This window comes from Chlorocebus sabaeus, chromosome 9 (assembly GCF_047675955.1).
Source record: "Chlorocebus sabaeus isolate Y175 chromosome 9, mChlSab1.0.hap1, whole genome shotgun sequence".
Classification (NCBI taxonomy): Eukaryota; Metazoa; Chordata; class Mammalia; order Primates; family Cercopithecidae; genus Chlorocebus; species Chlorocebus sabaeus.
In genome coordinates, this window is record NC_132912.1 from 67,529,325 (window position 1) to 67,761,298 (window position 231,974).

At 39.3% G+C, this 231,974-nt stretch overlaps 3 protein-coding genes and 1 pseudogene across 3 annotated transcripts; 1 reads left to right on the forward strand and 3 right to left on the reverse strand.

Annotated features, from left to right (window-relative positions):
• Positions 1-288: 288 nt before the first annotated feature.
• MCU (mitochondrial calcium uniporter) lies at positions 289-214,494 on the reverse strand. Its single transcript, XM_007963100.3, has 8 exons — positions 214,317-214,494; positions 49,917-49,986; positions 25,419-25,589; positions 24,186-24,290; positions 16,377-16,537; positions 13,993-14,196; positions 3,595-3,711; positions 289-2,236 (listed from the first exon to the last, which is right to left on the reverse strand). Exons 1-8 carry the CDS (start codon positions 214,464-214,466, stop codon positions 2,159-2,161), a joined length of 1,056 nt encoding a protein of 351 aa, XP_007961291.1. The 5' UTR covers positions 214,467-214,494; the 3' UTR covers positions 289-2,158.
• LOC103216019 (high mobility group protein B3) lies at positions 169,544-180,057 on the reverse strand. The gene has a single exon (XM_073019065.1). The coding sequence runs from the start codon at positions 177,981-177,983 to the stop codon at positions 177,381-177,383; it is 603 nt and encodes a 200-aa protein (XP_072875166.1). The 5' UTR covers positions 177,984-180,057; the 3' UTR covers positions 169,544-177,380.
• LOC103216018 (small ribosomal subunit protein eS10-like) lies at positions 185,546-186,058 on the forward strand. Its single transcript, XM_038009070.2, has one exon. The coding sequence runs from the start codon at positions 185,561-185,563 to the stop codon at positions 186,056-186,058; it is 498 nt and encodes a 165-aa protein (XP_037864998.1). The 5' UTR covers positions 185,546-185,560.
• On the reverse strand, positions 210,241-210,323 carry LOC119628255 (small nucleolar RNA U3; annotated as a pseudogene).
• Positions 214,495-231,974: the final 17,480 nt, after the last annotated feature.

Below are 231,974 nucleotides of genomic sequence, written 5' to 3' on the forward strand. Positions count from 1 at the left end.
ATCAGGAGATGAGGATTCAGGCTCACTGAGACCGCTGCTGCTGACTTTATTTATGGTTGTAGAGGTCACTCAACCTCTTGGTGACTCTGGCAAATTAGGAAAATACTGACTATCTTAGGTTCAGGAAGAATTAGTGAAACGCCTATTTTTGAAATATGGGCTTAAGGAAGACAGCTTAATTTGATAATGATATTTTTATAAAAATGAATTTTAGAAGTAAAAACTTACTACCTAGAATCACAGGAAATGTTGTTTTTCTGGTTTTGTTTTAAATAATGAGATGTATCGTTCAAAAATTGAGTATTTATTGTTCCAGAAGGTACATTGCTTTTTATACATATTTCATAAATGATACAGGATTTTACACATGTTCAATAGTTTGCTATTTGTTTAAAGAACTTTTCTCCATGTCCTCCCTCCCTTGCCTCCCACACACCCCGAAAAGATTTGCTCATTGCACTGTGCTGTTTCTTCTTAAAAACCCTATGCACAAACAGGATAAATGGTTTAAAAATAATTCACACAACTTAACAAAAAATAAATGAGGGAAGGAGCTGATGACTGGGGGTGGTGGAGGGAGAAGGAAGTGGGCGGAGGGTCAGGAAGTGGAGACATGCATCCTTTCATTCCATCATGCCAATGAAAGGGGTGGTGGCAGGAGTAGCAGCAGCAGCAATCCTGGCTGGCCTTCAACCTTTGCAAGGCACCTGGAGTCTGGATTTGTCATTTTAAGTTTTTCTTTTCATACACAATGATCCCAAAGGAGGAAGAAAAAGAGAAAGAAACTCCTTGCCACAATGAGGAAGGATGAATCACGTGAAAGAAAAGGCCAATCAGTGGTGTGGCAGCCCCCATCATTCTTTCCATCCTGCCCCTACAGCAGTTAAAAACAGGATATTAGACACAGATTCCTTTGACTCTTCAAGCGCAGATGTCATCTGGAAATATGGTAGAAAATGTTTTGACAAAGTATAAGATTAATTCTCTTTCTCTCAATTTAAGATAAGAAAAAATAGGGTGAAGAGAGTGGGCTGAAGGAAGCCCTAGAAATGTATTCCTATATAAAGATAAATTGCACCCTTTGAGATTCACACACTTGAATTACAACAACTGAAGTTGTGGAGGTGGGAGGGCTCACAAACAGTGTGGAATTGTGTGTCCTTCGAGATGAACAAAGCCTCCAGACAAGGCAGTGCCATCTGGCTGGCCTGGAATGCTGTCACACAAGCAGATTAGCAATAAAATTATTCCGGTTGAAATGGCTACAGAGCCATGATTTTTAGCCAATTTGTAAACCTTATATCTTCCTGATTTGGTAGTACAGCTGAATGCCCCCCTTCCCTCTGATTTGTGTTGTGGAGGGAGAGGGGATTATCCATAGATAAGTATATAAAGGAGGGCAATTTTTCCTCCTATGAAAGACTAACTAATAAAAAAACAAAACAAAACAAAACCAACAACCTCATGCAGTGTTGCCAATGATTTTTAGACACTGATCCAAAGCACTGGGATATATAGACATTTAAGAAGGTATTAAGAGATAATCTAAAGTGTCAATTATTAAACAGTTTTAAGTTGGTTCCAATTATCAAATGGAAAAAATGAGTGTAGCTAAGAGGTACAGGTAGGTGGTCAGTAAAGGGATGCAGGAAGGAGAGATTCCTGGTAACTCTGCAGAGACTGGGTCCAATTTAAAATAAATGCTAATGATATTTTAGCATATCATGAGAATTTGCTTTTCTGGTAGATTTATTTACTCCCATGTCAAAAATAGGGACAGTTAAATTAAAAACAAATAGAGCAGAGTGGGGTGCTGGTGTGTTACTGTTTTGCTGACTCTGCAAAGATGCAAGAAACAAACACCTCCAGCATCATTTTCTCTTTATGAATCTCTCTACTGTATAACTGCATCATTTTCATCCAGAAACTGAGATACTTGGTTAAGACAATATTCACTAAGCCCTTTGAGCTTATAGTCCACAATGCCTGATCCTCAGGTTTTAACATTCCCTTCTTCCCTCAGATCCTTTCTGTTTTTGTTTTATAATTAAAGGTAAAAATGCTCTACCCCCCATCGCTCCCAGCTTCCACCTGCAATGCTTTAATTAAAAAGGCAAACAGGTGTTCCTTCTGCCGGGATTCAGAGGCTCTTTGCAGATCAATCTTTTTCACCAATTTGTCGGAGAGGCAGATGTACTTGTAATGGGTCTCTCAGTCTCTTAAGGTCCATTTCTGCCTAAAATAGAAACAAAAGGTGAGAAAAACTGGCTAGTGAAGCTTTCAATGAAATTACTCTCTACCGAGAAAAGGAAACTGTTCTCCATTACTATGAGTCAGAGATCATCTCAATAACTCTCAAAATAAGAGTGCCTTGAAAAACAAAGCATTTTAACTCACGACATAGGACAACAAAGGGTGAATACAAAATGGAAGCCTTCCTTGGCAGTTTCAGCCCTCAACAAAGCCTCCAGAAAAAGCAGTGCTATCAACAGGGTAGGACTCAGAGGCTAAGAATGTAAAGAGCATCTGAGACATGCATCTTGATGGTGTTTCTCCAGTGAGAAGCCCTTTCACAAGGGCTAAGAGCCAGGACTTCATGCTACTCAAGATTTTAGTTATTTATCCAGTATCTGTTTAAGTTTTTACTTAGCCAATTAATTTTAAAACAGCATGTGGAGTCAACTGTAGTACTTTCAAAACTCACACATGCTTGGACTTCACCCCAGAGGAGTTGGACTAACAAGCAAGCCTAGGGTGAGACTGAAGCATCTGTACTTTTAACAGATCCAGGGATGATTCTGATGTATTCCCTCCAGTTTAGAACCACCGTACATAGTAAAGGAAGACAGAACTCCACTTAGGCCAAAGCAGGAAGATGGATTAAGCCTATTCAAAGCACAACCCCATCATCAAGAAGAGACAGGAAAGGCAGAGAAGGGCAACTAAACATAAAGAGGATGGAAAAGCTTCTAGAGATTGCTGAAAAATCTCTAAAGTCACAAAGACTACAGAGAAAAAGAATAAGGGTTTATTCACCAAAATCAAAGATAACAGAGTGAGGAAGGCACATCCAGAAATTTGAAAGAGGTAGCTTTTATGAAAAATAAAATATATCAATCTTTTCCAAGTTATCTTCTAGTTTAATAACCTCTAACCTGTCCCTGGCAAAGATTTCTAGCAGTCTTTCCCTCTTACCTGGGTTTTACTTTTCCCCACTGCTACCACACATTTATGTGAAAAATCTTAGATCAATTATTATAGAAATAATCAAAAAGCAGAGGGAAAAGTAGAAACAGACAACTACAAAGACATAAAATGAAAAAAAAAAAAAAAAAAGTAAAAGTAGGCCTAAAAATGTCAATGTGCTGGTGTTAACAGGATGGAGCGGACACACCATCTTCTCACTTGCTTTTTATAAAACTTTCTAGTGAAATGTCCATGCCTAAAATGGTTACTGTAATCAACTGACGAATAATTTATACAGGAAGAAGGTTGGAACATTCTTTCAGTTTACTCATTTGAAGAACTGTGGCTGTGGATAATAATAATAACCATGCAAGATGGGGCTGGGATTTATTTTAATTTTTGTAATACCTGAGCAATTGCATCCTTGAGTTGATTGTATTTCTCCAGGTCAAAACGTGACTTTTTGGCTCCTTTATGGAAAAATAATAAGTATTGTCTGTCTCTGGCTTCTGGATAAACATACTCCTAAAAAAATGAAGAAATGGAATTATCAGTCCTTAGCATACTATCTTCACAAAATAGTCACTAACTGCTGCTTAGATTGAATACATATACACACATGTATGCTGACATGTGCTGTGTTAAGTATTTAATTACTACCTGAACATTTCTACTGTGAAACATACAGAGCAGTACACACAAAATGTACATCACAATGAATCAACACACAATGAACATGTTACTCATCACCAGATTTTATAAAAATAGACCACTGCCAACAATCCAGAAACTCCCTCTTGCCCCTTTCCAATTACTCACACTTCTTTCCCCCAAAGTAATCAGTCTTTTGACTTTTATGGTAATTGTTTTCTTGCTTTCTTTATAACTTACCTCCTTAAGCATATATTCCTAAGTTCCAAAACTTAGTGTTACCTGTTTTATGAATTTTATGGAGTCATACAGTACATATTTATATGGCTACTTGCACTCAACATTATGTTTGTGAAATTCACCTTTTGTGTGTAGCTGCAGTCTATTCATTTCCATTATATTATATTGTATGACTTCATCATAGTTTATTTAACCATTCTACTATTGATAAGCTTTTGGGTTGTTTCGGTTCTTACTAATAATGCTGCCAAAAGCATTTCTGAATTTATCTCTTCTGCTGGAGATATACCTAGGAGTGGAAAATCTTAGGTCACAGGGTATGCATGTGTTCAAATGTAAGAAGTGATGTTAAACAGTTTCCAAAATGGTTGTACCAACTATATTCCTATCAGCAGGATTATGAGAGGTACCATCATACCACATCCTTGCCAATACTTTATATTGCTGGTTTAAAAGATGTTAGCCATTCTGCTGTGTATGAAATACTATCTCATTTAAAAAAAGCTTTAATGAGATATAACTCACATACCATACAATTTACCCAATTAAAGTATAATGCTGAATGGTTTATATATAGTCACAGAGTTGTACAATCATTGCTACAATTTTAGAACATTTTCATCACCCCAAAAAAGAACTCCATACCCTGTGACAGTCAATTCTCCTTTTCCCCCAAACTCCCAGTTCTAGGCAGCTACTAATCTATCTTCTGCCTCTATAATTTGTCTATTCTAGATATTTCATATAAGTGGAATCATACAATACATGGCCTTTTGTATCTGGCTTCTTTCACTTAGCATAACATTTTCAAGGTTCATCCATTTGTGGCATGTATCAGTATTTCATTTATTTTTATTGCCAAATAACATTCCATTAATAGTTATGCCACATTTTATTTATCCATTCCTCAGTTGATAGCATTTGGATTGTTTCTATGTTGGGGCTATTATGTACAATCCTGCTGTGAACACTTGTGTACAAGCTTTTGTGTGGATGTATGTTTTCATTTCTCTTGGAGATACACAGCATTTTCCTGATCCCTAAGAGGCTGAGGCCTTTTCATTTAATCTATTATTGGCCATTTGCATATCCCTTATTAGAAATGCCTGTCCAGATCTCTTGCCATTTTTTCTAGTGGACTCTGTCACCTTCTTACTGATCTGTAGAATTTGTTTTTATATTCTGGATATAGATCCTTTGTAGGTTATACATACTGCAAGTATCTCCTTCTAGCCTGTTTACCTTCTTCATGGTGTTCTTTAATAAACAGATAATAATTTAATGTAGTCTAATTTATCATTCTTTCTCTTTTGTGATATGGGATTTTGCTATGTTGGCTGGCCTCAAACTCCTGGGTTCAAGCGATCCTCCCATCTCAGCCTCCCAAGTAGCTGGGATTACAGGCACACACCACAGTGCCTGGCTTACTTTACCATTCTTATCCTGTATGGTTAGTGCTTTTCATTCTGTGTAAGAAATCATTCTCTATAGTCATTAAGATATTCTCTTATAGGAGTTTTATTACATTACCTATCACATTTAGATCTACAATTTACCTGGAATTTATTCTTGTTTATAGTATAAAATGGGGTTATTTCATTTTTTAATATAGGCATTCAATTATCCTAGCACCATTTATTGAAGAAGACTCTCCTTTCTTTGTAGGGCCATCTTTTTTGTTTATTTATTTTTGAGTCTCACTCTGCCACCAAGGCTGGAGTACAGTGGTACAATCATAGCTCACTCCAACCTCAAACTCCTGGGCTCAAGCAATCCTCTCACCCTGGCCTCCTGAGTAGCTGGTACCTACAGGTGCACGCCACCACACTCAACTAATTAAAAAAATTCTTTTAGCAATAGGGTCTCACTATGTTGTCCATGCTGGTCGTGAACTCCTGGCCTCAAGTGATTGATTCTCCCACCTTGGCCTCCCAAAGCGCTAGGATTACAGGCATGACCTATCACTTTTTAAAATCAAAAGTTCATTTACATTGGGTCTGTTTCTATACTCTTCTATTCTATAGGTCTATCTCTGTGCCACTGTCATTGAAGTGTTATAACTAAAGCTGTAGTCTTCATATCTAATAGAGCAAATCCTCTTGCCCAGTTTTTCTTCAAGAGTTTATTGGCTTTTCTTAGTCTTTTACATTTCCGTATCAGTTTTAGAAGCAGTCTATTCAAATCTCTTCCCCAATCCCCAAATCTGTTGGGTTTTTGACTGACTGGGATTGCACTGAATCTAATGGATCAGTTGGGTAGAACTGACATGTTTGGATAGAGTCTTATCCATTTTTTATACAATATATTTCTAGGGTTTCCCCCCTTCTTTGCCTTCTACATGTGGTCTATGTATTTTTAAAAGTAATTTTAAGGTGCAGCTTTAAAATATTTTCATTTTCTAACCATTTGTTGCTAGCATATAGATATGCAATTGATTTACATACATTGACCTTGTATCCAATAACCTTATGAAACTCACTTACGGATCCTAACCAATTATCTGTACATTTCTTCTGTATTTTTTCATGTACAAAATCTCTAGTGTCAGTTTTCTTTCTTTCCAATTCTTATATCTTCCATATTCTGTTCTTGCCTTCTGCACTGGCTAGGGCCTCCTCTTCAAAGGTGAACAGGAGTGGTACTTTTACCTTATTCCCAGACAATGAAGGAATATTAGAACATTTTAAGTCTATTTACCTGCTTCAGACATATATGTCATTGTTGTTGCATATTTAATTTTATTTATTTATTTATTTATTTATTTATTTATTTATTTATTTATTTTTGAGACAGAGTCTCACTCTGTCACCCAGGCTGGAGTGCAATGGCGCGATCCCGGCTCACTGCAACCTCCACCTCCTGGGTTCAAGCGAGTCTCATGCCTCAGTCTCCCCAGTAGTTGGGGTTACAGGTGTGTGCCACCATGCCCAGCTGATTTTTTTGTATTTTTAGTAAAGACGGGGTTTCGCCATGTTGGCCAGGCTGGTCTCAAACTCCTGACCTCAAATGGTCTGCCTGCCTCAGCCTCCCAAAGTGCTGGGATTACAGGCATGAGCCCAGCCTGTTGTTGCATATTTTAGTTCTCTCTATATCTTAAACTCCTTAAGAGTTTATTATAATTGTTTTATATATTTAATATTTTAGACTCATCACTCACAGGTTTACCATTTTTGTTGCTCTTTATTCCTTTCTGCTTTTCTGACTTTTCATGTGTGATAATCTTTCTTCTGCCCAAAGAACATCTGTTAGTATCTCCTTCAGTGCAGATCTGATGGTGACAAATTCTCCGTTTGTCTGAAAATGTCTTTATTTTGGAAATATATTTTTTTGCTGAGTATAGAATTCTAAGATGACAGTTATTTTCTTTCTAAAAATTGAAGATACTATCCCACTGGCTTTCACTGCTACTACTGAGAGTCAGCATTCAGTCTAACAGGGACTCCTTTGAAGGCAAACTTTTTCTCTCTTTGGCTGCTTTTAAGATTTTTCCATTTGGCTTTGGCTTTTGAAGTTTTACTACCGATATGTCTCAATGGAAATTTCCTTTTTTATTTTTATTTTATTTTTTTGATACAGAGTCTCGCTCTATCACCCAGGCTGGAGTGCAGTGGTGTGATCTCAGTTCACTGCAACCTCTGTCTCTCAGGTTCAACTGATCCTCATGCCTCAGCCTCCTGAGTAGCTGGGATTACAGATGTGCACCAACATGCCCAGTTAATTTTTGTATTTTTGGTAGAGAAGGGGTTTCACCATGTTGGCCAGGCTGGTCTCAAACCCCTGGCTTCAAGTGATCTGCCCACCTCGGGCTCCCAAAGTGCTGGAATTACAGGCGTGAGCCACCGCACCCAGTATTTATATTGGTTGATATTGGTTGGAATTCTTAAATCTGTAAATGGATGTCTTTCATCATTTTGGAAAATTCTCAGCCATTAACTCTTTATTTAAATATTGTTTCTTCCCATCCTCTCTCTCTTCTCCAAGACTCCAATAAAATTAAATATATATTAGGCCTTTCCACTGTGTCCTGTGTCTCTTATCCTTTCCTATATTTTACATCTTTCTGTATCTGCACACTTCATTTTGAATAGTTTCTTGTGCCTCACTCAAGGTCACGTCTAATCTACTATTAAACTCATCCATTATATTTCATTTCTAAAATTTTTCAATGGATTCTTTAAAAAAAAATCAAGTTATCTGCCAATATTCTCAACCTTGTTGTTTATCTCCCTGAATATAGTAAGTATATTTATTTTAAAGGCTATGTCTGATAATACCAATATCTGGAGTCCTTGTGTCTGTAATGTCTATTGTTTCTGTAGGTATTTGTGTATCTGCTTATTTTTATTGTATGTCTAATTTAATGTTTGCAAAACTGGCCAGACACGGTGGCTCACACCTGTAATCCAGCACTTTGGGAGGCTGAGGCAGGCAGATCACTTGAGCCCAGGAGTTTGAGACCAGTCAGAGTGACACAGAGAAACTACAGCTTTCCAAAAAATGCCAAAAAAAAACCTAGCTGGGCATGGTGGCACGTGCTTGTAGTCCCAGCTACTCAGGAAGCTAAGAGGGAGGGCTGCTTGAGCCTGGGAGTTTGAGGCTGCAGTGAATCATGATTGTGCCACTGCACTCCAACCTGGGCAACAGAGTGGGACCCTGTCTTAAAAAAATAAAATAAAATAAAAATAAAAAAATAAAAAAGCAAAATTATTTGTAGAAGTAATTTAAGGTTTAGAATAATGTTATCTCCTCCCAGGGATGATTTATGTTTGCTTCTGCATTAAACCTGTGAGCACCAGCACTCGGGGATTACCAGTATTCCAAGACTACCTCAATCTAATTTACAGGATTGAGATGAATGAAAGATGAGCTACAGTACTTGAGAGAGCCTATAACAGGTTCATCCTTATTCTACAATGGTAGCCTTTACAGGTTCCAAATCAAAGCAAGACGGTTTCTGTTTCACCTACTCTAGTGATCATTAGACACCAATCTCCAAGGCTGCGGTTCCTCTAGACTAACAAGTGTGGCTCAGCTTCTTGGCCTCTCCACTATACCCTCCTCAATTAGCATAAATTCCCAGAGGAAAAAGCACACCTAAATACTAGTCTCATCTTCCTGGGACTCTTCTTATTTAGACCCTCACCTAGCAATTTTTGCTATTTTGTTAGTTCTCTAGTATCTTCAAGCAGATGTGTATTGTTTTGTCTAACAATTCTAACTTTTCTTAGTGGAAGGACTGGTTGATTGCCTAGTATGCTACAACTAGAAACAGAGTAAATATTTAATTATTGATGATGACAGATAATAGATACTGGAAGACTGACAGCTAAAGTGTTTGTGGAAACCTTTTTAAAATGAATAAAATCGAGGTCTGAATCGACTGAAGGGATAATTAGTGGATTAAGAACTTGAGGGAAAGCCCTCTACATTCATCTAACATGCTGTTACTAGGCTATTCACCTATGTTCCCTTAGGATGTAAATATACACACTAATTAAGTTTATTCAAATCTATTCTGTACTTCCTCTTTTGGGCAACAAGCATTTACTGAGCAACTATGTACTAGATTCTTCTAAAATTTCTGTGATTTGGGCTGGGTGCAGTGGTTCATGCCTGTAATCCTAGCATTTTGAGAGGCTGAGGTGCAGGATCACTTGAGCTCAGGAGTTCGAGACCAGCCTGGGCAACGTAGGGAAACCCTGTCTACAAAAAATTTTTAAAAATTAGCTGGGGATGGTGGCACATGCCTACAATCTCAGGTACTCATGAGGCTGAGGTGGGAGAATTGCTTGGGTCTGGGAGGTAGATGCTTCAGTGAGCTGTGATTATGCCACTGCATTCAAGCCTAAGAGACAGAGTAAAACCTTGTCTCAAAAAAAAAAAGAAAAAAAAAATTGTGATTTGATAGTAAGTGAGAAAAGATGCAGATAATTTCATTAGGAAAGAAAGTCAGAGGGAGAGGTTGAAAACACAGGGAACACAAAAAATAAACTGGAATAAGATACTAGGAAGAAGGAACGGGACTAAGAACATGTGGAGGGGCTAGCCCTAAATAGGAAAATGCCACCTCTTCTTGGAATTTGATGGAAATAGTGTAAAATTCGGTACAGATATAGTTGCATTTACAGTCTTAAGAATTAGAAAGCTTCTATCTGTTAATTTCAATTTTCTAGGAGAAGTAGGAGGTAAGGTTAAGGGTGGGATGGGGATCTTGATGTGAAGTCTTAGAATAACTACTATGGGGATATGAGGGAAGAAAACGTGCTTAGAAACACAAGCAGTGGCCCGTTCCACACTATGACATGATTTTTCTCTAGCAATATTTAATAGCCTAGACATAGATAGGATAAAGGACTAGATTAATCCAATATTAGGAGTTTATAGAGTACATACTGTAGAAAGACAAAAGGGCAGGGATGGTAGGATACTAACAAGAGAATGACAATACAGTTTAAATTGGACAGAAAAGGAAGTGATACAGGAGGAAGGTGATAGTAAAAAGTTAAGAGAAAGATGCCAGTAGCTTAAAGGTCTGGATGAGGTCAAAGGAGTGAGTGAATAAAAGGTCTAGAAAGAAAATAAACTATCAGAAATTAACATACTAATTTATATTATAAGTGGGACAGTTCTAGGAAAGAAGGCCCTGAACAGCCATTGAAGTGGTTTGCTGGAGTACAATATAAATGATGGTTATTGGAATTGAGGAGGTAAAGGGTATTAAAGGCTAGGTCACTATCAACACTTTTTTCATTATTGCCCCCCTAAGTAGCCTTTTAAGGCATTTTTTCCTGATTACTCCTACTTCCCAAAGGAGGTTTAATATACTGTTTATCTGTTTATGCATTGTAATATGTAAAATGTTTTTACTCCCCAAGAATCAATGCTCACTCCCATGAGGCAACATCATCCCCTTCATTGAAAAGGCATGGGCTAGATGGTGGGACGGCTGGTCCATGTGCACGATGACACAGCTCCCACAGGCAAGTCTTACTGCCCAGCTCCTTTTCTACATAGTAGAAATCAGTACTTAGGTTCTACTGAAATATTAATCAATAACACTCAATATTCCATTTGATTTTATGATTTCAAGGAGCTTGCCATCTTAGAAAGATTCTTTGGAACTTAACATATTATTGGCATATATTTAGATTGCTAACAAGTACAGCAACTCATAGAAACAGCAGTTTAGAAGAGTTTAAATGCCACTGAACAGGCATTTGCTTCGGGGTATTAAGATGGGTATGTTAGTAAAAATATTTAATGTGAAAACTACATTTTATTTGGTCACCGTTTTCCTATTCATAAGTGAATAGTGACTAAATTGTTTACTACTGCTATTTTGCAACTTGTCACTTGAGGGCAGCAAGACTATTTTGGGAATCACAGAATGGAGCATTTAACTAGTAGGACAGGTAAGGCATTAAAGATTCTACAGCAGCATGAGAAGGGAGAAAGTGGTAACACTGTATTCAAGTCTAATACAGAAAACATTTACAAAACAGCTTTTTGTAAGCAGTAATTATTTCCCCAATATATTTTTATTTCTATTCTAATTATAGTTTTCAAAAGTTATTCCTCATAAATGAACTCAACGGAAGGCAGTATAATTGAGTAGAAAGTGAGCAGTCTACAGAGTCACACTAATCTGGGTTCAATTCCTTGTCCTACAGTGAACTAGATATAATGTTTGGGCAGATTACTTAACCTCTTGGAGACTCAGTTTCCTCATCTATGGAATGGGGATATATAAATACTTACAGGGTTGAGGTTAAATATATGAATATATGTACTTATGTTACTAGATGTAAAATGCTTAACACATAATAAGGCTTAGCAAAAGGTACTTAACAGTAATGACCAAGCAAAAGGTATGGGTATCTCACAGTGGAAAGAATGCTTCACCTCTTCAGTAATCAAGGAAATGCAAATTCCACAAGGAAATACCACCATTTTGTACCCAATTAATCAGCAAGAGATATATCAAAGGTGATCTTTAGATTTAAGGTATAACTGGAAAAAATTAGTGTTTGGCTGAAAACATGGCTGTTATTTATCTGTTTACTTATGACACAGGGTCTTGCACTGTCACTGGAGTACAGGGGCATGATCACAGCTCACTGTAACCTCAAACTCCTGGCCTCAGGTGATCCCCCTGCCTCAGCCTCTCAAGTAGCTAGGACTATAGGCATATGCCCCCACACCTGGCTAATTAAAAAAATTGTTTTTTGGTAGAGACAGGGTCTTGCTATGTTGCTCATGCTGGTCTCAAACTCCTAGCTTCAAGTGATCCTCCTGCCTTGGCCTCCCAAAGCATTGTGTCATTTATTTGATATGTTCAGTTCATTTAGTATTTTAGATGTAAGGCACATGTTACACAGTGCCTAAGGGAATGTAGATATAAATCACTGTGTAACATGTGCCTTTTATCTAAAAGACTTAGACTTAAGTCTTTTAGACTTAAAGACTTAAGTCTTAGAAATAAGATCTTAGAAATAAAAACTGAATAAAACCAAATGCTTAGCCTCAAAAGATATTACAGTCTAGGCTGGGTGCGGTGGCTCACGCCTATAATCCCAGCACTTTGGGAGGCTGAGGCGGGCGGGTCACGAGGTCAGGAGATCGAGACCATCCTGTTGAACATGGTGAAACCCTGTCTCTACTAAAAATACAAAAAAATTAGCTGGGCGTGGTGGCAGGTGCCTGTAGTCCCAGCTTCTCAGGAGGCTGAGGCAGGAGAATGGCGTGAACCCAGGAGGCAGCGGAGCTTGCAGTCAGGAGAAATCGTGCCGCTGTGCTCCAGCCTGGGTGACAGACTCTGTCTCCAAAAAAAAAAAAAAAGATACTACAGTCTAGTACAGAGAAAAAGAAAGCATATAATAATTACAATAAAAGGGAGCACATGGGATGAGTAAAATGAGAGGCACAATATGTTATAGGAATTTAGAAGAGGGAGAGATCAAAGTTAGCTACAAGGAATTGGTCAAAGATTCATGAAAGATAAACATTTAAGTAAACCTTGAAAGATGACAGGTAGAGATCAACAGGGAGAACTTTCCCAGTTGAAAGAATGATGTGAAGTAAGGAACAAAAGGGTGGAAAACTCAGGTCACTGTGGGGAATAGAGAATAGAATTTGGCTTGTTTAGAACATACACAGAGGAGTTGAGAGACATCTGAAAAGGATAGATAGCAACCTGTTATGAATACCCAGGCTAAGGAGTTTGGACTTAAATCAGTAGATAAAAAGAAGCCATTAAAAGTGTGTGTAAATGAGAGAAGAGAGAGAGAGCACAAGAGAGCAAGCGCTAAAGATACACACACACACACACACACACACACACAGAGAGAGAGAGAGAGAGAGAGAGAGAGAGAGAGAGAGAGAGAGAGAGAGAGAAATGTCACAGACAGATGCAAGCCATGCCCAGAGCTGTGATCAGATAAGAATGATGTGACTGTTCAGTTCTGTTCACAGTGACTAGTATGAGCCAGACATGCCACCAGGTGCTAAAAAGTCTGAGCAAGCAATTGTAGGACATAAAACAGTTTACTTTCTTCTCTATTAGACACATTTGGAAGGCCAAGATAGGTTAAATAACATTCTTGTGCTGTCATTTTCTCAAACACAAATAGGTTGTGACCACTGATTTAACAACAGAAAGAAAATGCATATGTTCAACAGCAGCCATATTAAATATGAGACGCAATTGTCATCCATGTCTTTTATCTACCTCTCAATCTACAGCACTTGCTTGGAATATTGCCTAATACACAAGTGGCACACGTGTGTGTGTATATGTGTAAAGGATGAGTACTTAAAGAAAACTGGCCTTAGAAAATGAGAAAAAAGAGAAAACTCTTTTGAAAATTAAAACTTTATTACTAGCTCATAAAAAGTTACTTGAAGAGGAATTCTTACCTGGCGTGTCATTACAAAATATGCATACATTGCCATGGCACTTCCATAAGTGATGAAGTATGTTACTGGCTCCATGATGTCCCAGGAATATTCCCACCAGGTAAGCCGGGCCAAAATGCCAAACTGTGTGGCCATGTAGGCAAGGCCACCCCATAGCACCAAAGTGGTCCTCTTCTCAGCTTTTCTGCTAATCTCAATTCGTACCTATTGGGCACACATAATTGTAAGGCATTTTGACATAACACTCATTTAAAAAGGTTTAAACTGTTCTATGTTCACTAAAGAAACAGGGCTCATAATCAAGACACAAGTCTCAGTTCTAGTAAATATAGCTTGTCTTCCTAAATAGTATCTGCAGTTTTCACTGAATAAAATATCTTAGGCCAGATGCAGTGGCTCACATCTGTAATCTCAGCATTTTGGTAGGTCAAGGTGGGCAGCTTGCTTGAGCCCAGGAGTTCAAGACCAGCCTGGGCAATATGGCGAAATCCCATCTCTACAAAAAATACAAAAATTAGCAGGGCATGGTGGCACATCCCTGTAGTCCCAGCTATCGGGAGGCTGAGGTGGGTGAATCGCTTGAGCCCAGGAACTGGAGGATGCAGTGAGTCAAGATCATACCACTGCACTCCAGCCTGGGTGAATGAATGAAACCGCCTTGAAAAAAATATATATATACATGTAAGTATAACTACTATTTAGGGCATTTGTATTTTATGTTTCACCCTAGAAGTGGGTGAAAATATGGGCATGAATAACTCAGTTTTAACAGGTCTTCATCCAATCACAAGATTATTTTCTCTGAAAGAGGGAAATGCACACATACCTATATTCTTTCACTGTTGCATACACGATTTAATCTATTCTCAGTTTTAACTCCAGTGATATACTAGGGACAGAACACGGACTCTGGATTTAAAGCAGCTCAATTCAGAGCCTTGATCTGCAAATCACCATTAACTTCATTAAAGAGTTGTTCCGAAGACTAAATAAGAAAATATAGATAAAATACTAGCACAATTCATGAAACATAGTAAATATTCTATAAACGATGAAAATTCTTTTTCAGGAATCAGAAAATACAAACCACTAAGAGTATTTGTTCCCTTCCTTACTCCTTACAATCTGATTTCTTAAAATTGAAATATCATAGAAAAAATAAAGGTAACATATATTCATTGTAAACATTCAGAAACGTGTAAAGAAAAATCAGTCATAACCCGACTACTGTACTAGCATTTTGGAATGTATTCCTTCTGATTTCTTTGTGTATGTATATATATAAATGCGTATAGGTATATACATAATACATTTAAAAACTGGATCATAGTATGCACACTATTTTATAATTTGGTTTCTATGGCAAATTAAATCTATATAGTCCCTTTAATAGTTGCATAATAGTCTATATACAGTTGTCCCTAGGTATCTGTGGTGAATTGGTTCCAGGATACCCCCCAAACCAAGATATCAAAATGCATAAATGTTAAAGTCCCTTATATAAAATGGGATGGTATCTGCATATAACCTATACATATATTCCCATATGCTTTAAATCATCTCTAGTTACTTATAATACAATGTAAATGCTATGTAGTTATTGTATTGATTTTTAAAATTTGTATTCTTTTTTGTTGTTGTTGTTTTGTTTGTTTTTGAGACAGAGTCTCACTCTGTCATCCAGGCTAGAGTGCAGTAGTGCAATTTTGGCTCCCTGCAACCTCCGCCTCCTGGGTTCAAGTGATTCTTGTGCCTCAACCTCCTGAGTAGCTGGGACTATAGGCAAATGATGCCACGACGCCCGGCTAATTTTTATATTTTCAGTAGAGACGGTGTTTTGCCACGTTGGGCAGGCTAGTCTCAAACTCCTGACCTCAGGTGATCGGCCTGCCTTGGCCTCCCAAAGCGTTGGGATTACACGTGTGAGCCACCATGCCCAGCCTTGTTATGTTTTATTGTCCCCTCACCCCCTACCAAATATCTTCTATCTGAGGTTGGTTAAATCTGCGAATGTAGAACCTACAGATAACAGAGGGCCAACTGTAATATTCCTTCTTAACTTGGCTAAAATCATTATCTACTATACTCAAGAGCCTTTCCTGATCAGCAATTATTCTGATCTTAATTTTAAAGGTGGTAAATCTGGTTAAGGGCAGTACATTCAGAACTGAAAGCTCTTAAGTCCATTATCAAGGCTCCAAATGATTCCTTTTTAAGCCCTTTCTTAGCTTTGACTTAAACTTTTTTATGGTTCAGTCCCATAAACTAAAGAACTAATTTGATTGACATGACTCAACTGCATAAAACTTACAAGAAAAAACAGAAACATATATGCTCTGGAAAAAATACAGGTAAGGTGAAAAACCTGAGATTTGAAGTTTTACCTTTTCCAGGGGAGCCAGCTGCTCTTTGAGATCCTCTAGTCTTTCAATAAGCTCCCTTTCCTTGTTTAACTGGTGCTGCTCAATGCACAGTGTGGTGTATAGCTGCTGGACCAACGTCTTTACATCATTCAGTGTTGCTGCATTTTCATGACTTAAGAGGTCTGAAACAAAGGAGTTACATTTTTTAAAAAATGTATGCCTTAAATGATTACTATTCCTAGGACTATCACATGAGGCAGATTGATCCATTATAGGTATCTCGCCTTCAGTGTTAAACTGAAGGAAAGTAATAGTCCTCTTTTCTTTTTTTTTTGAGACAATGTCTTACTCTATCACCCAGGCTGGAGTGTAGTGGCGTGATCTTGGCTCACTGCAGCCCCTACCTCCAGGGCTCAAGTAATCCTCTGAGGTTAGCCTCCTGAATAGCTGGGACTACAGGTGCGCACCAGCCAAAAGCCTGGCTAATTTTTGTATTTTTTGTACAGACAAGTTTTCACCATGTTGCCCAGGCTGGTCTCGAACTCCCGGGCTCAAGCGATTTGCCTGCCTTGGCCTCCCAAAGTGCTGGTGTAACAGGCATGAGCCACCACGTCCAGCCTATAGTTTTTGTTAAAACAAAAAAGTCCACAAATGTAAAAAGTTAATTAATGGCCGGGCCCGGTGGCTCACGCCTGTAATCCCAGCACTTTGGGAGGCCAAGGCGGGCAAATGATCATGAGGTCAGGGAATCAAGACCATCTTGGTCAACACAGTGAAACCCCATCTCTACTAAAAAAAAAAAAATACAAAAAATCAGCTGGGCGTGGTGGCGGGCGCCTGTAGACCCAGCTACTTAGGAGGCTGAGGTAGGGGAATGCGTGAACCCGGGGGGCAGAGCTTGTAGTAAGCCAAGATTGCACCACTGCACTCCAGCCTGGGAGACAGAGCAAGACTCCGCCTCAAAAAAAAAAAAAAAAAAAAGTAAATTCATATTTGGGCAACTAAAAAAATTTGAAACAAATACCTACCATTATATTCTTGGAAGTCTAAATGCTACAAATGAGGGTATGATTAACATTAAGAAAAATAATACAAATAATAATGATCTTCATTAGATAAAGACAAAATTAAAGCAACTGTTAAAAACTAGTAGAGAGGTTTAGAATCAATCTGATTATTATGCTTATTAAAATGGTGACTATAATTTATCTGTAGTCCTGCCATTTTAATTGATTTTTTTCTCCTTAGTAAGTTCTAAGGGAAAAATATATAGTATTTCAAATTTGCAAATACAAAGGCATAAATAAAAATGCCATCATCCTAATAATCTTTTTTTTTTTTTTTTTTTTTTTTTGAGACGGAGTCTCGCTCTGTCACCCAGGCTGGAGTGCAGTTGCGCAATCTCGCTCACTGCAAGCTCTGCCTCCCAGGTTCATGCCATTCTCCTGCCTCAGCCTCCTGAGTAGTAGCTGGGACTACAGGTGTCTGTCACCATGCCGGGCTAATTTTTTGTATTTTTTGGTAGAGACGGGATTTCACCGTGTTAGCCAGGATGGTCTCTATCTCTGACCTCGTGATCCACCCACCTCAACCCCCCAAAATGCTGGGATTACAGGCGTGAGCCACCGAGCCTGGCCCATTCTAATAATCTTAACCCTCATTCTTCTTCTCCCTAGTATACCAACTTTTATTCATTCCTGATGAGGAAAGACAGAGAATAGCTGTAGGGGCCTCAGTATCATGGTCTAAAGGGTATGATGTTATGAGAACGACTGAAAGGGTGAAAAATTAAATTCTTTCATTTAATATCCTCTACTATGAGTAGCATGTATTTCTAGAAATCTAAAAATTATGTTTTCAGAATCAAATAAAAACTCTGCTGACTAAAGCTGTCCATTTTTTTTTTAAAGCACATTTTTTTTTAGATTCTTACTAGCTTTCAATGTTAGGTACAGCATAAGGGTAGCACTCTTCTAAACAAAACAAGCCACAGTCAGAATTAACCATGTATTTCCAACATTCTTTAAGGATGTCCTTTAGTACAGTTATTATAGAAGTTCAATCAATGAAAAAATTCAAAAGAAGGTAGCAAATTGGATTAGAGAAGAGCTGATATAGTAAAACGGGATATAGCACCTAGCTGGGTATCTTGTATGCCTCAGTAAATGTGTGCTGAATTAATGGGAACACAAAAGGAAGAGCACTTTGAGTTCCAGAAGTCATCTATGTCAACAGTGTCTTCCTTGTACCAAAGCTGCTGCTCACATTTGCATATAGCCTTAAACTGTCCAAAGTTACCAGAAGAAGAAACTGCACTCTAGGAGGCTGAAGTAACTTGTCCAGAATGGCACAGTAAGGGGTAGAGTCCACGTCTCCTGATTTCTAGGCCTGTGGCTACATTACAGTGCTTCTACTATACCAATATTAAATTTCTTCTGCAAGTTCAGTCCCCTTTCATGAGCTATTTTATTAGATAAAGCAGATTTGTTCCATCTTCTCCATGTATATATAAAACTCTAGTATTGGCTGGGCACGACCTGTAATCCCAGCACTTTGGGAGGCCAAGGTGGGCAAATCACGAGGTCAGGAGTTTTAGACCAGTATGGCCAATATGATGAAATTTTATCTCTACTAAAAATACAAAAATTAGCTGGGCGTGGTGGTGCACGCCTGTAATCCCAGCTACTGGGGAGGCTGAGGCAGGAGACTCGCTTGAACCCAGGAGGTAGAGGTGGCAGTGAGTCGAGATTGCGCCACTACACTCCAGCCTCAAAACGAAACAAAAAACAAAAAAACACAAAAAAACTCTAGTATTATTCCTCTTAAACATCCTGAACCTAGTGCCTTCTATTTCTTTCCTCCATTTAGCCCTTCCACTAAAGCATTGCAACACAGGGCAAAGGAACATGCTTATTCAATGAATGGCATCCCTCTTAAATACAGAATTTCAAACCACTCTCTTACTGTAGTCAGCTGAAAAAGAGTAGTGGTACCTTCAGCTGAAAAAGAGTGGTGGTACCTTGGATGCCAGCAATACCTTCCTCAACCAGGGACAGAAAGACACAAGGTAGAAACAAAATTTGAGCCTATTTTGCATTTTATCAAAAGGAGAAAAAAAGATTTTCTTTACTATGTTTAAAAACCAGGGAAAGGCCAGGCGCAGTTGCTCATGCCGGTAATCCCGGCACTTTGGGAGGCCAAGGAGGACGGATCACGAGGTCAGGAGATCGAGACCATCCTGGCTAACATGGTGAAACCCCATCTCTACTAAAAATACAAAAAAATTGGCTGGGCATGGTGGCAGGCACCTGTAGTCCCAGCTACTTGGGAAGCTGAGGCAGGAGAATGGCATGAACCCAGGAGGCAGAGCTTGCAGTGAGCCGAGATTGCACCACTGCACTCTAGCCTGGGCAACAGAGCAAGACTCCATCTCAAAAAAAGAAAAAAAAAAAAAAAAAAAAAACAGGGAAAACACAGCCTGGGCAACATAGGGAAACCTCATCTCTACAAAAAATAAAAAATTTGCCAGGCATGGTGGCATGTGCCTGTAGTCCTAGCTACTTGGGATGCTGAGGTGGGAGGATCTGCTTGAGCCCGGAAGGTCATGGCTGCAATGAGCTGTGATCACGCCACTGCACTCCAGCCTGGGTGACAGAGTGAGACCTGTCTCAAAAAAATAATTAAATTTAAGATCAAGGAAAACAAAGTGTTTGTGGATTTAAAATCATATTGAGTTTCTGTGAGAGATGGTATCTGATGGCATAATCTCACTATAGAATAACAGAACTAAGAGAGCTATGATGTGTGTATCTAAACATTAAAAAGGTCTTTTGAAATTCTACACCAATGCTGCTATTGAGTTACTAAAGTTCACACTTCAATTTACGATTATTTCCATGAATTACAGATTTTTGACCCCTGCAAGCTTCATACCCTAATTTACTTCTAGAAAAGCAAGGTAGATACTCCACAGTTCCTGGATACAGATAAAGCAATGGGTTGTTTTAGGCTGCCAAATCACCAGGGAATCAAATACAATCCCCTGTTTTTTCAATTTCTACCTTTTCTTATTCAATTTGAGAAAAGCTTTATTTAAAAAACTAAACATTCGTTTCTGTTTTAAAAATACAGTTATTACAGAAATGGTTGGTATTTATTAATTGATTAAAATACCTTTAGTTTTTGACAACATAATATACGGAAACTCACATCTTAACTTTCCTGATTGTTACACTTTATAAGGGAATATATTAGTGAACTTTCGGAATGTTACCAATAGAAAATCTAAACAGATGAACTCTCTAGGCAATTCAGACAAAAACACACCTCAGTAAAATAGGACCTGTACTTCTGTTATTTTAAACAGAACTTCTAGCCTGAGAATCAGGGAATAAAGAAGAAAAACACATTAGCATAGCTGATATATGGCTAACTGTCCCTGGTCTACATGTTTAATTATTCCAAGTTCATAAAATCTGATTCGATAATGCCTTACTACAGTTGACTCTTGAACAATGTGGTTGGGGGGCGAGGTTGGGGCACCACCCCCCTACAACTTTTGAAACCTCAAAAACTTAACTACTAATAGCCTACCTGGACCAGAAGCCTTAGTACACTAGAGTAGTACACTATGTACTAGAGTCAATTTTATGCAGACATTATTAAATACTGAATCTTTACATTTCTCTTAACCGCAAATGGCATCATGCATGGTCTGTGTGTGCATACGTTTTGATAATTTTTAACTTTTTGTAATAGATATGTATATATTTTATGGTAGTAAATGATAAAAAAATAGGAAGGGCGTGGTGGTTCAAGCCTGTAATCCCAGCACTTTGGGAGGCCAAGGTGGGTGGATCACCTGAGGTCAGGAGTTTGAGGTCACCTGGCCAACATGGTGAAACATGTGTGCCTGTAATCCCAGTTACAGGAAGGCTGAGGGAGGAGAATCATTTGAACCCAGGAGGCAGAGGTTGCAGTGTGCTGAGATTGCACCGCTGCACTCCAGCCTGGGGGACAGAGAGAGACTCCGTCTCAAAAACAAAATAAAATAAAATAAGATAGACTTGTATCTACTTATATTTCATGCATTCATGACAGACTTAACTTTTCTTAATTTTTTGGATATTTCTAGGTTATGTGGTTCGTTTGCAAGTTTTTTCAAATCTGCTTTGTTCAACAGTCAACTGTATGTAAAGAATATCTTTTCATTCTTACTATTTAAGGATACTTTTCTATACTTTCTCCCAGCTAGCTCCCTCTCATCTAGCTTAAAGAAAGTGAATATGGCCTCTGCACAATCAAAATGCTACCCAGCGAACACATTTAATTCACTCAATATAGATGGAATCAATGGGGAATATGAAATCACAGTGCCTTCCCTCAGAGCATCAAAGAAAAGGACGAAGCAAAATTCAGAGAAGATATTTATCATTTTTGGTTGGTCAGGGGTCAGAGAAGGAAAGAGTATGATCATTAAAGGCTTACTGGAAGAGTCAATATTGACAATTTTGACTTGAGAAAACGGGGGTTAGGAAGAAAGGCATCTTAGGCAGAAGAAAGTGAGCAAACAGTGAGATGGAAAAGAACAGGGCATAGTTCAGGAAACCATAAAGGAATACACAGTGGAGAAAAAGTAGGCAACATGTAAGAGGGAAAGAAAACATTTTAAAAGGTAGATGTGGACCAGATTATAGAGGAATTTAATAACAGGGTTTCACTCAGAACTTTTCTATGTTAGACCCAATTCTTTCTCTTTTTTTTTTATTTAAAGATGTGTTGCCCAGGCTGGTTGCCACTGTGTTGCCCAGGCTGGTCCCAAACTCCTGGTCTTAAGCAATCCTCCTGCCTCAGCTTCCTAAAGTGCTGGGAATACAGGTGTGAGCCACTTACCAGGCCTAAACCCAATTCCTAAAAGCAGGATTGAAAAGAAGGAATGTCCTACAGCAGCAGTCCCCCACCCCTGGGGTGCGAACCAGTACTGGTCAGTGGCCTGTTAGGAACCAGGCTACACAGGAGGAGGCCAGCGAGTAAGCATTACTGCCTGAACTCCACCTCCTGTCAGATCAGCAGCAGCATTAGATCTCACAGGAGCACAAACCCTATTGTAAATTGTGCATGTGAGGGATCTAGGTTGTGTGCTGCTTATGAGAATCTAACTGATGCCTGAGGATCTGACATGGAACAGTTTCATTCCAAAACCACTGCTTCTGCCCCTGCCACCACTGTCAGTGGAAAAATTATCTTTAACAAAATTGGTCCCTGGTACCAAAAAGGTTGGGAACTGCTGTCCTATGGCGCTGGTGGAAGGAGTGGTGGAAGGGGCATTAAGAACAGCAGTGAGTAACAATGAATATCAAGGGCAAATAGAGAAACAGGACCAAAAAAGACACAACTTAAAACGCTATTTTAGAGGGCTACTTAGCATTGTACTGTGCAGAGCCACAGTAGAGACCAGGATGAAAAGAAATATTAGCAATACTGACTCTGTCTCTATTTAAAATTTTATTCATCATGCATTTTTTGCATTAACTCTGGTTTTTTAAAGTAGTACATTAAAATACCATTTATCTTGCTGGGTGCGGTAACTCATGCCTATAATCTCAGCACTTTGGGAGGCTGAGGCAGGTGGATAACTTGAGGTCAGGAGTTCAAGACCATTCTGGCCAACATGGCAAAACCCCATCTCTACCAAAAACAAAAATTAGCCTGGCGGCTGGGCACAGTGGCTCATGCCTGTAATCACAGCACTTTGGGAGGCCAAGGCAGATAGATCACCTGAGGTCAGGAGTTCAAGACCAGCCTGACAAATATGGTGAAACCCGTATCTAGCTTGAACCTGGGAAGTGGAGCTTGCAGTAAGCCAGTATCACGCCACTGCACTCCAGCCTGGGCGACAGAGCGAGACTCTTAAAAACAAAACAACAATTCTTTATCTTGATTACTGAGTTGTTTGGTGCCCTCTTAAAATTTGTGTCTGAGGCAAGCACCTTTCCTTTTCCCATAAAAGCATATACAGGCTGTGAACAGTGGTTCATGCCTGTAATCCCAACACTCTGGGAGGCCAGAGAGGGAGGAGTGCTTGAGCCCAGAAGTTCAAGACCAGCCTAGGCAACATAGTGAGACCTCGTCTCTATAAAAATAAAAAAAAAGATCCAGGCATGGTGGCACATGCCTGTATGCCTGTAGTCCAAGCTACTCCAGCTGCTTGGGAGGATGAGGTAGGAGGATAATTTGAGGTCGAGGCTGCAGTGAGCTGTGATTATGCCACTGTACTCCATCCTGGGTGACAGAGGGAGACCTTGTCTCAAAACAAACAAAAAACAAAACAAACAAACAAAAACAAACAAACAACCATGCATCATGTCAGAAGTTCCTAAGAACTATTATTATTGTACAATAATTGACTTTCAGACTGCTGACCTTGAGCCATAAAAAAAGCTCAATACTTATTACAACACTTAAGAGAACAGAGAAGCCTATAGCTTATTTTAAAAAGATATCCCCTGTAATGTTATTAAAGTAGTACGACTTTTGGCCTTTATGAAGGGAAGGAGCTTCAGTTATGTAGGACATTAATTTATGTGAAACAGAGTGACAATGTCAGATAATAAAGCATTCTGGCATCTAGGCAGAATCTAAGTGATTGTAGTCAAGGCACAATCTAAGTGATTTTAGTCAATGTACTAGTCAAGTGCCAGGTACTCAATGAGCTCTTTCAGTGTTCTTTGAATATTGTCTGTTTCTCAAGGTTACCCAAGGAAAAAAAATAAAGTTCTTTCCAAAAGCCCTTCCCACATTTCTGTGACCTTACCAAGGTTACTATTTTACCTCTTTTTGGTGGTCGTACGTGATATGTTAAGTCATTAATGACCAGCTTAAAGTCATCAAGGAGGAGGAGGTCTATTCCTGTTGAAGCAGCAACACGAACACCATCTGTGAAAATTTCAAATGAAACTTGTCATAGGTCCATAATTATTCAAGAATGGTCAGGAAAATTCAATCTTCAAAATAGTTTTTAAAAATTACCTCCTCTTTTTAAAATTTCAGTTAACTTTTTACCTCATTTCACAGTTCTATGCAAAGTTTAGGTTGCCTAAAGCTCTGTTTTTAGGACTCAAGTTTGTGAAGATTTAACAACAGCTTCTCCTGTGAACTATATGAGCAAGTGAAATAATTAACGGTCATAGTTCTGTAGGTGTACATTGGAAATCTAGGGTCACTGGGAGAGCTGTATGGACTTAATATTGTCCATAATGGAAGCTGGTTGAGTCAAAAAAAAAAAAAAAAAAAAAAAAAAAAACCCAGTATTTTCTGACATATGGTACTCTTCAGTATAGTCATTGATTAGTTGCCAATAATTCAGTAGAGACAGATGCTGGGGTTAACAAAGTATTATACATCCACCATGCTGGTCTACTAATTATATTGCTAGATGAGTAGAAATGTGGTAATTGTTAACTGGTGAATCCAGGTGAAGGGTAAATGGGCATTTATTATACTAATCTTTCAAGTTTTCTGTAGATTTAAAAAATTTTAAAGTAAAAATGGGGAAAAAAACAATGGGAAAAAACTTAAAAATGGGAAAAAATTTAAAAACTTAAAAAAATAAATAAATGAAATACATAAAATGGTAATTTTTAGTGCCTTATTTTATATTCTTTTCAAATCATATACTTCTTTATTTTGGCAAACTTTTCTTTCCAGACATGAGGGTTTAACTACTGGAAGTATTTATTCTACACCTAAAGTAATGATAAAAAGTCTCAATAATATAAAATGTGATTGACTGTTCATCCTTGCTCATGGCATTATATGTGAGATGCTTTTGAATGAGATTCCCTGTGCATACACATTTGCTAAAATCGATCAATTATACTCTGAGTACTACTGGGAGAGAAATCACTTTCTCTCCTGGTAAGTGCTAAGCAAAAGAAAAAAGTTTTCTGAAGTTAACAGTATAGGGTTCTTTTGTAGCTACGTGTATGGTGTATGTATGTGTCTAGAAATTGCTGTGGGGTGAAATGAGGGGTAGATGGTAATTAATAACGATGGTGACTATACCTGGTGAATAGACAGCAACTCTGTCAATTCCCCGATCCTCTTCTTGCAGTTGTCGTAAAAATACACCAACGGAGTCAGAGATAGGCTTGAGTGTGAACTGACAGCGTTCACGCCGGGATGGTAGCCTCACAGATATCACAGGTAACCCATTTTGATAAACCACTGTAACATCTGAATGAAAAAGACCCAAAAACATATAATAATTGGATTTCAATGTAAGTTAAAGTCACATTATTACTATTCTTGCATGGGGGTCTATTATTAGCATGATTTAAAATGTTTTCAAAGAAGGTTTAAGAACATGTCCTTTAGCTTTAGTTGAAGGTTATTCTGGAAACCGGCTTATGAAAGATCAAATGGATCACACAGCTCATTTTACAGATATGAAAAAACAGGCAAGGAACTGTCTTCTGAGTGGGTCATGGAGAGGCTTTCCCAAGGATATCAGGTGAAGCTCTTAATATTGGTGAATACAAGCCCTGGATCCATTTAGCAAGATTTTATTAAGCAGTCAGAGATTGCTGGGCCAGACTTCATAGCCTATAGGATGTGGTTCTTGGGATCCAGAGCTTTCAAGAAGTACCCTAATAAGTGAGACTCTTACTCCAAAACAGTCAATTCATGTATATATAGTACAAGTTGATAAGTGAGAAACAAAAGTGAAATCCTAAGCTCCTCAACTGACTGAATGGACCCCCTCTTGGCCAAAGGGACACCCAGGGTAAACCTTTAAAGCTAAGTTCTCAGCCATGACAGGATGGGAGGTCAGACACAACTCATTATATCCCCTCCTTGCTAGCCACCATTAGGCACTCTTTCCTAAGGGCTTAAGAGAAACTAGCCCTTTCAAAAGACTCCACCATTGATATCAACCAATTAACTGCCCAACATTGCCCCTCTTTTTTGCCTGACAAGAGGCCACCGACCGTGGAGTGGTTCTGGCCAGTCTACGGAGAATGCACAGTGAGGGTTTTCACACCCTCTGCTTCATCTTTTGACACCAGAGAGCTGAAAACTCCACCCTCAGATCATGCTGATGCAGCCATTTTTTGTACACGGGACCCATAAAGGGGCATGAAGCTCAGTTGTGCATACACATGTTTCTCTTTTCATAAATATGCATGGCCTCTCCTATAGTGTACTGAGTATGTATATTTGGCCACCCTGCTCAGCATGCATTCCTATTCTTTTTGCCTATTCCTCAAAGTGTCTGTTTTTGGCTTCTGAACAGAGGCTACACTTCCCAGCCTGTCAGAATGGCCACCCTGCAGGCTGCAACCTTTATGAGAAATAAATGTCTCCTTTCCAAATTCATGAACCTCGTCATTCTTCAGTTAGCACTGTATCAAAAACAATTCATGTTCTCTTGAATGTCTTCATGAGCTTGGCTAGACAGAACCAAAACTCTGTTGTTTAAGATTTTATAACAAAATGTTATGAAGGGAAAGTTTATTATGAGTTATAAAATTGAAGGGATCTTCTACAAAAGTATAGCATAGCATGCCTATTTCCTTATTTTTTCCCTCAGTATTCTTGATTTGTAGGGCCCTAGTAAAACAAACATCAGAATAACCCTCTTTCACAATAATTTTCAAATACATTTTTTTAAAATGCATTTTTAAAATCAAGATGTTTTACATAAGCAACTAAGCATTTAAAGATGATATTAGCACTGAGGAAAGAAAACAGGCTTTGGAGTCAAACCTGGGACTGAATCTTGGCTCTGTAATTTTGGGCATATTATGTAACTTCTCTGAGTCTCACTTTTTTCATATATAAAATGGGCTTTGGCCAGGCGTGGTGGCTCATGCCTATAATCCCAGCACTTTGGGAGGCTGAGGTAGACAGATCATGAGGTCAAGAGATTGAGACCATCTTGGCCAACATGGTGAAACCCTGTCTCTACTAAAAAAAAAAAATTAGCTGAGCGTGGTGGTGCACATCTGTAGTCCCAGCTACCAGGGAGGCTGAGGCAGGAGAATCACTTCAACCTGGGAGGAGGACGTTGCAGTGAGTCGAGATCGTGGCACTGCACTCTAGCCTGGGTGACAGAGCGAGACTCCGTCTCAAAAAAAAAAAAAAAAAGGTTTAATCCCTAACTCATAGAGCTGTTGTGAGAAATGAGTGAAATACATAAATAATTTAAAACACTTAGCACACTACATGATACATAAATGATAATGTTTCCTTACTAGCTCCTTTGAAGAATCAAAAGTTGGCCAGATGTGGCGGCACGTGTCTGTAGTCCCAGCTACTCGGGAGGCTGAGGCAGGAGGACTGCTTGAGCCCAGGAGTTTGAGTCTACAGTGAGCTATGATTGTGCCACTGCACTCCAGCCTGAGCAACCGAGTGGACCCCATGTCTAAAACTTTTTTTTTTTTTTTTTTTTTTGAGACAGGGTCTTGCTCTATCACCTAGACTGGAGTGCAGTGGCATGATCACAGCTCACTGCAGACTCGAGCTCCCAAGCTCAAGTGATTCTCCTGCCTCAGCCTCCCAAGTTAGTGGGATTACAGGCATGCACCACCATGCCATGCTATATATATATATTTTTTTGGAGAGACAGGGTTTCACCATGTTGCCCAGGCTGGTCTTGAACTCCTGAGCTTGAGCAGCGACCCGCCTTGGCCACCCAAAGTGCTGGGACTAAAGGCGTGAGCCACTATGCCTGGCTTCTAAAAACAATTTTTAAAAATAAAATGAGTCAAAAATTACATTCTATTATGCTTCTAAGGATTTATATCCCTACTAATCAAAGAGTTTATAGGAAATGTGTGAGATTAATATTTTGGAAATCCAAAATGCATCAAGTTTTCCATAGTTGTAGTTGTAGACATCTACATCTTATTTCCTTGTCTATTCTAGTAATTCATAAGGCCTACATTATACACAAAATCTTCACACTAAAATCTTACATGATTTGAATTTTCAAGAAATAATCCTAATTGAGATATAGCTTATAAATAACAAAATACATTATTTAAAATGGAAATCTGATGAGTTTTGACGTAAGAATCAAAATAAAGAACATTTTTGATTCCCCCAAATTCTCTGATCCCCATGCCAGTTAATCCCTGGGTAACCATTGATCTGATTTTTGTCACCACAGATTAGAGTTTTATAGAGTTATATATAAATAAAATCACACTATGGACCCTTTTGTATTTGGCTTCTTTCTCTTGGCATGATTATGAGATTCACCTATGTTGTTGTTAGTAGTTCATCAATTAACTAGTTCATTAGTAGTCATTCATTTGTATTCCTGAGAAGGGTGTCATTGCATAGACAAACCACAACTTGTTTATCCTGTTGATGAACATCTGGGTTGTTTCCAGGTTTTGGCTACTATGAATAAAGCTTTTATGATTATTTGCATACAAGCCCTTGTGTGACATGTTTTCATAGTGTATCTTTCCCTATCCTTTTACCTTATCCATGTTTTATTTAAAGTGAGTTTCCTGCAGAAAGCTTATAGTTGGGTCTTGCTATTTTATCCAATCTAACAATCTCTGTCTTTTAATTAAAGTGTATATATTATTTGTATTTAATGTAATTATAAGTATGGCTGAGTATATGTCTACTATCTTACTACTTATTTTCTATTTGACCCTACTGTTCTTTCTTCTACTTTTCCTCTATTCTTGCCATTTTTTAGATTTACTATCTTTTAATCTCTTTAAAAAGGATTTTTTCATTTAATCACTATTTATTATAATTTAATCTCTATTTTTTTTCTCACTTTTATTTTTCAGAGACAGGGTCTTAATCTGTCTCCCAGCCTGGAGTGCAGTGGTGTGATCACAACTCACTGCAGCCTTGATCTCCTGGGCTCAAGTGATCCTCCTCCCTCAGCTTCCTGAGTGGCTAGGACTAAAGGCACATGTAGCTATGCCTGGATAATTTTTTTTGGGGGGGTGGGGTAGAGACAGGGTCTCATTATGTTGCCCAGGCTGACCCTGAAGTCCTGGACTCAAGCAATTCTCACATCTCAGCATCTTAAAGTGCTAGGATTATAGGATTGAGCCACAATGCTCAAGCTAATCTCGGCTGTTGACTTATTAAATACACTTTATTTTATTTATTTATTTATTTATTTTGAGATAGGGTCTTGCTGTATTGCCCAGGCTGGAGTGCAGTGGTATGATCTCGGCTCACTGCAACCTCCACCTCCTGGGTTCAAGCCATTCTCCTGCCTCTACCTCCCGGGTAGCTGGGACTACAGGTACCCATCATCACACCCAGCTAATTTTTCTTTAGTAGAGACAGGGTTTCACTATGTTGGCCAGGCTGGTCTCAAATGATCTGCCCGCCTTGGCCTCCCAAAGTGCTGGGATTACAGGTGTGAGCCACCAGGCCTGGCCCTTATTTTATTTTTTTAAAGCATTACTCTAGAGCAGGTATTGCTAAACTTTTTTCTGTAAAGGCTGAGGTATTAAATATTTTAGACTCTGTGGGTCATAAGATCTCTGTTATAACTATAAACTCTGTTACAACTATAAACTCTGTTACTGTGGTGCAAAAGCAGCCACAGGCAATATATAAATAAATAGGCATGGCTGTGTTCCAACAAACTTTATTTATAATAAGCAATGGGCTGGCTTTGGCCTGTAGGTCAGGGGGTCACCAACCCCCAGGACACAGACTGGTACCATGGAAAAACTGTCTTGCACGAAACTGGTCCCTGCTGCCAAAAACGTTGAGGAGCACTGCTGAAGGTCATAGTTTGCTGAATTCTGTTCTATGTTATACATCTTTACCATATCACAATTAGTCTTCAAATAATATAGTATCACTTTAGGTATAGTTTTAGAGAACCTTACAACAATATACTTCCATTCTCCCTGCTTACATTCTTCATGGTATTGTTCTCATACATTTTTCTACATATATTATAAACCACACATTATTTTTGGTGTAGTTTACCTTCTGATTATCTTTTAAAGAGATTTTGTTTTGTATAGTATATATTAAGAGTTTGTGTATATTCTTATCTTTGTTCCTCTATGTCTTTTTCCCTCTGTCTGCCTTTTAAAAACTTTTACTTTTTAATAAAGACATGGTCTCATTCTGTTGCCCAGGCTGGAGTTCAGTGGTACCATCATGACTCACCCAGTCTCAACTACTGGGCTCACTGGATACTCCCACCTCAGCCTCCAAAGTAGCTGGGACTACAGGCATGTGCCACCATGCCCAGTTAATTTTTATTTTTATTTTCTTTTTGAGACAGAGTCTCGCTCTGTCACCCAGGCTGGAGTGCAGTGGTGTGATCTTGGCTCACTGTACCTTCACCTCCCAGGTTCAAGCGATTCTCCTGCCTCAGCCTCCCCAATAGTTGGGATTACAGGCATGCACCACCACACCCAGCAAATTTTTGTATTTTTAGTAGAGACAGGGTTTCACTGTGTTGGCCAGGCTGGTCTCGAACTCCTGACCTCAGGGGATCCACCCGCCTCAGCCTCCCAAAGCGCTGGGCCAGCTAGTTTTTTTAATTTTAATTTTTAATTTTTATTTTTGTAGAGACAGGGTCTCACTATGTTGCCCAGGCTGGCCTCAAGCAATCCTCCTGCCTCGGCTTCCCAAAATGCTGGGCTCACAGGTATAAGCCACCATGCCCAGCTCTCTGCCTGCTTTTTAACATTTTCCTTTTATTATTGGTTTTCAACAATTTGACTGTGATGTGCTTTGCTTTTCTCTGTGAATGGTTGGGAGTTGTTAGATTTTTTAGATCTGGCTTTCCTCAAATTTGGAAAACTTTTGACCTTTATTCAACTATTATTTTTTTCTGTCTCCTACCCTTCTGGGATTCCAATTACACTTATGTTAGGCCATGTGATACTGTCTCACAGGTCACTGAGGTTTTCTTCATACATTTCAGGGGCTTCTTTTTTTCCCCCTCTCAGTTTCATTTTGGATAGTTTTAATAGCAATATACTTCAACATCATGGATTTTTTTTCTTCTGCGGTGTCTAATTTTCTGGTAATTCCATCTATATGGTGTTTTCATTTCAGACATATTTTTCACCTCTAGAAGTTCCATTTCTTTTTATATCTTCCATTTCTTTTCACATTATACTTATGCTTTTCCTTTTCTCTATGAGCATAAGGATCATATTTATAATAGCTATTTTAACTTCTTGGCTGTTTATTCCATTATCTCTGACATTTCCAGGTCTGTTCATTGACTGTATTTTTGGAAGGTTTATTTTTTGCTTCTTCATATGCCTAGTAATTTTTGATTGGTGGTTAGACATTTTTAATTTTACATTGTTGAGTGCTGGGTCTTGTATAGTTAAATTACTTGCATGTTAGTTTGGCACTTTAAAGACTTCAAAAACTTCTTTTAGGAGAGATCTAGAGAATCCTTTATTCTAGGACCAATTTGTCCCTACTTCTAAGATATGGTTCTTATGAGAATGTCTACCAAATGTTCAAGTGTTCAAATGTATCTCTCTACTGTGGCTAGAGGGAAGCAAAATTATTCATTTTATGTTACTGGCAATAGCTATTTTCTAGGAAGTTTTAGCCTGGTCTTGTGGTTTAGAATTCAGCCAAAGTCTCACAGGATGCCTTTGCAGATTTCCAAGACTCCTCTTTTTCTTCATAGCTCCTTCCTCTGTAAATCTCTGTCTCATAAATTCTAGCTGCCTTGAGATTTACAAATTCTGATCTCTGTTTCTTCATCTTAACTAGATGGCCAACCTGTTTCCCTTCTCTGTGATGCAGTTTAGAGGCTGCCTCAGGCTGTAAACTCAACCAATGCAGGGTTTAACTCATTTGTTCCTCTTATCTCAGGCATCACAGTCCTGTGTGCCTATCGTCCAGTGTCTGAAAAGAGTTGTTTCAGATATTTTGTCTGGTGTTCTACTTGTTTATAGCAGGATAGTAATTCCCACAGCAGTTAATACTTCATGGATGTATGATTTGAATTTTTACATAAAAACTAAAAGGCAAAATCAGAAATCCCTATTGCCTTTTTCTGTCCAAAGGAATAGTCTGTTTCCTAAGGAAGAAGAGGTCAAAATAGTAATTTGAATTGAATATATAGCATGTACTATCTAAAGTTTGCAATACCTAAAGATATTTTTAAAATGTATCATATTCCTTCTTGTTCTAAAAGAATCCTTAGCAATTAATCTACTGTTTCCTGAAGTCAGAACCACTAACATGAGAATATTTCTATCTTTTCTATAGCAGTAATGATGATGAAGTCATTAAGATTAGTGATTAAATTATCCAATTATCCCCTTTCTATGTATGTGAAAAAGAGTAACCACAGATCAAGAAGTAGAGAGAGTTGAATTTTAAAAAGAGATAGAATCTGTGAGTCTGAAATATATCTGGAGGATCTTGAAAGTGTCTTTGCAAAAATTATAAAAGTGAGAAAATTATGGCAGTGAAAGAGACCTAATCTAACCAACCCCATACTTCCTTTAATCTCCAAACTGCCTTTGGTCATTCCTGGGCTTGGGCCTAGCTAGCTTTGGGAGAAAGTTAGTTTTTAGTTTAAATAATAGGCCTTCCCCCAAAATAAACTGCCTTCACAAAACTAACGAAAGAGCACCAGGTTAGGAAGATGGGAGGAGGCTGAATTCTGCTAAAATGTAAGTGTAAGGGATTACCAGCTATTATTCCAGAGGTCACAGATTTGCAACTTCCCCGCACCCACTCTTGCAGATAACATCACTGTTGTAGAACCTAAGACTGGCCTTTTGAGATGTCCTTTCAGGCTCCTGTGGCCTCCACCCAGAAGAGGACTCAGCACATGAGGATCATTTTCCACACCCCTATGACTGCATCCATAACCAATCAGCGGCACTCATTCCCTTAGCCCCCTGCCCACCAAACTATCCTTGAAAAACCCTGGCCTCCAATTTGGGGAGACTAATTTGAGTAATAAAACTCCAGTCTCCTATTCAGCCAGCTCTGTGTGCATTAAACTCTTTCTCTATTGCAATTCTCCTGTCTTGACAAATTGGCTCTATCTAGGTACTGGGCACAGAGAAGCTGTTGGGCAGTTACAAATGCACTAAAACATCAGTTTCACAGGTAAATGCTTAGGGGTTACTGTTTTAAAATAACTGAGTCAAAGTCAACGGAGAATATGAAGGTCTTTCATACCCAGTTTAACTTCTTCCTTTAAAGAGCATGATGCTTTTTTCAAGGGAATGAAATAAGAAAGCTTTTGAGAAACTCTACAATGAATAGCCCATTTCAGAGCTGACAAGCCTTTATTATACTGCTTTTGAAATCCCAAGGCCTGCTCTTCTCTCCTACACTGTGGATTGTAATGTCAACATTAGATTTCTTAGTTTGCAATTCAGGAATAACAATTGCCAAGGTTCCTCAAGTTTCACAATATAAACAATAAACAGCTGGTTGTAGTGAAGTCACAATGGGTATTCACAAGCTAATGACAGTTGTCAGTTACTATCATCTAGAGACAAAATATTCTTTTAAAGTATACATTGCATCAAGTGGCTGTTTGGTTGGATTTTTTTTCTTTTGTTTTGATTTCCAAGTGAATAAAATAAGAAATAACATAAGTATGTTCCAGAGCAGCGTGTTTCAAAAGAAGCCTAGAAATTATGGAGCATTCAACATGAATACTTAGAGTTAGAACACGATAACACGATAACAGGTTTAGGCATAAAAACAGAAAGCTGTGGAATTGTGCAGACTAAGAAGAGTAGTGCAGGAACTACAAACAATTGCATTTGAAGCAGGAATACATTTTTAAAAAATGCCTTTGAGGCATCAGGAGTTGAAAAACAGTCATAAAATACAAATGCTTATTATTTTGCAAAATATTTTTAAAATGCTTGTAAAAATATACAGTATGAAGTTTGGCTAGTGTTCAAAATAATGAGTAAAATCTCCACTAAAATATATCACCTGTATATATTTTGAGGGCTTATTATGAAAGGGAACTGGTACAGTAAGGAAGCCCATGTTGGGCTTTTTCTGCAAAGCTACTTGGAGTAGAACTATGTATGATGGATGATTTCAGGGGCTTATGATCTTAACGTTGTCGATTTCCTCCCCATTTTCTGTAATATTCTGCATCATAAATGTGAGATATAATCACAGAATTTCAGTGTTGGAAGGCCAGAGAGATCATACAAACTAACATCCTTCTTTTGCAGCTAAGAATAATAGAGTCTAGTAATGTTAGATAATATTCCTGGGCTGGGCACAGTGGCTCATGCCTGTAATCCTAGCACTTTGGGAGGCCAAGGCGAGTTGATCACCTGAGGTCAGGAGTTCGAGACCTGTCTGGCCAACATGGTGAAACTCCACCTCTACCAAAAATACAAAAAATTAGCTGGGTGTAGTGGCAGACACCTGTAATCCTAGCTACTCAGGCACCTGAGGCAGGAGAATCACTTGAACTCGGGAGGGGGAGGTTGCAGTGAGCTGAGATTGTGCCACTGCACTCCAGCCTGGGCAACAAGAGTGAAATTCTGTCTAAAAAAAAAAAAAGAAAAAGAAAAAAAGAAAAAGATAATATTCCTGAAAAGATAATATTCCTAAGATTACATAGTTCAATTCAATAGCAATAGTTCATTTGACTAAGAAATCCTCTTCTAGGTCACACATGACATTAGGTTGCTAAATTCAGTAGAGATTTTAGTTCTTAACTTGCTTGTTTTAGCAGCATCTAATGTTAACGACTCCCTCACTCTGTAAAAAAGTTTCCCCATTGGCTTCTATGAGGCTTCTAGCTTTTCTTTCTGTCTAGACCTTCTAATTTCCCCTCATAAGTTATTCTTCCTCTACTCATCCCTTAAAAGTTTCTAAGTGCTTTGTCCTCGGCCTCTGTGCTTCTCAGTTCACACACTCTCTAGGGAATCTTGTGTCTTCCTAAAGTCTCATGTAAATGCTGATGATATGCCAAGCCTATATTCAATTGTCTGCTAGAAATTGGGTCTCCCACAGCCATAACTCAAACTCAAAAGTCCTAAAAGTGAATCCATCTTCCCTAACCACCCATAATCTCAACCAATAACACCACCATTATTTTATTTTTGACCAAGCCCTAAAATTACCTGCTATCCTTGACTACTCGTAGAGCCAGAATCTGAATCTGACATTCCTCAGATCTAATTACTCATCATGTCCTTTCATTTCTTTTTTTTTTTTTTTGGAGACAGAGTCTTGCACCGTCACCCAGGCTGGAGTGCAGTGGCGCAATCTCAGCTCACGGCAACCTCCACCTCCCAGGCTCAAGCAATTCTCCTGCCTCAGCCTCCCGAGTAGCTGGGATTACAGGTGTCTGCCACCACGCCCAGCTAATTTTTTGTATTTTTAGTAAAGACGTGGTTTCACTATGTTGGCCAGGCTGGTCTCAAACACCTGACCTCGTGATCCACCTGACTCAGCCTCCCAAAGTGCTGGGATTACAGGTGTGAGCCACCACACCCGGCCCTTTCATTCTATTTTTTAAACATCTCTAAGCCCTCTGATACTCTCTACACTACCACCATTTTAGTCCAGGCCACCACTGTCTTTTTATTCTATCAGCTGCACTGTAATTGGAGTCCTTCATTTCAGCCTTGCTCCAGTTCAATTTTCCACATTGAAGCAGGGTGATCTTTTTCCAAATGAAGCCACTATCCTGAAGTTGGTAGTTGGTGTTTACCAACTTGGTATAAATTTCCATCCATTTATACACACACACACACACACACACACGCACAAATATATATCTCAATACACGATATTTAGTACTGTGATAGCCAGCCTTCAAGAAGACTCTCTATAATGCTTGCCTGTAAGTATTTGCTATGGTTTGAATGTCTCCTCCGAAACTCACCTTGAAATTTAATTGCCATTGTAACAGTGTTGAGAGGCAGGACCTTTAAGAGGTGATTAGGTCATGAAGGCTCTGCCCCTGTAACTGGATTTTTGCCATTATCATAGGAGTGGGTTAGTTACTGGGGGAGTGGGTTCCTGATAAAACAAAAAAGATGAGTTCAACTCAGTTTCCCCTCTCTGTCTCCTGTGCACACTTCCCCACAATGTGATGCCTTCTGCGATGTTACAATGCAGCAAGAAGACCCTCGCTAGATGGACTCCTCGATCTTGGACTTCCCAGAACTGTAAGCCAAATCAATCTTTTCTTCATAAATTACTCAGTTTGCAATTGATATAGCAGCAAAGAAATGGACTAAGATAGTATAGATGCCTCTTGACTTATGATATTACCTCTGCATAAACCCACTGTAAGTCAAAAAATGCATTTAATACTCCAACAAATCCATCATAAAGTCAAAAAACCATAAGTTGAACCATCAGAAGTCAGGGATTGTCTATATTCATGCCCTGAGTAGTGTCATCCACATCAAATCAGGGCTGGTCTGCAGAACCAATATGATACAGCTGAAGTGATGACTGTAACTTCTAAGACTATGTCATAATAGACTTTACAGCTTCTGCTTTGGTCTCTTGTACACTTGCTCTAGGGGAAGCCAGTCATCATATCATGAGGATAATCCTGCAGCCCTATGGAGAAGCCCATATGGAGAAGTGGTACATTCTTGACCAAATGTAAACTTGTCAACATGATCAGAAATCAATATACAGGCCAGGCACGGTAGTTCATGTCTGTAATCCCAGCACTTTGGGAGGCCAAGTCGGGAGAATCACTTGAGGTCAGGAGTTCTAGATCACCCTGGCCAACATGGCAAAACTCCGTCTCTAGTGAAAACGTACAAAAAATTAGCCTAGCATGGTGGCATGCGCCTGAAATCCCAGTTACTTGGGAGGCCGAGGCAGGAGAATCGCTTGAACCCGGGGGGCGGAGGTTGCAGTGAATCGAGTTTGCACCACTGCGCTCCAGCCTGGGCAACAGGGCAAGACTTCGTCTCAATAAAAATGGAAACAGATACACTGACATCTAAAGTTCAACTGTCTCCCTGGCCACACTGGGAGGAAGTTCCCCTGGATCTAAGATCTCCTACTTTTAGGCAGAAGATTTTTGGAGGCTTTATTCCTCTCCATTTGGATTATTCCTTTCCACTCCTTCCCTTCATTGCTTCCTGGTTTCTTCCCAGTCCCTATCCTGGTTCCCTCCATCTGGACCCTAAAGGGAACAATTTTGTTAGCTCTGGCTTTGAGGGGTGGGGGAAGCCTTCCCAGTCCAGTCAAACATTTTCATTTTCAAAAAAGAAGAAAAAAAATTTTTAAGTTTAATTTATAAATTAGGCACAATAAGAGATTAACAGAAAGAACTAAGAAAAAATTAGAACAATTAAAACAATATGCCAGCATCACTACTCTTGTACATGGGGGGTTAGTATTAAGTAAAATAAGGGTTACTCGACCACAAGTGCTGCAGTACAACAACAGTCAATCCGATAACTGAAACAGCTACTAAGTGACTAATGGGCGAGTAGCATATAAAGCATGGACATGCTGAGCAAAGGGATGATTCACATCCCAGGTGGGATCGAGCAGGATAGCACAAAATTTCATCACACTACTCAGAACAGCATTCAATTTAAAACTTATTAATTGGGCTGGGCACAGTGGCTCACACCTGTAGTCCCAGCACTTTGGGAGGCTGATGCAGGCAGATCACTTGAGGTCAGGAGTTTGAGACCAACCTGGCCAACATGGTAAAACGCTGACTCTACTGAAAATACAAATATTAGCTGGGTGTGGTGGCAGGCACCTGTAATCCCAGCTACACGGGAGCCTGAGGCAGGATAATTGCTTGAACCTGGGAGGCAGAGGTTGCAGTGAGCTGATATTGCACCACTGCACTCCAGCCTGTGACAGAGCAAGACTCTGTCTCAAACAAAACAAAACAAAAACTTATTGTTTATTTCTGGAATTTTCCATTTAATATTTTCAGACTGCAGTTGCCCGTGGGTAATTGAAACTATGGAAAGTGAAGCCATGGAAAAAGGGGTGGAGGGGAGACTCCTATATATAAAGGATCACGGTATTTACAACCCTCTAAAACTTGTCTTTTACGATAATCATTGCTTTGAGGTTTATCTAAATTGAATCATATTTCTGGAAACATTCACTTAAACTCCTATATATAAGGAAGTGGTAAATTTTAAAAAAAGAAAAAAAACCTCCTATATAGAATTTCATTCTATGAATACATTGCTTAACAACAGGGATACATTCTGAGAAATGCATCATTAGGTGATTCTGTCACTGTGTGAACATCATAGATAATATTTACAAAACCTAGATGGTATAGCCTACCACACACCTAGTAGGTATCTAGGTATTGCTCTTAGGCTACAAACCTGTATAGCATATTACTGTGCTGAATACTGTCAGCAACTATAACACAGTGGTATTTGTATATCTAAACATTTCTGAATGTAGAAAAGGTGCAGTAAAAATACAGTATTATACTCTTTTGGGACCAACATCATATATGTGGCCCATTGTTGACTGAAACGTTGTTATTCAGTACATGCATGACTGTATACCATAATTTGTATATTGAAAAACCAGATTTTTTCTCCTATTATAAATAAAAATAAGGCTAAGAGAAAGTAGCACTACTCAATGTTTTTAGTTTCTGATGTAAATTTTTATTTCCTTTTAGAGCCTTATGTTTCACATTTTACTCCTTAATTCATCTGGAACTTATTTATTTTTGTGATGTTGAGAAGTTGATTGTAATAACACCATTTATTAAATAGTCTGCCCTTTTTCCTTGGCTTTACAATGCTAATCAATCGCATGTCAGATTTCTATATATGTAAGCTTTCTCTAATCTGATCCAACAATCTTTCCTGTACCAATACTTCATTGTTTTGATTATTACAGTTTTAGAAATATGTCTTAGTACGTGCTTAGGTACCACATGTCCCCGTGTTTTCCTATTCCAAATTTATCTTAGTTTTTTATATAGCTTTACTCTTTCATGTGAATTTTTAAGTAAGTTGATCAGCTCCCACTGGGGTTTTGATTAGCATTGCACTGAATTTATAAATTCATTTAAGGAAAACAGACAATTTACAATTGTTGTCTTCATATCTATTAAGATGGTATAACACTGCGTTTATTCCTATCTTATGCCCTTTAATAAAGTTTATTATTCTCAATGTCTTACATTTTATTTTTACTAGTTTTATGCCTAGATGCCCTCAAGTAATTTAACAATCACTTCTATATTCCTAAGGATAATTCCAAAAGTCTATATGCTTTGTTAAATTATATGTTAGACAAAATATAAGAGTATCATTTTAACAGAATAAACTAAATATCTATCTACTTTGGTGACAATAAGGAGCTTCCTTATATATTATCGCAAAAACATCCTCAGAATATTTACATATACATATACATATATATATATATATATTATTTTTTTTTTTTGAGACAGAGTCACACTCTTGTCACCCAGGCTAGAATGTAGTGGCATGATCAGGGCTTACTGCAGCCTTAACCGCCCAGGTTTAAGAGATCCTCCTGCCTCAGTCTCCTGAGTAGCTAGAACTACAGATGTATGCGTCCACATCCAGCTAATTTTTTGTATTTCTATTTTTTTACATTTTCTTTGGGATGGAGTCTTGTTCTGTTGCCCAGGCAACAGTGGCGCAATCTTGGCTCACTGCAACCTCTGCCTCCCGGGTTCAAGCGATTCTTCTGCCTCAGCCTCCCAAGTAACTAGGATTACAGGTGCCCACCACCATGATCAGCTAATTTTTATATTTTTAGTAGAGATGGGTTTTTGCCATGTTGGCCAGGTTGGTCTTGAACTCCTGACCTAAGGTGATCCGCCCACCTTGGCCCCGTAAAGTACTGAGATTACAGGCATGAGCCACCACGCCCAGCCTAATTTTTTGTATTTTTGGTAGAGACGGTTTTACCAAGTTGCCTAGGCTAGTCTCAATCTCCTGAGCTCAGGTGATCAACCTGCTTTGGCCTTCCAAAGTGCTAGGATTACAGGCATGAGCTGCTGCATCTGACAGAATATCTATAATTAACATGTATAAACAAAATGTGTTTGCTTCACAATAATTTCAGAAAAATCTACTTAAATATGTAAAATAATTAAAATTTTCTTTAAATGTCAAGAGAAGAAAAATGACTGCTTCCACTGAGTTTAACAAGGGGAAAGAGTAAGTTAAACATCAAATGCTGGCAAGGATGTGAAGCAACAGGAACTCTCATTCATTACTGTTGGGAATACAAAATAGTACAACCACTTTGGTAGACAGTTTGGTGTTTTCTTACAAAAATAAACATACTGCTACCAACCACGATTCTCTGTATTTACCCAAAAGAGCTGAAAAATGCCCATATAAAAACTTGCACACAGATGTTTGTAGTAGCTTTATTCATAATTGCCAAAACTTGGAAGCAACCAAGATGTCCTTCAGTAGGCAAGTGGACAAATTGTGGTACACCCAGATAACAGACTATTATTCAGTGCTAAAAAGAAATGAGCTATCAAGCCATGAAGAGACATAGAGAAAACTTAAATGTATCTTACAAAGTGAAAGATGTCAATCAGAAAAGGCTACATACTGTATGATTCCAACTGTAAGACATTCTGGAAAAGGCAAAACTATGGAGACAGTAAAAGATTAGTACCTGCCTACCAGGAGTTAGGGAAAAGGGAGATATGAATAGGTAGAGCACAGAGGATTTTTAGGGCGGTGAAACTCCTCTGTGTGATACTATAATGGTGGATACATGTCATATATACATTTGCCCAAAACCCATAGGATGTAAAACACCAAGTGTGAATCCTAACGAAAATTAATGGACTTGGGGTTGTAATGATGTGTCAATGCAGGCTCATCAATTATAACAAATGTACTCCTCTCATGGGGAGATATTCATCATGGGGGAGGCTATGCAAGGATTTGGGGGCAGGGAATATATAGGATATTTCTGTACCCTTCTCGCATTTGGGATGTGAACCTAAAACTGCTCTAAAAAAATAGTCTGTTTTTTAGTATTTTTGGTTAATTAACCTCTTTGAGAATCTGATAAAGCTATGGATGAACTTCTTCCTCAACCCTATTTCCTGAAAAAATCCAAACAGTTTGTACATAAAAATTTTAGATATAATTTATAAAATAAATTATTGTATTTATTTACAATTATTTTATAATTATATTTATAATTTACAAAATTTCATTTTATATAACTACTTTATTTTATATGTAATACGAAGAAAATACGATTTTCTTTGTATTTCCCTATTTTAAAAATCAATGTTTACAAAACCTGAAGGATTATTTTTCTCATTTTTGAACCAAAATTAATGGCCATTTCCTGTTTTTTAAAAAGAAATAAAATATACAAATTAAACGGAAAATAAAAGTTAATTCAAGAGGAAAGAACATGTAAATTATAGGCTCCTATTGTTTGGCTTGACTAAAGAAGTCACATACTGCCCTAGTTTTGGAACCTGGTAAACTGAATATTATCTTTGATATCCAAAAGGTTGTGCACTTTCTATTTTGATGAAAAGTGGTACTGAAAATTCCGAGAAAGGTATATGGTAACAAACAGAATCACAGCTCACTTTGCGAAATGATGCTAGGTTAAGTTTGTGCAAGGAAACTAAGAATTGTCTGAGAATTGATTTCATATCACTACTCAATACAATATGAAAAGTGAAAAGATTATAAATCCAAGTTTCAATTGTGAGGTTTTCTGTGTGAAGGTACTCTTTAAGATCTCTGCGGTTTTCCTATATGCCTACGGAGAAACTGACAAAACTTTTCATTCATGACTAGCCTACAGACATACTTCAAGTAGTAGAAAATTCACATGGTTGTCCATTTCTACAGGACTATAGGACTGCAGGTGTGCGCCACCACGCCCAGCTAATTTTTTGTATTTTTAGTAGAGACAGTTTCACCATGTTGCCTAGGCTGGTCTCAAACTCCTGGCTTTACCTTACTCAGAGCAATAGTTTGGCTAAGAGTTTATGATTTTTCTGCCAAATCCATAACAACTATAAAGTCTTGAATTAGATTACTCATTCATAAAGCCCCAAATATCCCCAAGTAAATCAAGCCACGAATAAACTCCTCCTGTACTAATCTTTCTTTTCTTTCAAAAAGCAAAACTCCTGCCAAAAATTTAATAAAGCAAAGGAGAATTTTAAATTTTTAAACTTTTTTTTGATAAAAACTTGTTCTTATGAAATTGATTACTTCTGTGGAAGCAGGCAAAAGTTTTAGGCCTGTTGGAAGAGTCTTCAAAGCCAGTATGTGCCAGTGAAAGAAAGAAAAGCAATGCATTATTACAATGGGTGGAGCTGCTTTCTCCTCTGAGGCAGTATAAGTATGCACATTGCTAAGTTTGGAAGATGCGCCATCTGTGCAGAATACTAAGATCTTCATTAGAGTCAAAAAATTTTTTTGGGCCAGGCGCGGTGGCTCATGCCTGTAATCCCAGAACTTTGGGAGGCCGAGGCGGGTGAATCACCTGAGGTCAGGAGTTTGAGAACAGCCTGGCCAACATGGTAAAACCCCGTCTCTAATAAAAATACAAAAATTAGGGGGGCATGGTGGCAGGCACCTGTAATCCTGGCTACTCAGGAGGCTGAGGCAGGAGAATCACTTGAACCCAGGAGAAGGAGGGCGCAGTGAGCTGAGTGCCACTGCACTCCAGCCTGGCGACAAGAGCAAAATTCCACCTCAAAAAAAAAAAAATTTTTTTTCTGGTAGTTATTTTGGCAAAGAAATTTAACAGTCTGTCAGAGATGCTGGTAGCCATTAATATTAACAGCCTTTGTAATTTCCACAAGAGACCTGGATATTAGGAATTTTTCTTTAATTGTGTCAACATGCATGTTAACAGACAAAAACTAGAAACTAACTGCTTTGAGCAGTATCAGTTTTTTCACCAAGCTGCATTCTGGAGGAAAATGAGTTAGTTTCCAATTCCCTCAAAATTCACTTCAAAATATTGGAAAAAATGATGACAATCCTGAAGTGGATGGCATCACCTGAAATCTGACATAAATTTTCTTCTGCTCCAAGCGAAGTAGTTCACTGTCAGCACATAAAGCTTAAAGGTCTTTCCAATTTCATGTGGCTTCTTTTCTTGGTAATATAAAAGTCAATCTTGAAGAATCCTTCAAGGAAAGAGTTCTGTGATGAAACAAGTGCATCCACATTTTGGTAAAGTTTCAAACTGTAATTACTACTTACAAAAAAAAAAATCTGAACTGTTGGATATGTTTTTAAAATAAAAAAAATAAGGTGCTTCTGTTTTCACAACTTTGTATTTAAGCTGGTGAGAACTCTGCCACATTAAAATACTTAAGCTCTGTGTGCCCTATAATTTTTGGTGATTAAGTAGCTTCAACGCTTCATTTCTTTTTTGTTGTCAAGTCTTTTTAAAGCTTGAATGAAAGATATATAGTGGTGGGGTATAGTGGTTGGGTATGTATGTGCCCTCAATACAATAATGACACAGAATTTCCAACTGTGTACAACAGTTACTAACATGGGTTGACAAAAAGTCATTAATAACATCTGTCCCCTTTCTCTCAAAACTATTTGAAAAACTAACAAGAAAAACTCTAGACTATATAAAGAACTCTTACAACTCAATAATAAGAAGATAAATAGTCAAATGTTTTCAAAAGGTCCTTTGAATAGACACTTTACTAAATAAAATATCTGAATGGTTAATAAGCACATGAAAAGATGTTCAATATCATTAATTATCAGTGAAATCCAAATTAAAACCACAGTGAGGTAATATTGTACATCCATTAGAGTGTCTATAATCAAGATTGACTGTACCAAGGTTGGGGAGGATGTAGGGAGACTGTCACACCGATGAACTGCTGGTGGGAATGCAAAATGGTACAGTCACTTTGGAAAACAGTTTGCAGTTTCTCAAAAAATTAAGCATACACCTACAGTAGAACCCAACCATTTCATTCATAAGTATCTATCCAAGAAGAATGAAAACATGTCCATACAAAGATTTATAGGCAAATGTTGGCAGCAGCATTATTTTTAATAGCTCAAAATGGAAAACAATTCTAATGTCCCTCATTTAGTGAATGAATAAACAAAATGTGATATTTCTACATACTGGAATACTACCCAGCAATAAAAATAAAGAACTACAAATACACACTACAACATGGATAAGCCTTGAAAGCATTGCGCTGTGTAAAAGAAGCTAGATGCAAAAGACTACATATTGTATGAGTCCATTTATATGACATTTTTGGAAAAGGTTTAACTACAGAGACAGAAAGCAAATTGGTGGTTACCTGGGGTTGAGGGTGTGAGTGAAGATTAGAACTGGGGAACTTTAAAAAAAAAATTTTTGCTACACTATCAACCGACAAACAAGCGAGCGGTTCGAAAATGGATTGTTGTGGCTGGGCACGGTGGCTCACGCCTGTAATCCCAGCACTTCGAGAGACTGAAGTGGGTGGATCACCTGAGGTCAGGAGTTCGAGACCAGCCTGGCCAACATGGCGAAACCCCTCTCTCCTAAAAATACAATGATCAGTCGGGCATGATGGTGCATGCTTGTAATCCCAGCTGCTAGGGAGGCTGAGGCACAAGAATCGTTTGAACCCTGGAGGGGGAGGTTATAGTGAGTCCAGACCGCACCACTGCACTCCAGCCTGGGTGATGGTGCGAGACTCCATCTCAAAAAAAAAAAAAAAAAAAAAAAAGATGGTTTGTTGTGACAGTTGTACAATGATGGGTAAATTTTATGGTATGTGAAATACAGCTCAATAAAGCTTCTTTAAAAAGCAACAGGACAGAAAACAAAAACAAAAAAAAGCTGGAGCATATATCTGGTTCCCAAAACCACTCGCAGACCTTAGGTTTAGAATTTATATATTATCTATTACTTGGGTTGACTAAACAGATGATTGTTTATTATTAAACAGGAATTTTCAGATACTTTCATTATTAAAATTATTTGCCCACAAACAATTTTTGTAGGGAAATCTTATATCTTTTGTTAAGTACAAGATAAACATAACTCTCTAGCAATTCTCTTTTTTTTTTTTTGTGAGACAAGGTCTGACTGTCGTTCAGGAGGGAGCGGTGCGGTAGTGGATCCTAGCTCACTGTCAACTTGGTTTCCCACCTCGTTGCAGCCTTGACCTCCTGGGCTCAAGCAATCCTCCCACCCCAGCCTCCCAAGTAGCTGAGACCACAGGCACATGCCACCACGCCCAGCTAATTTTTGTATTTTCTGGTAGAGATGAGGTCTATGTTGCCCAGGCTGGTCTTGAACTCCTGAACTCAAGAGATCCGATCCTCCCACCTTGGCCTCCCAAAGTGCTGGGATTACAGGCGTGAGCCACCATGCCAGGCCCTAGCAATTCTTAATATAAGGCAATTTGAGTAGGGTTACATTTCTGGATTTAAAAAAAAAAGCAGCTAGATAAGGCTATTTTTCTTGCTCTTTCTCTAGCTCACTTTTCACACTTTCCCAATAGCTAGAGTGAAGATAGGTCCTGGTCTACACTATTAAAAAGTATCAGGCAGCCGGATGTGGTGGCTCACGCCTATAATCCCAACACTTTGGTAGGCTGAGGCGGGTGGATCACAAGGTCAAGAGATCAAAACCATCCTGGCCAACACAGTGAAACCCCGTCTCCACTAAAAATACCAAAAAAAAAAAAAAAAAAAAAAAATAGCCAGGCGTGGTGGTGGGTGCCTATAATCCCAGCTACTCGGGAGGCTGAGGCAGGAGAATCACTTGAACCCGGGAGCTGAGACTGCACCACTGCACTCCAGCCTGGTGACAGAGCGAGACTCGGTCTCAAAAAAAAAAAAAGTATCAGGCATCTCCTTTCATTCTCAAAAGTGTTCTGAGTTGGATGATAAATTATACAAACTGTCTACAGCAGAATTATCCACATCATTGTAACTTCCACTAACATGAAGGGAAACCCCTGAAGGCTTTAAAGACTTCAAGTAAGTATAAACTATATAACCATAAAAATTTTACTATTAGTCATTTTACAGTTGAGGATCTGGGGCACAGAGAAATTAAAATAAGTCCAAGACCACGTGTTTTAGATTTGAGGTCTTTAACACTACCACAACCACTCCTTACAGAATAAGTACTATTTCTACATTTTTCTGTTGGAGGTGTTAACTATTACTATCTACATTTCATGGATGAGGAAACAGGCTTTGACTTATCACTTACCGGGGGTTATAAGGAGGTTAAGTGGTAGAACTGGGATATAAACCTAGGTCTGCTTGACTTCAAAGCTTGTACTCCTAACCTTTAAGCAGAATGCCTCTCATAAAAGGGAACGTGGATGTCAGTATGGGTATGTGTTTGCTCCACGGTTTGGTCTAGGGGAATCTGTATCACTATAACATTGTATGCAAAATTTCCTATGTTTATATAAATTCTTCTAGAGAAAGGGTCTAGAGCTTTCAATAGATCCTCATAAGTATTTACGATACCAAAAAGAAAAAAAATCTAGAACCTGTTAGATTGCTGTTAGAGAGGTAAGCATTTAAGATAATCTACATATTTTATTATCAGTTGTTACCATCATAACCAGATTTGTCAACTAACATAATTAATAATTACTGAAAAGCAGTATATATAGGTATATTTACTAAGTATATAAATACCATAATTACAGGATATGATATTTTAGACCTTGCACTTCTAAAAACTGAGGGTGAAGCCCTCATTTAATACTGAAGATGACCAGCAGTCACAACAAAGAGCAGGGAGTGATGGTAGAAATTTCTGTTGCTGGTGACCAAACTCTACTTACTGGAGTAGCTGTGGATTAAGCAGTTTTCTCACAAGCTATACTGACCTAAGGTAAAATTAACTTAGAAGTACAAAATTAGGCCGGGCGCGGTGGCTCACGCCTGTAATCCCAGCACTTTGGGAGGCCGAGGTGGGTGGATCACGAGGTCAGGAGATCGAGACCATCCTGGCTAACACGGTGAAACCACGTCTCTACTAAAAATGTAAAAAATTAGCCGGGCATGGTGGTGGGCACCTGTAGTCCCAGCTACTTGGGAGGCTGAGGCAGGAGAATGGCGTGAACCTGGGAGGCGGAGCTTGCAGTGAGTCGAGATTGTGCCACTGCACTCCAGCCTGGGTGACTGAGTGAGACTCTGTCTCAAAAAAAAAAAAAAAAGTACAAAATTAGAAAGATGTACAATAAGGACATCAAGCTACATTAAATCAAATAATTTTGTGCTTTTATTTCTTGATAAGTAATATGAATTAGTTTTCTTAAGAAGGATAAATAGTGTTGGTTGGAATTTGGGGAGACATTCTTTTTTTTTTTAAGTTGGTATCCTTTTAGTTTTTGTAAAAATAATATTGCCTTCAAACCCTCATACTGGCAACCTATTAGCATTTATGTCCTCTGATAACATTTGACCAGATACCCCAGTATAACTGTACCATTGTTAAATTACTGAAATATCTCCATATGGACAGAATATAGGTATATATAACACAGCCTATATGTAGGTATATATAACAGGATAATAGTAATGGCAATAAGTAGCAAAATTAATATCAATTCCAATATGAATTTATTAGTTCAAGTTAATTGCCACTAAATATCATAACTGCCAATAGGACTTGACCTTCCTGCTGTAGTGTAACATGCGACTTGGTTGATATTCTTTATGAATATGTACTGATATATGTGGATATTGAATATATGATAATTTTAAACAATATCATAAAGACTAGAAATTTTTGAATGAAATAGTTCAGCAAAAGCTGAGTGGATTCAGCAATATAAACCTTTTCTTTTCTTTTCTTTTTTTTACAGTGAGAGAAATTCTTTTTATTCAAACTATCTAATGATGGCACCCTGCAGTGGTAATGGAGTAAGTCAGAACCTGGGAGTGGTGCTGGCATAGATGTGGACAGTCACCATTTGGCTATTTAATGGACCAAGCAGTGTCAGGAGGAAGAGAGATACCCACCCACTGCATTGAAGGAGCTTAAGGAGGGAAAGGAATAGGTAGCATAGCCAGGTGGCATTATGGTCCTCTGGCTCGTGGCCATGTAGAAAGTACTGCTATCTGGGTACATACTGACTCTTGACTGGCGGCAACACAGCTACCTTTCTGGCTACAACACAGTGCTAAGTACTGTTTTTTAATTTATACATTAATTGGTACTAATTTATTAGTTTTTTTGTCTTTAAGAGACTGGAAACAGAGAGCCAGCTAATATTTTCCTTATTTTGATTTTGGTCTATTTTCCCCTTTTTAACCTTTCCATATTACAAACAAGTAATCACAATGGATTTTTCTTCCAAATTTAGAAGATCTGGCAAATATGAGCACACTGTCTATAAATTCACGTAACAGCTTTGGGAGGTGATCTGATAACACTGAAAAAAATTATACTGACTAAATGTTGGGGATTCTAGTGTTTTCATGATTCATTTTCTGGGCTTCTTTAGTTTTAGGCACCCTTGTAAATTTGCAGGATGCTCTTTCAGCGGTTGTTGTGCTTATGAATAAATGTTTCTAAGGTTGAAATCAGAGCTCTATCAAACTCAACTTTACACAGAGGAAACATATCTAACAGTCAACCCCTAAACTAAGCAACCTAAACTGTAAATGCACAATACTGGGTAAGAGAAATGGCAGTAAGAGTTGTAAACACATCTCCCTCCACTACCATAAAAACAACAAAGGTTTGGATCCTGTCACCAGTTTATAGCATCATAGACCTTTAAAAAGGATTGCATGTGGTCTGCAAGCATCTGTTTATCCCTTCCCACATCAAAGAAGAGTATTGTAGTCCTATACCTAAGTAGGGAAAAAGACAAGCAAGAGTAGGAGGTCTCAGACTTTGAGTTCCTTCTGTCTAGGCTCTGATACAACAAGAGGCTGGAGTGTTTGATCATCATTATCCATAATGTGAAGACCCAATGGTTGGAAAACACAAAAGATGGTGCTTCCGTGATCTTCAAATTAACCACATCCCTAGTTTTAACAGATAAATGAGGCTGGGCACAGTGGCTCACGCCTATAATCCCAGCACTTTGGGAGGCTGAGGTGGATGGATCACGTGAGGCCAGGTGTTCGAGACCAGTCTGGCCAACATGGTGAAACCCTATCTCTACAAAAAATACAAAAATTAGTTGGGCATGGTGGTTCTCGCCTGTTTCCAGCTGCTCAGGAGGCTGAGGCAGGAGAATTGCTTGAACCCAGGAAGCGGAGGCTGCACTGAGCTGAGATCGCACCACTGCACTCCACCTGGGCAACAGACCAAGGCTCCATCTCAAAAATAAAAAATAAAAGATATATGATCATTTAATAACCTACGAAGTCTTAATGGATCTTAGTGTTTCTTCTTGGTTTCTTCTCTAAACTCATTAGATCCTCATCCAAATTTTATTTTCCTTCTCCTCCTTTCCCTCTCTAACCCCTAAGCCCACCTTAAGTGAAAGAGTATGGTTTATAAATTTTTGTGTCAGATAGAGAATAGGAAACATTAAGCTAAGAGGGAAATAATATAGACATAAAAGGTGGATTTGCTGAAACTCACCATCAGAGGGCACAACAGTACTGCAATAAACAACTCCCAAATTCTGCCAGGAAGAGATCCTTTGGTGTACCTAGACAACATAAAAGATACATCTACTGTCAGAATGGAACAACAAACATATACTTATGTGTGTGTATATAATAAATATATAAATATGATTACTTAAGTAATATGTATGCTTTGTAGAAAACTTTAAAAATACAGATAAAAGAAAATAAAAGTCTTTCAAACTCTTATCATCCTAAAATAATAGTGGTGAACATTTTGGTGTTTTCAAGATTTATGCAAACACATTTACATATACAAACACAAGTATACATGTTACATTAAACAAAATTAGAATTATACAAATCATGTTTTATGTACTTTAAAAACACTTAATATTGATTCTAGGTACTATCAGGCCTCAAGTAAACTTTCTGGCTTTTTCTTCCTCTGGTTACCTTTCAGACCTGCATCTCCTTCCTATCTCTTACCAGGTATAAGAGTTATTAAGTAGCTGTATCAACAATTTACTATTATGGAGTAGGTGTCTGGTCTTTATGTTCACTCTCCTTTTTAAAAAACTTGGAGAGGCAACCTCACTACTTGAGTCCTTAATCATGACCGCTTCAAAGTGTTAGAAAAAATCACTCCCACTCACATCCACCTCTACTACTTCCTTGAAGAGCAATGTCACTGTGGATGTGGATCTGGAACTCAGGTTCTCATAACTAAACCATGTTTCAGAATGAATACTGAATACATTTCTCACTTGACAAATACTTTACTCCTTTGTATCTTTTACTTTCCCAGCCCCAAAAAGTATCAAAGGAAGAGGAAGGGCAGGCATTAACTGAATAAAATCCAATATACCTGCTTCAGGCCTGACATATTCCATTCCATCAGCACAAAGAAAAACCATTTAGCATCTACTAAGCTGTATTAAGGTGTGCATTGTCACAGAGTCCTAAATGATTTTTCTTTGTGCTGATGCACTTCATATGACTATCATTAATTTCCATCTCGTTTCAACTTAAGAGAGCATGCAAAAATGTGAGACTGACATTTATAAAAAATTTAAATAAATAATTTAAAAATTACTTGAGACTTGGCTTACAGCTAGTTTAGTTTTAAATCTTTGATTCATTAGGAATTACTTCTAGTCAAAGTAAGTCGAAATCTAATTTCCCTCTAATGACAACATAGCTGTCCCATACAATGAATAATACATCTTTTCCTTTTTTATTTGAAATGTTATGTTTATAATTTTCCAGATAATTACATTAATTTGGATCTATTTCTGAACTTCTATTCTGCCCATGCTCTAGTAGCCACATTGTTTTAACATTCTAGTCTTATATTTCAGTGTCTGGTAGGGCTAGTTTTCCCTTATTACTTTTCTTTAAGAAATCTCCCAGTTATTCTTATTTGTTTCTCCATATGAACTTTAGAGTCAGTTTATCTAGACGCACACACACAGGCACAGCTATTGGTTTCAAAAAAACAGTATTGTGCAGTGGTTAAAAGCACAGAATCTGAAATAATCTTGCCTGAGTTCATTCTGTAGTTCAGTAACTTTAACTGCAACTCTTGGGCAAGTTATTAACTTCTTTGTGCCTTGGTTTCTTCACTGAAAAATGGGCAAAAAGTGATACTAACATCACCCATGTAAAGTAGTTGTGAGGACTAAATGAGTAATACATATAAAGTCCTTAGAACATGCCTGGCATAGAGTACATTCTCAATAAATACTAGCTATATCTTGTTGTGAGATATTAACTTCATGGGTTAAAAAAGGATTTTGATTTTTGCCAAAGAATCTTGTAAGTCTTTCCATTTAAGTCTCTGTTTGTATTTCTGAGAAGCACTTTAAAGTTGCTTTCAAGCAGATCTTGCAGGCTCTTTTTCCTCGTGTAATGGTTTTTGTACTAAGTCTTGTCCAATATTAGGAACATGATCCCTGCATGTTTGAGTTTGCATATGCCTATTACAGCTTTGCGTGTTCTTTAATTTTGTTATCCTTTCTGAGTTTCTTTGCTTTCATTTTCTTAGTAATCTGATCTGGGAATGTTTTAATAGGAGAATTAGGAGAATTAGAATCTGAGAATGTTTTAATAGGAGAATTACTTTAATTAATATAGCATACATATTTAAGATCTCATCAGTTATGAAATTGTATGCGATGCTTTCTAAAGTAAAAATACTTTACTAGTGACTGGGCATGGTATCTTGCGCCAGTAATCACAGCACTTTGGTAGGCTGAGTGAGAGGATTGCTTGAGCCCAGGAGTTAGAAGAGGTTGCAGTGATCTATGATTGTGCCATTGCACTCCAGCCTGGGCGACAGAGTGAGACCTCATTTCTTAAAAAACATTAAAATAAAATTACTCAATGATTTGTGCTTACTTTGTTTATGTACATATTCCTTCTGATAATAAAAAAGGTTTACTTTTTTGTTCTAGTAGCTACTTCAGAGTAAAAGTCTGAAGTCTTTTAATGGCCTCTGAAAGTTCAATATTCTCTGATATCCCATTTTCTCTGACTTCATCGCTTACCACTCTCCCTCCTATATTACTGTGCTTTACCCCTTTACACTCTTCCCTGTTTCTTGAGCCCAGCTACGTTTTTGCTTCAGGGCCTTTGTAATAGCAACTACCTTTGCTTAGAATACTGTTTCTCTAGATAACTATCTGGCTCAGTTCCTTCAAATATTTGTTCAAATTTCATTGTCTGACTAAGGTCTACTCACCCACTTCAAAAAAAGCAATCTCATCAATGGGTACTCCTAATCCTTTTATGCTGTATTTCTCCCCATACATTTAACACCTCTTAACAAATTACTTATTATTTTTATTTTGTCTGTCTCCTCCAACCCATGAAGCAAAAATTTTCATCTGTTTTGGTCACTGACAGTGCTTGGCAAATAACAAGTCCTCATCGAATATATGTTAAGCAAAAAAACAAAAATAAAAACAAAAATCCTATATTTTATAGTTTTTTTATAACTATAGTTTTACATAAAATATACTGTAACATATAAAAATCCTATCTCTATTATCAGCAATGATTAATACAGCTATGTTTCTTTTTTCTTTCCCTCTACCACTCGGTTTAGTTTATTAGATTATTTCTCTTAGTGTTTACCTTTCGCTCTAACCTACGTATCTATGTATCAACTATAGACTCCCCTCCACCCCAATCTGAAGATTTTACTAGATTTATTGATTACAAATGACATCTTTTGACAGGCTGTTATAAAACATGACAACATCATTTATTTCCTCATCGACTTTCATTACTGCACTGTCAAAGTTTTAACGATTCATATTCTGCTCTGTAAATCTAATTTCCACATTTGTTTTAGTCTTAATGCTATAGATCAATGGACTCTATGTTCACTGCCAATACTCTAGCTGTAGTTTCTCCTTTCATTTCTTGGTTGGCTGCACTTCTTCCTGTAGAAGTAGGACTCATAAAAGCTAAATTTCCTGTAGCTTGGCATGTTAATTTCTAAATTAATCTTTCCTTGAGGATTTGGAAGGGAAAGTATCAGTGTTGAATGCTGCTTTGGAGAAGTCTGAGGTCAGCAGCTTCCTTTGGAGAACTGTGCTTGGCTGGCTTTGTTGGGGATCTGCAACCATAGGTATCATTCCTCAGGGTTTCCCCACATACCTCTATTTGACCTTCACTGGATCTGACAACCTTCCTTTAAATAATAAGTGTTTTGGAATTGCAGAGATCTCCCTAGTTGTGCTGAAGATGGGGCTTGTATTTTTGTCTTATTCTCCTTCCTATTCCAAGATGTGAGAAGAGAAGAGAGAAACTGCTGCCTTTACTGGGCCATTATTTGTTTATGTAGTAACTTTTAAATACTCACATCTTCAAACACATACAGTAGGAAGCACAGTGTGAAGAAATCTCATGAACCCATCATCTGCTTCTATATTTATCAACATTTTATCAAATTCAGTTCATCTATATCCACCTAGTTTTTTCCCTTCAGTGTATCTTAGAAGGAAATCCCAACCATCATATCACTTCAATATACATACACTGGGCCGTTTTAAAACAGAAATCCTCTGTCCTCTATGACTTCATAAATTATCCTTAACAATAATAAAAGATGTTTTTGTGGGGCAGAGAACCACATCATTACATGGTTGGTTATGAGTAATATTTGTTAGATGATATAGAACATGGGTTGGCAGGCTGGCTGCCAGTTTTTGTAAATACATTTTATTAGAACATAACAAAACTCATTCATTTACTTACTCTCTATACCCCACTCAACTACTTTCACATCACAACAGCAAAATTGAGTGGTTGATATACAGCTCCAAGAGTTGGGTAGCTGCAACAGAGACCACATGGCCCATAAAGTATCAAATATTTACCATCTGGCCCTTTAAGAAAATGTTTGCTGATCCTTGCTTATAGAACAGTTTCTGTAGTTTTGGGATAATTCACTTTCTCAAAGTCCTTCCCACCTACTTCTATAATGACACTGCCAATTATAAATTACCACATATTAAGTATTTACAAACACACATATAAGTCCTTTTTTTCCTTTAAACCTTCCAGAAGTTTAGAGTCTAATAAAGATAACAAAACCAAAAATTATTTTGCTCTTGCCTTTTTTCCTTGAAATATGGCAACAACAAACAAAAATCAAAAAAAACCAAGGAAGCAATTATAAGAGCTCAAGATCAAAGAACCATCGCTATTCTAAACTCTTCCATAACTCCCCTAAATTGAAAATATTTCGTGGTTTAAATTTTGTATTTTTAACATGTCACAAGAAAATAGTAAGTTTTTAAAAGTTTTTTTCCTTTACTGTTTAGGTTTTTTTTTCCTCCCCCTTTACTTTCCTTGGAAGCTTTTAATAAATATTTGACTGATGCTGAAAGTTTGAAAAATATATCAAAAAGTTAAAAAAGAAAGAAAAGTCAGCAAAAACAATCAGGCAAATGGTATGTAATATTTACATATTTAAATTTCACAGGCAGATACCAAGATTAAAATAGTCAATTAAGTTAAATCTTGGCAGATACAAAGATTAAACTTCAGTAAAGTTAATTATTTAGAAAGTATTTCAAAAATTATCAGAGAAAGGGAAAATCTCCAGGAATTTTTTTTTTTTCTTAGTGTCTCTCTCTGTTGCCCAGGCTGGAGTATAGTGGCGCGATCTTGGCTCGCTGCAATCTCTGCCTTCTGGGTTCAAGCGATTCTCCTGCCTCAGCCTCCCGAGTAGCTGGGACTACAGGCGAGCACCAACCATGCCCGGCTAATTTTTGTATTTTTTAGTAGAGACAGGATTTCACCATGTTGGCCAGGCTGGTCTCGAACTCCTGAACTCAAGTGATCTGCACATCTTGGCCTCCCAAAGTGCTGGGATCACAGGCATTAGCCAAGGCGCCCAGCCTCCCTAGAAATATTGGTGCCAAATGAATAAGGTGATTTGGTGCCCCCATAGTTCCTTGAAAAGAAACGGCAAGTTTATTCTTTTGGTACCAGTCCATATCTTTAATAAGTAACTTGAGAACTTTAAGGAAAATCAGGGACTTGAAACTAAAAGAAAGTATAACGTCTGCCGTAGTATTATAATCATTTACCTTTGATCTTAATCCCTAGTGTTATCAATTTAGAGTCAGGCTACAAAACACTGTAACTTTATTTCTCCAAAACATAAGATTTAAGCCAATCGATCATTCAAAAGTCAGGAAACAACAGGTGCTGGAGAGGATGTGGAGAAATAGGAACACTTTTACACTGTTGGTGGGATTGTAAACTAGTTCAACCATTATGGAAAACAGTATGGCGATTCCTCAAGGATCTAGAACTAGATGTACCATATGACCCAGCCATCCCATTACTGGGTATATACCCAAAGGATTATAAATTATGCTGCTATAAGGACACATGCACATGTATGTTTATTGCAGCACTATTCACAATAGCAAAGACTTGGAATCAACCCAAATATCCATCAGTGACAGATTGGATTAAGAAAATGTGGCACATATACACCATGGAATACTATGCAGCCATAAAAAAGGATGAGTTTGTGTCCTTTGTAGGGACATGGATGCAGCTGGAAACCATCATTCTTAGCAAACTATCACAAGAACAGAAAACCAAACACCGCATGTTCTCACTCGTAGGTGGGAACTGAACAATGAGATCACTTGGACTCGGGAAGGGGAACATCACACACCGGGGCCTATCATGGGGAGGGGGGAGGGGGGAGGGATTGCATTGGGAGTTATACCTGATGTAAATGACGAGTTGATGGGTGCAGCACACCAACATGGCACAAGTATACATATGTAGCAAACCTGCACGTTGTGCACATGTACCCTACAACTTGAAGTTTAATAATAATAAATAAATTTAAAAAAAAAAAAAAAAAAAGATTTAAGCCAATAAAAATTAAACTTTAGAATGATAAAAAAGATATTTTATGCCCTCAGAAAAGTATTAAATTCAAGTCAAAATTTACTTTTAAATTCCTTACTGTGATCATAAATTATTCAACTATACTTAATTCATCTTTCATAGTTCAAAAGAGCAAACTCAGCAGTATACTCCTTCCAGAAACTTGGGAGGATTGTCAAATCTAAATAACCTGTCAATAGCCCCCAAATATTCACAGTCAAATAGACATCAGGCTAAAGGAAGGGGAATGGTGAGGGGGAAGAAGGGAGGGAGGTGCAGGGAGGGAGGGAGAGAGAGGGAGGAAAAAAAAAAGAAAGAGAGGGAAAGTTATTTTCTTACTAACCTAGTTCCCTTTAAGAAAATCTTGGGATCTAATTTCATTAAGAAACAAACACCTACCAACTACATCAAACTAAACTACATTAACTGCATCAAACCGCTTTAGATGGAATAACTGTATCTATGTATTTGTCCATGGCTAAAATCTTATTATAAATAGCCTCACTCTGCCTCAAGTTTGGATATGTCCACTTGTATCTCCCTGTTACATTTCCCTTAGCACAACATGGAATGCTTATAAAATGAACCCCTTTCAATAATGTTCCAAAAATTTTGTTTCTAAGACCAGAGTACCCATATTTCAGCAACTCTGCCAAACCTGTCTCCAAAATTCAGTGCTTGTACGGATACTCCAATTAGCAGCATAAACTATTTCAGTTGGTCTAAAGCAAGACACACCTATAACAGCTTACACAGGTTGGGATCAGTCTTTTTCCATATCCCTGATACAGCAAAGTTGTTGAAACATCATATCAGCAACATTTACTACTTCTAATCTACCGATATACTAAATACGGACTGTGGCTTTAACCTGGAGATTGGATAGTGGGGGAAAACACTGGAGTGGGAAGACTTCGGCCCACTTCCACAACTCACTATCTTGAATTTCCACTTCTAAGTCTCTGTTTCTTCATCTGTTAAATTAAAAATAATGCAACAATGATAACAAAACCATTTCACAAGGCTGGTTTCACTTAAGGAAAGTGACAATATAAACATGGTAACACTTGAATGACTAATATTCTACAGAAACAAACTCAAAATAAACCTTCAATATCCTTAAGAGATTGACTCAACATAAAAAATTTAATTACTATAATACATTTCAAAAACCACAACTATCTCTAAACAGAGATAATATACAAAATAAACATCTTATGATGTTAAGGTAGAAATCTGAGGTTTTAAAAGACTATCTCTTCAGATACCAACATAAAACACATTTGAAGATTTGTTGTTTTACTGCTAAGCTACTCTGAGAAATAAAAGTAATTATGATTTCTGTAAGCATTTTTTAATACAGAGTACAAATTTCTCCCTATATATTAAAGGTCTGTTTTATTTTTGACTGATGTAGGTACAAATGCATTCCATGTTGTACTGAGATGGTCATTGAATGTGTTGTTCATTATTACTTTTTAAAAACTAAAAACCCAAATGCAAAGACCTTTACTTAAAGGACTCACTGTCACATAAAACCTAGCATTTGTACCTTTTAACAATCATTTATGTAATTCAAAGCAGCATATAAATTTAGATGCAAGGGAATAAAGTCCGAATGTAAACTCCATGCGAATAGACACTCTACGTATTCCCCCGTTATCTGTGAGGGTTATGTTCTAAGACTCTCAGTGGATGCCTGAAGCCACTGACAGTACAAAACCCTATGTTTTTTCATATAAATACATACCTATGAATAAAGTTTAATTTATAAATTAGGCACAGTAAGAGATTAACAATAATAAAAAAGAATTACAACAATATATTGTAATATATGTTATACAAATGTGGTCTCTTAAAATATCTTATTGCACTGTACGTGGATGATTTACGTCTTGGGTGGGACAGAGTGGGACAGTGTAGGATTGTGTGAGATCTCACCACACTACTCAGGACAGTGCACCATTTAAAACTTAATTATTTCTAGCATTTTTCATTTAATATTTTCAGACTGCAGCTGACTGTGGGTAGTGAAAACCACAAAAAGTGAAACAGCAAGTGAGGGGGAACCACTGTACTGTATCTGTTAAATGAATAAATGTAGTTGGCTTGTAGAGTTTTATTGAGAGTAAAAATGGAACTTCATTTGGTTGCCCTTTTTGATAGACAGTTCAGTTTGGCAATGGTTCTTTTCATCACCTGAATTCATATTTCCTTACACAGTGCCATTAAAGCCTGTGGAATCTCAATGCATTTGTTGACATAACAATGTTGGGGAACTAGTTGCATCTATTACAACATATTGAGATAAAACTTCCTTCTTAAAGTGCCATAAAAGTTAGGAAAATACAAACTTTACAAAGTATTTTATTTTGGTTTGGTGATGGATAAACAGGTGTTAGTTACATTTGTGTCTATACCTCATAGAACTGAAAGGGCTTATATTTTTAAGTGTTTTTTTTTTCCTACTTTGATGATGCCTAGGGCCTGAGAAATCTGTGTTTGTTTTAGAAAATGGCTACTCAAAATGTAGTCCATGGATCTGGGGCATCAGCATCACCTGGGAGCTTGTTAGAATGTTGATTCTCAGGCCCCACCTCCGACCTACTGAATCAGAATCTGCATTTTAACAAGGTCACCAGGAAATTCACACGCACATTAAAGTCTGAGAAGCACTACCACAGTTCATGCAAATGAGTTCAAAGGGATGCATTAGTTAGCTAGGAACAGTATTGTCAGACCTTTCACCATTCTCATTTATCAAGACCCCAGCATAAGCAACTAGGGCTCATAGAGAGGAAACACCACATAGCAGAAACCAATGCATTGAGTTTCAAAGGCTAGATTCTAGTCTCATCTCTAGTTGCATGACCTTGAATCTTAGTTCTCATCTGTAAAATGCATGGGTTATATAACATACATTGTAAGGCCCTTCCAACTCTGAAAGTCTATTAATTCATCAAAATAAATACAAATACATTCTTTCCTGACACACAAGACACACACCACAAAGTAGTTTAGAGAAACAGTTCAACCATATGTGATAGAATAAGTAATTGGGCCTACTTAATGCTATGGGGCCTTGTCTATCAATTACTTTGTATTTATTTGGTTTGAAAAATCAATCTCTTTGTTTTCCCACTTGGTTTCTGGAAGATGCAGAGTGGTGAATAACTTAGGAAGTGGGTGGTTGCTATTAATAACTTCTCTCACTGCTTCCTTTGTTCTTGAATACTGATAAAACACAGGTAACAGACAGGATTCTGGAAAAATTAAAAACAAATTTGGAATTGTACAAGAGCAAGAGGATGTTATCGTTCTTAGAAAAAACATGGCTGAAATATTTAGAGGTGAAAGATTATGATGCCTGACACTGTCAGATCAGGAAACAATAATATGCATATGTATACATATACACATGTGCATACACATAGAGAGAAATAAAGCAAATGCGGCAAAAGATGAGTAACTGGTGAATTTAGGTAATGGGCATAAGACTGTACTTTGTAGTCTTTCCGCAATTTTCTGTAGGTTTGAATTTTTTCAAAATAAAAAATTAAGAGAGAAAAAGAATTATAAATATCTACTGACCCAATTGTGCTCTGTTGTATTCTTCTCTTTTTTAAGGTGAAATATAACAGATTTATTTACTTTTCTGTAACCTTTAAAAGGCATCAGAAAAGCTAGAATAGAAGAAAAAAAGATCAGTATAGAAAGAATTTCAGTAATGTACACTCCCATGTTGCTACTTTATTTTAACCTTGACTTACAGACTTAACTTTTTTCTCAGGTAAGGCTAAAATAAAAAGGGAAAAAGAAATGCTGATGAGAAGTCATCTCAAATCTTCTTTGTATTAATGAAGTAAACAATTTCAAATCAAAAGTATGCTTTGTGTGATTTTCATTTTTGCTCTAGCTTCAGTTAATAACAAAAAGAATGCAGTTACCACTCACAAATATAAATAACTATAGGCCTTTCTTATTCCCCTGCAATGAGAGGGATACAACAGCTGCTATAAAAATCACTCTCTACCCTCCCATGTGTTGTGTGAGTGTGAAACTCATACCATGAAAAGAAAAAAATATAAAAAGAGAAAGTTATAGCAAAGTAGCTGGTTTTGTTTTAGAATTCTTTTTCCATTTACTGTAAGTTATTTTACCTAATTACAAATAAAATAAAAATGCTACCTACCTTTCTAACATAATTGTCTCACTTAGTTACAAACCTCAAAACTGGAATAACAGAAATCATGGGCCAGGCGTGGTGGCTCATACCTGTAATCCCAGCACTTTGGGAGGCCTAGGCAGGCGGATTACCTGAGGTCAGGAGTTCAAGACCAGCCTGACCAACATGGTGAAACTCCATCTCTACTGGAAAAAAAAAAAACTACGGCCAGGCGCAGTGGCTCAAGCCTGTAATCCCAGCACTTTGGGAGGCCGAGGCAGGTGGATCAGGAGGTCAGGAGTTTGAGACCAGGCTGGCCAACATGGTGAAACCCCGTCTCTACTAAAAATACGAAAATTACCCGGGCGTGGTGGCATGCGCCTGTATTCCCAACTACTCAGGAGGCTGAGGCAGGAGAATCACTTGAACCTGGGAAGCGGAGACTGCAGTGAACTGAGATCGTGCCACTGCACTCTAGCCTGGATAACAAAGTGAGACTCCATCTAAAAAAAAAAAAAATACAAAAAATTTGCCGGGCGTGGTGGCAGACACCTGTAATCCCAGCTACTCGGGAGGCTAAGGCAAGAGAATTGCTTGAACCCAGGAGGCGGAGGTTGCAGTGAGCCAAAATCGCACCATTGCAGTCCAGCCTGGGTGACAAGAGTGAAACCCCCCCAAAAAAAAAAAAAAAAAAAAGACAGAAAGAAATCATGTACCAGCTGACTAATAAGATTCCTTCATTCCTTCCAGATTTTATCCAGTAGGAACACCATAAGAACAACAAATCACATTCCATTAATTGGAGATTTTACAGCATTCATAAAGGCCTTTTGGGGGATAGTAGGGAGGGACAGGGTCTCACTCTGCCATCAAGACTAGAGTGCAGCAGTATGATCCTAGCTCACTACATCCTTGACCTCCTGGGCTCAAGTGATCCTCCTGCCTCAGCCTCCTGAGTAGCTGGGATATGCCACTGTGCTCAGCTAAGTTTTTTAATTTTTGTAGAGATGAGGTTTGGCTATGTTGCCAGGGCTGGTCTTCAACTCCTGACTTCAAGGAATCCTCCCGACTCGGCCTCCCAAAGTGCTAGGATTACAGCTGTGAGCCACTGTGCTAGCCCATAAGTCTTACTTGTCTTTAACTCTTTGGCTTCAAATAAATACACTAATTTTGATAGCCTCTATTCTCTTTCTCTACCTTTAGCTAAGGGGACTTATTTTTATTTGCTTGGTTTTTAAAAATACCCTTAACAAAGTCATGCCAAGGTGTAACTTCACATAATGAACAGATTAAGATTAATACCAAAGAATAACAGTCATTAAAGGTCTTAGTGCAGTATAAAGGGGAAGATCAAATACGAGAGTTAAGATGATTTTCACATATAATTCAAAACTGAAAACATTCAACCCAGAATGGTCCTCAGCCCACTCTGCCTATGACTCCAGCTGACCTCTCCTGTCTGTTTAGGGATCACATGGGGACCAGTCTCTTAGCAAGCCATTCTAAGTCACAACTTTACACAGTTGAGAGACCAGCAGATGCTTATTTGTGTATAAAGAAAGAATACCATTACTAACATCACTACCATCTTCTATATTTTCTGAGCATGCACAGGGCCCAATTTGCACTCTTTTTGTGACTGCCTTCTTTCACTTAGCATGATGTTTCAAGGCTCATCTATGTTGTAGCACATATTGGTACTTAATTCCTTTTTATTACCAAATGATATTCCATTGTATGGATATATGACATTTTGTTTATCCATTCATCAGTCACTGTGTGGGTTGTTTCCACTTTTTAGCTATTATGAATAATGCTGCTATAGACATTCATGTACAAGTTTTTGTACGAACATATATTTTCCTACTTCTTGGATAGCTATCTAGGAGTAGAACTGTGGGGTCCCATGGGAACTCTGATAACATTGTGAGGAATTGCCATACTATTTATATAAAGTGGCTGCTATTTTTACATTACATTTGCATTTACAGCGAGGGTTCCAGTTTCTCTATATCCTTACTGACACCTGATACTGTCTTTTTTCTTTTTTTTTTTTTTTTTTGAGACAGGATCTCACTCTGTTGCCCAGGCTGAGTACAGTGGCACAATCAAGACTCACTGCAGATTTGATCTCCTGGGCTCCAAGCAATCCTCCTGCCCTGGCCTCTCAAAGTGCTGGGATTACAGGTGGGAGCCCCTGTACCCAGTCCTATCTGTCTTTTCAATTATACTATCTTAGTAGATGTTAAATGGTATCTCATTGTGGCCTTGATTTCCATTTCTCTGATAAGTAATGATGTTGAGCATTTTTTCATATGCTTACTGACCACCTTTATATCTTCATTGGAAAAATGCCTATTCAGAATCTTTGCCCATTTTTACATTGGGTTGTCTTTTTATTATCAAGTTTAGTGTTGGTTTTTGGTAAGTCATGTTACTCTAGGAATTTGTCCATTTTGCATGAAATTTTAAATGTATTGACATAAAGTTGTTCAGAATACCCTCATAACTTTTTAATGGCCATAGAATGTATAGTGGCATTGCCTTTTTTTTTGTTGTTCCTAGTATTAGTAAACTATGACTACTTTTTCTTGATCTGTCAGTCTTGGTTGTTATTTCCTTATTTATTTAGAGAAGGAGTATCGTTCTGTTGCCCACGCTGGAGTGCAGCGGCGCGATCTTGGCTCACTGTGACCTCCGCCTCCCAGGTTTAAGCAATTCTCCTGCCTCAGCCTCCTAGTAGCTGGGATTGGTGTCTGGGACAGGCATCTGTCACCACGCCCGGCTAATTTTTGTATTTTTAGTAGACATGGGGTTTCACCGTGTTGGCCAAGCTGGTCTTGAACTCCTGACCTCTGGTGATCCGCCCACCTCGGCCTCCCCAAAGTGCTGGAATTACAGGCGTGAGCCACCGCCAGCCCAGCCGTTATTTCTTCTTTGATGCAGATTTCAAATACCAGAAGATTTTCCAGTGAAAATTTCTACCTTAATTCCACTGTGGTTAGAGAACATACTCTGTATGATTTAAATCCCTTGAAATTTATTAGGACTTGTTTTATGGTCTAACTGTGGTCAGCTGGAAAATGTTCCATGTGCACTTGAAAAAAGCAAGAATCCTATAATATTTTTTGTTGGATTTGATGTTGCCATGGGCTTTTAATACCAGCTGAGTTGAAGTTGACATTTTCGTGTGTATGACAAAGGGCTTAACTTTGTTTCTTCACAGCCTAGAGAGATATTCTATCCCTGTAAAGTCAAGATTTTCAAGAAATTGTTCTGAGGAACTTTCTAAATATAATATGCTGCCACGCTAAACATTGTGGAGTAAAAGTCAAGCAGAAAAGCATGCTTTTGGAACTCAGGCATGGATATCAATCTTATTGAGACTGGAAAGAAAGATTGGACTGGGTCATTTTCATTCTCCAGATTTACATAAATCAATTGGTTTTTAAAGCAGCTTTCTGGAAGGAATACACATTATTCAAAAACTTTCTCACAAATAAATCATAATATTTAAACACCAGATGAAATTTAAAATTTGCTGATTACTTCACTACATTTTATGAGACGGGTGCATTTCATTAAGAAAATGTTGATCCTTGTACTTCATGCAGGCCTTGAAGACCAAAAGTTTTAGTTAAAAAAAAAAAAATTAAGTCTTACAAGCCTGTTTGACTTTCGTCATGGATCTTTGTTCCCGTTCTAGTTTGTTTCCTACAATATAGGAACCCATCACTTCTCTTAGACAGGAGTAATGATCACAAAGAAGTTACAAAGTTAACAAAAAATGGGACAATGCTTTAGAAATAAAGGAAAAATCAATTTCAGTTAGCAGAACGGGCACTGAATCTAGGAACAGAATTGTATGTACAACATGCAGGTTCTGGTCTCAATACTGAGCTGTTAAAGGGCAGATTATTCTCTGGAGTCTAGTACCATGTCACCACTTGGCAGCGGGGGAACCAACAACAGAAAGGGAACACGTATGGAAAGTGGTAGGGAATAACTACTGACCAAAAGCACTGTTAACTTCATTTTGTTATCCCATTAAAAAATACTAACCAGGTTGGGCACGGTGGCTCACGCCTGTAATTCCAGCACTTTGGGAAGCCAAGGCAGGTGGATAACCTGAGGTCAGGAGTTCGAGACCAGCCTGATGAAACCCCGTCTCTACTAAAAATGCAAAAAATTAACTGGGCGTGGTGGTGGGCACCTGTAATCCCAGCTACCTGAGAGGTGGAGGCAGGAGAATCGCTTTAACTTGGGAGGTGGAGGTTGCAGTGAGCCAAGATCGCACCATTGGATTCCAGCCTGAGCAACAAGCAAGACTCCGTTTAAAAAAAAAAACAAAACACTAAGCAAACTGATGAAGTCCAGAAGGACACCTGTGTTTCTCTTTCAAAGCAAAGTCAGAGCAATTTTGACAAATAATCACCTAAATGTTTACCCTACAGCAACTATGAGCATGAGGTCAAAAGTGAAACTGAGAAATACTAAAACTGTCTATTTCCTTCCAACAATTAACCTGGGAAGTTCATGAGTATAGCTTGTAGAATAGGAGAATGAGAAAAATTATTAAGAATCAAATCTAATAAATAGTTCCTATGGTACCTGGCACATATTACCCTATTTCTTACTGACAAAATTATCTAGAAATGTTTGTAAATAATAATGACAAAAACACAAGGCATGTAAATATATTCACATGCACAGCACAAATGAAATATTCTTTGAGGCAGAAATGTAAATGGATATTTTGTGACACATCCCCATTGATGCAAGATCCTTACTTCTAGCATGATTATTTCTTCCTGCCCTATAACAGACATATATCACTCATGTTCACTGAATAAATCGTACACACTTTCCCCTCAGACTTTTCTTCAATGGGCAAAATGTATTTTCCATCGAGGCAGGTAGTAAAAAAACCAATTTTCCTTGAGTTAACAACTATCTCACTATATTTTTCAATACACTACAATTTAACTATACAATACTATCACCTAAGATAAATTTATTGAGTACAAAACTTGTATTATGATTATGTAGAAGAATGTCCATAGGAGACACATTATAAACTTTTTATGAATGAAGTGTCAATGATGGCTCAAACGGCTTAGTGCAAAAAAAAAAAAAAAAAAAAGACTGGAAAAATGTTAACAACTACTGAATCTAGGTAAAGGGAATTTAGATGTCTACTGCATTATTCTTTCACTTCTATACAGATTTGAAAATTTTCAAAATAAAAAATAAGGAAGTATTTATTAAAAATCCAAAAATGTTAGGTTGATGAGTTATTACAGCCTAGGAAACTGAAAGTGATACTCAGAATACTGTAAGCTCCTTGAATGTAAAAACTTTCCCCTTGCTTTTTATTTAATAAGAATTCTGCTATCCAAAGTTACTGATGAAAAATAAACAAACAAACTTACGGATGAATATTTAGCATGTTGGGGTAGAGGGAATGGTGGGAAACAGAAGTAGCAACAATTAATGAAAGGGCTACCAAGTTTTGTCTTGACTGTATGTGGTAGCTGTCTCTTCTCACTCCCCTTCTTTCCCTATTTCTACTCTGCCTTCTCACAAAAATGTCAGACGTGCCACAAAAGCTACTTCCTCAAAGTAGCAAACTATGTATGGCCTGCAAGTCATAAGGCTGTTCCTGGCTCACTTGATTTGTCAAAATAAGGAAAACTGAATTAAATCCCTCTCTGCTATTGATTTTTAGAGATGTTGGTAAATTTCTAGACACCATTCTTCATGGACTTCTGCCTTGAAAATTTCAAATGTCATCCTACAAAATATCTTATCTATTGCTCTGTCTTGTCCAGCAGAAGAAAGCATAACAGAGATACAACAGAGTAAAAACTGGCATCTGTTTATATACTGAATGAACGTTTCTAAAAAAGGAGGATTAAAGTATTAAGAGTTAGAAGTAACTTTTATTTCCAATGTGTAACACTGAATGCCAATATGTTTAACATCATTTAACAGCATTGATAAGACAATGTTGAGTCAGTATTTTTTTTTTTTTTTTTTTTTTTGAGGCAGAGGTTTGCTCTTGTTGCCCAGGCTGGAGTGCAATGGTGCAATCTTGGCTCACTGCAACCTCCGCCTCCCGGGTTCACGCAATTCTCCTGCCTCAGCCTCCCGAGTAGCTGGGATTACAGGTATGCGCCACAATGCCCAGCTAATTTTTGTATTTTTAGTAGAGACAGGGTTTCACCATGTTGGCCAGGCTGGTCTCAAACTCCTGACCTGAGGTGATCCACCCGCCTTGACCTCCCAAAGTGCTGGGATTATAGGTATGAACCACCACGCCCGGTTGAGTTAGTACTATTCTTATGTCTTGACAACACAAGCTCTTTGAGGATGGCCATCGTCATCTTTAGATTCAATGCCACTAACTAATTCACTAATTATCTTCAGTAACAATGGCAATAAATAAAAACTGGTCAGTTCTACAATCAGGGTGTGGTAAAGGAGTTCAAGTTTCCAAAATAGAAATCATAGAAGTCAAGAAGGCCAAAGAACATCGATGGCTTCTTAGAATAGTACTTTCTGCTTTATTTTCATAATGTGAGTTAGCAAAACACTGTGATTATTATTAACCACAACAAAGCAATCATGGTTTGCTCACACTTAGCCTCTCTCTTCTCACTAATCCTAGCTTTGAAGCACATGAAAATCTGAAAAGTCACAGGTGACCTAGGTTAGAGAGGAACTTTTCATTTTAAATCAAATTTTTCAATCTAACATAGCCAGAAGAGTTGCTTAGTTATAAACTGTTTAAGCCTTTTTAAGTTTTCTACTCTATAACTTTCCTATCAGCTAATTCTTTTTCAAGAGGGAAATTTAACATTGTTAATTTTGCTTATTTTCAAGCAGCTATTTTCCATTTTACAAAATTCTAAAAGAACAGTACAAGTCAAAATATTTTTCACATTTAGAGGTTAGAGTTAGTACTTGACTGGATTTTGTTATAGTACATGCAAAGTCACTCAATAAATGTTAATTTCCATTGGGACAAAATCTTAGTGTTCTCTGGGTCACTGAAGTCCATTAAAGGCTCTACTATTGTCTACTTATTACTTTACTAATACAAAATAAGACACAGTTTTACTAACATTTAAGATACTTTTCGAACTAAACTGGGTGTGACAGCACACTCCTCTAGTCCCACCTACTCAGGAGGCTGAGGTAGGAGAATTGCTTGAGCCTAAGAGTTCGAGTCCAGCCTGGGCAACACAGTGAGACTCCATCTCTTAAAAACAACAACAATAAAACAAAAACTTGAACTAGACTGTAAGCCCTTTAAAAACAGGAACAGTGCATGTACTTCTATTAATGCTCATTTATAGTAACCACTTAATAACTGTCATCTTAAAGACAATAAAATTCTAATGTCCAAGGACAGTGGTCACGGCAAGCAAAGTTTAAAGAACAGATTCACACGTTTATTCAAAATAATATCAGGTTTCCTTATACAGTATAGCAAACTAGCCTACCTCAGGTTACTATTAAGAAGGAGGTAAGGTCAATACAAGAAAATAAAGTAAAATTGGAATTCTACAAGGAAATGGTATGTGATGAGATGAAACTGACTAAAGGGTCCTATTACTGTATTGTGTCAATGATGCCAGGTAGAAGGGTAAAAAACAAACATATCTGAGGAGAGTTTACTCTCTTCTCCAAGGTGGAAGCTTGAAATTACTCTACTTGAAATGTACATAGATATAGGGTATTTGCTTTACAATATAGAGGTCTTATATTTGATACCACAGAAATTCTGGACCAAGTAACAGACGGTGGAAGGGAAACTACTAACCAAAAATGATTCTCCTGAATGCTTCTGGATTACACTAATTTTAAGGTGTCAGGGGAAGAATATGCAGGAAACTAGCCCAATAAGTAATTATAAATCACTAGTAAAGAAATAGAAATACATAAGTAGTTAAGTTTGCTGTAGAACAATTTTTATTAGTCAATTAAGTTGTTAAATGCAACTATTTAAATAATGATAGTATGCTACCATTCCTCATCACATTTATATGAACTTGCTTGTTTGCCTGGCTGTCCAGAAGATTCTTTTGTAATGAAGGTCAGCAACCTCACCAGGTTATGTATTCGTTTTTGTTTGTTTTGTTCTGAGATAACATCTCCTGTGTCACTCAGGCTGGAGTGCAGCTCACTGCAGCCTGAGTCTTCTGGACTCAAGTGATCCACCGCCTCAGCATCTAAAGTAGCTGGTGGTGCTTGCCACCACCCCAGCTAAATTTTTAATTTTTTAAATAGAAATTCAGTATTGCTATGTTGTCAATGCTGTTCTCAAATTTCTGAGCTGAAGAGATCCTCCTACCTCAGCCTCCTGAGTGCTGGGATTATGCGTGAGCCACTGTGCCCCGCTGACGTCTTAGTCTTAATCACTGTATGTTGGCTATTTAAAAGCACACACCAATTGGCTGTAAAGGAATAGCTTACAATTACTGAATTCAGGAAGCCAGAGGAAATTTCCTTTTACTTAAATGATTGCTAAAACTTCTACTGTACAACTGAATAAATCTCATCTTTTATGTTTTGCCCATTCCTACTTGTTATTTTTAAAATATTTTAAAGTTTTCACTGAAATAGCTGAAGAAAAAAAATCTGATGTAAAACCAGACTTGTTAATGAGTGTTGAATCATATGATATGCCAGTTCCTAAAAGATCCCTCTAGAGTTTATTTTTTTATTATTTTTTTGAGATGGAGTCTCACTCTGTCTCCCAGGCTGGAGTGCAGTGGCATGATCTCGGCTCACTGCAACCTCCACTCCCCAGTTCAAGTGATTCTCATGCCTCACCACCCAAGTAGCTGGGATTACAGGAGCCCGCCACCATGTATTTTTGTATTTTTAATAGAGATGGGGTTTCACCATGTTGGCCAGGCTGATCTTGAACTTATGGCTTCAAGTGATCCTTCTTGCTATGAAGGAATGATATTTATACTTCCCTTCCCCACCTGATTTATTTATGTTATTTTTATAATATCAAGATTATAAACTTATAATCTATTCTGAAAGTGTAATTTCCACTGAGGCATATTAACTCTGTAATGAAATGAATTTAATTCTTATCACACTATTTTTTATCAGTTTATTTCTGAATTCTTTGATTATTCTTTCAATTAGCTGGGTTTTTAATCATGATGTAATCTGTCTGAAAAATATCTCATGGGTATTAGATTTGCTGAGCTTTTCCATGCTAGAGCACATCGTGTACTAATGTTTATGCTTAAAGTATTTTGCTGGTTAAAAAATCCCAGGTTAACCTAAAGGCATGGTCAACATTCCTCTATTGTTTTCTAACATTATTTCTTGCTAAAGAGAAAGCTAAGGTAAGCCCAAGTTCTGTCCCCCATCCCACTACCTACATGACCACAAAATTCTTTATACATTTAAGTTCTATATTTTCACCAAAATATGCCTCAGTATCAATTGTTCTATATCAATTATTCCTGGGCCACAGGGTAGTCATCTTTGATTCAAGGTTTTAATGATTTCAGAAAAATTTTTCTATTATAGCTCTAAATATTACTTCAGTTCCATTTGTTATTTTTCTCCACAACGAAGGTCAGCAACCAAATCAGGCAAAATCCAGCTCACCATCTGTTTTTGTAAATAAAGTTTCACCGGAACACAGCCATATATAGTGTGTATGGCTGCTCCTGTACTATAAGAGGCAGAGCTGAATGCCTGTAACAGAAACTATACGGTTGCAAGGCCTAAAGTATTTACTTTTGGGCCCTTTACAAATTTGCTGATGCCATGCATAGATGTCCTTTGTTTTCCCTTATCATCTTCTCTATAATTTTTATATCTGTATTTTCTTAAATGTATATAATTTCCTCAAGCCTCTTAGCCATGTCTCTGATTACATTTACTCTTTGTTATTTCTGATGTGGTTTTCACTTCTCTAATGCTTTTATTTTTCTTTTATACTTCTTTCCTAAGGTTTTCCCACTGGTTTTTCATCTCCTCCTATTGCCTTATTATTTCTTAACACTTGTGTTGGACAGATTCCTATTTTTTGTAACAGGTAATATCTATAATTTGAGTCTATAAAAAAACTAAATGTCAGAACACTACAATAAAGGTTCACTGGTTAGACCTTTAAAGTAATGTAACCCTTACTTTTAGAGAAATCAGTACATTGCTTGGAATTCACAGGAGAGGTTCAGCATTCTCCTATATGTGGTCTAGATTTCATAGTATGTATTTGGCAAGTTATGCTTCATTGTTTGTATTCTGGGGCTTAGCTTTGTGCCTAGTTTCACTAATAATGAACTTCTTTTCTATTTTTCTGTCTTCTTGTTTTTAGTGAGTTTCAAAAAAGAAAGGAAGAGTAAAAATTCCTTTATTCTCCTACTTTTAATTGAAGTCTCTTTCTCACACATTACATTGTAAGAAGAGCTAATCTTTAAAGCAAAAAATTATAGGCCTGATAGGTTTTAATGCACCAGGGAATGAAAGATATATTTAAAAAAACAAAAAAACAAAAAAACAAAAAAAACAACATCAGCAGTGTGAAAGAATTGCTCAGAACAAGCCTGTGCCAGGAACAACATTTGTTTGGAGATCCGTTCCAGCAGCCGTGCCAAATCAGTTGTATCACTTGGATTAAAGGCAGTTGCAGAATGCTGTACTATAAAAGACTTCCATGGCACACTTACAAATTAGGTTTTTACCAGTTCACCATGATTAGGATTACCAGTTTCACCTGACCATTACTAAAGTTCCTGTTGCACTCTTCCATTTGCTTTGACCCTCATTTGTTGACATGTATGTAACTACCTTCCTTTTTCATCCCTTGCCACTTGGATTCAAATATCTCCTCCAATTTCGTAAGGTTAGATTGGGGGGGGGTTTTAAGGTTCAAAATTCTTTCGGTCTAGATGTCAGTTACAAAACACAGTGTGTAGCAAGAACCTAAATTATGTTTAAAAAATATATATGTGGCCGGGCGTAGTGGCTCATGCCTGTAATCCTAGCACTTTGGGAGGCCGAGACGGGCGGATCACGAGGTCAGAAGATCGAGACCATCCTGGCTAACACGGTGAAACCCCGTCTCTACTAAAAATACAAAGAAATGAGCCGGGCATGGTGGTGGGCGCCTGTAGTCCCAGCTACTTGGGAGGCTGAGGCAGGAGAATGGCGTGAACCCGGGAGGCAGAGCTTGCAGTGAGCCGAGATCGTGCCACCGCCCTCCAGCCTGGGCGACTGAGCAAGACTCCGTCTCAAAAAAAAAAAAAAAAAAAAAAAAAAAATATATATATATATATATATATATATATATATATAGAGAGAGAGAGAGAGAGAGAGAGAGAGACCTGAAGGACATAGACTAAATAGATCTGCAGGTTATAATTTATGTACAGTTTCCATATTGTTTACAATAATCGTGTTGTTTCATTTCAGTCAGGAAAAAAAAAAAATCACAAAAATATGCTATCCATAGTGCAGACATCAAGAGAGATGTTATTTGCTGGGCGCAGCGGCTCAGGCCTGTAATCCCAGCACTTTGGGAGGCTGAGGCAGGCGGATCACTTGAGGCCAGGAGTTCGAGACCAGCCTGGCCAGCATGGTGAAACCCTGTCTCTACTAAAACTACAAAAATTAGCCAGGTGTGGTGGTACATGCCTGTAATCCCAGCTACTCGGGAGGCTCAGGCAGGAGAATGGCTTGATCCCGGGAGGCAGAAGTTGCAGTGAGACAAGATTGTACCACTGCACTCCAGCTTGGGCAACAGAGCAAGACTCCCTCTTAAAAAAAAAAAAAAAAAAAAAAAAAAAAAAAAAAAGCTGCTATTTAAATTAACAGATCTCTTACAACTTCTTTCCCAAGTTTTACCTGATTTTTCATTACCTTCTACAATTAAAGGGTTAGGTTTCTGCAGAGTTGTTTACAGCTCTGGACGTTACATAACACTGCTGGCTGATGCCTTTGCTCATAAAAAGACACTAACTCTAAATGTTAATTTCCAAGTTGGCTGGTCAGTTGTTGCTCACTAGCAGTCCACAACTAGCAATATATCATTTGAATTTATGTTCCAATGGGCCCTACCTGCGTTGCCAAAAGCTCTCACTTCAGCTTCCTATGGTGAATCTGTTTGAACAAACTCTTGCCATGAGTCATCCTCACAGCATATATAAAAAATCCAGAGTGTTGGGCTAGGACACTGGGCTAGGAACTAGACTGTATTCCAAATGCTGGCAGCAAGGAGCCCTCATGTTATTTAATGTTTAGTACAGCTCAGAAAAGACAGTGAAGAAAGTGATCCAGGAATCAGAGGTGACAGTTAAAGCACATCTTGAAGCACTAAGCCACAGAGATGATTAACTTGTCAAGCTGCGTATTTTTGAATTTACTCAGGGCTGGATACTCATCTCCATTAACTTCCCACAGGACACTAAAAACCGGACAACATAAAGCCAAAGCATTTGATAAAACATTACATAAAGCAGTAATGGGAAGAAAGCTTACTTCCTCTTTACATTGCTTTGCAACCATTTGCTTCTGTAATGATAGAAAGTTATGTCAGAAAACAGCCCTTCATTTCTGATGCTATTTTAAAGCATATCTCAATAATACTAAAGATTATTCACTAGAGACCATCCCTGAGGTTCCTTTGTCCTTTTGCATCATGTCTTCAACCACTAAATCTCTTCACAGAATTCTGTTCTCTCTGGTCACTTTTCTTCCTTTTGTACTGTCTCTTGCTCGGCCCACTATCTCCACCTCATATCAATAATGAAGTATAAGAAATCTTGAGGACGGGCGCAATGGCTCACGCCTGTAATCCCAGCACTTCGGGAAGCCGAGGCGGGTGGATCACCTGAGCTCAGAAGTTCGAGACCAGCCTGGCCAACATGGTGAAACCCTGCCTCTACTAAAAATACAAAAATTAGTTGGTCATGGTGGCAGGTGTCTGTAATCCCAGCTACTTGGGAGGCTGAGGCAGGAGTATTGCTTGAACCAGGCAGTAGAGGTTGCAGTGAGCCGAGATCGCACCACTGCACTCCAGCCTGGGCGGTAGGGCAAGACTCCCTCTCAAAAAGAAAAAAAAGAAAAAGAAAAGAAACCTTGAAATTACAAATTAAAAGCATTTTACTTTCCATGTCAAACAAAAAAAAAGCACTGTAAACATCCAAAATGAATAGGTAAATACTATTATTTCCTAAAATACGTTCAATATAGGAAACTGTTTTCAAGTGTATCTAGTACATAAATGACAAGGAACACAGGGTTGGCTGAATAAAATTTATTTTTTAACTGAACAAGGAGGAAGATACAGGAAAATGTTTCTGATTATATGTTAATAAAGGAAAAGACAGCATTCAGAATTCTATGAATATGAAAATAAGACTGAAAAAGACAGTATGGCCTGCTGGTAAAATTCTTTTTAAAACATGTTATCTTGAGAAATTATCTTTTATATTCAAAGATAAGTTAGTTAACATGAAATTTATTTTCCAAAAATTCAAAACATTATCATTACTTAGTCTCAATACAGTGATAGAAGAAAATCATTACATGATAAGCTCAAAGACAACTTATGCATTTTAATTAAGTGGGCCTTTTCAATCAAACTAAACTGAGTGAAAGATGCCTCTTGCTCTGGAACTCTAATGTGATCATTGAAAGAAAAGCAAAGAGAGATTGTGCAGCTGTTTAGCTAAGAAAAGAAAATCCAATTGTAAGAATAATCTGAAGGGACCCCACAGGTCTTACAGAACAAATCTTATTATTCAGATTAGTAGAGGACCAAGTCTATTGGTTATATTTGGCCCTCTTCTCATTGAACGACAGACACAAAAAAATGTTTGTCATAAAAATGTCAACTCAGTTCAACAAAAAACACACATGAACACATTAACAAGTTCGCAACAAATTTTATTTTGGCTCACTGAGTCTAGAATGCAACTATCCTTTAACATTAATAACCTTTTTTCTCAAACAACAGCCACCACAACCAAACTGAAAAGGCAATCCAGACTTAAATCTTATCAATTATTTTACAGTCTATCTTTCCTACATTATAAATTACTCATTTTTGTCTTGAGAAACTGGCAGTAAAAGATTTAAGTTTATTTTGGTTCGAAGGATGACCCCAGTTGGTAAACTAATAAAGTATACACTGAATAGCTATTTCTAAAAGCATGTACTGAGAAGGTTGGAGGTTTCTTACTGGGTACAACCAAAAGAAGTTACCAAGTCTTTCCAATATTCTCCAGGCCTATTGTCCTTTCTCTACTACTACCTCCATACTCAGTATAAGCCTTATTTTAACTGTGTTCTCTAGCATTTTGGCTTCCTTGATCTCCTAGACCTACTGTGCCAATTCTAACCTTCTGGTAACTTTATTTCATCAACTCCTGCTGTGGGATAAAGCAAGGCCTATGAGAAAAAGGCAACACAGGCCAGGCGCAGTGGCTCACGCCTGTAATCCCAGCACTTTGGGAGGCTGAGGCAGGTAGATCACCTGAGGTCAGGAGTTCAAGACCAGCCTGGCCAACATGGTGAAACCCTGTCTCTACTAAAAACACAAAACAACAACAACAACAAAAACTAGCTTGGCGTGGTGGCAGGCACCTGTAATCTCAGCTACTTGGGAGGCTGAGGCAGGAGAATCACTTGAACCCGGGAGGCAGAGGTTGCAGTGAGGCAAGATTGAACCACTGAACTCCAGCCTGGGCAACAAGAGCAAAACTCCATCACCAAAAAAAAAAAAAGGCAACATAATTGCCTTAACTGACGTCACTACAAAATCATGTTATCCAATCTTAGCTAGATGATTAAGTTTACCCACTAAATGCTTTCACATGTGTCAGTGGACTCTCGGACTTCTTCCCTATAGAAGCTATTCGGAACTGTTTCCTGCCTCTCAGTTGAAGACCTCACCTCCTATTTTAATGAAACCAGTAAAATAGGAAATTTCTGAAATTTCACCCTTACAATTTCTGTCTTCTCCAACACCAAGTTTCTCTCAATTTTCTCTTTTTCTCTTCTTTCATTCTAACACAGGGAAAGATGTCTCCCCACTCCTTTGCAAGGTGAATACCTTTACTTCTTCAGTTAGTTCTTCTCTCTTGCATCTTTAATGTCTCCAACTTCAATAGCTCCTTTCTCCAACCTTAAACATGTCTAGTTCTACACTGTGCCCACCCCCATACACATACGTTGCGCACATGCGTGCGTGCGCGCACACACACCCACAAGCCTGCCTTCACTAATCCTAATTTCCACTGATGTTTTCTCATTTTTCATACTATTATGCCTTTTTGGAAACATTTGATACTGCTGACTACCTCCTCCCTCCTGAAATTATTTTATTTGAATTCTATGACACTCTAGGAGTTCCTGAATTTACTTCTTACTCTACTGTCTTTGACCACTTCTATGTCTCCTTTATTGACTTCTTGCTCTTCCAGCTATCCCCTAAATACTCATCAAGGCTTATTCTTTGCCCTTGTCTTTTCATACTTATTCTGTTTGGAGAGCTCAACCTTTCTTAGAACTTCAAGTTATTATCTCAATGAAAATAAGGTCTTGAGTCCTTTCTGTACTGATTTTCAGATTCAAATTTCCAACTGCTTATTAGAACAGCTCTATCAAATATACTTCTAAGTCCCTGAAGTAATATATGTTCCCAAACCTGCTCCACTCTGATGTTTCCTATTTCAATTAATTATAACTCAAACTTTTTGGTCAGTCTCTCAGGCTTTAAGACCCATAGTCATTTCAGAGTCTTCACTTTGTACTCCCAGCCAATTCCACATCTTATCAAGTCTACCATCAAGTTTTTGCTTCTTTCTGTTTCTTCTTTTTTCTATCAACATTAATATAACTCAGTGGTTAAGAGCACAGGCCCTAAAGTCACCAATGGATTTGAATCCCAGCTCTCCCATTTATTAGCTTTGTGGTTTGGAGCAAGTTCCACTGACCACCTCAAGTCTTAGTTTCTGTTTAGATAAATCCAGATATTATGAAGTGACAAAGGGCTAATGCATATAAAGCATTAAGCACAGTGAGCACAGTGCCTGGCACTCAAAAAAGAACTGTTATTGTCACTACTACTGCAATTGCCTCCAATCTTTTGTCCTTCTAATATATCCATCAGAATGCACCAGTCGCTCTCCAAAAGAAAGAAAGGATGATATTATCATCTCTTCAGAACACTTTCACTGGCTCCTCATTGCTGAAAGGATAAAGACAAAACATCTTATAATTTCCAAGATGATATGGTTTGGCTCTGTGTCCCCACCCAAATCTCATGTCAAAATCTAATTCCCGATTTCGGTAGGGGGACCTGGTAGGAGGTGACTGAATCATGGAGGCGGATTTCCCCCTTGCTGTTCTCATGACAGTGAGTCAGTTCTCACGAGATCTGGTTGTCTAAAAGTGTGTAGCACTTCCCTCTTCACACTCTCTCTCTCCTGCTCCACCATGGTAAGATGTGCTTGCTCCCCCTTTGCCTTCTGCCATGATTCTAGGTTTCCTGAGGCCTCCCAGCCATGTTTCCTGTACAGGCTGCAGAACTGTGAGTCAATTAAACCTCTTTTCTTTATAAATTACCCAGTCTCAAGTAGTTATTTATAGCAATGTGAGAACGGACTAATGCATGAGGCTTTCCAGAAAATAAACCAATCCTAACTCTCCCTCAAGGTACTGAAAGGATACTTCCTTCTACAAGACGACCTTAAAAAATGTTACTAGGGTCTTATTTCCTTTCATCTAATGGCTATCTACGCCATGAATATTAAGAATGTACCTGAAAACTTAAAACAATTTTATGGGAACTTCATTCTTGAGTCAAAATTGTGAAATATTTCTTTGGATTCTGCAATCATTATATGTTCCATTGAAGCTAGTGTTTCAGATGCCTATGACTGTTCTTGCCTCACAAACAAATTTCTACAGTAGACTTGTCTAATTTCAGGGCAAACATTTACTTGAATCTGTTCTCATTTGGCTGGTAATGAGATCTGTATCAGAAGCCAAAGACAAGAGAAAATGGCTGAGTTTCAAAGATAGCAGGTGGAAGAAAAGGTAAGCCAACTGCTGAATATAATGACAAAGGAAACCTAATATCCATTAGTGATGATAGCATGGCATTGTAAAATGTGACTACTCTTTAAATTCAGGTTATTCTTCTCCTAAAAAGTGTTCCGTAAAGAAATCATCTATTTACCATCAAGTAAAATAAGCTTGTCAATAGACTGCTATAAATTTTCCTATTTCATGTTGCTTATTGACTAGATTGCATTTAAGTGACTGTTTCTATTTGGAAAAGTAATTAGATGTTTAAGTAAGTAAACAGAATCTGGACAGAAATCAATTATTTTCCTTTTCAGTTTTTTCTATTTCCTGCTAATAATTTGCAGGAAATACATATTACCAGAATATGTTATTTTATGAATAACAGATGTTCTTGGGTAAGAAAAGGAAAACGATTCCCAGTGCCCTATCTTCTGTTGGCCATCCCTTAGAACAGCCAGTCAACACTGAAGCCAAAAATCCAACATCAGGTCTATTTTCTGAGTAAAGCTTATGTGTGTGTGAGAGAGGAGAGGGAGGGTGGGTATGTATACGGTGAAAGGAGTAAAAGGAGACAAAACAATCAAAGTATTAGATTCACTGTTCCAATGAACTATTTAGAATTGAGTTACCTGGGAGCTAAACTTTGGAGTTTGATTATACTATGATGATTGGCCTCCTTTTCTAATAAAAAATAACAAACAAAAAAAGAACTCATTGAACTTAAGCAAATTTCATTAGTCTTCTTGGTTTAGACCACATTAAAAGTTGCCATTTCCAAGGAGAAGTGCTGTCGCCTTTTTTTTTTTTTTTTTTTTTTTTAAGATTTCAGAAGAAGTGCTCTTGGCACAATAGGAAGCCATTAAAAGGTTATCTTTAGGCTTAGGTAATATACTCCAAATTCTCATTTAAGTTTTAGTTCAGCCGACTGTACTAAATAATTAAATTACTGTCAATGCATCTTCTTTCCCCCTTCACTCTACAGATGTACAACCTTATAAAAGTCTTTGTGGCCATCAGGCTTTTAAGCTCAGCTAAATTTAAATTAAACATAGTAAATGAAAATGCTACTCCTGAGTGTGAAAAGCAATACAATAAATATTGTTTCTCAGTGATTTAAGGAACCACATTTACAACCAAAGCAAATGTCACTTTTAGAGCTGTGTTATTTTGTGACTGATTCTGTAATATGGTTTAATAGCTATATGTTAGCTATATGCCTCTCCCAACCTTATTTTGTAACTCTGACATCCTCACTCATGTCCCAGGCCAACGTCTTCTTGAACTGTTCCTTGAACTGGCCAAGCTTGCTTCTGGCTTCATGGCCTTGCATAATTTCGTTTCTCTGCCTGAAGCATTCTTTCCACAGATTTTTTTTTTTTTTTTTTTTGGCATGACTGGTTCCTTCTCATCATTCAGGTTTCACTAAACAATCCCTTCTCAAAAAGGTCCTCTTTCCATTCAATCTAAAGTAGCTCAACAATCGCTTTAAACACAAGACTCTGCTTTATTTTATTCTTGGAACTTCACATGTGATTCTTTCTTATTGATTTATTGTTCCCACCCTCTTCCCCACTGCCTACTTGCATTCCACTAGAATGCAAGGTCCATGACTAATTCTGTATGTTCCTGGCACCAAGAGAAGTGCCTGTCACATAACAGACACATTCCCTCAAATAACCATTGCATATCTGAATGAATTAATGAATCAAAGGCCTCCACATAGCTGTCTTTAAAGCTCATGGCCGGGCGCGGTGGCTCACGCCTGTAATCCCAGCACTTTGGGAGACCAAGGCTGGCGGATCACGAGGTCAGCAGATCGAGACCATCCTGCTAACAAGGTGAAACCCCGTCTCTACTAAAAATACAAAAAATTAGCCAGGTGTGGTGGCGGGCACCTGTAGTCCCAGCTACTCAGAAGGCTGAGGCAGGAGAATGGCGTGAACCTGGGAGGCGGAGCTTGCAGTAAGCTGGAGCTTGCAGTAAGTCGAGATCCTGCCACTGCACTCCAGCCTGGGCAACAGAGTGAGCCTCCCTCTCAAAACAAACAAACAAACAAACAAACAAACAAACAAAAAAAGTTCTTCATGCCTGTAATCCCAGCACTTTGGGAGGCTGAGATGGATCACCTGAGGTCAGGAGTTCGAGACCAGCCTGACCAATATAGAGAAACCCCGTCTCTACTAAAAATACAAAAAAATTAACCAGGCATGGTGGTGCATGCCTGTAATCCCAGCTACTTGGGAGGATGAGGCAGGAGAATCGCTTGAACCCAAGAGGCAGAGGTTGCGGTGAGCCGAGATCATGCCATTGCACTCCAGCCTGGGCAACAAGAGTGAGACTCCGTCTCAAAGAAAAAAAAAGAAAAAGCTCTTCATGGACTATTCCCTACCTATGTCTTTGACTTCATCTCACATCAGCCTTCTCACTCTCTGTACTTCACCACACAGGCTTTTTGAAATTTCCTATATTCTTCATTCTTCTCTGTGGGCTCCAGGCCTTTCCCCATTCTTCTGGTTAGAGAAAGATCCCCTAGGTCATTTCTTCACCTGGTTAATGCCTACTCATTTTTGCAGACCTCATTCAATTACCACCTCCTTGATAACTGGAATAGGTCAAATCCCTTATGAAATGCTCTTAAAGTTTTCTTCAAATCTCTCTTCTAAGTGCTTATGAAATTAAAATTTGATATTTAATCGTGAGATTATTAGTGTTTGTTCATCTACTAGACTGTTGCACTATGAAAGCAGGAAGTGCCTGTATATAACAGACTCTCAATAAATATTTATTAGATGGGTAAATATCTAGGGAATGACTAGCAAATTCCACAGGGACTTTCTATAGCACAGTTGAACTGATTTATTCAACAAATAAACGGCAAGGGGAAAAAAAGAGGGTAAACTATAAGCAAAGGATTGGGTTCTCACTGACACCTTATCAAAATGGAAGTTCTCTGTCATCAGAAATATACTAGGGCAGCCGGGTGCAGTGGCTCACACCTGTAATCCCAGCACTTTGGGAGGCTGAGGTGGGCGGATTGCCTGAGCTTGGGAGTCCGACCTCCCTGGACAATATGGTGAAACCCTGTTGCCACTAAAATACAAAAAATTAGCTGGGCATGGTGGCAGGCACCTATAGTCCCAGCTACACGGGAGGCTGATGAGAATCACTTGAACCCAGGAGGCGGAGGTTGCAGTGAGCTGAGATTGCACTGCTGCACTCCAGCCTGGGCGACAAAGCGAGACCCTGTCTCAAAAAAAAAAAAAAAAAAAAAACCACAGAGGGAGAGGGGAGGGGAGGGGAGGGGGAAAAGAAAGAAAAAGAAAAGAAACAAAGAAACTAGGGTCCAGTGAGGTGGTTCATGCCTGTAATCCCACAACTTTGAGAGGCAGAGCAGAGGCAGGAATATTACTTGAGTCTAGCAGTTTGAGAGCAGCCTGGGCAACCAGCAAATCCCCATCTCTACAAAAAATAAAAAATTAGCCAGGCCTAGTGGCACACGCCTGTAGTCCTAGCTACTTGGGAGGCTGAGGTGGTAAGATCACTTGGGCCCAGGAGATTGAGGCTGCTGTGAGCTGTGATCGCACCACTGCACTCAGCCAATCAATCAACCAACCAATAAGTAAGAAGAAATTTATTGGCTAACACGTGGGTGCAATTACAATGCAAAATATTTTGTTTTCATTTTTGTTGGGAATCACACAAAATAGAACTGATACTCTTCTGTGTGCATTAATACTACAATCACTGCAGCTGTGTGCGAATTTCCCAGTTTTTTTGCACGTGATCTACAACAGAAAAACAAATTTCAATCAACTGTCAGGAAAAAGGCTGAATTAGGTTTATTCTCTGTAAGAAATTATAATAGAAAATCTTTGTCATATGAAGAAGTGATCAAAGAGTATGAAGACAAAGCAGGAACAAAAAGTATTATAGAGGTGTATCAGGTAATTAATTAAAATGTTTTGTTTTTCTTCTGGATTTTGTGGTATTTGAGGCATCTGTTGACTTTAAAAATAAGTAAATTGGCGAGGCGTGATGGCTCACACCTGTAATCCTAGCATTTTGAGAGGTCGAGGCAGGCAGATCACCTGAGGTTAGGAGTTCGAGACCAGCCTGGCCAACATGGTGAAACCTGGTCTCTACTAAAAATACAAAAAAAAAATTGCCAGATGTGGTGGTGGGCGCCTGTAATCCCAGCTACTTGGGAGGCTGAAGTACGAGAATCACTTGAGCCCAGGAGGCAAAGGTTGCAGTGAGCTGAGATCACACCATTGCACTCCAGCCTGAGTGAGAGATTCTGTCTCAAAAAAAAAAAAAAAAAAAAAAAAATTGCAAATTGTTGGCACTCTTATTTTATATATATATATTTTTACTTACATTCCAAAACAAAGAGAATGAACCTATAGATTAAGAAAGAATATAATGTTTGGTCCTTGTTTGGATTCCATTTAAAATGAGCTAACTGTAAATTTATAGGACAATCAGAAAAATTTAAACAATGACTAGATATTCTACGATATTAAAAATACGGTTAATATTTTTAGATTTGATGATGGTATTCTGGCTATCCTTACATGTCAGAGAAATATATTGAAGTATATACAGAAAAACAATATAATAAATGATTTCCATAAAACAATCCAGTATTTTGTGTGTGTGCAAAAAAATGAGTGGGGGTAAAAATGAAATAAGATAGGCTATGTGTTGGTAACTGATGAAGTTAGGTACTGGGTACATGGGATTCATTAAACCATTGCTCCAACTTTCATAAAGGTTTTCAACTTTCATAGTAAAATATTAAGAAGAATATAAAATGGAAGTTTATGCTTATTACAAAAAAAATTACAGAACAGAAACTGAAAAGCCTTTAAAAACACAAGCCTTTTCTTGGACTTTACAGCTTACATAAATAAATTAATAGCAGAGGATGCTACTGCAGAACAAATTAAACAGGCCAGATTTATGAGTTTGTAATTTTTTTCTTTGTGGCAAGCATTTGTCAATTGTTTCTATTTCTGCATTTTTAAATGAAAGTTCTGTAGCTCCCCAGGCTCACTGAGTATCACAATAGGCAAGCAGAAGATGGGGGGAAATGAGAGCCAACTGGATGAAGAAATACAAGAAAAATTCAAGGAGAATTGTTGTTGATTTTGTAAAGAAATTATTTCTTTAAAAAAAAAAAAAGCAGGAAAAAGAAACAACCAACCATCTACTGTATGAGCTATATTCTCCTCCACAATAATAAAAGCCAAAATGGATTACCTAGATGGAAAAACCCACGTAATTCTGCTCCTGAAAATTATTATGTTTTAAGCCTATCTTCTCTTACAATAAAATCCACAAAGGAGAAGAGGGGAAAAGGAGAATTAGTCTATTTTCGGTGAAATACAGAAACAGAGTCATGAGTACATGAAATAAGATACAATTCTTTTGGTACACGATCTGATGGCTGTACAGGGAATGAAACCACTGTTGGTTAAGCTATAGTGAAATGCTACTCAACATAATTACTCAGGAGTTACAAATATTTCAAAGTAAGTTTGAGTGGTGATGTTTTTGTAAAGGATTTAACAGATTTACCAGATCACCTTTCATACAGAATAAGGGGAAATACATACAAAAAAATATTGCTTTAATGTTCAAATAAAAGCATAAAACATAAACCAGAAATTGAAGCTTAAGGATTATACAAAGGAATAGTGTTCTATTTGCCTTTTAAAGCAAAGGCTGAATATTTCGTATGTAGATACACACTGAATATATTTCAGCAAGGCAGGCTCCGAGAGCTGTGGCTATCCAATGGTCTACAACGGGTAAGTATTTACCTTTACCATACATTTCCTTTTGCTCAGTTTCTGATGAAATTACAAATTTGTCAGCCTTGTTCAGGTTCTTGTCAGTTTCACTGGAGAACTTTTAAGACATTGTTCAGTAGCTCTGGCCAGAGTGGTTAGTTCTGAGTCGTTTTTTTTATTTTTTATTTTTTTAAAGAAAACTCAAACAGAGTTTATTTATATTTCACTTAAGTACAGAATTATTTTTAAATGAAAACAAGGCTAATAAAATTTGTCTTGTTTATTCTTTATCCCTACTGAATCAAAAGACTCACTGAAAATGCTAGTTACTGAAGCAATGATAGATGATTGTTTAAAAGGAGGCAGGTAAAATCCTCAGGAACACTACGAACCTGCCCCTCCAGAACCATGTGCCCCTTGAAGAAGTACAAGTTAAACCTAGAAGGAAAGCAGGAAATGCCTGTTGTCCTTCAGGACAGAATGGATGAACCTCTCAATAGTGGAAATTTCCAGTTTTGTGTTGAACACTTGGTATCACAATTCCTCAAAGGCCACATAAGTGGTTTAAAGGAAATCCCACACAAATGTGTAAAAACACAATTAAGAGTTACCTAGGGCTGGGCACAGTGGCTAGCGCCTATAATCCCAGCACTTTGGGAGGCCGAGGTGGGTGGATTGCTTGAGCTCAGGAGTTCAAGGCAAACCTCGGCAACATGGCGGAACTCCATCTCTACCAAAAATATAAAAAATTAGCCAGGCATAGGGGTGTATGTCTGTGGTCTCAGTCACCCTGGAGGCTGAGGCGAGAAGTTCGCTTGAGCCTGGGAGGTAGAGGTTGCAGTGAGTCAAGATCACACCACTGCACTCCAACCTGGGTGATAGAATGAGACCCCCATATCAAAAAAAAAGTTACCTTGAACTAATTACCTAGACACATCATCAACTAATAGGAAACAGGATGTTTTCTATTATCTACTTTTAGAATGAAGTAGCAATTTTCAAGAAAACAAACCAACAAAGAATTATCAAAAATCACCTGAGAAGTCTGTGGGTCAGAGTCAGTCCAAGCCGCCCAAGTGGAAGTAAGGTTTATGGGAAGAACATGAAACTAGAGTCAGAAGGGTAAAGTTCTAATGTTAGCTCCAGTACTGGCTGGCACCTATATTCACTACACTATACCTATAAAATCAACAGAACCGATTACTACCTTTTGAAAATACTTTCAGCAAAAAAAAAGAAAAAGAAAAAATGTTATGCATTAACACTATCTAGGAAATTATGTAATCAATGAGAACCTCTCATCACCTCCATTTCTACAGCACTATAACCGAATAGTTACCTTAATAGGTGATAGTGTATAATAACACGAAAAGTACTATAAATTTTCTAGAGAACACTGCCCAAAGTACTATGAATATGTACTCTACCTATCTCCACCCCCACAAATTAGTGAAAATATACTAAAATTTTTGGTTTCTCACTTCAGTGAAACTTTAAGAGACAGGGTCTCCCTCTATTGTTCAGACTGGAGTGCAGCGGTGTGATCCATCAGAGCTCACTGTAGTCTCAAACTTCTGGGCTTACGCGCTCCTTCCACCTCAGCCTCTCAAATACCTGGGACTACAGGTGTGTTCCACCATGCCTAGCTAATTTTTAAATTTTTTTGTAGAGACAGGGTCTTGCTATGTTGCCCAGGCTGGTCTCGAACTTCTGGCCTCCCAAACTGTTGAGATTAAAGGTGTGAGCCACCATGCTAGGCCTCAGTGAAACTATTTAAAAAATAATCCAACACCTTAGATTGTATACTTCATTGTGTGTAAATTATATCAATTAAAAATGCATGATGGCAAGGTTAGAAAAGATCATCCAAACACAAATGAATTCAAAAATTTCTTTAGGAAGGCACAGCTCTCTCTTTTATTCAGTATTCTGTTATAGGATGTTTTCTTTTGTTATCAGTGATTCTCAGCCTTTCAAATTGAAAGAACAATTGAGAGGCTGTAATCTATAGACAGGGTTTTTGGAAGACATATGAACTCATTAAGTCATTCAGTAAATACATCTTGATACATGAGCAAGAGGCTTTTCCATCTCTTTTGCATTACCAGTTGAGTATTCTCTATTCAAAATCCTTGGGACCAAAAGTGTTTCAGATTTTGAAATTCTTTGGATTTTGAAATATTCTCACACACATAATGAGATACTTTGGGAATGGGACCCATATCTAAACACAAAACTCATTTATGTTTCATATATACCTTATACACATAGGCTAAAGATAACTTTATACAATATTTTAAATAATTTTGTGCAGGAAACAAAGTCTGTATACATTGAACCATCAGAAAGCAAACGTTTCAACTATCTTGGCCACCATGTGGACAATTTGTGGCTGTCTGGCATCACCATCATGCTGTGCTTGGAAAAGATATATCACAACTGGAGGGCACTGGGGGAGGTCTTTTTTCCCTTGAGATCCCTGAATAAACTGTGTGCTGTATTCCTGCGTTTTGACTGCAATATGTTACATGAGGTCAGGTGTGAAATGTTGCACTTGGCATGTCATTTTAGCACTCGAGAAGTTTTGGATTTTGGAGCGTTTCAGATTTTGGATTTTTGAATTAGAGATGCTGAACTTGTATTTGTCAAGATTGATTATTTAAAAATGAAATAATAGGAACTATAATCATCCAACCAAATGTTGTATGTCTAATATGTTTCAAAAGCAATGCATTATTACTTATCAGATATTATTTGTAATCCTTAAGATATGAATAAGTAATTCATAAAATAAGAAATACAAATGACCAATGACCTGAAAAAATGTTTAATCGTAATAATAATATTTATTAAAAACAATGACATGAGTTTTGTTTTACCTTTTTTTCTATCAGATGAGAAAAGATTAGAGAGATTTAGCAGTATCAAATGTGAACTCTTAGCCCCAACAATTCTGTTTTCAAAAAATGTTCTGAGTTGAGTATAGTGGCATGTACCTGTAATCCCTGCTACTCAGGAGGCTGAGGTGGGAGGATCAGTTGAACTCAGGAGTTCAAGTCCAGCCTGAGCAACACAGTGAAACCGCATCTCATTTAAAAAAAAAAAAAAAAAGTTATATATTGAAATTGTCACAAGTACACAAAGTTAGGAGTGCTTACAGAGAACAGCTTTGTGAAGGCTAGAACTTAAGATTTGTTTACCACAGTTTTCAACACCAAAAATAGTGCTTGGCACACAGCAGGTAATCATTAAATATTTATTAAATGAATGAATGTTCACTGTAATACTATTAATTATAGTGAATATTTGGAAATCATCTAATAAATTATGATATATCAATACAATGAAAACTATATAGCTTTAAAAAAGGATAAGGCTGAGGCTGGACACGATGACTCATGCCTGTAATCCCAGCACTTTGGGGGGCCAAGGCGGGTGAATCACAAGGTCAGGAGTTCGAGACCAGCCTGGCCATATGGTGAAACCCCGTCTCTACTAAAAATATAAAAATCAGACGGGCGTGGTGGCAGGGGCCTGTAGTCCCAGCTTCTCAGGAAGCTGAGGCAGGAGAATCACCTGAACCTGGGAGGCGGAGGTTGCAGTGAGCCAAGATCAGGTCACTGCACTCCAGCCTAAGCAACAGAGCAAGACTCCATCTCAAAAAAATAAAAAACAAAAATAAAAGAATCAGGCTGATCCACATATACAGCTGTCAAAGTATATTACAGAATCCTAGGTATAAAAATTAATTTATAAAATTAAACATAGTTTGATTTTATATTCAAAATATACAGTATGATTCTATACTTTAGCTTAAATTATATCCACACATTGTATATGCACAGAGAAAAGTCTGAAAGAATGTATATCAAACTGCTAATGAGAGGGCTTTCACTTTTTGCTCTGTAACACTTCTGTATTATTTTGATTTATAAACACCACATATTACTCAAGTAAGAAAAGATTTCTAAAAAATAAAAAATAAAAAAAAAAAACAACTAAATGCATCTAGGAAAAAAACTCCTGAGAGGAGCATACAAAATGCTGGGATTATGACTGTAATCCTAGCACTTTGGGAGGCTAAGGCAGATGGATCACGAGGTCAGGAGTTCAAGACCAGCCTGGCCAGCATGGTGAAACACCATCTCTACTAAAAATACAAAAATTAGCCGGGCATGGTGGCATGCACCCGTAATCCCAGCTACTTGGTAGGCTGAGGCAGGAGAATTGCTTGAACCCAGGAGGCAGAGGTTGCAGTGAGCTGAGATTAGCTGGGCGTGGTGGTGCACACCTGTAGTCCCAGCTACTTGGGAGGCTGATGCAGGAGAATCACTTGAACCTAGGAGATAGAGGTTGCAGTGAGCGGCCAGGCGTGGTGGCTCACGCCTGTAGTCCCAGCACTTTGGGAGGCCGAGACGGGTGGATCACGAGGTCAGGAGATCGAGACCATCCTGGCTAACACGGTGAAACTCTATCTCTACTAAAATATAAAAAAAATTAGCTGGGCGTGGTGGCAGACGCCTGTAGTCCCAGCTACTCAGGAGGCTGAGGCAGAATGGCATGAACCCGGGAGGCGGAGCTTGCAGTGAGCTGAGATCGCACCACTGAACTCCAGACTGGGCGACAGAGCGAGACTCCATCTCAAAAAAATAAAAAAAGAAGAGGTTGCAGTGAGCCAAAATCATGCCACTGCACTCCAGCCTGGGTAAGAGTCAGACCTCGTCTTTAAAAAAAAAAAAACAAAAAACAAAAAACAATAAAACGAAATTATGTTATAAAGTAGAAACAGCAAGGTGAAACATACAGAAATATACTAGTAACAGGAGACTTTTACTTCTTAGACCATCGCAATTCATGTAGACAAAAATAATGAGGCTACTTAACCTAGTCGATAAGCTACAATACTATGGGTGCATTCTGTACCCTGAAGTTAAAAAACAAAACTATTATCAAATGTCCATGCAACATTTATGAAAATTGAACACTAGGTTACAAAGAAAACATCAATAAATTCTAAGTAGTAGCAAAAATCTTTTAAAAATCCTTAATCATACTGCAATAAAACAAAATCAGAAAATAAAGTCATTCCACCTGGAAATTTTGAAACTCTGTTAAATAATTCTTGGTCAAGGAGGAAATAGATTTAAATTTATCTGTTAAATCCCTGTAATCCCAGCACTTTAGGAGGCTGAGGCAGGAGGATCACTTGAGGCCAGGAATTTGAGACCTGTCTGAGCAACGCAGCAAGACCCTATCTCTACAGAAAAAAAAAACCAAACAACTAAAAAGTAGCCAGGCGTGGTGGCATGCATCTGTAGTACTATCCACTTGGCAGGCTGAGGCAGGAGGATCACCTAAACCTAGGAGGATGAGGTTGCCGTGCGTTATGTTACTCCAACATGAGTAACAAAGTGAGACCTGTCTCTTTAAAAATAAAAAATTAACAAAATAAATTTTCCTGTTTAAGCTCTGGCTTTGTATTCGTTAGGATAGCTCTTTGTTGTTTTAAAGGTTTTTGTTGTTGTTATTGTGGTTTTTTAGAGACAGAGTCTCACTCAGGTACCCACACTGAAGTGCAGTGATATAATCATAGCTCACTGCAGCCTCGAATTCCTGGGCTCTGCCTCCCATGCAGGTAAGACTACAGGTGCATGCCACCACACCTGGCCAATTTTTCTATTTTTTGTAGAGACAGGGTCTCACTATGTTGGCCAGGCTGGTCTCAAGCTCCTGTCCTCAAGCCATCCTCCCACACTGGCCTCTCAAAGTGTTGGGGTTAGAGGCGTGAGTCACCACAACTGGACTGTTTTAAAGGTTTCTCTCTGGGAAATGAAAGTACTGCATGCAGTTTAAGACAGTGGTTCTGAGAGAAATCACTGTCTGAGAGAAATGTTTTGTGAGAAACTCTTGGTGGATCAATGAGCTCTAACAGTTACAGAATGGCATTTTTTTTTTTTCACTGAGACAGAGTTTTGCTCTGTCGTGCAGGCTGGAGTGCAGTGGTTCGATCTCAGCTGGCTGCAACCTCGGGCTCCCCACCAGGTTCAAGCAATTCTCCTGCCTCAGCCAGCAGAGTACCTGGGATTACAGGCACGGCCCACCATGCCCGGCTAATTTTTATATTCTTAGTAGAGACAGGGTTTCACCATGTTGTCCAGGCTGGTCTCAAACTCTTGAACTCATGATCCGCCCGCCTTGGCCTCCCAAAGTGCTGGGATTACAGGCGAAAGCTGCTGCGCCCGGGTCCAGAGTGGCATTTTTAACCGCACTGTTCCTTTGTGCCAAGAAACAGACACCACATTATAGATGCCTCATCAGAAGTCACCAACATTTTCAGTCATCGGGAGCTACAATCAAACTGTACCCACACTCCATTTCCCCCACTAATATATTGCTGATGCCAAGTCCCAGAAATTATATCGTGTTATACACTAAATTTCAATATCTCTAAAAGATAAGATTTTTAAAAATCACCATATCATACACATATACACATTTCAAATTTTTAGCAGTTTTAATGGAAACATTTCTAAAATTTACTCATTTTTCTTAAAACATACTGAATATGAAACAATTTTAACTTGATAACCCAGAGTCAATATTACTGGAAGTGGGGTGATGCCATATGAAAAACCAAAAACGTGTGGCAATGACTGAGACGGGATGGCAGCTGGAGGCAGGGTGGGCCTGAGGAAGGTGATGATGAAAACTTATAGGAAAGTGGGGAAAATTTTATTGGAAGCTAGAGTGGTGAAAAACTTGGTAACATAGTCACCTATGGTAATGTGGAAAATAAGAAATATACCTAATGAGCTCAATGAGGAGATTTTAGGACAGAATTTTGAAGGTACTATTTGTCTTCTTCTAGCTGGCTATAGTTAAACAGAAATGGAAGAGAGATAGTATAAATTTTAAAAACTAATTTTCAAGGAATATTTTAAGAAAACATAAATAACCTAGGATTTTCTGGGTTTGAAAAATAAACATTTTTTTCGTTCAATCCAGAAAGCAAGCCATTCTCAAATGAAGAAATGTATTCTGGGCAAAATATAAAATCCAGAATGAACCTTTAAAATATTTTATTAAGACTCAGGGAGATTTACATAGGTACTCTATAGACCCTATCAAATGGGAGGTGGGGTAAACTATTTAAAGATCTTAAGGGCATGCCTCACAGATACTCTACATTAAAGAGAGATTTCTAAGAAGCCTAAGGGTCTTGTTCCACAGTAGTCTCAGAGGGAGCTCAAGGTAGAGAGGCTTATCTTTTAGAAATTTGGGGGTGTCGGTCTGTCTAATGAAGTGAATTCATAAACTGACTCATAAGAAATTCACAGAGATTCAAAAGAAATTATATCAGCTCGGCCGGGCACGGTGGCTCAAGCCTGTAATCCCAGCACTTTGGGAGGCCGAGAAGGGTGGATCACGAGGTCAGGAGATCGAGATCATCCTGGCTAACACGGTGAAACCCCAACTCTACTAAAAAAAATACAAAAAACTAGCCGGGCGAGGTGGCGGGCGCCTGTAGTCCCAGCTACTCGGGAGGCTGAGGCAGGAGAATGGCGTGAACCCGGGAGGCGGAGCTTGCAGTGAGCCGAGATCCGGCCACTGCACTCCATCCTGGGCGACAGAGCGAGACTCCATCTCAAAAAAAAAAAAAAAAGAGATATTATATCAGCTTGGACTGAAAGGGACAGAAACAGAACAAAATGAAGGGAGGCTTTTGGACTTCCCAAACTTCTTTCTATAGGCAAGAAATAGGCCAAGAAAACTACTCAGCAATAAAAACAGGCTACTTTTATGCAGAAGCAAGGATGACTCAGCGAACGAAGGGCCCAGAAGGCAGAACCAAGAGCCTTAGGAAACAACCCCATAGGCAGAAAGGCTTATCCCCAATCAAGGAAATAGCACCACGTGTCTGGTTGGATTCCAGATCAGTAACTCTACGAATCTCATTTTCCCCCTATTTGAATAGGAGGGTCTGTAGTGGTGATCCTACGTTTTTCCCACCACTGTATGTTGTGTATATGTGGGGCAGATAACTTATCTCTTTAGTAAAAGGTCTTCAAATCAAGAGGAATGACTCCCAAGGAGCTGGATGAAAGGAACTGCAACCAAGGAGCCTCAATCAAATATGGGCTTGATTTATTTCTTTAATTAAAAAAAAATTTTTAACAACACCTGCTAGAATGGGATGGACTTGATTTAGATAATGAGATCCTAGACTTAGAGTTGCTACTGTAATAGAATGTAAATTGCGAGTATTGATAGAGGTGTTTAATGTAATTTGCATATGTGAGGGTTGTGAATGTTTTCTAAAGATGGCCATCCCAATACATCCCATCTCACATGCTCAGCTCACCACATGATCAAACTGTTATTCCTCCCATCAAGAAGTAGGTCTTGAATCTGAGTAGTCCCATGAATATGGAAGAAGTGATGATATAACTTCTGAAGCTAGGTCATGAAAAGCAATACACCTGGATCTTTGGGGATGCTTACTCTTGGATCCCAGCCACCATGCAGTTAGGAAATCTAAGTCACACAGACCACATGTAGATATATTTGAGCCCACAGCCCCAACCAAGAGCCCAGCTAATAGTCAGCCTCAGTCAGATCCGTGTGAGGAAGTCCCAGCCATCATCTGATTGTGACCATATCAGATATTCCAAGCAAGAACAACCTTGCTGGGCCCCATTAACCTACAACACTATTAAGAGACAATAATAAAATGATGGTTGTTGTCTTAGATACTAATCCTGATTTGTTACAAAGCAACAGATAACCAGAACCCAATCTGCTGCTGCTTTAATAAATTAAATCCTCATGGCCACAAAGGTATATAGGACTGTTTGCCTATTCAGTAAGTGGTCCTAAACTACTGGGCTTCTACAGAAATATTTTAATAGTTCCTCCATTTCTTCCTTTTGTTGATTGCTCTCTCTTTTTAAGTGGCTCAACATCTGGCTTCTCATCTGTGACTTTATTTTGCCTGAGGATCTGAGGCAGGCTCTCCCTCACCTTGGTGACAATGCTTATTTCTAGGTACCTAGCTATACTGTTGCAGTAAGCCTTAAAAAGCAGTGTAATCAGGCCAGGCACGGTGGCTCACGCCTGTAATCCCAGCACTTTGGGAGGCCAAGGCGAGCAGATCACCTGAGGTCAGGAGTTTGAGACCACTGGGCAACATGGTGAAACCCCCTGTCTACTAAAAATACAAAAATTAGCCAAGCGTGGTGGCATGCGCCTGTAATCCCAGCTACCCAGGAGGCTGAGGCAGAACAATCACTTGAACGCAGGAAGTGGAGGTTGCAGTGAGCCAAGATCGCACCACTGCGCTCCAGCCTGGGCAACAGAGTAAGACTCCATCTCAATTTAAAAAAAAAAAAAAGAGGCCGGGCGCGGTGGCTCAAGCCTGTAATCCCAGCACTTTGGGAGGCCGAGATGGGCGGATCACGAGGTCAGAAGATCGAGACCATCCTGGCTAACACGGTGAAACCCCGTCTCTACTAAAAATACAAAAAACTAGCCGGGCGAGGTGGCAGGCGCCTGTAGTCCCAGCTACTCGGGAGGCTGAGGCAGGAGAATGGCGTGAACGCGGGAGGCGGAGCTTGCAGTGAGCTGAAATCCGGCCACTGCACTCCAGCCTGGGCAACAGAGCGAGACTCCGTCTCAAAAAAAAAAAAAAAAAAAAAAGAAAAGAAAAGAAAAGAAAGGCAGTGTAATCATCATTACCACTAATGTCCATTGGGCATTAGCCCTATAATGCACTGTACCTTACATGCACTGATGTCATTCACTCTACAATGCAAACTCCTGAGGAGGTCTTAACATTATTTAAGATGGAGCAGGCAGGCCCCTTTTGGGGCTAGCGGGGGGGGGGGGGGGGGGGGGGGCGGGGTGGAGAGGGAGAGTTATCGGGGGTTGGGCAAGCATATAAAAAAATAAAGGAAAATCCTGAGTTCCTTTAAGGGAAATTCCAGGCACCTGACCCTGAGATGTAAATAAGTAACTTGATAAAAAGAAGGTGACGGGAAGGTTAGAGATGTTTGGTTTCCCTACAGAAACTGAAGATAACATCTTACCATATGTCTCTGAGTTTTTCAAAAACCAGGAGCCCCACCTAGGACTCTCTGGGAACTGATCCACTGGCAGGTAGACCTCAGATACGGAAGAACTGAAGGCTGAACTCTGACCACCTTTCTTCGTTCTAAATTTCTTCCTGAGAGGCCTGGAGGGAGTCATCCCCAGGAAGCAGTTTAACATTCTTTTCCACTGATTCCAAATTTTTAAACAAAGCTTCTCTTCCTTAAGCACAAATCGGAAAATTTTTGACTCTACCTATGACCTATAAGCTGCTGCTTCAAGATATCCTGTCCTGTTAGGCCAAAACCACTGTGTAACCTCCATGCATTGACATAGGATTTTGTCTGTCACTTCTGCTTTCCTGAAATTTACCCCTGCCTTTAAAAACCCTTACCTGTAAGCTATCAAGGAGGTAGATTTAAGCATTAGCTGCCTGGTCCTCCTTCCTTGGTGCCCTGCAAATAAAAGCCTTTCTTTCTGCCACTGCAAAATGTCTGTGTGGATATCTGGTTTTACTGCTCCAGGCGAGTAAACCCCAGTACAGTTTCATAACACTATTTTCATATTCACATGGAGATACTGAAAGACTTTACCCAAAGGTCAAACAGCTAGGAAGTGGAAGAGCTGGGATTCAAACTTGACTTCAAAATCCCCCCTCTTTAAAATGACTACCTGTACGGCTGCTTTTGATAAAAGGAACTGAGGTAGCAATCTCTTCTGGATAGAATCACTTAAAAATCTTTTTAGGTTTTTTTTTTTTGGCATTTAGAAAGAATTTCCTACATAAAAGAAAACATGTTCAGCAGGGAAAAAAATTAAAAGTAAATTCATGTAATTACTATTCTTACATAAAGATGCAGAGATAATTTTACAACCAGTATACCTGTACTCAGTTACTAATTATTCAGATTAGTTGCACCGGTGATTTGTGGCATTTCAATAACTATGGGAAAGCACATTGGGCTGAAAGGCTTCCTGGAGATAAAAATAAAAATAACTTATCCTATATCTAAACAAGCAATATAACTAAGATAAAACCTCAAAGAAAGAGAAAGAAAAGGCATAGCCTTTTCAGCACTGTTTCTTAAAAAGAGAAACATTCTCTGAAGGTAATTCATCCAAGGACTAGCATAAAAAACACTGACATTCTTCCCCTGAACTGGGGTATAGATAGGGAGGTTGTGAAGAGAGTAAAAATCAAAAAGAAGTGAAATAATGAATACTAATGGTTACGGTTTACAGTCTATACATGACATTAAAATTCAGTTCATTTTGCACAACTTTTTAACTATGGTAAGAGAGAGCCAGCCAGCAGCTGAGCTTCATACATGTGATTTTAAGACACTATAGTCATTCCATAATTTAAAGGATCTAAAATGATATAATACTCACCATTAATTTGAAACTGTTGGGAACAAGGCAGGGCAACAAAGGTAAAATGTGCCACCACTTGTTACCTCTTAACAATGAGAAGATGATTTCACTTTAAATTTTAGTATGTTTGCCACCCCTCTCCCCAACTTCTAAGACTATCAAGAATATAGAATATGAACACTATTCCTTCTGGGGAGAAACAATCACTCTGAAGAATATCCACTAATTATGTACGAATAGAGCAAGGCTTTCAAGATTTTAAAATGCTTCCAAAATATCTGATCTATCTTTGTCAGACCACAATATGTTTCTTTGTTTCTTAGTTCTCTGTAACAAAAATGAAAAGCACTATTATGATTTAAAATAAATACTGGATTTGAGATCCTAGGAGATTACATTTCAACTGAAGTGGTGTTATTCACAAAAGAACTTCTGCAATCAAAGCTTTCTGAGCATAGTGGCATAAAGCACACCTAGTAGCTTTCATTATGTAGCACCAGCCTTCCCTAGATACAGAGCTATAAATAGATACCAGGGAATCCCAGGAATATCCAGATAATCAAGCAATCAGATATTTAATTTAATAAGAGATGTACACTTCAACTTTTATATCATACTTTTTATATCATCATCTCCATTCATCTACAATAGAATTCAAAAATAAAATACATCAGAATCATGTTGCAGTCTTTTTTTTAATACCACAATTTCTAAGAGGAGTGTATATGATTCACCTTACATTTCATTCCATTCAAAATCTCTAGATGTTTGTTTAGGCTTCTGGGAGTTACAAAATACATACAACAATCATGTAGCTTCTCCCCCAACCCCCAACTGGGGGTGGAAGAAGGAAGAGGGAAGGCACTGGAATTACCTGAGAATTATTTCTCTTCTCTTTCTATAGCAAATTCCAACATTCAGTGGGTACAGATTCAGGGAATGTCTTTTCCCCCATCTTCTTTGGTGAATTTTGCAACATGAAAGACAGATACTAGACCTAGACCAAAATGCTGGTGTTGGGACTTCAATGCTGTAGGGTTAAGAAAGATACACAGAGTTCAGAATTCTGATGTGTACATCTACAGTTTAAATGTTCTATGATGTGGGTGGCATAGAACAAGTTCCACATAAAGTCTGCTGAATCAAACCCCTGTCTGAATTAGAACCAAAGCCAGCAAATATATCCAAAGCGTATAACTAGAAATGGCTAGTGGACCATGTAGTGAGAAGAGGAACCGCCATCCTTTTGAAGGTCTTTGATTATGCTAGGTGGTTTTCACATTCATTTTCCTGGGCTCCATATTGTATGGTGTGATTTAAATGGCTTGAAGTCTGAAATGCCTTTAAAAGAGGAAAACTACTTTCATGCCAGAAAGTAGATTATTAGAAATATCAATCTAATTTCAGAATCCCAGGAGGGTTACAAAGATTAAGATATTGGTAGTCTTTTTCCTGGGTGAAAATTTGATGCAGAATAATGAGGGAACAGGTCTTAACAGGGATTAATGGAAAGAGAAAGGGCAAGCTAGGAACCCTGGAGGTAAACTTTACCAATCTTACATTCGAGGTGAGCAGAATTAATCTTGTATGTCAAACACGGTTTGACCTTTTTTATCTGGATGTAGTATGAAAATGGAGCAGTTTCTCATAAAAGAAAACTGAAAGTTGAAACAAGTTGATTCAAGAGTTGAAAACAAGATGGTTAGACTATAAGATGATATAAAGCTAGCATTATAAATTCTTACAAGCTCCTATACTTGACACGAAGCTAAAGCTAAGGTAGCTAAACATAACACAGAAACTACAGACATTTTGGGAATGTTATAATTAATACGTAATGGCAACCACTCAAATTCAAGTCATTTGACTCTATTAGATATTAACTTGTACACATGCTACCAACAAGAAAACTTTAATTACATATTATTATTTATACCTAAAACATCTTACTACCTATTGTGCTAAGATTATATTCTTTAAGTACCTTAGATGTTTCCAAAGTCTCTAGCCATTCGATCTCATTTTCAGAACTGGTCAAGTCACCCAAGGAAAAGGAGTTAGAAGTTACAAGCTAACCCTCGAATTTTCCTCATCTAATACCCCAAACCTACTCCTTAAAGGCTCAAGGAGTAGACACAAACATTATAGAAGGCAAAAATGAACAAGTTATAGGACTCTAAGTATAGTTTTATCTTTTTCACTTAGGGAAAAAGATAAGTCTTTAAGTGGCTCCAAGACATCACACTCCACTCTAGACTATTGTCAAAGGAAGGAAATCAGATATATCCGGCAATTCCTCAGCAAACGTGAGGTTTATTCCAACAAACCACCTGGTTCACTGCAGTATCTTTTAAAATATAGTTTGCTATGGACTAGCAAGCAAACACTTTATCAAGAGTCAACTATTCATGATGTGTTACTAGGCGACAATGCAAAATATGAAATGCTTTTTAAAAAGACATTCTCCTGTAGCCATCTCTTAGAAGTACGGATCTGGTGTAAAATTTCCAAATAGAAAGCACAAGATGAATTTCACTCATCACTAGTTTGTGGTTTTTGTTTTTTTAGACAGGGTCTCACTCTGTGGCCCAGGCTGGAGTGCAGTGGTTCATCATGGCGCACTCTGCAGCCTCCAACTCCTGGGCTCCAGTGATTCTCCTGACTCAGGGTTCTGTGTAGCTGGTACCACAGGCACACACTATCATACCTGGCTATTTTTCTTATTTTTTGTAGTGACAAGGTCTCATTATATTGCCCAGGTTGGCCTTCAATTCCTGGCCTCAAGGGATCCTCTTGCCTTGGCCTCCCAAAGTACTGGGATTACAGGCATGAACCACTCATCACTAGTTTGTATGTACAACCATTTATGCCAGCCTACTACCTATGTGTTTGTGTTTTCACTACAATCCCATCATTCCAGCGCTGCTGAAAAGCAGTCATTGAGTTGTTTAATCAACTGAAGTCATACACTCATAGTCAGCAGCTACTTATTTGGGTAAGGACTCTATACCTATTGAATAAATAAGCCAGAACCTCTTGTACAAATTGAATACAGAAAAAAACCTGTTCTTGTTTCCTGACATTGTTACCACTTTCCTCAAGCACCAGGTATCAACTCAGTGCCTATCACGTACACAGCACCACGAGGTATTGTGAAGAAAATAACTAATTCTAGGCCAGGCACGGTGGCTCATGCCTGTATTCCCAGCACTTTGGGAGGCCGAGGCGGGTGGAACACCTGAGGTCAGGAGTTCGAGGCCAGCCTGACCAACATGGTGAAACCACGTCTCTACTAAAAATGCAAAAATTAGCTGGGTGTGGTGGCGCACCTGTAATCCCAGCTACTTAGGATGCTGAGGCAGGAGAATAGCTTGAACCCGAGGCAGAGGTTGCAGTGAGCCGAGATCATGCCACTGCACTCCAGCCTAGGCAACAGAGTGAGACTCCATTTCCAAAAAAAAAAAAAAAAAAGAAAATAACTAATTCTCAGACAAGGTATATACGGCTGCTAAGAGGTTACAATCTAATTGGCAAGGCAGGATACAATAATAAAAATACACATATGCTGGTTTATAACAATGCTTAAGTGCCAAATGAGAAGTAAATTCAATGAAATTGGCTGGCCACGGTGGCTTATGCCTATAATCCCAGCACTTTGGGAGGCTGGGGGAGGGAGGGGGGTGCAGATTACCTGAGGTCAGGAGTTCAAGACCAGTCTGGCCAACATGGTGAAACCCCATCTCTACTAAAAACACAAAAATTAGCTGGGCGTGGTGGCGCACACCTGTAATCCCAACTACTCTCGAGGCTGAGGCAGGAGAACTGCTTGAACCCGGGAGGCGGAGGTTGCAGTGAGCTGGGATCACGCTACTCCACTCCAGCTTGGGTGACAGAGAGAGATTCTGTCTCAAAAAACAATACAAACAAAAACTCAGTGAAATTTGTATAACCAAAAGAAACTGCATTTTCAATAAGAAAAAAATTACCGTGGGCGGGAGTGGCCAGAGAAGGCTTTGTGGAGATAGGACTTTAGCTGGGTTTAGAAGGACATGTTATTTTGTAAGATGCAAAGGCAGCAGATTTATCTTTCAAATTATGTTTTGTTTAGCTTAATATGAAAATAATTTATATTACATTATTAAATGGATAGAAATTTACCCTTTAAGCATGAGATTAAAATATGGTCCTTGAAAAATCCTTCTCTTCCCATATATAAATTTTCTTTGCTATTTTGCTATTTGACACTGGGGATGTAAGGATTCATAAGAGAGAGTGGAAAAGCACAAATCTGGTAATTTGCATAAGAACAAGTGCTATGGGAAATAACCTAAATACCTAATATTCTACCAGTGATGGCATGTTTCCAGGACGATTAAATTTAGTGAGAAAACTGAAAAAGCAACGCTTTTGTGCTTCAAAATAATTTATTTATTTATTTTTACTTATCTATTTATTTTGAGACATTGTCTTGCTCTGTCGCCCAGGCTGGAGTGAGGTTGCACAATCTAGGCTCAATGCAACCTCCGCCTGCTGGGTTCAAGCGATTCTCCTGCCTCAGTCTCCCGAGTAGCTGGGATTACAGGTGCCTGCCACCATGCCCTGCTAATTTTTGTATTTTTGGTAGAGACAGGGTTTTGCCATGTTGACCAGTCTGGTCTCGAACTCCTCACCTCAGGTGATCTGCCCGCCTCTGCCTCCCAAAGTGCTGGGATTATAGGAACGAGCCACAGCACCCAGCCATGCTTGAAAATAATTTAATCCCAACAAATCTGTAAATTAGTAACTTACATCCCAGTTCTTCCAGTGAGAAAACTGAGGCACACAGAGCTAAGAATGAGCAGAGCCAGGATTTAAAATCAAATATATCTGATTCTCAACCCATCTCTTTTTACTATGTGACTAATTTTAGGTAACAAAAACAGTTAACTTCTCACTCTATGTTGATGTGTTCAAGTATAACACAAGAAAGAGGATAAAGACATTAAAAAAACAAACTAGCCAGAATTCCACAAACAGCTAGCCAGAACTACATTAACTAAACTGGATGACATCTCTGGACATCAATCTCACATATAATGAAATGATCTCCACAGTAAATCGGTCCATTACGTATTACCCTATTCTTGAAATTTTGTTGCACAGCATAATACCTTTTTTTTTCACACAGTGCTTGTTCACTCCCTATTCTATGGACAATCTTCATCTCAAATTGGTAAGCAACACCTTGTAGGCAAGGATATGTTATTCTTTAGAATCTCTAAAGCGCACATACATTCCCATAGTATATATTCAGTAAACACCTATTAAGAGTTGCTGAGCAATACTCCTTTGATTTCCATAAAAATCTCCTTTCCAAAAGGACTTTCTTCATCCATTTCTACTACGACATTGACAACTGACACTAAATTAAAACAAGTAGCTATATGTACATAATGTTTTTCTTGCAAATTAAACCAAGATGAAAATTGCGGTCCTTGTAAGGGTCTTACTACAGACACAAGTTACAGATGAAGTGAGTGAGCCTTTATTTCCATGAAATGAGCCAGCAGGAGAATTTTATATAAACACTAAAAGTGAAAAACTTGCAATTCTGGACTATGTGCCAACACACAAAAGAAGCTCATTTCAATCTGTCAGATAAATGCCTACTCAACAAGCATGACTTCCTGGAATATATTTGGCTATTTTATATTCTGTTTCCTTAATCTGCCACTAACTGTGACAATCTCAGAATGTTTTTGAACTTTAGGATATATTTCTATTATGCACATTTTTTAAAACTCTAAAATGTTTTTAAAAGATGCATGTTTGACTAATTTCTGCATACCACAGGCAAGTTCATTAACTTAAGTGGTAGGGGGCAGCAGGAGGGGAGACAGGGAGACAACAGAAGCAGGGAAAGAGAAAGGAGAAAGAAAGTTGTAGCTTTGGTAAATACCACCACTAACCTTGTTGCAGAGACACCAAGGTTACTAGAAAAGTGATGGCAGTAGCACTGCCAGGTTTGGCTGGAGCAGCCACCATCACCATTTGCTTCGCCAACTGTGTAATATATGTGGAAATGTGGGAGATTCTCGTGCTAGATCATGAAACTGCATCTGCATGCTAAATATCTAGAGACAGGAAAAGCCCTGGAAAAAGAAAAGAAGAGCAATCCCTGTGCTATGTGGAAGTCTAAAATCCTTGACCAACAGCAAGATTCTCCTTGAACAGCTCTATCAAGCAAGTAAAAGACACATACCAGGAATTGGTTGACTGGTGCTTTAAAATCATTCTCCATGTGCGTTTTGCTACTCACTCCAACAAGGGCATTATATAGAGCTGAGAACACATCAGCATTTAGGAATTTCCCAAAATACTCTTGGTAGGAGGGATTCCCCACACCCAAGCCCATGAAAAGGCAAAGCTGCACTGCAACTTACTTCAGCCAGAGAGGTAGAGTGCACAGCCAGCCCTCACTCACACACCCACGCACACGTAGCGACAGGCTTTCCCTAGCATCCTGTACTGAAAATGAGGAGATTGTTCCCTTGACTCCCTGCACAGTGCCACATTAACATTTTCAGAAGCTACTGGATACACGGAAGGCTTTTCCTGACAAACAAGGACATCCAGAGATCTAATCCCTGCTGACAACTGCTTTGCGGGACTTTCTGTCCTTTTTGGACATGCCTACTTAAGTCTATTCTTTAACCTCTCCTGCAACCAAATGTAGCTAATTAAAAATTGTACTTACCTTCAACAAAATGGGAAAACTACTCACAGCTACAAGGTGGCTTGATTTTAAGTAAATGAATAACATTTATATTAGCTTTAAAAACCACAATTACTATTTGCATAAGAGAGATGCTTCTAAGAGATCTATTAAAACAGAGCAACATTTTCCAAATGTGACAGTATTAAATTGAATGGATCTGAAAAAACAAAGCCTTTGTACTTCCCTTTTAGTCAAATTCAAAGTAATCTCTCTCTGAATTACACACTCTTTATATTGTTCTCAAGAGGGACCAGAAGAAAATCTTTTGGAAAATGTCATCCCCTGAGAGATCCAGGTAAGTGGGCACTCATCTTTGCACTACAACATGAGGGGTTAAGCAAGGAGCTACACCATCTAACAGTGCCCGGCTTTCCCCCTGGCTTCACTTGGATCAAGCAGCATGGTTAATTACGTGGAACAGCCAAAAAGGTACAGTAATTGGATATTGACTTTTGGGGGCTGGTAATTTCTACAGTGCCTATGGCTCTAGACCTCCTAATAAGCTTTTCCTTAATCTGCTTCTGAAACTAAAGAGTCAAGAACAAAGTAAAATAATTTTTAAAAAAGAAATAAAGAAACAAGCAACATCCTCCCCACCCCCCAACATTTGGAGCTAATGACGGGGAAAATCCTTCCTACAGGCATTTGACTTTAGGGACTTGTCACATTTTCTTTCCCAACTCCACTCCACCCCACTCTATGCGTTTTTCTTGGCATGATCTCTCTTCCTCCTTTGAGAAAATAAACTGCAATTGCTCTACATTAACACTTCAGATACAACAGCTCCCCCCAGCAAAATCCTCCCTTCATCCTAGAAGGTTTAACTTGACAAGTTTTTTTCCTCAGAAGAAAACAGGCTAGAAATCCCAACACTGTTCCACTAAGTAAACTCTCCTAGGATGAGAGGATTCACATGGCATATGCAAAGCCTCCTAGATGCCGAAGAGTTGAATGAGTGGCATGTGGCAGTTCCATATGTGAGTCCAAAACACATCCCTTCAAAGAGCCACCAGTGTGATATCCTCAATAATATTCTAAAATGAATAGCATCACACTGTTTTGGATATGAAGGTGATGGTTCTGAAAGCATAGGAAGGAATGTAAAACATAATCCATTTCAAAATATCTGGAGGCTCTACATAAAATGTAACTAGTTGGTATACCCATGCCAGATGATAAAATCTAATTTGAAAAGTCGACACATTGACATTCTCTAGCCAAGGTGGAGCACATGCAAAGTGGTGGTTTCATTCAAACTATTCAATGAAGTACTTAAGATGAATATTGATTATGCTTAAAGTGCATTCCACAAATACTTCAAACCAATTGAGTTATTTCCTTTTTCCATGGCCGGAAACTCCCTACGCACTTTCCTATAGGAAGCTTAAATATAAGCTCTCGGCCGGGCGCGGTGGCTCATACCTGTAATCCCAGCACTTTGTGAGGCTGAGGCAGGCGGATCGCAAGGCCAGGAAAGCAAGACCATCCTGGCTAACATGGTGAAACCCTGTCTCTACCACAAAATACAAAAATTACCCGGGCATGGTGTCGCACGCCTGTAGTCTCAACTACTCAGGAGGCTTAGGCAGGAGAATGGCGTGAACCTGGGAGGCGGAGGTTGCAGTGAGACAAGATGGCGCCACCACTGCACTCCAGCCTGGGCGACAAAGCGAGACTCCATCTTAAAAAAAAAAAAATATATATATATATATATATATACATACTCTCATATTTAAGCCTCAACTGATTCTACAAATTGCTCAGGTTTGCCTTAGGTTCAGTGAAAGACATTACCAGTCACAAATATTTCCAAACTCCTTCTTTTGCAGGATGTTGGCTCACAGTAAGACAGCTGCACTAGAGTCAAAATAACTTCTGCAGCTACTGGCTTTGCTGGACAAGATACGAACAATCCATAAGCCCTATATGCAAGGAACTTAGAAACTAATGAGAGGAACTAGACACACATCCCTATAAAGTTAAATAAGCAAACAAAAGTTAAAATGAGTTCTACATAAGAGGCAGAAATTCAGTTTGATTTTTAAGGATTATGGGCTGGGTAAAGTGGCTCACGCCTGTAATCCCAACACTTTGGGAGGCAGGCGGGCAGCCTGAGGTCAGGAGTTTGAGACTAGATTGGCCAACATGGCGAAATCCCGTCTCTACTGAAAATACAAAAATTAGCTGGGCATGGTGGCAGGCGCCTGTAATCCCAGCTACTCAGGAGGCTGAGGCATGAGAATCGCTTGAACCCAGGAGGCAGAGGTTGCAGTGCGCCGAGATTGCACCACTGCACCCCAGCCCAGGTGACAAGAGCAAAACTCCATCTCCAAAAACAACAACAACAACAACAAAACAGATTCACGATTTTAGAGATTATGTACAAGTTAGAAAAATGGAAAAGAACAAGAGAGTATTTGAAAAAGCACAGAGTGAAGAAATACACACATAGCATGAGGGTATGAACGTACTGGGCACTCTACAAGTAAAAATGGACAAGCTTAAGTATCACTCTACCTCTACAAGTACTCCACAAAGGAGTTTTGGGGCAGACTAAGGAAGAATATGGCACATTCTTTTGTATTGCCAATTGCCGTGTTACTCTCATCTGAATGTGTGGTCATGGTATTTTTTGTGGAATCAGCAATGGTGAAGGAGAGCTCTAGGGCAGGGTATAGAGACTCATGATCTGGGGACTGTGGGGAGGAGTCTGTAGTGTCGTGGTAGCATTCGTTGGTTTCTTTCGTGAAAGTGACCCCAAACATCTGATGAAGATGAAAAGGAGTTTCCCCTTGTTGCCGCCTATTCATGGCCACAAGTCAGTGTCCTTGTTCTGTAAGAATTGACTATTTGGATCTTCCAGAGAGATCCTGTCACTAAAATGGATTCCAAGATCATTATTCCTTTGGCCAAGTCAAAAAGACCTTAAATATACTGCAGCAACCAAAGGAAGAGGAAAAAAAGAGAAATGACATAAAAGTAGGTTCCTATTTTTCTGAAGTATTATATGGGAACTAAGCACCCTCTCACTCTCATTCTTCACCTAGGAATTAGCTCAGGCTAAGCTCTCATATTTAAGCCTCAACTGATTCTCAGGAAAACAAAACATCTGTTTAAGTTTTACAGATGCACATGACCATCTATTTCTAAAAACCATAAATACTCAAACTCCCAAAGGCTTGTTTTAACCAAACATTGAATAAATGAATGATACTTCAAATACTGTATACTCTGTGTATTTTTGGTTTTGTGGAATCTCTACCACCTATAACCTGACTAGGACTTAAGAGATGACTTTAACTCTACAATGATTCATTTAAAATTAATAAATCTAAGATACTGAGTAAGCTGTAGGAGAAAGCAAAGTGTCAGAGGCAAAGTTAAGCCATGGGGAAAAATTCTGAAAGCTTGCAGCCCAGGTTAAGAGTATGATGATTAGTTTATACATCTAAACAAAGATGTCCTATTGGCTCCAAGTAGCCTTAGCCTCAACAATTTTTTATCTCCAAACTCTGCCCAACAAATTCAATTCACCAGAATTATCCTGATTACCAATAACAACACACCAGATTCTACATCAAATATTTTCCTACCTAAATTTCCTCCATAGTTCCATCCTCTTTCTCCCCACTCCGGTGTTCCAATTCTTAAAAAAAAATTTTTTAATTTTTTGAGTGTTCCAATTCTTAAAATTCCATTAAGAAGGCAAATACCCCCAAATAAATGAATAAAATATTAATTAAATTATTGTCTCTACATGTCAGTCAGACCAATTAAATGGGTATCACAATGTCACCAAATTAAAACACCATTCAGTGTTTCATTATATTTGTGTTATATTTGCAGAATGATTTTAATTCTTTAAGAGTCCTTTCCCATCTAAAACTTCATTTAACTATCAAAAATAAGCCTGTGAGTGTAAAGAAGACACTAACATTGGAGAAAACCAGAGATGCAGTGACATGGTAAGATCCAGACATCACTCTTCCAAGTCTTTCCTTGCTAGATCTTTCCAGATGATGGGAAGGTTGGGAGGGGGCAGCAGGAGAGAAGCTCTGAGTGATTTCATCTAAATCAAGTAGCCCTGATATTCCTGCTATGGTAAGAGGTTATGGCAAATTTGTTTTAACAAGTGATGACAACAGTATCTCTCTTCCAGATTCACCCAACACACGCGCACACACACACTTAGCCAAAGAATACTTTAAAACATTAAAATAACTGGCAGACTTAATTTTCCATTTCATCCTTCCACAGCTGTTTTTTTAAAATCCTTTTGAGAAATAATTTACATACCATAAAATTCACCCTTTTAAAATGTACAATTAAGTGGTTTTTAGTATACAGTTACATAACCATCACCACTATCTAATTCCAGTAATATTGTCACCCTAAAAAGAAACTTCATACCCATAAGTAGTCACTCTCCATTATCCTCTACCCAGGCCCTGGCAACCACTAATCTACTTTTTCTCTATGGATTTGCCTATTCTGCACATTTCAAACAAATGGAATCAGGTATTATGTGGTCTTCTGTGACTGGCTTCTTATCATTTACCATAATATTTTCAAGGTTCATCTGGGTTATAGTATGTCTCAGTATTTCATTCCTTTCTAGGCTGAATAATATTCCATTGTATGGATATACCACATTCTGTTTATCCATTCATCAGATGACAGATATCAGGGTTATTTCACTTTTTGGCTATTGTGACTCATGCTGCTATGAATATATGTACAGGTTTTTGTGTAGATATGTGCTTTTATTTCTATTGGGTATATACATATTTACAAGTAGAATTGCTAGGTTCTATGGGAAATATATGTTCAACATTTTGAGAAGCAAACTATTTTCCTAAGTGGCTGTGTACCATTTTACAATCCCAACAGCAATGAATGAAGGTTCTAATTTCCCCATATCCTCACTAACACTTGCTATTTTGTGTCTCATTATTCTGGCCATACAGTGTGTATAAAGTGGTATTTCATTGTGGTTTTCATTTGCATTTCTATAATGACTAATGATGTTGAGCATCTTCATGTGCTAATTGGCCATTTGTACATCTCCTTATAGAAATGTCATTTCAAATCACCCCGTTTCTGTTGGGATTTTTGTCCCTTGTATTATTGGATTGTGAGAGGTTTTTTTAAAAAAAATTCTGGATGCAAGTCCTCTAACAAATGATCTGCAAATATCTTCTCCCATTTAGCGGATTGTTTTTTAACTTCCTTAATGGTATCATTTTGCAGCACAGAAGTTTTCAATTTTGATGAAGTCTATTTTCTGCCACTTGTGCCTCTAGTGTTATACCTAAAAGATCATTTGACTAGTCCAAGACCAAGACCATGAAGGTTTATACCTGTTGTCTTCAGAGTTTTATTGCTGTAACTCTTACATTTAGGCCTTTCCCAAAGTGCTGTGAAAATATACTTCTGAGGCCAGGCTCATGCCTGTAATCCCAGAACTTTGGGAAGCCGAGGTGGGGGTATCACGAAGTCAAGAGATTGAGATCTTCCTGGCCAATATGGTGAAACCCCGTCTCTACTATAAATACAAAAATTAGCTGGGTGTGGTGGCGTGTGCCTGTAGTCCCAGCTACTTGGGAGGCTGAGGCAGGACAATCACTTGAACCCAGGAGGCAGAGGTTGCAATGAGCCAAGATCATGCCACAGCACTCCAACCTGACAACAGAGTGAGACTCCATCTAAAAAAGAAAAGAAAAGAAAAAGGAAAACAAAAGAAAAGGAAAAGAAAGGAAAAGAAAAGAAAAGAAGAAAAGATACTTCTGAATTCTCGATTCTATTCCATAGTCCATCCTTATGCAGGCTCTACACTGTTTTCATTACTGTTGCTTTGCAGCCAGTTTTTTTTCCCCACTGAATTTTTTTTTTTTTTCGGTTTTCTAGTATTTATCATATACCGAAAAATCCTTTGTTGCTTAGTACATTATTTCAATGTGCACTTGGTCAGGATAGTGATTTTTTATATTAACAGTCAAAATCTAGTTTGACCAGTTAGTCCAATATTCAATTGTTCTCATTATTTCCATGCATGATATTTTTTAATGCCTGTGGGGCATTTTAATTATAACTATTGGTTTATTACAAAACAAGGACAGTGTTCTTGCTAGCATGAATCAATTAAGTTATCCACTTTATATTCTTTGGTGCTCCACCCCGTGCCTCCCAACCTCCCCCCGTTCCCCCTACCATTCCCAGCCTCTGTAACTACCATTCTACTATCTTCATGAGATCTACTTTTTAAGCTCCCACATATGAATGAGAACATGTGATATTTCTATCCGGGCTTAGTTTATTTCACTTAAGATTATGGGTTTCAGTTCCATCCATGTTGCTGCAAATGACAGGATTTCATTCCTTTTTAAGGCTGAGTAATATCCCATTGTGTATATATACCACATTTTCTATATCCTTTCATCCACTGATGGGCACTTAGGTTGATTCCATATTTTGGTTATTATCAATATTGCTGCATTAAACATAGGAGTGCAGATAACCCTTAAAAATATTGATTTTCTTTCTTTTGCCTATATACCCAGTAGTGAAATTGCTGGATCATATAGTAACTCTATTTTTAGTTTTTTGAGGAAATTCCATATTGTTCTCCATAGTGGCTGTAGTAATCTACATTCCTAACAACAGTTTATGAGGGTTCCCTTTTCTAGACATACTCATCAACATCTGTTACTGTCATTTTTAATACAAAACATTTTAACTAGGATGAAATGATACCTCATGGTGGTTTTGATTTGCATTTCTCTAATTATTAGTGATGCTGAGCATTTTTCATACACCTATTTGGCCATTTGTATGTCTTCTTTCAAGAAATGTGTTTGAATCTTTTGCTCACTGTGTAGATTATTTGTTATTCTGCTCTTGGGTTGTTTGAGCTCTTATATATTCTGGTTATTAATGCCTTGTCAGATGCACATATTTTCTCCCATTCTCTATGTTGTCTCCTTACTGGGTTGACTGTTTCCCTTGCTGTGCAGAAGTTTTTTAACTTGATGTAATTCCATATCTATTTTTGCTTTTGGTTGCCTGTGCTTTTGAGGTCTAACCCAAAAAATCTTTGCCTAGACCAATGTCCTGGAGGGTTCCCCCAGTATTTCATTTTGGTAGTGTCACAGTTCCAGGTCTTAGATTTAAAGCTTTAATACATTTTGATGTGAATTTTGTGACTGTAGAGAGATAGGGGTCTAGTTTCATTCTTCTGCATATGGTTATCTAGTTTTCACAGTACCATTTATTGGAAAGACTGTCCTTTCCCCATTGTATGTTCTGGTGCCTTTGTCAAAGATCAATTGGCTGTAAATGCATGGATTGATATCTGGATTCTCTATTCTGTTCCATTGGTCTATGTGTCTGCTTTTACGCCAGTATCACGCTATTCGCTTACTGTAGCGTTGACGTCAGGTAGTGTCTCCAGCTTTGCTCTTTTTGCTCAAGATTGCTTTGATTATTCAAGGTCTTTTGTAATTCCATATAAATTTTAGAATTTTTTTCCCTATTTCTATGAAGAATATCATTGGTATTTTGATAGGTATTGCACCGAATCTGGCCCCCTAAGGTCCGAGGAGCCTCCTCCTTCCACGCCGCGGACGGACCAGGACCTAGACATCGCTTTCCACACCTCCAAGTCTCCTACGGGTGAGTATCTCTTGCCTCCCTCTCATACTCCTTGGCCAGAAGTCCTGCGCAGGCCCAAGGTTTTTTGGTCACCAGGTGACCCACAGGAGAGTTCCCAAAGGTAGAGACGTCTCCCCAAAGGAACTCCATTCCAGTCCGTGTGAGACCCGTCCAGGACGGAGACGTCCGCCTGGAGGTAATCTCCATTCCGGCTCCAGGAGCCTCCCGGTCTCTAGTGGCTCCAAAGGACGCTTTGTAGCCAGGTAGAGTTCGGTTTCCGCCTATAGGCGAGAGAAAGGCAATGGGAAGTCCCCAATCCAAAATACCTAGAGACAGCCCTTTAGAGTGTCTTCTAACCTCAAAACTTTACAATTAGAGCAAGATCTTAAACGAAAGCGACTGATTTTACTCTCCACTGTGGCGTGGCCACAATATAAATTAGACAACCAGTCTCAACGGCCGCCTGAAGGCACCTTAGACCGTAACATTTTAATTAGATCTCTCTAATTTCTGCCAGAGGCTCGGAAAGTGGTCAGAAATTATCTATGTACAAGGCTTTTAGGACTTGCGCTCTCGCCCAGACCTGTGCGCCCGGTGTTAAATGGCCCAGGTCTTGTTAGCCTAAACCCCTAAACCCGGCCCTTGGCCCCCACCTCAGCAACTGAGGAGGACTCCACCTCCACTTCAGATGGGGCCGACGGCAGGCGACCTCCCTCCCGACTTTCCAACCCCCCTCCCTATGGACTTCCTACCGCCCCTCCCGACGCTCCTCCTTCAGCCACTCCTCTCACCCCTCCCTATGGAGCTCCCACCGCCCCGCCCGACACTCCTCCCTCAGCCACTCCTCTTACCTCTCCCATTTCCGTCCACACTCGCTCCAAGACCGTGGTAGCGGCCCCCATTAGTCAGCCCTCTACCAGTCAGCCTGTCCCAACCCCCTCTACCAGTCAGCCTGTCTTAACCTACCCTACTGGTCAGTCTGTTTCAACCTCCCCTGTTAGTTTGTTGGCCCCCCTCCGAGAGGTCGCCGGAGCCAAAGGACTAGTTAGAGTCTATGTCCCTTTTTCCTTGGCAGACCTTTCCAAGATTGAAAAATGGCTCAGCGACTTCTCTGCTAACCCCACCCTATATTCCAAGGAGTTTCGATACCTATGTCAGGCATATGATCTAACCTGGCATGACTTACAGGTCATTTTGTCCTCCTCCCTTAACCCAGAGGAAAGAGAGCGTATTCTTGCAGCCGCCAGGCAACATGCAGATCAATGGCATTTAACCAACGCCACCGTCCTGTTAGGAGAGATGGTTGTCCCGTCCATAGAACCAGATTGAGATTACCAATCACAGCAGCCTGGCCGCCACAGGAGAGACATTATGGTTCAATGTCTCTTGGCCGGTATGCAGGCAGCCTCTAACAAAGTGGTCAATTTTGATAAATTAAAGGAAATTATCCAACACCCAGATGAGAACTCAGCTTCCTTCCTAAATCGCCTTACAGAGGCACTAGCCCAATTTACTTGGCTAGACCCCACCTCGCCAGCCGGAGCAGCTGTCCTAGCCTCCTATTTTATCTCCCAGTCAGCCTCAGATATTCGAAAAAAGCTAAAAAAGGTTGAAGATGGACCTCAAACCCCCATACAGGACTTAGTAAAATTGGCCTCTAAAGTTTTTAACTCCAGAGAAGCAGCAGCTGAGGCTGCAGAGCTAGACAAGGAGAAAAGAAGGGCTGTGCTTCAGGCGCAAGCTCTAGTGACTGCCCTCCAACCAGCGTTGCCCACTCTGCTGGCAGGGAAGACACAGGGTAAGTCTCTTAAGGGCTCCTGCTATAAATGTGGAGACCCAGGACACTAGGCAAACCAGTGTCCCCAGGCCAAGCCGGCCACTCCATCTGGCCCATGCTTTAAGTGTGGCACAACTGGGCATTGGGCAAAAAGGTGTCCAAATCCTTGCCCGCCTACCACGCCGTGCCCAACCTGCCAACAGGAGAAACATTGGAAGTCTGATTGCCCCGCCAGCAGGGCAGGCATTGCGCCTCAACGTGGTGCCTCTCCTCAAAGGCCGGAAGGCTCCTTCCAGCTCCTACACCTGGACAACGACTGACGGTGCCCACACTCGGAGACCCCGGTCACCCTCGCCGAGCCTAGGGTAACTCTACAGATAGAGGGTAAGCCAATTTCTTTTCTCATCAATACGGAGGCTACCTATTCTGTTTTGTCAACCTATGGAGGTCCTAGCCAGCCATCCACTATCTCAGTAGTTAGGGTAGACAGTAAACCGTCTAACCCTTGCCAGACCCCAATGTTAAATTACTGCCTGGACTATGCATGCTTTGCCCACTCTTTCCTCATCATACCCTCTTGTCCCACCCCCTCTTGGGATAAGACATGTTAACCTAACTCAAAACATCTATTCCCCTTCCCTTTCTCCAGATGACCAGGTTCTACTCAAGGATCAACACCCTCCTCAAATTTTCCCGCTTCCTCACCATTCTTCATCTTAACTTAAATGACTTTTCCCTCATAAACCCCAAAGACACCCTCCTTCCCGACCCATCCCCCAACCAGTGAGTTTCCCAACTTTTTACTCTCATAGAAGACGTAGCTAGGCAGGGTGCCCTTTGTGATTTCCTAATTCCCATACTAATCCTCTGCCTTGCCTTATATTTTGCTCCCATTTTTATAAAATTTCTCCAAGCCAGGGTCCAAGAAATCACCCGAGTCACCTTCAATCAAATGCTCCTGCTTCCCTACACCAAACTGCCAACCTCAGACCCTAACTACGCCCCTTAACAGCAGGAAGCAGCCAGACTGACAATGGCGCCCTAAATTCTTATAATCAATAAGAGGTTGGACTGTTTGGGTGAGGGAGAAGGGACAAGATGGAGGAAGGTAAACAAGAAGGCACCGCCCCTGTTGCTTCCAGGTTCTTCCTCACCAACTTTCCTGTGCGCGGGAAAATGCAGCCCGCCCCAGGAAGATGCAGATCAACCGAGCATGCGCCAGGGGATGTCAATCCGAAGAGATCGAAACTTACCCGGCCACGCCTATGGAGACGCCCCTATCACACCCTTATCCCGCCCACTGCCCTCCCCCTTCCAGTACCAATGCATAAAAGTCTGCCACTGGCAGGAGCCAGCGTGACTTCTTCGGCCCCCGCATTTGTGGACCAGAGAACATCACCTGAGAGCGCCTGCGCGACTTCCCTGGCCCCCCACACCTGAGGACCAGAGAACCTTGCCCGAGAGTGTGTGCATATTTGCAATAAAAGACTGCCACTTTCTTACGTACTTTGGCCTCATGTTTAATTATTTAGCTCTCCTAAATTAAATTAAATTAAATTAAATTAAAACATAAACTACATCAAGTAGTACTGTCATTTGAAAAATATTAATTCTTCCAATTCATTAGCATGGAATATCTTTCTGCTTTTTTGTATCCTCTTCAGTTTCTTTCATCAGAGTTTTATAGTTTTCCTTGATCTTTTACTTATTTAGTTAGATTAACTCCTAGGTATTTTGTAGCTATTATAAGGGGGATTGCTTTCTTGATTTCTTTTTCAGATTATTTGCTGTTGACATATATAAATGCTACTGATTTTTGTATGTTGATTTTGTATCCTGCAATTGTCCTAAACTCATTTATCAATGTTAACAATTTTTTTTGTGGAGTCTTTAGGTTTCTCTAGGTATGAGATCATGTCATCTGTGAACAAGGCTAATCTGACTTCTTTCTTTCCAATTTGGATGCCCTTTATTTCTTTCTCTTGACTAACTGCTCTGGCCAGAACGTCTAGTATTATGCTAAATAACAGTGGTAAAAGTAGCCATCCTTGTCTTCTTCCAATCCTAAGAGAAAAGAATGTCAATTTCTCCCCATACAGTATGATGTTAGCTATGAATTTGTCATTTATGGCCTTTATTATTTTGAGGTGTGCTCCTTCTATACCCATTTTGATGAGGGCTTTTATCATAAGAGGTGCTGAATTTTATCAAATGATTTTTCAGCATCTGTTGAAACAATGATGTGGTTTTTGTTAACTTTGTTAATGTGATATATCATGTTTATTGATTTGCATGTGTTGAATCATCCTCTTATATCACTGGAATGAATTTCACTTGATCACGGTGAATGATCTTTTTAACGTGTTGTTGAATTTGGTTTCCTGGTGTTTTGTTGAGGATTTCTGCATCTATGTTCATCAATAATATTGGCCTGTACTTTTCTTCTTTTCTTGGGTCCTTTTCTGGTTTTGGTATCAGGGTAATCCTGGCCTCACAGAATAAGGTTGGAAGTATTATCTCCTCTTCAGGTTTTTTTTTTTTTTTTTTTTTTTTTTTTTTTTTTTTTTTAAGAGATAGGGTCTCACTCATGTTGCCCAGGTTGGAGTACAGTGGTACAATCATAGCTCACTGCAGCTTCAAACTCCTGGTCTCAAGTGATCCTCTCACCTTAGCCTCCCACATAACTGGGGCTACAGGTACATGCCACCAAACACAACTATTTCTTAAAACTGTTTTTGTAGAGACAGGGTCTCACTATGTTGCCCAGGCTGGTCTCAAATTCCGAGTGTCAGGGGATCCTCCCACCTCAGCCTCCCAAAGTGCTGGGATTACAGGTATGAGTCACTGCACCTGGCCCCATTTTATTACAGCTTCAATTTCATTACTCATGATTGGTTTGTTGAGGTTTTATATTTCTTCATGGTTCAATCTTAGTAGGTTATATGGTATCCAGGAATTCATCCATTTCTTCTAGATTTTCCATTTTGGTGGTGTCTAGTTCTTCAAAACAGTCTCTAACCATTCTTTGTATGTCTGAAGTTTCAGTTATTCCTCCTTTATCATTTTTTGTTTTATTTGGATCTTCTCTCCTTTGTAGACTAGCTAAAGATTTGCTGATACTGGTTATCTTTTTAAAAACCCAACTTCTTGTTTCATTGATCTTCTGTGGAGATTTTTTGGTCTCAATTTCACTTATTTCTACTTTGATCTTTATTTCTTTCCTACTACTAATTTTGGGTTTGGTTTGGTCTTCCATTTCTAGTTCTTTGAGGTGCATTGTTAGGTTGTTTACTTAAATTCTAATTTTCTTTTTTGATAGAAGTGTTTATTGTCATAAACTTCCCTCTTAGTAATGCTTTTACTGTATCCATAGATTTTGGTATGTTGTATTTTCCATTTTCATTTGTTTCAGGAAATTTTTTAATTTTCCTCTTAATTTTTTCATTCGCCCACTGGTCATTCAGGAGCATGATGTTTAATTTCCATGTGTTTGTGTATTTTCCAGGGTCCTTCTGTTACTGATTTCTAGTTTTATTCCAGTGTGGTCAGAAAAGATACTTGATACTATTTCTGTTTTTTAAAAATGTCTTCAGACTTGTTTTGTGGCCTACGGGATACTCTATTCTAGAAAATGTTTGATGTGCTAATGAAAAGAATGTGTATTCTGCAGCAATTGGGTGAAATGTTCTGTAAATATCAAGTCTATTAGATCTAGTGTGTAGTTTAACTCAGATGTTTCTTGATTTTTCTGTCTGAACAATCTGCCCATTACTGAGACTGTGGTGTTAAAGTGCCCTACTATAGTTGTGTTGTAGTCTGCATTTCCCTTTAGATCTACTAACATCGGCTTTATACACTTAAGTGCTCCAGTATTGGGTGCATAGATATTTATAATATAATTTGTATATCTTCTTGCTGAATTGATCTATTTATCTTATATGGTGCCCTTCTTGGTTTCTTTTTACAGTCTTAGATTGGTAGTCTATATTATTCAATGTAAGTATAGCTACTCTGACTCTTTTTTGGTTTCCAGTTGCATGGAATGTCTTGTTCCACCCTTCACTTTCAGCTTATGTGTGTCTTTATTAGTGAGGTGGGTTTCCCGAAGGCAGCATAGAGTTGGGTTTTGTTTCTTTGTCCATTCAGCCACTCTATGCCTTTTAACTGGAGAATTGACAATACTACTTTCAGTGTTATTATTAATAAGTAAGGACTCAAGACTGCCATTTTGTGGCTTATTTTCTGATTGTTTTGAACCACTTTTCTTCCTTTCTCTCTGTCTTCCTTTGTGGTTAAGTGACTTTCCCTAGTAATTTGTTTTTAATTTGTTGCATTTTTAGTGAATCTATTATAGGTTTTTGTACTCTGGTTACCATGAGGCTTACAGAAAACATCTTAGAGATATAACACATTATTTTAAAGAGATGAGAACTTAGATCAAAAATACACAAACAAAGGTAAAACAAAAAAACAAAAAAAAATTCTATGCTTTAACTCCATCTCCTCCATATTTTGACTCAATTTACATTTTTAATATTACCTCCATTACCTATCTCTTAACAGGTCGCTGTAGTTATTATTGTTTTTGACAGACGTGATTTTGGGCTTCATATTAGAGTTATAAGTGTACTGCATTACACAATTGCAGTAATAGAGTATTCTGTATTTGCCTGTGTACTTAATTTTACCAGTGGATTTTATATGTTAAAAACACTTCTTTTAGCACGTTACTGGTTTGTTGGTTTTTCTTTCAGATTGAAGAATTCCCTTTAGCATTTCTTGTAAGATGGGTCTGGTGGTGGTGAATTATCTCAGCTTTTGTTTGTCTGGGAAATGCTTTGTAGTACCTCAGTTTTTGAAGGATAATTTTGCAAAATATTCTTGGGTGGCAATTATTTCCTTGAGAATTCTGAAAATGTCATTACACTCCCTCTTGGCCTGTATGGCTTCCACTGAGAAGTCTGTTGCCAGACTAATTGGAGTTCCTTTATATGTTACCTGCTGCTTTTCCTTGCTGCTTTTAGGATCTTCTTTTTGTTCTTAACTTTTGAGAGTTTATTATATGCCTTGAGATAGTTTTATTTGGGTTTAATCTGTTTGGCACAGACTTTCCTGTAACTGGATAGTTCTATCTTTTTCAAGTTTTAAAAAGTTACCTGCTATTATTTCCTTGAATAAGCTTTCTATCTTTCCTCTTGCTCAGCTCCTTCTTGAACACTAATAAGTCTTAAATTTGGCCTTTCGAGGTAATTTTCTATATCTTATACAATCTGTTCCTTTTCATTCTTTTTTCTGCACTGACTGTATATTTTCAAATAGCCCATCTTCAAGTTCACTAATTATTTTCTCTGCTTGGTCCATTCTGCCACTGAGAGCCTCCATACAGTTTTTCAGTTAAGCAAATGTCTTTTTTGTTTCCAAGATTTCTGTGGGGTTTTTAAAATTATTTCAATCTCTTTGTTAAATTTCTCTGATAAATTTCTGAACTACTTTTCTTTGTTATTTTGGAGATTGCTCAGTTTCCTTAAAACTGCTATTTTGTGCCAGGTATGGTGGCTCATGCCTGTAATCCCAGCAATTTGAAAGGCTAAGGTAGGAGGAACACTTGAGCCAGGAATTCAAGACCAGCCTGGCCAACATGGTGTGACCATCTCTACAAAAAACTCAAAAATTTGCCAGGTGTTGTGGCATGTTCCTGTAGTCCCACCTACTAAGGGAGCTGAGGTGACAGGATTCCCTGAGCCTGGAAGGTTGAGGCTACAGTGAACCATGGTTGTGCCACTGCACTCCAGCCTAGGCGACAAGGCGAGACCGTGTCTCAAAACAAACAAACAACAACAACAAAAACCCCTGCTATTTTGAATTCTTAGAAAGCCCATAAAATGCCATCTTGTTAGGGCCAGTCACTGAATTTTTGCTTTGTCCTTTTGGGAAGGTCACGATTCCCTGTTGTTTCTTATGGGTATACCTTCTATGTCTGCATTGAAGGATCTGTTATTCTGGTTTTCTCTATCTGGCTTGTTTTTATTTTGTTTTGAGACAGAGTCTCACTCTGTCACCCAGGCTGGAGTGCAGTGGCACGATCTCAGCTCATTGCAACCTCCACCTCCCAGGTTCAAGCAATTCTTGTGCCTCAGGCTCCTGAGTAGCTGGGATTACAGGTGTGCACCACTATGCCCAGCTAATTTTTGTGTTTTTAGTAAAGACGGGGTTTTGCCATGCTGGCCAGGCTGATCTTGAACTGCTGGCCTCAAGCAATCTGCCTACCTCGACCTCCCAAAGTTCTGGGATTGCAGGCGTGAGCCACTGCACCCAGTCTTGCTTTGATTTTTATTAGATGTATCTATTTAGTGAATCAATATTGCTAAGTCACTGCCTCCTTTTGAGCTCTAGGAGGTCCCAAAGGGATTGTCCCAGCAGTGTGTCAAGGCTAGCTAGGAGTTCGTGCCCATGGGACTTGGGGAACCTAACCCCTACAGCATGGTGCTGCTCAACAGCCACTGTGATTTGGCATCTTCTTTGACTGAGTAACAGCAGTTTTCAGGGCTGAGGATGGTAGTCCCACCTCTCCACTTTGTCTCTGCCTGTCCTCAGGCATTTTCTCCCTTCAGGCAGTCACAGTGCTTCCCACAGGTTAAGGCAAGGACAAGTCTCCCAACAGGGAACCCAAGATGGTGGGGAAGTTCGCTGACTACCTCACTGTTTCCAGTGTAGAAGCCATGAGTTGGAAGGATATTTTACAAACTCTTGGTCCTGGGTAGAATGGGGTAGTGGGGCAATGAAGATGTGGAAGTCTGATTCTCCTACCGTCTGCTTAAAATTTTTCACTTCTCTGTAGCCCTAGGATTCTCTAATCCTCATATTTGAACTCTGGGTTGTTACTGGTTAAAATCTTAGTGCTGTATATTAATTTCTGTGGTTCTGTGGTGGGGGGCTATGGGGCAAGGGGTCTGGAGTAGTTAAGCCAGTTTGCTTCCACACTGTCATTTTGGAACTAGAAGCCTTGTGGTAAGTTTTAAGTGTCAGTCCTCCAACTTTGTTCTCATTCTTCAAGATTACTTTGCCTGTTCTGGGTTCCTTGAATATCCATATAAATTTTAGGATCAGTTTATCAAATTATGCAAAAAAAGAGCAAGAATTTTTAGAGTAATTACGTTAAATATGTAGAACAATTTGAGAGTATTGCCATCTCTTAACAATATTAAGTGTTCTGATCCATAAGCATTGAATATCTTTTTTCTTTTTTGGGTTTTCTTTCTTTCAATGTTTTACAATTGTCCATGTATAAATCTTGTACTTCTTTTTATAATTCCATAGTTATTTTGGTCACAGAGACACAGTAGAACTGATATTCATTTCTGACTAGGTATTTTAATGGGCCTCACTGTATTTGGTTTGAATGGGTATATACAAATTTATTCTCTTTCATTTTTTTTCACTCATTATACATGCACATTATGTGAAACATTATGTAATCTGCAAACCTGTAAAAACCAGTAACCCATGACCACCACACCTGCTCCTAGCCCCCACATCACCTCTTCTTATCCCCACAGGAATCACTCTGAACTGTTGCTTTGGGTGTTTGCTTTCATAGTTCTAAATAACACACTTATAGTACCACTTCTTGACTTTTCAGGTTCATGCATTAGCTACTGACTTCCTACTATAAAGGGAAATAAAGGTTAGCGCTCTCTGATATGTATACCTTCCCACTGACTCCACTCAGCTTGTCTTCTCTAAAGAGTTATGCCATCATTCTTTGTTGTGAGGGGCTGACCTGTGCATTAAAGTATGTTCAGAAGCACCTCTGGCCTCTACTCACTGATGCTAGTAGAACTGCTCTGGCACTGTTGTCACCTCCCACCAGTTGTTGACAACTAAAAAGGTCTCCAAACATTGCCAATATCCCCTGGGAGGCAAAATCTTCCCATTTGAGAACCACTGCCCTACTGCAATGAGACAGTATGATTGTTTTTAGTTTCCTGTTTAAAAGATACTCTAATTTCATTTAACTTCATACTTTTTCCTAATCTAAGATAGTGAGACACCCTGAAATGTGTATATATACTTGCTGCCATCACTTACAGGAATAGCTTCCTAGTCATAGAGTCATGGTAGAATCTTAGTGATCTAGTTAAGATTTCTCAATATGGATCACTGTCCATGTCTGTGTTTGTATACTCAACAGTTTAGGAGTACTCAATAAGAAGTTTTAGGCCAGGTGTAGTGGCTCACACCTGTAATCCCAGCACTTCAGGAGGCCAAAGTGGGTGGATCACTTGAGGTCAGGAGTTCGAGACCAGCCTGGCCAACATGGGGAAACCCCACCTCTACTAAAAATACAAAAATTAGTCAGGTGTGGTGGCAGGCACCTGTAATCCCAGCTACTCGGGAGGCTGAGGCAGGAGAACCACTTGAATCCAGGAGGTAGAGGTTGCAGTGGGCTGAGATCATACCACTACACTCTGGCCTAGGCGACAGAGTGAGACTCAGTCTCAAAAAAAAAAAAACAAAAAAAAAAACTTCTGAGGCCAGAAGTTTGAGACCAGCCTGGGAAACATAGCAAGAAGCCATCTCCACAAAAAATTTTTTTTTTTAATTAACCAGGTTTGGTAAGGAGTTTGAGGTTACAGTGAGCCATGAATGCACCACTGCACTCCAGCCTAGGTGAAAAGTGAGACCCTGTTTTCAAGCCTTTACTACCTTTGAAAATTTGGGTAATCCGAATGAATACTTTATAACTGAGTTCCACCAGGATATGTGTGTGCCTACATGTGTATTGCCAGCACACAAAGTCATCAGATTCCCTCACTTACCTAAGCTAATAAGGAAAGCAGAGAGGTATTACAATTAAGACATTAAAGACCAAATGATAGCATGCTGCCCTGAGTAAAAGATTTACAACAGACTTAATAGAAACACAGTGGTAGGAGAATTAAATTATCAACTCATACAATGATCCACTTCCACTTAATTAACAGTAAATATATTTTCTCTTCCATTGGTTTTTAGTAATTTTATTTTCTCTAGCTTCAGTATATAATACATACAGCAAGACTCTATCCAAAATATCCATATATATGTTACCAGAAAGGCTTCTGATCAATAATAAGCTGTTAATAGTTAAGTTTTGGGGGACTCAAAAGTTATACGCAGATTTCTAACTATGTGGAGGGTCAGTGTCCCAACCCCCACACTGTTCAGGGTTAACTGTATTTCACCTTCTGCTACCTCATGCCCAAAGGCTTTTTCTATTTGATAAAAAGTAACAGCTTTTGGTGTTTTAGACATGAAGTCTTTGCCCATGCCTATGTCCTGAATGGTACTACCTAGGTTTTCCTCTAGGATTTTTATGGTATTAGGTCTATCATTTAAGTCTCTAATCCATCTTGAATTAATTTTCATATAAGGAGTAAGGAAAGGATCCAGTTTCAGCTTTCTACTTATGGCTAGCCAATTTTCCCAGCACCATTTATTAAATAGGGAATCCTTTCCCCATTTCTTGTTTCTCTCAGGTTTGTCAAAGATCAGATGACTGTAGACGTGTGGTATTATTTCTGAGGACTCTGTTCTGTTCCATTGGTCTATATCTCTGTTTTGGTACCAGTACCATGCTGTTTTGGTTACTGTAGCCTTGTAGTATAGTTTGAAGTCAGGTAGCGTGATGCCTCCAGCTTTGTTCTTTTGACTTAGGATTGTCTTGGAGATGCGGGGTCTTTTTTGGTTCCATATGAACTTTAAAGCAGTTTTTTCCAATTCTGTGAAGAAACTCATTGGTAGCTTGATGGGGATGGCATTGAATCTATAAATAACCTTGGGCAGTATGGCCATTTTCACGATATTGATTCTTCCTATCCATGAGCATGGTATGTTCTTCCATTTGTTTGTGTCCTCTTTTATTTCACTGAGCAGTGGTTTGTAGTTCTCCTTGAAGAGGTCCTTTACATCCCTTGTAAGTTGGATTCCTAGGTATTTTATTCTCTTTGAAGCAATTGTGAATAAAAGTTCATTCATGATTTGGCTCTCTGTTTGTCTGTTACTGGTGTATACGAATACTTGTGATTTTTGCACATTAATTTTGTATCCTGAGACTTTGCTGAAGTTGCTTATCAGCTTAAGGAGATTTTGGGCTGCACACATATGATTATTGCGGCACTATTCACAATAGCAAAGACTTGGAATCAACCCAAATGTCCATCAGTGACAGACTGGATTAAGAAAATGTGGCACATATACACCATGGAATACTATGCAGCCATAAAAAAGGATGAGTTTGTGTCCTTTGTAGGGACATGGATGCAGCTGGAAACCATCATTCTTAGCAAACTATCACAAGAACAGAAAACCAAACACCGCATGTTCTCACTCATAGGTGGGAACTGAACAATGAGATCACTTGGACTTGGGAAGGGGAACATCACACACCGGGGCCTATCATGGGGAGGGGGAGAGGGGAGGGATTGCACTGGGAGTTATACCTGATGTAAATGACGAGTTGATGGGTGCTGACGAGTTGATGGGTGCAGCACACCAACATGGCACAAGTATACATATGTAACAAACCTGCACGTTATGCACATGTACCCTAGAACTCAAAGTATAATAATAAAAAATTAAAAATAAATAAAAAATAAAAAATAAATTAAAAAAAAAAAGTAACAGCAAAAAAGGTTGTAACCTCATGTGCCAATGTTGGTATAAGCTAATCACACATCCCCTGGATCCAAAAAATACTTCATTGCATTCCATATCCAATAAGGCCCAAAGACAAATGGCTACCTATTTTCAGTATTTTCCCCTGTAAATGCGTAGTGGGAAACAGTGAATTAGATACTTTCTCAGTATTTGCTATATGTTATTAACCATTCACCATAACATATATACTAACAAATAAAAGAAAATTGAGACTTTTCCCATCTTAAACTATGCTGATATTACTATGCATTTTGGCAGGGGAGCTAGATAATAATAATGCATCATTATACCACTTATAAGTAGGCTATATAATTTAGGTTTGTAAATAAATTGTAAAAAACCAGAGATACTATCAATCCATCTTTCCTCAGGCCAGTGAAAGCTGTAGTACTACTAGCAATATGATTTAAATTGAATTTGAACTCTCTTTCTCCCATGACAACTACGAAGACAAGGATTTTATCCGAAGACAAGGATTCTGGAAATTAAGGAAGATTTCTTTAATCCCAGGATTTTCAAACACACTGCTATATGTTCCACATGAACTGGCACTAGTTCACATACGCAAAATGTCCTGAATGATATCAAGGAGTACTTTTGTTATCACCAATACTTTAGACCAGATAAGCTAAAAAAAGCTTTTACAGCCTGGCACAGTAGCTCACACCTGTAATCCCAGCACTTTGGGAGGCCAAGGTGCGCGGATCACCTGAGGTCAGGAGATCAAGACCAGCCTGGCCAACATGGTGAAACCTCGTCTCTACCAAAAATACAAAAACTAACCAGGCATAGTGGTGGGCACCTGTAACGCCAGCTACTCAGGAGGCTGAGGTATGAGTATCACTTGAACCTGGGAGGCAGAGGTTTCAGTGAGCTGAGATCGCACCACTGCACTCCAGCCTGGGAGATAGAGCAAGCCTCTGTCTCCAAAAAAAGAATAAAAATAAAAATAAATAAAAATGCTTTTATCACAAAACGTGGAGAAATGCTGGATAAAAATATAACAAAGGGCTGGGCACAGTGGCTCGTGTTTGTAATTGCAGCACTTTGGGCCAGGTGCGGTAGCTCACGCCTGTAATCCCAGCACTTTGGGAGGCCGAGGCGGGTGGATCACGAGGTCAGGAGATCGAAACCATCCTGGCTAACACAGTGAAACCCCGTCTCTATTAAAAATGCAAAAAATTAGCCAGGCGTGGCGGTGGGCGCCTGTAGTCCCAGCTACTTGGGAGGCTGAGGCAGGAGAATGGTGTGAACCCAGGAGGCGGAGCTTGCAGTGAGCCAAGATCGCACCCCTGCACTCCAGCCTGGGCAACTGAGCGAGACTCCATCTCAAAAAAAAAAAAAAAAAATTGCAGCACTTTGGAACAATGCCAAGGCGGGAGGACTGCTTGAGCCCAGGAGTTTGATACCAGCCTGGGCAACACGGTGAAACCCAGTCTCCACAAAAAGTTTGTTAAAAAATAAAAATTAGCCAGGCATGGTGGCATGCACCTGTAGTACCAGATACTCGGGAGGTTGAGGTGGGAGGATCCCTTGGGCCCAGGAGGTTGAGGCTGCAATGAGCTGTGATCACAGCACTGCACTCCAGCCTGAGTGACAGAGCAAGACCTTGTCTCAAAAATTAAAATTAAAAATATATAACAAGAGCTGAGTGCATTGGCTCACACCTATAATACCAACACTTTGGGAAGCTGAGGTGGGAAGACAGCTTGAGGCTGAGGTGAGCAGATCACTTGAGGCCAGAAGTTTGAGACCAGCCTGGGAAACATAGCAAGAAACCATCTCCACAAAAAAAATTTTTTTTTAATTAACCAGGTTTGGTAAGGAGTTTGAGGTTACAGTCAGCCATGAATGCACCACTGCACTCCAGCCTAGGTGAAAAGTGAGACCCTGTCTCTATGGGGGTAAAAAAGCATAAAGCATAACAGAGCACATAAAACAATAAGAAACATTCCCATGGACCTGTAATTGAGAACTGAAAACCAGAACCGTGGGGAAAAGTTCCTTAGTCTGGGTAGTATACAGCCTGGGATTTTAAAACAGGGACTCAAACAGTTATTTGTACGCTCGTGCTCACAGCAGTATTATTCACAAAAGTCAAAATGTGATAATAACCAAAATGGCTATAGACAAATGAGTGAATAAACAAAATATGGTATATACATGTATATACCATATTTTTAAGATTGAAATATTATTCATGGATGAATAATACAACATGGATGAACCCTGGAAATGTTATGCTAAGTAAAAGAAGCCAGAAAAGGATAAATATTGTATGATTCTACTTTAAGGAGGTAGTTAAAATTAGTAAAATTCATAGGGCAGAAAGAACAGTGGTTACCAAGGACTCGGGGTAGGGGTTAAGAGAAGTTACTGTTTATCGAGTATAACATTTCCATTTGAAATGATTAAAAAGTTCTGGAGATTGATTGAGATGCAAAGACTGGTTAAGCCTGGGAGATGGAAGTTGCTGTGAGCTGAGATTGCACCACTGTACTCCAGCCTGGGCAACACAGCAAGACTTGGTCTCAAAAATCAATCAATAAATAAGTAAATAAATAAAAATGGTTAAAAGTTGGGCACAATGGCTTGGACCTGTAATCCCAGCACTTTGGGAGACCAAGGTGGGAGGATCACTTGAAGCCAGGAATTTGAGACCAGTCTAGGCAACATGGTGAGACCCTATCTCTACAAAAATAAAATGTTAAAAAATTAACTGGGCATGATGGGGCATATTTGTAGTTCTAGGCACTCAAAAGGTCAAGGTAGGAGGACTGGAGTTTGAGGCTGCAGTGAGCTATGATCATGGCACTGGGCTGGGCATAGTGGCTCATGCCTGTAATCCCAGCACTTCGGGAGGCCGAGGTGGGTAGATCACGAGGTCAGGAGATCGAGACCATCCTGGCTAACACGGTGAAACTCCGTCTCCACTAAAAAAATACAAAAAATTAGCGAGGCGTGGTGGTGGACGCCTGTAGTCCCAGCTACTCGGGAGGCTGAGGCAGGAGAATTGCGTGAACCTGGGAGGCAGAGTTTGCAGTGAGCCGAGATCGCACCACTGCACTCCAGCCTGGGCAACTGAGCAAGACTCCCTCTCAAAAAAAAAAAAAAAATCATGCCACTGGACTCTAGCCTCTAGCCTGGGTAACAGAGCAGAACTCTGACTCCTAAAAAAAAAAAAAAAAAAAGTGATGTTTGTGTTGTATATGTGTGTATGTATGTGTATGTATATATACATGTGTGTGCATATGTATGTGTATGTTTGTATATATGTACATATATATGTGTAATTAGAATGACACTAGTCTAATTACTCCAATATTGAATTATATCATCAAAAGACTGAGATAAAATAACTGTCAAGCTACAATTCCATATGTCACTAGGCTATCATTAAGGGTAAGAAAAAATGAAAATTTTCACAAAAACATAGTATGAGAGAATTTACTACATACCCTAAGAGAAATTACTACTAAATACGTAAAAAAAAGAAAACTGAACCTGAAAGAAATGGTCAACAAAAAACAAAAAACTGGCAAAACTTATGATAAATCTAAACCAGCATTACATAAAAACCAATAATGACAATAACAACAACAATTATTTGGGAAGAATAAGAAGTAGAATTAAAAGCTAGATAAAAGAAACATTTTGCACTTTGGGAGGCTGAGGCGGGAAGATCACTTGAGGTCAGGAATTCGAAACCAGCCTGACCAACATGGTAAAACCCATCTCCACTAAAATACAAAAATTAGCTGGGCGTGGTGGTGCATGCCTGTAATCCCAGCTACTCAGGAGGCTGAGGCAAGGAATTGCTTGAACCAGGGAAGCAGAGGTTGCAGTGAGCCGAGACCATGTCACTGCACTACAGCCTGGGTGACAGGGCGACACTCCAGTTCAAAAAAATAAATAAGTAAAAATTTAAAAAATAGGCTGGGTGCGGCGGCTCATGCCTGTAATCCCAGCACCTTGCGGGGCCAAGGCCAGCGGATCACAAGGTCAGGAGGTTGAGACCAGCCTGGCCAATATGGTGAATCCTCATCTCCACTAAAAATACAAAAATTAGCCAGGCGTAGTGGTGGATACTGGTAGTCCCAGCTACTCGGGAGGCTGTGGCAGGAGAATCACTTGAACCTAGGAGGCAGAGGTTGCAGTAAGCAGAGATTGCTCCACTGCACTCCAGCCTGGGCAACAGAGAAAGATTCCATTTCAAAAAAATAAAAAATAAAAAAATAAAAGGAACATTTTGTATTACAGAAGAAATGATGGTAGTAAAAGCATACTAAGGTTTCTGAATTGTATGAAAGAAAAGTAGAGATACAGATTAACTTTAGACTTTAAGACAGAAATGCATGTTAAAATGGTACAGGTAGAGCCGGGCACGGTGCCTCACGACTGTAATCCCAGCACTTTGGGAGGCCGAGGTGGGTGGATCACGAGGTCAGGAGATCGAGACCATCCTGGCTAACACGGTGAAACCCCGTCTCTGCTAAAAGTACAAAAAATTAGCCAGTCATAGCAGCAGGTGCCTGTAGTCCCAACTACTCGGGAGGCTGAGGCAGGAGAATGGCATGAACCTGGGAGGCGAAGCTTGCAGTGAGCCGAGACTGCACCACTGCACTCCAACCTGGGTGACAGAGCAAGACGCCATCTCAAAAAAAAAAAAAAAAAAAAGGTACAGGTAAATATTAATAAAATATATAAAGAACATATAACTTCTAAACCTATGGGGGAGGAGGGAGGGAAATGGCCACAAATAATACATTTTCAGTAAGAAGAAGAAGGAAAGAAGGAAAGCACAAGAAAAATAGCAGAGAAATAGTAATTAGAAGTGTAAAATAAGATGATGAAAATAAATATCAATGAACACAACTTCTAGAATGAAATTGTGAAGATGTCTGTGCACCATCTACCAAGCAAAACAACCATAATTGTGAAAATTCTTAAGGAAAAAAAACAACAAAATACAATCATTTAAAGTCTGGAAATTGTCCTAAAAACATGCAACAAATGAAGTAATATGTATTCAAGAAAATCTACTAAATTTCTGTAAGAAGAATGAAAACTTGTATTTGAACCACAACCTGCTCCCTTCTCCCACTGCCTCCCACTTCGATGTGATATAAATTCTACTCTTAGGCAGGTGTGGTGGTGGACGCCTGTAGTCCCAGCTACTCGGGAGGCTGAGGCAGAAGAATCGCTTGAACCCAGGAGCGGAGGTTGAATAAAGAATAAAGAGCTCCTCCCTCAACTCCCAGTTGAGAACTATCATCTCTTCCCAGGAGAGGCAGGCCACCCACGTTTCTCATACAACCATCTCTACGTTACAGAAACTCTGTAACAAGAGTAACTGAGAAGTCTGGGGCTTCTCTACCCAGACCCAGTCACAGGGCAGAAGTTCTACCCTGGCAAGGTACCAAAAATACTGGCTCTCAGCTGCCTTGCCCCAGCCCACTCATTAAGTGAAATTTCCACAATAAAAGAGGTCCAGAAAACCAAGCAGGGGTGTCATTCTGAGAGAAGCAGGTCACTATCCTCACCCCCAGCTTTAGGGTAGTGACAGAGGTTTGGCCCAGGGTTCGATGCAGATCATAACAAGAGAAGAGCTCTAAATCTCTCCCCAAAGAAAGTGACTTTATTTAGAACACAGTGTAGGGAAGTTCAAGCCTAAGGGCACTGTATAAAACAATAAAGATTTTGGTGGTAAGCAATTAACAAGAGACTGGTAGCTAGCTCTACCAGAATAGCAAGCTAAAGCATAGATCAGCTAGAATTCTACCAGAGACCACGCCTAGGAAAGAGAAGACTAAACAGAGTATTCCTGAGTTCAGAACAAACCACAAAGGTTGGCCTCAAAACTACTCCTGTAATGAAGCCCAAATTTAATTGCATCAGACTGTGGAAGAATTTATACCATTGGTATCACTGATAACAACAGAGCAATCAGCTAGCAATTAGTAGAGGCTAATAACTGGGTGTGATACCTACATATGCAAACAGCTTAAAATAGAACAAGGAAAGAGACAGCTAGAGAGCCCTGCTAAAACCACTATCATCCCAAGGTGACTCTGCACATGTCAAAGACTGTAACCTCTGAGGAACAACATTAGAGGCTGCACACCGCAGGGAAAATAAACTTTATCAAGATGGTCCAACCAAGTCACTAAACAAATAAACAAGCAAACAACAACTACAACATCCAGCTGGATGGAGAAGTTGGGGGATGGACTCAGTATCCTCAATTACTATAATGTTATCTAAAATGTTCAGTTTTCGCAAAAAATTATAAAACATGCAAAGAAACAAGAAAGTATAACCCACACATGGGGGGAAAAAGCAGGTTACAGAAACCGCCTTTGAAAGAGCTCAGATGGGCCGGGCGCAGTGCCTCACGCCTGTAATCCTAGCACTTTGGGAAGTGAAGGCAGGTGGATCATGAGGTCAGGAAATCGAGACTGTCATGGCGGCATGGCTAAAATGGTGAAACCCCGTCTCTACTAAAAATACAAAAAATTAGCCGGGCATGGTGGCACGCACCTGTAGTCCCAGCTACTCAGGAGGCTGAGGCAGGAGAACCGCTTGAACCCGGGAGGTGAAGGCTGCGATGAGTCATAATCACACCACTGCACTCCAGCCTGGGTGACAGAGCGAGACTTCGTCCCCCCAAAAAAAAAAAAAAAAAGAAAGAGCCCAGATGTCAAATAAAGCAGGCAACGACTTCAAAACAACTGTTAAAAATACGCTCAAAAAATTAAACAAAACAGCACTTTAAAAAGTAAAGGAAACTATTAGGACAATGTCTTATCAGATAGAGAATATCATTAGGATATATAAATTATCTTCAAAATGGAAATTCTGGAGTTGAGAAGTACAATAACGAAAATAAAACATTCAGTAGAGGAGCTGAATAGTAGATGTGAAATGGCAGAAGAATCAGCAAACTTCAATACAGATTAATAAGAGATTATGCAGTCTGAAGAATATGGAGAAAAAAAGGATGAATTACGAAGCCTTGGAAAAAGTAGAAACCCATTAAGCATAACAACATATGCATAATAGGAGCACAGAGAAAACTTTTTTTTCCACAAAGTAGAGAAAAAGGATCAGAAAAAAATATTTAAAGACATAATGACTAAAAATTGCTCAAATTTAGTTAAAACAATCTACATATCCAAGAAGCTCAACAGACTCCAAGTAGGATAAACAAAAAGAGATCCACATCAAGACATATTAAGTAAAAATGTTGAAAGCTCAAGACAAAATCTTGAAAGCAGAAAGAGAACTCATCATTTAATAAGGGAATTTTTAAAAGATTAGCAGCAGACTTCTCATCAGAAATTATAAGGGCTAAAACTAAGCTTCATAATCGAAGGAGAAATAAAATCCTTTCCAGACAAGCAAATGCTGAGGGAATTCATCACCACCAGGCCTGCCTTGCAAGAGCTCCTGAAAGAAGCACTAAATATGGAAAGGAAAAACCGGTACCAGCCACTGCAAAAACACACCAAAATATAAAGACCAATGACACTCTGAAGAAACTGCATCAACTAGTGTGCAAAATAACCATACAGGATCATGACGACAGGATCAAATTCACACATAACAACATTAAGCTTAAATGTAAATGGGCTAAATGCCCTAATTAAAAGACACAGACTGGCAAGTTGGATAAAGAGTCAAGACCCATCAGTGTGCTGTATTCAGGAGACCCATCTCATGTGCAAAGACACACACAGTCTCAAAGGGATGGAGGAAAATTTACCAAGCAAATGTAAAGCAGAAAAAAAAAAAAAAAAAAAAAAAAAAAGCAGGAGCTGCAATTCTAGTCTCTAACAGACTTTAAACCAACAAAGATCAAAAAACACAAAGAAGGGTATTACGTAATGGTAAAGGGATCAATTCAACAAGAAAGAGCTAACTATCCTAAATATATATACCCAATACAGGAGCACCCAGATTCATAAAACAAGTTCTTAGAGACATACAAAGAGACTTAGACTCCCACACAATAATAGTGAGAGACTTTAACACCCTACTGTCAATATTAGATCAATGAGACAGAAAATTAATGATATCCTGGACTTGAACTCAGCTCTAGATCAAGTGGACCTAATAGACATCTACAGAACCCTCCACCCCAAATCAACAGAATACACATTCTTCTGAGTGCCACATGGCACTTATTCTAAAATTGACCATATAATTGGAAGTAAAATACTCCTCGGCAAATGCAAAAGAACTAAAATCATAACAAACAGCCTCTGAAACCACAGTGCAATCAAATTAGAACTCAGGATTAAGAAACTCACGCAAAATCACACGACTACATGGAAACTGAACAACTTGCTCCTGAATGACACCTGGGTAAATAATAACATTAAGGCAGAAATCAAGAAGTTCTTTAAAACCAATGAGAACAAAGAGACAATGAACCAGAATCTCTGGGACACAGCTAAAGCAGTGTTAAGAGATAAATTTATAGCACTAAATGCCTGCATCAGCGAGCTAGAAAGATCTCAAATCTATACCCTAACATCACAATTAAAAGAGCTAGAGAAGCAAGAGCAAACAAATCCAAAAGCTGGCAGAAGACAAGAAATAACTAAGATCAGAGCAGAACTGAAGGAGATACAGACACGAAAAACCCTTCAAAAAAAAAAAAAAAAAAATCAATGAATCCAGGAACTGGTTTTTTGAAAAATTAACAAAACAGGCTGCTAGCTAGACTAATAAAGAAGAAAAGAGAGAAGAATCAAATATACACAATAAAAATGATAAAGGGGATATCACCACTGACCCCACAGAAATACAAACTATTCATCAGAGAATACTATAAACACCTCAGGATACAAAATCAGTGTGCAAAAATCACAAACATTCCTACGCACCAACAACAGACAAGCAGAGAGTCAAATCATGAATGAACTCCCATTTATAATTGCTACAAAAAGAATAAAATACCTAGGAATACAGCTAACAAGGGATGTGAAGGACCTCTTCAAGGAGAACTACAAACCATTGCTTAAGAAAATAAGAGAGGACACAAATGAATGGAAAAAAAAACTCCATGCTCATGGATAGGAAGAATTAATCGTGAAAATGGCCATACTGCCCAAAGTAATTTATAGATTCAATGCTATCCCCATCAAACTACCATTGACATGTCTTCACAGAATTAGAAAAAACTACTTTAAATTTCATATGGAACCAAAAAAGAGCTCGTATACCCAAGACAATCCTAAGCAAAAAGAACAAAGCTGGAGGCATCACACTACCTGACTTAAACTATACAACAAGGCTACAGTAACCAAAACAGCATGGTACTGGTACCAAAACACACATATAGACCAATAGAACAGAATAGAGGCCTCAGAAATAACGCCACACATCTACAACCATCTGGTCTTTGACAAACTTGACAAAAACAAGCAATGCGGAAAGGATTCTCTATTTAGTAAATGGTGCTGGGGAAACTGGCCAGCCATATGCAGAAAACTAAAACTGGACAACTTCCTTACACCTTACATAAAAATTAACTCAAGATCGATTAAAGACTTAAATGTAAAAACCAAAGCCATAAAAACCCTAGAAGAAAACCCAGGCAATACCATTCAGGACATAGGCATGAGCAAAGACTTCATGATGAAAATGCCAAAAGCAACTGCAATAAAAGCCAAAATTGACAAACGGGATCTAATTAAACTAAAGAACTTCTGCACAGCAAAAGAAACTATCATCAGGGTGAACACACAATCTACAGAATGGGAGAAAATTTTTGCAATCTACCCATCTGACAAAGGTCTACTATCCAGAATTTACAAGGAACTTAAACAAATTTACAAGAAAAAAACAAACAATCCTCATCAAAGTGGGCAAAGGATATGAACAGACACTTCTCAAAAGAAGACATTTATGTGGCCAACAAACATATGAAAATAAGCTCAACATCACTGATCATTAGAGAAATGCAAATCAAAACCACAGTGAGATACCATCTCACGCTGGTCAGAATGGCGATTATCAAAAAGTCAAGAAGATGCTGGAGAGACTGTGGAGAAATAGGAACATTTTTACTCTGTTGGTGGGATTGTAAATTAGTTCAACTATTATGGAAGACAGTGTAGCAATTCCTCAAGGATCTTGAATCAGAAATATCATTTGACCCAGCAATCCCATTACTGGATATATACCCAAAGGAATATAAATCATTCTACCATAAAGACACATGTACATATATGTTTACTGTAGCACTATTTGTAATAGCAAAGACATGGAACCAACCCAAATGCCCATCAATGATAGACTAGATAAAGAAAAGGTACACACATACACCATGGAATACTATGCAGCCATAAAAAGGAATGAGACCATGTCCTTTGCAGGGACATGGATGAAGCTGGAAGCCATCATCCTCAGCAAACTAACACAGGAACAGAAAACCAAACACTGCATGTTCTCTCTCATAAGTGGGAGTTGAACAATGAGAACACATGGACACATGGAGGGGAACAACACACACTGGGGCCAGTGGTGGGGAGGAGGGTCAGGGGAGGGAGAGCATTAGGACAAATAGTTAATGCATGCAAGGCTTAAAACCTAGACGATAGATTGGTGCAGCAAACCACCATGGTACATGTATGCCTATGTAACAAACCTGTATGTTCTGCACTCATATTCCAGAACTTAAAGTAAAATTTTAAAACATGAAAAATAAAAATAAAAATAAAAAATGAAGCTCCCAAGGCACTGGGATGACATTCTAAGTGTTGAAACAACAAAAAAAAGGTGTTAACCAAAAATTTTATATTCAGCAAAGTGGACTTTAAAAATGAAGGCAGATTATAAATCATTCTACTATAAAGACACATGCACATGTATGTTTATTTCAGCACTATTCACAATAGCAAAAACTTGGAATGAACCCAAATGCCCATCAATGATGGACTGGATAAAGAAAATGTGCACCTATACACTGTGGAATACTATGCAGACATAAAAAAGGATGAGTTCATGTCCTTTGCAGGGACATGGATAGAGCTGGACATGAGATAAACCATTATTCTCAGTAAACGACACAGGAATAGAAAACCAAACACAGCATGTTCTCACTTGTAAGTGGGAGTTGAACAATATGGACACAGGGAGGGGAACATCACATACCAGGGTCTGTCGGGGATTAGGGAGCTAGGGGAGGGATGGCATTAGGAGAAATACCTACTGTAAAATGACGGGCTGATTTTTGCAGCAAACCACCATGGCACATGTATACCTATGTAACAAACCTGCACCTTCTGTACATGTATCCCAGAACTTAAAGTATAATAATAATTTTTTAAAAAACATGAAGGCAGATAAAACATCCCAAGATAAAAACTGAAAGAATTTCTTGCTAGCAGATCTGCATTACAAGAAATAGTAAAGAAAGATATTCAGGCTGAAAGAACATGACCCTGAAAAGTAATTCGAATACAAAGGAAAAAAAAGTAATTACAGTTATAAAAGACAGTATAAATGCATATTTCTATATTAACTATTTAAAAAGCAATTATATAGGATAATATGTATATAATTGTACTACTGGGTCTACAACATTTAGGAATGTAATATATTTGACGATATCAGAACAAAGAAAGTAAGTAGAAGCAAACATGAATTAAAGTAAGGAAACACCACCAAAAGGTAACTTGAAAGCACAGAAACAAATGAAGACAACCAGAAATGGTAAATAAGAAGGTGAATATTAACAAACTCTATAAAAATTCCTTGCTCTCCATATTTCTCTTGGTTTCTTTAAAAGGCATAAAATTATGCAAAGTAACAATTATAACATTGTTAGGTTTGTAACATATATACCTATAATATTTAATAATAGCACAGAAAAAAATGTAATAGCACAAAAGAGAAAGAGGAAATAGAGACAAATTGGAGCAACTTTTTGATATTTCACATGAATTGAGTTAGTACAAATCTGAAGTGGATTTTGGTAAATTAAGATGTATATGATAAACCCTAGAGCCAGTAAGAAAATAATCTTTTAAAATAGTGGGGGGAAAAAAATCATTAGAGGAATTTAAATGTTACATTAGAAAATATTCACATAATGCAAAAGAAAGCAGTGAGGGAAAAGTGAGGTATAAAAATATAAGACATCACATGCTAGGCCATAAAACAAGCCTCAATAAATTTAAAAGAATTGAAATAATAAAGTATGCTCTCTGATCACAATGAAATAAAATTAGAAATCAGTAACAGAAGTAAATTTGGGAAATTCATAAATATGTGGAAATTAAACAACACACTACCAATAACCAATGTAAGAAAGAAAAAAAAACACAAAGGAAAAATTGAAAACATTTTGAGATGAATGAAAATGAAGACACAATACAACAAAACTTATGGGATGCAGCTAAAGTGGTGCTCAGATGGAAATTTATAGTTGTAAATACCTATATTTTAAAAGATCTCAAATCAATAACCTAAACACCTACCTAACACCACACAATGTATGATTCCATTACAGAAATGTCCACAGTAGGTAAATCCACAGAAACGAAAAGTAGATTACTGGTTGCCTAGGGCTGGGAGGATTGTGCGGAAATGAGAAATGACTGCTAATGGGTATGGGGTTTCCTTCTGGGGTGATGAAAATGTTCTAAACTTGATTGTGGTAAAGGCTGTACAACTCTTGTGATTACACTAAAAACCATTGAAATGAGTTACATTTTAAATGGGTGAATTGTATGGTTTGTAACTGTATTTTATAAGGCTGTTAAAATCAACACACTTCTACAGCCAGGCACAGTGATGCATGTCTGCAATCCCAGCTACTTAGGCGGCTGAGGCAAGAGTATCACTGGAGCCCAGGAGTTCAAGACCGGCCTCAGCAACATAGACACCTTGTCTCAAAAAACAAACAAAAATGAAAAATAAATAAAACAGTATGTTCCATCAATATTAAAACCTTTCCTCCCCATATTTTAACATGTATGAAACCAAGATGCATCTACCTGCAGTGGAATCTCTGACAGCAAAGCAGCAGTTATAACACAGTTGTCATTGTTAGTGTGAGCAAGAACTCGGTTTTATTCTTCATGGCATAACTGGTTACCTAAAACCCTTTGACAACAAACCACTTAAGGTTCATTTTAGGAGGAAATAAAAGTCCTGTTGCTCAGACATTCCACTGACACTAAGAAAGTTCAAGGACCAAAAAGTACAAAACGTCTGGGCACGATGGCTCACACCTGTAATGCCAGTGCTTTTAGGCGGGAGGATCACGTGAGCCCAGGAGGTAGATACCAGCCTGGGCAACATACCAAGACTGTATCTCTTAAAAGAAAAAAAAAAAAAATGGTTGGGTGTGGTGGTGCATGCCTGTAGTACTAGCTACTCAGAAGGCTGAGGCAGAAGGATCACCTGAGCCCAGGAATTCAAGGTTACAGTAAGCTATGATCACACCACTGCACTCCAGCCTGGGAAATAGAGCAAGAAGATGCTGTCTCAAAAACAAAAACCATGCATAACGTGTCAGCGGCTTGGAAGAGAACTCCTGAGACAATTTAAATGTCTAAAAGTTGTATCTAATTTATTTTTTTTAAAAACTAACTTTTTCAATAAACATAAAATAAGAAATCACATGATGAAGCATTGTCATCTTAACTAATTTTTCTTACTGCTAATAAATAACGGTATCTTACAACTGATGGCATCTTAGAGGCAATGAAATATGGAACAGTATATTAGTAATGACAATCAAGGTGAACGGACTAACCTCACCATTTAACGGGCTGAAACTATCATCTTGCTAACTTAGTTCTATGCAACCTTCTGAGCCTCTTTTGCAACCACTGTATAGATGCACAATATTACAAAAGAGGTTTGATAACTCCACTACGTAGCACAGCGTTCCAGACTGATTTTCCTAATTCTAATTTAGTGGAATTCTAACGTGAATATTAAATCCTAAATTGACTGAGATTATATAAATGTTTTTAAAAACAAGAAATAAATTTCCAGAAGCCTTTGTGTAGAAGTTCTTCAGAATCTTATTATTGACTACAAACCATATGTCTATCTCAAAACCTAGGCAAAATGGATTAATAAAATACCAATATGACTTCATAATCCGTAGTTTCACCTAAAATTCCAAGGATTGCAGAAACAGAATTTAAGATTCTATGACAATTTTATTTTATGCAAAAATTAATCCAACTTTTTTTTTAAAAAGTCTTTTTGTTTTTGTTTTGTTTGTTTGTTTTCCTCTCTAGTTCAAAGATAACTGCTCTTCGTTTCATGATCCTTTTTTATTCCCCTTGGAAACTCTTCATCTTAATAGACAGTACAAGTCATTTTAAGAATCTTGACATTTTCTATGTTCCCTCAGATACTGTTTTTCCAAGTTGATCGGATCATCTAAAATCTGCCTAAATTAAAAGAGCCTAATAAGATGAAGATGAAACAACCGGTAAAACTTATCCCAAAATTAAACTCCTGTCTATTCATACATTCTCTTTTCATTCCTATAAGACTGTGAATTATTATTTCATTTTACAGATCAGAAAAGTAAACTTCAGAAATCTTAAGTGACTAAACCTTTTGACCAAAGTCATCCCCCCAAAAAAGTGAAAGACTCAGCACTCAAACACAAATCTTAAATCCTTAATTTCTATCTTTTATAAATTCATCAGAACCTAATATGCCAGAGACAAGAGAGCTGAAACGGGTTGGGTGCAAAGACGTGTGCCTATAATCCCAGCACTTTGGGAGGCTGAGACCAAGGGATCACTTGAGCCCAGGGGTTCAAGACCAACCCAAGCAACATAATGAGACCTCATCTCTACAAAAAAATTAAAACAAAGCTAAATTAAATTAAATACAAAAGAGCTTAAATTAACCAATTTGATAGTAAAAACCATAAATATAGTCAAATCAAAATATTTTCATTCTCCTAAGACTTCCAACTGAGTCCTTTTTCAACAAGCAAGAACTCACATAGTCCTATGTAATCTCTGAGCCCCTGTAATATCTGTGTCTCAGTTTTCTTAACTATGAATTGCAGTTAAGACCTTTCCTAGGCAACTTCAGAAATGAGAAGATCATGACAGACAGCAGAAGGGAAATTATTTTAATTTGGAAACTCCTGAAGTCTTAAACCAAAGTAATCCATTAAAATAAAAAAGAAAGACATAAAATAATCCTTTTCACAAAATAATGAAAAGACAAATAAATAATATTTCTTACATACAAACTAATTTGTAACGACAGAAGACAGGTAACTTTGCAAACAGCACAAGGGAACTTATGCAATGATAAAAATGTTCTATATTTTATTGTGGTAGAAGTCACATACAATTGTCAAACTTATTACTTGTACACTTAAAATAGGTTTAAATTCATTAAAGTTGACTTTAAAAAGATTGAAAGATACAAAATCAAAGCTAGATCCTGTAGAAGCATTTTCCCCACAAGAACAATCTCTTCTGAGTATTACTTTTCATACCTACTCATCTTAGGGAAATGAAATTTATTTAAATCAGAAGGAATAAACAGTTTAATAAATAAAAGTTCATTTGAAGACTGACAGAGCATTAAACAACCTGGCTTTCAATCATAATTGATCAATAAGTATCAGAAATACAACATCAGAAGGCTATGAAGTACCAATTTTACACAGAGAGAAATGCAAGTACCAAGAAATGGGCTATGACCTTGAATGGTCAGTTTTAATACCCTTGCCACAAGATTCTGCAATCTCCTAAAGTACAGATAAGAAAGGAATTTTTTTTTAGTGAAAGGTAAAATTGAAAAATATTCAAGGGTTCTAGTAGTCCAAGCAGCTCTAAGGTACAGATTTCTAATTCATGACTTCAATGATCTATGTGTAATGAATAAACATAGGTTGTCTTTTTCTTGCATATTTTGTACTTAGCAATATATAAAGACCATTAAAAGAAAATCTGATATCTGAACTTCAGAGACTGTGGCAAACCTTGACTTTTGCCATAAATTACTAATGCTAATTAAGACAGGTTGGGTTTAATCTGAGATTCAAGAAAATCTAGTCTTGTCATATTTATACTATAAAAAGAAAGACAAGAAAAAAGAGCCACACAAAAGGTACTCAAAATTTGCAACTTTCTCTTAACTTTATTCCAATTGATATGAATGTCAACAAATGAGAAACAGTCAGTCATGGTGGCTCACACCTACAGTCCCAGCACTGTGGAAGGCCATGGTGAGAGGACTGCTTGAGGCCAGGTGTTCAAGACTAGCTCACAACACAGTGAGACCCCCACATCTCTACAAAACATTTAAAAATTAGCTGGGTGTGGTGTCACACGCCCACAGTCCCAGCTACTCTAGAGGCTGAGGCAAGAAGATCACTGGAGCCTGGGAGGTCAAGGCTGCAGTGAGTTGTGATCTGGCCACTGTATTCCATGTCTTCCAGCCTGGGCAACAACAGAGCAAGATTCTGATGGATGGAAGGAAGGAAGGGAGGGAGGGAGGGAGGGAGGGAGGGAGGAAGGAAGGAAGGAAGGAAGGAAGGAAGGAAGGAAGGAAGGAAGGAAGGAAGGAAAGAAAGAGAAAATAGTCATCTGAATTGTTTTTATTCTGTCAAGTTTTAGAGCTACTATAACTCATTGGTGAGAAAAGGGATTCTTTTTTTTTTTTTTGAGACAGGGTCTGGCTTTGTCACCCAGGCTAGAGTGTAGATCATAACTCACTGCAGCCTCAACATCTTGGGCTTAAGTAATCCTCCTGCCTCAGCCTCTGGCGTAGCTGGCACCATAGATATGTGCCACCATGCCTGGTTATATTTCTTATTTTTTGTATAGATGGAATCTTGCTATGTTACCCAGGCTAGTCTTGAACTCCCAGGCACAAGCAATCTTCCTGCCTTGGCCTTCCAAAATGCTGGGAATACAAGTGTGAGTCACCATGCCCAGACTGATTCCTTATTCTTGCTGGAGGTATTTGCCTTAATAATATCTTTAATAGAAAGCCCTACAGATTATTAAAACAATAATCTTTGAAATATAAAACATGACCTAGGAAATAACAACTTTGCAGGAGGAGCTAGCATAAAGAAGAACAAAAGGCTAATAAAACCTTTCCCTTCTACTCATTACCCTCTTCTATCATTTCCTCTTTTATAGTATTTATGAAACCATTTATAGATTTTGCAACATTTTATGGCAAAACTATTTTAATTAATACATTTCTAAACAATCAAATAGTTGTGAATTAACTGCACTATGCTATCAACAACTGAATTTATAAACTGAGGTTAGGGCCAAACACAAACATCTTTTCATTACAACTCTTGTTCTATATGCCCTTTCTTTTTTTTTTTTTTTTTTTTTTTTTAAAGAGATGGGGTTCACTTCTTGAAGTCCTGGCTCAAGCAATCTGCCCACCTCGGCCTCGGCCTCCCAAAGTGCTGGGATTACAGGCATGAGCCATTACTCCTGGCCCTCTAATATTTAATTCTTTATAAGGGCAAACATCACATCAATATAAGTCATATGTTTTCCCATTCTATAAATATGTGGTCATTAATGAACCTATTTAGTGGCTTTCTCAAAGTATTTACAGTTAACTTGTGCTATAGAAATTCAGACCATTCCCTGATAAACCCTATTCTCTTAATATAGCCAAAAGTCATATGTATCTACTTAGAACTTCATGGCAATTACATTTCTTACTCTGAGTAGACTGTAGCCCATATCTCAATTAGAAATATTAAAATTATAACCCCAAATCTGTTTAGGGGAATGCAATATTTTAAATTCAAATTATAATTCTTCCCTACTGCATAGTCTTCCTAATGAAAAAGTATAATCACCATTTAAACATTTTATAGTTTTAGCAGTGTAATGTAAGAACTCTTAATTCAGCTGGTAAGCAGAACATATTTGGGCACATGTGCTCAAATGTTATGTACCTTTCAGCTACCGGACCAACCACAGAATCATTCTTTCAAAATAGCTAGAATTCCTAGGTATGCAATACATCAGAATGCTGTGAAATCACTTTTTTTAACATCAGGTCTACACGCAAATTCCACTCCCAACTAGTAACTATGCCACCGGAATTTTTTTGATAGCTTCAAATATCAAGTTCCTTCTTCAGACAAGATTATACTGTCCATTAAATTGAATAATGGGCTATTTGGCAAGCCAGAAACTGGCTCAATCACCACAGCAAAATGAAGGAGAAGAAAGTAAACTGGAATGGACTTGTACAACACCTTAATTTATTAAACCATTTAGTGGAACTCAAAGCCACAGGGCAAGGAAAGACAAAATATATGTCCAGTCAACATTATGTAAATGTGAAGGGGATGCTAAAGGGAACAAAGTTAGCTCTTAAGAAGGAAAAATGTAACCATTGAACCTAAACTGTTCTGCTTATTTACTGACGGTAAATGGCTATTTTTAGAGAAAAAAATAGGAATTTAGGTTGACTCTAATCAAGGTTCATTCTTTCATTTTGAGCGTGAGCATGTGTGTGTGTGGGAGGGGAGTGTGAAGGGGAGACTATTTATATTACCTTACATCTCTCATACCTTTCTTTCTGTATTTTCCTATCTCTGATGGCATGACTCAGTCACCTAAGTCAAAAACTTAATCAGCTGAATTATATATAAAGATACCTGAACTATAGTAACAGCCTTTTCAGTCTCTTTACTGCCAGCCGATTCCCCCTCCAGACAGCTGAAAATGATCTACCTAAAGTGAAATCTAACCAAGTCACTCCCCAGTTTCAAATCCTTCAATGACATGCCACTGTCTACAGGATAAACTGAAGCTGTGAAGCACAGTATGGAAAGTCCCACCACAATCAAACCTTTCTCTCCATCCCTACCCATCCCCAAGCTGCCATTTCATACTACATTTTTACTAATTTATGATTCTTTAAAAAATAAAAATTTTAAAACCCATTCTTTTTCACACCTCTATATATACTCATGTAGCTCCCCTTAGCTCAAATGCCTTTCCCTCACTCATTTGACACCCAGCCAGAAGCCACTCACACTCCCACTTCACCCAGTTTGAGACCCAGCTGATCTGCTCCTCGAAGCTTTTCCTGGGCTCCTAAACTGGGTTAGGTGCCAGACTCTTTCATATTTCCTTAGTATGGTAGGCGAAATAAGGACCCCAAAATGTGTCCATGCCCTAATCCTCAAAATTTGTGAATATGTTACCTTACATGGCAAAAGGAGCTTTACAGACATGGCTAAGGACTCTGATGTAAAAATGTAAAAGTTTGCACTCAGGATTATCCAGGTGGGCCCAATCTAATCACAGTTATTTTATCGATTAAAATCAGAAAACCTGTTCCAGCTGCAGAGTGCCAGAGAGATAGTAGCCTGAAAGGAAATGAAAACACTAGCTTTGAAGATGGAGAAAAAAAATCATGAACCAAGGAAATGTGGGTAGTCTCTAGAAACCAGAAAAGGCAAGGAAACAGATTCTGCTCTCACAGGTCCAGAAAGGAACACATCCGTGCAGACACCTTGATTTTAGCCCAGTGGGACCTCTGTCAGATTTCTGACCTATGGAAATGCAAGATAATAAATTTGTTATTTTATTACTGCAGAAAAAAAAAAAAACCAACCATCTAATACACTTGGGAACAGTTTTATGACATTATACTATCACTATCTGTGCCTGCTCCCGGACTAAACCTTAACAATATCGAAGGCAGAAACTCTCACTTAAAACTGCATTCCCAGTACCTAGCATAGTTCCTGTACATAGAGATGCTCAATAGTATTTTAGAACTGACACATGTTCATAATTTCAAAGATTCTATTACTATAATTAAAACATTTTTCTTCAATCCAGAATCTTAATTGCCAATATGAGTTCCTTTCACATTTCCTCACCAGTCCTTCCAGTTTACTACTTCTCACATGCCTCTTTTTATTAAGACAAGGATTCACTGTGACCCAGTCTTTCCATGGAACTTGCATGTATGTAGTTAAAAAAAAACAAAAAAAATCCCTGTTCCTCTATTATATCAAATACCATGTATTTTTAAAAATCATAGTATGTATTGTCATTAGGAATGATTTAGGGAGGATTCCCTCTTTCTCAGTCTTTTGGAATAGTTTCAGTAGGATTGATTGGTACCAATTCTTCTCTGAATGTCTGGTAGATTTCAGCTGTGAATCCATCTGGCCCTGGGCTTTTTTTGTTTTTGTTGGCAGTTTTAAAATTACTGATTCAATCTCACTGCTTGCTATTGGTCTGTTCAGGGTTTCTTTTCTTCCTGATTTAATCTAGCAGGTTTGTATGTTTTGATTTTAGAGGGTTATGAAATGGTACTTTGATACTTTCTGAAGATTTCTAAATCCTTGATTTAAGGGCTGAACTTCCAGTACTAATATATTTTGTCAGATATTCAGGGGGCCTAAGGACAAAGCACTTCGGATAAATAAAAATAGTTCTTAACAGATCTTGGAATTGTTTGAACTAAAAATATGTTCCTAAATATTCTCACTTATAAGTGGGAGCTAAGCTCTGAGTACACAAAGGCATAGAGAGTGATATAATGGACTTTGGAGACTCAGAGGAGGGAGTGTGGAATAAAAAAACTACATATTGGGTACAATGTATACTACTCAGGTAATGGGTACACTAAAATCTCAGAATTCACCATTATATACTTCATCTATACAACCAAAAAACTATGTAACCATCTATGTTACAGGTGGTTGTAACCAAACCACCTGTAGCCCAAAAGCTATTGAAATTTAAAAATACTTTTTAAAAAAGAAATTAAAAGTAAATTTCTTACATCAACGTATGTATCATTCTTTCCACTAATCGAATCTGGAATTTGGGCAAAGTCATTCATCACAGTTGAGAAAGAACTTGCAAAAAGACAGGTCCCCATGAAGGCATAGCAGTGCCTATCATAAAATACCAAAAAGTACCATCATGTGACAAGGTGAGAAAAGGTATTCTGGCCATAAGATAACTTCATTTTCTTTGTACCTCAGAATAAATTTTCCAAGATGAAAATAGGTCTGTAAATTATATGACAGCCCTATCTTTCTTATCAACTGTTACTTTCATTCTTTGGGAGACACAAAGTAGAAAGATTACAAATGTAGGCTCATTTGGTGGCTTAAGATTGGTTCCATATACAACTCAAACCTTTTGTTCAACATTTTCTGATGCTTCTCATTACTAATTGTTAGCATTTACACAGGCTTAAAAATGGACTGCAAAACATTAGCAATATTGATCTTCACACTTCATTAATTAGCTGTAATCTTCAGTCACTTCATTAACTCTCTGGACCTTAGTTTTCTCATTCATAAAATGAGAAAGTCAGATTAGATGAAGTCTACAATTTTTTTCTGACTTACAACATTTTAAGGTGGCATTAACCTTTATATCCCGCCTGGCATTCGACTGAGTCCAGTACAACTAGAAGAAACAGAAGGAATCAGGACATAATTTAAAAGCTTCTGAGAGACTATGTTTGAATTTCAGCCCTATCATTTACTAATTGTAAGATCTTGGGTTTTAGTTGCCTTGTTTACTGAATAGGAATGAAAATGTGTATGGGCCGGGCACAGTGGCTCAAGCCCGTAATTGCAGCACTTTGACAGGCCAAGATGGGAGGCTTGCTTGAGCCAAGAGTTCAAGACCAGCCTGGGCAACATAGTGAGACCCTGTCTCTGCAAAAAAAAAAAAAAAAAAAAAAAATTTAAGTAACCAGACATGGTGGCACACACCTGTAGTACTAGCTATTCAGGAGGCTGAGAAAGGAGGATTGCTTGAGCCCAGGAGTTTGAGCCTGCAGTGAGCCAAGATCATGCCACTGCACTTCAGCCTGGGTGAGGGAGTGAGACCCTCTCTAAAAAGAAAACCAAAACATTTATGACCCTTTGAGGACCAAATTATAAAATACATTTTTAAACGCTTCTAAAACAAGCCCTGGTGTTAAGTGCTCACTAAATATTCCTTTCTCTTAGTGTGACTTTTGAGCATTATAACCTGGTTTTTCAGGGAACCATTTCTTGAATAAAGATTTCAAAATTTTGGCTAGGTGAGGTGGCTCATACCCGTAATCCCCATACTTTGGGAGGCTGAGATGGGAAGATCACTTGAGCCCAGGAGTTCAAGACCAGCCTGAGCAATATAGTGAGACACTGTCTCTACCAAAAATAAAATAAAATTAGCCTGGCATCATGGTATATGCTTGTGGTCCTAGCTACTCAGGAGGCTGAGGTAGGAAGATCACTTGAATACAAAATGTCGAGGCTACAGTTAGCTGTGATCACACCACTACACTCTGGCCTGGGCACCAAAGCTAGACTCTGTCTCAAAAAAAAAAAAAATTGAAGTTTTATAGAATTTAAAAATAATGTAGCATCAGGAGTGTCTCAGTCTGCTCGGGCTGTCAAAACAAAATACCAAAGAGAGGACGGCTTCAACAAGAGAAATTTATTTTCTCACAGTTCTAGAGGCTAGAAGCTCCAAATCAAGGACTGGTTTCTGGTAAGGGCTCTCTTCTTGGCTTGCAGACAGCTACCTTCACACTGTGTTCTCACATGGTAGAGAGAAACAGCTCTGGCATGTCTTCTTCTTTAACAGGCACCAGCCCTATCGGATTAGGGTCCCACCCTTATGACTTCATTTAACCTCTGTCACCGCCTCACAGGCCACTATCTCCAAATAGTCACATTGAGAGTTAGGGCTTCAACCTTATAATGTGTAAATTTGTAATATCAATTTGGGGGGAACAAACATTCAGTCTGTAACAAAGAGTATTTATTTTTGTACTGAGACTCTCTAATTTTAAAGTAAATTTCATAGACTTAATTTAAACTTCATGTTTATAAGTTTATAAGATGAACATAAGTACTATTACCCTACATGCAGACTTGAGGAACAGACATAAAGAGGTTCAGCAACATAACCTTAATAATACAACTAAACAGGTACAGAGCTACAAACAGAACTAGAGCCTTTTTATCTTGAAGCTCATTCCATTAAATAATACTGCATTTTTCAAACCTTTTCTAAGTGTATTACCATTGTCTTATTCCACACTACTTCTTAAATCTGTCTTAAAACTGTGTTTCCAACAGAAAATTTAAGTAATATTATGGAAAAGGGAGATTTTTTAAAAAGCCTCAAACACTAAATTTCTCAAAGCCAAGAAAATAGATTAAACAGAGTCATGAAAACCAGGGTTTAATTAGCTTAATGATTCTGTGATTTCTGCTTTTAGGGAAAGCCAAAAAAAAAAAAAAAAAAAAAAAACTGGCACATTCAGTAAAAGCATTGGCTTATTTCTTGACCAATACTCATCAATTAATCTCATCCACCCACAAGCAGGCTGAAGGAAATTATTTCTAGTAACTGAAAGTTGCATATTCATACTTTCAGAAAAGAGAAATAGACTGCTTTCGTAACTATTTCCCTTTCTCTGGGTGGCAATTTCTCTGAGGTTTCATACATACACCATCAATTATCTGAGATTTTACACACTGTCTCTCTGTGTACCAGTATAAAACTGTTATCTGTGGACATGATATAGCACAGAGGGCTGTAAAGGAAGCCAGAATATGTCACCCCAAAATATTTCTCTTTGACATAAGTATTTTAAACTGAAGAAACAGATGCAATGGCATGTGCCTGTAGTTCCAGCTACTCGGCAGGCTGAGATGAGACATCACTTGAGCTCAGGTGTTTCAGGCCAACCTGGACAACATAGTTAGACCCTCTTAACCAAATAAACAAACAATCTGTGAAGAGGGAGTTGAGAAAAATTAATGAATAAAGGAAGAGCTCTTTCTATTCCTCCTCTCCTACTTTTCCACCTAAAGATATAAATTCTCCTTTACTGGAGACAACTTATCAACTCAGATATGGCACCAGAGGGATCACAAATCTTACTCCACTAGTTTACTGCCATATATTTACCCTTCCTTCCCATAGTTTCCTACCTTTGGAAGTGTTAACCTGCTTTCCTTTGTCTTGTCACTTCTGGAAAATTCATTGCTCTTTGTTGAAGATGCTACATAGGCAAGTGTTGTAAACCACTGCTTTGAATTACTTCTCACTGAGGTTTCTCCTGCATCATGTGCACTGCACACATGAATATACACCTGCTTGTTTTTTGCTTGTTAATCTGTCATTTGTCACAAAGGTCTGTCCCCAAATGTGAGCTTATGAGGGTTAAGGAAAAATTATATTTCTTCTCTGACAATTGCTTCAAAGAACATTCTCATGGGGGAGGGGTACAGAATTATTTAGTTGGGGAAAAACACTGGCTTATATTATCAAATAACTCTTCAAATTCTCTCTTCAGACCACTTCAGCTAGCTAGGCATAAATTCTTTCCCTCTTTAGAGGTTAAAAAAAAAAACTGTAAGAACTAGGTGATGGGCCGGGCGCGGTGGCTCAAGCCTGTAATCCCAGCACTTTGGGAGGCCGAGACGGGCGGATCACAAGGTCAGGAGATCGAGACCATCCTGGCTAACCCAGTGAAACCCCATCTCTACTAAAAAATACAAAAAACTAGCCGGGCGAGGTGGTGGGCGCCTGTAGTCCCGCTACTCGGGAGGCTGAGGCAGGAGAATGGCGTGAACCTGAAAGGCGGAGCTTGCAATGAGCTGAGATCCAGCCACTGCACTCCAGCCTGGGCGACAGAGTGAGACTCCGTCTCAAAAAAAAAAAAAAAAAAAAAGAACTAGGTGATGTTACTCCAATTTTCATAGTCTTTTGAAAAACTACTTTTATATTTTAGCACTGACACACAGGCTGGCACCTCTTAGAAAAAGTAAAAATCTTCCATTCAAAAAATAGCAATTTTTACAGAGCTTTCTGTATGTTCTTTGGGTGGGGGGTGGGGAAGTAGGAGGAAGAAGGAGATGAAGCATACTGTACTTGTCCCAAATTATATTTTCCTTTTTCATGTTTTTCCCTGAAACAATGATGTTTGTACTCCTTATACAATAATGTCACATCTCCCTTGTTTCTTCAGCTGAAGGAGGTGGTGGTGGTGACTTCCTGTTGCTAATCTCTACATTACCTCACCATCTCCTATTTGGCTCTCAGCTCTTTCACTACCTGCGTTATAATTTTCCTCATCAAATTCCTTCTGTTGTAAATGCCTGAAATGGTTTGTTTTCCTTGTGAGACCCTGACTGATAAAACCACTCACCTGGCAATGTGCCATTTACTGCTTTCTGAAATGTTAAGTAGTCTTTTCATATACTTATGTACTTTCATATGGTTCTTTTCTTTTTTTTTTTTTTTTCGAGATGGAGGTCTCATTATGTTATCCAGGCGGGACCCATACTCTGAGTTCAAATAATCCTCCTGCCTCAGCCTCCCAAGTACCTGGGACTACAGGTGTATGCCACTGAGCCCAGCTTCACATGGTTCTTTTATAAATATAAAGCAAAAGCTTGAGTTCATGGACTCTGAGATCAAAACTCTAACTTTTCAGTGCTAAAGAAGATGGCAGCAGGGTGTAGGGATTGGGAGGAGGGGAGCTGGACATGGCGCGGTGGGGGGGCATAAAACGTCAACAAGGAAGGTCAGGGAACAAAATGGATGGCAAACACTAACTTAAGGTAATACGCTAGCTATGCCAAAGTAAGGCCAAATCAAGGAGTCTTCTCAGATTGAGCTCTTCTTTGAATATGGCAAAACTACTGCTAAAAACAAATCAGAAGGTGTACTGACCATGAAGACAGCAAGCAATGATTATGCTATCACAGCCTCCAAGAGCAATGAACTTGCATTCACCCAGTGAATTATGCAGTTTCTCCTGAGAGGCTCCCCAAACTGGCTAATGACTCAAAAGAAAATTTTTATGTATAAGTAATTGTTAGTGGCTATAACCTAGAGCAATCTACTGAAAAATGTAGTCCTTAAATGCTAACAATCCAAACATAGATTGATATCCCAACACGGTACAAATAGTATTGTTTCCAAAAAAGAAATAAAATACCATATGGCCATGTAAACCTCTTTTAAAAACTGGTTTTGGCCAGGCTCACACCTGTAATCCAGTACTTTTGGACGCTGAGGCAACAAGATTGCTTGAGCTCACGAGTTCAAGACCAGCCTGGGCAACACAGTAAAGCCCTCTCTCTAATAAAAACACAAAAAATTAGGTGGTTTACACCTGTAATCCCAGCACTTTGGAAGGCTGGGTGGGAGGATCCACTTGAGACCAGGGGTTCGAGACCCACTTGGGCAACAAAGTGAGACCTTGTCTCTACAAAATATGTAAAAGAAAACAATTCGTTGGGCATGGTGGTACACACCTATAGTCCCAGCCACCCAGGAGGCAGAGGTGGGAGGACTGCTTGACCCTGGCAGATTGAGGCTGCAGTGAGCTATGATCACACCACTGCACTCTAAGCCTGGGTAACAGACAGAGACTCTGTCTCAGTTAAAAAAAAAAATGGTTTCAGTTGGGCTAATATCCCTAAAGTAAGCACTCTGCACAATCTTTGAAAACTCTTACGACAAAAAAAAAAAAAACAAGAACAATAACAAAGGATGAAGAGATGCCATATTTAGATGATCATTTATCTATTTAAGCTTTGGCCATTCAAATTGCTTTGAATTATAGGCTACAAGTGCAAACTCATAGTGATCTAATATTAATAACAATAACAACAGTTAGCACTTAAATAGTACTTAATGTATTTACTATATTTATGTGCAAGGCACTATTCTAAGTGCTTCATGTATTTAACTCATATAGTACTCACAACTCATTGGATAGGTATAATTGTTCCCCACTCTACCATCAACATTACACACCCGGCTTAAAGACATAAAGTAAATCGCCCAAGCTGGCCAGGCGGGGTGGCTCATGCCTGTAATCCCAGCACTTTGGGAGGCCAAGGCGGGTGGATCACCTGAGGTCAGAACTTCAAGACCATCCCGATCGACATAGTGAAACCCCGTCTCTACTAAAAATACAAAACTAACTAGGCATGGTGGCGCATGCCTGTAATCCCAGCTCCTTGGGTGGCTGAGGCAGGAGAATTGCTTGAACCCGGGAGGTGGAGGTTGCAATGACTGAGATCACACCACTGCACTCCAGACAAGGCAACAAGAGCAAAACTGTGTCTTTAAAAAAAAAAAAAAAGGCGGCCCAAGTTCACATATCTAGTAAGAAATAGCTAGATTTTGACCCCAGGTAATCTGAGTCCACCGTCCATGCTTTTAACCACTATACTTATTATATTCCCTTCCTAACTTGATCAAGGTCACACAGCTAACTAGGTGGTGACACCAGGAATTCAATACAAATCTTGAGCCACATAAAAACACAGCTGGTTATGAAATATGTAAGGTTACTACCCTTTAAGTCCTAAGAAATCTTTAACATCATTCGCAAAAAAGGTCTGCAAACTGGGCCCAGAGCAGTAGGGGACTTGAGTGTCATTTGTTGGACTTGTTGTTGTTGTTGTTTTTGAGTCAGTGTCTGGCTAAGCCCAGGCTGGAGTGCAGTGGTGCGCTCACGGCTCACTGCCACCTCAACCTCCTGGGCTGCTCATGACTATAATCCTAGCAGTCTGGGAGGCCAAGGCGGGTGGATCACCTCATGTCAGGACTTCAAGACCATCCTGACTAACATGGTGAAACCCTGTCTCAGCCTCTCAAAGTGCTAGGACCACAGGTGTGTGCCAACATGCCTGGCTAATTTTTTAATTCTTTGTAAAGACAGGGTCTGTGTTGCCCAGGTTCATCTCAAACTCCTGAGTTCAAGTAATCCCCCTGCCTTAGCCTCCCAAAGTGCTGAGATTACAGGTGTGAGCCAGCATGCCCAGCCTCCAGAGTCATCTGTAATTCAACCAACCTGCATGATACATAATAGGAAGAGGAAAACACTGATGGTTAGAAAATCTGGCTGAAGTCTTAACTTTGCCATTAATTGGCAGCATGCTATTAAACAGAATATAAGCTCTGGACTCAAACAGACCTGGACTGAAATCTGGGCTTTAAGACCTTTAGGTAAGGGTGGCTCAGTTTGTGCACAGTACAAAGGCATCAAGGAAGCAAGATAAGGCTGAAATTCTGCCCATGTTCAGCTCACAGATGCTGAAATAAGTGGTATCTAAGCACAGGTCCCCAAGTTACTGCTTGGGGTGATGTGCCAGGCCAGAAGAAGTTTGGCTTCCTCATTGGTTCACCACAGGGGGTAACTTTCCTAATCCAAACAGAAGTCTCTCATAGCTAGTGCGGCTCTGCCTATTCTGCTACTTACTATATAATAATTGCTACTTGCAATATAATCTAGGGTAAGTTACTTAATCACCCACTCTAAACCTCAGTTTCTTTATCTGGGAAATATGGTTGAAAACAGTACTTGCTTCATTGTGTGTGTGTGTGTGTGTGTGTGTGTGTGTGTGTGTGTGTTTTGTTTTTTGGACAGAGTCTTCCTGCTCTGTCACCCAGGTTACAGTGCAGTGGCATGATCACAGATCACTGCAGTCTCAATCTCCCAGGCTCCAGTGATCCTCCCACGTCATCCTCCCAAGTAGCTGGGTCCAGAAGCGCATGCCACCACCACACCCAGCTAATTTTCTGTATTTTTTGTAGAGACAGGATTTTGCCATGTCGCCTAGGCTGGTCTCAAACTCCTGCGCTCCAGCGATCTACCAGCCTCAGTCTCTCAAAGTTCTGGGACTAAAGGCATAAGCCATTATGCCCGGCCCATTATGTGGTTTTGTGTATTACACGAAATGATGCAAGTTAAGGTGCCAGGTACTTAACAGGTTCTCAATAAACTGTAACCATTAATATCATAATTTCTCTCAGCCTCAGATTCCTAATATGCTAAAAATGAATACCACCTACTGCACTAGACATTTCTGGGAATGTTGAATGAAATTTGATAAATGAACCAGCAGCAGTTTATAAACTATATCGTACAATGTAACAACGAGTAAATATAAAGGGTTCTTGGTAACTAGAACCTAATGTATTAATATGATGGAGCATCAAGTAATATTTTTGCAGCTGGTATTAACTCTTTAAAATGTTTACATCATATATTCTTATTTTGGGTGTTACTTATTTTAGGGAAGATAATCATGCTCACAGATCACTTTAAACTGCAAGAAAAAATTATTTCATTAGAGATATATGTAAACAATACAAATCTAAGAGGTCTAAGGTTAACTAGTATCCTCCATGAAAGAAAAATTCTTCACTCTATAATGTTTGAAGCAACTTTTTAAAAAGTCACCACAACCACTGAACTTTCTTGCTTTAAATTAGGGCCTCTCAATAGAAAAGATGGTGTTTTATATCCACATGTTGTGCAGAAACCAGCAGACTGTTACGATGTTATGATGGCATAACTGCATCTTCTCTGAACTTGGAAATGGCATTCTTCAGAGACTGCCTGTTGATTCATTTCAACTTCAAAATGAGTATTTGACCTTGCTTCTTTATGAAGGGCTCCTTCCACCTTTACTGCAATGTTTGGGATATTTAAAGCTTCTATTACCATAAATTCCAAACTTACAGTCACACAGCAGACATTACTCTGCTATAAGAAACACAGGCCACAGGCCTACAAATGAGAGGATTTTAATAGGCCTCCAGTTCGGTAACTGAATGTTTCCTGTGACCCATGCAGCAGGCAAAACCCAAAACAAAACTAACACCAGATCCTATATTGTCCTTCATGTCTCTTTGTCTTCCAAATGTGCCCTCAGTTTTGTTATTGCTTTGTTGTTATTCGTGTTTATTACTACCACCAAAAAGCTACCCACACATTTATCAACACAGTACTAAGAAAAGAATGTTTTCAACTTCATTAATGCCTATATGTTCTTAGCATTTAGACACAAAGCACAGTCTATATTTACTGTGGATTATTTTGCCCATTCAAAAAAACATTTGGAGGGTGGGCATGGTGGTTCATGCCTATAATTCCAGCACACTGGGAGGCTGAGGCAGGCAGATCACTTGAGGCCAGGAGTTCAAGACCAGCCTGGCCAACATGGTGAAACCCTGTCCCTAGTTAAAAAAAAAAAAAAAATTCTGGACCTGTCACTTATGTCCTCAGCAGACTGATCTGCTCTGAGATAATGCATGAAAAGTATTATCTCCTAAGGGTTGACTTCAAATAGACAAATGAGTTAAAGATATAAATGTGTATGGCTGGGCATGGTGGCTCAAGCCTGTAATCCCACCACTTTGGAAGGCCAAGGGAGGCGGGATCACGAGGTCAGGAGTTCGAGACCATCCTGGCTAACATAGTGAAACCCCATCTCTACTAAAAATACAAAAAATTAGCTGGGCATGGTGGCAGGTGCCTGTAGTCCCAGCTACTCAGGAGGCTGAGGCAGGAGAATCACTTTAACCCAGGAAGTGGAGGTTGCAGTGAGCTGAGATCACGCCACTGCACTCCAGCCTGGGCGACAGAGCGAGACTCCGTCTCAGAAAAAAAAAAAAAGAAAGAAAGAAAATCTGCCACATGTACCCAAGCAGGCCTGCACAAGACTGTTCACAGCAGCATCTTTATTACAGAAAATAATTGGAAATTAGCTGCATGCCTATCAGCAGGGAATAGATAATGAGTGGTCAAAAATTTTTTGCTGAATGAATGACACTCAGAGATTAAAAACAATGTCTCAAAGGAAGCCAGACCCTCATGAGCCTGTGCAACATCATCATCATTAAGAAGAGAAAGAGGTGGAGTGCAACGACTCACACCCGTAATCCCAGCACTTTGGGAGGCCGAGGTGGGTGGATCACTTAAGGCCAGGAGTTTGAAACCAGCCTGGCCAACATGGTGAAACCCCGTCTCCACTAAAAATACAAAAATTAGCCAGGCCTTGTGGTGCATGGCTGTAGTCCCAGCCACTCAGGAGGCTAAGGCATGAGAATCACTTGAACCCAGGAGGCAGAGGTTGCAGTGAGCCAAGATCGCGCCACTGCATTCTAGCCCGGGGAAACAGAACAAGAGTCTGTCTCAAAAAAAAAAAAAAAAAGAAAGAAAAGAAAAGAAAGAAGAAGATGTTAGAGAAAAAAAACATTTGAGGCTGGGTGCGGTGGCTCACGTCTATAATCCCAGCACTTTAGTAGGAGTCCGAAGCAGGCGGATCACTTTAGGTCAGGAGTTCGAGGCCAGCCTGGCCAACATGGTGAAACCCCATCTCTACCAAAAATATAAAAAATTAGCCAGGTATGGTGGCGTGTGCCTGTAATCCCAGCTACTCGGGAGGCTGAGGCAGGAAAACCACTTGAACTCAGGAGATGGAAAATGCAGTGAGCCGAGATCACGCCACTGCATTCCAACCTGGGCAACACAGCAAGATTCTGTCCACAAAAAAATAAAATAAAAAATAAAAATGAATTAAAATATCAAACTATTGATACATGCAATAACATGGATGAACCTCAAAGGCATTGTGCTGAGTGAAATAAACTAATCTAAGCTAAATAAGCTAACATAAATGTTGTAAACTATTTGATTTCATTTATATGACAATCTGCAAAAGGCAAAAGTATAGAAACAGAACAAATGAAAGGTTGTCAGGGGTTAGGGATGAGAGGAAGAACTGAATTCAAATGGGCAGCACAACAGAAATTTAGGGGAAATGAAACTGTTCTGCATTCTGATTGTAAAGGTGGTTACACAAATCTATGTAAATTCATAGACATGTACATCAAAAAAAGGTCAGTTTTATTAAATACAGACTTTAAAATTCTGAAAAACATCAGTATCTCCTCCAAATGATGCATATCTAAGACCATGACATCAGATGTATCACATACTCACTTCTTGAAAATGTAAAAGCCTACTGGATCATGCGGTTAGACACCCATCCACATAAATGCCAGGATATCTCCCTCAAAGATGGTTAACAAAAAGCCTAAATAAGGGTACTGAACAATGCTCTTAAAAATCAAATTTGTAATCAATGCCTTGCAACAAAGTTTTCTTAGAGCTCAATTTTGTACCTATTTTATTATCTTAATCTAGAATTTAAAAATTGGAATAATTTAAAATAAAAAATAATTTAAAAATAAAAATAATAATAACAATTAAAAGGAAACATCCTTCTGTCACATTGGTTTTCACACATGCAAAACCTTCTGGCAGGGATGGGAGCAATTGTTCGTCTGTTAAATTAAAAGTATTTACCTTTTTCCTCTTACTCAATCTCTCCAGTTCAGTGTTCCCTGAATAAAAAGTGTTCTAAGCTCTGAGATGAAGGAGACCTCATTCACAGATCAGGAACTTTACACTGATGAATTCTGTGACTTCACTCTCTACAGCCTACCAGGATTCTCCAAAAAGAAGGTAGCAAAGGCTGGGCATGGTGGCTCACACCTGTAATCCCAGCACTTTGGGAGGCCAAGTCAAGGCAGGTGGATCACCTGAGGTCAGGAGTTCAAGACCAGCCCAGTCAACATGGTGAAACCCCATTTCTACTGGAAAAAAAAAAAAAAAACACACAGTACAAAAATTAGCTGGGCATGGTAGCACACACCTGTAGTCCCAGCTACTTGGGAGGTGGAGGCAGGAGAATCACTTGAACCTGGGAGGCGGAGGTTGCAGTGAGCCGAGATCACGCCACTGCACTCCAGCCTAGGCAACAGAGTAAGACTCCATCCCATTAAAAAAAAAAAAGAAGAAGAAGAAGAAGAAGGTAGCAAAGCTGCAACAGCACCCTTTAACTAGGGTGACCATATGTCCCAATCTGCCTGGGATAGTCCAGCTTAACACCTACTCCTGTAATGTATTTATTGTCAGCACTCTTTTTCACTCAAAAGGCACTATAATTTAGAGGTGACTTACATGGCCATCCTAACCCCCTTTAAGAATCTAACTTTTAATCCTTATCTATCACCAAGACATAGAAAGCAGTCCTTATAAACAGAAATCCCTATACTAGGCCAAAAAAGGCAGAAAAATTTAATTTGATCAACCTAATGTGTTGTATTTATTTTGTAATTATAAGCTAATAAAATTCTATTCTTTGCATTATATAATTGCATATAAATAGCTTCACACTCTAGTAAATACCTTACACCTTAGAAGAAAAGCTCCTATCAGTCAGGTTGGAGAAAAATAAATCACTCATTTAAAATCTCTACCCATGTCACCATTCTCAAGCTGGTTTTTGTTTTTAGAGGCAAGGTTTCACTCAGTCATCCAGGATGAAGTGCTGTGGCATGATTACGGCTCACTGTAGCTTTGACCTCCTAGGCTCAAGCAATCCTTCCACTTCAGCCTCCCAAGTAGCTGAGACCACAGACATGTGCCGACCAGAAAAAAAAAAAAATTTTTTTTTCAATTATTGGGAGAGATGGGATTTCACCATGTTGCTGTTGCCCAGGCTGGTCTTGAACTCCTGGGCTCAAACAATCCTCCCACCTTGGCCTCCCAAAGTGTTTGGATTATAGGCGTGAGCCATCATAATCCAACATTCTCAAGTTTTACAGCTATTTGATAGTGTGGAATAGTAAGTGCTTTTCATCCCAATTTAGGATGCTGTGTGGCAAATTCTAGAGAAGCTAAATGACCCTAACATCTTAATCCTCAGATGGAAAGTTTACTTCTGTTTCCTTAAAGTAATACCATTATCAAGGAAAGAACAGGTTTCAAATTATAATTATTTTCTTGAGACTGTTACAAACATGGACCAGGATGTCCTTTCTGGTTTATCTTGTTTTTTTTCTTTTTTTAAACAACGAAGTACTTCTTCAGAGAATGAATTAACCAGACTCCTTATATCTCCTTTTTTAAAATTCATTATTTGTAGAGACAGGTTCTTGCTATGTTGCCTAGGCTGGTCTCAAACTCCTGGGTTCAAGTGATTCTCCCCGCTAGGCTTCTCAAAGCACCAGGATTACAGGCATGAGCCACCTCACTCAGCCATTATATCTCCTTGACATTCACTTTGGATAGTTCACTAGACAGGAAAAAAGTTATTACTTATCACTCCTTGTTAATGGATCTGATGGGGAAAAGATAATAAAATGCAGACCTACGCTGTTCAATATGACAGTTACATGCTCTATTGAGCACTTAAAATGTGTCTAATCTAACGATAATTAAGACAGTTTGCTGGCACAGTGGCTCACGCCTATAATCCCAGCAGGATTTTGGGAGGCCAAGACGGGCGGATCACCTGAAGTCAGGAGTCACCTGAAGTCAGACTGGCCAACCTGGTGAAACTGTATCTCCACTAAAAATACAAAAATTAGCTGGGTGTGGTGGCGGGCACCTGTAATCCCAGCTACTCAGGTGGCTGAGGCAGGAGAATCACTTGAACCCAGGAGGCAGAGGTTGCAGTGAACTAAGATCATGCCATTGCACTCCAGCCTGGTGACAGAGCAAGACTCCGCCTCAAAAAAAAAAAAAAAAAAAAAAAAAAAAAGATGGTTGTGGTAAGACTCTTGAAGATTAAGTACGAAAAAAAGAATGTAACTCATTAATAATTTTTATATTGAATACATAGTGAAATATTTTTATGTTAAATACATTATTCAAATTAATTTTACTTGTTTCTTCTCACTTTTTAAAATATGGCTACTAAAATATTTTAAATTAAATATATGGCCATATTATATTTCCATGGTTTTGTTTTGTTTTGTTTTTTTCTGAGACAGGGTCTTGCTCTGTCAAGCCAGTGGCGTGATCATGGCTCACTGCAGCTGCGACCTCCCAGGCTCAAGTGATCCTCCCACTCTGCCTCCAGAATAGCTGGGACCACAGGCGCGCGCGTCACCACATCTAGCTTTTTAATTTTTTTTCCTTTCTTTTTTTTGGTAGAGACAAGGTCTCCCTGTGTTCCCTTGACTGGGCTCAAGGGCTCAAGCGATCCTCCTGCCTCAGCTTCCCAGTGTTGGGATTACAGGCAGGAGCCACCATGCCTGACCTATTTCTATGTTTTGATGTGTTTCCAAAATAATTTTCGTATTACCAATAGCAGGCATAACAACAATTGCAGCAAAGTGCAAAAGCCACAAAATTATCTGTAACAAGAACAGTCCTTATTACCTCATCATAACAAGCACTATACATTCCTTAACAGATTTTTTAAAAGAACAAAAAGAAAAGAAAACCAACAAAAACTCAGAAAGTTTTTAAAATGCACTACTCCTTACTTTTGTGGTTCAGAATGTATCCTCTAAGAATGTATTAAGTATCTATAACATTTGTATAGACAATGTGTGATCCCTGAAATATCTGAAAACAACACAACAGTGGATTTTGGAAGACCATAATGCCAGCTTGGGAAACCCATGGCAACAGAGAAGGAATGCAACGAGGAATGAGGAAGCAAAACACGGACACTGAACATGGACTAAAAGCAGCAAGTGGAAGCAACCAGAGTTAAAAATCAGCACCTCTGCCCTGCATCTAGTCCCTAAACTTTTCCTTATATTTTTAGTTTATATTTTTAGCTGGTTTTGGTCACATTTCCAGGGTTAGGCTGAAAAGGCCTAAACAGTTTCACTGTTAGGTTCAGAATTACACTTATATTTCCAAATTTCAAACAGACTAAATTCATGCCTAGCAACCTACCACTAAGTGTTTACCAAACTTCTAGATAGAGATCATAAATTAGTCACCTCCCCAACTCACTACATAATAACTACATGTCTTGATATCTCAGAGGTGGCAGGGACTAGAAGTCCAAATAAGTTGCTTTTTTTCTGAACCCTGGGTTACCTTCCATGGAAGCAATTATAACAAATTTGGTATTAAGTTTACATTTCAGATGGCTGCTAAACATTACAATTATGCAATTAGCACAGAATCCCCAAACACATAAGGGCTACCGTAATATCTATTTGGAGACAATTTCAGACATTTCAAACACTGAAGTCTTATTACATACCCTAGAACCAGAAGGCCTGAAAATAACAGTCTCGGGCTTGCTGCTTAGGATATTGTTCTAATAGATACAATTCAAGCATTTAACTTAATGAGAGCATTTAAGTCAGATTTATCCAACTGAAAGGGAGGTAGTATTTACATAGACACAGATGACATTTACGCCTCTACTTAAAGTTAAAATGCCTGTACAAAAAATTTTTGTTTTGTTTTTTTACAACCACAAAAAAACTTCTGATACTCCAGATATGTGAAGTGACTTGGAGGTTCTGCTCAAATATTTTTTCATTTTAAGCCTGACTATAATTCAAACATTTCATGGAGGCCTTTTCTTTTTGGTTTCTTAAAAATTACTGCAACGCCAGTGTGGCTGGTATCAGTCTTATATTCGAATACTATAACTGTAGTTTTCCACTAGGTTTCACGCTATACTGTGCACACAAAAGATGCTCAACAAATATTTGGTGAGTGAATAAATGAGAAGAGGACAAGTATGTCCACTATCACCAAACTGCAAAGAAAAACTGGATGCACGGAAACAAAACACAGGCAGGAGCAGCTGGGATGCCCTTCCACCTAGAAACATTAAAAATAGCCACTCAGTACAAAATAATGAAGACATTCTGGAGGTGAATAGTGGTAATGGTTCACAACTACATGAAAGTACTTAATGTCAATGAACTATATACTTAAAAATTATTTAAAATGGTAAATTTTATGTTATGTATACTTTACCACAATAAAAACAAATTTTTTTTTAACAGTTAGCCAAGTGTGACATCTGACTATGCTTTCACAGGAAGACACTGAGACTCTGGTGAGAAAGTCTGGCCATGCAACGATACGTAGTATACTACCACATAATGGTAATATATCATTTTATGGTAATGATATATGATAATATACCATATTATAATATATCGTAAAGGAAAAAATAAACAAGAAAAAAGACTCTCGGTGAAAACATTGTACTATGAGAAAATTCTATGTGTTTGCCATATCCCTGTGATGAAAGTAGCATGCTATAGTAGCTATTTATGCATAAAATACCAAATAGTGGCCGGGCACGGTGGCTCACGCCTGTAATCCCAGCACTTTGGGAGGCCGAGGCAGGTGGATCACCTGAGGTCAGGAGTTTGAGACCACTCTGGCTAACATGGTGAAACCCTATTTCTACTAAAAATAGAGAAAAATAGCCGGGTATGGTAGTGTGCGCCTGTAATGCCAGCTACTCAGGAGGCTGAGCCAGGAGAATCGCTTGAACCTGGGAGGCAGAGGTTGCAGTGAGCCCAGATCACGCCATTGCACTCCAGCTCGGGCAACAAGAGTGAAACTCCACCTCAAAAAAAAAAAAAATTCTGAATAGTATTCCAGTGGAAGAAAAACTAACTTTAGGTAAATGTAAAATCTGAATCTTTAGAAATAAACATGCTTGCTTTAAGAAAACTGAATTAAATTGTTTTGATCTAAGTTGTCCATAAGCCTTGAGAGTTTATAAATAGGTTTTTTTAATGCATGTAGACTAACCCAAAAACAATTTTATAATATTAAAAGGAAACACTTATCTGTGGGCCTTATTATACAAATTCAAAAGAAAAGCTGAGGGGTAGATCATGTTAAGGGGAAAAACCAAAACCAAAAAAGCAAAAACAAAAACAAACCTCTATCTTACACTAAACATCCAAAGGTTTAAAAAACAAAAAAATTAAATCTCAACTGGTGACACAGGGATTATCTGCTGACCCCAGAGGTTTATCTAACCATTCCTTTAATGATCTCCAACTCAGAAACAGGTCTGGCAGTAAGAAGTCTGTATGGTAGCTCAAAGAGAGCTGGCAGAACCAGATTTTTTTTTTTTTTTTTTTTTGAGACGGAGTCTTGCTCTGTCGCCCAGGCTGGAGTGCTGTGGCCGGATCTCAGCTCACTGCAAGCCCCGCCTCCCGGGTTTATGCCATTCTCCTGCCTCAGCCTCCCGAGTAGCTGGGACTACAGGCGCCCGCCACCTCGCCCAGCTAGTTTTTTGTATTTTTTAGTAGAGACGGGGTTTCACCGTGTTAGCCAGGATGGTCTCGATCTCCTGACCTCGTGATCCGCCCATCTCGGCCTCCCAAAGTGCTGGGATTACAGGCTTGAGCCACCGCGCCCGGCAAAACCAGATGTTTTTAACAAAGGAGAGCAGACCTACCCTTTTGAATAACTACCAGCTGTGCTGTTTCATGTTCTGTACCAAAGCTGTGACCTGTTGGTATTTTCTCCTCCCTAAACTCCTGAATTTTGAGACAGAGTCTTGTTCTTTCGCCCAAGCTAGAGTGCAGTGGCGCGATGTTAGCTCGCTGCAACCTCTGCCTCCTGGGTTCAAGCGATTTTCCTGCCCCAGCCTCCTGAGTAGCTGGGACTACAGGTGTGCACCAATTTAAGGAACTAGTTAACAAAATGAAGTTAGTCTACCCTTGCTGTTTTGTGTTCTGCTCCAAAGGTATGGCCAGTGAGCCAAAAGTTCTAGCACTTTCTCCTCCCCACCAAACTCCTCTGCATTTAAGAAGCTAGTTGGCAAAATGAAGTCAATCTATGAATCAAGCCTGCATTCAGTCTGTCACTAAGTAGGAATAGCACATTACTGCTAAAGTTCTCCAAAACATTACCCACCCAAAAATCTTTAAAAAAAAAAAAAAAAAAAAGCATCTTCAGATATCTGAAAAATGAAGCCAAAAGATCAACTATATAGTTATATATAGTTATTCCATAATATAGAGAAAGAATTTATAAACTATATAGAAAATACCTCCTATATTAACAGTGGGTTAACAGGGAGATGCATGTATATTTTATTTATGTATTTAAATAACATATATGTTATAATACATATAAATACACACACATATATATAAACTATTAAGGGAGAGACATGAAAATGATGAGCTACAGCATAACCTACAAAACACAAATGGCTGCATTTCTGGAAAGAGGGGCAGAGTTTAATTATACCACAGAACAGTATCCTCCTCAGCTTCTCAGAATCAGCTGCCATCAGGCACCAAGAGAATTTCATATAGAAATATACTATGCAGAACTAAGGTTATTTTCAAGTCTAATTAGTTGGTCTCAAATTCCATCATACCCATAAAAATCTTCCATGACTTCCTCATAGACACTCTTCCAATGAAAGCATCCACACCTCTAGGTGATAAAGAAAAATTAATCTGTATTTGTTGAAGTTTCTTTCATTTGCCTCTAAGTTCATAATACACTAATCTGCATAACTTGCACAATCTTCTAGAAGTAGAAACATGACTTGCATAGCACCTTAATTGTACAAGTACAGGAAAAAAAGTTTCTAATAATTAGAACAGTGTTTCATATACAGTAGGTATTCAGTAAATGAATAAAGGAATTAATTCTAATGAATACTACTATCTCCCCCCATAAAGATACATATATTAAAGGGGCTCCAAAGACCCTTTTTTTTTTTTTTTTTTTTTTTGAGATGGAGTCTCATTCTGTCACACATGCTGGAGTGCAGTTGTGCAATATTGGCTCACTGCAGCCTCTGCCTCCCAGGTTCCAGTTATTCTCCTGCCTCAGCCTCCTGAGTAGCACCTGCCACCATGCCCCGCATTTTATTTTATTTTTATTATTTTTTTTGTATCTTTTACTGGAGACGGGTTTCACCATATTGGCCAGGCTGGTCTCGAACTGCTGACCTCAGATAATCCACCTGCCTCAGCCTCCCAAAGTTCCAGGATTACAGGTGTGAGCCACCACGCCTGGCCCAAAATTCCTCACTTTTCTCTAGACAGCTAATGATGGGGCAATGCCATAAATACAACATGATGATCAAGTCTCTTCCTCTCTCTCTCTCTCTTCCTCACCTTCTCTCTCATACTCTCTCACTGCTCTCTCTCACACACTCTCACATGTCCATTCGATATCAAAACCAAATATAGAGTACTTGTTTACCCCCTTTCCCTGACTTCCTACCTTGAATAAAACCCCTAGCAGCATTTATAGCATTGCATCCCCCTAGAAATCACCTCAGGAGTTGCCCAAAGAGCAAGCTGCCATTCTAATTACATCTTCAGGAGAAAGACTTTTCCTAACTTGGGTTCCCTGGTGTTTTCTGTCTCCCCTAATGGGTATGTATAATCAATCCCTGCAATTTATCTATAGTCCAGCCCCTGCCCATGGGCCACATACTCTTAAAATTAATAGCTCTTCGTTATTAGGCACACTTACATGTGTGAAAGTTTGGGGGCACGACATGTTTAACTTATCTTCCACTTTGTCCTAATTAAATACTACTAGACAGGATTTTCACACAATCACTCTCTCCAATAAATATGCAAGCATCCAAAGAACACATGAAAACCAAGGCTATAAGAATCATATTCATTTCTGAGCATTATTTACTTAAGTCTAAAAAAATAGCTGGATGATATATAAAAATGTGGAGAAGCTATGGGGGAAATGGCAACACAACAGAGTATAAATAAAATAGAATTGCAAGTCTGAAAAAATCCTGTGATGACAAAGATGGACAGAGTGCAGTCCCGTGTTCCTTCACAACAGGGATATACTCTGAGAAATGCATTCTTTGGCAATTTCATCATTATGCAGGCATCATAGTGTACTTACACAAACCAAGATGGTACAGCCTATTACATATCTAGGATATACGGTATGTCCTATTGCTCCGAGGCTACACACCTGTACAACATATTCCTGTAACAAATACTATAGGCAACTGTGAAACAATGGTAAATATTTGCATATCTAAACATAGAAAAGGTACAGTATTCGACATTATAATCTTATGGGACCATCCATACATGCAGGTTATGGTTGACTGCAATGTCGTTTGGTAGTGCATGATATACACAGAAAAGGATAGAAGACTAATCAGACATAAGTTTTAGATACACATAACCTACAAGCCATCATCAACTTGGCAGCATAACACAGTAAATGTTAACGCTGGTGTCCACTAACCACAGGGAATATGGACACTCTTCTCACTGTTAAGATGCCTCTCGCTTTACCTGGCATGGAAATATCTTCTACTGTCAAAAGAAGACTGTCTCTCTCTGTTTATCCTTTTCAGTAAATGCCAGTAAATTGGACATATTTTTTACATAATTTGCTTATGCTTATTGAAATCTGTATTTAGTTATGGTTAAGAAAATGCTACTCTCGCCAGACACGGTGGCTCACGCCTTTAATCCCAGCACTTTGGAAGGCCAAGGTGGGCAGATCACCTGACGTCAGGAGTTTGAGACCAGCCTGGCCAACATGGTGAAACCCCATCTCTATTAAAAATACAAAAAATTAGCCAGGTCTGGGGATGGGTGCCTGTAATCGTAGCTACTTGGGAGGCTGAGGCAGGAGAATCACCTGAACCCAGGAGGCAGAGGTTGCAGTAGGCTGAGATCGTGCCACTGCACTCCAGGCTGGGGAACAGAGTGAGACTCTATCTCAAAAAAAAAAAAAAAGAAAAGAAAAAAACGCTATTCTCTCAAGAACTCAATTATAAACTCATTAACTACTGTATCTGAGAAAAAAAAAATTGTTTACAATTAAATATATTTATAAGTAAATGGATGACTATTAATATATTGTTAATAACTATTAAAATACAATGGAAAAGCCTATATTACGTTAAACACAGCTAGAATCTTTTTATGTATCCAAGAAGTCTCTGCCTATGAGATTTAGGAACTTATTCTTTCAGAACCATGCTCTCATCTCCCCTCTGTCACAATTGGATTAAATGGATCTTTCCTGAGAGCTGAGACACATCCACACTTAACAGCAGCACACTGGCTGCCCCAGCAAAGGAGCAAATGACTCATAGCACCTGCTGGTTTGAACTCAACCCTTGTACTACATTAGCTCTTATGACCTACTGGAATCAAAATCAGAAATCAGGAAAACAAACAACATGCAAAATATAAATAGGAATACGAGTGAGAAGTCAGAAAGAAATATAGAAATAAAAATCACAATTCTGAAGCTTCATTGTTCAAGACATTCCAACAAAACTGACAAATAAGTTCAATTTTGGAAAACCATTTCTAATAGTATATTCCAGTCATTTCACTATTAACAAATTATGGGGCTTCCTATCTTGAGATAATGGAAGAGTCAGGTTCACACTAGAAGTGAGAAGATCATGAAGATGACACTCTTTTTTTTTTTTTTTTTTTTTTTTGAGACAGAGTCTCGCTCTGTTGCCAGGCTGGAGTGCAGTGCCGTGATCTTGGCTCACTGCAATCTCCGCCTCCCAGGTTCAAGCAATTCCCCTGCCTCAGCCACCCAAGTAGCTGGGACTACAGGCGCACCCCACCACGCCCGGCTAACTTTTTATATTTTAGTAGAGACGAGGTTTCACCAAGTTGGCCAGATGATCTCCACCTCCTGACCTTGTGATCAGCCCACCTCAGCCTCCCAAAGTGCTGGGATTACAGGCGTGAGCCACTGCGCGATGGCACTCTTTTTACAGCTGGCCACAGAACAGTAAGCAAGAGAGCTATTAACCAACACACAGTTAAGGAGAAAAGGCAATGACTGATAGGATCATAAGAGAAGAAAATAACAATCTTAATTTTCAGCTGGACATGGTGGCTCATGCCTGTAATCCCGGCACTTTGGGAGGCTGAGGCGGGCATATCACTTGAGGTCAGGAGTTCGAGACCAGTTGGCAACCACGGTGAAACCCCATCTCTACTAAAAATACAAAAATTAGCCAGGCATGGTGGTGCGCACCTGTAATCCCAGCTACTCAGGAGAATCGCTGGAACTCAGGAGGCACAGGTTGCAGTGAGCCAAGATCACACCACTGAATGCCAGCCTGGTCTCAAAAAAAAAAAGAAAAAAAAAAATCTTAATATTCTTCATTGGTTAACTTTATATACCAAGCCTACTTTTAGAGGAAAGAGGCTGAATAATCACATACTCCTAAAGCAGTACCCCTGGAAAAAGTCAGACTTTGGGAACATAAGAAGTTGGCTTTCTTTAAAATGGAAAATGTTTCTCTGTTTCATAAACAAGGAAGGCCTAAAACACTACTCCAAGGAAGACCATTAAAATGCTGGATTCACCTAGAACTAAAATTAACATTTTTAAGCTGGAATTCAAAGGAAAAAAAGCACATACATAGTCTGACTTTTATCGCTTTTCCAATTCCCAATACAAGATTTTTTAAATCCTATTTGATGCAATACAATTTAATGAGATTCCAGTTGTGCTAAATATAATTCCAAATGTTACTTTTAAAGTGCATTGAAAGGAATGGTCTAGCACAAATTCGAATATATGAACTTCACAGTAATGTAAACTGGTCATTCCAGCCTTTTCTTTTTTGAAGATTAGTCACTAGTAGTCAAAAAAATGTTAAGGTACATTACACCTAGTCTCTCTCAATTCATAGTTTCTACTTCAGTAACTTATGATTTACTATACATCTATAATATATAGCGCATCACTGTGGCATGACATTTAAACCACAATGTTCACACTGTATAAGTGCACATAGCTATGTGTCTTCCCATATATACTCAAATATGTTTTTGGCTCTAGTTGAATATAATAATGAGAAGAGTGTCCTAATAATCGTATAAACAAAAGAATTGGAGCCTTTAAAAAAAAAAAAAACACACACACACGAGCATTTTGACCAGTAGAAAAGGAACAGGAGGATATCCCACACAGAAAGATGTGAACAAAGTCAGAGAACCATAAGGCACATCTCAGGAATCTAGCACAGCAAAAGGCTCCGTGCAAAAAGGAAAGGAGAAAAAAATAGCCTAGAAGGCTAGGCTGAGTTCAACCATCAAGGGCTTTCAATACCAAAGTTCACAGATTTTAAGCTTCATTCTCCAGGCAACAGTCAACAGAAGATTTTAAGCAGAAGGAGTGACCATTATAAACGGTGCCAAATACGGCATTTCCACAGATAAGAAACTGTAAATTTTACATAACATTTCCTTTGGCTTTGCTATTTATAACTCTTAACTATTAAAATACGGGCTGGCTGGGTGCAGTGGCTCACCCCTGTAATCCCAGCACTTTGGGAGGCCGAGGGTGGATCACGAGGTCAGGAGATCAAGATCATCCTGGCTAACACGGTGAAACCCCGTCTCTACTAAAAATACAAAAAATTAGCCAGGTGTGGTGGCAGGAGCCTATAGTCCCAGCTACTCGGGAGGCTGGGGCAGGAGAATGGTGTGAACCTGGGAGGAGGAGTTTGCAGTGAGCCGAGATTGCGCCACTGCACTCCAGCCTGCGTGACAGAGCGAGACTGTCTCAAAAAATATAATATAATATAATATAATATAATATAATATAATATAATATAATATAATTAAAATAAAATATAAAATAAAATAAAATAAAATAAAATAATAAATAAAAAATAATAAAATAAAATAAAATACGGGCTGAGATGTCAACATCATGGCTATCAGCACTCAACATTTCTTTTCTCAAGACAATTAAAAATCCACATTTCCTTGCTTAGCATAAACTTTCTAGAAAGGCTCTTTGTCTTTCTGCCCCATTTTATCTAAAATAAATAGCACAAACCAGAGGAAAAGAGTCTTTTCTAACATTTGTTCAATCTAAAAGCTAAATCCAGCATGTAGGATATACTTACTTTATTGCTATACATGATTGGCTCTCTTCTTCACTCCAGGAGGCTATTTTTGATTTGTTGGACGTATAAGCAAGGAGGAAAGAGTGGGAACAATTTCTCAGAGCCCCCAGGATACTTATTCATATAAGTTTACTCCAACTTCCCCTTCACTTTTCCCAAATAAATTCTTCTTGATTACTATAATTATTAGTTTTGTTATATTAACAGAATTTGAAAGCTTTTTCCAGTGGTTTTTACTTAGACTGTAACTCTGTTCCCAGTGTCCAGTCTAGGTTTTCTCATTTGTTTAAAATATTTATCCAGCTGCATTAACTCTCAAAAGCCTGTAAGTCCTAAAGACTACTAAAGCAGCAATTGTACCTAAAGATAACCCCAACAATACCACTGCTCATCCCTGCTCCCATGCCAACTTAAAAGCAGAAAGAATATGGAGTTCCTAGGAATATAATAAACATCTTGTTGCCCTGGTGCCTACACAGCTCACTCTTGAACTTCAAGTCAAAGGTAAGAAACAGAAAAAGGGGAAACAGGCCGGGCGTGGTGGCTCACACCTGAAATCCCAGCACTTTGGGAGTTGGAGGGGGGAGGATCACTTAAGGCCATGAGTTCAAGACCAGCCTGACCAACATGGTGAAACCCCATCTCTAATAAAAACACAAAAATTAGCCAGGCATAGTGGTGCGCACCTGCAGTCCCAGCTACTCAGGAGGTGAGGCACAAGAATCACTTGAACCTAGGAGGCGGAAGTTGCAGTGAGCTGAGATCGCACCACATTGATCCAGCCCAGGCAACAGAGCGAGATACCATCTCCAAAAAAAAAAAAAAAGAAAGAAAAGGGAAGAAAAAGGGAAAATAACACCAACTTTCCTTCTAAGGAATTCATATACGGCTGCTTCCCTTACCCCTCCCTTTACATTTTAAATTATCGATCCATTACAACTAGACTATATGCTATTTTAAAGTCCAGGGCCCAGGCCTAGTAATGGGCATTTTACACAGAAGGTACAGAATAATAATTTTTTGAAACAAGTATTTCTTGAATTAAGGTTTCTGCTCATCTATTATTACCACTTTTATTCCTATAATGTTAAAGTTTCTGCTATTAACATTAGTGACTTCTGTTCTTTCTTCCCGACCTCAAAGACACTAACATATCCAAGAATGAAAACTCATGACTGGAGAGTCTGAACTACACAACTACTATGGTACCAACAACTACTACAGTATCAAACTGAAGTTTAGAGAAAGTAAGTTTAGAGTCATATTAAAGAAAAATGTTTGTGGCCATTTAGAGTTTAAACCACAATTCATATGCCCCACATGCTTCACTAACAAGACTAGAAAGCTTTTGGGAACACTGTAGTGAAGTATAAACAGTCTTACATAAACTTTTTTTAAACATTGAAAGTGACCAGACTGTGAAAGCTCTTTTAGCAAATGCTAACACATTTTTCCTAGCACTACCATCTCAAACACCAAACAGCTTTATGGTGACAGCAAGCGGCAATGTCCAAGATTGTCCACCATTTAGACTGCTAAATACCTGGCCCAAAAAATCATCAAAAGGGCACTATTGAGCTAAGGCAAAGGAAGCATATTAATACATCTCTTTACTGACAAAATGTTATAGATTTTTTAAGTACATGAGAGAAACACAGCATTTAAGTAATCAAAATCCTAAGCAAACATTTACTAAGATAATAATGGCAGGAGGAGGTGTGGCTCAGTTTTTGTTTACGATCTATTTACTAAAGCAGCTTAGCAACATTTATCCTAAACATATCCAGAAGGCAAGTGTTGGTCATAATCCTTCTTTCCCAATAAGCATAAAGGGCCAACCCTTGGTCTCTGGGGGATATAAAAGAACCATCTGGGGAAAAACAAAAGATGTCTGGGTTAGAAGGAAATATTTTCCTAAGAATGCAACAATTTTTTCCACTCTCATTTTCTTTTAGGACTAAGCCTTTAGACAAGGGTACTAGGCAGCAGCAGTTAGGGCATTACTGTTTAATTATCTGATAATCCAAACCTTGGAGCTGAAGGTAAATCTGAGCACGCAGAATGATCTGTAACAGCCCAGCTAACTTTCACTGTCACCAGCCAGATCAACTACAGAAAAGAATAAAGGCTCATGAAGCAAATCAGTCTTCCAATGGCAAAAAAGTCCATATATCCAATGTCCATGAATATGCAAATCTGCCAGTACAAAGGGTTTTAAACACTTAAATTGTTTATACTAATTTACTAAGTTACTTTTGAAAAATTTTTAAGTATTAATTTGTGTTGATTTACAAAACAAGAATTTTTTTTTTTGCACCAATGTCACTAGCCAAGAAACAAGTGCTTACAACTGTTTTAATAGAGCAATATATACTCATTGTAGAAACTAAAATTAAATAAAGAAGTACGTAACATGGGAAATGACAGTCTCCTATCCCATCCCCTAGAGACAACCACTATTAACACTTTAAACCCCAGTATTCTGCAACGTTCTGTGATTACAAAATATTAATATCAAGGTTGAAAATCCACAAAGATATTCTATATAATTAGGCACCTTTTCCACTCCTATACCCAACTAGTGAAACTAAAATAGTCTACAATGTCCCTGCCAAGTGTTCATCCAGCTTCTGCTTGAACAAATCCTGTGATACAGATCTGATTACCTCGCAAGGCAGTCCACTCTACCTTACAACAGCTTTATTTTAATACTAAGTGGCTAGTTACCTTCCCATTAGATCATTCTGGTTTCTCTCTTGAATATGCCTTTGTTTTTAAATGTTTACCATTAAAGTAAGGTACCTAGACATGAACACAATACTTTGGGACAACCATAGTCCTCATTCTGGACACCACGCTTCTATGAATAGAGCCCAGATCGCACTGTGGACTCATGATGAACATGCTGTCAAGTGAAACCCTCCAGGTATTTTTCATATTACCTGCTATTAAACCACATCACATCCATTTACAATAACATTAACTTTTTAAATCATATATGGGATTTTGCACTTATCAATGTTGAATACGTTTTAATCAATTAAGTCAATTCTTTCAGTCTGATAACTATTTTCAATCTCTAGTCTGAAAAAAAAACCCAAGACACTTTAATAATACAACTTATTTTCATTGCCAATTCCAGGTCGTATATGGATTTGCAAAGCAAGTCTAAATATTCTATCCATGTCATTAATAAAAATGCTGAACACTGAAATACTACTCAGCTATCAAAAAAAAAAAATTCTGATACATGATACAACATAGACGATTTTTTTTTTTTTTTTTTTTTTTTTTAAAGACAATCTCACTCTGTCACCCAGCCTGCACTGCAGTGGCCTGATCACAGCTCACTGAAACCTCAACCTTCTGAGCTCAGGCAATACAGCCTCAGCCTCCCTAGTAGCTGGGACTACAGGTGTGCACCACCACACCCAATTAATTTTTTTTTAATTATTTGTAGAGACGGGGTCATGCCTATAATGCCAATACTTTGGGAGGTCGAGGCGGGAGAATAGCTTGAGCCAGGAGTTCAAGACTAGCCTGGGCAACATAGTGAGACCTGTCTCTACAAAAAAAAAATAAAATGTTATTAGCTAGGCATGGTGTCACACGCCTTTGGTCCTAGCTACTTGGGAGGCTGAGGTGGGAGGACTGCTTGAGTCTAGGAAGTCAAAGCTGCAGTGAGCCATGATCAGGCCACCAAGCTCTAGCCTGGGCAACATAGTGAGACCTGTCTCTACAAAAAAAAATAAAATGTTATTAGCTAGGCATGGTGTCACACGCCTTTGGTCCTAGCTACTTGGGAGGCTGAGGTGGGAGGACTGCTTGAGTCTAGGAAGTCAAAGCTGCAGTGAGCCATGATCAGGCCACCAAGCTCCAGCCTGGGTGACAGAGTGACTCTGTCTCAAAAAACAGTTATTGTTTATAAGGAAATTATTAAAACCTTGGTTCACTATCCAATATCTTAACTTTAAATTTTTAAATATTTCAAAATTAGTAAGTATTACAATGCCTAAAGCACAGTGCAGTCCAACAGAATATGTAAGCCACATATATAATTTTAACTAGGCCAGTAGTCACATTCATAAGATAAAATTAATTTTAATAACATTTTACTTAATACAATATACAGGAAATATTATTGCAACATATAAATAATCCAATGTGTATTTTATACTTGCAGTACATAGCAGTTTGGACCATACACACCTCAAGTCACATGTGGCCAGTGACTAAATGTCCATTTTAGATCTCAGTGAAGCAAGGAAGAATTTCTTTCTTTCTTTTTTAGAAACAGGATCTTGCTGCATCACCCAGGCAGGAGTGCAGTGGCTCGATCATGGCCCACTGCAGCCTCGAACTCCTGGCCTCAAGGGATCCTCCTGCCTCAGCCTCCCAAAGTGCTCACACAACCACACCCAATCAGGAATTTCTTTTGTAGTATTCATCAGTTTTTATAGACTCTGCTTCTAGTTCTTACTTATAATTTCCAGTTAACATAATTATTATTTACTTCTGAGGAATTTTTCTTTCCTTCTTGGACCACATTCCCTTTAAAGTTTCTGTTAACAGACTCCTACTATAATTTTCTGAATTTTAAAAAAATTACTTTTGAAATAATTTTTCCAAATTTTCTCCAATAAGCATATTGTACCATCATAATAAAAAGTTAATTCTTTAAAACAAACAAAAAAAGCAGGCCCAGGTTTACTGTATCTACCTTCTGTGAAATTAAATTACCAGAAAGGCTTGTCAAGACTGAGTAGATGCGGTAAATTAAGCTATATAAAATTATCTAAATTTTCCTTAAAAAAAAACATACATATATATGTGTGTGTATTTGAAACATATATATCAGGTATCATCAACAGAGTACTCATTATGTGCCAAGCACTGCCCTAAATGCTTTTCACATGTTGGTTCATTTTATCTTCACAACAACCTTACAAGATTTCCCTTTTGTTAGATATGGGGGTCTGGCTGTGTTGCCCAGGTAGGACTCGAATTCCTGGACTCAAGCAATCCTCCTGCCTCAGTACAAGATAGTTTTTTTGTTGTTGTTGTTTTTGAGACAGACAGAGTCTCACCCTGTCACCCAGGCTGGAGTGCAGTGGCACGATCTCAGCTCACTGCAACCTCTACCTCCCAGGTTCAAGCAACTCTGCTGCCTCGGCCTCCCAAGTAACTGGGATTACAAGCACGCGCCACCACACCCTGCTAATTTTTGTATCTTTAGTAGAGATGGGGTTTCACCATGTTGGCCAGGCTGGTCTTGAACTCCTGACCTCGTGATCCACCCTCCTCGGCCTTCCAAAGTGCTGAGATTACAGGCGTGAGCCACCACGCACAGCCTCAAGGTATATTTAACCCATCCCATTTTACAGATGAAGACTGAATTTTACAGAGATTAATTCCCTTGTCCAAGGTCACTCAAAGAGGAAAGGGAGAGTTAAAATTTGATCTGAAATTCAGTCTCGCACCAAAACCTGTGCTTTTTCCAACCTTCTCTACCTTTCTTTCAGCACTATTACTTTCTTCCATTTAATATTAATCTGACATAAATGCTCTTACTGAAAGATTATGTTAACCTCACTAAATGTAGAAAAAGCACTCAAAAGGGCCATTTTCATCTCATGGATGCTCTCGCCTATCATTTAATCATGGTAAGAATATATTCAGTAGCTTTCATTTGCTGCTACAAAAGTTGGTACACCATAGCTACATGATCTAGTTAAACTAATTAGGAATTCTTTAAACCCAAATTCCTGGTGAGGAAAGGTAAAACAAATACATAATCAAAATGTTATGTACAAAACCTTACAAAACTAAGCACAGGTGTTTCTTATATTCCTGATGAGGAAGCGTGCTTAAGGAGCATACCAGAAACCAAGGGCAGTTTGACACACTCAGAAGTTATAGATTACCTGCTCAATCAAATTCCCACAGGAATTCTAGAGCTTTAATTCGGTTCACCAGATCCTATCATGTTTGATCTACATTAGCAGTGCTTTATAATTTCTTTCACATATCTGTCTGTTCGCATCAACAGTCTCCATCTCATTTTCTTAAGAATTATATTTTAATCTCTTGCTGACCAGCATTTAAAATAACTGAAGGACACTGAAAAGGGCACAAAACTGCCTTGTTTGAAAAAATATTCTACGAGTTATCAAATAGATGAACTAAATGAATAGATGCCAGATTCATAATGAATTAAAAAGGAGCTTTAAAAAGGCATCCTTACTCTTACAACAACAGAAAGACAACCCAATTTAAAAATGGGCTAAAGTGCTGAATAGGTATTTCTCCAAAGACACACTGAACATCATCTGTCATTATGGAAAGCAAAGCAAAACCACAATGAGATGCCACTTCACATCCACTAGGATGGCTTAAAAAAAAAAAGACATGAACAAGTGCTGACAAGGATACAGGGCAATTGGAACCCTCATACATTGTTAGTGGGATTAAAAAATGGTAGAGCCACTTTGGGAAATGTTAATAGTTTAGCAGTTCCTCAACAAGTTAACCATAGGATTACCCTGTCTCAGCAATTCTACTTAAAGGTATATACCCAAGAGAAATAAAAATATTTGTCCAAATATTTGTCCAACCCGTACACAAATGTTCATAACAGCATTATTCATAATAGTAAAAAAAAACCACCCAAATGTCTATAAACTGATGAATGGATATTTATATCATTATTGTTTAGCAATAAACAGGAATAAAATGTCAAAACATCCTACAACATGAATGAACCCCAAAAACATTATGTTAAGTCAAAGAAATTAGTCACAAAAGGCCAAGTATTATATGATTCCATTCAAATGAAATGTCCAGAAGAGGAAAATCTATAGAAATAAGAAAGATTAGTGATGGCCACAGGTTGGGTATAGAGAGGAATAGACAGTGATTGCTAAACATGGGTTGTTGGGTTTTTCTTTTTTTTTTCCTGCAGTGATGGAAACATTCTGGAATCAGATATTAGTGATAGTCACAGTTGCAGAATTCTGTGACTACTTTAAAACCATTGAATTGTGGCCGGGCGCAGTAGCTCAAGCCTGTAATCCCAGCACTTTGGGAGGCCGAGACGGGCGGATCACGAGGTCAGGAGATCGAGACCATCCTGGCTAACACAGTAAAACCCGTCTCTACTAAAAATACAAAAAAAAAACTAGCCGGGCGAGGTGGTGGGCGCCTGTAGTCCCAGCTACTCAGGAGGCTGAGGCGGAGAATGGCGTGAACCCGGGAGGCGGAGCTTGCAGTAAGCTGAGATCCGGCCACTGCACTCTAGCCTGGGTGACAGAGCCAGACTCCGTCTCAAAAAAAAAAAAAAAAAAAAAAAACCACTGAATTGTATACTTTAAAAGGGTGAATGTTATGCTATGTGAACTGGATCTCAATAAAGCCGCTGCTTTAAAAAAGGAGATTCCTACTCTTTGACACTGAAGTTAAGGACAGCTACAGCTTTCCAATATCCATTCCTTGGGCACTCAGTGGCAAGATATCTACAATAAAAGGATCTAAATCTGAACAAGTGGAGTTAGCGTCCATTTTCTCACAGGCTTGATCTCTACACATCTTTTTTTTTTTTTTTTCTGGCCACTTAAAAAGAATGAGGCAGCCAGGTGTTGTGGCTCACACCTATAATCCAGTGCTTTGGGAGGCTGAGGATCACTTGAGACCAATTCAAAACCAGCCTGGCCAATATAGTGAGACCACATCCCTACTAAGAAGAATTTTTTTAAAAAAATTAACTAGGGCCGGGTGTGATGGCTCACGCCTGTAATCCCAACACTTTGGGAGGCCAAGGCAGGTGGATCCCTTGAGCCTAGGAGTTTGAGACTAGCCCGGACAACATGGCGAAACTCCATCTCTCTAAAAATAATAATAATTTTTTAAAAACCGACTGGCTTAAGGCTAATCAGAACTCACACCTGAAACCTTCAGAAATCATACTGCTGGTGCACAATGGGGAAAAGTTGTTGCAGAATCAACCACTGCATGGCTCACAGTGCATTGCTGCATACTTAATCTGATCTTACAAAAGAAGTATTAGAAAGATCCAAATGATACACACATGGGAAAAGGGATTTTGTCTTCTCATTTTAAAACTATGTTAAAGCTTTCTGCCTATTTAGGATAAAGAGGTCATATTCAGAGACTGTTGACATGTATGCATTCTCAGCAAAACATCTACAGGGTGTGGTCATCAGATATTATTTAAAAGGACCAATAAGCCAGGCGTGGTTGCTCACACCTGTAATCCCAGCACTTTGGGAGGCCGAGGCGGGCACATCACCTGAAGTCAGGAGTTCGAGACCAGCCTGGGCAACATGGTGAAACCCCATATCTACTAAAAATATAAAAATTAGCTGGGCATGGTGGCACGTGCCTGTAATCCCAGCTACCCAGGAGGCTGAGGCAGGAGAATCGCCTGAACCTGGGAAGCGGATAGGTGCTGCACTCTAGCCTAGGTGACAGAGTGAGACTCTGTCTCAAAAAAAAAAAAAGGACCAATAGGAGAACAAATTTTAAAAGAATGCTAAAGGCTGGGCATGGTGGCTCATACCTGTAATCCCAGCACTTTGGGAGGTCAAGGCAAGTGGATTACTTTAGGTCAGGAGTTCGATACCAGCCTGGCCAACATGGTGAAACCCCATCTCTACTCAAAATACAAAAAATTAGCCAGGTGTGGTGGTGAACACCTGTAGTCCCAGCTACTAGGGAGGCAGAGGCAGGAGAATCACTTGAACTCCGGAGGCAGAGGTTAACGGTGAGCCAAGATCACACCACTGCACTCCCGCCTGGATGACACAGCCAGACACTGTCTCAAAAAAAAAAAAAAAAGAATGCTGAAGAGAGACACAGCAATAGTTCTTAAGCACAGGTGATATTTGGTAAAGTCTAAAGACATTTTTGGCTATCAGCTAGGGAGGGAAGCGCTACCCGCACCTAGCGGATAGAGGCCAGGGATGCTACTAAACATCTTACAATGCACAAGAGAGCCTCTCAACCACAAAGAATGATCTGAAACAAAGTATCAGACATGCCAAGGTTGAGTAACTCTGAGTACTACCACCGAGAGTCCTGTCAGTGCATCTAAAGTCCAAATACTACTCCACAGTATGAAAGTATTAATCTATCTGTTCTAGTGTGAGAAGCTGAGTTTCGCAAATGAAAAACAGTGAGCAAAAAGCAGAAACCACTTTAATCAGAGTGGTTACTGTTCTAACATTCCAAAAGCAAATTTATCTCATGTGTTTGTGGGACTCATTGCTTTTTTAAAAGGAATATAAAAAGCAGTTTCCTTTTTTTCTCTTTTGAGGCAGAGTCTTGCTCTGTCACCTAGGCTGGAGTGCAGTGACGCAATCTCAGCTCATGGCAGCCTCTGCTTCCTAGGTTCAAGTAATTCTCCTGCCTCAGCCTCCCGAGTAGCTGGGATTACAGGCGCATGCCACCATGCCCAGCTAAATTTTTTTTGTATTTTTAGTAGAGATAGCGTTTCTCCGTGTTGGTCAGGCTGGTCTCGAACTCCTGACCTCAGGTGATCCACCCACCTTGGCTTCCCAAAGTGCTGGGATTACAGGCATGAACCACCGCGGCTGGCCTAAAATACAGTTTTCTATCACTTTACTATATAATGCTATTCTTTAATAGGAAAGATCTATCAGTGTACATTTAGGTTTAGAGCCTTTTGGTATTTTGAAGCAGTCCTAAAAGCTAGCACAATACAAGTAACTGCAACCATAATACACTGTTCCTGGATACCAAGGTAAGAAGAATGAAGAAGCAATTCTTTTCAAGGCCCACCAGATTTGGACACTAGAATAAAAACAGGCTTCATTCCTCTACTCACTAGAAACATGGTCTTTCTAGTATTTATCTTTGCTAGATCCCTCATGCTATTCTCCTCCTAAACAAATATACAAATAATTTTAGTCCCTCCATGGTATCCAATAGTTCATGGGGTTTAATAACACAGGAATGCCTTTCTTATCCATATACCTATAATTTCATCCCTACTCTCAACAAGTCATTCTCAGAGTAGGAAAGGAAATAAGCGGAGTGTCCTCAAACTTATGTTAAAACACAACCTTCTCCCCAGTGTTATCTCATACTATACTCCCTCTCACTCCCACACTCCCACCACATTAGCCATCCTGCTACTCTTTCCTGTTGTAAGTATAAGACCATATAATATCCATGTCCTAAACCCCCAACCCAATCTTAAACCAGGGGCTTTTCGCTTGTTCCCTCTACTGAAATACTCTTCACCCATATCTTTTTTTTTTAATGTAATACTGTTTATTTAACTTCAAAAACATTTCAGCATTCTAAACATACAAAAAAAAAATAACAGAACGTTGCAAATCATGTTTAAGTACAGGAGGTTCTTAAACTTTCACTGATGCAGTGGCTCTTTGCTTTGCTGACAATGAAGAGTTCTACAGTTTGTTTAAAAACAAACAGTTTAAAAACTATCGCACTTAAAAAAAAAAAAATTATCATGCCAGCTGACCCCTCCTTTGTCCACAGCTAAGATGGCAGCAGAATGCTATGTCACTATATACAGAAACAAGACAACCTGAAGCTAAATGGATGCCCCCTGCAGAGTCGACAGGTTCAGCCTCACAGTGCACACCCTGAGCTACAGCCTCTCCAAAAGGCATCTTCCCCACAGCCTCAACGCCGAGCAAGGAGCATCAAGAGTTTGTCTCGATTGTTTTGTTCTTTTTACAAACTATAGATATATACAGTTGAAAACTCAGGATTTCTAGCCAATAACCACAGTTAACACCACCTTACAAACTAAAAAAAAAAAAAAGCCAGAAACATCTTTAAATGCCTTGTCACACCAACAGCAAAGTGCACAGAGTGAGGAGAACAAGAAGAGGGTCTTTTCATTTTAAAAATGTTTGGAAATACGTACAACTTTGATACAGTTTCGGGGTGCTCCAGACACCCATGGCCACTTCATGTAAACCAATGACAATTTCTAGAGCACTTTGAGAGACTACAATATGATCATGATCAAATTTTGTAATTAAACCTAGTGAGGGCAACAGACACTTCTCAAATAAGAGATGTGTCAATTATCGTGCTCCCCTACTCTAAGTATTCACAAGGAGACAGATAAACAGTTTCTTTATTCATCCTCCTCCTCCTCCTCCTCTTCTTCTTCCTCCTCCTCTTCTTCATCTTCCTCTTCCACCTTTTTCCAGGCAACTTTAGTAGGACCCTTTGCACCATCAAACTTTCCTTTTGACTTACAGTCAGCAACATCCTTCTCATACTTCTCCTTCAGCTTTGCTGCCTTAGTGATGTAAGGCTGCTTTTCACTGTCATTTAAATTCTTCCACATCTCACCCAGCTTTTTTGCCACGTCTCCAATAGAGATGCCGGGGTTTGTGGATTTGATCTTGGGGCGGAATTCTGAACAGAACAGGAAGAATCCAGATGGCGGCCTTTTGGGAGCATTAGGATCCTTCTTCTTCTTGCCTCCCTTAGCTGGTCCATAATCCTTCATTTCCCGATCATAGCGCACTTTATCCGCCTTTGCCATTTCATCAAATTTAGATTTCTCTTTCCCAGACATCATCTTCCACCTCTCAGAGCACTTATTGGAAACTTCTGCAAAATTGACAGGGACCTCTGGGTTTTTCTTCTTATGTTCTTCTCTGCACATCTGCACAAAGAAGGCATAAGCAGACATCTTGCCCTTTGGTTTCTTGAGGTCACCTTTAGCCATCCTGACTGTATTGTTCCTCTTCACCCGTATCTTTACATGGATTTCTCCTTGTCATATATGTCTCAGCTTAAGTATCATGAACTTAGAGAAATCTTCTCTGACTACTCAAATCTAAATTAATCCTCCAATCACTCCACTGTATCAAATTTCCCATAGTTTATTAATAATCAACTAGTTAAGTATTCAGTACCTTTAAACAGCCTTTCTTGTTTGGCGAATTTCTCATCCCTTAAATCCTACCTCCTCAAAATAAAAGTCAGAAATTCAGTTACCCATCCTCTCTTGCAAACCGGGAGCAGGTAATTGACCTATATTATGCCAATAAAACACATTCACATGATATTCATTAGGAGGCAAGTGATATAATGGAGACGCCATGTGAAATCCATTCTAAAGAACATTTCAGAGTTATATCAGCATTCTTTCAGAAGCAGAAATAGCAGAGGTCCTAGCAGTGACATCTCACACTCAGCACAGACAGTTACAAGTTCTAATACCTATTCCCAGTGGCAAAAGCAGTAGTCTCCAATGATTTGGTCCAGTGGTATAATTTGGGCATTTTTCCTAGCTAAGTAGACGCCAAGACTAATTCTCTGGCATCCGTGAAGATTCTGTGAGCTATCTTATAAGATTTAAAAAAAAATTTTTTTTTTTAATTCTGCTTAAACTACTGGGCTTTGCCGTTTCAACTAAGAGCTCTGATTCATTCTTCATACATTTTTTCATCAGATTCTTACTGATATTTTCTTGTTAATTATTTATTAGCTGTCTCTCCCCACAAGAATATAAAACTTCTTAAGGACAGGGACATTATCTGTCGTGTTCATTCCTATAAACCCAATATTTAGCATAGTGCTTCCCATACAAGAGGCACTCAAAAAAAACTTCCTACTGCTACACAAATACATACTCGGGAACCAATACAAAGAATTCAAAGTATCAGTACTCTAGGAGTTAAGAGATAAAAAGGATCAATGTGGTCTAGAGAAAGCAAAGAGGCTTCATGAAGGCGGTGACACTTGAGTGGAGTACTGAAAAGACAGATTGTAATCAGGAATGTAGAAAGGCAGAGATGTATCTTCGAAGGGATAAAACAAATGTCTGGTGCTAGGAATGAATGCAGCAGGCAGAGAGTAAAGTGGGATTAGGGAAAAGTATGTTGGGCTCGATAGGAGATATTATCAGACATGCAAGATGAGCAAGATTATGAATGGCTCTGAATGCTAGGCTTGGGGAATGTTCCATTTGATGATGTTTCAAGAACACTAATCCTCAATGAGTATTTTCATCTGTTCTTTATTCTAGATGTTATCTGCTGTGTAAAACTACAGCAGCTACCCACACGTTCTCTACAGCATTCCCTCTCTGAGCACTGGTGCTCTATATTTATCTGTTCAAGCTGAGAGACTACAAGAGGAAGAGATTCCTATAATTAATCCTCTTGCAACCAAGTGGATACTCACTTTAAAGATAAAAATCTATTGCCAAAATGGCCTTTATTTTCCAACCACCATCCCCAAAGCCATACATTAAAATTCATCTCAACTCAATTTACCTTCTAGTCTATTAGAATAATTTCCAGATACTAGGCTGAGGTGGGAGGATCCTTTGATCCCAGGAGTACAAGACCAGCCTGGCAACAAAGCAAGATCCTATCTTAAATTATATAAATATAAAAAACAGATAGGATAATCATGCAAGTATGAGGAAAAATATGGAAGGATATATATATGACATGGTTATCTTGGAGCAAAATGGGAAGGAGAGAGAACCAGGCAAGAAAGGAGGAAAGAAATTTGATTTTAGTTATATGAAAGGCAATATGTATGAACATATAGATTAATTTTTTTTTTTTTGAGACAGAGTTTCACTCCTGTTGCCTAGGCTGGAGCATAATGGCGTGATCTTGGCTCACTGCAACCTCCGCCTCCTGGGTTCAAGCAATTCTCCTGCCTCAGTCTCCTGAGTAGCTGAGATTACAGGTGCCCACCACCACGCCCAACTAATTTTTGTATTTTAGTAGAGACAGGGTTTCACCATGTTGGTCAGGCTGGTCTCGAACTCCTGACATCAGGTGATCCACCCACCTCAGCCTCCCAAAGTGTTGGGATTACAGGCGTGAGCCACCGCCCCTGGCTTACATTTCATTTAAAATATTTTTTAAACGAAAATAGTATTAGCCAGGCACAATGGCTCACAACTGTAATCCCAACACTTTCAGAGGCCCAGGTGGGAGGATTACTTAAGATCAGGAGTTAGAGACCAGCTTAGGCAACGTAGTAGGACTCCATCTCTATAAAAAAGTTTTTAAATTAGCCAGGTGTGGGGCAGGCGCAGTGGCTCACGCCTGTAATCCCAGCACTGTGGAGGCCAAGGCAGGTGGATCACGATGTCAGGATATTGCAACCATCCTGGATAACACAGTGAAACCCCATTTCTACTAAAAAAGACAAAAAATTAGCCGGACGTGGTGGCGGGCGCCTGTAGTCCCAGCTACTCGGGAGGCTGAGATAGGAGAATGGTGTGAACCCAGGAGGTGGAGCTTGCAGTGAGCCAAGATCGCACCACTGCACTCCAGCTGGGCGACAGAGTGAAACTCCATCTCAAAAGAAAAAAAAAAATTGGCCAGGTGTGGTGGTGTGTGTATGTAGACCCAGCTACTTGGAGAGGCCGAGGTGGGAGGATTCCCTACACCCAGGAAGTCAAGGCTCAGGAGAGTAAGCCATGCTCACACCACTGCACTATAGCCTGGATGACCACATGAGACCTTGTTTCAAAAAAATAAAAAAGAAACACAGTATGAAAGTTATTAAAAACCAGCTAATCCAACCATCCAGATGCCCCCAAAGATTCACTTATTCAACACTAAGTGCTTATTTTGTGCAATGAACTGGGAAAAAGGTTGGCATCTCCTTTCCAATAAAAAAATCGAATACAAATAATCCATCTATTCCAAAGGATTTCCATTCCATTTTGAAGCTGATCTAATGAGAGAAAATTCTTCCATATGCTGAGCTGTAATTTGCTTCTCCATAAAGAAAAAGAATGAATCTAATTTAACCTTCATCCACATAGTTGTCTTCAAATATCTTCAAGACTAGTACCGTGTTTACTTGGCAACATTTACAGGTAGTTCCCTACTTTCATATGTAACACAGCCCTTTAAATGTGCCTAAGAGTTGAATGTCCAGATTCAGACTTAAGGGACTTAAAATGTTAAAAAGTGACAAACTTGGGCGGGGGGTGGGGGTAGAAATGCAGCTAAAATTACAAAGGATTAGTTTCCCTAATATACAAAGAACTCCCACAAATTACAAAGAAAAAACCAACATCTCTACAAGAGTTAAGGAACATGAGTTTTAGTTCACAGCAAAGGGAAAGACAGTACTTTTAAAAGATGCTCAATTTCACTTATACAAGAAAAACATATTAAAGCTTCATTGAGATACCATTTTTTCACCAGTCAGAAAGTTTAGTACCACATTGTGTTGGCAAAGACGTAAGCAGATAGTAATTCTAATACATTCTACTTTAAGGAATACATTCTATAAACTCATACACAAGCAATGATGAATGCACAAGGTTATTCACCATAGCAATGCAAATAACTGTAAAAGACTGGAAACAACATACATGTGTAACAGGGAATTGATTTTTTAAAAGTATACTATATCTTCTATATTAAAGAATCATAAACTATTTCTTAACATTCTTGATGAGCAAATCTAGAGACAAAAGGATGGGCTTTCCAGTGACCTTAGAAGAATCTGACAGTTTGTGTTAAAAGTTCTCGAAGATACCATCTGAAACAGATGAACTTCTAAGGATGTTCTGAATAGCATTATTACAATTTGTGGCTGTTACCTGTGAGTGTAGAAGAACACAGTCAGGGAGGTAACCTAATCTATTTGCAGAGCAACAAACTACAAAAGTCATCAGGTGAAAATGAGGAAAGAATGTTTACCTTTAAAATTCTCAAATGTGCTAGCAAAAGCAGGTTGCAAGAACAAATACTGATAGAGCCACTCTGGAATATTATGCTGCCATTAAATATGTATGACAAGTCTGTTAAATATTTTGTATAATGCTGAGCAAAAAAAGCAAAATATAGTTACATGGGTTTTTTTCTTCCTTGAGTCATCTTCAATGGTAAGTTATACGGTTTTATGTTGTATATAAAGATGACCTATTCTTTTATCAAAGCAAGATGAATTCCATTAAAAAATGTCTAGAAGGAAATACATAAAAATGTTAACAATGGTTGTCTCTGAGTAGCACTTCTTTCTTCCATTTTTCTGTACATCTCAATTTTCTATGATAAAATATTTAGTACTTTTAAAACAGAATTTTTTTAAAAATGAATGATTCTGAATATGTTAGAAAAAATAAGAATCATAGCATCATATATATGAACAGAAAACTAAGTTTATTAATTTAATCTCTGTTCTGACAAATTTGGTAATTTTTAAAAACTCAACTGCAAAAAAAAGACTAGAAAATAAACATTTTCTTTTTTTTAAGATGGAATCTCACTCTGTCAACCAGGCTGGAGTACACTGGCCCAATCTTGGCTCACTGCAAACTCCGCCTCCCAGGTTCACACCATTCTCCTGCCTCAGCCTCCCGAGTTGCTGGGACTACAGGCGCCCGCCACCACAACTGACTAATCTTTTGTATCTTTAGTAGAGATGGGGTTTCACCATGTTAGCCAGGATGGTCTTGATCAATCCTGACCTCGTGATCTGCCTGCCTCGGCCTCCCAAAGTGCTGGGATTACAGGCATGAGCCACCGCACCTGGCCAAAAATAAACATTTTCTAAACATAACAGTAACAGAACAAAGGAAATTAAGCTTTAATAAGAAAAAGAGACTTTTTCTCCCATGTTCAATAGTCTTGAGAAAAGAAATAATGCAAATTTTAGTTAAAATGTCACCCAAGAAAGTAACAAAAGGTCTCATAAAAAAAAGAAACGGACTTTGTCTCTATTTCTTAATCATCTAACAGGAAGAAGCAGCAACTTTCAGTGCAAGCTACTCTCTTCTTTGATTTATAAATCAAACTCCCCCCAAAAATGGGTTATCGAAATTAATCTTGAAAAATTAATTTTTAAAAAGTAATTATAGCTATCATGTTTTCAACTCTGGTTACACTAGAATTTTGCTTGTAAAAATAGTTAAATGTTAAAAAAAAAAAAAGAAAGAAAAAAGTGGCAATAACTACAACTCAATCTTGTTACCTCATTATAATGTCGGCTACGCCTAGATTAAGTCAAGCGGAAGGTTAAAGTTCCTTGGTAAAATAGAAAAGAAAAAAAACAGCTGAGGTTAAGGGGAAAAAGTGGCACCTAGTTCATAAGAAGTCATATACCCTTTTTTTTTTTTTTTTGATGGAGTTTCGCTCTTGTTGCCCATGCTGGAGTGCAAAGGCGCAATCTCTCCTCACTGCAATCTCCGCCTCCCAGGTTCAAGTGATTCTCCTGCCTCAGCCTCCCGAATAGCTGGGATTCAGATGCCCACACCTTTTTTTAATTATAATAAATCAGTATGTTATACTAATTGATACATTTTAATATTTATACCAAGAATTCCTTATAAACCCAATTTATCTTTAAATAAAGTGTATAAATTCCATTGTGTCATAACTTAGCACAGATCTTCAAACCCACAATGATGTTACTGTGAGAACAATATACTACCAAATGTACACTTAACCATAAATATTGTTGTATTCCCCATAAGGAGCTTAAGTGGATAGTAATTCAAGTTGCAATTACCAATAAGAGGCCCAAACTGATTTGTTTATATGTATCACAGATATTTTTGTTTCAAACAAAATGAAATGATTCTTTTTAAGTTTCAACAACAAATATAACCATTATCCCCACCCACAGATGACACTGCCTAGAAATAGCTGTAATGCATCACTACAGCAAGGCACTAGACGAGTACAAAAACACTGTAGTGTATATTAAAATCATCTCAGAACAACCAATAAAACAAAAATTTCATGTAGGGAGATCATGGAAGACCTTACTGAGAACATAAGATTTGAGCAGAGACTTGAGAGGGATAAGAAATAAGAAAACCTGCATATATTCAGAAGAAAAGCATTCTAATGATAGAAAACTGCAATGCAAAAATCCTATGAGGCAGGTGCATGTTCAGCATGTTTGAGGAATAGCAAGGAGGTCAGTATCACAAAATGGAGTGGGCAAGAGGGAAAGTGGCAGCAGATGGGAGTCAGACAGGCAGCCAAATCAACAGTGATGTGCTCAAGCCAATACTGGCTGGAGAGCAGATTGCTGTACATTCTAGAACTTTGAATCAGCCAGAGTGGGAGTAATTTTACCAGTAAAACAGGCAAATGCTACAAATCAGAACCTTTTCCCCCTCCAGAGAGCCAATTTATCGTCACTACCTGTAGGCCCCTTGAAGAACTCTTGTCTTTTACTGAGTGAGATCAGAAGCTACTGGATAAGTTCCCTTCTGCCTGACGTCATCATTCCCACTGCTGAGTTATGACCACAGGTAAGAAAGAACAAAAGCAGGGAGACTAATTAGAAAGTTGTTAATATAATCTAGGTGAGATACATTGTTAACCTGAACCAAAGAGCCAGTGGTGAAACAATGAGAAGTAATCAACTCACTGTCTCACCACTGGCTCTTTTGTTCAGGCTCTGGATACAAAGAACTATTCTGATTTGCATCAGTAGGTAGCAACAATTACTAAGCCTCCTATCTAGAAATCAATATCTAACTCTAACCTAAACATGTCATTCCTGGTTCTGAATTAAGACTGTTAGTTGGATGTATAAAGTACTTCAAGAAGCTCAAATAACCAGGAGTCTTAGATGCACGTTACATATCTTCAGTTATTAAGGGTTCTATTATCATTCCAACTGATCAACATATACATGTATTGAACATCTATTATAAGACACTGCAGAGAACACAAGTAAAATCTGTAATCCAAGCCCCTTCCTCAAGGAGGTTACAATCTGAAGTTTAAACTAAAGCATCCATATATAAAAAGATAGATTCAACACAATGAAAGTATAAAATGTGTGGCAGGGCGAAGGAGTATTCTATAAATTGGAGAGGAGGAGGAAGAAATCACTGAACAGATGGGACTTGAGCTGTGCCTTGAAGGATGGATAGAGTGAGATGATGAGAAATGAACAAACGGAACAAGTAAGGGCCTAATAGGCAGTGGATCTGCAAAGTGAAAGGGCTAAGACAGAGGTGGGAATGCACTTGGTGATTAAGGAGTAATCTACTCATGGCATTCAGGAGCGTAGGGAGACAGAGGTTACAATTGGGAACTATGGAGACATATACCTGAATTCCTAATTTCATCACTTACTAGCTTGGGCAAGTTACATAGGACCTTCCTGTCTTTATTTCTTCAGCAGTAGAAATTATAGTACCTACTTTATAGGACTGGTGCACAGAATATATGAAATAAAATCATATACGTATGGTATGTCACACTACCTGAAAGTTAGTAAGCAGTCACTGGTTAGCAAAACCATTACTGGCCTTTTCCAGCCCCAGCTCCGGACCCTGCAGCCGCCAAGATGTTGATGCCTACGAAGAACCAGATTGCCATTTATGAACTCCTTTTTAAGGAGGGAGTCATGGTGGCCAAGAAGGATGTCCACATGCCTAAGCACCCGGAGCTGGCAGACAAGAATGTGCCCAACCTTCATGTCATGAAGGCCATGCAGTCTCTCAAGTCCCGGGGCTACGTGAAGGAACAGTTTGCCTGGAGACATTTCTACTGGTACCTTACCAATGAGGGTATCCAGTATCTCCGTGATTACCTTCATCTGCCCCCAGAGATTGTGCCTGCCACCCTACGCCGTAGCCGTCCAGAGACTGGCAGGCCTAGGCCTAAAGGTCTGGAGGGTGAGCGACCTGCGAGACTCACAAGAGGGGAAGCTGACAGAGATACCTACAGACGGAGTGCTGTGCCATCTGGTGCCGACAAGAAAGCCAAGGCTGGGGCTGGGTCAGCAACCGAATTCCAGTTTAGAGGCGGATTCAGTCGTGGACGTGGTCAGTCACCTCAGTAAAATTGGAGAAGATTCTTTTGCATTGAATAAACTTACAGCCAAAAAACCTTAAAAAAAAAAAATTACTGGCCAGGCACAGTGACTCATGCCTGTAAACCCAGGCCAAAGTGGGAGGATTGCTTGAGGCTAGGAGTGCAAGACCAGCTGGGCAACCTAGTGAGACCTCGTCTCTCCAAAAAAAAAATTTTAATTAGATAGGCGTAGTATTTTGCACCTGTAGTCAGTCCCAGCTACTCAGGAGGCTGAAGTGGGAGGGTCACTTGAGGCCAGGAGCTCAAGACCAGCCTGTGTAACACGGCAAGACTCCCATCTCAATCAACCAACTAACCAATCAATAAAAATGATTGCGAAGTGGCAATGGTTAATGGGTACAATAATTAAAAGAATGAATAAGACCTAGAATTTGATAGCACAACAGGGTGACTATAGTCAATAATAATTTAATTGTACATTTTAAAATAACTAAAAGAACATAATTGTATTGTTTGAAATACAAAGGATAAATGCTTGAGGTGATTTATCTTCAAGTCACTGGAAAAACCAAAAATTTTATAAGAAAAGTCACAAAAAGGGCTTTGTTTGGGAAGAAGATTCTACATTCTGGTTATGTTAAGTGATACCTTAAAAGCCAAAAGAACATGTAAAATACACACACAACCAAGACTGCAGCTCACTCGCTGATGTAACAATCAGTGGGAAGGAACACATACCAGCACTCACGAACACACGAATATTCCAAAGGCACAACTATTTCACTGAACATTCTTTACTGTAGTGAAAGAACAGATGAACATTTTGACTTGGTGACTCAAAACAGACCAAAAAGAAAAGATGTCCTCCTTTGGGGCATCTCAAAAACCTGGTTACAATAAAAAGAGACCATTAACATCAGCTACTTTATTCTTCTTATAATACAAATAAGACTGTAAAGGTTCCAGTAACATCATGGTATCTTGATAATGCTATAATTCTGACAGCATATATTCTAAGATAAAAGGTTCATTTGTTCAACTGGTTCTCTGTATATCCTGTAAATGTTAACAGTGAAATGTTGTGTTTTTTCCAGAATTGCTAATACTTTTAATACTTTTTGTATATACTTTCTGAATAACATGCAAATGAAAAAGTATAAACTTGATAATTTTTCACAAAATGAACCCACCCATGTAACCAATGCCTAAACCAAGAGACAGAATATTACTAGCACTCCAGGAGCCCCCTTCATATCCTCTGTCACTTTCCCCAAACCCCCAACAAGGGTAATCAATCTCCTGACTTCTGACACTATTGATTAGTTTCACCTGCTTTTGAACTTATATAAATGGAATCATGCACTGTTAGTGTCTGGCTTCTTTCGTTCATCATGTTATTTGTGAGAACCATGCATTTTTATATGTAGTTGTAACCTGTTCATTCTGATCACCGTTTAATACTCATTATGTGGTTATATCACAAATTATATACTTATTCTACTGCTGACGGGCACTTGGAAAATTCCAGTTTGGACTATTAGTCCTGCCGTGAACATTTCTGTCCATGTCTTTTGGTGAATATAGACATATAATTGTGTTTTGTATAAATCTAGAAATGGAACTGCTGAGTCATAGGGCATGCATGTGTTCAACTTTTGTAAATAACTAATGAACTTTTAAGGAAAAACTATTTTAAATCTTCATGGGGAAATATGAATGATTAATAGATTCATCAGAAGGTATGGACTCCAAAATTTCTTTCAGTGGGGAAAAAACTTATTGACGTAGGATAGTTGATCCACATCATTCCCAAAGGAGGCAATTTACTTTAGAATATTTTCACCAGCAATTTAGCATATGACACTTAATAAGAGAAGTAACCAAATCCATCTTGCCCATTCTGAAACTGATGATGCTAAAATTTTTTTTTTTTTTTTTTTTTTTTTTTTTTTTGAGACGGAGTCTCGCTCTGTCGCCCAGGCTGGAGTGCAGTGGCCGGATCTCAGCTCACTGCAAGCTCCGCCTCCCGGGTTCATACCATTCTCCAGTCTCAGCCTCCTGAGTAGCTGGGACTACAGGCGCCCGCCACCTCGCCCGGCTAGTTTTTTTGTAGTTTTAGTAGAGACGGGGTTTCACCGTGTTAGCCAGGATGGTCTCGATCTTCTGACCTCGTGATCCGCCCGCCTCGGCCTCCCAAAGTGCTGGGATTACAGGCTTGAGCCACCGCGCCCGGCCGATGATGCTAAAATTTAGAAACAACTAATGAGCCATTACTATCAATAAGATAAAGTAACAATTTTTTTCCCCAACATGTAACAGGAGAATATAAACTTTACGAGTCCGAACTTTGCCTGTTGTACTCATTTAAATAGACTCTTGGAAACTGAAAGGGACTTCAGAACTAGCCTAACCTTCACGTGATCATATAAAGGTCTCCTATTTCAATGAACATGCTAATAAAAATTCCTTTAATCCAAGAACAGAAAAAGAATATAGGCAAAAACTAAGAGAATCTGAATATAGTATGGACTTTAGTTAATAATAATGTATCAAGATTGGTTCATTAATTGTAACAAATGTACCAAAGTAATGTAAAATGTTAATAACAGAAGAAGGTGAGGGATATATGGGAATTCTGTGTCTGATCTTTCCCATTTTTTTGTAAATCTAAAATTGTTCAAAAATTTTTTTAAAGTCCAATTAAAACTCTGCAACATAATCTGCAGATTGCAACACACCTGCTAAACTCCTTTCAAAATGCAATCCAGATGCACTTTTAAAGCTGTTAGACACACATACCCACATACACATACACAAATATACTTTCTATCTATGGTCTTAGATACATAGATATATGAGGAAAGCATTCTATCTATGCCAATTTTAGTGTTGCTCCTAGCTTCAAAATTATGAACAAGGCTCTAACTTCTTTTTTTATTCCATCTAAGCCAACCTTTCTGAGTATATACTATAAGCACTTAGTGACTCATTAAGAAGCAATCCCGGCCGGGCACGGTGGCTCACACCTATAATCCCAGCACGTTGGGAGCCCAAGGCAGGCGGATCACCTGAGGTCAGGAGTTTGAGACCAGCCTGGCCAAAGTGGTGAAACCCTGTCTCTACAAAAATTAACCAGGCGTGGTGGTGGGTGCCTATAATCCCAGCTACTCAGGAAGCTGAGGTAGGAGAATTGCTTGAACTCGGGAGGCAGAGGTTGCAGTGAGCCGAGATCGTGCCATTGCACTCCAGCCTGGGCGAGAGAGCGAGACTCTGTCACAAAAAAAGAAACAATCCCCTAGTTATCTTCAAACAATAAAAGCATCCAAATTCCAAGTAAGACCGATACTCTAACAACCATATCTTTGTGGTTTAAATCATTGAGTCTTTGCTTTTACTTCAGGGGCCAAAAAAAAAAAGAGAGAGAGAGAGAGAAAGGAAATAGACTGTGCACCTTTCAACTAGTAGGGAAAACAAGCATCCCCTAATATGGTGTGAGACCTAGCAAAAGGAACCCTAGGAAAGGAAGCAGGAGACCTACCCTCTGGTTTCAGTAGTAGAACACTGATTTGCTGTGATCCTTGAATAACTCTGGTCCTCAATTTCTATTACCCTGACTGGTATTTTAACTGTAATAATTATTCCATGAATCTGGAGGTCCTTTCTTTCTTTCAAGGAACAGGGTCTTGCTCTGTCATCCAGGCTGGAGTACAATGGCGTGATCACAGCTCACTGCAGCCTCAAATTTCCTGGCTCAAGCGATCCTTTCACCTCAGCCTCCCAAGTAGCCATAACTACAGGGGCATGCTACACCATGCCCAACTAATTTTTTGTTTTAAATGGGGCCTCACTATATTGCCCAAGCTGGTCAGGCACTCCTGGCCTCCAGCGATCCTCACACCTCAGCCTCCCAAAGTGTTCAGATTACACATGTGAGTTACCATGCCCAGCCTATAAAACCTTTAGAGAATCCAATAATAATAGTAACATCCTGCCACTGAATGAATGCCTATACCCAGTGAGAAAGCAAAAGAGAAAGAGAAACGAGAGTCAGTGTGAAAGAGAAAGAATAAATGAATGAAAGAAAAGACAAGACAAAGAAGCTGGACTGCCATTATAGCTTTCCATTTCAGTAACCTTGTATTAGTAATCAATCATACCACTATACATACTGCAAATATTTACTTGTCAGTCAGCATTATGGCACAGGTCTTGGCTTTCCTGGTTTTCTCTTTAGAAGCCTATTTGAGAACAATTGTGGTTCTGGCAAGCTTATTTCTAAATACAATTTGAAGTTTGGTTCACCTATAGTAGCAGTTGGCAAACTTTTTCTTAAAGGGCCAAATAATAAACACTTCAGGCTTTATGGACGATATAGTCTCCGTTGTAACAACTAAACTCTGTCCTTATAGTGCCAGGGCAACCACAGACAATCTGTAAACAAATGTATATGTCTGTGTTGCAATAAAACTTTGTTTACAAAATCAAGCAACCATTTATGCTACAGTTTGTCAAGGCCTGTTCTACAGTAACAGGGGGCAGAAAAATCAACTGGCAATACAGATTTCATAAAACCACATGAGTTCACACCAAAATAAACTGTTCTGCTTGCAGGGAAAAAATGTTTATGAATCATGATTTTCACATACCTGCAAATGTTCAAGTTTCCCCTGCGTGAACAGGTCACATCACCAAAACCTAAGACAGAGCAGGAAAACACTCTCCCTTACATGGTTGTTATGACATACAGGGGATGTGTTAATTTATATAGGCAAAATTTACAAGATGACCTGCAAAAGTAAGATACCAGGTTTTAGCAACTTTAATGATAAACATAGAAACCCATACCCGATTAACCTCAACCATTACTTCTTCCATATATTAAGCCAAATTAATTAAGATAAATGCCAAGGTAACTGGCTTTCCTAGGAGAGCTGCCCTGTTTCCATGCAATCTAGTTGGTTTACACCAGCAGAGCCTTGGTCATCCATAACCTATTAAATTTCCAAGAGGCCAGAGTAACTGTTTGAGGTAGCACAGTTCTGATTTATTGGGGTTGTTTACCAATATGGTCTAATCAGGCTAAGATCAGATCTATTATCCCTTAGGGTGTACCATAGTAAAAATATTCTATTGTGCAACAGTCACCTCACTAAACTCATCCCCATGTTAGCTACCAAGTGTTCAATAGCAGGCTGGAGCAAAGAGCCAGCCCACAAGGATCAAGCAAGTGCCTTTTTAAAAACTAATCTTAAGAAGCTCCTCCACATGGCTTTGCAAAGTAAGCAAAAACCATGCCAAATAGTAAAAAAGGCACTTACTTGACTCCCACAGGCCAGCTCCACACTCTAGCAGCTAAGATGTCACTGGCATGGTACATGGAGAGTGAGGTGGAAACGATATCTTGCCAATCACTGATCACTGTAGGAATGGTAGTGAAAGACCTAAAAGAATAGAAAAAAGTAAAGTAAATGTCAAAGGTAAAGGCCCTCTTGAGCCTGCTAATGTGGGTACCTCAGCATATAATGCCAAAGAAGAAAGAAAGTCTGAAAAGACCTTGTTTAAGTCATTCTTAGCCACTAGTTATTACAGTGACCCTTAGGACAAGAGAGCACTTTTTAAAAAAATGACTTGTAACCTAGAAAAATCCAGATTGACTGTAAGAAACTCTGAAATACTTTTTTCAGAAATAAAGTATTACATATTTGGGTAGGGCGCAGTGGCTCACACCTGTAATCCCAGCACTTTGGGAGGCCAAGGGGGGTGGATCACCTGAGATTTGGAGTTCAAGACCAGCCTAACCAACATGGAGAAACCCCGTCTCTACTAAAAATACAAAATTTGCAGGGCATGGTGGTGCATGCCTGTAATCCCAGCCACTCGAGAGGCTGAGGAAGGAGAATTGCTTGAACCCGGGAGGTAGAGTTTGCGGTGAGCCAAGATCATGCCATTGCACTCCAGCCTGGGCGTGCAACAGGAGCAAAACTCTGTCTCAAAAATAATAATAATAATAAATATTTGATAATCACATAAGCTCAACAAATATAAAAATTGGGAGTTAGCTGGCTGTGTTGGTGTGTGCCTATAGTCCCAACTATTCAAAAGGCCAAGGCAGGAGGACTGCTTGAACCCAAGAGTTCAAGGCCAGCCTGGGCCTGGGCAACAAGCAAGACCCCAACTCTAAAAAACGCTGAGGTGGTCGGGGGGGACTGAAGTAACAGCTCGTAAACCAATTCTTTTATAAATATTTTTAGATTAAAGAAGAAAAAAATTGGCCATGCGTGGTAGCTCATGCCTCTAATCCCAGCACTTGGGAGGCCGCGGTGGGTGAATCACGAGGTCAGGAGTTCGAGACCAGCCTGGCCAAAGAGACCAGCCTGGCCAACATGGTGAAACCCCATCACTACTAAAAATACAAAAATTAGCCAGGTGTAGTGGAGCGCACCTGTAAACCCAGCTACTCGGGAGGCTGAGGTAGAAGAACTACTTAAACCCGGGAGGCGGAGGTTGCAGTGAGCCAAGGTCGTGCCATTGCACTCCAGCCTGGGCGACAGAGCGACACTCCAACACCACACACACATACACACACACAAAAAAAAAAAAAAATGAAGGAAGAGGAAAAAAATTTTCACCCCGTCTCTGTGCTTCCGGAATATAAAAAACTGACAGAACACTAACAAATAATGAAGAAACAAGAAATATTTTTTAAATTAAAAAAGTCTTAGGCTATCCACTAGTTTCAGGCTTTCCTAGTTTCAGAAACAAGTTTACAAACTTTAGAAACCTTGGAGCACTAAATTTTAAAAAATTCTGGTTCATTTGCCAAGTCACACAACTCTTTGGTAGGGGTTCTGTTTGAAAATGATTGGAAATCATTCCAAAACAAGAAAAATATAAAAGGCCCTTTCACATACCACTATCTCCTCTCCCCATACCTATACTTTTCACAGGTAAAATAATTTGTGAAAATTATTACAGAAGTATAATTTGTGTAATTAGCAAGAAAACCAGCACTAACAAGGCAGGCAGATCACCTGAGTTGACGTCAAGCGTTCAAGACCAGCCTGGCCAACACAGTGAAATCCCATCTCTACTAAAAATACTAAAATTAGCCGGGCCTGGTGGCAGGCATCTGTAATCCCAGCTACTCGGGAGACTGAGGCAGGAGAATCCCTTGAACTTGGGAGGCGGAGGTTGCGGTGAGCCGAGATCACGCCACTGCACTCCAGCCTGGGGAACAAGAGCGAGACTTCGTCTCAAAAAAAAGAAAAAAAGAAAAAAGAAAAAACTCTTCCATTACTGGAGGTCCATCCAGCACTCTTTCCCTTCAGAACCATGGAAGAAACAAATAGGCAACTAAGTTCTAATCATTCCTGAGGCACTGGAATCTATCAGGGGCAAAAGTATTTTTTCATTCTAATTTTTAGCCAAAAGACTATTGTACCACCCCTAACTAAAATATGCTTAAAATTGGTCACCATTTGTAACAATCTTCAAATTGTACAGATCTCAAATAATTTAATGAGAATGGAAGATTCACTGTTAATAGCATATCTGGCCAGACTTATATCCTGGGTGCCTAACTAACATTTTAATTTTGGCTTGTGTCTGCTTGCCTTAGCTATAGTCCCTGGAAACCACCCAATTTATTAGTGTTTCCCTTGCTGCCTCAGCATTTCTTGTTGATGCACTATAGCAAATCATTCGGAGGGACAACCTGAATGAAGCTCTGCCTTGTGTACTCTGCAAAAATGCTCAAACCATTATCAAGAATGTTGGAAATGAAAGACAACAGCATGAAATTGAGAAGATAAAAAATTTTATCAGAGATTCTCTTTTTAAAACAACAACTTCAAAGTAAGAATATACATTGACTAATACATACAGATTTATTATTAAAACAAATATTTATTTCACACCAACTACCTGTCTCAAAAAGTATGCCCCCTCATTTCTAGACCTTATTTTTCTTTTGCTTGCCCCATAAAACCACGACACAATTCAAGAACAGCCTTTTTACCATAAAAGGCGCACCTCCTTTTACAAAATAAAGCAGATAGTACCCAAATTGCAGACAATTCCAAACACACAGAAAAGAAACAATGAATTAATGCCAACAAATTTCCACCCACAGCTTTTCTGCACTTGAAACATCTGAGAATTTTAGTAACCCAGGCTTTTGTTGCAGCAGCTCAATTCCCCATGAGTTCACTGTATCGTGGCAGATGCTGCTCTGCATTTTGTACAAGACATGTTCATCTGTGTAATAAAACATTCTTCTTCTCTGCCTTCTCTCAGGAAGTACAAAGGATTTTCCCAGGAATATGATAAACGAGGACATTACACACCAAAAAAGGAAAACTGGCTTTTTGGAAAGTCAAAACAGCATTCCTAGTCTAACTTTAAAAATGACATAATAAATTCCTCTTTCCTGTCCCCCAGAATATTCAGCAAAAAGTCTGTCAGTCAACAGAGGTTTAAATATATGAAATAGAGACAGAAATGCCAAAGTAGTTAAAAATGAATGAACCAGAACCACATGTATCAACTAAATAAGGTTTTTCTTGCTTTTTGTGTGTTTTTTTTAAGAAACACAGTCTTGGGCCAGGCGCGGTGGCTCACGCCTGTAATCCCAACACTTTGGGAGGCCGAGGCGGGCGGATCACGAGGTCAGGAGATAGAGACCATCCTGGCTAACAAGGTGAAACCCCGTCTCTACTAAAAAATACAGAAAATTAGCCAGAATGGTGGTAGGCGCCTGTAGTCCCAGCTACTCGGGAGGTTGAGGCAGGGGAATGGCAAGAACCCGGGAGGTGGAGCTTGCAGTGAGCGGAGACTGCGCCACTGCACTCCAGCCTGGGCGACACAGTGAGACTCCGTCTCAAAAAAAAAAAAAGAAAAGAAACACAGTCTTGCTCTATCCCCAGGCTAGAGTGCAATGGCCCAATTATAGTTCATTGTAACCTCAAACTACTGGCCTCAAGTAATCCTCCCACCTCAGCCTCCCAAAGTGCTGGTATCACAAGTATGAGCCACTGTGCTGGCCTAATTTTTTTTTTTTAAGTATTAAGAGAAAAAAAAAAAAAAAAAGGCCAGGCATAGTGGCTCATGCCTGTAATTGCAGCACTTTGGAAGGCAGAGGCAGCCAGATCACTTGAGGTCAGGAGTTCAAGACTAGCCTGGCCAACATGGCGAAACTCCGTGTCTACTGAAAATACAAAAATTAGCTGTGTGTGGTGGTGCGTGCCTATAGTCCCAGATACTCAGGAGGCTAAGGCAGGAGAATCACTTGAACCCAGGAAGTGGAGATCACAGTGAGTTGAGATCGCACCACTGCACTCCAGCCTGGGTGACAGAGGGAGACTCCATTCCAAAACAAAAAACAAAAAAGATATGCAGAAGGATACATACAATGTAATATTTTATTTATTTTTTTTTTTTGAGACAGTTTTGCTCTTGTTGCCCAGGTGGAGCGCAATGGCATGATCTCAGCTCACTGAAACCTCTGCCTCCCAGGTTCAAGCAATTATCCTGCCTCAGCCTCCCGAAAAGATGGGATTATACACACACACACACACACACATATATATATATATATAGAGAGAGAGAGAGAGAGAGAGAGAGAGCGTGAGAACGAGCGCAAAAGGATAAAGACACTCATGGGATGGTAAACACCAAATTTAAGAGAATGTTACTTTTGGGAGAAAGGTCTATGGAAGGGTACTTGGGGGCAGCAATTATAATCATAATATTCAATTTCTCATGCTAAAGGTTGTACATTATATTATTCTACTTCTTTTTATAGACATGACACACTTCATAATTTAAAAATAAAAGATTTTTGTCCTTGTACGTCTGATTGAACATAATGTAACTTCCTTATAAACGACCACCCCACCTCCACCAAAAAAGAAAAAAAAAAAACCCTCAGGTGATGGAATGGCCTTTCCAAGCGAGCTCCTTTGACAGCATTCCCATCAGTTTACCTTCTGCCTTTTCTTCCACTAGTGTTATGACTTTCTAATACTGGCTGTGATGTGACCTTTGGATCCATAACTCAGGGTCTTGGCTTGTCTCTACTTTTCATCTTACACAGAATACCCATTTTAGGCAAGAAATCTATTATAGTTTCCTTTCATTTTCTACTTTTTCATGTTAAAAGCTCTAGAAATCATTAAAAAGAAAGCCATGGCCGGGCGCGGTGGCTCAAGCCTGTAATCCCAGCACTTTGGGAGGCCGAGACGGGTGGATCACGAGGTCAGGAGATCGAGACCATCCTGGCTAACACGGTGAAACCCTGTCTCTACTAAGAAATACAAAAAACTAGCCGGGCGAGGTGGCGGGCGCCTGTAGTCCCAGCTACTCGGGAGGCTGAGGCTGGAGAATGGCGTGAACCCGGGAGGCGGAGCTTGCAGTGAGCTGAGATCCGGCCACTGCACTCCAGCCTGGGCGACAGAGTGAGACTCCGTCTCAAAAAAAAAAAAAAAAAAAAAAAAAAAAAAAAAGAAAGCCATTAGCCGGGCGCTGTAGTTCACACCTGTAATCTCAGCACTTTGGGAGGCTGAGGGGGGCAGATCATGAGGTCAGGAGATCGAGACCATCCTGGCCAACATGGTGAAACCCCACCTCTACTAAAAAATACAAAAAATTAGCCAGGCGTGGTGGCGCGTGCCTGTAGTCCCAGCTACTTGGGAGGCTGAGGCAGGAGAATTGCTTGAACCCGGAAGGTAGAGGTAGCAATGACCTGAGATCGCACCACTGCACTCCACCCTGGGTGACAGAGCGAGACTTCGTCTCCAAAACAAAACAAAACAAAACAGAAAGCCATTATATATTCAAAGTTCACCCAACTTTGTGGCAGTTGGCCACACTAAGAACTCAAATTCATTCTGAATCAAACACCAATGCAAGATGAGATATTAAACTTAAAGAAAGCACCGACTGGAGTTCAGCTCTCCATTAAGTAAATGAATATTCCAAAATTCTGTAATATGTTACACTAAAATTCTGTTTTACTATCTCAACTGTGCTTAGACAGCATTTTTAACGTTTAAGTCACAGCTGAAAATAAAAAGAAAACAAGATTTCATTTTCTTTGGGTTTAAAACAATAAACAAAACCAAACTATTAACATCTATATCTATATCTAGGCAGATATTCACACAAAGTATACCCTACGGGCCCTCTCAAAAAAGAAAAAAAAACCAGAAAATCAATTTTTCCTGTCTATTCAGCAAGTGTCTAGCACCAGCACTCACAGATGAGGAAAAAGGGGGAAAGAGAGAGAAACTAACAGATCAAGACAGATATAACCTGGTATTCTTCTGTTTACAAAAAATGTAATTGCATCCAAAGCAAGTGGAAAACCTTCAATCTTCTCATTAGGTTTTTACTACTTCTTCCATTCTACTCTATCTTTAAGTACTTCTTTAAAGTATTCTGACATCTGTATTTTCTGTTTTAAAATGAAAAATAGTTTTTTATCACACTTGGCCACTTGCCACAGCCCTGCTTCATGGCAGCTATCAGAATTCTGGCAGTACAAAATACAGGATACAGTGGGGACAGAATGGAAATACACAAGATTAGTTCCAAAATAAACACTTCCAAAAATCTGCCTTCTTTGGAAATATATATATACAGAAAGAATCTACAGTTGGCAGCACCTCTTTTAAATAGTTCCTTTCTCTCTTCTGCAGTGTCCAGCATGGCCCACACTCCCACCAATCATGCCAGGTAGATGCCACTGTATCAATTTCTCAAATTTTTTTTTTTTTTTTAGAGATAGGGCATTTCACTGTATCACCCAGGCTGGAGTACAGTGGTGCAATCGACATTTACCATAGCCTAGGCTCAAGCGATCCTCCTGCCTCAGTCTCCCAAAGTGCTGGGATTACAAGTGTGAGACACTGAGCCTGGCCTCAAATTACTTTTAACATAATAGCTCTACAATCTTCCTTCATTACTATTTTTACTTAGCATTTTATTTAGTCCTGCTTGTTCAGCACAATCGGAACTGTTTTAAGAGTATTAGCTGCTTCATGAATCAAAGAGAAGTCATTCTATCTTGACATTCCCATAATTCCCATCACTGTAGTATCTGGGCACAGAGAACAAGATGATCTACAGCTGTGTTACCCACAGGGTTGAAGGATTTAGGAAATAGTTTCTAGGACTATTTGACTCTCATTCACCCAACATGGACTGAATGTCTATGTGACTGATACTACACTAGGCTCAGTTCACAGAGCTGGAAGAATTTAAGGGTTACTATGCCTATTGACTCCTGCAGGCAACTAATCACTTAAGGATTTCACACCTAGGATTCCTACAGTGTTACTACAAAATAAAACATTTTCTGAAAACATTTTCTGCTTCAGGCTGGGCAAGGTACAACTCAGAATTAATAAATTACTAGTACAGTCCCATCTTACTTCAGTACTCTGACCTTAACTGCTTTCTTCCTTCTCTCAACTCTCCAACTCTCTGGGCTTTCCACATCTTCACCTCTTCCTCCACTCCCTTCGGCAATTTGGATTAGAGAAAAGAAAACAAAGGTGAAAGATGAGACTACAGGCATAATGAACTGTTTAAGGGGAATACAAGGTAAATTGTTCATGAAGATGTCAGAAATAATTATGAAAACTGTCCTAAAGAGGAACTTGAAGGCTGTTTTTCTTCATTTCAAGCTCTTGGCCCTTGTGAGAATAAGCAAATATGTGATACCTGAGTTTATGATTTTACACAAGCCATCTAATGAAATAACATAATTAACTGTAAAGTACTGTATAAAAATACAACATGTTTTATAATTTTAAGGTTTTTTTTTTAACTGAACATGGTGGTGCGTGCCTGTAGTCACAGCTACTGAAGAAGCTGAGGCAGGAGGATCACTTTAGCCCAGGAGTTCAAGACCAGTCTGGACAACATAGTGAGACCCCCCACCTTAGAAAAATAAATAAAATAAAAATTAAAAGCCCTTTAGGTTCACCTAATCAAGCATCCTTATTTAACTGACAAAAATATTAAGACCAAAGGGGTTAAGTCACTTGTCCAAGAACAAATAACAAGTTAACAGAACAAAGAGGAACAGACCCAGTTCCTATTATACCACTTGGCACCAAATTCTCTTCAATTACTTTTGTTTTGGTGGGAAATACACACACACACACACACACACACACACACACACACACACACACCCCACTCACTACGACCACCTCTTCATTTATTTAACTATCTCAGAAAACTAATAATAAAAATATTTTGTGATGTTACAGCAATCCTTGGCTCCCATAAGATTTCAAAAGGCGAGTCAGGTGCGGTGGCTCATGCCTGTAATCTCAGACTTTGGGAAGCCGAGGCGGGTGGAGTACTTGAGGTCAGGAGTACAAAACCAGCCTGGCCAAAAAGGTGAAACCCCACCTCTACTAAAAATGCAAAAATTAGCCAGGCGTGGTGGTGTGCGCCTATAATCCCAGCTACTCGGGAGGCTGAGCTAGAAATCGGGAGGCAGAGGTTGCAGTGAGCCGAGACTCAACCACTGCCCTCCAGCATGGGCGACACGGCAAGACTCTGTCTCAAAAAAAAAAAAAAAAAGATTTCAAAAGGCTCACCAATAGCATTACAAATATAATCTCTCTTCCGATAGAGAAGATATGGTAGTCCGGCCAGGTGCGGTGGCTCACACCTATAATCCCAGCACTTTGGGAGGCTGAAGCAGATGGATCACGTGAGGTCAGGAGTTCAAGACCAGCCTGGTCAATGTGGTAAAACCCCACCTCTACTAAAAATACAAAAATTAGCCGGGCATGGTGGCACGTGCTTGTAGTCCCAGCTACTCAGGAGGCTGAGGCAGGAGAATCGCTTGAACCCAGGAGGTGGAGGTTTCAGTGAGCTGAGATTGTGCCACTGAACTCCAGCCTGGACGACAGAGCAAGACTCTGTCTTAAAAAAAAAAAAAGACCAGGCGCGGTGGCTCATGCCTATAATCCCAGCACTTTGGGAGGCCAAGGCGGGCAGATCACGAGATCAAGAGATGGAGACCATTCTGGCCAACACGGTGAAACCCTGCCTCTACTAAAAGTACAAAAATTAGCTGGATGTGGTGGCACACACCTGTAGTCACCAGCTACTTGGGAGGCTGAGAAAGAGAATCGCTAGAAACCAGTAGGCAGAGGTTGCAGTGAGCTGAGATCGCGCCACTGCACTCCAGCCTGGTGACAGAGCAAGACTCTGTCTCAAAAAAAAAAAAAAAAAGAGAGATATTGCAACATCTCTAAAAACTTTCATAGTTATCAAAGAAATAAATACCTAAACTTTTGTACTGTAATAACTAGAAAACCAAAGAATGTGTGTTGTCTAAAGCAATCTAGTAAGATACCTAGTCAATCAAAATGCTATAATCACTCCAAGTAATGTTTTCAATTATATATTTTTATACCTTCTGAGTCACTGGAGCAGCAGAAGCAGTAGGAATCTCATATATCTGTATTTCTAATGTGGAGGGGAAGGCTGGTACAATTTTACTACGAAAAGGTTTCATGCTTAGTAATGGCTACTTTAAAAAAAAAAAAAAAAAAAAAAAGATAAGACCATCATACAATGCTCAATAGTCCCTAAAAGAGATCAAAACAAGTTAAGGCCATTAGAAAGCTCTTTATCAACTTATATATTATAGAAATGAAAAATTAAAGATAATAAAGTCAAAGAAAATTACTCAAAAGTATTCTTCTAATTAACAAACACAAAATTCAGTTATAGCACAAAGCTTCAGAGAAATATAATAAACAGAATATACCCTTTTTTTTTTTTTTGAGAGAGTCTTGCTCTGTTGCCCAGGCTGGAGTGCAGTGGCTCAATCTCAGCTCACTGCAACCTCCACCTCCCGGTTCAAGCGAGATACTCCTGCCTCAGCCTCCCAAGTAGCTGGGATTATAGGTATGTGCACCCACACCTAATTTTTTTTTTTTGAGACAGAGTTTTGCTCTTATTGTCCAGGCTGGAGTGCAATGGCTCAATCTCAGCTCACTGCAACCTTCCCCTCTGGGTTCAAATGATTCTCCTGCCTCAGCCTCCCTAGTAGCTGGGATTACAGGCATGTGCAACCACACCCAGCTAATTTTTGTATTTTTAGTTGGGATGGGGTTTCTCCATGTTGGTCAAGCTGGTCTCAAACTCCTGACCTCAGGTGATCTGCCCGCCTCAGCCTCCCAAAGTGCTGGGATTACAGGCGTGAGCCACTGCACCCAGTCTTTTTTTTTTTTTTTTTTTTTTTTTTTGTATTTTTAGTAGAGACAGGGTTTCACCACGTTGTCCAGGCTGGTCTTGAACTCCTGACCCCAAGTGATCCACCCACCTCAGCCTCCCAAAGTGCTGGGATTACAGGCGTGAGCCACAGCGCCCAGCCCAGAATATGTCCTTTCAACAAATATTTTCATACTGCTATGCAAATCATTCAAATTCTATGGAACAGAGTAGGGGAAGCAGGCACATGAAAATAAGGTAGGCATCTGATTTTTGATATATAAATTTTAAAATAAAAAAAATTTTTTGCATGACACATGTATACCTATGTAACAAATCTGTACATTCTGCACATGTATCCCAGAACTTAAAGTAAAATTTTTTTACAAAAATTTGTTTTGGCCAGGCACAGTGCCTCACATCTATAATCCCAGCACTTTGGGAGGCCAAGGCAGGAGGATCACTAGAAGCCTGGAGTTTGAGACCAGTCTGGGCAACATAGCAAGACCCTCACCTCTACAAAAAATTTTAAAATTATGCAGGTGGCTGGGTGTGGAGGCTCATGCTTGTAATCCCAGCACTTTGGGAGGCTGAAGCGGGCAGATTATGAGGTCAGGAGTTCAAGATCAGCCTGGCCAACATGGTGAAACCCCATCTCTACTAAAAATACAAAAATTAGCTGGGCATGGTGGCATGTCCATGTAATTCCAGCTACTGGGGAGGCTGAGGCAGGAGAACTGCTTGAACCAGAACCCAGGAGGCAGAGGTAGCAGTGAGTTGAGATCACGCCACTGCACTCCAGCCTGGGCTACAGAGCAAGATTCCATCTCAAAAAAAAAAAAAAATTATCCAAGCATGGCAGTGCATGCCTGTAGTCCCAGATACTCAGGAGGCTGGGGCAGGAGGATCCCTTCAGCTCAGGAGTTCGAGGCTACAGTGATTTATAATGGTGCCACTGGACTCTGGCCTGGGTGACAGAGGAAGATCTTGTCTTTAGAAAAGTTTTAATTTCATTAAACAATTTTTTAAAATCACAAATTTTAAATCAGGTCAAAACTTAAAATTGTAGCAGGTCAGCACAGTTTTAAATACAAAATTAGAGGCATAGAAAAAAAGCATATTTAACATGATTGTAAAAAGGAACACTCAGCAAAGGTCAAGAAATAAAGTTTCAGTGCCTGAGTAATAAAGTCAGACAGATCTTGAATTGAATGGCCTTTCTACTGGTAGTGATAGTCTACATTCAATCACCAAGTTCTATCAGTTCTACTTCCTAAATCTCTCTTCTCTCTATTTCCTTTTCTCTATCTACAATGCTACTGTCCTAGTCCAGGCATCTTTTCCTTGGTTCAGTGAGACGCTCCTTACTGGTCCTTCTACCTCTCTGATCCCATTCTTTCCAGCCGGCCTTCATACTGCTGCCAGCATTACCTACCTGATCATCTGATTCTCCCACTTGAAATTCTTCAGAGGCTCACCTATGGGCAAGCAGTATTTTTTCAAACTGTGGCTTAAGATGTAAAATCAATTTAGGTCTCAACCAGTATTACTTTAACAAAACAGAACAGAAACTATATAAAATACATAGTAAAAATATTATTTCATGAAACTTTTCTTTAGGTTTTTGTTTTTTTGGTTTTTTTTGAGACAGAGTCTTGCTGTCACCCAGACTGAAATGCAGTGATTTCTGCTCACTGCAGCCTTCGCCTCCTGGGTTCAAGCAATTCTCATGTCTCAGCCTCTGGAGTAGCTGGGATTACAGGTGTATGCCACCATGCTAGGCTAATTTTTGTATTAGGTTGATTTCACCATGTTGCCCAGTCTGGTCTCAAACTCCTGGCCTCAAGTGATCTGCCTGCCTCCACCTCCTCAAGTACTGGGATTACAGGCGTGAGCCACCATGCCCAGACACTTTTCTTTAGTTTTATGTGTGTACAATGCATACACATAACTGGGCCACAGTGTAAAATGTACTTCTACTGTGAGTTGAGTTAAAAACAAAACATAAAAACACTGACCTACAGAATAAAATTTCAATTTCTTCAGAAGTCCCTTCATAGTCTGATCCCTCATCATAGAAACAGCGGTTAAGAGACAGGATCTGAAGCCACTGTTTGGGTTTATATGCTAGGTGTGACATCTGCTAGCTGTGTGATCATGGGTAAGTCATTTACGGTGTATCACTTAGCAGCTGTGACCCTGGGCAAATCATTTAACTCAGTAGGTAACTTAGTTTCACTACCTATAAAATGAGGATAAAAACAGTACCTCATAGTGTATCACAAGAATTAAATGAGATAATCTACATGAAATTCTTGGCACACGATATACTTGAAAAATACTATCATTGGCATAACTACTATTGTCCAGCCTAATCTCCAGCTATTCTTGCCCATACTCCAGTTGTAACAAACCAATGGCTGCTTCTCAAATACATCTTACTCGCTCATGAGGTCACGTCAGATTGGTGCTGCCCGGAATGCTGACCATGCTTTTCCGGTCACATTATATTTCCAAATGTTTGCTTTTTATTTTTTTGTTCTTTTTTTGAGACAGTTTCACTCTTGTTGCCCAGGATGGAGTGCAATGGCACCATGTCGGCTCACTGCAACCTCTGCCTCCAGGTTCAAGTGATTCTCCTGCCTCAGCCTCCTGAGTAGCTGGGATTACAGGCACACACCACCACGCCCAGCTAATTTTTGTATTTTTTTAGTAGGGATGGGGTTTCCCCATGTTGGCCAGGCTGGTCTTGAGCTCCTGACCTCAGGCGACCCACTCGCCTCAGCCTCCCAAAGTGTTGGGATTACAGGCCTGAGCCACTACGCCTGGCCCGAAATGTTTCCTCTTAAGCAAGACCTCTTCTGTGAAGCCTTCCTCAGCTCTCACAGGTAGGTCCTAAGTGCTCCCGCTTAACCTTCTTTAGAAAAAAAAAAGGAGCACAGCCACTTACAGTCTGTTTCTACAATGTCTCCTGGCCAGACTGTGAACTCTTTTACGACCAGCACAAAGGCATTTCTCCAATGCTCACGGCAGTGCCTCATAAAATGCAGGAGTTCCACAGATATTTTCTGAATATCTCCAAGTTACCAAACCTTTCTAAGTCTTCATTTTCCATCTGTACAATGGGAATACTATTTTGCCAGAAGGACTGTTGTAGAGTACTCTAGAGAATGTTATAAAAGCATCTGGTATAGAAGCAACTCAATCATTACCAGGTTTACTGGGTGAGACTTATTTTTTCTTTTTCTTTCTTTTTTTTTTTTTTTTTTGAGACACAGTCTTGCTCTGTCACCCATGATGGAGTGCAGTGGTATGAACTCGGGTCACTGCAACCTCTGCCTCCCAGGTTCCAGCAATTCTCCTGCCTCAGCCTTCCAAGTGGCTGGAATTACGGCACCCCCCACCATGACTGGCTAATCTTTTTTTTGTTTTTTGTATTTTTAATAGAGATGGGGGGGGGGTTCACTATGTTGGCCAGGCTGGTCTTGAACTCCCGACCTCAGGTGATTCCCCCATCTCGGTATCCCAAAAGGCTGGAATTACAGGCACGAGCCACAGCACCCAGCTGGGTGGAATATTTTAGAAATCCAAACTAAATTAGGAATATCTCCAAGAGGCAAATATCTCAGACCTCTAACAGCTAACACCTGGAGGGGAGGGTGAGGAAAGAGATTTAAGAAAGGTAATCAGTGGGAAGGATGTCAAGATCTCTTGAAGGAAAACAGCAGTAGATGCTTGAGGAAGAACATGCTAAAGGAGCAGAAATGAAAAGGAAGGATGAACCACACTGACCCCCAGAACAGTACAGTTTTCATTCTAGCCAGACTTAGGCTTAAATCCAAAACATGTGTCCTGGCTTTCAGTGCATCCCTAGCACTAAACCAGTTTATAACACTTAAACTATACAACTGGGATAATACCTCTCATAGGGTTATGGTAAAAAATTAAATGAAGTAACAATGTCCTCAGGTCTTAGATGGTTTCTTCTGTGTCTATTCCTCTATCTGTAGAAACCAAGTGGTTCAAGCTAACCTATATGCTCTCTTATTATCTGACAACTTATCAGTCACACTAACTTTCTCTGAACTAAAGTTTAAAGCAGATATTAATACAGTGCTCTTAAACATCCTCTAACATTACTTACCATAGAAAAGAGGTACAAAGTAGGCCTGTCTCAGCAGGCAAAAAAGAAGTTTAAATGATACTGATACCTACAAGGCAGTAGAGTTCAGGACTGTACATTTCTAACTGTCTTCTACACAGTCTCAAACACCTAATGGACTCCTCAGCAATTTTCTGATGATTATTACAAACACTCCCCAAACAATAAAGTGGAAAATAAATAGCAAGAAAAAATACATAAAAACTGAAAACTTTAGGAATAAAGCATAAAAATTAATACTCACTCTTCTGGATTAATAAATAGTATTAACGTCATTAAAGAACATTTGGAAAAGGCTCATATCTTTGAGATGTCAAAATGCAATGTCATATCATCAAATTATTCCAGAACTGCATTAGAAAAAGTTCACCTTTAGCATGCTTTAGACCCAATTGGTGATAAAATTTATGAAGCTATATTTTTATCAATATAAAAGATTCAAGTGTGTACACAGTTTATGGACCAATAATTCACTAAACTTATTAAAATTAATTTGCTTGAAGTCAACTTTCATTTTTACACAGGCTAACTGCAAGCATTTAACTAAGTGCAATGAAATAAATGCATTGTTTCCCTTTTGTGTTCAACTACAGAGGAAAGATTTTTTAACAGTTATTATCAAGCTTAATCTAAATCAGAGGGTAATTATTTGAGACTGACTTTGAAGTTAGGTACTTTAAGAATTTGGCCGGGCACAGTGGCTCACACCTTGTAATCCCAACATTTTCAAAGGCTGAAGTGGGGGGATCACCTGAAGCCAGGAGTTCAAGACCAGCCTGGCCAACATGGTAAAATCCTGTCTCTAATAAAAATACAAAAAATTAGTCCAGCGTGGTGGCAGGTGCCTGTAATCCCTGCTACTCAGGAGGCTGAGACAGGAGAATCGCTTGAACTCTGGGGGCAGAGGCTGCAGTGAGCCAAGATCACACCATTGCACTCCAGCCTGGGCAACAAGAGCAAAACTCCATCTCGAAAAAAAAAAGATTTTGACCCCAATCCACTTTTTAGAACCACTCTCAGCTTAAGTGTTTTTTTTTTTTTTGTTTTTTTGTTTTTTTTTTTTTTTTTTTTTTGAGACGGAGTCTCGCTCTGTCGCCCAGGCTGGAGTGCAGTGGCCGGATCTCTGCTCACTGCAAGCTCCGCCTCCCGGGTTTACGCCATTCTCCTGCCTCAGCCTCCCGAGTAGCTGGGACTACAGGCGCCCGCCACCTCGCCCGGCTAGTTTTTTGTATTTTTTTAGTAGAGACGGGGTTTCACCGGGTTAGCCAGGATGGTCTCAAAGAATTGTGTAATTTAGCAGGAAAACTAATTGAACAGGAAAATCAGAAGATGCGTGACCCATTTCCAGTTCTGTATTAACATGCTGAGCTACTAAGAAAAAAACCATTTCGGCTGGGTGCAGAGGCTCACACCTGTAATCCCAGCACTTTGGGAGGCCAAGACGCGCAGATCACCTAAGGTCAGTAGTTCAAGACCACCCTAACCAACATGGTGAAACCCCATCTCTACTAAAAATACAAAAGTCGGCAGGGGGCGGTGGCGCACACCTGTAGTCCCAGGCACTCAGGAGGCTGGGGCAGCAGAATCACTTGAACCCAGGAAGCAGATTGCAGAGAGCCGAGATAGCACCACTGCACTCCAGCATGGACGACAGAGTGACTCCATCTCAAAAAAAACAAAAAGCCATTTCACTGCTCATACTCTTGTTCCCTCAATATAAGGTCTTACTGAACTCTAAACACTAAGGTTCTTTTTTTTCCTTTTTTCGGGACGGAGTATTGCTCTGTCACCCAGGCTGGAGTGCAGTGGCATGATCTCGGCTCACTGCAACCTCCGTCTCCCAGGTTCAAGCAATTCTCCTGCCTCAGCCTCCTGAGTAGCAGGGATTACAGGTGCACGCCACCACACCCGGCTCATTTTTTTGTATTTTTAGTAGAGACGGGGTTTCACCATGTTGGTCAGGCTGGTCTCAAACTCCTGACCTCGTGATCCGCCCACCTCGGCCTCGCAAAGTGCTGGGATTACAGGCATGAGCCACCGTGCCCGGCCAACTCTTAAGATTCTTTAAAGTGCACAACTTCCACAGTAACATCTTAGTTTTCCTAACATGTTATCCTAGTAATTCTAATATATCCACGAGCCATGGTATGGCATTAATCAAAGAATAAAGGGTTCGGGCATGGTGGTTCACCCTCTAATCCCAGTACTTTGGGAGGCCAAGGCAGGAGGACTGCCTGAGCCAAGGAGCTCGAGACCAACCTGGGCAACATAGTGAGACTTCATCTCTACAAAAAATTTAAAAATTAGCCCAGTGTGATGACTTGTGCCTGTAGTCCTAGCTATTCAAAAGGCTGAGGCTGGAGGATCACTTGAGCCCAGGAGTTCAAGGCTACAGTGAGCCGTGATCACACTACTATATTCCAGCATGGGTGACAGAGTGAGACCTTGTCTCAAAAAAAGAGAATAAAGGGCTGAGCATGGTGGCTCACGCCTGTAATATCAGCACTTTGGGAGGCCGAGGCAGGCCAATCACCTGAGGTCAGGAGTTCAAGACCAGTCTGGCCAACATGGTGAAACCTCGTCACTACTAACAATACAAAAATTAGCTGGGCGTGGTAGCGCGTGCCTTTAGCCCCATCTACTCGGGAGGCTAAGGCAGAAGAATTGCTTGAACCCGAGAGGCAGAGGTTGCAGTGAGTCAAGACTGCACCACTGTACTCCAGCCTGGGCGACAGAGTGAGGCTCTGTCTCAAAAAAAGGATAGAAGATTCAAAGGCTGACTATTAGCCTTTGAATCCTCTATTCTAACAGCTATCCTGAGATATTAAAAGGTAATCTTGGCCTTAATCACAGGAAAACAAACAGTAATTTTTAAGAAAATCTATAGGGATGCAAAGCTAAAACATAAGAAGAAATAAAAACATCCCAGCGGTTGATAGCAAATCATTTTTTTAGGGCTGCGTCATGTTTGAAGTTGAAATCAAAACAGCATTTCATTGATAACATTATCTGAATGATTTCCTACCAATGTATTGCCTTTGACTTACACCACTCTTGATGCTGTATTTTCTATTTAGATTTCATGTTAAAGAGTTACATGAAGCATAAAGAAAAGCCACTTGGGACTTAGAAAAGTTCAAATAATCAGAATTTTAAGATATCCAAGATCATTTATTCAGATATTTTATGAGTTTTAAAATAAGCAAGATTTTGTGCTGGATGTGGTAGTTCATGCCTGTAATCCCAGCACTCTGGGAGGCTACAGTGAGAGGATCTATTGAAGCCAGGAGTTAAGAAACCAGCCTGGGCAACATAACAAGACTGTTTCTAAAAAAAAAAAAAAAAAAGTCTTTTTATGAGCTAGGCATGGTGACACATGCCTATATACACAGCTACTCAGGAGGCTGAAATGGGAGGACTGCTTAAGCCCAGGAGTAGAGGGCTCCAGCAAGCTACGACCATACCACTGCATTGTAGCCTGGTTAAGAGAACAAGACTGTCTCTAAAAAATATATATAAAAAAAAAAAAAGAATGGTTGCTTCCTTAAAAATAAAAGAAGTCGGCCAGGCGCGGTGGCTCACACCTGTAATCCCAACACTTTGGGAGGCCGAGGTGGGTGGATCACGAGGTGAGGAGTTCAAGACTAGCCTGACCAACATGGTAAAACCCTGCCTCTACTAAAAATACAAAAAAATTAGGCAGGTGTGGTGGTGCGCACCTGTAATCCCAGTACTCGGGAGGCTGAGGCAAGAGAAACACTTGAACCCGGTAGACGGAGGTTGCAGTGAGCCGAGATCATCCCACTGCACTCCAGCCTGGGCAACAGAGTGAGACTCTTGTCTCAAAAAAAAAAAAAAAAAAAAAAAAAATAGAAGAAGTCTGGCCTGGGTGCAGTGGCTCATGCCTTTTATCTCTGCACTTTGGGAGGCCGAGGCAGGTGGGTTACCCGAGGCCAGGAGCTCAAGACCAGCTTGGCCAGCACGGCAAAACCCCGTCTCTACTAAAAATACAAAAATTAGCCAGGCATGGTGGCACGCACCTATAAGCCCAGCTACTTGGGAGGCTGAGACAGGAAAATCACTTGAACCTAGGAGGTGGAGGCTGCAGTGAGCAGAGATCACGCCACTGCACTCCAGCCTGGGCAACAGAGCAAGACTCCATCTAAAAAAAATAAATAAACAGAAGTCTGTTCTTAAACATATTTATCCAGAACTCTCAAAATCTTAATATAGAATAAACCAACAAATGTGGAATCTGATTCAAACATATATTTGTAACAATCTGGGTAATTACTATACTTTTGCTGGCTATTGTCAGAAAGCTAGTGACCACTGCTGAGCTACTCCAGTGGTACCAACTCTTTCCATCAATCCACCATAAAGAAGTGTAATATACAACCAAAGACAGTACTGGCAATACTAAGCTTAAAGCAATTCTCCAAATGTGGTTACCTAAGGAAGGCTATTAAGCAAGCCAAACCGGGGGTAGTGGGATAGGAAGAGGAGATAAAGGGCATATCTTTTCCCCAGCAAGCAGAAAAAAGGGGTACATAGCTAATTAATGCTTGGCTGAGTGTCACCTATGTACCCAGCATTGTGCTAGAGTCTATGAGCCACAAAGGTAATAAGATACACATCATCGCTTTATCTCCCCAGTAAGATCAGATGCCTACAAATAAAACATTTAGAAAACATGTCGGTGTCAATCTGTGTCCTAAAGATAATAAATCTCATCAGAATTCAGAGAGGACAGAATAAAAATAGAAAAGGGTTAAGAATCAGGAATTACACAAATCAAGATTCAAACTAGGAATTTTTTTTTCTCTACACATTTAGAGAAATTTTTCTAGTAATGAACTATAGAAATTATCCCTGAAAGTATCATCTTCACACTAGGAATTCTTGAATCCATCTCCATTTAAAGGAATTTTAGGCCAGATGCAGTGGCTTACGCATATAATACTAGCTCTTTGGGAGGATGAGTCCAGGAGTTCGAGATCAGCCTGGTAGAAATACCCTGTCTCTACCAAAAAAAAAAAATTTTTTTTTTGAGATGGAGTTTCGTTCTTTCGCCCAGGCTGGAGTGCAGTGGCGTGATCTTGGTTCACTACAACCTCCACCTTCTAGTTTCAAGTGATTCTCCTGCCTCAGCCTCCCGAGTAGCTGGGACTACAGGCACCTGCCACCATGTCCAGCTAATTTTTGCATTTTTAGTAGAGACGGGGTTTCACCATGTTGGCCAGGCTGGTCTCCAACTCCTGACCTCCTGATTTGCCCGCCTCAGCCCCCCTAGTTGCTGGGATTACAGGTGTGAGCCACTGTGCCCAGCCAAAAAAAATTTTTTTAATTAGCTGGGCACGGTGGTACACATTACTTGGGGAGGCCGAGGTGGGAGGACAGCTTGAGTCCAGGAGTTCAAGATTGCAGTGAGCTGTGATAGTGTCAATGAATTCCAGCCTAGGTGAGAAAGCGAGACCTTGTATCAAAAAAAAAAAAAGTAAAGGAATTTTAATCCTTGGTCTGTTCGTAACCACAAACATAACTTAACAGTCACTTTCCTCAGTTTATTAGGTTTCCTCACGTGTAAAGTGAGAATGTTAGATTCAAAGGGAATTGTACATCACAGTCTGTAACCTGAAATGAACCTTAGAGGCTACAGGAGTGACTGGGGTGATAAAGGCTGAAATTCAGCTACAAAAAATCCATAAAGGTTTAGTACGGATGTATGGGACAGTGCAGAGACTAGCTTAAGTACAACAGAGTATTTGTGCTGGGATGAATCTGGCATAAGATTGGGCCAGACCATGAGGAACTCAATTAAAGAATTAGGACCTGCCTCTATATCAGGCAATGTAACCTGTTAAAACTTTCAGGTTAAGCTGAAACAATGTCACTGCCAAAAGAACTGTGATGTGTAAAGTAGAGCAAGTCAGTCACAAACTGTAACAGGACAATGACAGACTTAAGTAAAAGATGTAGTAATTCAGCATAGCCGTTAACTGCTAGAAAATGCCAACAGTGGGGCTGTCATAATCAGACATGAAACAGTTTGTTTTAGCAATGGAATTACACAGCTCACAGTGAAAGGCAGTTCCTCTTCGAAGAACCATCCTTAAAAATAGCAGCCACCTTCACTAACCATACAGAAAAGCAGGCAACAAACATTTTACATCAGTTTTGGTTACAGTCACAAGCTGGAAAGAAGGAAAAAAATTACACTAGATGGTGCTAAAAATATTGAATAAGCCCCTGTACCTTTACTCTTATTTACTCAGTTGAAAGATATAATGGAGAAGGGGGAGGGGACGAACTAAGTTTATAACTTCATAATTGCACTTACCAACTAGCTGAGCTACTGTATTGCTTTGGACTCATTCTCGAAACTTGGAAAACATGAATTTCTCACTCAAAAAATTAGGCAGTGCTGTAGCTGGTTATGCCCCCCGGTTGTAATTTACCATACCATACAGCAGAACAAAAGTGGCACAAACTGGACTTGTGATCCAGTCCAATGCAGACTGCCATCTGCTGCACATACACAGGATGTCTCCCAAGCAAGATTCAACCTTAGTGTCTCTCAGGGAACTTTACCAGAACATCTATTCTTTCTGGTAAGCTGTTTGCTTCCATATTCACCTAAAATATGTACTCAAATCAACCCTACTTACAGGAGAATTCCCATTCATGGGGTTTTGAAATGGCAATACTTTCCTAACGGACAATAGGACATTTTACAAGGTAGTAGAGAGATGTAAAGGAGCATTTGCACTTTACAATAAAAGGAACACAATAAGGGGTGAGAATATCTCAGATGAGTGTGAGTCCAAAAACTGTTACATATTAGGTAACATAACCTTGGCCAAGCCTCTCTCTGTTCAGGGTCTCAATATCTTCTAAATGGAATGTCTTGTAAGGAATCACAGACTATCCTATGGAAACAGCTGTATATATGATGGCTTCAGAAGAACTGTAGAAAAATAAAAAGTCTGTTTATATATTTTAAATAATCAGGTTCGATTTTTTTCAAAATCTTACAATTCTAAATTCATGTACAAGTCACCATTCCCATAACATTCCTGCCTTTTAGAAATAACATTTCATTTGAATTGTGCTTTCAGTTACAAATTCAGCACTTCATTTTTACCCACCCTAGAATAGCACAGAGAACACCTTCATGAAGCATCCCCACAAGGGAGACACTCACAGCCTGACAAATTTGCATAATGGAAAATATACAAGGCACAAATTTTTTAAAATGCTAAATGAATATCACACCCAAACAGTCTTAAAAACTGTGCAAAGTCAGAAGATGTCTTATTAAAATATGGACTTAAGGACAACTTGGGAAGCCTTTAAATAGTTCGAGGAAAAGGGGAATGCAATCAAAATTTGGGGTGGCCTTATGTTTTTAAGAGAACAAAACACATAACTGGAGGCTACGAAACAAGCAAATTAAATTGAACTGTGGAAAAGCTCGGCTCTCACCCAAAAGCTTCAGCAAAGCAATATGCCAGTATGCCAAATAAAAAGAGGTACAATCTTCTCACAAGAATGAGGATAGAGTCCATACCTATGACTAATAATAATACCACCTTGCTTGTGCAGAGCATTAGGTCTTTTCATAGCTCTTTCAGATACTTGATTTTGATGTTGGCATTGGCCTTAGGAGTATCCTCTCTGAAGAGCTCCAGTTCAGTTTTCTCTTAAGAGCTATGATCAGAACAAGGCAGGTGATGTGTTTATTGAGGGTTGAAGGTACTATTGTAGTTTCTCCTATCAGGCTGTTTACAGTGATCCTCTAATAACCACACTATACAACTCAGCCCCAGGAAATAAAACCTACATTCTTTCCCTCAGAGGTGGCCAGAGACCAACACATACAGGTCTAGAAAGTCCAAGGGAAGGAAACCTCCTGACTTGTTAGGTTAAGAACTCCATGCCAAATTCATCTCTTGCAACTGAAAAAAGAAATCTCTCTCACACTCTGTCTCTCTCTCACACACACACACTCACCCAAGAGTGTTCAAACAGAAATCCTCTTTTTCTGCCAGCCAATGAAACCCAGCAACAACTGGTTAATACAACCACCAAATCTCTGCCTCTGCCAATAACTTGTCATATTCGCTTCTCCTGTGCCTGCTGCCCACCCTTCCCGCTCAGGTACGCGTGAACACGCTTATACAGTAACCCTCGAAAGGACCCCCAAAAGCACCTTTAAGAACCCGAGAGGATGGAGCTTGCCTCCTGAAGCAATGCAGCATCCATCTCGAGGGAGCTGGTTCCCCCCGCACACACACACACAGGAAGTCACAGAGAGGGATAAAGTTTGATTTTCCTTCTTGCCCGACCCCTCTGGAACGAGAGAGGACGCGGGGCGGCCCCGCTGGGGTCCTGGGCTGCTCTCCGGGGCAGCTCCCAGCAGCATGGCACTGCCACTCTCCTGGCACACACAAGGCGGCCGCGGCAACTCAGGACTCCCCAACCCGCCCAGAGGAGGAGGGAAAGGGGACAACTTCCACCGGGCTCCGTTCGGGAGCCTTGGGGCAGGGTTGTAAAGAACGAAGAAGGGAGGGACCGAGATTGGGGGTGGGTCAGGGAGAGGTTCAAGTCCCGTGCCTTCCCCGCCCTGGTGTCCCCAGTCCTGCGGGAACATCCCCGCCGTCGCCCCTCCTCCTCCTCTCGGCTTCCTCCCGCCCGCCCTCCCTTCCTGGTCGCCGCCGCAGGCGCCTGAAGGGCACGGCGGCTCCTCGGTGCCCGGCAACCTCGGGAGCGGCCGGGAGTTGAGGTAACTCGCCTGCTGCCCCGGCGGCCTGCCCGCCGGCGGCTCCCACACGCCAGCGCCGCCCCGCCCTCCCCGGAGCCTCCGGGCGCGCTCGCTCACCGTCCGGTGGTGCTGCTGCTGCCGGTGGCGGCTGACGCCCAGCCCAGGGAAGCAGCCGGCAGTCAGCGCCCCGCAGCCGCCGGCGCCCCCGCCGCCGCAGCCCCGAGAGGAGAGGAGCAGCAGGAGCGATCTACCTGCGGCGGCCGCCATCTCTCAACTGGAAACGGCGCCGACCCAGGCAGCGCAGCGGACGGTCGGGGCGGAGCTAAGATCCGCCACTCACCGACGCCGAGCCAACTAACGCCCTTGACTGAGTTGATGAGGCGGGGCTTCCTGCAAGGCCCAATCGACAGGCGGGAGAACCACATTGGAAGCTGCCTGTCACTTCCAGAGTTACCTATAGTGGGACATAGTCAATTACGGGCAAATTCTAGGGAACCGGTAATTGGCACCCAAGCCCGTGAAAATAACAGCAATAGAGATGGCATGTTCGGTTCAGCTAATCTTCACCAACGGTAGAACTATGATAAGGGTAACGGGGGATATAGATATTTGTTAAAAGCTTTGTTCTAAGTAGAGTTCTAAGTCAGTGTTCTAAGTTGGCAAAATAGGCACCAAATTAATAACCATTAACTGTATGCTGTAACTCTCAACTACACGCCCAGAGTTATCATTCATAACTGATAATATTTAGATATGCTGAAATTAACCCTGCATCACGGAGTGATCTAATGACTGTGATGTGTAGCATAGGATAGGGGGGGTAGAACGATTACAATATCAAAGTCCCAGAATGAGTACATGCCATCAGAGTGAATTAACAGACCTGTATACATCTCAAATACCCAATTCATTTTTACAGCACCTTTATACTGATATTCTTACACTCTCCAGAAACAGCACTATTTTACCATATTTGACCTTGTGTGCATTTACAGAAACAGAACACAATAATAACGTCATTAAAAATCATATAAGGCCGAGCGCGGTGGCTCACGCCTGTAATCCCAGCACTTTGGGAGGCCGAGGCGGGCGGATCACGAGGTCAGGAGATGGAGACCATCCTGGCTAACACAGTGAAACTCCGTCTCTACTAAAAAATACAAAAAATTAGCCGGGCGTGGTGGTGGGCGTTCGTAGTCCCAGCTATTCGGGAGGCTGAGGCAGGAGAATGGCGTGAACCCGGGAGGCGGAGCTTGCAGTGAGCCGAGATCGCACCACTGCACTCCAGCCTGGGCGACAGAAAGAGACTCCCTCTCAAAAAAAAAAAAAAAAAAAAAAAAATTCACGTAAAAGGCTATTTTAATGATGTTTCATAAATTTGCCAAAATAGCTCTCAGAATACACTTTGGAATAACAATCACTTTCTCGCGAAAAACACTTCTTTCCACTTAAACTCACAATGAGGGCTCCTTGAATACTGCCTAAGAAAAATTTTGGGTCCTGAATTTCCTTAAAAGAGGATTTCCTTGCTATCTGTTTATTATTATGAGCTGATTAAATTCTCACACCTCTTTTTAAAAATCTGGAGCAGGAAAATAGTTCGGGAAGCAAATACAAGCATTATTTTAAATTTTGGAAAACATCTTTGTAGTGTATAGCCTTAGATGATAAATTTAAAACCAAAACAAAACACACACATAAATACGAAGAAAATATTATCACTTGTTCTAAGAATATTCTTTAAAGTTTGACTGAAATGGTACCTTCTTGGCCAAGAATAGCTTAAAAATTACGTGGAAGTTTTTGTTTGTTTAATCCTTATGCCCCACCTACCCCAAAACAGCGAGATGATTGGCTTCTCGGGGTGAGATATCACGTCACTCACCCAAAAGGCTTTATTACCCAACAAATGGAACTTGAGACCTCAAGAATGAGCCCCCATTTAACAGCTGCACACAGTAATCCCCCTCATTGGAAATCCATGACATTCCTGGAACAATTTCCCTTGCAATCATTTTCCACCCATCTATATTTATCCCAACTGCTTTTGATGTACTTTCCCATGCTGTGTCATTTTCTCTCTCACCCCTTCACACCTTCTTACAGAGATCACCATGGATTTGAGTTTTGTTTTTATTTTCTGTGCCTTCACCAGATCTAGCTATGAATCAGGATTGCTCCTTTCATTTCCACTTTCCACTTTAAGAAATTTTACTAGAATTGCCTTTACTCTATTTTTCCAAGTATGAACATTAGATGTGCATCCTGCAGTGAGATTTACTCATGTGCATTAGCAAAAGAACTAAGTAAATAATATTTTTAAGTACACAAACATGAAACTGGAGGTATTAGCAAAAGTTTTCTTCCTATTTACCAAAATATGTCATCTTTTATCTACTAAGATGAAACTACTGATGCACCAGAGAGAGGTAGGCTGTATAAATCTGAGGATTAACTGACTATACTCAGTTCTGGGTATTAGTAATCCAAGGCCAGCAATTAATTGAAACAAATATCAATTATCTCCTCACAGAGAAAAACTTCTTCATAGCTACAAAGGACATATCTCACATGAGCTGGTTGGCCAAGTCTGATAAGGAGAAAGTGTAGATAGCTCAACAGAAAGTCATTCTCAAACCTAAAAAAAATTATGTGTGTACGTGTGTGTATATATGTGTGTGTGTGTGTGCGCACATTATAGAGAGAGAGAAGGAAAGGGAATTAACATACCTGCTATGTGCCAGAGATTGTGCTGATCACTCCAGAGACACTATATTTAAAAAAGATGGCAAGACAACCACAGAAAACATTTAAAAATTGTAACTTTCATGAGAAAGAAGTTGAAGAAAACCTCAATGTCTTCCAACAGGGAATTGGTTAAATACATTAGACACTAACTTTGTAACAGAAAATTATTCAACCATTAAAAAATTGAGTACCAAGCACAGTGGCTCATACCTGTAATCCCAGCTCTTTGAGAGGCTGAGGCAGGAGGATCACTTGAGACCACACGTTTTGAGATTTGCCTGGGCAACACATCGAGACCCTATCTCTAAAAAAATTTTTTTTTTTAATTAGCTGGGTGTGGTGGTGCACGCCTGTAGTCCCAGTTACTCAGGAGGCTGAGGCAGGAGGCTTGCTTAGGTCCAGGAAATTTGAGGTTACGGTAAGCTATGATCATGGCACTGCACGCTAGCCTGGGTGAGAATGTGAGACCCTCCCTCTTAAAAAAAATTAATCTATACATATATATATATATTTTTTTTTTTTTTTGGATGAAATCTCACTCTATCGCCCAGTCTGGAGGGCAGTGGCGCAATCTTGGCTCACTGCAACCTTTGTCTCCTGGGTTCAGAGGCGATCCTCTCACCTCAGCCTCCTGAGTAGCTGGGAATACAGGTGTGCACCACCACACCCAGCTAATTTTTGTATTTTTGGTAGAGATGGGGGTTTCACTACATTGGCCATGCTGGTCTTAAACTCCTGACCTCAAGTGATTCTCCCACCTCAGCCTCCCAAAATGCTGGGATTACAGGTGCTATCTATATGTTTAAATAATATAGATGACAGAGCATAGATGACCCTTTTTAAAGTAATTTTTATATATATGTATAACTTAGATAGATAGTAGTTTCCAGAAGAAAACATGTTACCTCTGGGAAGTTTTAAGGGGTAGTTATTCTTCTGAATGGTTTAAAATATTCTCATCTGCTTGAATTTAAGATGTATATATATACACATCTTACAATTTATATCTATATGAAAAGTAAATTGTTCTCACCTGCATATTACTGTGTAATTATAAAAACATGGTCACTAAAACCAACATGGCTGCGGAATTTTTTTCTGTGCCAACTCTTAAGCACAGGTTGATTTTTTTTTTTAACTAAAACTGATCAGAACAGGCTTCCTGGAGCATGAAACTTAACTAGGTTCTCTACCAAAATGTACACTGACGTCAGCTCTCAAGTATGACTCAACTCAGTGGAGTATTTGCCTAAGCATTCCAGAATAGCTAGGGTAGGTGATGCACACGGTTCATTGACATGATCAAGAAAGCATAAAAGGAATCTGCCCAGAGATCTAGGGGCTGCATTTCATTGCTTACTGATAATATGAATTATTATTCAAGTGAAATCAGCAGTATTTAACAGGAAAAGGTATACGAAGAGGAAAGCCAAAAGGAAAGGGTTTCGCCTTCCAATATTTATTACGAACCACAGCCTAGACCTGTTTGCTGGCTATGCTTTACTGTTTTTCCAGATGTTTTTATTCCCATTTCTCCTCGTATATCCACCTGCAGTCAACTCTTCGTCACTACCGCGCCTGTTCCCATGATTTCCTAGTTTCTGTGATGATTCCTGTCTTTTTTCTGTCAGCTCCGCTGGATCATAAATATTTCTAGTCAGCATAGTTGAGAAGAGTTCTACTCTTAAACTGCAGGACATATCTTTTCCTGTCTATATCTGTATCTATTCTCACTTCACACACACACACACACACACACACACACACAATTTTTCCTTCCTCATTTTTGTTTCTCTTTTTTCTTCCTCCAACACTCCCATTTCCCATACTCTAATATAGATTTCGACCCTACTCTAAATCAGAGATACCAGCCTGGACAACATGACAAGACCCTAGCTCTACAAAAAAATTAGCCCGGTGTGGTGATGTGTGTCAGTATTCTCAGCTACTGAGGAGGCTGAGGTGAGAGGATCCCTTAAACCCCGGAGTTAGAGGCTTCAGTAAGCTATGATAGGGCCACTGCACTCCAGCCTGGATGACAGAGTAAGACTCTGTCTCAAAAAAATGAATAAATAAAAATAATAAGTCAGAGATAGATTTATATAATCCCTGTAAAATGTTTTGTGTGGAAGGAGGCTCATGTCCTGGTCTCCAAAGGATGACAGACTCCACATTCATTTTATAACTTAGTGGCCTTATAATCTAACATTCTTTTAGGTCAGGAACATCCAATCTGCAAGTTTTTCTGTTGAGAGCAGAACTCCAGGAAAGCACTGAGTTGGGAAGGGCAGGGCTTGTTCAAATAGGATTATCTTTGTTCATGTTTCTCGGAAATTGAGAGGTTGGCAGCAAACTTTAAAGCTGTCCTTTTTGTGTTCCATTGACATGTGGCCTCCTGTAATCTTCTGCTTACTAGACTTCTTGATATAGGAAGTCTTTTGTCTCTATCGGAAGTGATTCAAAGGGTGGGACACTAATTTTACACTTAAATAAACCACACCTCCTAAGTGCATAAGAATTCGGCTCACGTTCTTACGGAACCCAACACCATCCATTCCAGAGCATTCAAAAGTGCCAAAAGATCATAACTTTCTCTAAAAGGGTTCAACTACAAAAAAAATCCCAAATTAGTAAAGCGGCTCCTCTCTCAGCAATCCCCGGCCCAGATACCTTTTTTTTTTTTTTTTTTGAGGTGGAGTCACTCTATAGTCCAGGCTGGAGTACGGTGGCGCGATCCCGACTCACTGCAATCTCCGCCTCCCGGGTTCAAGTGATTCTCCTGCCTCAGCCTCCCAAGTAGCTGGTATTACAGGCATGTGCCACCACGCCCGGCTAATTTTGTATTTTTAGTAGAGACAGGGTTTCTCCATGTTGGCCAAGTTGGTCTCAAACTCCTGACCTCAGGTGATCCACCTGCCTCAGCCTCCCAAAGTGCTGGCATTACAGGCATGACCCACCACACCCAGCCTCCTGCCCAGATATCTACTGTCCATACCCTGAATATGCCCTGACACTTCCAACCTCCACTCTTTGCTTCTACTCTCCCTGTAGCCACCTGTCCTACTGTTCTTTTGAATACCAGTTTGGTCTCATCTGAGGGTAAATGTCCCAGTAAAATTAAACTCTCCCTCTTGCATCTTCTCATAACTTGTTGTTTGACTTTCTATCTCAGTATCTTGGTCCTGGATCTGAGCTGATCTGACTGGGAGGTCTGTCATAGGCCTTGATTATCACATCTATTTAATTAGGCTATTTTGGTTGGTTGGGCCACAGTTCCCTTTTCCCACCATTCTATGTATATTTCATATCAAAATTGTTTATGTTACTATCTTTCTCCTACAGAGCTCTTCCAGGTTAGAGGTGCCAATCTGGCAAATTAATTGAAGCCAACTTTAGATGATATCAGTTACTCCTTAGATTGCCTCTTTTATACAACACTTATATTTATAGGAGCTTTCAATGCTGATATCTAAAAGAATTTCACAAAGTGTGGCAAGTCTAAAAAAATTATTTTGGTCCCTTAAAAGTCTTCAAAAATTCATCAAATACTGAGCCATATTAGTCCGCCTTCTTCAAGGTCAGATACATCTTTATATCATGCTGGGTTTTGCCCAAATTTCAGCTCCTCTTAAACTAAACTAATGTATTGTCAAAATGCTGTATTTGGAACTGGATGCAGTGGATCACACCTGTAATCCCAGCATATTGGGAGGCTGAGCTGGGAGGATCACTTGAGCCCCAGGAGTTTGAGACCAGCCTGGGAGCAACATAGTGAGACCCTATCTCTACAAAAAAATTTTAAAATTAGCCTGGTGTGGTGGAACATGTCTGTAGTCCCAGCTGCTTGGGAGGCTGAAGTGGGAGAATCACTTGAATCCAGGAGGCTGAGGCTGCAGTGAGCCATGATCATACCACCACATTCCAGCCTGGGCAACACAGGAAGACTCCATCCCTGAAAAACAAAAGAAAAAGAAAAGAAAAGAAAAAAGCTATATTCATTTTCAATTTTGATATAATGTATATAATCTTCATCCGTACTTATTTACACATGAATACATAGAATCTAGGCTATGGGTTGTACTTGGTGGAAGGCAGGGCGTGGAGGAAACTGTAGGCGTGAGATTGGTCATTGCCAGTTAACAACAGGTGCAAACACTGCTCTTTAAATTTAGCCATTGCACTTGGCATCTTGTCTCTCAGCCGTCACTTATGGCAACTGCTACTGATTTGGAAAGGATCAAGGAAAGGATGACAGAAAGGGTCACATTTATTAAAAGGCAGAGAGAAAAAAGTTTTGTTCTCTTTTTTTTAATAAAAACTAACCTAAGGAATGAAAAATAGTAAAAGACTTAGAGGGTATAAAGACAGCTTAAAAAAATAGAAGAGGGAGGCCGGGCGTGGTGGCTCATGCCTGTAATCCCAGCACTTTGCGAGGCTGAGGCGGGTGGATCACCTGAGGTCAGGAGTTTGAGAACAGCCTGGTCAACATGGAGAAACCCCCTTTCTACTAAAAATACAAAAAATTAGTGGGCATGGTGGTGCACACCTATAATCCCAGCTACTCTGGAGACTGAGGCAGGAGAATCGCTTGAATCTGGGAGGTGGAGGTTGCAGTGAGCCAAGATCACACCATTGCACTCCAGCTTGGGCAACAGGAGTGAAACTCTTTCTAAAAAAAAAAAAAAAAAAAAAAAAAAAAAAAGACGGGAGAAGGAAATTATTCAAAGATAATTATTAACAAATTGTTCTTAATTAGGCAATTTAAAAGCCATTCCAGCTGCCAAAACTTGGGAGCAAAAGCATCTAGAAGCATTGGTTGAAGCTCAGAAAATAATTATTATTAATTCAGAGTAGGGGACAAGACCTGGATTAATATAATTTACTAATTCATTCATTGTCAGTCAGTCAAGAAAAATATATTGAATAGTAGGTGCGAGGCAATATATGTGAGGAGAAATTTTCCAAAATCTGCATTCCCTATATTGTGTATTTCTTTTTCTGAAATATTCATCTAACCACCATAACCCTGACCTTGAAATGGAATAAATCCTTCCCATAACTTTGTAGTCAAACATTTACATATCACTTCAAAGAATGAAAGATCCCTTGAGTAATCTCAGAGCATTAACATAACATGAATTTAAAACATGCCACCAATGTAACAATCACCCCACTCAATGACTTTATTAAGAAAACATGAAAAGGCTGGGCATAGTGGCTCACACCTGTAATGCCAGCACTTTGGGAGGCCAAGGTGGGTGCATCATCTGAGGTCAGGAGTTCTAGACCAGTCTGACCAATATGGCGAAACCCCATCTCTACTAAAAATACAAAAATTAGCCAGTTGTGATGGCATGCTCCTGTAGTCCCAGTTACTCAGGAGACTGAGACAGGAGACTTGTTTGAACCAAGGAGGCAGAGGTTATAGTGAGCCGAGATCCCGCCACTGTACTCCAGCCTGGGTGACAGAGTGAGACTCCGGGAAAAAAAAAAAAAGAAGAAGACATGAGGAATAGCCATGTGCAGTGGCACTCCTATAATCCCAGCCACTGGCGAAGCTGAAGCTGAGGCAGGAGGATCACTGGAGCCCAGAAGTTCGAGACTAGCCTGGGCATCGTAGTGAGGCCCTGCCTCCATTAAAAAAAAAAAAAAAAAAAAAAAAAAGACACTAAGAGATTGTAATTTTTTTCCTGTCAATGTGTAGTAGAGTACAATTCTATTCAAATGGTTTTAAACTACTTCATTGCCTAGGGTATAAACTAAATTTCAGTCTCAGAGAATTATAAGACAACATGGTATTACTTTCTTCATGCCTTGCTTTGCTAAGATATATATATTAGGCTGAAACAGGGCCCTTTGGGTTACTCACTATTAGGGGAAATAACTAAACTAATAAGCTTGTTAAAATTTAAGCTGAGTTTTCAGCACCTACAAATGTTACTACTTTAAGGCCCTGAAGCAATTATGCCTATTATCTGTTTGATCAAAACATTTTGTTTATTGCCAAGAGAAAATTTTCACATAATACCACTAGACGATTAACCCAAGACGGCTCGTGAAAGATCCTTACTCAGAATTTTGATTTAATTTGGAAATATCTTTATTATTACCTCCCACAATATAGATTCGATATCAAAGAGGATTTAATAAAGATTGTAAAGATTTAATGGTTCTTTTAAAATCCATCTTTGCTGCTTTGCTGCTTTCTTACCAATTTTGCCTTTTGGAAGGTGAAAAAATATGAAGAGACAAATAACTTCTTGTTTGCCATCCAGGTCCTTCTCCCAGAAATAGTCGTGGGAGAGGCTGAGCGCAGTGGCTCATGTCTGTAATCCCAGCACTTTGAGAGGTTGAGGCGGGAAGACTGCTTGAGCTCAGGAGTTTGAGACCATCCTGGACAACACAATGAGATCAGCTTGGCCAAGATGATAAAACCCTGTCTCTACTAAAACTACAAAAATAAACAAAATTAGCCAGGCGTGGTGGCACATGCTTGTGGTCCCAGCTACTCAGTAGGCTAAGGTGATAAGATTGCTTGAGCCCGGAAGGATGAGGCTGCAGTGAGCTGAGATCACATGCCCGCACTCCAGCCTTGGCAACAGAGCAAGACCCTATCTCTTAAAGAACAAAAGAAGTCCTTGCCAGGTGTGGTGGTTCCCCACCTCTACTAAAAAATACAAAAAATTAGCCAGGCATGGTGACACACGCCTGTAGTCCCAGCTACTCGAGAGGCTGAGGCAGGAGAATCGCTTGAACCTGGGAGGTTGCAGTGAGTTGAGATCACGCCACTGCACTCCAGCCTGGTCGACTGAGCAAGATGCTGTCTCAAAAAAAAAAAAAAGTCCTGGGACATAAATGAATCTTTGAATCTGTTTTAATTAAATTTTACGTATAAGCTAATACTAACCAGGCCAATTTTGAGAATTAAAACCCTAATCATTTCTAGAATGCATCCTTTAGGATGGAATTCTCAATTTTTGTTTCATCTTGACAGATACACTTTTAATACATGCTCATCACAAACAATAGTTCCTAAAAGCATCTGAATAAATAAGATTAACTTTGGCTTTATACTCTTCCAAATGTGTTAGCTGTAACTACACTGTGTCCAGACATCTCCCAGTTAAAAGGATCTGAAATACTTCTTAAATTTAATAAAACAAATTCTGCAACTGCAGTAATGGCTATCCCTGAGGTTCAAGAAATTAACTCTTTATTTCAACAAATAATACTTGGTTAAGTTACCACAGCCAACAAAATGAAGGCTCTGGCCTAACAAAGCTTACCATATAATAAAAATAAGGAAAGCAGGGGAGGATTGTAGGAGGTCATTCACCCAGATTTGAGGATCTGAGAAGGCACTTCTAGGGAAGCAATATTGGGTGAGGTCTGAAAGATCAGTAGGAGTAAATGCCAGAGGGAGAGTAGCAACATTTGATATCAGAGAGGCAATAAGAGCAGATGACAAAGTATCTCATGAAAGAGATTAAGGAATTCGTATTAAGAATTTTTATTGCCAGGTCTGATGACTCACGCCTGTAATCCCAGCACTTTGGGAGGCCGAGGCGGGTAAATCATGAGGTCTGGAACTCAAGACCAGCCTGACCAAGATGGTAAAATCCCGTCTCTACTAAAATTACAAAAATTAGCTGGGCATGGTGGCAGGTGCCTGTAATCTCAGCTACTTGGGAGGCTGAGGCAGGAGAACCACTTGAACCTGGGTGGCAAAGATTGTGGTGAGCTGAGATCGTGCCTGGGCAACAGAGTGAGACTCCATCTCAAAAAAAAAAAAAAAAAAAAAAAGAATTTGTATTAAGGAATCTGTATTAAACAATTTAGTATTCCTCTTTTATAAATGAAGAAATTGAGGTTAAGAATCTGCTCAAATTCAGGCCGGGTACAGTGGCTCATGCCTGTAATCCCAGTACTTTGGGAGGCCAAGGTGAGCAGATCACTTGAGGTCAGGAGTTCAAGACCAGCCTGGCCAACATGGTGAAACCCCATCTTTACTAAAAATACAAAAATTAGCTGGACACCGTGGCTCACACCCGTAATCCCAGCACTTTGGGAGTCTGAGGCAGGCGGATCACCTGAGGTCGGGAGTTCGAGACCAGCCTGACCAACATGGAGAAACCCTGTCTCTACTAAAGATACAAAATTACCCCGGCATGGTGACACATGCCTGTAATCCCAGCTACTCAGGAGGCTGAGGCAGGGGAATCACTTGAACCTGGGAGGCCAAGGTTGAGGTGAGCCACGATTGTGCCATTGCACTCCAGCCTGGGCAACAAGAACAACACTCTGTCTCAAAACAATAATAAAAAAATTTTTAAAAAAAATTTTTAATACAAAAATTAGCCAGGTGAAGTGGTGGGCTTCTGTAATCCCAGCTGCTTGGGAGGCCAAGGCGGAAGAATTGCTTGAACCCAGGAGACAGAGGTTGCAGTGTGCTGAGATTGTGCCACTGTGCTCTGCAGTCTAGCCTGGGTGACAGAGCCAGAGCCCGTCTCAAAAAAAAAAAAAAAAAAAGAATTGGCTTAAATTCAGTTCCCAAATTCAGGAATGAGAATCGGCTTAAATTCAGTTCCCAAATTCAGGAATGAGGGACTCCAGCACCTATACTCTTAACTATTAATGTAATCTGCCTCTCCAGTAACCAGCATTCTTGATGTGCAGTCCAATATAGTTCTCTTAAAGCTATAATTCAGCATTGCTTTTATATCTCCCAGGCCATTCAGTTTGCAATGGAAAAAAAGCAGTATAGAAGGTTAGAGCTGAAAAAGACTTGAAAGGGTATCTAATTCAGTCTCTTAGTCCACAATGGAGCCACTGAGGTCTAAGCACGTAACTGACTTTCCCAAGACCACAAAGCTATTTGGTGGTAAAGGCAAGACTATAATCCAAGTTTCCAAACTCTCAAAGCAGTTCTCTTTTCACTATACCACAAAATCTGCCCCTCCTACATTCTCTTCCTTTAGGGATAGGTGTTAGTATAGGATCCAAAGTTCTTGTTGACTCTTTGAATGGACTGGCTGACACAGTTAGGAAGGATTGGCCATTACACCTTTGCAGCTTCTACTTCCTGGTCTATATGCAATGCCACCTTCAATTCTACACATTAGCAGAGTGAGCAGGTAGGATGTGCTGTGCAAAAAAAAAATCTTGTTTTCTTTTTTGTTGTTGTTTTTGAATCAGAGTCTTGCTCTGTCACCAGGCTGGAGTGCAGTGGCGTGATCTCGGTTCACTGCAACCTCTGCCTCCCGGTTCAAGCAATTCTTCTGTCTCAGCCTCCGGAGTAGCTAGGACTACAGGTGCGCACCACCATGCCCAGCTAATTTTTGTGTTTTTAGTAGAGATGGGGGTTTCACCATATTGGCCATGTTGGTCTTGAACTCCTGACCTTGTGATCCGTGATCCGCTCCCCTTGGCCTCCCAAAGTGCTAGGATTACAGGTGTGAGCCACGGCGCCCAGCCAAAAGATTGTGCTTTCAAACTGCTTTGCTACATTAGCTTTGCCTTGATACCTCAAACCCTCACATTATTTGCTCCTTTGGGTTAGAGCACTGGACACCTCTGTGAAAATGCCAATGGACAGTATAACTAAAGAAAGATCTTGTCAACACCTTAGCTGAAATTTATTTATGCAATTAGCACTTGCCTCTTGGAAGAGTCCTGAAGGAGTAGGACTCCGGAAAGATTAGGATTTTCATGCAGAATCAAATGGTACAGGATGGCCTAATATGTATGAAGTAGGTTAGAGTGGGAACTGCAGTGAGGGGTCATGGCATATAAAGTCATTGAGCTCCTGGGGAAAGTGGGAAGGACAGTGAGGCAGAAACAAGCATAGAGAATGGAGCACTTTTGTACAAATTAGAAAAAGAGGCCGTGGCCAGGCGCTGTGGCTCATGCCTGTAATCCCAGCACTTTGGGAGGTCAAGGTGGGTGGATCACCTGAGGTCAAGAGTTCAAGACCAGCCTGGCCAACATGGTGAAACCCCATCTGTACTGAAAAATATAAAAATTAGCCAGGCGTGGTGGCGCCTGCCTGTAATCCCAGACACTCAAGAGGCTGAGGCAGGAGAATCGCTTGAACCTGGGAGGCGGAGGTTGCAGTGAGCCAAGATCACGCCATTGCACTCCAGCGTGGGTGACAGAGCAACTCTGTCTCAAAAAAAAAAAAAAGACCCCTTTTGCACATCCTGGAACACAGACTGGATTTCCACCCACAGTGGTCCCCTTATAGATTCTAGAATAACATTGTTTCACCCAATGTTGTTTTGTTACAATGTTGATAAGGGGGGTAAAAAAGGAATCAATTCCTGGCTGGGGCCACTGGCTGGGCAGAGTTTGCACATTCCCCCTGTCCCATGTCTGCATGGGCTTTCTCTAGGTAGTCCGGTTTCCTCCCGCATCCCAAAGATGTGTACATTAGGTTCATTGGCGTGTCTACATTGTCCTAGTCTGAGTGAGTGTGTGTGCATGTGTGTGCACGTGTGCATATGTGTGCCCTGTGATGGGATAGTGTCCTACCCCGGGCTGGTTCCCACCTTGTTCCCTAAGCTGTCAGGATAGGCTCTGGCCACTCAGGACCCTGAACTGGAATAAACAAGTCGGAAAATGAATGAATGAATATAAATTACTGTAAAATAAAAATTCATAAAGTAGATGATAATCAACCCTCACCACACAATAAATAATGAGGTATGAAAGCACTCGGGGAGCCTGCCTTGTTTACACTGTGTGGTGAGGGGAGTTGCTCCTTAAAATTTTCACTCTGCACACATTTATTCCTTGGTTTCACCCACCACCAGTATGACCACTGTTACTCACTGATTCACCAAAAATATGTAAATAATTATCTTACTTGTTATCTTACTTGTTTTTATTAATTTCTTTTCTTTTTTCTTTTTTTTTTTTTTTTTTTTTTTGAGGGAGGCCTTGGTCTGTCTCCCAGACTAGAATGCAGTGGCATAATCTCAGCTCACTGCAACCTCCACCTCCCAGGTTCAAGTGATCCTTCCACCACCTCAGCCTCCTAAGTAGCTGGGACCACAGGTGCACACCACCATGCCCAGCTAATTTTTGTATTTTTTGGGTATCTGCACACCTTGGCCTCCCAAAATGCTGGGATTATAGGCGTGAGCTACCTCGCCTGGCCTAATCTTTCTTAAATGCATATATAGCTCACATTTATTTCAATATTTAATACTGGAAATGTTTTGAGTCTGGTTTTTTGTTGTTGTTGTTGTTGTTGTTGTTGTTTTTTTGAGACTGCATCTTGCTCTGGTGCCCAGGCTGGCATCTGCAGTGGCGTGATCTCAGCTCACCACAACCTCCACCTCCTGGGTTCAAGTGATTGTCCTGCCTCTGCCTCAGCCTCCAGAGCGGCTGGGATTACAGGCACACACCACCACGCCCAGCTAATTTTTGTGTTTTTAGTAGAGACAGGGTTTCACTATGTTGGCCAGGCTGATCTTGAACTCCTGACCTCAGGTGATCTGCCCACCTTGGCCTCCCAAAGTGTTGGAATTACAGGCTTAAGCCACTATGCCCAGGCTGAGTCTTTATTAACAAGTTCGATGTTTTTGTGACCAGGAATATGCCATGGGAACTTAACTGTTGTTTATAACAATTAGCCTGTGATAAAATTGATTTTACAGTCAGTTCACCTAAAGTCATGGTTTCCAAGAATCTATTAACAGCATAGAGTGAAAACTTACTGTGCACTGAACAATTTGTGACCGACTTGTATCAAGCACATACATCATAATGTTGCTTAGGGCCTGCTCTGCCTGCACTCCCACTGTTGTTACTCTTTTCCCATGATAGCCCTAGAAAATGAGAAGGGAACTAATATTCACAGTGCCTAGTTGCAGCCCTCACTGATCTACTGAGCCCCTACTCTGTGCAGTTACTGTGATCACAAAAAACTCCGTGAATTGTATATTCTCATCCCAGTTTTACAGATGAGAAAAATAATGGTCCAAAGAGCTTAAGTAGTTTCCCTTAGGCACATAACTAAGAAATCATTCAAAGAGGTTAAGTATTATGTGCTGAGCTGAGTCAAATTGAGGTCTTCTGACTCATGCTTTTCTTGTCTCATTCTACCACGCCCTGTCACCGAAAATTGCTTCCTTGAGTTTGTGCAGTTGCACATTCTCAGTTATGTGAACCCCATTTACTCCATCGCATTGACCTTCAATGGGCTGATTTATCACAGGTGAGCTGTTGACGTCTCATTTGTAAGTGGGCCATCTGGCAAGCAGCATATGGAAGCAGACCCTTTAACAAGGTCATAACAAGGTTAATTGACTCTAGATTTTAAACTATTTTTCTAAAATCTGAAAGAAATAAATACTGTTTGATGTTGAGTACCAGCTGTTAGTGAGGTGTTGTGCTGGGTGCTGTATAGATATTACATTATAACTTCTTGTTTAATCCTCACAATATCCCCGTGAGGAAAATACTACACTAGCCTCCATTTTTCCAATGAAAAACAAATGTGACATTGAGAAGTAACTTGCTAAAGATCTCTTGAGCACAAGAATTTGAGGCCAGCCTAGGTAACATAGTAAGACTTCGTTTTTACAAAAAATTATTTTCAAAATAATTAGGTGTGGTGGTAGCTCCCCTCTAGTCCCAGCTACTTGGGAGGCTGAGGTGGAAGGATTGCTTGAGCCCAAGAGGTTGAAGCTGCAGGAGCTGAGAATCACACCACTGCACTCCAGCCTAGGCAATAGAACAAGACCCTGTCTCAAAAAAAAAAAAAAAAAAAAAAAAAAGGTTTGTAGCTCAGTTATTTCACTAGTGTCCTTCTCCAGCTTGTTCAGAAAGCATAGGAAATCATTTATAGCAAGTCAATTCACAGTTCTAACTTTAGGATTCTACCTGCAACTATCATGTTCAACATATAGTACCCTTGGTAAAACCCCAAACAAATAGGCATATAGTACCCAGACACATTTAAAGAAATGCATTTCTACCTTATTGCAAAAAAAAAAAAAAAAAAAAAAAAAGACTCACAATTGATGTCTACTGGTCTAATATCTATACATTGCTAATACAATGAAAAAAAGATGCAGCCGGGCGTGGTGGCTCACGTCTGTAATCCCAACGCTTTGGGAGGCCCAGATGGGCGGATCACGAGGTCAGGAGATCGAGACCATCCTGGCTAACACAGTGAAACCCCGTCTCTACTAAAAACACACACACAAAAAAAAAATTAGCTGGGCGTGGTGGTGGGCGCCTGTAGTCCCAGCTACTTGGGAGGCTGAGGCAGGAGAATGGCGGGAACCTGGGAGGCGGAGCTTGCAGTGAACCGCGATCACGCCACCGCACTCCAGCCTGGGTGACAGAGCGAGACTCTGTCTCAACAAAAAAAAAAAAAGAAAGAAAAAAAGATGCAAAATAAATATTCTTGCATCCATTTCTCAAAAAACTATCGAGTAGCTTAAAGTTTATCTAGAAATCGCCTCAAGCAGAGTGCAGTGTCTCATGCCTTTAATCACAACACTTTGAGAGGCTGAGGCAGGAGGATGTCTTAAGCCCAGAAGTTGGAAACGAACTTGGGCAACGTGGCGAAATCCTGTCTCTCCAAAAAGTACAAAAATTAGCTGCGCATGGTGGCATTCTTTCTCCTGTGGTCGCAGCTACTCAGGAGGCTGAGACGGGAGGATCACTTGTGCCCAGGAGTTCGAAGTTGCCATGAACCGTGATCGTGATACTATACCCCAGCCTGGATGACAGAGCAAGACCCTATCTAAACAAAAAAAAAACAAAAAAAAAAGGAAAATAAATTGCCTCAAAGGTAAAAATCAAAATATTGCCAAAGCCTTTTAGGAAAAGATAGTAGAAAGAATATTGAAAGTGGTTTTGGAGACCTAGATTCTGCATCTAGATCTACTACCACGCAATCTGTGTGACCTTTGGCCAAACTGCTCCTCAACTTCTGCTTCCCAACCTGTAAAATGAGAATACTCAATTCTCTAGGTTGTTGTAAAGATGTAAAAGAGAGAAAAGAAAAAGATAACGTACATAAAGCTACATGACAGCCTAACAAATGTCAGTTTAATTAAAAACAGGAATGTTACACTAAAGATGTTCTGCATCTTCTAATTTATTGTTAAAAAAAAAAAAAAAAAACTAAGAGAGAATTATGAAGAAATAACATCTTTGTTCATCTGGCTCCTACCTTTCTGGAATTCTGATTTATATGAAAAGTTTCACTGTTGAGGAAGTCTATATGAGCTTTATATCTCTTTAAGCAGTGCAAATGCCTGTGCCCTTGAAAATACATGTATGTCTGAGGAGGGGACCAAGTGTCAGCTTATATAATGAGAACTCATCTCACTGGCCAGGCATAGTGGCTTATTCCTGTAATTCCAGCACTTTGGAAGGCCAATGTGGGAGGTATTACTCATAGCCAGGAGTTCGAGACTGGCCTGGGCAACAAAGCAAGACCCCATCTCTACCAAAAAAATTTTTTTAGTTAAAAAAAAAAGAACTCATCTCACTGATTCTCTTAGAATCTTTTTCAAATTAGGTAAAAAGCCTCATGATTTCTGACTGGTGTCATTTATCCATATGTGTAAGGTTAAGCAACAGATATTTTAAATGTAGGACAAAAGCTGGCCCCCCTCCTTCTCTTCTATTTTCTCCTCTTCTTCCTTGGTCTATTCTCAGAGCTTGAAATGGACCACATTACCTTTCAGACTGACACAATAGACTAGCCAACGCACTGAAAAACTGAGCTCTCCAGCTTGCTGATTCACACCTTCTTTAAGCAAAGAGATGATTGTTTTTAACTCATAATGTCTTTATCATTTCCTGACTCCTAACAAGCTTCAGTCAACCGAGATCCTTTTGTATCACACAAGTAAATACTGAAATAGAAAAAAAACAACAATGTCCAAAAAGAATTTCCATTTTAGATTTTTTTCCCTTAGGTAAGCTAAAAAATGAATTATTCTGCTCATCTAAAATGAAAAGTATTAATGTTGGTTAGCCCTTCTTAGCATTAAGGTAACA

Excerpts from the sequence above, each read along its gene's own strand:
- LOC103216019 (XM_073019065.1), bottom strand. The coding sequence starts at position 177,983 with ATGGCTAAAGGTGACCTCAAGAAACCAAAGGGCAAGATGTCTGCTTAT.
- LOC103216018 (XM_038009070.2), top strand. The coding sequence starts at position 185,561 with ATGTTGATGCCTACGAAGAACCAGATTGCCATTTATGAACTCCTTTTT.
- MCU (XM_007963100.3), bottom strand. The coding sequence starts at position 214,466 with ATGGCGGCCGCCGCAGGTAGATCGCTCCTGCTGCTCCTCTCCTCTCGG. Across the intron at positions 25,590-49,916 it reads TACTGTTGTGCCCTCTGATG|ATGTTACAGTGGTTTATCAA; the intron begins GTGAGTTTCAGC and ends TTTTTCATTCAG. Across the intron at positions 2,237-3,594 it reads TCAAGGATGCAATTGCTCAG|GCAGAAATGGACCTTAAGAG; the intron begins GTATTACAAAAA and ends TTTCTATTTTAG.